The 285,403-nt window shown below is 47.8% G+C and overlaps 8 protein-coding genes and 2 long non-coding RNA genes across 37 annotated transcripts in view; 3 read left to right on the forward strand and 7 right to left on the reverse strand.

The window, feature by feature from the left end:
• Window positions 1-14,709: 14,709 nt before the first annotated feature.
• Window positions 14,710-22,689, reverse strand: LOC123361904 (apolipoprotein L2-like). 6 transcript variants are annotated; one of them, XM_045002113.1, is made up of 5 exons: window positions 22,582-22,689; window positions 22,279-22,351; window positions 20,836-20,980; window positions 20,273-20,393; window positions 14,710-16,822 (listed from the first exon to the last, which is right to left on the reverse strand). In XM_045002113.1, exons 3-5 carry the CDS (start codon window positions 20,888-20,890, stop codon window positions 16,030-16,032), a joined length of 969 nt encoding a protein of 322 aa, XP_044858048.1. In that variant the 5' UTR covers window positions 20,891-20,980; window positions 22,279-22,351; window positions 22,582-22,689; the 3' UTR covers window positions 14,710-16,029. The 6 variants fall into 6 exon arrangements, 5 of the variants coding, with proteins under 5 accessions (XP_044858048.1, XP_044858047.1, XP_044858045.1 ...); XM_045002112.1 differs by having other exon boundaries at window positions 20,836-21,770; XM_045002110.1 differs by having other exon boundaries at window positions 21,488-22,351.
• A 1,933-nt stretch (window positions 22,690-24,622) lies between these two features.
• Window positions 24,623-94,899, reverse strand: LOC123362248 (apolipoprotein L6-like). 8 transcript variants are annotated; one of them, XM_045002660.1, is made up of 9 exons: window positions 94,764-94,899; window positions 69,498-69,608; window positions 67,779-67,876; window positions 50,661-50,766; window positions 47,809-47,865; window positions 37,626-37,698; window positions 31,225-31,351; window positions 30,945-31,095; window positions 24,623-26,900 (listed from the first exon to the last, which is right to left on the reverse strand). In XM_045002660.1, the coding sequence occupies exons 7-9, from the start codon at window positions 31,253-31,255 to the stop codon at window positions 26,009-26,011; spliced, it is 1,074 nt and encodes a 357-aa protein (XP_044858595.1). In that variant the 5' UTR covers window positions 31,256-31,351; window positions 37,626-37,698; window positions 47,809-47,865; window positions 50,661-50,766; window positions 67,779-67,876; window positions 69,498-69,608; window positions 94,764-94,899; the 3' UTR covers window positions 24,623-26,008. The 8 variants fall into 8 exon arrangements, with proteins under 8 accessions (XP_044858595.1, XP_044858594.1, XP_044858597.1 ...); XM_045002659.1 differs by having other exon boundaries at window positions 50,661-50,770; XM_045002662.1 differs by lacking the exon at window positions 69,498-69,608 and having other exon boundaries at window positions 50,661-50,770.
• On the forward strand, window positions 53,512-64,598 carry MB (myoglobin). Of its 2 annotated transcripts, none has more exons than XM_045002666.1 (4): window positions 53,512-53,602; window positions 57,615-57,721; window positions 63,428-63,650; window positions 64,452-64,598. In XM_045002666.1, exons 1-4 carry the CDS (start codon window positions 53,594-53,596, stop codon window positions 64,596-64,598), a joined length of 486 nt encoding a protein of 161 aa, XP_044858601.1. In that variant the 5' UTR covers window positions 53,512-53,593. The 2 variants fall into 2 exon arrangements, with proteins under 2 accessions (XP_044858601.1, XP_044858602.1); XM_045002667.1 differs by lacking the exon at window positions 53,512-53,602 and adding an exon at window positions 53,626-53,723.
• A 69-nt stretch (window positions 94,900-94,968) lies between the features above and the next one.
• On the forward strand, window positions 94,969-103,541 carry LOC123372231. The gene is made up of 3 exons (XR_006580183.1): window positions 94,969-95,240; window positions 100,129-100,368; window positions 103,093-103,541. It is a non-coding gene; the product is annotated as an uncharacterized LOC123372231 (long non-coding RNA).
• Window positions 103,492-178,386, reverse strand: RASD2 (RASD family member 2). 7 transcript variants are annotated; one of them, XM_045019842.1, is made up of 7 exons: window positions 178,258-178,386; window positions 125,512-125,698; window positions 117,305-117,406; window positions 113,399-114,425; window positions 112,325-112,453; window positions 108,168-108,447; window positions 103,492-106,023 (listed from the first exon to the last, which is right to left on the reverse strand). In XM_045019842.1, the coding sequence occupies exons 5-7, from the start codon at window positions 112,343-112,345 to the stop codon at window positions 105,494-105,496; spliced, it is 831 nt and encodes a 276-aa protein (XP_044875777.1). In that variant the 5' UTR covers window positions 112,346-112,453; window positions 113,399-114,425; window positions 117,305-117,406; window positions 125,512-125,698; window positions 178,258-178,386; the 3' UTR covers window positions 103,492-105,493. The 7 variants fall into 7 exon arrangements, with proteins under 7 accessions (XP_044875777.1, XP_044875837.1, XP_044875912.1 ...); XM_045019902.1 differs by lacking the exon at window positions 178,258-178,386 and adding an exon at window positions 133,075-133,125; XM_045019977.1 differs by lacking the exons at window positions 125,512-125,698; window positions 178,258-178,386 and adding an exon at window positions 119,623-119,711 and having other exon boundaries at window positions 113,399-113,544.
• A 22,751-nt stretch (window positions 178,387-201,137) lies between these two features.
• MCM5 (minichromosome maintenance complex component 5) lies at window positions 201,138-216,258 on the reverse strand. 2 transcript variants are annotated; one of them, XM_045005159.1, is made up of 17 exons: window positions 216,165-216,258; window positions 215,377-215,564; window positions 214,111-214,237; window positions 213,816-213,944; window positions 212,356-212,528; window positions 209,970-210,125; window positions 209,253-209,419; window positions 208,266-208,437; window positions 207,965-208,076; window positions 206,942-207,085; window positions 206,448-206,513; window positions 205,209-205,385; window positions 204,826-204,938; window positions 204,200-204,328; window positions 202,914-203,056; window positions 202,109-202,236; window positions 201,138-201,567 (listed from the first exon to the last, which is right to left on the reverse strand). In XM_045005159.1, the coding sequence occupies exons 2-17, from the start codon at window positions 215,541-215,543 to the stop codon at window positions 201,466-201,468; spliced, it is 2,205 nt and encodes a 734-aa protein (XP_044861094.1). In that variant the 5' UTR covers window positions 215,544-215,564; window positions 216,165-216,258; the 3' UTR covers window positions 201,138-201,465. The 2 variants fall into 2 exon arrangements, with proteins under 2 accessions (XP_044861094.1, XP_044861017.1); XM_045005082.1 differs by having other exon boundaries at window positions 215,377-215,573; window positions 216,165-216,239.
• Window positions 216,259-220,899: 4,641 nt separating this feature from the next.
• On the reverse strand, window positions 220,900-245,170 carry HMOX1 (heme oxygenase 1). The gene is made up of 6 exons (XM_044986609.1): window positions 245,052-245,170; window positions 227,884-228,094; window positions 227,421-227,541; window positions 224,652-225,143; window positions 223,871-223,979; window positions 220,900-221,639 (listed from the first exon to the last, which is right to left on the reverse strand). The coding sequence occupies exons 2-6, from the start codon at window positions 227,913-227,915 to the stop codon at window positions 221,503-221,505; spliced, it is 891 nt and encodes a 296-aa protein (XP_044842544.1). The 5' UTR covers window positions 227,916-228,094; window positions 245,052-245,170; the 3' UTR covers window positions 220,900-221,502.
• On the forward strand, window positions 221,533-236,194 carry LOC123348916. The gene is made up of 3 exons (XR_006573283.1): window positions 221,533-223,808; window positions 228,607-228,714; window positions 229,822-236,194. It is a non-coding gene; the product is annotated as an uncharacterized LOC123348916 (long non-coding RNA).
• Window positions 245,171-253,393: 8,223 nt separating the features above from the next.
• TOM1 (target of myb1 membrane trafficking protein) lies at window positions 253,394-280,985 on the reverse strand. 2 transcript variants are annotated; one of them, XM_044986625.1, is made up of 16 exons: window positions 280,854-280,985; window positions 269,852-269,936; window positions 267,891-267,969; window positions 266,947-267,096; window positions 266,471-266,605; window positions 265,961-266,107; window positions 264,824-264,940; window positions 264,158-264,291; window positions 263,275-263,308; window positions 262,507-262,615; window positions 261,939-262,059; window positions 257,639-257,714; window positions 257,195-257,257; window positions 255,285-255,344; window positions 254,708-254,747; window positions 253,394-254,611 (listed from the first exon to the last, which is right to left on the reverse strand). In XM_044986625.1, exons 1-16 carry the CDS (start codon window positions 280,909-280,911, stop codon window positions 254,472-254,474), a joined length of 1,548 nt encoding a protein of 515 aa, XP_044842560.1. In that variant the 5' UTR covers window positions 280,912-280,985; the 3' UTR covers window positions 253,394-254,471. The 2 variants fall into 2 exon arrangements, with proteins under 2 accessions (XP_044842560.1, XP_044842569.1); XM_044986634.1 differs by lacking the exon at window positions 257,195-257,257.
• Window positions 280,986-285,310: 4,325 nt separating this feature from the next.
• HMGXB4 (HMG-box containing 4) overlaps window positions 285,311-285,403 on the reverse strand; it is a 20,217-nt gene continuing 20,124 nt past the window's right edge. For all 7 annotated transcript variants that reach the window (XM_044986666.1, XM_044986662.1, XM_044986688.1 and 4 more), the window contains one exon: window positions 285,311-285,403. This exon is cut by the window's right edge and continues 2,359 nt beyond it. The gene's annotated coding sequence lies outside the window, so the exon portion shown is untranslated.

Consider the following 285,403-nt stretch of genomic DNA (forward strand, 5'->3'; position numbering starts at 1 on the left):
AACAAGGTGAACATCCAATGTAAACTTCGGTGTGTTTTTATTTTGTCATGCTCTTGAAAATGTCAAACATTTTGTAGTATACACCAGTGAGACTTGATTCTTTGTTGCATAAAACACTATTTTTTGGTGATGTTACTGTCTGAAAAGCTCCTCCCTCCTTGTCCCCACCCTACTGATCCCCCCCCCCCAACTTATTTTATTCTATAATGAAATCACCAGTCGACAAGGCGTGCAGGAATGTGATAGCCAGAGTGTAAAATGGGGCCCTTTCCAAGTAGGCTTTGGGTGTCCTCCAGGGTGGAGTCCTTCCTGTAGCTTGCAGTGTGCAATATAACACCCCTCCCCAGAACGCACACAGGTTACAAAGCAAATTGAACTCAGACGTCCAATGCCAGAATCGGTTGCCACCACTAACAGTGGAGGGGGACATTCCAGAAGTGTTGTAACCACCTGCAGTTGTTGTCCTACCCATGTTTCTGGCAGCAACTGGTGAAAGCTTACACAGGAAGATGGACAAATAAGGTCAGTGCCAGTGCAGCCAGTCGGCAGAGACTGGTAGCAGAGTAAGAATACGTCAGCCAGAACCTTGCCTCTAAGGAGTTTGCTGATGTGTAAAGCCGTCCACCTGAGTATTCATTTGGCTGGCAATCTGCAAAGTGCCAGTGATCTAAGGATTGATTGATTGATCAATAAGTCTCTCTTTTGCCAGATTTTTTTGGGGGGTGGGAGGGGGTCAGTTTGTTGCTTCCCTGAGGAGTGATCTTGTTAAGGGAATCTGGCCTCCCACACAAATAGTCTCAGCTTCAGTCACTTTCTTCTATTTTTCTCTTGACAGTATTTTTTGTGTGCGTGCGTGTTGTAGTTTTGGCAGCTGGGTTTGGCTGCGTTCTCAAGTGACGAAGTAATCCTCTTTTACCCCAGGGGATATGATTTGTTTTTCTTTTTATGTTATCAATTCTGCTTGTAAATAGCTGGCGCAAAAAAAAAAAAAAAAAACCTGGGGCCGATAGCAAACGAGAACCAGGGCTGTAGAGCGATATCGAGCTGGTGGAGAGTTTACTGACCTCACAGGCTGATCTGCCTGAGACTTGGAGCTTTTCAATGCAAGGCTAAAATTCCATGGAACCTCCAGTGGCAACGACTGACTTCGCCCCTTCATGCGGTCTCCCCACCACCTTTCCATTGCCAGGTACCCTCGGGGCATAGGATGCATCAAAATTGGATGCTTTCCTCTCCCCTGGATCATTTCCTAGGACGCCCAAGCTGCTTGTTCAGGGTCCCATTTCTCTGCTGACTCTGGAGAAGCAGTACCTGCATCCCAGGGCTTTGTGACCGTCTCTAACTTCCTGCCCCCCCTCATTAAGTATCATATTGTATAGTAGCTTTCAGACCATACAGTATTCATTGGGTTACTCCTATTATTATCAAGTAGCTGGAATTGTGAAGGTCGGAGTAGTTAGATCTTTAGCTTTTATTCCTTTTTTTTGTATTACTATCCATGTGTATAAATTATTGATCATGTTGCTGGCTTTTATAAACTCTAAGCAAGGGAGGAGCCCTTCCTCACCCTTTGCAAATGGTAATGAAGCACTGTTTTTAAATAAAAGAGAGAAACACCAGTCGGATGTGTCCTGAGTGTTTGTTTACGGGTTCTCTATGATGAACATTGTTGGTTTTCTTGCCCATTCCCCTTTGCAGAAGAATTTCGCTGTTTTCACTTTTGAGGGCAGACAGGCTTTTTTAAAAAAATGATAAATGTAAAGCTCAGGAAAGTCAAGCCGAGAATACTGCCAGAATTCAGGAGAGGCTCTCTCTCAGCTCTGCTGGTGCACCTCAGCCCTGACCTACCGTGTTCATACATTGGGCCCCCAAAGCTGTCCGTATCTCCCAGTCCTGTTCTACAGCACTCCCTGCTATCCATATCCTGTGTTTTCTTAAGAGCAGAAAAACCCACTCACTGTGGACGTGATTTGAGACTTTATTTCACCTATAAGTAATCCACTGAACCCCGTTTTAGAGGGTGAAAGGCTAATATTTCAACCCATAGCGTCTTTAGGGCCATTGGCCTTAAACCTGTGTACCCAGCCACCCTGGCATTTGTGTTAGCATGGCCTCAGCACATGACTCAGAGTCAGCAGTTCTAGGTTCTAATCTTGGCTCTGCATAGATTTCCTGTGGGAGATTGGACAAGTAATTTTAAACTCTCTGATCCTCTTTGCCCATAAAATGAGGATACCCATTATCGCACACAAGTGTTGAGGTTTAAATTCATTCGTGTTTTATAAAGTGCTTTGGAATACTGAAATGAAAGACATCATGCAAGTGTATTATTATTAGCCCTTGAAATAGATGCGTTTTCCAGGCTAATGATCCTAAGAATGAGGGAGAAATAATAAATCATAGTGCTGGCAGAATTGCGTGTAATTGTAGAAGCTGACAAGGGAGCAAAAGAATACAAGGAGAAATCTGTGGCCAGCAGTGTTAAGGAAAATGAGGAGGAGTATTCTGAAGTACATCAGGAACAAAAGGAATGCTACCAAAGGTATTAATCCATTTCTAAATGGAAATAGTAGAATTGTCAATAGTAATGTAGAAAGACAGAAATGTCCAATAAATATTTCTGTTCTGTGTTTGGGCAAGAGCCAGATGATGTATTCATATCCTTTAATGATCAACTATTTTCCATTCCACTAGTAACTAAGGAGAATGTTAAACAGCAGCTACTAAAGTTAGACTTCTTTAAATCAGGAGATCCAGATAATCTGTACCCAAATGTTTTAAAATAGCTGGGCAAGGAGCACTCTGGACCATTAATGTTGATTTTTAATAGGTCTTGGAACACTGAGGAAGTTCCAGAGGACTGGAAGTTAAGCCAGTGATGTGCCAGTATTTAAAAAGGGGTGACCCAAGTAAGTGTCAGCCTGACTTTGATTCCAGGTAAGATAATGGAATAGCTGATACTGGACTTGATTAATGAAGACATAAGAGGGTAAAACAATTCATGGCAATCCACATGGGTTTATGTTGATATCCTTTTTCTTTATTACAAATTTGGTTGATGAAGGTGGTAGTGTTGGTGTAATATGCTTGGACTTCTGTATGGCATTTGACTAGGTACCCAACTACATTTTGATTAAGAAACTAGAACAATACAACATCAACATGATACATCATACATAGATTTAAAAACTGGCTAACTGATAGGTCTCAAACAGAAAATCATTACTGAGCAGGTGTGTTTCTATTGATGTCCTGCAGCGATGGTTCTTGGCCCTGTTTCCAGTGACCTGGAAAAAACACACACACTCAACACTGATAAAGTTTGCAGATGCCCCAAAGATTGAGAGTCGTAAATAATGAAGAGGACAAGTCACTGATACAGAGTATTCTGTATTGCTTGGTAAGCTGGGTCCAAGTGAACAATATATGTTTCAAATATGGCCAAGAATAGGGTCATCAAGGAATAAAGAATGTAGGCCATACACAGTGGGGGACTCTTATCTTGGAAAACAGTGACTTTGGAAAAGACTTGCGGGTGATCAAATACTCTGGCCAAAAGGGCTAATGCTATCCTTGGCTCTGTAAACAGGAATCTCGAGTGGGAGTAGGGAGGTTATATCACCTCTGTATTTGGCACTGGTGTGACCGTTACTGGAATACTGTGTCCAGTTCTGGTGCCCACACTTCACTTGAAAAATTAAAGAAGGTTCAGAGAAGAACCACAAAAACAATAAAAGGATTAGAAAACATGCCTTATAGTGATAGACTCAAGGAGCTAAATCTGTCTAGGGTATTCAAGAGACGGTTAAGGGCTGAGTTGATCAGTCTATAAGTACCTATATGGGAAACAGAAATTTGATAACAGAGGGCTCATCAGTCTCGCAGATAAAGGTATAACAAGATCCAATGGATGGAAGCTGAAGCTAGACAAATTCAATATTGAAATAAGGCACATTGTTAAAAAACGTGGGAAATTAATCTGTGGAACAATTTACCATTGGGTTGCTGTGGATTCTCCATCACTGAATTTTTTTTTAATTCAGGTTGGGTGCTTGTCTAAAAGATCTGCTCTAGTTCAACCACAGCTATCGGACTAGATGAAGGAATTAATTTAGGGAAGTCCTATGGCCCGTGTTAGGCAGGAGGTCAGGCTGGATGATTGCCAAGATTCCTTTTGGCCTTTCACATCTATGAATCTACTGCACTGAGATGCCAACTCTTTAATAATAGGTGATGGGCTTGCTTTCACAGCCCTTTGATGCTGCTAGTCTGTCCTCTAGTGGCTGATTGAGAAAATCACAATTATTCCTGATAACAGTGATGGGTCTGAAACATTTTGGGGCCCAGTGGGGAGCACCCTTTTCTTTTTTTCTTTTCACAAATAGTGTTTCTGTACTGAGAGCTCCATTCTGAGAGACAAAAAGCAGTGACTTTGGAGCACTGGCCAGGGGTTACTTCTTTATTTCCCATGGCTAGTCTCTCTCCGGACTGGTGCAGAGAGACTGGGTGCGTTCTGCACTCTGGTGCTACGTGTTCCCAGTTCACGCTCCAGTCCTATTGGCTCAACCTCTGGCTTGATGTTGGCTGTCAACAACATTGGGTTGTATTGTTTGCATTTCATCAGCTGCGAGGGGCCCCAGTGAGAACGTGGGCTCCATTGTGCTAAGTACTCTCCAGCCAGAAATGGATTCTACCGCAAAGAGCTTACAATCTGCAAGAGAGGGCAGAAATGCACTTGCAAAGACATACTGGGAATTGTCTAGATTAGCAGGTTGGAGGTCCACACCATCCACCAGCTGGCGTTTGGAAAGGCCTGTTCAAGAGTGAGTCTGAAAAGGCCCGGGATAGACCTGAGGAGAGCGTTGTTTCTAACCATGCACACTCTGCTTCTGTTACTCTTTGGTGAAAGTGGAGGCGGAAGCATTTTCTTGACACCTAAAGCGCAGTTGCCAATATCCCAAGATGTGTGCCGGAAGGCAGGAACTGACCTTTCATGTTGACAAATCATGTGACAGTTGGCTCTTGCTTTGCTGTGAGCTGATCACCCTTGGAATGGTCTTGAGATTTTGTGCACACATGGGAGAGAGAAGATGTGCAGTGCCTGCACTGAGAGCAGCTGTCCCAGTTTGTGGGTACTTTGTCTTTTTAAGGACATGCTGAGTGCTGCACTCTAACTTTAGCACAACGGTATGGATTGACTCGGCTTGTTTTATTAATGGAAGGATATAAATACATCTGTTTTGCATCTGCCTTGTTCTTCCGTGTGCAAATGGCAGGCTTTGTCCCGACTCTCGCTGGTGATTAAACTCGCCATCTTTTCAATCACAAATCACATTTCCATGTGTCAGTAGGAAATGGAAAGCTGCAAAGTCACTTTGCTTTGTATGGAAAGTGCAGCTCTTCAGCCTAACTCAGCCGAGAAGCCACTGATTTTGTGGAGCTCTTTAAAAATATCTTCACTTAATCTCTGTTTGTATCAAATTATCTTTTCCATGAATTGACAGTTCTAGCACTGCCGATGCACTATACCTCTTGCCCATTCCACACTATTCCACCCCGTCCCCTCTGGCTCAGCTCTAAAAACCCTAGAGCTTTGGGTTAAAAGCAGCAGTGCTTTCTAAAATTTTTACTACTACTTGGTTCTCCTCTGTCCACATGGAAGGAATTCAGACTCCATAAATATCTCATGCAATTGATCAAGTACATTTCACATGCGTGAAGCAATTGACAGTTGTCTCAGAGGCCCTGGTTCTACAGAGCACAAAGTCAGTCACATACTCAACAGTTGCAGGGGTCGCAGCATGCTCATCATGTGAGGGGAGATGGCACTCTCCCATGACTCAGGAACAACAATGACCAGCTGTGGAATTAGCTGCAGCCTCCAACTCTGTGACTGTTCAGATATAGGGCTTTTGAGGGGAGGGTAGACAGAAAAGGGGGGGGGGAAATGGGGCAACCCACCCAAAGTTTACAAAAAATGATGGTAAATATGGCACGAGACTCCACATATATTTGTGTCTCAATGACTCAATTCAGTTAACCCATTTTATATTTAAAAAGGAGCAGGAAGGAAGTAGGGGGAGAGGTTCTAGCTGCCAACCTTGCAAACTCACCGTGGGCTCTGGCAGTCGAGCAGAGCTCTTTATGGCTGTGATATAGGCAATAAATATTCTAGTTTATTATAATTTAGTTAAGAATACTGTCAACAATGTGTGAACCAGAGTCAAATCCAGCTTGCTGTCCCCTAGTGTGTTGGCTCTGCACGGGGAGCAGCAATAGAAAGATATGAAAGCTTGATGAAGACAGAAAAAGGTCTCTGAAGACACCTAGAGGATCAAATCCATCTCTGATGTAATTCCAATAACTACTGCTGACTCTGGTGACTGAGGCTATGTCTACACTACAGATTATGTCGGTATAACTTACGTCGCTCAGGGATGTGAATAATCCACACCTTGAGTGACATACGTTATACCGACCTAAGCGCCGGTGTAGACAGTGCTATGTCAGCGGGAGAGCTTCTCCCATCAGCTTAGAGCATCTTCACCAGAAGAGCTACAGCGGTGCAGCTGTACCGGTCCAGGGCCCTCCCCATCGAGTAGTTGTTGCTGGCTATTACTGGACAGCTATGGACAATATGCAATTATCCATTGCAGCTGCATATTGTCAATACCCTCAGGACCCAAACTGGACACAAACTAATGCTCTAAGCAATTGATACGTTTCCGCCCTCAATGGAAACGTTGCTGTAACACCGAGTGCTCCAAGACATAACCCTGAATGCCCTGAAAACACAATAGTGCCTTGGGAGCCAAATGCAAGGTTTTCCCTTCCCTCCCACCCCTCCTACCCACACGCCTTTTCAGGCCCCATGCATCTGTGTACCCTAGTCTTGAACTCCCAGATCTGTCCAGGCCCAAAGCTCCCCAGAACCTCATGAACACCCCGGGGTGAAATCCTAGCCCCATTGAATGCAATGACAAAACTCTCAGTGACTTCACTGGGGCCAGGATTTCACATGCTGTGCTTTCCCTACCTGGACCTTGAGCTTTTACAGCCCCCGTTCCTGGCTGTGCTCTCTCATGGGCACAGGCGCTGTGCTCATAGGTCCCGTCCCTGTTGAGACCCCAACCTGTGATGGTGCCCCATCCCTCCCCTGCCAATCAGGGCCCATACCTCCTGCTTCCATTAGCTGTGGGCCTGTGCTCCCATGCACAACTCCGACAATCCACATTCTGTATTCCCAGAGCAGGAATTCACTATCCAGGAACAAATCATATATTTTCTGTATTGTGAGTGTTTGCACACGGGCTCCTTGCTGACAAAGAACCAAGTTTTTTCACCCTATTGCTTTGGAAAGTTAATTCACCTGAGAGATGTGGTCTTGGATTTGGCCTAGGTATTAGACATAATGGCATAGCCATTTTGAAACCTGAGGGATCTGGAATGACCCCTTGAGCCATTAGGCAATTCAAGGAAATTTTAACTGCCACAAGCCATCAGGAAATTTCCCCTGCGTTTGCCATAAAGTCTCAGATTTGCCATGTAAACTTAGGATCCCAATAATGTGGACGTGCACAATAGACTGGGCACTGTACTTCCCAGAGTGTGGTGTTTTTGTCCCAAGTTGATACTATGTTGTTGTTTTCCTTCGAGTGATTGTGCACATACTCATGACTGTAGGGTCATGGAATGTATGTGTGCACAATACAGCCTGCGGAACAACAGATATTGTACATATCTGGTGAGTAACAGATTCTTGGGTTTTTGCAGTAGCAGTCCTGGTTTCCACACGTTGTGATAGGTGGTGTTACCATGTGGGTGTGTACCTCTGAGTGGCTTTGTTCCTCAGTCTAGCACCTGCCTTCCTTACCAGAGCACCACCCATTGGAAAAATCTTTAACTTAGTCTATTTTTTAAATACCCCCCTTTTTTTAAACCAAGAATTTTGCAGCAAGTTCAGTGGGAAATGGTGCCCTAGAGAGAGAAAGGAATTAGAGGTTGAATTTAGAGCTACTGGAAGCAGGTGAAACTATACTGCCTTTGCGGGAGCTACACCTAATTCTAACAGTTGGAGTTGTGACCACGGCTGCTGAAATTCTAGCAGTGCTATACATTTCCAGTGGGTCCACTGGGCTGACAGCAAGAGCCCAGCATGCTCAGCAGTGGAAGGTATCAAGCAAGCTCCTGCTCTGTTTACCCAAGTTGGTTATCAGGTGTGATATCCTGATGTCTGCCTCAACATGAAGGGTGCAAATTATGTATCATCACTGGGTGGAGAAGCATAAAGTTTCCCTTAGAGTGAGTGAGGTACCATTTAGCAGCAGAGTTTGGCCGCTTTGTCTTCTTCCTGTACAAAAAAGCTCAACCAGCTTGTTGATTTTAGTCAACTATGTAAGGAAGCTAGAGCAGGGAATGAACTGAGGCCAGTATGTACAGTTAAGACCATGCATAAGTCTGTGCTGGATTGGAGCCTTGGGGCATAAAGGAGACAGGGAAGAATGTTTATTTTCAGACTGTTTACAAGACCGCAGAGGGAAGGGTCAGGTCCTGTCACCGTCTCAAGTCAGAAGTAATTGTTCCTTACAGAGCATTCAAGTCTACCTGTCCTTGCCTCTGAAAGCAGGTGGATGTCCAAATCATTAGCTATTTCAGACACTGACGTCCCAGTGCTCACCATGTTATTTTTGGACAACATTGTAAGGGAACCAGCAGCTCTGATTTTTGTCCATTTGATTATAAATTTGTCAAAAGCACAAAAGTCTCAATAAGTGGCAATAGAGGAGGGGACTGATACTTTTGGTGGAGAAATAAAAGGAGACTCACCCTTTTAATGGGACATTACTACTGTATTCCCAGACTTAGTACCTTGGATACCCTGATTCTGTCTAACAGTGACTGCCATGGATCCAAAAGTTTATCAACCTGGAGCAGAGAGAAAAGGCATCCTTGTCCTGAGTCACACCCTGGATTAAAGGGGCTGGGAAAAAATCCATTACTGCCTATTACAGCCAAGGCCTTAGTTCAGCTCTAATGAATGCAAGAGCACAATGTAGCTCTACAAATCCACATTTACAGGGCCAAATTCTGCTCTCAGCTACGCTCTATAGATCTAGAATAACTCCAGTAATTTCCATGGAGATACTTCGGCTCCACACCTTGCAGCTAAGAGAAGAATCTGGCCTGTCAAGTTAAAAGTAGTGGCGCCAACCCCATTCCACCCTGTTAAAAGCTTTGTTAGGCATGAGAAGAGACTCCACATTTTGTGAAATTAGACACCGATAGAAATTTTCAAACTAGGGACCATACAATTAATTACAGAAATCCATACTTAGGCACCTAAATAGAAATGGCCTGATATTTAGAGGTACTGAGAGATCCAAATTTCTGTTGAAGTCTGTGGGAGCAGCAAACAATTTTGGACTGGGAAATCCACATTCAGAGTATTTCTCAACCTCAAGTTTTGCTTCCTCAATCGGTGTCCTGCCGCCTGACTTTTAACAACCTATGCACATGTACCAGTTTTTCTCTGTTTTCCAAATCCACTGGCATTTATAAAACATCACCTCAATATTTGATCAGAGTACATATGTTTAAACAGTGAAAACTGCCCGATATAGGGATTATAGGATGATGGAGGAATTAGTATTCTGTCTTACTCCGGGTGTAAGCAGACTCTTAAATTGACCACATTATCCTTCATTTCTCTGGCCGCCTCTTTGGATCTAGTTACTTGGGAATAATATGGCCAAGAGATGGATCCCTCTTCACAATAAGGCCAGTGTCTCTGCCCTCTGACACTCAGTGCATGTCCATTTGAGGGAAATAACTTTTTCAAATAACTATTTAATTATTCTGGTGTACTGAAAATGTATTAGACATTCATCCATTACCATGTGTTCTGATTAATAAGAATAATAAAAATGTAGAAAAAGCGATTTTTTCCTGTTAGAGTCTGAGATTATAGCAACATTTGGATGCAGATAAAATCAAAGGAAGCACCAAGGGCCATATGCCAAGATACAACCTGTTTACCAGAACAAGAATATAGATAATGGGAATCACATTGACCGTAAAAATAAAGTGAACAAGTTTTCCAGTCAAATCCCCAAATCAACCTTTTCCGCTAAGAAAGAAAGGTAGAAAGAAAAAGAGAAAAGGATGTATCCAAAGCTCAGACATCTTCTTGCATACCTATATTATTTATAATGATTTTAAATCCTACATGATAACCCAATATATTAAAAGAGGAAAAAATAGTTCTTTTGGGAACAGCTGCCACACTGAATCCTTTAAAACAGAGTCTCTGGTCTTTTCCCTCCTCTTGGGTAGCTTCTCCACTCTTCTTACAAATCAGAACACTCATTTTTATCCATAAATGGCATCTTTTCCTTGAATAAAAAAGTGTTTCATTTTGCGTGTCTTCAATCACTAAGTGAGTGGAGCATCCACACCACTGACATAACGTATCTGTTTGTTTGGTACAAGCCAGCTCAGAGTGAGACATACGGCCTCATCTGGGGAGAAGTCAGGAATTAATCATCAATATGTTATTTGGTAACAATAAAAGAGGGGGAACAAAGCACTGTGATGGCCAACCCATCAGACTGTCAAAGTTTGTCCCAGAAGATGGAGATACTTAGCTAGGCCCATTAGTAATGAGATTAGTTGGCTGGACTTTCTCCATATTTTGAGAGAGTGAATTAGCTGCAATCACAAATTGACTTCTAAGAGCTGAAGTCGTATACAATTTATGAAGACTGTTGTACTAGATTTTATGGATCTAATCAAGAGAGCCAAGATATTCTAGATTGTTCTTTTGGTTTTGTATTCACAGTTGCCTTTGCAGATAACCTCCAAGGCTTTCCATGTTCTGTTACTGATAAATATTTTAGAGAGACAGGGTGGGTGAGGCAGGGGCGGCTCTGGACATTTCGCCGCCCCAAGCACTGCGGCATGCCGCAGGGGGCGCTCTGCCAGCCGCCGGGAGGGCGGCAGGCAGCTCCGGTGGACCTCCCGCAGGCGTGCCTGCGGAGGGTCCACTGGTTCCACGGTCCTCTGGAACCATGGGACCAGCGGAGCCTCCGCAGGCGTGCCTGCGGGAGGTCCACCGGAGCCGCCTGCCACCCTCGCAGCGACCGGCAGAGCGCCCCCCGCAGCATGCCGCCCCAAGCACACGCTTGGCGTGCTGGGGCCTGGAGCCGCCCCTGGGGTGAGGTAATAACTTCTATTGGACCAACTGCTGCTTCACAGTAAAAGCTATTATCTCACCCACTTTGTCTCTCTAATATCCTGGGACCAACATGGCTACAACAACACTGAAAACAACAAGTGGTTTAGATTCATTCAACGTTTTGTAGACTTGATGTTAGACCGTTGCAAAGGCCAGTAGATTGGATAATTGATTCAAGTGGGGAAAGAGCATAACATTAGTTCCACACATGTTTTTTGATTCCATGCCTTAGTTGAAAGTAAGCAAAAATATTTGGAATGAGGATGATATCAATATAAAAAGCACATCTTAAGGGACCCTAGCACACCAACATAGAAAATGGCAGCCAGTCATCTGATAAACCGTGACCAACTGCATGGAACGACGCTAGGTCGAAATATTTTTGTTTTTGTGACTGGGGCATAGAGGGGAAAGGGATGGAGTTTCACAAACAAATTCATGTTGGGGGTTGGGGGGGGAAACTGCTTACAATGGCTTCACTGATTGGGGAGATGGCTTTTGCCCATCAATCTGTGTGATGAGGATCAATTTTATAAAGAGCATGTTAAATATGATGTAAAGCATTCCGTCCCTCCCAGGTGATCCTTCACAAATCTTAATGGGAAAGCATTGTTCTATACCAGTAGTTCTCAACGAGGGGTACATATACCCCTGGGGGTATGCAGAGGTCTGCCAGGGGGTATATCAGCTCATCTAGATATTTGCTTAGTTTTACAACAAGCTACATAACAAGCACTAGCAAAGTCAGTACAAACTATAATTTCATGCAGACAATGACGTGTTTATACTGTATATTGTGGGGAGGAATAGCTCAGTGGTTTGAGCATTGGCCTGCTAAACCCAGGGTTGTGTGTTCAATCCTTGAGGGGGCCATTTAGGAATATGGGGCAAAAATCAGTACTTGGTCCTGCTAGTGAAGGTAGGGGGCTGGACTTGATGACCTTTCAAGGTCCCTTCCAGTTCTAGGAGATAGGTATATATCCAATTATTATTATTAAAAATGTAAGTACAATATTTATATGCCAATTGATTTATTTTATGGTTATATGATAAAAATGAGAAAGTCAGCAATTTATCAGTACTAGTGTGGCTGTGACACTTTTGTATTTTTATGTCTGATTTTTGTAAGCAAGTAGTTTTTAAGTGAGGTGAAACTTGGGGGTGCACCAGACAAATCAGGCTCCTGAAAGGGGTACAGTAGTCTGGAAAGGCTGAAAGCCACTGATCTATACCATGGTTTATATTTAGGAAGCTAAGGTGCCTCTCCTGCCTTGTATCAGAGGGGTAGCCGCGTTAGTCTGGATCTGTAAAAAGCAACAAAGAGTCGTGTGGCACCTTATAGACTTCGTCAGACGCATGTGGTGGAAATTTCCAGAGGCAGGCATAAATATGCAGGCAAGAATCAGTCTAGAGATAATGAGGTTAGTTCAATCAGGGAGGATGAGGCCCTCTTCTAGCAGTTAACACCAGCGACACCATCACAGGACCTAACCAGATCAGCCACATCACCAGTTCATTCACCTGCATGTCCACCAATGTAATATACGCCATCATGTGCCAGCAATGCACCTCTGCTATGTACATCGGCCAAACTGGACAGTCTTTACGGAAAAGGATAAATGGACACAAGTCAGATATTAGGAAAGGCAATATACAAAAACCTGTAGGAGAACACTTCAACCTCCCTGGACACAAAATAGCAGATTTGCAGGTAGCCATCCTGCAGCAAAAAAACCTTCAGGATCAGACTCCAAAGAGAAACTGCTGAACTTCAGTTCATCTGCAAATTTGACACCATCAGCTCAGAATTAAACAAAGACTGTGAATGGCTTGCCAACTACAAAAGCAGTTTCTCCTCCCTTGGTGTTCACACCTCAACTGCTAGAAGAGGGCCTCATCCCCCCTGATTGAACTAACATTGTTATCTCTAGACTGATTCTTGCCTGCATATTTATACCTGCCTCTGGAAATTTCCACCACATGCGTCTGACGAAGTGGGTATTCACCCACGAAAGCTCATGCTCCAATGCGTCTGTCAGTCTATAAGGTGCCACAGGACTCTTTCTCCTGACTTGGAGCACTTCAGATATTCCAAGTGCATTTGGAGATCTCTGACCTGCTGTATAAACAAAGTTGAATAACTTCTCCAACTCCACCTCATTTCTGTTGAAAGGGGTAATTTCTGGAAGAGAGGAAGAATAAGGGAGGAGGAAATAGCCATTTTTATTAGATTAATTGGACCCATGAAAGCGGGAGTGGAAATTTGTCCCACCTTAACTGGCAAAATGTGATGCCTGGATGCTGAGGCTAAAAGTGTGATAGGTAGGTAGGTTTCAGAGTAGCAGCCGAGTTAGTCTGTATATTTTATGAAAGAGTGGTGGTCTATTCCTTGTGTGAACAATGGAGATACATGAAGGAAATGTAACTCCTAGGTTGGGCCAGTTTAAATGGGACATAAGAATGACTACGGAATCCCTGCAATACCAACAGATTGTGGCTTCAGTGCTGAGCAGCACTTATTGACATAAGTAACCCTAGCAATGGGGCTATAGATTCTTCTCGACATAAGTCAGAGTTTCAGAACTGAAGGAAATGTTAAACACTGAGAATTTTTTTTTTCATATTTTGAAACCAAAACTAGAACTGAATCTGGTATTAAAAACCAAACCCAAAACCCACCACTTCACCTGGACTGCAGCTCTTAGGGGCAGGGACCGTCTCTTACTCTGTGTTTGTACAGTGCCTAGCACAGTGTGGCCTCTAACTGTTACCGTAATATATATAATGAGCCGCATAAAATGCCATCTTGGTTGAAGATGGAGATGCCTTTGATCCTATAAAACCATTGCTCACTTCAGCCAGCAGTTCTACTGCAAGAATAAACAGAAGGGGATATTTAATGTATGATTCTTCATTTATGGTGTACTGAAACTCTGTTAAAATTGTAGGCAGTGACTTTAAATTTCAGGTTTTATTCCTGGTCCTGCTTGCAAGCTAGGGGACTCTGTAGGAAGGCATGTGATCAGTCAGTTTGTAGCCAGACAGTCTAGACTCTAGAGTATGGTGGGTGAGTTGTGCCTCTCTGTTTTAGGGAGCAGCCTGCTTTGTCTCTCTCTGTTTTTCAGCTTTTGTTATTGTGTGAATACGGGTTACTTGCAGGATTCTCTGGGTATGTCTCATTTAATCATTTTTCTGCCATTGCTGGGGCCTCCAGCACCAGGGCACCTCGGTCCCTCTTGTTCACTGCCTGTGGCACATAATAGTCTAGTCTCCTGTGGGCTGTAATACTTTGGTCTCATTTCAGTTGTTGGATTTAGGGTGCAGGTACTGGCTGATGTTGATGGCCTGTGCTATATAGAAGCCCCTTTGTTTGTTTTCTGTTTAAACTGATTTTTACCAAAAAATTCCTGGGTTTTAGAAAAAGTATTATTCATTTTTTTTCCAGATTTTCACTCTACTTTTGTATCATTCAAATATATAAAAAATAACTTCTTTTATTAGGAAAATACAATACATTGCATGAGATACATGTATTACGATAGTACATTAGTATGTGTGTATATGCAAAGCTGCCTGTTGAAGTAAGGCTATGTATTAGTCTAGAAGATACACACAATACACAAACAGGCAGGCACGCAAGCTCTGAAGTTCATGCACGTCTGAACATACTGATGAATCTCACGTCCACCACGTACACGTTTCAAGCTGTTAGCAGATAACGGTTTAAAGATCTGACACACTAAAATGGGAAGAAAATGAAAATCTGTCTCAGAATACGTTTCAGCACACAAGTATTCAAAAGTTTAAAAAAAAACAAAAACAGGAGAAAAGGATGAAGTTGAGTGTATGCGCTGCAAATGGTGTGGCGCAATTATTAAATGTAAATTATTTATAGGCTAGCAGTTCTAAGTCTAGTACAGTCAACTGTTTATTCAAATAAAAAGTTTTATTTGGGGATTAGAGATATATTGTTTTCTTAAACTCAGAGGTGGCGTTGTGTTTTGAGTTCTGTTTTAGTTCTGCAGCAAACCCACATTGGTTAACGGAATTCAAAGCATTAATCTACAGAATACTTCTCCCCCTGACCCCCCGTCTTTCCATCCACCAAAATAAACCCCACTATTTACCCAGTAAAATGATGAATAAATCGTCTTTTGCACTGATTTTCACCTGTTTTTGTTGTTAGGGTAATAAACACTGATAAATTCCTGGGAAAATAAACACTGAAAACGAAGGGCCCTAGCTATACAGGAGGTAGGGTCACCAGACAGCAAATGTGAAAAATCAGGACAGGGGGTGGGGAGTAATAGGAGCCTATATAAGAAAAAGACCCAAAAATCAGGACTGTCCCTATAAAATTGGGACATCTGGTCACCCTAACAGGAGGTCAGACTGGATGATCTAGTGGCGCCTTCTGGCTTTAAATGCCCTAATTCTAAGACTAACCCTACACAACTGCAGCACAGTTGCACAGCTTCACTGTAGACACTCACTAGGAGTCGTAGGAGGGGTTCTCCCATCGCTGCAGTTAATCCACCTCCCCAAGAGTATTCTTCCATCAACCTAGCGCCGGCTCCACTGGGGGTTATGTTGACTTAACTCTGTCTCTTGGGGGGGTGGATTTTTCCCACTCCTGAGGGATGTAGCTATGCTGATGTAACTTTTCAGTGTAAACATTCCCTAAGTAAAGGGAATGTTATGTTGTGTTCTGTTGCAGCCTTCTAGCAAGAGTATTTGTTTTTATCTAACTTCCCTGTGTGTATGCCATGAACACTATATTTATACTTAAAAGTTTGCTAATTTGCCCTGTCTATCAACTCCATATACACTGTATACAGCAAACTGATCGCCTCAAGTTTCAGCTTCAGCTTCTCAGCTATTTTTCTTATTTCAGCTCCAGTCTCTCCCTTACCTCCCTCAGCTAAATGTGTGAAGTCTTCCTTAACCACACAGGCTTTGTTTATGATGGCTGGTGTTGCTATTACTATATCCTGCCAGTTTCCTTTGGACGCAGCAGGTGGTGTTTCAGATGAGTCACTTTCCTTTGCCTTGCGCTGTCTAGTTGTGTTAGTGCTGCTCCTTCCTTCTGACCCTGAACTAGGGTTAGCTTTTTGTTGAGTTGATTTGTTTAACTCTCTAATGTTTCTATATAATCCTTGAGCTGAACCAGCAGCAGAAATGAAATCATCCATCATTTGGTTGCCCAAGGCCTCAGACTTCTGAAAACCTTCTAATCCACAATCCTCTTCATTAGAAATTTTCAGATAATTCAGGCTGTTTTCATATTGCTGTAGCAACTCCCCAACTTTATCCTTTATCTTAGAGTTATGAATTTTGTATATAACTCTGGAAATATTTGCAACATCACCGAATACCTCCAAACCAAGACAGAGACGGCCACCACGTTTTACTAGATTAAAAAAGCCTGAAATAAGACCCATGGTGTTTGCTGCAGCACTTATTGTGGTGCATTTCTTATGGACTTCATCCACGTTGTCTACCATTTCCTCAAGGCATCGTATGCAGCTTTCCACCTTCTTTCTTTGCTCAGGAAACTGCTTCAGAAAGTCACGGATACTTTCTCTATTCCTGTTGGATGAGAAAGTCATATATTTATATTTGGTGCCACAGGGTCAGTCAACACATGAGAGCTGCTAAAAGGTAAAGGCTTGGCTGGAATAATCAAATACGCAAATGCAGAAGAGTTGACTACTGGCTACCCATGGACAGGAAGTGCCCCAGTGAAACTCTGTTCTATTCAGGTTCTTATGCCGCAACCCCTCACCTTGTATCGGAATGTGAAGATGTTGGAATGACCTCATCTTCACATTTATTCATCATTTTACTGGGTAAATAGTGGGGTTTATTTTGGTGGATGGAAAGACAGGGGGTCAGGGGGAGAAGTATTCTGTAGATTAATGCTTTGAATTCCATTAACCAATGTGGGTTTGCTGCAGAACTAAAACAGAACTCAAAACACAATGCCACCTCTGAGTTTAAGAAAACAATATATCTCTAATCCCCAAATATTAGATAAACTGCAGAGACGTAGCTGTTGGAGGAGTGTGGGATTCTATGAAGCTTCTCCTCCTGGCAGGGGGTCTGGAACAATTTTTATAGTGGGGGGATGCTGAGAGCCATTGAACCAAACTGCAAACCCTGGATATGGTGGAAACCACTTCAAGCCTGGAGGTGTGGCCATATGTGCTGACTCTGTGGGTGCTCTGGGGCTGGAGCACCCATGGAGAAAAATTAGTGGGTGCTCTGCACTCACTGGCAGCCAAGCTCCCCTTACCCTCGCCTAGGGTGACCAGATGTCCCGATTTTATAGGGACAGTCATGATTTTTGAGTCTTTTTCTTATATAGGCTCCTATTACCCCCTACCCCCGTCCTGATTTTTCACATTTGCTGTCTGGTCATCCTACCCCCGCCCCACCACCTCCTCCGCCTTCCCTCCCTGAGTGTGCCATGTCCCCACTCCTCTGCCTACCTCCCAGCCATTGGCGGTGTTAACAAGCTCTGGGAGGGAGGAGGGAGGAGTGGGAACATGGCACGATTAGGGGAGGAAGTGGGGAAGAGGTGGGGGTGGGGATTTGGGGAAGGAGTTGGAATGGGGCAGGCAGGGGGTGGAGTTGGGGCAGGGACTTTGGCAAAGGGGTTGGAATAAGGGTGGGAAGAGATAGCAGGGGCGGAGCTGCATGGAAGGGGTGGAGTGGGGGCGGGGCAGGGGGAGGGGTTGAACACCCAAGGAAAAGCAGGAAAGTCGGCGCCTATGGGTGCTGCAGCACCCTCCGCACCTCTAGTTACAGCACCTATGCCTCTTGGTGAGTCCTTTCTAATACTGACCTCAGCCACAGTGCCTACAGAACGGTCAATGAGGGTTAGATGGTGGGTGTGCAGTGACTGCTGCTGAAGATGCTCGTTCCAGTGTTACCTTCCCCGTCCCCCTCTCCCTTTGCTGTATCCACTTGTTCTCCCTCTACGCCAAGGTTGTAAGCTCTTTGGGACAGGGACTGCCTTTCTATTTATACATGTGTGCTACATCTAATGCACTGGGAACCCCAAACCCTTCCTGAGCCATCTAGATGCTACAACAATAGCAATAATTGTAGCTCTCTTGTCATTTGGAAGGGTTGAGACAAGAGCTCCCCCAGACAGCCAGTGGCACAGAATTAGCAGTGAGCAGTAGGATGAACAGGAACTTGAAGCTACCTGCTTTACCCATGTGCTTGAGACCTAGACAGCCACTGGGGCGTTAATGCAGAGCAGTTGTTGCTAGCCTAGAAGTTTGACTGAGATGCCCGAACAACCAGACTCTGTGCGCAGAACAATCTCCACCTGGACACCCAGCCCACACAAGCTCCTTGTTTGGAGGAGGGGTAAGGGAGTCAACTTCTAGCACAGGATATGTTGCCCCTCGGTTGCTTTCTGCAGGATGGAGTGGAGGAGGGGACACTCCATTTGCTTCTCAACAGGAGCCCAGCTGAGCAGAAGCACCCAGTCCCTTGCCAGCTAGTGATCCCGAAATAGCTCAGCTACTTGAGGCATTGGCCAAGGAGAGAGAATTTTAAAAAGTGAGTGATCATATTTTAGCCACTGCAATATATCAGACTAGGGTCGTATCCCTTTTCACAGTCCGTGAGCCCCCTAGTGGCACTCCCTGTGTTCTGTGTTTTAGAAACCCACGGACACCAGCCAGAGCAGCAGTGTGTATGTGACTAGGCTGCCTCCCAACTTATTGTGTATGTTAGTAAACATGGTTACTTAGAGCCCAACTGTGCCCATGTGGTTTCTTCATGTAGTTATTGTGTGAGGAGCAAAAGTTGCAGCGCCTACATGTACTGAGATGGAAAGTATCGTTTGCTATTGGGGATGGGGAAGCACTGGTGGGATTTATTCGGAAGCACTTTGAAAAGTCACTGGAGGCAGAAGTGAGCAGCACTGCCCCTTGACTTGGAAAACCTGCAAAGCTGTTGACTCCCAGGACGTTCCAGCCACTTCCCCAGTTTCTTGGTGTTCGCTTCATGCCTAGCGAACAGGATTTGAGCCAGTCATGCAGCACTGCTGTCAGATATCACCCTGAACTGTGTAAATCAGTGCCTCACATGCACCAAAGGAGGAAGGAAGTTGCTCTGCTTTACTGGTTAAATCTCTCTTAGGGTGAATCTGCACTTGACAGTTTTTTAAGATTTCCCACCATTGCCCTATATCCCACCCCAGTGATCTATTTGCTTTAAACAGTGAACGGGGAAAGGGCCAGAATCTTAACTGTTAAAATGAAAGCTGAATTCAGGCTGAACGTGTAACAGTTGCGAGACGTAGGAACTGCCAGGTTGGATCATACCCTAGTTGTCCATCTACAGTAATTCAGTATCTTGTCCCTCATAGTGGCCAGCACCAGATGCTTCAGAGGAAGGGGCAAAAAAAAAACAAAAAAACAACACAACCCTGCAGCAGGCAGCTCTGGTATAACCTGCGCCCAGGGAAAGTTTTGCCCTAAACCCCAATAGTTAGAGGTTGTCCTATGCGCTGAAGCTTGAGAGTGGGACATCTTTCTATCCTAACTGGCACCTGGAGACTCTCTCACTCCACATAGTGAGGAACCTGACTTTGATTAACATTGATGGACTTTGAGTGCAAAGGATAGCCTTAAAAATACTAATCCTAGGCACTAATTCTCAGAAGCCCTGTTCATGCTAGGGAAATTTTCTAAAAAATTCCCACTCTGTGCATTGTCAGTTCAGCTTCACAGACGTTAGCACCATTGAGAGCCCCAGCTCAGGCCTGATGCTGCTGGCTTTAATGTTGTGTCATGTAACCCCGCTCAAGGCAGATCTAATACATTCTCAGTACAAAATAATACATCTGGAACGTTTCCCAGACTATGCACCTATGCACAGAACTGGAATACCATAGCCTGCATTTTTCACATAACATGGAACCTTGTGCAGTACTAAAGGGGAAGTAAATTAAAGCAGATCAACTGGCTAACTTCTGTTAGTGAGAATTCTTAACTGACCAACATTTCTGTGCATTACCTCTTAAGATAAAGCAAGGCCTGTCTGACCATGAAATCGTCAGCATTCCAGTCAGTGACAAACTTGTCCATCAGTATCCTCCTCAGATGCTTTGATATTTCAAGGTCGTCATCGAGATTTTCTATATCAAATTTAAAATAGTTAAACCAAGTATTCCTTTGTGTTTCGCATGAGAGTCAAATTAAGAGGGGGCAGGAAGCTACAGGCAGTGGTTCGTGCACTGTGCTGCGGTATAGGAGATTAGAACTCAGTTCCAAGTCCTGATCCTTCATTCCTGGGACTCTCAAGACCTGGAAATGCTCCTCATAATCATGTAGAAGACCCAGATTTGGGTCCCAGTCTCTCTCACCACAGGCCAAGTGTAATTGGGAGTGTTCTACAGGTTACCTGGGTGACTCTGCTTAGGGTCCCAGTCTCTCACAACTAATGGGATCATGAGAGAGGAAAGCAGGAAATCCTGGCCCTGAAAGGGTGTGTTAAGTGTGATGCACTAGTTCTGAACAGTGAAAAATAGAGAGAGAGAGATTGAGAAACAGCCTGAGCTGCAGCAGATATACAGGTACCTTCAGAAATACTGGATGCTCCTGAAGACATCCTGGAGGAAAATACCCTCTGCATCTTCTCTGTTGAACCCTTCAGGAGTATCTTGTTAAAGGTGACTCAAGAGGAGACCGATGTGGCTGTGTGGAATGACTCAGAGTCTAGTCCCTAGTGGGAAGAGGTGCCCGTATTATAAAACTATCAGTGGAGTCCAAATTGGCATGAGCTGTCTCTTTGTTGGTAGCCTCAGGGATTCCATGGGCAACAGTCCCACCCCTGAGAGATGTAGCTATACTGAAGCCCTGGTGTAGACAGCGCTAGGTCAATGGAAGAATTCTTCTGTCAACCTAGCTACTGCCTCTCGGGAAGGTGGATTAACTACGCCAATGGGCGAACCCTTCCCGTCAGTGTAGGTAGTGTCTACACTGAAGCACTATGGCGACACAGCTGCAGTGATGCCACTACACCATGTAGCATTTTAAGTGTAGGCAGAGGCGATGTGTGGAGCAGCCTGTGGGGTGATGTGCCTCCCCTCCCCCCAGATTTGCTGCTTGGCTCATACTGAGCATGCTCACACAGACTGAACAGGCTCAGTAACATCTGCTGAAGTTGATGCCCTCACTCTGCCCTCCTCCCCGCTCCCCCCTATGGGCAGGCCTCTGAGTGTAAACATACCCTGAATGCCTTTCCAAGACCTGAGGCAGAGCTTGTCTTTTTCACCAGCGGAAGTTGACCCAATAAAAGATGTTACCTTGTCTTTCAGTTAGTTTGTTATTTTGCCTTAATCTGGCAGATGTCAGCCTGAAATGCCATTTGACTGAAACATAAGGCTGTTCTCAGTGTGTAGAAGGCAGAACACTCATAAATCGTCAGCGCTCCGCAGGATCTTCTTTGCAGTAGAAATAAAACCGATCACATTTCTGGCTGGGACTCTTATCTGTAGATGCTAGATGAAGCACTAGAAAATATATCACGAGGAACAATCTTGTGCTAGCAGGGCACGAGAGAGGAGTGGACTCGATTATCTTGGTAGATCTTTTTCATCTGTAATTTCTTTGTTCCCTTAATTTAAAAACTGGTCATTTAAAGTGCTCTGGGCGGCTAGTTGTCTTGGACTCAGTAATTTAATTTAACAGCTCATGTTCAGAGCCTTGTAAGTGTGTCCGGGTAACGATGTGGGTTGGATTCAAGAGCACATCGTAGTAAGGAAGGTAAAGTTAATATTAAGAACAGCACTACAGTAGGACGACCATTTAAGAGAAGGAAAGCAAAGTGAATCTGGTTGCTGTGACCATCAGAAACAGTCCGCCGTAGGTTTTCTATAGTAAATAGTTCAGGTTTTACTAAGAATTCCAGCTCCAGTGTGTTATGTTTGCCAGCAGGAGGCAAAACAGTACAGTAGCACCTTGCTTGATAAAGATAGAAGATCTAAATCAATAGTTCAAATGAAATCCCATTGCACTTACCTCTCGGGCTGCCACTTGTTTGTCTATGTCACGATTTGTATGGCTTTCCCTCTCCACTGACACCCAGGGTGTGCTGTGGGAGGACAAAGAGCAAAGCTTTAAAAAGAAAGCGGAACCAGGAAACTGATACAATAGAAACCGAAAGCAGATCCGATGGGGATTTTAGTGCATGTTTTGCAAGGTTAAATTAAGGTCTTGGGGTTTTGGTTAACAATCCTGCATTAAATTGCCTTTCATCATATGCAGAAAGCCTGTCTGTAGAGAAAAGGTTTATATAGGGATGAGCATGAAATTCCTGGGTACCTCTTACCACCGAGTTCAACATTCAGCCAGCAGACGGCTCTCTAATCCTTCTAGAGTCCAGCACAGGCGAGGGAAGGAAGTCGTCCGTCACTGCTCAGAAGAAAGCTGAGGGCTCTGTGGGAGGAGCTGGCTGTTGAAAGATGTCCAGGCAGCTTGAGAGCTGGGGCTGGATCAAATCACAGCCTGTTGCTGGCAAGGGATCAGCACTAGCTGCTGCCAGGGGTACATCAGGTAGAGAGGTTACACCAAGACTCTTTCCTTCATCACCTAGTACTGGGCTGTCCTTGGTCTTGGGGACTCTTGAATTAGGAGCTGCTGGGCTGATTATTTAGCATCTCTTTTGCCTGTGACTTTAAAGCAATTGTGCTGAGGGTCTTTGCACCTTACCTCTGCAGCCCTAGTGATCCTCTGTGTTATCACAGTGAATGGGTGCTCACCGAGGGCGACAGCTGAAAGAACCCAGTGCTTGAAGCATCTAAAACATTCATCTCTGGGGGTGTGGTTCACCCAGCATGGTACCAGATACCTACAAATCAGTAATCCACAGCACTCAGCCACGCCCTGCACTAGGGTTGGAGACAGTGTCCCCTGGCTTGCAAAGTACAGCTCACACGTATGGGGGCTGCCATCTTCTAATCCTCGGCTCTGCTTACAGAGCTGTGAAAGATCTGCCTTGCTCCCTGAGGGACAGAGCAGTGTGTAGTGTGGACGTGTGCTGAATTGGAGGAAGATTCAGCTACAAAGATGCAGTGGTACCTCCTGTCATTGCTGGGTTTTTTTGAGCCTCGCTTTTGTACCAGCATGTGAGTCCCTTACGCTGTCACTGGGACCTATCTTTAACATCCCTGGCTTTGTCACTGCATGGAACTCTCTGTGTTGCAGAGATTATCTTGGTCGGTTTTAGTATGAAATGAATCTGCACTTAATGCATCTTTTCGAGCGTAACCACCAGATGGCTTCAGATCATGCCAGTGGCTAGAAATTTGGACTATGATAGCGGTACCCGCAGGAACGTAACATTTGAATATGCAGGAAGAGCTTCAATGTTTGTCAGTTCAGTTCAGTACGATAGTTGGTTAGGGTCAGATACACATGACAGGGAAAATGCTAGACACATGATGTGAAAACTTCTAATGTGAAACCTTGAGAGAGATCAGAGTCTGTTCTGGGCAGCCTACGGAGGCTAAAGGAAGACAAGAGGAGACATGGTTATTTGGAAGAGGGGGACTTGGGAGGTCTGACTGTGGAATGGATGAGAGACACACAAGACCCCAATGCTGTTACGGGCCTGAGGCACAACGTTCTGAGAGTTTGGATCCAGGGTTTTAATTCAGCTCATTAAAGGGCTGGAGGCCTCCCCAAACTGCAGACTTGGAACTGGCCTTCCCAGGAATGCGTGGACGGTTGGGTCTGGGATTTTGGCTTGGGCCTATTACTAATTCCTGTGTGTGGGACGCTGCCTAAGTAGGGAAAGCAGGACATGCTGTGTTTGGAATGAAACTTTTTAGTAGAATGTGCTGACTCTGGCTCAATTTATGTGTGAATGTTCAGAAACGAGCTCCCATCACGTGTCAGTGGGAAGGTTATGCTCCCTCTCTTTGCAACCTGGCTTTCACCTGTGATTTGATGTCACAATAACTTAGCTATTCTGAATGTACCAACAGTCTGCCTGGATCCCTCCTCAGCCTGCTAGGAGTTGAAGGTCAGGCCATGGGTCATCCTCCCCAACTCTCCCCTCTCCTACTCCCCCAGTTTGCAGTAAAGTCTTGGATTTGGCTTGTGACTTCAATGTCACAACCATCTGGGCAATCTGTTCTGGGAATGGGCATCATATGAATTGTGTGTGTTTTGCCATATTGATCCTAGCTAGTACAGTGGGTGGCTGAATCTGTTCTGGAGGCTCTGGGCTCTTCTGCAGTACAAATGAGGATGCGCTTTCTGAATGGCAGGGCTGGCTTTTGGGGGTTTCTGTGTGTTTTTGCCACAGCAACGTGTATTTTTAAATTGGAAACAAAGTGCACGCAATGCCCTCAGTGCTCCTCCATTTATATTATCAGTAATTTTGAAAAAGCGTTTTTTAATTTCCATGTCTGCTCCTTACAGTTTTATTTTCCAGCTGGATTAATTTTTTTCAAACACATTTTTAATTCATTCATAATGAGTCAGGAATTAAACTGCATGTGTCTAATGGGAAATACATGTGCACAGCTAGGGTTTCATATGGCTGCCAAGCTAGCTCTGCTTAGTCTTAACTCTTCGCGGCATAAAATACCAATAAACCCTCTTTTGCCAGGTCCAGTCTCTTGGTCTCAAAGGCAAGACATGGGAGCATTGTCACAGCTGCTGTACAGGGTGCGTTCTCTAAAGCATTGGCTTTCTCTTGTTTTCCCTTCAAGGGCTGATACAGCCTTCCTTTTTCTCTAAGTTACTGTCTGTACATCCTCTCAGCTCCCTCTTGATACTCTGGTCCCAAGGGTATGGAGGCACGTATATTGGTTCCTGGTTAGTGCTGGCTGAGCCCATAAGAACTCATCAGCCTCTTCTCTGCTAGAGTGAGGGTGTGCCCCTCCCCTGAAATGTAAAAGGTTTGACTCTCCACCTTCCGGAAACACCGCTTTGCTACTCTCCATGCTAGTTCATGGCTGTGCGGTTGGTTAAAGCACGCTGGCTAGCCCGGAACTGCTAGGACTCCACGGCACGGCTTTAATTTCAAATGAAGGGGGTTGGGGGAATCTCCCCTTCTTCAGATGCTCTTGCAGATGGGGGTGAATTTCAGATCTTTGGAGAAATTTCTCTCTCCCTCATGCCTTTTCTTCACACCCAGCCCCAGTTTCCACTGAGTCCGTACAACACCCAGCATTGAGGCACATAGGTGCTACGCTAATATAAAAATAATGGTGGCAAGGCACAAATATCTCAGGTATGTCTATCTATTTGCTGAGGTGAATTAAAATGCTTCATTGAGCGTTACAGATGTGGGCAAGGCAGCTAATACACTCAAAACAGAAAGGAAGAAGTTTAATGCTTTACAAGTTCATTTGAAAAGCAGTTACTGCTCTTGTAATTTCACTCCTGAGCAGATCTCTCACACATGCATACAGCATATTGTTGCTTTCTCTTAAGCATAGGCAAAATAGGATAAATTCCTAGCAGGATGATTCATGGTGTCCCGGGTTCTGAATTAACAAAATGTTCAGAAGCACGAGGTCTCCTGATCATTTCCCTGAATTCCAAATGCAGGAGGGAGTGAATTATGGTATCAATCTCTTTGAACTGTTCAGATTACTTAATGCTTTTGGTCAAAGTGGAGCTGGCATCTCCTTGTGAGTTAGCATTGGGGGCTTTGACTTCCTACCACAATCTCCCCTCCCCTTGTGACTTGGTTCTTCTCCTGGCCCAGTGCTGGAAATGGGAACTTGGGTCTCATCTATTCATATACCATGCCTTTCAGCTCCTCATACAGTTCGCTGAGATTCTGAAGGTCCTTTTCAAGTTGGCTAGCTTTTTCTCTTATATCTGCTGCAGCCTCTGCCTTCGCCCCCTCAGTTAAATGGATGGAGTCTTTCACGAGACTGTAGGCATCAAACACGACAAAAACTCCTGCGGCTGCGGCACCGAGCACCCTCGCACTTTTGGACATGGCAAGGGTGGTCCCAGCTAAGGCTTTTTGCACTTGTTTGGTCCCCTTTGCTGTGTTCCGGGCTGTCCTCCCGGCCGCAGTGAGCCGTTGTGCTAAGGCCTTCAAACCAGGGTTAGCTTTCACCACTTTGAATGCTCTTACATTGGTTCTTATCCCCTTAACGCTTTTGTATACTACCTCTGGAATTTTACTAGCGGTGGAAAGGACGTGTGTCAGGTGGTTGCCCATGGCCTCGCTCTTTGGGGAGACTATGGGTCTGAAATCCACTTCATCGGAGTGGGTCAGTGTTTTCAGGTTGCTTTGGCATTCCACCAGCAGGTCGTTGGCTTTACTCCTTTCTTTCAAATTGCTGACGTTCTCATATATGCCGACAGAAATGCTGGTAGCCGCTGCTGCTGCCCCTAAGCCGATCCCAGTTGCCGTGAGAGCCAAACTCCCCCCTGCTGTCAGCGGTGCTAAGGTCAGCCCAAGGATGGTCAAGATGCCAGACGCCAGGCTCGTGGAGTTTGCGGCCATGTTGGCAATGGTGCAATTCTTATGGGTCTCGTCAATGTTGTCTGCCATGTCCTTAAGGCATTGGATACACTTCTCTATCTCCTTTCTCTGCTCAGGGAACTGCTTCAGAAAGACCATGATGTCTTCACTGGCACTCTCTTCCCAGGGGATGATGCCTTCAGACCTGTTAGAAGCCAAAGGTAGATTTTGGTCACTGCAACAGACCTTACAGTTGTGCTGTGAAAAATGACTGTTAAAAATGGCCCCTTCTTCCTCAGCAGATCTGTTCCCTTGTGTGTATCAGAGTCATTGCTACCTGGCTGAGGTACTGCACTGGGATTTGGGAGACACCTGGTTCTTATTTTGGCTCTGCCACTCACTGGCTGGGTGACCTTGGGCGAGTCACTTTACCTCTGGGCCTCCGTTTCCTCACTACCTTTTGCCTTGACCGTAATCTCTTTGGGGCAGGGATTGTCTCCTAGCTTGTGTGATACAGTGCCCAGCACAATGGCGCCTCAGTCTTGGTTGGAATCTCTAGGCGCTATTGGAATTCAAATAATAATGATACCACCAGCCTTGTAAACTCAGCGAGTATCCCGGGGCTAGTCTACTAGATCAATTAGATCAACCCAGCTCCATCGCTCAGGGGTGTGAAAAATCCATCTCCCTGAGTAATGGAGTTAAGCCGACCTAAGTCCCCGTGTGGGCTGCGCTAGGTTGAGGGAAGAATTCTTCTGTTGACCAAACTGCCGCCTCTCAAGGAGGTGGATTAACTAAGGCAACAGGAGAGCCTCTCCCCTCACTGTAGTAAGAGTCCCCACTGAAACACTACAGTGGTGCAATGACAACATTTTAAGTTTAGACATAGACTCTCTCTCTTACCATAGGGTGGAGCTGACTGAAAAGCAACATCAAAATGGCGCTGTGGGATTCCTCACTTACTGTATTTTTATGATTGCCATAGAACTGGATGCCTCCTATTCTTAATGTATTTATCCTCCCTGCACCCCAATTAGGAAGGGCAGTGCTGCACTGAGGCACAGTGTGAGTTGCCCAAGGTCACACAGGCAGTCTGTGGCAGAGCAGGTAATTGAACCCAGGTCTCCTAAATCTCAGGGTCGACCCCCTAACCGCTGTTCCATTCTTTGTGCATTATCACCACAATGAACGTTCTGCAGATACTACCCTCCGCTACAGCTGTGCAATGCCTTGTCTTCCAAAATGCTGCCCTCAGAATATGGCTACACTTGCAGTTGTACAGCGCTGTGAGTTAAACCTGCCTTCGTACAGCTGAGCAGGGAAAGTGCTGCAGTCTGTCCACACTGACAGCTACCAGCGCACTGTCGTGGCCACATTTGCAGCATTTGCAGCAGTATTGGGAGTGGTGCATTATGGGCAGCTATCCCAGCATTCAAGTGGCTGCACCATGCTTTTCAAATGGGGGGGGCGTGGAGTGTGACAGGGAGCGTGGGGGAAGAGAGAGTGGGTTTTTGGAGTGCTGAGAGTGTGTCAGCACACTGTCTTTTCAGTTCAGACCCCCCTACCTTCCCCACTCCCTCTCACTCACTGAAAGCAAACAGCTGTTTCTTTTTTTCTCATAGACCAGATAAGGAGCCGGTCACCGAAATGGACCCCCCCTCCCCTCGTGCCGCTCTCTCTTCAAGCAAACATTAGCTGTCGGCACTCCAAACGGAGCTTCCCTGCCTGCCTCTCACTCATTCAAAGCAAACTGTAGCTGTGTTTGTTTTTTGATAACGGCACTTCCGCGTCTGGAGTTCATAACAAAACAAGAGTGGTTGCTTCAGTTAAAAGGATTATGGGGCATTTCCAGAGGTCAATCAGTGCGTAATAACGTTACTCCCCGTTTACACTGGAGCAGCAGCGTCTCAGCCAATATGCAGCAGCTGTTATTCCTCTCGGGGAGGTGGAGTACCAGCAGCGCTGTACGTGCCTTGCCAGTGTGGACAGGGAGTGAGGTACAGCGCTCTGGGAGGCTTTATTGCGCTGTAACTGGCAAGTGTAGCCAAGGCCTCAGTTACACCTGTGCCTTCAGGGCAGCTGCTCCGGTGTAATTAAATGGTCATTCGAAGAGAGGTTTCACAGGTGGCACTGCAGTTGGGTTTACTGAACAATGACGTGTGAGCCTGAAAAGAATCCAGCTCGCGCTCTTGGAGCTGTGCTGGTTCTGCAGGGCTAACAGGAGTAACTTGCCATTGCTTTTATTTGTATGCTGAATAACGTTTTTTTCCCCTGGAAATCATAAAAATACAGTAAGTGAGGAATCCCACAGCACCATTTTGAGTGTTGCTTTTCAGTCAGCTCCACCCTATGGTGCTGCTAACTTCATACTTTCCATATTAGGGAAAATCAGGGGAATGATCTGTTGGGTTTTTCAAATTAATTTTGTCTGCAGGGAAGGTGAGAGAAAACAATCAGAGCTTTGCATTTTTTCAGCCTCTCCCCTTTCCTTCCTGTTTTCTTGGCAGCAGCTCTGGTCTCTCTCAGTGCCATGGACAACGAAGTCACCTGCATTTGGCTCAAATGCAAATAAATAATTGACCCTGTGGCTGTGCCCGCTCCATCAAAATGAGTTTGAAGGGCCGGTCTGTAACCTCCACCCTCCAATGGCCCCCTCCCTGTCAATCTTCCCCCCATCACTGTTTTTCCCATCCCTTGGTGGGAAGACGCTGCCAGCTGGAATCTGCCCATTGAGCAGGAGGGAAACCAAGCCACCGCGGCTTCCACTTAGCTTCTCCACAGCCAAAGCCACAGTGAAGGAGAACAAGGGAGAAGATGGAGGGGGAGGCTTCCAATGAATGCTGCTGAAGCAAGACGTGTTCGGACTGGAAATAAGGTGCTGTTTTTAAGTGATGATAATTCACCACTAGGACGGCTTGCTTAGAGTCGTGACGGAGTCTCCATCACTTGAGTCATTAAATAAAGGTATGTGCTGTCTTCCCTGGGAACCGTAGGCTTGATACAGCAATTACTGGGTGAAATTCCATGGCCTGTGGCATGCAGGAGGTCAGGGTAGATGATCACTATGGTCTGTCTGGGCTTAAAATACATTAAGCAAAAACAGATCAGACAGAGACTGAGGGAAAAGTTAGACCGATAAAGGAGAAGATAGGAATCTGAGGAACAAACAAAGGAGTCCGTAAGTGAGCTATTGTAATAGTTTTATGAAGGGTTGGATGACACAATGTTACTAAGAAGATATCTGTGTATATACCGGGACAGGTCAGAGGATGCAGCCCTGTAGAGTGGGGGGTGCTGGGAAGTCTGGCTCTAGCAGGAGATGGAACTCCACTGCAGCCACAGGGAGCTGCAGGAGGGCTGTGCCTGTGGATGGTCAACGTAAACAAAGCGTCTCGCGGCCCACCAGCAGATTACCCTGATGGGCTGCGTGTCGATACTGCTGCAGCCTTAGTCCCTCTGAGGCAGAGTTTCTCAACCTGTGGGTTGGGACCCAAAATTAAGTCACCAGAATGTTTCAGAAGGTCGTGTGGCAGCTCCCTTGGTTCTGTCCCAAAGGGCTGGCTGGGCTCGCATCCCTGCTCCCGGCACTGCAACCTCCGGGGTAGCAGCGCCACTCAGGTTTGCCTCAGCTGTCATGATGACGGGAGTCCAGGTAGGCCAAATTTGAATGAGAGGCACTGCAACCCCATGAGGCAGGTCACAACTCCACTCACACCAAACCTGAGTGGTGCTGCAACCCCAGAGGTTGCACTGCCTGGAGCAGTGAGTCAAGCCCCACAGCACAGGAGGTGCAGGAACTGCCATTGTGGGGTGAGTGTGGGCAGGACTCAACCACCGGGAGGCAGGACCTGACCAAAACCACCCCAGGCTATTTACTGGGTTGTGACTGGGCATAAACATTTACAAATGGGTCCAAAGCCCAAAAAGGTTGAGAACCACAACTTTGAGGCACTGGGTTGTTCTCTCGGGCCCCCTCTATTCCTCTCTCTTGCTCTGCTTAGCGATGAAGCTTATCCTTTCCCTGAACTGAGCCTGCTGGCAGAGAACCTTTTCTGCTTCATACAGCCTCACTGGTGCTAACAAATCTGAAATTGTTCACCAATAACAAATACAATGGAGGCAACACCTGGGGCTGTCATGGCCGAAGGGAGCTGGGTGCTATTCAGTTGGGGGTCAGGTGATATCAGGAGACAGCTGACCAGCCTCTGTGTGTGAGAATTCTCTTTTGACCCAGATTTCTCTTGCTTACCTCTCAAGGTCCATCACGTCCTGCAACATTTCCTCGTAGTTCCTCCCTTCAGGAAACAAGCTCTGCAGCTCCTCGCTATATATTTTCTCCTCCAAAAGCTCTGAGATCCCCAGGCTGCCGTCATATTGCAAATCGTGGTCATCAATGTTTTCTAAGATTTAAAAACATCATCAGCCTGGAGTGTCTTCAGCCCTACTTTTAAAAGGATGCATGCATTTCCAGTTCTGAATCATGAAAACAGAAGGAAAGAGAAATAGTGCAGTGGCAGGAGCAGGGATACCTTCATAAGTACTGAATGTTCCCGAGGCCATCTTATCTGGTGAAAATACCAGGTGCAATCTCTGTGACTTAGTTTACGTTGCCGTCCTTCAGCACCTCTCATGCAGAGAAGAAGAGGGGCTTCCACCCTGGTAAAGGGAAGAGTAGGAGAGAAATGTGGTTCAAAGTGAATCAGCAGAAGAAACAAGTGTTGCTTGTGGAATAAGTGTAGTGGGAAGGCAGGGTCCCATTTTAGTCTGCTAGTGGAACATGCCCAGCCATCACAAAATCACCATCGTAACTGGCACAAATTCTCCCTTTTGTTGGCAGCTGCATTTATGTTGTGGGAAATCTAGCTGTTGATGCTGCTAACAGCTTGAAACCTGCAACACTTTCATTGCTAACTTGCAATCAATTGGTTGTGCAGGGGATTGATGTTACTGCTCTCAGTAACCTCTATGTTAAATATCCCTGTGAATTTAAAATGATTCTTCCTGGCCTGACGAGAGGCTAATCTATGAAATGGGCACATGGATTTAGCTGGAGGTCTGCAAACACAGCAAATACAGTTGTGTTTTGCTAAATAGGGTAATAATTGAATGTATTTTAGCCCTTATTGTAAACTTTGCAGCTGGGTAAAGAGGCCTGGAAGAGGCTAATAAAGAAATCTGAAGCTCGAGCTTGGAATTGCTTTACAGTTAAAAAGCTGTTAAGGGTGGCAAGCTCCCCTCTGTAGAGATGAATACAGAAATCAAAGAACGTGGTGCTAAAGCAGACAGGTGATGCTGCAAGGGGTGATAAATTCCACAAGATGGCCATCAGCACAACAACTCTTGACAAAAGGAAACAAATTGGATGATCAAGAAGTGAAAACGCAGGGGAAAATGAAATAAGGAGTTTGGTGTGGGCAGGGGTGGCAGGTTTGTAGAAATGTTGGTGGTGCCCAGAACCTGCCCCCCAAACTCCACCCCCCACCTGCCTAAGGCTCTGGGAGGAAGTTTGGGTGGGGGAGGAGGTCTGGGGTGCAGGCTCTGGGATGGAGTTTGGGTGCTGGGTGCAGGCTCCGGGCTGGGACACGGGGTGGGGGTGCAGGAGGGGGTGAGGGGTGCAGGCTCTGGGAGGGAGTTTGGGGATCGGAGAGGGTGCAGGGGTGAGGGCTGTGGGGCTGAGGATAAGGGGTTCATGACTGCAGAGGGGGCTCAGGGCTGAGGCAGAGGATCAGGGTGCGGGGGGGATGAGGGCTCGGGCTGGGGCCGAGGGGTTTGGGGCACTGGAGGGGCTCAGGGCTAGGATGGAAGGGCAGGGTAAGGGCAGCCTGCCCTGCCATTTATGGATGGGGGCACTAGGACTCTTGGCAGCAGTTGATGCCGGGAGCTGGCAGAGCAGAGTCAGCATGAGCTGCAGGCTCTGGGGCCGGGGGAAGTGAGTTGGGGCATCAAGTGGGGTCCGGGGAATACTTGGGGGAGGCGCGTGGGGGTGGCAGGCAGGGCTGGGGGAGAGACATGGCCCCAAACATTGGTGGAGCAGGGCTCCTGGGCCCTGAATATTGCTGGAGCCCGGGCACCATGGGCCAATACAACTCGCCGCCCCTGGGCATGAGATGCCCTACACAGGAGTTTCTTCAGGAAAAACTAGTCAACCTTTATAGTAGGTACATCTAGAAATTGTTAGGTTAATTAGAATGTTAGAAATAAAGGGTAAATAGAGTCCAACAGGGTGCTTACGACCAATCTTGTATCAACGTGCATATCACCAGCTATAACACATGCCGCTGAGATTTTCAAAAGCACCTTGTTTGAAACATGCTTACGTCATCTCTTAAGCCTTAATATACAATCTGATCAGAAAAACTGGTGAGTACTCAAATTGAGCAACTAAGGAACCTAGGCCCCAATTCAGCAAGGCCCTTCATTAGGAAGATGCGTCTACAGACTCCAAAGAGTTAAGATGTTAAGTGTCGTGTAGTGTTAAGTCTAGAGTTAAGTGTAGTGTTGTATTGGTTAACAGAGGCATTGAACTGCACCAATGAAGTGACTCTGAGCAGTATAAAAACTGCTGGGATGTACTCCTGAGAAGGCGATTACAAGCAAACGAGTCTAAAGAGAGGCCCTAACGTATTTACTTGTGTGATTAAGTAATTTGTTTTCTGTTTTTCTGGGCAGTGCAAGTTCTGCTGTGCCAAAGCAAGAAGACGACAGGATTGTGAATTTTGAAAGCGTGAAACCTGGCTTACCTTTGTGGTAAGAGCCAGAACCGGGATGAAATTTGAGTGGATGCAAATGTGCCTTAGTGTTGAGTCTTGCACTGCAGCTGATGTTTGAAGCAATAGTTGTTTCCTGATAGATAAATGGATTTTGTAATAGTTGGCGTTTTCCGTACAGTAGATTTTGACCTGTTCAAACTGCATTTCATTAAAGTCTAAAATCTAGAGAGACATTTTAATCTAGATCAAGATGAGGCCAACTACACATACAAGGCCTGAGTCTCCTCTCACAGATACCAGGTTTAAACAGGTCTAATTCTGCCAGTGGGGTGGAAGAATGCTCTTGTGCAGTGTTTTCCAACCATTTCAGGTTGGCAACCCCTTATTCAAATGCAAATTTTTTCCTGACCCCTTTTTTTTTTACTCTTACTTTTATACTAGCCGTATTGATGATAACAATACCAAGCCTACATCATGTATCCGTATGTGTATTTCAGGAGCTTGAATATTTGACCTTGAAGTGTAAGGGAGGGGGGACTGGAGGAGCTTTAGATTCTAATTAAGTTTCCAGTGCTTCACAACGCACCCTGATTACTTTTTGTAACTCCCCTGAGGATCATAACCCCCCAGCTGAGAAATTCTAGTCTAGTAGGTGAGGATCTGGATTGAGAGTCAGGAGACTGAGGTTCTATTCCTATCTCTGCCACTGACGTGCTGGGTGAACTTGGGCAAGTCACACCCCCGTGCCTCAGTTTCCCATTTGACTAGCTTGTCTATATAGTTAGCAGATTATAAACTCTCATTATGCATCTATGTGGTGACTAGCACAGCATGGTCTTGATCTCATCTGAGCCACCAGGCTGTACCGTAATACAAATAATAATCTATAATGGAATGTAGGAAATGGAGGATTTAAAATCTCAGCTCAGTACTAGTCTCTTTGGCCAAAGAATTTCAGAAGTGATTTTGGGGGCCCAATGTGCGATGCCTGAAGGGGGCTGATTTTCAGAAAGCACTGGGCATCCTCCTGTGAAAATCCAGCCCCTTTAAGGGACTGCATGTTGCACTCTGAAAATCACCAGCTGCTTTAGAAGCTCTTGGCCAAGAGAGCAGCGCTGGTCTGAGATGTTTTAAATCTTGGCCTCTGTGTTTTGTCAAGTGCCGTGTACATCTACTGGGCTCTGTTTAAAATTTAAAAAAAAACGGTTATTTTTAGAGCTGATTAAAATTCTGTGTACATGAATATGGAAATTAGGTGCGGCCCCGGGGCTCCTGGCAAGCAGCAAGCATGGCTCTTAGCACTGCAAAGGTCAGGCAGCTCTGTTGGTCAAATGAGCAGAGCCCAATTTACAGGTAAGAAAATTCCCTGCTGAGCTTGTCCAAGTGCTTCACTGTAATTAGCATCTGTCACACTGCAAATCAAATAAGTGCCTAGAAGGATGCAGGGAGGGGCAGCAACCCAGCCATGGGAAAGAAATGGTGATGGAGGGATCTACTGGATGCTGGAGAGGCAGCGGAAGAAAGGGACTTAGGAGTTGTATGACCCAGGTCCTGTTCGTGATTCCACTTTGGCCATCCTGTGTGCGCTTCAGCTAGTCACGTAACTGCTCTGTGCCTCATATGCTCCATCTGCAAAAATAGGGGTCATTCCTATGCCTCTTTTTGATGCGCTTTGAGCTCTTCAGATGAAAAGTGCGATCTGAGCCCAAAGCACTGGGTTATTGTTACTACATGTGTTGTCTCCAAAGAGTAGCTAAAATTAAAATAAAAGAATATTAACTAGCAGTTTAATCAACTGCATTGCTGCAGCATTAGAGCAGTGTACAGACTCCTCCCAGAAGATGTTAGAAATCCAGCGATACACAAAGGGTGTGTGTTTACATCGTGATGCAGCCTTGTTCTCACTGCACTAGCAGCTCTGACCTGCTGGAATCACAGAGAGGAATGGTTATGGATGCCTTGTCCTGGGAGGTGCCTTGTGCTTCCTGCTGGAGGCTGAGTGCTCTCATCTGCCCCGAACTCAATGGGAGCTGAGCTGTTCAGCACCGGTCAGGATCAGGCCCTTAGAAAGGAAGAGTCCCCATTTCCTGCTTGGTAAACAAGAAAAACCTGATCTGCAGTTTCAGTTCAACTGAAGGTACCTGGGTCTGGGACTCATGCTCATGTTTTGTATTTATACCTGGGGGTAGGGGGGTGTTAATGAAATGTGAATACTGACCACATGCTGTTCAGTTGATGTTGGCCCACGCACCTTGGTAGAATAACCTCCACTCCCTGCCTAGCTTCCCTTCCCCATCACAGGTGGCCTTCAGCTGAATCCTGCCATTTTCCTGGTGTCATTTGGGAGGCATTATAGTCAGAATACTGATTTGGTAACTAAACAAGATGGACCTTCCAAAGGAATGAAACTGTTTTCTTCCTGTTTCTTCTGCTGCTGGGGCAGTGTCAGGACACCCTCCACCTAGGGACTGCCAGGACAGACCGGCCGCTTCTGGGAGCCATGTGGAGCCGGGTAGGGCGTCCGCCAGCCCCCCTCACCCCTGCAACAGTGGGGGTCTGGGCCATGAGCCCCTGGGCCACCCCTTCCCGAGCACCCGCTGCAGCCCTGGGCCACCCCCCAGCCCCGCACAAAGCAAAGCTTTAGTCAGGGGTATATAGTACAAGTCTTGGACAGGTCATGGGCCATGAATTTTTGTTTACTGCCTGTGACCTGTCCATGACTTTTACTAAAAATACCCATGACTAAAATGTAGCCTTAGGCATGATCACCTCAGCAGGCTGACTTATTTTCAGTGCCTGCATTTCTGTCCCGTGTGACCAATGACAGTGGTATTCACTACCCATAACAGAACGGGCTTCCTAAAGCAGAGTGTTATTTATTTAGAACCAAAGCTTTTCAGATGAAACAAATCTTAAAACAATAAATAGATTAATGCATGTCTAGCTTACCAGGTATCTAACACTCTTCCACATGAGGATTTTGGTAGGTAGGTCTAAGCTTCCTGTAGACACCCTGAAACCTCTAGGGTCTGGCCGGCATCATCTGTTGCTTTAGCTCACAAACCATTTCTCCCCCTGCTTCAGAGAGAGTCACCTTTAAAGACTGCTTAGTGTTTTGATCACTCCCCTATTTATAGACCTTTTGATCACTAGTCTCCTAGCCTGGCAGAATAAGTCTTGCATCTTTGTTAGAGACAAGATATAAGCTCTGTTCTTATGTGGGACCATTATGTTTCTTTCTGTTTGTTTTTCCAACAGGCCTCATTGAATTCGAGCATTATACGGTTATAATACTCATTCCACTACCCCAGTGTAAGTTACGCAGTCTATCTCAATAGCCAACAACTTCAATAATACAGCATACATAGAATTATTACATACTGGGGGTCTTAGATTATTACACAGCAGCTTTGTGCCCATCACACCATGACTTGTGCACTCTCCAAAAGAAGGCAATCAGGTTATAGAATTTTCTAGCTAGTTGTCTTTGAAAGCCTGAAACTGTGACCACTGAAGTCAACGGCAAAGGCTCCCTTTGATTTTAATGGCCCTTAGAAGAGTTCACACAAGCATACTGATGAGTAAAGTGCACTGCACTGTACTGGTGAATAACCCAACATGCCCCACAGATGCTTACCTCTCCCCTCCCACCCCTCTTCCAGCTATAGCCCCCTCCCCTTTCAGCAGGCAGCCCTGCCCCACCTCCCTGCTGCTGGAATCTGTCCGTGTCAAGAGATGAGGCAGTAAAAATAGCCCCAACAGACCACCTTACGTTTCAATAGTAAAGAGTTTACATTTTATGGGGAATTTCAGGTTGGCCCACAGGCAGGGCTGGCTCCAGACCCCAGCGTGCCAAACGCGCGCTTGGGGCGGCGTCCTGCGGGAGGGCGGCAGGCGGCTCCGGTGAACCTCCCGCAGGCATGCCTGCGGAGGGTCCGCTGGTCCCGGGGCTCCGGTGGAGCATCCGCAGGCGTGCCTGCGGGAGGTCCACCGGAGCCGCAAGACCAGCAGACCCTCCGCAGGCACATCTGCGGGAGGTCCCCCGGAGACGCGGGACCGGCAACCGCCAGAGCGCCCCCCGCGGCGTCCCGCCCTGCTTGGGGCGGCGGAAATCCTAGAGCCGCCCCTGCCCACAGGCCAGCAGGAGGCAAAACAATATCCCCTTCCTCAGTATAAGGGCTGCAAGATCGAAAGCCCTGATGAAATGCTCTGACCCTTACCTCTCTGGCTGCCCCTGGCTAGTCTGCCTGAGAAATCACAGGGCTGTGTCTGTGTAGACTGAAGCACTGTTTCCTATAAGGAAATGGAGAGGAGTTTCTCAGAAGTGCATTTAAATATATGTCATAGAGAAGCCAAATATACTCGCCAAGGCCCTTGGTGTGTGTTTACCCAAGGGTGCCGTAACCCAGTATTATCTGTTATGAAGGAAAGTGGGAGGAGTGAAACAAAGGGCATGTTTTTTTTCCAAAGAGCCAGCTTGTCTGCTGGCTACACTCTCCTGTTGTAGGCAGTGTTGTTGTAGCCCTTTCAGTCCCAGGCTATTAGAGAGACCAGGTGGGTGTGGTAATAGCTTGGACTAACTTCAGTTGGTGAGAGAGACAAGCTTTAGAGCTACCTAAAGCTCTTCTTCAGGTCTGGGAAAGGTACTCGGAGTGTCACAGCTAAATAGAAGATTGATCAGATAGTTTAGTAGTCTAGAGTCATGGTGTTAATAAGGACACTGGATTTATGGCTTATTACAATGTTGCCGGCCCAGAGGGCCCGAGGGGGCAACAGCGGGTTCGTTGCCTGGTGTCCGTCGCACTAATTAACACACCAGGGTGGAGAAGCAAACCAAGTTTATTCAAGATCTTGAAAAGGCACTAGGAGAAGCAATATCTCAAATCAAGCGCACTGGTTACAAGCAAGTTCCCCTTTTATATTCCAAGCTGTTTGTACAAGCCTTTGTTTTCTCCCTGTTTCTTCCCTTCCTCCCTCCCCCTTGCAGCAGTTACACTAGGCACTAAATTGTAGCTTGTTAGAACCATTCTCATCTGCATGTTTATCTATGGCCTTCACGGCACAGACGCATGCAGACTTTCCTCCCTCTTCTCCCCAGTATCACTACCCCTTTTTGCTGTTTCGAGCTGTACTGCAGCTGCGAGCTAAGAAAGCTGACAGTTACAAATTTTTGCTTTTTGGCTGTTAGCATTTTAGGCTGGTTAAAGTTTACAACATGGAAGAACTTTGGTTCACTCAGGCCTAGAGACACAACTTTGGTTTACTTAGGCCTAGGGACACCACCAACAACAATCTGTAACCCACTAACTTCCTTTTTGCCGTATGACTGCATAGGTGTTAACGAGCCACTTCACCTTGAATGGTCCCTTAGAATATGTGCTAACTACTTATGCTAAACTATCTGTTTGATCTTGTATTTAGCTGGGACACTCTCAGTCTACACTACAAAATGATGTTGACCTAAGTTAGGTTGGCATACAGTTGCAGCAATTACATTGTTTGTGTGCGTCCACACTGCACTCCATGTGATGGAGGTGCGTGTCCTCACCAGGAGCACTTGTGTTGATGCAGAGTGCAGTGCATCATGGTAGCTATCCCACTGTGCACCTTGCCTCCATCCAGTGCAGGGTGTTGTGGTAAATTTTCACAATGCCTCATTGGGACAAAACGAGTCGCGCAAGGGTGACTGGGAGCATGGATTCAACTTCCCAGAATGCAGTATTCTCCATCCCATAATTGCACCTGCATCCCATAAACCCACGCTTCCCTCTTCGCTGTCCACCATCTCCAACAGAAGCATGGAGCCTGCACAGCGTTGCATTATGGTGATGAGCAATGTGAGCACAGGCCATCTGATCTTGCAGTAATTGCAGAGCTGCAAGAGGCACCGCGGGGAGCATGATGATTCCTTGGAGGCTAGATTGCTGTGGGACATAGAAACAATTCAAGATTGTTGGCAGCATTCACAGAGCAGCTTCAGACAGTGGATTGCTGGTTTTTGGGCCCAAGAAACAAGCACTGACTGTTGGGATCACATTCTCATGCAGGTTTGGGATGATGAGCAGTGGCTGCAGAACTTTCAGATGTGCAAGGCTACATTCCTAGATCTGTGTGCAGAGCTCGCCCCAGCCCTTCAACTCAAAGACACCAAAATGAGATCTGCATTGACAGTGGAGAAGGGAGCAGCAATTGCACAGTGGAAATTTGCAATGCCAGATTGCTACTGATCAGTTGGGAATCAGTTTGGAGCTGGGAATTCCACTGGGGCTGTTGTGATGCAACTGTGCAGGGCCATTAATCGCCTCCTGCTATGAAGGACTGTGAGTCTTCCCAAACTGCAGTGGGCAATAGATGGCATGCATATCCCTGTTTTATCACCAGACCACCTTGCAACAGAGTACATTAACAGAAAGAACTAGTTTTCTATGGTAAAGCAAGCTCTGGTGGATCACCAGGGATGCTTTACTGACATCATTGTGGGCTGGTCAGGGAAGGTTCATGACCCACAGATCTTTAAGAACACAGGAATGTTCAGAAAGCTGCAAGCAGGGACTTTCTTCCCCGACCGGTGGATTATCGTTGGGGATGTTGAAATACCAATAGTTATCCTGGGCGACCCAGCCCTACCCCTTGCTCCAGTGGCTCAAGAAGCTGTACACTGGGCACCTCAACAACACCAAGGAGTGCTTCAGCGGGTGCAGAATGACTGTTGAGTGTGCCTTTGGATATTGAAAGGGTCACTGGCACTCTCTACTCATGAGATTGGACCTCAATGAAAAAATATCCCAATGGTTATAGCTGCCTGCTGTGTCCTGCATAATATCTGTGAAGCAAAGGGGCAAAGTTTCCATGGGGTGAAGGGTGGAGGTGGAGCAGCTGTCTGGTGATTTTGAGCAGCTGGACACCAGGTCTTTAAGAAGAACTCAGTGTGGAGCTATTGGGCTCAGGGAGGCATTGTAAGACCATTTTAATAGTGAGCCAGAGTAGCGTGTGTTGCTATCGTGTGCTCTAGCTGGCCTTGCTCTTTTGCAGCTCTGTTATGAACCCTGTGGTGAGTGCTGTGTGTAGTAATATAACACTGCCAGTGCACCGATGCTGTCTGTGAATGATGGCAGCACCACCCAGCATAAGTTGTGATCTAATAAAAATGAATGATGTTTCCCAAAATAGATGTTTATTACATAACAATGCAAACAGAAAAACATTTATAACTTAATAAAATGTGATACGTTAAGGGAAAAAAACGTATGAAGGGGAAAGAACAGTCGTTTCTATCTCAGGTGCACATACACAAATCATGTCTTTCACAGGTCAGTGTATGTGCGGCTGTGAAGGTCTTTAACGTCCCCAAGAGGTGGAATGGTAGGGGTAGTGCAGCCGCCCCTGGTGCCATGTGGAATGTTGGCAGGGGGTGTAGGGAGGTCCCGATATGCAGTTCTCTACGGACTGCAGAGGGGGGCAAGCATGGATTGTTGAACCTGCAGGTCCACCAGAGTCTGCTGCATGTCTGTTTGCTGCCTGAGAAGCGCAAGCATTTCCTGCTGCACGTCCCTCTCCTTTTCCTGCACCTTTCTCCGCACTGCCTGTCTGGCCAGATTGTCTGCAAGGGTGATCCTCCAAGGCCTATGCTCATTATCTGAAGCAGCGGAGGCTTGCAGGATTTTTTGCAACATGTCATCCTGAGTCCTCTTTCTCCTTCTCCTTATCTGGCTCAGCCATTCTGCTGGTATGGATGGAGAGACCCCCAAGGCCACGTTTGCAGCTGCTGAAGATACAGTACACAGAGGTACTGTTGTCAGTGTATTCACGAGATAAATTGAAACTTAGGATACTGAACTCACTCCCCTTGATCCAGACAAGTTTTAAGCACTCTATTTTCGCTTCTCCTTGGGATGTATACAGCATGGCGGCAGTCACAGTGCCATCCATGGTGAGTATGGCCCTGGGGCGGGGGGCAAATTGGGAAAATGAGGGGAGATAGCTCACAGGCATGAGTATATGTGTATAGGGCAATTGAACTGAATACTGGCACTGTTTTCCATAGGCGGAGCTGGATTTTAGCCGATATTTCAGTCCTGAGGGTAACGGAGGGTGAATAGAGACAACTCCTGCAGATGTCCGGCTGCAGACCAAGGCTGTATGCTGCCAGCCTGTTTGCTGCAATGGTGCCTGCTGAACTAATCGCTGAGTGGTGTGGGAAATTGTCCTACCGCAGTGGAAGAAATAAGGCAGTTCCTCCCCAGAAACCTTCAGCAGAGGATTGCAGACTATCTGCAGGAAAGTTTCAGCGAGATATCTACGGAGGATTTATGGGACATCCCAGTGCACATATATACAAATTGTTCCGTGAGGCCCCATCTGCCTAACTCTAGAGGGGGATGAGAAGCGGATAGCAACTCTACGTCTCTTGGTTGTTTCACTGTCTCCTCTAGCATAAGTAAAAAAGAGTAAATCAACAGATGTGTCCTGCTACTTTGGGGGTTCCGGCTCTGTAATTTCTAAGCAAACCACATACTTACCAGAGGTTCCTTACCCTGCATCAGGCTCATCCGTACTCAACTGTTAGGACTGGTTGGACTGCGCTGGAGTCAAAAACAGGTCCTGGGTCACTGCACTGCTGGATCCCCTGGTCATCTCTCTTCCGTATTCCATGTTCCTTCTCGCTGTTCATGGCGGGGGCCTCTGCCTTGGGGACCTACAAAGCATATACAGGGCTCTTGGGGATGGTGGTGGGGTCTTATCCCAGGATGGCGCGCAGCTCTTTGTAGAAGCGGCAGGTCTGTGATTCCACAGCCAGTGCTTAATTTGTAATGAAAGAGGTGCTGGGGGCTCAAGCAATTTTTTTACGTTCATAACTGATGCAGCAAGCCCAGAAGTGCTGGGGCTATGAACTGCCAAGCCCAGAGGTGCCGGGGGCTCAGGCCTGGCACAAATTAAGCATTGTCCACACCAGAGTGATTGTTAGCCTCCCTTGCCTTCTGGTTCTCCTGCCGCAGCTCCTTGGCTTTCACGCATCACTGCTGCTGGTCCCTATTGTAGCCCTTCTCCTCCTTGCCTCAAGCGATCTGCTTGTAGATGTTGACATTTCTATGGCTGGATCAGGGCTGTGCCTGCACTGCCTCTTCTCCTGACAGACCCAAAAGATCCGACCCCGCCCCGTTCCTGGTGTACTCCAGGCAGGAGCGCGTCTGTAGCATGTAGCCAGCATGGTTAGCGGGGCAGTTGCTAGGCACGCTCTAGAGCTGCTAGGTGAGCTCTCCAAGCCGGGCAAACAAGAAATGGAACTTCAGAAATTCATGGGGCTTTAAAGCGGAGGGGTGGCTTCCTGTATACCTGCTGCTGGGCAGTGGTGTTCACAATGGTGACCAGAGCAGTCAAGGTGCGGCATTATGGGATACCTCCTGGAGGCTACTGACAGCCAATGTAGGTAATGCAGTGTCTACACTGACACTGCTTCGACCTAACTACATCGACCTAAACTCTCCGCTGCTCATGGAGGTGGAGTTAGTAAGTCGGCATAGTGGGTGAGTTACGTTGGCGAGAGCGAAATTTTAGTGTAGACACTGTGACGGGTTGGGTCACAGAGACCCCCTTGGGACTGTCACTTGATGTGCTGAGACTACCTCTGAGCCCATTTGCCCTGCCACCTTGGGACTGCCTTGCTGAGCCAGATACACTAATCTGCTGCAACACAGACCCAGGGTCCATCCCACACCCCCAAAGCTGCAGGCTTAACTAAAAACAGCTTAACAAGTGCTCCTGTCTCTAGCACCCAGACACCCAGCTCCCAATGGGATCCAAACCCCTAATAAATCCGTTTTACTCTGTATAAAGCTTATACAGGGTAAACCCATAAATTGTCCACCCTGTATAACTGATAGAGAGAGATGCACAGCTGTTTGCTCCCCCAGGTATTAATTACTTACTCTGGGTTAACTAATAAGCAAAAACTGATTTTATTAAGTATAAAAAGTAGGATTTAAGTGGTTCCAAGTAATAAGACAGAACAAAGTAAGTTACCAAGCAAAATAAAACAAAATACACAAGTCTAAGCCTAATACATTAAGAAACTGATTACAGATAAAATCTCACCCTCAGAGATGTTCCAATAAGCTTCTTTCACAGACTGGACTCCTTCCTAGTCTGGGCCCAATCCTTTCCCCTGGTACAGTCCTTGTGAGCTCCAGCTCAGGTGGTAACTAGGGATTTCTCAGGACTGGAACCTTCTTTGTTCTGTTCCGCCCCCTTTTATAGCTTTGGCCCAAGGCGGGAATCCTTTGTCTCTCCAGATCCCCACCCCTCCTTCTCAATGGAAAAGCACCAGGTTTATGATGGATTTCAGTATTAGGTGACATGGTCACATGCCACTGTAAGACCTCCTCCTTCATTACCTTTATTACATAGAAAGGTTTGCAGGTAAACAAAGCCATCGACGGTCAATTGTCCTAGTTAATGGGAGTCATCAAGATTCTAAACCGCCATTAATGGCCCACACTTTGCATAATTACAATAGGACCTCAGAGTTATAGTTCATATTTCTAGTTTCACATACAAGAATGATACATTCACATAAACAGGATGACCACACTCAGTAGATTATAAGGCCTGGTCTACACTACGCGTTTAAACCGGTTTTAGGAGCATAAAACCGATTTAACGCTGCACCTGTCCACACCAAGAGGCCCTTTATATCGATATAAAGGGCTCTTTAAACCGGTTTCTGTACTCCTCCCTAACGAGAGGAGTAGCGCTAGTATCGGAATTGCCATATCGGATTAGGGTTAGTGTGGCCGCAAATCGACGGTATTGGCCTCCGGGAGCTATCTCACAGTGCACCACTGACCGCTCTGGACCGCAATCTGAACTCGGATGCAGTGGTCAGGTAGACAGGAAAAGCCCCGCGAACTTTTGAATATTTCCTGTTTGCCCAGCGTGGAGCTCCGATCAGCACGGGTGGCGATGCAGTCCGAAATCAAAATAAAAAAAAGAGCTCCAGCATGGACCATGCGGATGTGATCGCAGTAAGGGCAGGCAAATCCGTTCTATCAGCGCTCCGTTACAGAAGATGAAATTCAGAATCATTTTTAAAAATTCTCCAGACAGATGCCATAGCAGGGACTCAGCGCACTGCAGCGTGACAAGCGTAACGGAAAGCCAAAGAATCAAATGGACGCTCATGGACTGGAGGACTCAAGCTATCCCACAGTTCCTGCAGTCTCCGAAAAGCATTTGCATTCTTGGCTGAGCTCCAAGTGCCTCTAGGGTCAAACAAACAGTGTCCATGGTGGTTCAGGGCATAGCTCGGCAATGTACACCCCCACTCACCCACCCCAGAAGTAAAAGGGAAAAAATCCTCTCGTGACTATTTAACATGTCACCCTATCTTTACTGAATGCTGCAGATAGACGCGATGCTGCAGCACTCAACACCAACATCCTTGCTCCCCCCTGCCATGGGTGGCTGATGGTGCAAAACGACTGGTATCCGTCCTCATCATCATGAGCTTTTTGGCATGTGGTGCAGTGCAAAAGGACTGGTAACCATGCCGACTAGCATCTGTCAGGTCCCCCAATGTCAAGTGCACCTAATTTTTCATGGTAGATGGTGCAGTATGGTTGATAACCATCTTCATCATAGCAACAGGGGGCTGAGCTTCATCAGCCCCCACCCTTCATGTGTAAAGAAAAGATTCAATTGCCCCTGGACTAGCAGAGGGATGTTGGGCTCCTCTCCTCCACACTCCTTACTGTCCTGTCTGGACTATCATAGCAGCTGGAGGCTGCCTTCCACTCATTTCTCACTAACAAGTCACTGTGTCTTATTCCTGCATTCTTTATTACTTCATCACACAAGTGGGGGGACACTGCTATGGTAGCCCAGGAAGGCTGTGGGAAGAATGGAATCAACAGGTGGGGTTGTTGCAGGAGCACCCCCTGTGAATAGAATACAGCTCATAATTTATGCAGGATCTGACACAGAGCAGCTGTGCGCTCTGGTTCTATGCTACTGTGGTTCTCTAGTACACTTGCCCATATTCTAGGCAGGACTGATTCTGTTTTTTGATACCATAAAGGAGGGATTGACTCAGGGAGTCATTCCCAATTTTGGCTTTTGCGCCCCTGGCTAAGAGCAGCCAGGGGCACTTATGACAGCAACAGATGGCGCAGTGCAAAAGGACTGGTAACCATGATCATCTTTTTACCAATTTATGGATTGGTAGATGGTACAGTATGGTTGATAACCATCTCTGCTGTCATGCAAAAGCAAAAGCATGCTGCTGTGTAGCGCTGCTGGACCGCCTCTGTCAGCGGCATCTAGTACACATACGGTGACAGTCACAAAAGGCAAAACAGGCTCCATGATTGCCATGCTATGGCATCTGCCAGGGCAATCCAGGGAAAAAAGCCACGAAATGCTTGTCTGCCGTTGCTTTCCCGGAGGAAGGAGTGACTGACGACATTTACCCAGAACCACCCGCGACAATGATTTTTGCCCCATCAGGCACTGGGATCTCAACCCGGAAATTGCAAGGGACGGGGGAGGCTGCGGGAACTATGGGATAGCTAGGGAATAGCTACCCACAGTGCAACGCTCCAGAAATCGACGCTAGCCTCGGACCGCAGACGCACACCACCGAATTAATGTGCTTAGTGTGGCCACGCGCACTCGATTTTATAAAATCTGTTTTACAAAACCGGTTTATGCAAATTCGGAATAGTCCCGTAGTGTAGACGTATTTGTAATGATACCTTGCAAGAGACCTTTTGCATGAAGCATATTCCAGTTACATTATATTCACACTCATTAGCATATTTTCATAAAATCATATGGAGTGCAACGTTACAGACACCTCCACAGTTAGGTCGATGTATGCTGCCTTGCGCCGACCTAACTGTAGTGTAGACCAGGCCTTAGTACCTTTCCCAGCCCTGATGAAGAGCTCTGTGTGGCTTGAATGCTTTTCTCTCTCACCAACAGACATTGGTCCCATAAAAGAGATTACCTGAGCCACCTTGATACTCTGCTGTTGACAGGCTTGTAATGTGACCCTGCAATGCTATCCATGATACAAAGGTGTAATAGCCAGGATGGCCTGAAGCTGGTCGCAGAATCATTTTGTTTTAATGAAAAATGTCAATGTAAATGATGTTTTTGCCCAAACATTTTGGGGTTTTGCCAAAAAGCTGAACATAAAAAATATTTCCCATTTTGGCATCTGCAAACGAAGGCACAACAAAACGAAATGAATTTTCTGGTTTTCATTTTTTTAAAATGAAAATTCAAAACAAGTTTAGGAAAATAAACATTTTCCATGGAAATGTTTGTTTCTATGAAGAAAACAAATCTCAAACGAAAAATTTCAGCCAGCAATACTAGCAACTCTGTCCTGAGTGTGGCCTTTACTGCATGCACTCAGGAAGCCTGGCTGTAGGGAAAAGACTCAAAAGGCTGAGCATTGTGGATTCAGGGTATTAATCGAGAGGCAAGAGTGAGGTGCCAGGAACTATAGTGACCTCAGAAGAGTGAAGCTTTTGATGTCACCAGATCCCGAGATGTCTTTTTTCCCATTAACTTTATGGATTTCAGATGAGTCTCTCTTCATAGTAGTGTCATCACAAGAACAATTTGGATTGGGTGTAAATCACTTGGAACTAGTTCCTGCTGGCCCCTGCCCAAATACAATGGTATGGCTCACTGGTCCATACTTCTCAGGGGATCTCATGGCTCCTTTTTTGCAGATGGGCCCCAGCTTAGTAACTAAGGAACAGCTGTACTTTCTAGAGCTAAATCTATGCCTTTCATAAAATCATAGCATATCAGGATTGGAAGGGACCTCAGGAGGTCATCTAGTCCAACACCCCGCTCAAAGCAGGACCAAGCCCCCAACTAAATCTTTAGAAGGATCTTGTAGTTAGAGCAGTGGACTGGGAGAACTGGGTTCTCTTCCTGGCTCTGCTAATGACCTTGTGCATGGCCTTGAGCAAGTCACATAACCTCTCTGTGTGGCTCAGTTTCCAGCTGTAAAATGGCGATGATAATGCAGTAATTGCCTTTCATAAGTGAAGTTTAATTCATTAACACTTTTAAAGTGCTTTGACATCCTCACAGAGAAGGCGCCAGAAAGATGAAAAGTATTACATGGTCATATTCCCTATTTATTGCCAACAGAACCTTCAGATGCTGAATACTCAGATGGTGTAGTACTGACAATGAATTGCATTTGAGTTTCTCTAGTTGTTCTGTAATTTCCTTAAGGATATCAGTCCCCATTAAGTGTGGGTAGATCCAGGAACGCTGCATCCTGTACCTTGCAGTAGAGCCCTGTGTGGGATTATTTTTTAACTCCCGCTGTCACTCTCTCTTGCTCCCACATTCTTTCTTGCATTTTTATCCTGCTCTCACCTGCAAAAACCTTCGATCTTGCAAATCCCCCAAGAGAGACAGATTTCCCCCTTACTACTAAAAAAGAAAAACAAAACAAAACTCAGTCAGTTAACATATATATATATATATATATATATATAAAACATAATTCAGACACAATGTTTACCACTGAAATTATAAAACAAATCTTGCTTAAACCATGTAAAAACATTTTAACTCCTGTTAGCAAATCTCTTTTGATCTCTCATTTAAATTTAAGTACTAAAACCTTTATTTAAAAGAAGAAAAACTTGCTTTACGTTGCTGAAATTCTATTTATGACAAATTGACGAGAGATTTAGTGTTTTCCTGCAAATTACCATTGTGTGTTTCTTTTCTTGGCCGACCCAATCCTGCCCACAACAAAGCACATTTTACCCATGCCTGCTTTTATGGCAGTGGGTCCTCTGGGACCCGCGAGATCCCAGTCCCGCTGCAGGGCTCTTATCTTGCAGTGTCCCAGACACGTTTCTTGGCGTTGCCATTTTTGAGTTCCTGACTCTCCCTTTTATAAAATGCCCAGCTACACACTGGACAGTTGCAGAAGTGGGAATCCAAAATGGCAGCTACTATCTGATAGCTCCTTTCGCTCTCGTGACAATCTTGTAACTCATCCTCGTCAGAGCAGCATGGTAGCTAATACTGAATAGGAGAATCAGCCATCTACATACATACATTGGTCATGCTTTAGTTAGCAATGGACCATAATCTCTACTCTCCTTTCCCTCTGCCATAGGCAGAATTCTTTAAAATCCCAGGCTCCTGCCATTGGGATTATCCTACTGTGATCTTGCTATGAATGGGTCTGCATTTATTGCATTACTCACACACAGCCACTAGGTGGCAGCAGGTCATGCCCAATAGGTTCAAGTTTGGGCTGAGCTGCAGGGACTTGCAGGATGTATGTATAAGCATGCAGCAGGCACCTGTCATATAGATGATGGCATTATCTCTCTGTGTCGCTCTTTCGCACCTCCCTCCTCCCGACTTGGCTGACATACAGGGTATACTCTGAAGGAGAGTCCCAGTCAGAAGAGCACTCATGATGACTTGGAGGCATAAGGAAGAGGGAAATAGAGGGACTCCTTAGGGCTTTAAAGGAGAGAAGGGAAGGGAAGGACTCAGAGGGGGCGGGATCACTTGTTAGGTTGGCAGTATTCTGCTTTGAACCTCAGAGCATCTGTTTGGTCCCAGCTAGCCAATGGCCCACCGAGTCATGTATCCTGTCTGACACGTGAGATGTGGTGTAGTAAGCTAGGCACAAGATAAGAAAAAAACCTGTAATTTAGGGGACAGAAGGGATAATCGGAGAACAGGAACAGAAGAGTTACAAATATGAGTTTGTCTTGACTAACGTGCTAGCTAAACCCAACCAAAACGTGTCCTTCCCCCTAGGCTAGCTGGAGGGTAACACCTTTAGCCTCGGTTTTATCTGGTCAAGTTGTAGCTTAGGCTCCTGCCACTTTTCCTAGACAAGACAAACCCTCTAAGGCTATGAGTTATTCAGAGATGTCATGCACAGCTCTTGAAGGTACTTATCTGGGCCTCCTCACTGTAGTATCTGTAACCTTCTCTGGAATTGGTTGTTCCTAACATATTACACAAAGCCTCTAGGGGGATACTCCTGGACTACAGCAGCAATGGCTACAGAAGCTCAGGACTCTTTTCCCAGATTGCCTAGATTCCAGGGTGGAGATAAAACAATCTGGACGGTACTACCAGAACCAATCATAAGCCAAAACTCAGAGACAAAGGGTTTGCTTATACTTTGGGGTTTTGGTTGTGTTCAGAGTATGGCAGAGAGAGAAGCATCACAGCCAGGGAGGACTCTTCTACTCTCCATGTGCCTAACCAAGGGAAGACTTTTGCTAGTCTACTTAGATGACCTCACCATCTCCGGGAAGCCCCTAAAGGACCATGAAACACATTTGCTAAAGGTCCTGGATTGTCTGCAGAAATGTGTCCTGAAATTGTCACTGCACAAATGTGTTTTCTGCCAGACCTCCATCAAATATAGGGGACACATCATGTCTGAACTGAGAATATCTCCCAGGCCTGACAAAATAAGTGCTTTGACTACTTGATCTCAGCCATGCAATTTACGCAGCCTACTCTTCTGTTTAGAATTATGTGGATACTGCCTCAGGTTTGTCGAGAGCTATTCATTAATTGTGAGACCTCTGCGGGAACTAACACAGGGATATGCCCCTACCAGAAAACATTTGCCCCTACTAGGCAAGAAAACATTTAAAGAAAATCCCTATTTTAAGGAGTCTCAACCTTTCAGAGCCCGATGAGACCCCAAATGTGAGGAGACATTACAGCAGATCATCCAGTGCCCTAGTACTAGCCTAGGCTCACCCTAAAACCCCTAAACTTTGCATGCAGACACTAGCTTTAGTGGTCTGGAAGCAGTTCTTTATCAAGGAAATAATAAAGAGTTAAAACCCATTGCCTTTTCCAGTAGAAGTTTGAAAGGGGAGGAAAAAAATATTCTGCTCACAAATTGAAGTTTCTGGCATTGAAGTAGGCAGCAGTGAACAAGTTTCACGACGATCTTTACCCAGCCAAGTTTCTGGTACGTACAAACACCACCTGTTATCCTATGTGCTAACATCAGCTAAGCTTAATGCTATAGGACACCGATGGCTTTCAGCATTGTCCATTTGTGACTTCAGTACCAGCTCGGTTTGAACGACACTAATGATGGTGCTCTGTCTTGGCACCTTCACCCAGAACAGAACACACCAGATTGCTGGAGGACGGTTCCTGACCCTGGTGCAAAGGCTATATGCTATATGCTAAACTATACAGACAAAACAACCACCAACCTGAAGAGAGCTGTCACCCAGCTGGGAGCCCCTCCAGAAGCTGTCTCTATGGGTGATGCCCATTTCACCCATCTGGATATGACTTCTTTACTGCAACTGTGCAAGTCTGCCTGGAGAAAAGCTCAGAAAACTGACTTCAGTTTAAGAAACTTTATTCATACTCTACAGAAGGGATTGTGAGAGTTGTCAGTCAAGTATTCTCACCAAGATGCACCCTTATTTTTTTAAAGAAATGGAGTAAGCTCTAATAAATGCCCTATTATTTCACATAAGCCAAGGTTCAGTGGCCCTGAAGAAACAACTAGTGCTTCCTTTTAAACTTTGGAGGATTGTCCTACATTTCCTCCATTATGAAAACGAGCACTTGCGAGTACACAAAACTCTTAACCTAAGTAAAGTCCAGGTTCTATTGGCCATGTATGGCTCATGAGGTGGAAAAGCATTGCAAGGCTTGCTTTAGATGTACATGTAAGCCGGATCTGACTGAATGCTTCCTTGATAGCTAGTTGGGAGGGAGAGACTTTGGGTGTGTTTATGTAAATACAGTTTGTGCCTGCCTTGCTCAGATATTCATCAGATGGAGTGGTGTCAAAGTAATCAACTTTGGCTAGTGTTGAGTTACAAATCACTTTAGTACTGAATTCAGGAGTAGTGAAATATGCTTACCAGTGTTGTAATTATTGTAGGAATACAGGAAAGCAGGACTGTGCGTAACCTGTTCCAAAATAAGGGGGTCACCCTCAACTGAAAGAATCTCGTTAAGCCAGGGGCTTGAATGCCAGAGCCCTGTGAGAGTAAAAAGGGTGGAGCTAGGTGTCCCAGCCAGGAGGCTAAGAACCCTCCCTGGTTTAAACCTGTTCCTTCCCACTGTTCAAAGAAAGAGCTAAATAGGCTTAATTGAGAGCTTCTTTGGTATTTTAGAAGCAGCAAAGAATCCTGTGGCACCTTATAGACTAACAGACGTTTTGCAGCATGAGCTTTCGTGGGTGAATACCCACTTCTTCGGATGCAAGTTCTTCACTTGCATCCGAAGAAGTGGGTATTCACCCACGAAAGCTCATGCTGCAAAACGTCTGTTAGTCTATAAGGTGCCACAGGATTCTTTGCTGCTTCTACAGAACCAGACTAACACGACTACCCCTCTGATATTTGGTATTTTAAATGCTCAATCAGAGCTGAAATCAGTTGTGGTAGGACTGTGTTTCTCCCCTGCCTGCTAAGAGCTTAAAATCACTGAGAGACTGATGTGGAGAGGTCATAGCAGAGAGGCAGGTGGCAGCAGTAGGTGACTGACAGCTAGCAAACGAGTGGCTGGTGAGCCAGAGAGGCACAGTGAGTGGCCAGCAGGGCAGCTGGTGGAGAGTGCCACAGCAGAGCCTTGCAGAGATGAGTGCTGAGTGAGTACTTGCGCAGTAAGGTGCCTCTTTACCCACCCCCCATACATACTGGGTCGGGGGTGAAATCTGCAGATGCACCTCTGAACTCTGGGTCTGCCCTGACCAAGGACAGCAACTGTGAGGGCGGTGCAGAGAAGGGTTGGGCACGTGAAAGGGATTTTTGGGTTGCTGGACTTAAGAACCTGAGGGGGAGAGGACACTACCCAACTTGCTTGGGGGTGAGTCTTTTGCTCATGGTTTATGTTTATAAACCCTGTTAGCGGTGTTTTTCCAAATTAACACTCAGTTACTTCCCTCCTTTTATTAAAAGTTTATTTTCTACACTCAGACTCTGTGCTTGTGAATGGGGAAGTATTGCCCCTCAGAGGTGCCCAGGGGTGGTGTGTCATTTTCCCAGGTTACTGGGTGGGGGCTCGAGCCGGTTTTGTGTTGTATCGATGGAAAGGAACCCCTAGATATTGAACCTGGCCCTGGTTGCTGCTGGCTTCACCGGGTTACATTCACAAAGAAAAACACTGCCAAAGATATCTTCCCTTTTAGTTAATATTACCAGCTGTGGACCCTTTGATCTCATACACATGGACTTCTTAAGTTTGGAAAGTAATACTAAGAACATTGAAAACATACTCCTGGTAAAGGACCATTTCACCCAATACGTGGGGGCTAGAAAGCTGCCACCGTTGCAGAGGTGCTGTGGGAAAAGTTCTTTGTGCACCATGGATTGCCCTGTAGAATCCATTCAGATTCAGGAAAAGATTTCAGAAGTCAGCTTATTAACGAACTCTTGCAAATGACAGGACTGAGGAAATCCAAAACCACTCCCTACCGTCCCCAAGAAGACCCTCAGCCAGAGAGATTTAATAGGACCTTGTTAAACACGATAGGCACCTTGAACCCTAATCAAATGTCCAAATGGAGTCAGCATGACAGCTTCTTAGTACCTGCCTACAATCGCACAAGTAAAATCCCACTAGGCATTCCCCATGCCATCCAACGTTTGGGAGAGAGGCAGACTACCAGTGAATTTAGCCTTTGGAGCGTCTGCTGATGGAGCTTACCCTGAAATCTACCTCCAGTGTGTCATCCAACTAAGAAAGCGTTTAAAAGGGCCTATAAAATAGCCACAGAAGCAGAAATAAAAGGCGGAGAGTCCAACAAAGGCAAATACAATGATTGTGTGAGGGATCAAGCCCTCCAACCAGAGAGCAGATCCTGATACCAAATCTTGGGCTCCAGGAAAGACACAAGTTTGCTGACCGTTGCCAGGCTAAACCTACATCACAGAAGAGAAGGTGCTAGGCCTTCTTGTCTACAAAGTTTGGCCTGAGGAGGGGAGAGAACCTAGCAAGATTCTCCATGGAAACCATCTGTTGCCCATTGGACAGCTAGTCTCCAGTACTAACATAGCAGTACCAGCACCTGCCCAAAGACCTCCTGTTACTTGGAGCGGGACGACAGCAAGAGAACCTCAGTCTCCAGTGCCATCTCCTGATATAGCTCATTCAGCGACAGCTAAGGGGAAACCTGTTGCTTCTAATGATGATAGTGAGTATAGTTTCCCATGTGGGGAAACGGTTTATGAGCACATCAGTCTGATGACATTTGGAAGGAACAAGACTCGTAATGAAATAAAAACCTTAGTTTCAACAAAACCTTACTGCTGCACGTAAGTTAAACCCTTTAGCTTGAACATTTAATTTCACCACAAAATCAAGAAGATATGGCCAGGGTTATGGAGAAAAGTCCTACTGAGGGAGAAGTTGCAGACCCAAGTGTGGAGCCTTAGGTGGGAAGTGCATGACCTGCTGCCAAGGATACAGCTGTACTCAGACAGTCTGGTCAAGAGGTGAAACCTGTCATAAAGTGAATCTCTGACTCCCCTGATGTCTCCTCCAGAGTACCTCTCCCTGTGCTGTATAAGAGGGTGTCAGGAGCATGCTGTCCAATATTAAAAACCACTGTGTAGTGAGTGGGGGGAGGCACTGTGTAGTTGGAGAGAGAATGTTGACCGCCCCGTGGTGGGCAGAGCCAGGACGCTCACCTTGCCAGAAACAGAGGTGATGGGTCAGGAACTGGAAATATAAAAGGCAGGCCCTTCAGCTCAGTTGGAAAGACTGGAGCTCGGACCTGACAGTGAAGGTTACAGAGTCTGAGATCCAGAGTGAATACCAGAGCTGCTGATCGCTGGAGACATCAAGGAGTTGCCATTAGCTGTTTATCCCAGTGAGGTGAATGACGACACTGGGACCCAGGGACACCCCCCAACCCTGGACAGGAGTGTAGGAAGTAGCCCAGGGGAGCCGAATATAGTTCGGCTGTGTTGCTGACTGACATCTGCCCAATGTTTTGCGGCCAAATTTCCCCGCTAACCCAGCGGTGAAGCATTTCACCATTGTTAAGGCCCTGGGCTGCCACCCAGTGTTGTGAAGCAGGCCCATGTCCCCCTGCCACCCCACTCTTGGGGTGGCAGGCGCCTCACTCTAGGCCAAGAGACCTGTGTTTGTTGGCGGTCTGCCAGAGCCAGGACCCCCAACTGTGTGCTGCCCCACTTTGCCTGAGGGCTGGGGTTTATAGACATTACTGCTCTACCCCGCCGAGTGGCAGAGACCCCAGTGTTAATTCCCTCCCAGAGGCCTTGTAGCGAGGGGGCATGGCCTCCCTCCTAGACGGATGGAGGGACAACTGAAACTGCCTCACACCATTAATGTTGTGCACAAGTTTTAGTAGGACAGCGTATCTGTGTACATTAATGACATTTAATTTATGTAGAATTTTAAATGTCTATAGAAATTCTTGATGGGAACATCAAGTTTTCGCAGGTGAGGGAGCATGTAACCCCCTCTGGAATTGGTTTTTCCTAACATATTACACTGAGCGTCTAGGGGACTTGCCCCTACACTACAGCAGCAATGGCAACAGAGGCTCAGGATCCTATTTCCCAGACTGCCTAGAGTCCAGGGCAGAGATCCAACAAGCTGGACGGTACTACCAGAACCAATCAAAAGCCAAAACTCAGAGACAAAGGGTTTGGTTATACTTCTGGTTTTTTGGCTGTGTTTGGAGTGTAGCAGGGAGAGCAGCATCACAGCCAGGAAGGCCCCTTCTACCCTCCACATTCCTACCCATAGGAAGATTTTAAGAGCTTTTGGAATTAATAGGACAATGGACAATGTCATCTCAGCAGAAATAAAAAACTCAGAAGACTTCAAGTTGCAGTCAGGCTACTGAAAGCCAGCCTAACTGCACACTTAAATCCAGATCAGAGAGGCACAATGACAATCTCCTTGGTGCAAATACAGTAGTTTGTAAAAACACCGTTGTTTGTTTATCCTGATATTGTGTTTTAAGCAAGCCACTGATTTCGGTGCTGCACCATCCATCAAAGCCTGAGCCTGAACTCACTGTTTGCCTAGGCAGATGTTAGCTGTTGGGAGAAGAAGCAGGGTGGTTTGCACTGGCTGTAAATGTTAGGTGGGCGGTAGAGTTTATATATGACTAATTTTGTCTTTTGTTGTTTTGTTGGTTATTGAGAACTGATATAGCTATTTTATTTTTGTGTATTCTGACTAATGCTCCTCCATATGAGTTTGGGTGGTAAATATTTTCCCAAGGAACAGGCCCTTTGTGTTATATTGGAATTGGGAAAGGTTCAGAAAAGGGCAGCAAAAATGATTAGGGGTATGGGACATTTCAGCTTGGAAAAGAGATGAATAAGTGGGGATATCATAGAGGTCTATAAAATCATGACTGGTGCGGAGAAAGTAAATAAGGAAGTGTTAGTTACTCCTTCCAATAACACAATAACTAGGGGTCGCCAAATGAAATTAATAGGCAGCAGGTTTAAAACAAACTAAAGGAAGTATTTTTTCACACCACACACAGTTAACCTGTGGAACTCCTTGCCAGAGGATGTTGTGAAGGCCAAGACTATAACAGGGTTCAGAAAAGAACTAGATAAATTCATGGAGGATAGGTCCATCAATGGCTATTAGCCAGGATGGTGTCCCTAGCTTCTGTTTGTCAGAAGCTGGGAATGGGCGACAAGAGGAGCTATAAAGAAGCTTGGTAAGTCTCCCAAACTGTAAACATAGCATTGTCCTTCCCTGCCCCTTCCTCCTCCCCCCCGGCTTTCTCCAAACACACTGTTATTTGAATGTAGGGATACAGACATTTAGTTAATGATTAGCAGGGCTGCCCAGAAAGGGGGGGCAATTTGCCCCAGGCCCTGGCCCCCCGCAGGGGCCCCGCGAGCCCTGGCCCAGCGACGGTCCGGGTCTTTGGTGGCATTTCAGTGGTGGGGGGCCCTTCAGTGCTGTCAAAGACACGGAGCAACCGAAGGGCCCCCCCGCCACTGAAATGCCCCACAAGCCCTGGCCTGGTGGCGGTCTGGGTCTTCGGCAGCATTTCAGCAGTGGGGGGCCCTTCAGTGCTGCTGAAGACACGGAGCGACTGAAGGGCCCCACTGCCGAAATGCTGCCAAAGACCCTGACCGCTGCTAGGTGAGTACAAGTGCCACAGCTCCCCCAGCTTTGCCCCACGCCCCCGAATCCTCTGGGTGGCCCTGATGATTAGGGGAGAGAACATTATCAGACAGGATCAGACCCTGGGTCCATCTAGCCCAGAGTCCTGTCTCAGACGCTTCAGAGCCCTGAAATATGCAGATGTGGGATCATCTGCCCCTGACAGTAGGTCTAACCCTGGTCTCTCATAGTTAGAAGTTGTTTTGAGCCCTGAAGCATCAGGTTTTGTATTGTTTGATGAATGGTTCCCTGGGGGCTCTGTGACACATTCTGGGTGCCAACTTGCAACATTCAAGCAGTTCAGTGCTATAATGTAATATCCCCCTTGGTTTTTTCCTGGTTCTGGAGACTGAGGAGGGGAACACATGGCATTTGGACCCAGAGGAACTAAAAGCTCCCGAGGAGACTTCTCCATGAGACTGTGCGATTTTCTAAAAGAGAATCACCTGTTTTATTGGAGAAGAAAATAAGAATATTAAAAAGGCAATGTAAAATCTAATCCCAGATCCGCAGTGGAAAGGAAATACTCTTGTAATCAGTAACCAGTTCTGCAGGAGAGCTGGGCCCTCCCCTGTTGCCCAATGGGGGTGCAAAAGGACGGCTCACTACAGACAGAGAGACATGGTCCATCTTGGTGCTGCCAAGTATGTGGTTCTGAAATCTATAGCTTGAAACTTGGACTCTGCCTCTTGGGTCCTTGGGACACCAGCTCTGTGACAGGCTCCTGGCATTGCACTTCAGCAGTGCCCTTTCTGCCCGCAATGGGACATGTGCCAACCCAATAGGAAAAGCAGAAATTATTCCATCAGTGGCAGCCACAATAGCATCTGACCCAAAATAGCTTCCCAGAAAGAGAGAGGCAGATTAGGTTAGACTAGCCTGAAAGAGAGCGAAACTCCAGCTGACAATTGACAGGTGTCCGTCTGTGAGGAGGGATTATAAACCCCAGGAGTGAGCTCTCTAGCCGCACTCTGAGGCAGGGCACACAGCTGCACCACTTGGGAAACAACCTCATCTCTGCTTTTCTTTTTTTCAAGCACCAACAAATTATGGGGCTCAGTGATGACGAATGGAACCATGTCCTGGGCATCTGGGCAAAGGTGGAACCAGAACTCCCGGTCTATGGACAGGCAGTTATAGTCAGGTAGGCATGAAACTGGTGATGGAAGCGTGAGAGAGAGCATGGCTCAAGAGCCCGGTGCACTGGACTTTAGGAATAATCTGCTTTTGAGCATCCCTTAGAGCAGGAGCGGGCAAACTTTTTGGCCTGAGGGCCACATTGGGTTTCAGAAAGTGTATGGAGGGCCAGTTAGGGGAGGCTGTGCCTCCCCAAACAGCCAGGCGTGGCCCGGCTCCCACCCCCTATCCGACCCCCCCTGCTTCTCGCCCCTGATGGCCCCCCAGGACTCCTGCCCAATCCAATCCCCCTGTTCCCTGATGACCCCCTCGGGCCCCTACCCCATCCACCTCACCTGCTCCCTGTCCCCTGACTGCCCCCAGACCCCCGCCCCTAACTGCCCCCTGCTGCCCCATCCAACCCCCTCTTTCCTTTCTGACTGCCCCCCCAGGACCCCTGTCCCATTCAACCACCCCTTCTCCCTGAGCGCCCCCTGACCCTCCATCCCTAACTTCTCCCTACCCCATCCAACACCCCCTCTTCTTCCTGACTGCCCCCCGGGACCCTTGCCCCACCCAACCACCCCTTCTCCCTGTCCCCTGATTGCCCCTAGCCGCCCCATCCAACCCCCCCCCCCTTCCTCACTTCCCCTCCCCGGCACTCCTGCCCCATCCACCCCCCCTGCTCCCTGGCTGCCCCCGGAATCCCCACCCCTGACTGCCTCCCATCGCCCCATAGCAGGGGAAGGGCCGGGGGCTAGCCTCCCCAGCCAGGAGCTCAGGGGCCGGAGAGAACGGTCCCACGGGTCGGATGTGGCCTGCGGGCCGTAGTTTGCCCACCTTGAGTCTGTGGTCTGAGATGGGGCACTCCCCCCCCCCCACTGGAGTGTGTGATTCTGAGGTTAGGGTGGGAGTTCTCCCCGGGCCAACCTCCAAGGAGGCCCCACAATACCGAGTCTTTGAGCACCTGGGGATGGAGCAGTAAGTAGCATTTCAATGGCCTTGAGGTCCCCTCCAGTGGGATGGGCATGTTGGGTTTTGATTCCCCTGGGCACCCTGTTTCAAGTGACATACACCATGAGCTTTACCAGTAAATTGAGATCCCCTTCATGTATCAGTTCTGCCTGCCCAATTTCAGAGGTCACCAGTCCCCATAGGTGCCTGCTAAAAAGTGCTGCACATAACCATGTTCTTGGTTAAGTTGCTTTGAGTGCTCTGCTTGTGTAATGGTAAGGTCATCTGAACTAAATGTGGCGCCAATGACATGTTGTCAATATTTTAAGAGGGGCTAAATCCCATATACCAGAGGTATGGTGTACACTTGCAAGGAGAGGACATGGTGCAGATGACTGGAGAATCTATCGGTCTGCTTCCCCTCTTTGAACGAGAATGTTTTCTTTTAAGCATAGTTAAGAAGGGGATCAACATTGCTTGGCAAACCCATACGCTGTGCCCTTCAATGGAAAGGTCTATTCTTTGCTCTTGAAAAATATCCTGAGTGTAGTATTCTTGTGTGACAATTTTTGGTTCTGGTAGCAGCCACAGTATGTTAGACACTTTCCAAACAGAAAAGAAGGAATTGTCCTTACTCCAAAGAGCTCACAATCGAAAAGACAGACAGAGGGAGGGTAGGGGAAATGAATACAGCATAAACCAGAGGTGGGCAAATTACGGCCCACGGACCACATCCAGCCCACGGGACCCTCCTGCCCCGCCCCGGAGCTCCTAGCCCGGGAGGCTAGCCCCTGGCCCCTCCCCCGCAGCCTCAAATCATTGCGCCACCGGCACAATGCTCTGGGCAGTGGGGCTGCGAGCTTCTGGGGCAGCGCAGCTGCAGAGCCCCGGCCTGACCCGGTCTCTGTGCTGTGCGGTGGCGCGGCTGGCTTCAGCTGGGTGGCGCAGCTGACTGTCCTGGTGCTCTGGGCGGCGCGGGGGGTGCTCCAGGCAGCGCAATAAGGGGGCAGGGAGCAGGGGTGGGGGGAGGTTGGATAGAGGGCAGGGGAATTGGGGGGGGTTGGTCAGGGGGTGGGGATGTGGATAGGGGTTCAGGTGGTCAGAGGGCGTGGAACAGGGGGGTTGAATGGGGGCAGGAGTCCCGGAGGGGGGAAATTAGAAAGAAGGCGGGGGTTGGTCAGGGGTGGGGGTGGTCAGAGGGCGGGAAACAGCAGGGTTGAATGGGGGCAGGGGTCCGGGGGGGCAGTCAGGAAGGAGGGGGGCATTGGATGGGGCAGCAGGGGAACGGTCAGGGGCAGGGGTTCTGAGGGCAGTCAGGGGACAGGGAGCTGGGGGGTGGATGGGAGAAGGGGGGTTGGATGGGGCAGGAGTCCCGGGACAGGGCTGTCAGGGGGCGAGAAGCAATGGGGGGTATCGGATGGGGGTGGGAGCCGGGCCACGCCTGGCTGTTTGGGGAGGCACAGCCTCCCTTAACCAACCTTCCATACAATTTCCGAAACCTGATGCGGCCCTCAGGCCAAAAAGTCTGCCTGCCCCTGCCATAAACAATATGAAAAGATGTGGCTATATTCATGGTGGTGTATAGCCACATCTTGGCAATACAGTGTTTTAATAACATAATGGGGAAGAAGTGCAAGGGGTGTTTGTTTTTTGCATAACATACATAGATTATCCCTCACTGCCCCAAGACCTAATCAGCCAGCTGGTTTCTTGTAGAAATCAAGAGGGATTTGAATACAGGGAGGCCTTGCAGACTTCTGCTGGCATAGTAGTGTGGCCAGCTTTTGCTAAGTGAAAGAGCTTGTAGGTAGATATCACCTCCTGGAAATATTTTTGACACTTGATGCAGCTGGATGCATTTCAAGCAAAACAAAAATTGCTCTTCAGAGGTATTTTTAGGAGTCCAAAAGATGTATCATCTTTGGCAGGCATAATTTAGCCATAGCCAGGCAGAGGGTGAAGGGAGACCGATCACAAGCATAGAAATGATCATAACCTTTCTTCCAATTTAGCGGTGGCATTTTAACAAAGCTAATTGGTCCTGATAGGCTCCTTACATTGCACTGGGTGGAGAGCGTGTCTGCAACAAATTGCTTCGCTTATAAACTACAATAGCATATCGTTCAAATGATACTAAGCGAACCAATTTGTTGCATGTCCTTCCCTAAGAGAGACTTCTGAGCCAATCATTTCTTTCTGAAACAAACCAGGTCATGGGGAAGAAACAAACAAGAAGGAAAAGACCCATCTTGGTACATGTAGTACCCGATCAAGGACAAAATTGACACAGAAATCCTTTGTTCTAGTAACACTGGTGCCTTCTTAAATGAAAGCCCTGTAGAGAATGGTCACCCACATAAAGAATCATTTTGCTGCCAGGCTGTTCCTATTATCCATATACTCGGGGTGTTTGTCAATTTAATCTAACTAATAAAATGCTGTTGTAAGACTGAGAATCTGGCCCGAGACTGAATGGCCCATAGAAGCTGAACTCCCTTCTTACTGCCCTCTAAGGGGTCTCTAGTTAAAGGTGGAGGGACTGGCATACTGGCTACTGGCCAATAGTATCACTCCACATGGCAGTGAAACATGGTGGCCATCATGTTGTGAGAGGTGGTCTGGTGGTGAAGGCACTGGGCTCGAGAGATGTGGGTTCAATTTCTGGCTGTACCACAGACTCTTTGGCCAAGTCACTTTACCTCTCTGTGCCTCGTTTCCCCCTCATATAAAATAAGGATACCAATATTTTTTGCCTCTTTTATTTGGAGCGTATGATCTTCAGACCAGGGACGGCCTCTGTGTCTGTACAGTGCCCAGCTCAATGGAGCCATGATCTCAGTGCTACTGTGACACAAATGATACATACTTCTTAGGTGCGATAGAAATAAATAATAGTAATGTGAGCCAGTACTCCCCTTTCATTGTCACTGTAGAATGTGGGGCAAAAGTGACATTTCCTTCGGGATTGGCAGCCTGCAGTATCAACTCCCCCCACCCCCCATGTCTCCAACCCCCAGTAAATTCAGCAGGGGAGGGATGGCGACAGGTCTGTTTTTAATCACCTTCCCACCCTCTCCATTTCAGGGAACAGAGCTCCTGTTTGTAGCTTTGGATGGTGTGGGAGACTCGCCAGCCCTGGGATGGCTGCAGGCCTTGTGCTCCTCCAGCTCCTGTGACCCAGTTGCTCCCAAACAGTGCACAGCGGCAGAACCGCGGTGTCAGATATCAGGCTTAGCTGGTGGATGGGCAAGAGAAGTGGTAGGAATTAACACACACACTCTGCCATGATGTTGGGAGTGCTGACTGCTGTCTGCACACACACAGGACTCTGTGGCACAGCACCCGGCTACACCTCTCTGTCAAAGGGCTTTTGGTAGCACCTTTGACCGTTGTATTTAAGTGCTGTACATGTCTAACGTTGTTCCCTGCTGGTCAATTTAAGAGCAGCACTGATGGGCTCAGATGGGAACGCAGAGTTTAATGGCAGTAATGCCACATGGAGCAGAGCTTGAAGAAGCAGCCAGGGCATTAAATTGTATGAATCCTCAGAGCCTCATGGCAGGTGAAGGAAGAAGGGTTTTCTCAGACAAATGTCAGTCACTCCGTGATGTCCCGGCTGGCCCTGTGCTCCTACCCTGATCCTAATACACTGGCACAATCCCAGGTGACTGGTGCCAAAGGGCTAAACAGCTGTGAAAAACAAGTAAGATGGGCACCTGCTCTGTGGCATCACTTGAAAATGTTAAGTGCACTGCCTGCCTGCCTCTCATGGGGAGAGATGGAGAAGGCTGGGACTGGTCATCTTAAAAAGGAGACAAAGACAAGGGAACAGGATTAAATGTTATAAAATGATGCTTGGTCCAGGGGAGGAGCTTCTATTCTCCCTGTCTCATAACACAAGAACAAGGGGATGTGCAATGAAATGTAAAAGCAGCAAATTCAAAGTGGATAGAAGGAAATACTTTTCCACACAATATGCAATTAGACTGTGGAACTCACTGCCACAAGATGTTGTTGAGGCTAAGAACTTAGCAAACTTCCAAAAAGGATTAGGTCTTTATGTGGACAACAAGAATAGCCTGAGTTGTCAAAGTTATTACTGAAAACTTGGAAAAGATCTAAAACTTCATGCTTCAGTACACTGGATCTAGTGTACTGGGGGTGCTGCCACACCCATTAGCTTGAAATGGTTTCCATCATACCCAGGGTTTAAAGTTTGGTTCAATGGCTCTCAGCACCCCCACTATACAAATTGTTCCAACACCCCTGCTTCAAGGGTCAGACTAATCTCAAACAATTGAGGGCTAGGATGAGACCTTAATGGGAGGCAAATGATCCCACATCTGCTTTCTAGTGCGGTTCTTACACCTTCCTGTGAAGTCTCTGGTTCTGGCCAGTGTCCAAGAGTATGTCTACACTGCAATCAGCGGTGTGATTGCTGTGTGTGTAGGGATACCCGAACTCTAGCTAGCTTGGATACCAGAACAGCAAAGCCACAGTCGCATGGACTGGACAAGCCTACCACGAACCCTGGTTAATTACTTGGATGGCTAGCCCAAGCTGATGTCTGTTTTGCCTCAGCTTCACTGCTCCAGTACCCGGTCTAGCTAGATTAAAGCTAGCCTGGGTATGTGTACTCGAGCTGCAAATCATGCTGCAGTGTAGAGATCAGTATGACACTGAACTAGATGGACCTTGGATTTGATCGAGTCTGGTAATTCCTGTTTTTTTTCCCCCATCCCACCTTTGCACCTTATGGGTTCCCCGCCTCTGTTCACAGACTCTTTCAGGTTCACCCCGAGACCCAGGAACGCTTTGCCAAGTTCAAACACCTGAAGACAATCGATGAGCTGAAGAGCTCCGAAGAAGTGAAGAAGCACGGCACCACTGTCCTTACTGCCCTGGGCAGAATCCTGAAGCTGAAGAACAATCATGAACCGGAGCTGAAGCCACTGGCAAAAAGCCATGCCACCGAGCATAAAATCCCTGTCAAGTACTTGGAGGTATGGGAACTGGAGAGAGTTCCTTGGGTGAAAGGGGGTTCAGTGTATGTAGAGAATATGGGCTTGAGTGGGAGGGGGGGTTGCACCTCTGTTCACTGATGTCTAGCTGGACTTGTAAGAGCTCTGTGTGATGTAGGAGACCCCTGTAATATTGGGAGATTCAGCTCCTGGTGTGTGAGTCCCCGTGTTTACATTGCTCACATGCAACCCTTAACAGTGGACAAGGCAGACAAAGGATGGGAGGGGAAGTGACTTTCCTAGAATCACGAAGCAGGTCAGTGACAGGCCCAGGACTAGAACCCAGGTGTCTCCCAAGTCCCAGCCTAGTGCTTTATAGGCCATGATGCCTCTTGAATGGCTGAGGGAAGGACTACTGAATTCAGTCCTAGGCCTTGTCTATGCAAACACTTAATTTGTAGCCAGCTGGAGCGTAAATCTATCTTGCAGTAACTTGCTGCACACTAAGTGCCTGTATGCACCCTGCTGCCATGCTCCAAAAGCTCCCTAGTGCACTTTGATCTACTCCCATTTCAAAGCAGGGTAGATCACAGCGCACTAAGGAACTTTTAGTATGCGGCAGCTGGGTCCACATGGACACTCAGTGCACGGCAGGATAGTGTGGGGTAGATTTACACCCCTGCTTGCTGCGAGCTAAGTGTCTGTGTAGACAACCCCATAGATGTCATTTCCACTATCTGCAAACAATTTTTTACTCTGCATTTACTGAAAGATCCCTACTGTGAGTGATGCTTACTTTTCCCTTTTCCCTTTCCTTTCCCTCTCCCCTCTCCTTCTTGACAGTTCATCTGTGAAATCATTGTCAAGGTCATTGCTGAGAAGCATCCCTCGGACTTTGGGGCCGATTCCCAGGCTGCGATGAGGAAGGCCCTGGAGCTGTTCCGAAATGACATGGCCAGCAAGTACAAGGAGTTCGGTTTCCAGGGCTAGCGTGCACATGAGGCGACACCTCCACGGAGGCCCAGCAGTGCATCTTAGAATAGCTTCCTAAGCCCCAGTTTGGGTGCCTCTTAAGTGACCATCCAAAAAGTGAGGGGGCGCTTTTGATTAGAGCAGTGTTCAGTCTCTCACCAAAGAGAGGTGCTCACAGTGATATCTGGCTTCCCCTAGAGGAGAAATAATCTGTTTTCTTAGCAAAATAAAGGATTTGTTCATTAAGGAATGACCTGAGACCTTCTCCCCTGAGCTCGGCCCCAAAGACCCCGTCTCATAGCAGAGCCAGAGAGTAGGAGAATGTTTAAGAATAGATGCCTGAGACTGTGTGTGGGAGAGAGAAACTGGGCTTGAACTGAGAACTCTCCGGCCCACTACTAGAATTGACACCACAGCTGGCTCTGATGGACAGCCTTGGCCAAGGTCTCCAAAAGGAACTAGGGGTTTTAGGTGCCCCACCGCAGATACCATAAAGAGGCCTGATTGTCAGGAAGCGCTGAGCTCCTGCCCTCTGAAAATCAGGTCTCTGTAAGGTGTCAAAGTCACTAGTTTGGAAGAACTTAGCAGCCTCACATGAGCTACCAAAGGAGTGAATGGGCTGTGGGGAGCATCCCACTTCCCCTTAGAGCGGGTGACAGTCTCTCAAGAGCAGGGATGAGACATGTTAGCAGGTTACAGTGGGGAGCTTGCATTGCCACCAATGGTATTATGCCAATTCTAGGAATAAGCACAGCCCTTCAGCCTCTGGGGGCTGGCAAGTGTGTCACTAGTTGCTAAACTCTCATTAGCAAAAACTCTCAGGAGAAAGTGTAGGACTCTCTTGATCCCCAGAAGCTGCTGCTACGCATTTGAATTTCCATCGCGCTGGGCGATGAATAGTGTGTTTCACAGTAAATAAATATGCTTGCTGTACCGGAGTCTGTGTCTGCTTCTTACTTTTGAGAAGTGCCTAGGTGAGACGCAGGGGAGGTGGCAAAAGGAGAGAGTAGAAAAAAACCCAGCATTTCCTCTCTGTGACCATCACAGGACACTGCCCCTGTGGTACCAGTTAACGTCTTGAGAGGCACTTGGCGTCTGTATGGTATAGCGGAAATCAAGCTGCCCGATGGAGCAATAAAAGGCCCTTATATTTGTGTATGGGGGAAGACAACCTCAACTCTACCCCTGCTCAAATACCAGCACAGATTTACAGGCTTATTGGCCTTTAAAACTCCACCTCAGCTGAATTCTAGGTCCCTGACTGTGCTGTGTGGTTTCCTTGACCAAACTCTGTGGCCACTGCTGGGCTGGGGATTCTCCTTGGCCCAGCGTGGGTGGTTCCTTTCACAGATGCTTGGCTGGTGCTGCTTCTGCAGAGAACTGAGGGTGACACTGTACAGAGAACTGTACTTTCTAACGGCAGCACATTTCTTATGTAAACTGAAACATGGCAACAAAAGAAATGCAACTCCTAGTTCAAGAGGGCAATAGGGGGATGTAGCTGGCAGGCAAATGGTTAAAACCTGCAATGGAGGAAGGATAGGCCAGTGGTTAGCCTAAGACTTCGAAGGCCCAAGTGCAATTGCCTGCTCTGCCACAGACTTCCTGTGTGACCTTGGGCAAGTCACTTAGTTTCGCTGTGTCTCGGGATGGTAGTGTTTCCCTACCTCACAGAGCTGTTGTGAGGACAAATATATTGAAGAGCGCAAGGGGCTCAGTATGATAGTAACAGGACCTAAATATCTTAGAGCACATTCCCTACTTCAGTGTGAGTGAAATCAGCAGTGGCTAAGCCCCCACTTTCCTTAAAATACAGAAGCCTACCTGGGGTGGTCCTGCTCCTTCTCCATTCAGCTCAGAAAACCCTCTGCCACTCAGAGCAGAGTAGGGGTGAAGTCCTTGATGGAACAGGGAGTATTTCTTACTTTGCTCCCTTTATAAATTCCCACCACTCTAGTCATGGGTCATGATCAGCATTCCTGTCTGGGAACTCAACCTTTCAGAATCTGGCATTGGTAACTAGCTGGAAGGGTCACTGAATTCCCTCTTGCCACCTAGATGAGGGTACAGTCTGCTTGGACCTTGTCTCAGTCAGACCACTAGCAGCCTGCGCATTCTGGCTCGGGGTGCACCAGCCACTACAGGAAGAGCAGCGTGTTAAATATGGGCCTAGGATTGTCAGCTGAACACAATAAGATTCCCTGCCAGCGACAACAGCCACTGCTTTTGGCTACAAAACTAAGCTTGGTGGGGAAGCTAAATTCTGCAGCTAAGGCAGCTGCTTATATCATTCCCAGTGGGCCAGCAGCCATCTATGGCTATGTTCATTTAGGGCAGTGTAATGGAGAAGGGGGGCTTGACGCTGGCTGTGTTGTGTCTGACTACTTGCTGTGTACTCAGCATAAGCTGCAGTTCTATTCGGTGAAGTGAGTCTCTACCCTCCGCAGCCAAGCTAGTAGGGACCAATGCCAGGGCAGCCCAGAGGATTCCGGGGGCCTGGGGTCTTCGGCAGCGGGGGTCCCTTCCGTTCCAGGACCCGCCACCAAAGTGTCCCGAAGACCCACGTCGGGGGCCCCCCCACCGCTGAATTACCGCCAAAGCGGGACCCACCGCCGAAGTGCAGCCCGGTCTTCAGCGGTAATTCGGCGGCGAATGGAAGGGCCCCCCGCCGCCGAATTACCGCCGAAGACCGAGCTGAACTTCGGCGGCGGGTCCCGCTTCAGCGGTAATTCGCCAGTGGGAGGTCCTTCCGCCCCGGAGCGGAAGGACCCCCCGCCGGCGAAGACCGGGAGCGGAAGAAGCTCCTGGGCCCGGCCCCGCAATAGTTTTCTGGGCCCCCCGGAGCGAGTGAAGGACCCTGCTCCAGGGGCCCCGAAAAACTCTCGTGGGGGCCCCTGTGGGGCCCAGGGCCTGGGGTAAATTGCCCCTCTTGCCGCCCCCTCTGGGCAGTCCTGACCAATGCTAAGCTCACCTCAGGCATGCCCCCTTGGCTTGGCAGAAAGCCAGTCACCCATTTGTCTGTAGTGTGGTAGCAGGGAAGCACCCCAGTTGGTGAGCAGGGCTGCGCTGGGCTGGGCACTATACACATAGGACAGGCCCAGCCCCACAGAGTTCACTAGCTATGATTTTTGGACAGGCTCAGGCGGTAGCTTTCACTTTAAAACCTACTCAACATGCTGATTGCTGGGCCTCACTCACCTACCCCATGGACAGTCCTCTTGCTTCGTGAATTTCCTCCTCCAGCGACGGGTAGCACTGGCCTGCACGCTAGTGACTAAATGCGGCGGTGTGGCTCACTGGGGCGAGGATGGAGACGGTTAGTTATGTTATAGGGTGAGACCAATACAACACCTTGCGGGCACTGTACCTGGCTTTGTCCCACCGGGTGCAGCTGATGTGAGGAACATCAGTCAGCCCAAACACCTGAACCCTCATCCATTTGCGGATATTTGAACATGCTGCGACTGTTTGAGCCCAGTTTGGGGTCTGGGCAATGTCCCAAGAGCACAGAGCCTGCTCCGTGGTGGTTGCTAGACAAAAGGGTGCCACCCCATTGCCCTGAAACCAGTGCAAAGTGATGTAAAATGCTGCCTGCTCAGCATAGTTACAGGTTATGGTCACGCTGCATGGACGTGGAGACTCAGGCCAGAGGCAATAGGGGATAGGTAGAGGGGTGCATGTGTCCGTCCTAGACTTGACAAAGAAATGGAAAGAGAAGTCCAGGTCAGACTGGTCTCACAAAGGCTCATAAATGTGTCTAGCCGAGTGTGTGTGCGAAAGAGAGAGCCACGCAGGCCTGTTTGTTAGCACATAAATTCTCTCCCTGCCTCTGTGACCCTAATCATGGCAGGGTCCATCTCTCAGTCCTGTGACTTGCATATAATCCCTTTGCAAATGTCAGCAAAGGTGACTTTGTGGCTTTTTAAAGAGCTGTTTTATAGACGCTTGGCTGAGTTGCATCAAGGTCCTTCCCCAGCTTGGCTGCCCTCACTCCATAAAGATACAAGCAAAACATGCATCTTCTGCCACCCCAGGCAGCACTGACGCTGCCTTTTATGGTGAACAGTAGCAAACAGAGGCACCTCCCTGGTATGTCGTGCAGTCTAGGCTCTTGCATGTGTCCACAGGTATTATGGTGATTGTCCAGCATGATAGCCGTGCATTCAAACTACAATGCGCGTTCAAGTCATGGTGATGAGCCATGTCTGTGCTTCATCCCCCTTATCCAATCGATCCTGCCGCCTCAGCTCTTACTGGGGAAAATGGCGACTTAGTAGCACCAAGAGTTGCACTAGTTGGTGATGGATTGTTTTCGACACTGTTTCCCCCGGGAAGCGCAGTACTAGCGTGACCAGACAGCAAATGTGAAAAATCGGGACGGGGTGGGGGGTAATAGGCCCCTATATAAGAAAAAGACCCCAAAATCAGGACTGTCCCTATAAAATCAGGCCATCTGGTCAGCCTACGTGGTACAAATATAGCATGCAGGGGCCCTGATCTAATATTACAGCCTTGTTGTGGCCTGGTCACACACTGAAACAATTGAATAGTGTGGGCTGGAAGCCCTCTTAGCTTCGAGTGTTAGCTGCTGTTTCTCTGTGCCTCCTTGCTTATCTGAACAGCAGCTCTGTGGGCTGATGGGATTTGTTTGGAACTCCTGGTGCAAGAACGGGAACCTCATTTACTCTATCCCTTTCTCATCTGCTCCCCCCCCCCTTCCCAAATTCCACAGTAGATTCTCCTACCATTCCACCGTAGGGGTGGAAAATCACTGGTATTGACATCATGCTAACGCAGTAGGGGGGCTCTGCCTAGGGCCTACGTGAGAGCAGTCCCGTCCTGCTGGCTCTTTGTGAGCTCTTGGGTTATCTAGCGAGTAGCTGATATGTCAGAGTGGTTCTGTCTCGTCTCACTCACCCCTTCCACTGGATGAACATATACAGGAATAGTCAAGCCACTCGGAGGAAACCCCTTTGAGGGACGCACGATGTCACGTATTTACTGTGAGCGGGCAGAAGAGGAGGAAAACTAAATGGGACAGAGAGAAAAAGTGAAGGTAAAGCACAGCTGGAAAGAAACGAAAACTGCAGAAATTGCTACCAATGGGCTATCAAGGCAGGTCTCTTCCCTTGGACAATAGCTAATTCCATGAACTTCAAAAAGTTGCTCATTTTTCACTGCTTTACAGTGGGCAGGAAGGGAGGAACAGGGCCTGATCCCACTGATAATCCATTTATGACCTGTTGTAGGGGGATAGTGAGGCCTTTTAGTATGGCTACTCTCATTTCAGCAGCTAGTCGTCTTAGTACCCTTAAAAAAAATCGTATATGCTTTTTGTCTCAGGAATATCATGTGTCAGTGAGTTCCACAGGTTAATCACAGCACATCAAGTTTAAACTGCTCATCCTCACTTTCATGCTCTTACATAATTCTGTGTCCAACATCTCAGATCTACTCAACGTATTGTAAGCTCTTCTCCCGTCTATCAACAAAGGCAGGCTTAACAGCTGCTTAGGCTCCTTCCACTCTTGTCCCCATGATTTTTTTCCATGCTCCCTCTGTAAATGAAATGACCTCCTAGTCCCAGTTCATGAAGCCACCACACTCTTTTTCTTCAGTAAAATCCTTCCTAAAGATGGACTTTGTGATATCCACCAGATGCAAATTCATAGGTTAAAAAATCCTTAACATGGTTCCTCCAGCAGTTTTCCAGCACATTCTTTGTAGGTCTGTTTTAGATTGGAAGTGCTTCAGAGCAGAGGCTGTCCGTCTGTGCGTCTTGTCTGGGCTGGAGCACGTTATTAATGTTTCCCTAATGATAAGGTATTCTGGTTTATTATCTGTTTTGAATCCATTGTTGTTTTAAATTGTAATACCCATCTGTTATTGAAGCATGACTTAGTAAATGGGCACACTTGCTTAGCCTTCTCCTAGCTATTCATTATAGTACTGCTGTCTCCATTAGACCTAGGATGCTTCACTTCCTGCACAGAACGACTTGGGCAGTAGTCCCATGTGCTCTTAAACAAGTCCATCTCTGAGGTGGGCCCCTTTAATTGGTAGATGAGACGATTCCTGTATCCAGCTGTGCAGCTACTCCAGTGATAGCTAAGCAGACAGATTACAGCTGCTGCCTGTAGGTATGTCTACACTTCAAGTTGTGTAATTTCCAGCTCAAGGAGATAGATTCGTGCTAACTCTGATTGAGCAAGTGCATTCAAAATTAGTGTGAGGGGCTAGAGGCCCCAAAATCTGTAGGCGGCGCGTTCATGACGCTAGGTATGTACTCAGGTGGCTGCCGCTACAGCTACACTATATTTAGTATGTTAGCTCACCAGAGCTAGTGAAGGGATAGCTCCCGGGGCTGGAAATGACACTCCAGCTTGAAGTTTAGATACATGCCAGAGTGCTGTTAAAAGCTTTGGGTTTCGTTTGGAATGAAAGGCCCTGGAGAGATACGCACTATTATCCTTATAGCTCTGTATAGTGGCTTAGTCGTCTCCTTCCCAAAGAAAAAGCCCTGGGCTGCAAAGAAAATGGCCACAGGTGCTGTGAACATCAGTGGCAGGCCAAAGCAGAAAGGGCTCCAAGCCCCTGGAGTCACTAAGCTAGAGATTTATATATACAAACAAAGAGAGCGAGAAGGGAGCAGCCTGTCTTTTGAGGGCACAGCAGGTGGCAGCCATCTGGGGTACAATTTGGAATCGCCTGTTCACTCAGACCCATTTGCTTTGCATTTAGCCTCTGCACAAGGTGCTATGGATTCTAGTGGGAGCTTTTAGGCTACCATCAGCCGTGTCCCGAGCTATTAGTGCACAGCGTTCCTGCTGTCAGACTCAACTATACGTGCTGGGATTTGGACAAAAAGCACTGGCTTTAGACGACTCAACACATTCCACTTGCAATGTAACAGAAAATGGAAACTAGGCCTTTATGTATTAACCTACTGCACCCCGAGTTCCCGGTGGTAGTCCCTTTTGTGGCAATGGCTGTGATCTCTTTAGAGCACTAAGACTTCAAATCACAGTTCCCAGCAGCTGGGGTAGAGAGTAAGATATCAATGGAAGCAAGTCAAAAACAAAATGACATCCCTCCCCCACCCCCATGCTGGTATCCATCCTGGTTGGTAGTCCCTGCTACTTGAGGGCCTGACTTGGTTTCTGACTTTGGTGTGTTACGGCTGTGGGAAAGGGAGGGAGGATTTCCTAGAGAAATTGTGCTGTGATTTGTATGCCTGCGTCAGGCTCATTTTCCTTTATTTATCCCCAGGGAGAGGGAGATGGTCCTATCCCATTGACGAGATCTGCATTCACAAAGACGACATGACTAAATCCACATGGCATGACTGCCAGACTGAACTCTGATTTAACAGCAGCACACCCATTTTCAAGTCAGCAGTTTGTCCTTACAGGTGAGCTTTAAACAGCATGGGGAGGGTGCATATGTATTGTGGGGAACAGGAGGGTCTTGGACAGCCTGTTTTATAGGAGAACTTGCTTCAATTTTCACACTCACTTATCTAACTCTGTCTAGTGCTGTAGCAATATTATTAGTGTGAGCTATGCACACGTGTAAGGAGTCCAGTAAAGGCAACAAAAGCAGGTTGCTCTCTCTCCTGGCACAATATATGTAACAACCAGGATATCATGGAGGCCCCGTAGAAGCTCCACAGATAAAGGTTGTGTAGAGATTTCTGTTTAAAGCAGGACTAAAGTCCATCTGTTTTGAATTTCAGCTGAGGTGCTGATGCTCAGTTACTCTGTTCCTGCGGGCACAGAGGGTAGGGCAGGAATGGGGGTAGGAAGGAGAAAAGGGGCTTTGAGTGAGATTTGTGCTCCCTGGGTTGTGGGGTAGCCAATGGCCTGCCTGCTCTCCAATGCAAGCTAGAGCAGCCACAAGGCTGCTCTTACATATGTGCTGCTTCCCCTGGAAGCAGTGAATAGCTGTAGTTTGGTGGATTCTGGCCACCTCTCCTCCCAGTTCTGCCTTGCACAAAAAGCCACTGGCTTGAGACCACTCAATATGTTCCACTTGCAATATAACAGAAAGGGGAAAACCAGGCCTCTGTGTATTAACCTACAACACCTTGAGTCCTTGATGGTCCCTTCTGTGGCACTGACTGTGATCTCTTTAAAGTGTTCAGACTCCAAATCACCATTCTCAGCAGCAGGTATAGAGAGTAAGATATCAGTGGAAGCAAGTCAAAAAAATAACCCCCTCTAATGCTACTGCTTCATCCACTCACCTACACATGTTTGCTTGGAGGAGATTCTCAGAGTGCTGTTTCCACTCTATCAATTGTAGTGTAACTGAGAATCAGTCCCTTAAGTCTCCAAATTATGCACTGCTAAGCAGGAGACAACTGAGTTTTTTGGGTAAGCTGCCATCGCCTTCCATGCTAGCTTCTGCCTTTGGCTTTTGATTGGTTCAGAGGAGCTTCAGCTGACCTTTCCCACCCTCCTTTCTGAAGAAGTTGGCTCTCTGTTGCTTTCAGAAGGCTGAGGTCATATGACTTTGCCCCTCAAATTACAGACAATTATCTTGCATGAAATTGCCTTTTTACTGAGTAATGTGACTTCCAGCACAGCCAGGACTTCTTATAATTACATCACTAGTTTCTTTAGGGAGCAAAGCCTTCCTGAACCATTTCTTCTTAGCTTGAGGTAGAACCATGACTGGGGGGAAACAGACACCCACCCTCCAAGACTGAGAGGAGGCTTAAGTGCTCAATGCCAAAATTATCAGAGACTGGTTCTCTCACAGAGCCTGAGTTTGTGGTCACGTATGGGTATCCCAGGGTAGGGAAGTCTAGCAAGAGTGCCTGGAAGAAATGTGTGGTGGAAACAAGCAGTTGGAAAGAAAACAGAAGATTAAATAGTACTTTCCCCTTGGTTGCTCTGAGCGGCTTGACAGCTGCACCATCTGGAGGGAGAGATGTTAAACAGACCTCCCTTCAGAGTGTGTTCCAGTACAGAACTAAGGATTAGAGGAGTTGTCCTGCACACAAGACCTTAAAATGCCTAGGGTACTTTCAAACTGTTATATGCACGCTAGAGATCCTGGCCATGACTGGTATCCTAATAAAACAGGTTTGGTTGTCTATCATGCTACATGAGCAATGGCTGGACCACATAACAGTTGCCTGCACAGTTAGTATCTATGCATAGCCCTGTGTCATAATAATAACAACAACAGTGCTTTGAGATCTCCAGAGTCATTCTTTCCCCACCCTCCATTTTTTTATCCTTTTCTTTGGAAGCAGATATTGGTATGAAACCCTCCATTTCACATTATGGGGATCACTAGGTCTGTTCTCATATTTTCCTTTACACAGACTTTTTCATAACCTCCCAGGAGACACCATAGAAGTTTAGGGTTGGAAGGGACCTCAGAAGGTCATCTAGTCTGCCCCCCCTGCTCAAAGCAGGACCAATCCCCAGACAGATTTTTACCCCAGTACCCTAAATGGCCCCCTTAGGGATTGAACTCACAACCCTGGGTTTAGAAGGCCAATGTTAAAACCACTGAGCTATCCCCCACCTCCTATGATGCAAATGAGAACTTCCCTTCCTTACCTCTCAAGGAGCAGCTTCTGTGGGGGACCTTGTCATAGCTATAATTTGTTAAGCACAGACCATGTACTTGAGTTTCCTGCTCCAAGCAGCTCATCTGCTGACCAAGTGGAACTGAGAGAGGCCCACGCCTTGCCATCAGCCCACTAAGATAGCGGTGCTGAGAAGGTAATCTCAGAGACTCCTCTGCACAGACAGACATCAGAGAGGCTTATGCCAATGACATCAGACCAACAAGGCGGAAGTGCTGAGTAAGTGTTAGCTTGGAGGCTAGTCCATCAAACTTGAGATGCTGAGCCAAGAACTTCAAACTTTGCCTCAACAATAGCCCAGCAAGACAGCCTGACGTAGTCAATAACCTTACAAATGTCAGGACCTTCATGTCGGTCCAGAAAAGCTAATGATGTTGATCCAATGACCTCACAGAGGGCTGCCCCTTAACGTCAGGCCAGCAAGTTAGAGGTACTGAACCAGTGAGCTCAGAGGCCTATGCCATGATGTTAATCCAATAAGGTATAGATGCTTAACCAGTAAGTAACTCTACAGGGCCGATGTCTTCAACTAAGCCAGCAGTTCAGTGGAGACACAAGAGTGCCTTTGCAGAGGTCTGTGTTTTGACATCAGCCCATCAAGGTAGGGCGCCAAGTAGCAGTGTAAGTACGGAGCAGTGCTTCGAAGAGCAGCTCCCTCAGAGCATCTCCTTTTCTTTGCCCGGGGAAGGGAGGACTCATCAGATGAGGGACTCTCAAGTGGGAGCAGCAATTGGCGGCCTGGGAGCAGAACTGATTGAAATTTCTCAAATGAAAAGTTTCCTCCACCTTGAAAACTGGCCTCTCTTTTTTTTTTTTTGAAAAAAGGGCATTTTAATGAAAAATTGTCACCATTTTCTAAACCCTTTTTTCCCCACCAATCATGAGTTATCAGAATTGACTTAAAAAAAAATCCTGACATTTTTTGTTTAAACAAAAAATTACTTTGATAACCATTTTGATATGATTTTTTAAAAAATAAGGTCTGCGTAGAGCCCTGCTAAATGAGCACAGCTTCAATGTTTTCCACAAAACTGCATGTGCACTTTTCAGACAGCTCTAGCAGGGAGATTCAAGGGTGCCAAGCATTCCTGCTAGTAGATGGCCCAGCACTGGCACCTGAGAGGAGAAAAAAGATTATCCACACTGGGAATTCCTTATGCATTTCCTGTCTCCTGCAGGAAGATCTGGTTTCCTCAACTGTATAGAGGGGTAGACAGAAAGGAAGCCACTTTCAGCTGTCCCTTCTTTCCAGGAGTAAAGGGACAGATCTTGCCACTGGCAGAATCCATGGGAAACCAAATGGCCCTGTGAGTGCCTGCTCCCTTCCTGGTACTGCATGATGGGGAGGGCAGCTGGGAAAACAATTCATAGCTCCACACACTGCCTATGAATCGGCACACAAATACCACAGGTGTTTTGCTGGCTGTCAGTCTCTTTGGGGATAGGCAGTGGTGCAAGTAGAATTCATTTCTTACCGGTACGCTGCACCAGCTAAGAGGGGCGGGGGGAACCTCCCCATGTAACTCTTCATGTGACCCTGCCCCACCTGAGTCCAGCCCAGGGCCCCGCGCTCTCCCCCCCCTCACCCCTCCCCATTATCTATCCCATATTACCTGGAGGGACGGGGGGGCTCTGTCTTCCTCCTGCTGTGCTGGAGACTTCTGAACCACAGGGCTCTCCAGAACCGCAGTGGCGAAAGGAGCAGAACGTGGGGCCACCAGGCGGCCCCACGCCGGCAGCTCCTCCGGCGCAGCTGTACCGCCCCCTGCCCTTCCACACAGCTGTGTCTCCTGAGTCCTGATTCCAGGAGGGCAAGGCTAGGAGTGGTACAGCTGTGCCAGAGGAGCTGCCGGCATGAGGTTCTGCTCCTTTAGCTGCTGCGGTTCCCGGGAGAACCCTGAATTGCAGAGCTCTCCTGGGATTGGAAACCACAGCGGCGAAAGGAGCAGAACGTCGGGCGGCCCCTACTGTACAGGCCCCGGACAGGAGACGCAGGTACTCAGCTGTGTGGAAGGGATGGGGGTAGGGCTGGGGACGATACAGCTCAGTTCAGGGATCTCCTGGGAATGCAGCGGTGAAAGGAGCAGAACACCACGCCGGCAGCTCTACATCCAGCCAATGCAATGGACTAGCTCTTACTTTAGTCTGCTTTAACCACTTAGTCAAAAGAAAGCCCACCAATCAGACACAGCACACCCGTTCAGGAAGTTCCTGGGTTTGAGAGGCAACGGGTTCAGCATTCTTACTGGTGTCTGTATACAGTGGCAGGCTCCTGAGGGAAGGGACGTGAACGGTTGATGCCTGGTGAACTCTGATAAGAAGGGAGGTCCAGGTGTAGGAGCAGCATCAAAGTACTCACATAAATAAGATTAGGGGAAGGATATGAACATAGTGGTGAGGTGGAATTCAATGGCAGCTAAAGAACGTGGGACATACTGATCTGACAGTAAGTTATGGGGCTCAGAACAGGAACCGTTGGGTGACCTGAAATGGTCCGCAAGAAGACAGACTAGATGAGCTAATGGGCCTGTCTGGCCTTAACCTCTGTTCATTTGCCACAAGAGAGGAGGCCCTGCTCCCCAGTTCTGATGGCTGTCATCCCACATCTTGCTCTGGTGTGGTGAAAAGATGTTGCATCATCTTGTGGTGACAGCATACATCAGGAGGACACTAGATACTATGGCCCAGCTCAGTGGTTTTCCCAGGAATTGAAATTAAGGGGGCGGTATTAGAATTTACAGGGTGTGTGTGTCAGGGCCGGTGAGATATATAAAAGAGATATGGATAAAGTAAATGTTTTGTTAGGATAATACAAATTTAACATAAGGATAATGCAAGTTGCACTAACACACATAATAGGTCTAGATTTCTAAAAAAAATATAAATTAAAAAAAATGCATTTAATTTAAATTTACTTTTGAAAAGTAAACCACCATGGGATAAGAGGGAAGTCCTTTCATGGATCAGTAACTGGTTAAAAGATAGGAAACAAAGGGTAGGAATAAATTAGCAGCTTTCAGAATGGAGAGAGATAAATTGTGGTATCCCTGAGGGGTTGGTACTGGGACCAGTACTGGTCAACATATTCATAAATGATCTGGAAAAATGGGTAAACAGTGAGGTGGCAAAATCTGCAGATGATTCAAAGATAGTTAAGTCCCAGGCAGACTGTGAAGAGTTACAAAGGGATCTCACAAAACTGGGTGACTGGGCAACAAAATGGCAGATGAAATTCTATGTTGATAAATGCAAAGTAATGCACATTGGAAAACAATCTCAACTACACATACAAAATGATGGGGTCTGAACTACCTGTTACCACTCAAGAAAGAGATCTTGGAGTCATTGTGGATAGTTCTCTGAAAACATCCACTCAATGTGCAGCGGCAGTCAAAAAAGCAAACAGAATGTTGGGAATCATTAAGAAAGGGATAGATAATAAGATAGAAAATATCATATTGCCTCTATATAAATCCATGGTATGTGCACACCTTGAATACTGTGTGCAGATCTGGTCACCCCATCCCAAAAAAGATATATTGGAATTGGAAAAGGTACAGAGATGGGCAGCTAAAATGATTAGGGGTATGAAACATGAGGAGAAATTAAAATGACTGGAAATTTTCAGCTTAGAAAAGAGATGACTAAGGGGGGATATGATAGAGGTCTATAAAATCTTGACTGGTGTGAAGAAAGTGAATAAAGAAATGTTATTTAATCCTTCACATAACACAAGAACTAGCAGTCACCCAATGAAATTTAAAAAAACAAAAGGAAGTACTTCTTCACACAACATAAAGTCAACCCAGGGACCTCTTTGCCAGGGGATGCTGTGAAGACCAAAACTATAACAGGGTTAAAAAAAGAACTAGATAAATTCCTGGAGAATAGGTCCATCAGTGGCTATTAGCCAGGATGGGGAGGGATGCAACACCATGCTCTGAGTGTCCCTAGCCTGTTTGCCAGAAGCTGGGAATGGGCAACAGGAGGTGGATCACTTGATTGTTACCTGTTCTGTTCATTCCCTCTGAAGCACCTGGCCTTGACCACTGTCGGTAGACAGGATACTGGGGTAGATGGACCTTTGGTCTGACCCAGTATGACCATTCTTATGTAAAAATTAATTATAATAATAAAAATGTTTAGTACAGAAACTCCCCAACATAATGACCTCTCCAGGTTGCAGCAATGTGAGACAACAACCTTGGCAAATAATGCATTTTAAAAATATGTTTCTTAGTAGGCCAAGATAAGTTTCCATTCCCAGTCACAAATCTAGCATTCTGGAGCAAAGTCACTAAAATATAGTCCAACAAACAAATGTTTGTTTAACACTTTTCCCTCCACCGCACCCCACTCACCGGGGTTGTCCTTGGTCAGTGGAGACTCAGAGTTCAGAGGTGCTTTCACATGAGTACATCTCCCAGGTCGGGGGCAAGAAGGCACCTTGCTGGTTCCTCCAGCTGCTCACTGTTCACTGGCCACTGATGTTCATTGTGCCACCGTTCACTCCATTGTTCTGTTGCCAATGGCCCTGCACAGTCATCTTCTGCTGCCACCTGCTACTGTGACCTCTGCGAGTTGGTCTCTTGAGGTTCCACCCTGTTCTCAGTGATTTCAGCTGAGCTCTCAGTGGGGTAACCTCCCTGCTAGTGCAGTCTGGGCCATCTCTTCCACAGAAACACTGTCCCCACAGCAGGACTAAGCATTTAGACCTGATTATCAGTGATTTCAGCTGCAGTGGTCACTTAACAGAACAAAAGACTATCTATGGAGCCTAATCAGCCCTGTCTTTAAACAGTGGAGAGGGACAGGTCCCCACCCCCTTTCTTGATGCCCTCAATCAGCACAGGCTAAGTACAGTTCTACTGCCCTTTACTCATACAATAAGAACATTTCATTCCCCCCCTGCCCCCCCCGCCCCGCATTCAAGTGATTTGTAACCGAACCCCAGCCAAAATCTATCAGTTGGGCAACACAGCTCTGTTTGCTGGATACCTAGGTAGATTAGGTGTGAATGTAAATACAATCTGGTCCTGAAGCCTTTCCCCCCAGCCCCAGCTCATCACTAGCTGTCAGGGAGAGCTCATTTAGACGTTGCTTACAAATCATCATTTGAAATTATTAGGTTGGCCAACATCACCAAAATGAATGCACTGACGTTGTCATAAAAAACAACAGCTGTATAAGGAAGCTAGTCTATGTTCATACTTTTCAAATCTATTATACTTTTTCAGATACACATATTTTTATCATACACTGTATATGCTTTTAAAGTGTGTATTAATGTTTCAATTTCAATTCAAATTTCCAAACAGTCACTAAATTGTCATGTAACTAGTTCACAAAACTGGGGGGGGGGAAGAGATTGGGGAAATTGAGCCGGGGTGTAGAGAAATCACTGGCCCAGTTCCACAAAGGTACTTAGATGCCCCAAGCCCAAATTTAGGCACCTAAATGCCAGGTTTAAGTTCCACTTCAATCCACAAAACTTCTGCTGAACACTCAGCAGATAAGTTTGGAGAATAAAAGTTCTATTAGCACCGAAGTTTCTGCCTCTGGGCATGCGTCCTGCTGCCTCACTCCACATGGGTGATCTACCATTGGACTACAGAGTCTCACTCTCTCTTGCTGGACCAATGATTGTTTGACTGTGGATAATTTTAAATAGTCATTGGGCCAGACACCAAGAGAATTACTCTGTCCAGTGGTCAGGGCACCCATCTGGGAGATGGGGGACCCCTGGAGGCCAGTCCCCCCTGCTCCAGTTACTCTTATTGTTTATCCACAGGAGAACAGCTTTAACAGGCAAAACTGAGGGGCAGCTCTGGTCAGCACTGCTGACTGGCCTGTTAAAAGGCCGGTCGGCAGCACAGCAGGGCTAAGGGAGGCTCCCTGCCTGCCGTGGCTCTGCAGCTCCTGGAAGCAGTGGCATGTCTCCCCTTGGCTCCTATGCTTGGGGCAGCCAGGGGCCTGTGCATGCTGCCCCACACCCCCAGCACCGCCTCCGCAGCTCCCATTGGCCAGGAACCTGCCCCCTTTGTGAGCCCCTGGGTTTGGCCCAGCTCCTTCAGCAGAGTTGGGAACAGAGTCACAGAAGCAGCCCACAGAGCAGAGCTGCCCTGGGAGCAGGGCTGTAGCAACCAGAGCCAGAGGGGCCAGAGAACAGCCCAGGGAGCTGGAGGCAGAGCAGCAGCAGCCGTGCAGAGGCAGAGTGGGGCAGTCCGGAGCTGGGTGTGGTGAGCAGCTGGGGAGTGCGAGGTGGGGACCCTAGGCAGTGGCCCCAGTGCAGGGAGATGCCTCAGCCAAGAGGCTCTGCAGGCCAGACTTGGAGGGGGATCGTAACTCTGACAGGGCGGGGGTGACACTGGACAGAAGGGCCTTGCCATCCAGAGCCTGAGAGCGTGTAGCCACCGCCAGAGCAAGTGTCCAACCCGCAGCATCCCTGCAGCACAGCCAGGGCCTGAGAAGGAGGCCTGGGACCTACAAGGAACAGACTGTGAACTGCCCTGACATCCCAGAGACACTGTTTCTGATGTTCCCTGCCACAGAGCAGGGTGATGTGTTTTCCTGTAACCTTTCTCATTTTTCCTTATTCCTTTTTAAACTAATTGTTAATTAAATAAACTGTATTGCTTTAAATGGCATGTAATGATCAGTGGGTCAGGAAAGCATCCAGTGCAAGGAGAGCACCCTGGAGTGGGGACACTCTAGCCTCTGACCTAGGTGACCACAGCAGGGTTGGGGGTCAAGCCCCCCAGGAATCCTGGGCCCAGCCTTGTTGGGGTTACGAGGACTCTGCCAGACAGGAGAGTGGAAGGGGAGCCCTCGAGGGCAGGGAGGCCTCTGGGTAAAGGAAGTGGGAGCGAGGACTCAGATCCTTCCGCTAGCCCATTTCACTGGGGTAGTGCAGAAGCCAGGAAAGTTCCCCACAATAGCAGGACCATTCCCCCGCTTACACAGAGAAGCTGAAGTTCTCCCAGCCATCCACTCAGACCAGGGGATTCCAGCCCTCCCTTCTCTCCAGACAGGTTTCTGGGAAGAGAGTCTATTCAAAGTCAGTGACCTCATTGGCAGATAGCCCAGTGTCCCAGCAGGGGAGAGTCATATAGTTGATGTCCCTTGATGGCTCTGTCAGCATCAGCTTTCTAGGAGGTTCCCCCATGCCCTCTGCAGGAGCACACAGCTTGTCCAGAACAGCCTGGTGTTAAACACCACCTTTCTCTTAACCCAAAATGGAGGCTACAATGTGAAAGGACTTTCACAAAACAAAATGGCATTTACAAGTTGACACTGACATAGTCCCTATCACAATGTTAGCGATTCATGCGGTGGGAGGAGGGACATACCCCTGGGAACCAAAAGACAAGGTCAGGTTTGGAAATAGACGGTCAGTCCCCATGCACAAACAGACTGACTGAGCAGACCAGTCTTCTGCATGGGTTCTGCATTTGTACAGCAATTGCCTGTTGGGTCAGAGTCTCATAAAAATAACTCACACATGGGCTAGGGTTGCCAGGTGTCCAGTTTTTGACTGGGCGTTCTGGTTGAAAAGGGACCCTGGCTGCTCTGGTCAGCACCGCTGACTGGGCTGTTAAAAGTCTGGTCGGTGGCACAGCAGGGCTAAGCTCTGCACGGCTCCTGGAAGCAGTGGCATGTCCCCCCTCTGACTCCTATGTGTAGGGGCATCCAGGGGACTCTGCGCGATGCCCTAAGCACCAGCTCCGCAGCGCTCATTGGCCAGGAATCACAGCCACTGGAAGCTGCAGGAGCGGCGCCTGTGGACAGGGTAGTGCAGAGAGGTGACTGGCCATGCATCCGCATAGGAGCCAGAGGGGGAACATGCTGCTGCTTCTGGGAGCTGCTTGAGGTAAGCGCTGCCTGAAACCTGCACCCCTGACTCCCCCCCAACCTCCTGCCTCAGCCTGGAGCACCCTCCCATGCTCCACCCCCTGCCCAGAGCCCCGTCCTGCACCCCAAACCCCTCAGCCCTCGTCCCACCCCAGAGCCTGCAATCCCAGGTGGAGCCTTCACCCCCTCTCACACCCCCAAGCCCCTGAGCCAGCCCGGTGAAAATGAATGAGTGAGTGGGGGTGGGGTGGGGAATAGAGTGAGTGGGGGCGGGGCCTCAGAGGAGGGGCGGGGCAAGTGTGTTTGGTTTTGTGTGAGCAGAAAGTTGGCAGCCCTAACATGGGGGCTGATGCATCAGGCATAGGTATTGCCTGCTCTATTTACAGTTTATCTAGCACCACATCATCGGGGATGGGGTGTATGTGAGTGAGAGAGAGCGCTATTTTTTAACTGAAGTAAGCAGTCAAACATTTTGCCCCCGCCCTTCCAAAAAAGAAACTTCGTTCTAGTTTGTTGAAAGGCACCCAGTCCAAGTTCTTTCTGTCTTCACAGGGCTGGACTCAAAGTACAGATGAACTGACATGACTCTGGGAGCCAGAAATTCCTCGCTTGTACTTGCAGTCTTGCTGCTACCTCTCTGCGCCTCAGTTTTCCCAACTATAAAATGGGAATAATTACCTACCACACTGAGGGCTTGTGAGGGTTAAAGTGATGTGTGTACACATGTGAAGAATGTAAAGTATTTATTATGCCAGGCAGGTGGCACGTACAGCATCTGGTGTCATGTCTGTAGGGACTCAAGACCTGGCACTTTTTGTAACTGGCCACAAGATGGCATCATTGTGCCTCACATCCCACCATCTGGGCACCTAGAAAAAAGAAGAGTAGGATGCATGTAGGTGGCTAAGAAGCTACAGTCATACCATGCCCCATCACAACAGATCTTCCAGGAGGGAATGTTAATCAGCCCCTTGGGGAGACATTTAACAAACACATGGGTAGTGTGTATAAGAGGCCAGAGGAGGCTAAGCCTCCCCAAAAATCCAGCCCACCATCTTTGGCATGCACTGCTGTTGAAAGGGGGCCTGGGCCGTGGCCCTGCTTACGCTGTGCCCCGAAGCTGCAGTCCCACTAGTCCTCTTCCCCCCCTGAGGCCCCATCCCTGCTCTGCCCCCATGGGGACCTTGGGGGGAGCGGGGGGGCGAAGAGGGGTGTGTGAGCAGCCAGCCAGGTGGGTGGGGGGGGCCTTGGGGGAGGGGGTGAAGAGGCACGAGTGGTGGGCTGGGAGGCACCTCAGGGGAAGAGGAGTGAGAGGTGGACAGGGAAAGTTTCGGGGGAAAGAGGGTGAGGTGCGAGAGGCGGGCGGGCGGGGGGGGGTTTGGGGGAAGAGACAGGTGGCAGGGGACCTCGGGGGAGGGGGCCAAACAGGGCTGTGGATCACAGGCAGGGCTTCAGGGGAGGAGGCTGAGTGGGGGCAGGCCTTGAGGTGAGGCCATGGTCCGGCATCCCCTCCAACCTCCCCAAATGGAGCAGTCGCAAGTCACGAGTGAACAGACACTCTCTGACTGGGGCAAGAAGCTGCTGAGAAACTTGATTTTGCATGTCCTGCTCCCAGCTGCTGTGGAAAAACATGAGAAAATCTGCCTTGGTAGTAAATATAGTGAGGAAAGAACTGCCTCTCCCCTGCCTAAGCTCCCCACCCCTTACACACACACACACACCCCCCCCAGCATTTACTCTCCTCCAGCCAATTGCCAGAGGCTATATAATCTTTTATCTTTACCTATCAACATTTGCAGAGCTGCGTCACTAACAATTCAGAGGCCCAGCCAGGATTCTTGGCTGTGGATCGGCTGGAGAGCATTCACATTTAAATTCTTCAAACCAGACTACGGCTCTCACATATATGAGTGTAAATCCAGAGTGACTGCGGTGAGGTAAACAGTGGCATTTACACAACACAAATGAGATCAGACTCTTCCTTCTCATTCTTACCTCTAAAGCTCTGCTCAGCTCTGCCTCTGCTAACATCTCAAACTGGTCTCCTCCTGCTTCTCCTATGCTCTGCCCCCACTAGTCTTTACTTGATGCCCCCTTGGTATCTTTCTCCCAGGCACAACTTTGATGCCACTCCCTGTACCTGGAAAAGCCTCAGTCCCCTTGAGCACTGAACACCTCCCCTCTCTAAATCCCTTCCCAGTTCTCCTGGCTCTCTTTCACTCCATGACAGCTGCACTGGCATCATCAGTAACCTCACTTCCATCTGACTACATCATTCATTAAAACAAATAACCCATTGCAGATCTGGTCAGACTCCCTCTTGCAGGCTGCCCACCAAACAGCTGTGGAGAAATCCAAACCTCTGGAGTCTGAACACTACTCCCTCCTGAGAGTGGTGACCTTGCTGTCCCCTCCCCTGCCCAGCCCCATTACCAGAGCTGACCCCACAGGCTCCCCCATACTTAAATACACCTTTCTCCAGAAATCCACCGAAGGTGTGAACCATCTGGGTTACTGCTTTACTCTCTCAGGGTTGCACATGGTAGCTGCATCAGATAATACTCTTACATTTTGCCTGGAGGAGTTCTACAATGCTGCTGGTCTTTAATAGCATGAGAATTACACAGAACTTAACAAAATAAAATAACCCCCCACACAATTCCCCTCACTCTAGCCAACCCTTCCCTTGGGAGTCCTATCTGTTTCCAGATAGGCGGAGGTCCCCTCCGCAGCAGCTTCCCTGATCTTACGCTAATGAAAAATGGTCAAAGAGATTGCCAATAGCCTGAGCAACTCCTGCCCTTAATAGCATTCCAGTCCCTCTGTCAAGTGACTCATTGATCAGCCCACTCAGGTGCTCCACAGGCCCTTACCAAGGTGACTTCATTGCCAGATGACCTCTCCCGGATAAACCATTTCTTCTGCTTGGGAGCCAGGCTATTGTATAGAGTTATTCCATTTCAATGGTCAGCCATCTGGATTTATCATCCTGATACTGTCAGCCTTGTATCACTACCTTGTTGGAATTTCAGTCCAAACTGGCGGTACAGCGGTAACAGAGTAGGTAAAGAACCCCACAGCCAAGATGGAGTCAGCAGGCTGACACAGATACAGATGAAGAGTTCATAATCTCACAGAGCTCATAAATCGTACAGATTTCCCCCACTCACCACACCAACATTAAAACCAAACAAAAATAGAAAAGAAACATGGAACCAAAACATACAGAACTATCTCAGTTCGTTATCGCTCACTCTCCCCAAACCAGCTTTCCTTTCACATTTTCTGTTGTCTCCCCCTTGCACTCCTATACTTCTCCATAGATCTATTTATTATTCTTGAGGAGGGGATTGTGTCTTTCTGTCCGTACAATGTAATTCATATTTATTGGGCTAATGCCATAGGATGGGAGAAGGATCTTGGTTGCCAGCCATCAACTAGAGATATGTACTAACTCCAGCATGGGTTATTGGCTTGATGCAGGAGTGGTGAAAATTCTCAAAGTGTGTGTGTGCGGGCGGGGGGGGGGGTCACAAGCACCTGAACGGTGGCCCCACCCCTGCCATCCCTTTGCCCCTGAGGCCCTGCCTCCACACCATCTGTTAGCCCTGAAGCCCCACCCCCACACTGCCCCATCTCCCTGAGCCCTACCCCTCACGCCACCTGTTCCCCTGAGGCCCATCCTCCATGTCACGTCTCCCCCCCACAACCTCCTGCCTCCGCTTGCTCGTCCTTAGGGCTGGTAGAAAGTGGGAGGGCATATCCCTTCCACTTTTAAAAGTGATAGGGCCATGGCCCTACTGCCCTCCCCGTTCTGGCACCCCTGTCTTGATGCATGAATTACTGGACTAAATTCTAAGGCCTGTGTTGTCTAGGGTGACCAGACGAGAGGAAGAAAATATCGGGACACATGGGGGGGGGGGAGGGGGAGCGGCGGAGGGAAAAAATAAAAAAGCCGAATGCTGACGGTTGGGACACAGGACAAACACCTAAATATTGGGACGTCTGGTCACCCTAGTGTTGTTACAGAAGTCAGGCTAGATGAATACAATGGTCGCATCTCACCTTGAACTCTCTCTGTTTATCATGCTTGCCAGCATATGAAAGCTAACTAGAAGAGAGGGTCTAACCCTCTAAACTTCCATTAAAGACAGGTCTTAATCACCATTGAATTGCACTGGCCTGGGAGGAGTTTTGGGGATGGACAGAGGTAGAAACAGGATAGCTGTTTTGCTATGAAAAAAGCAGGGATTAGTCCTACTAAGCAGGGGCAGTCAGTGTGTATGAGTTTACTGAGTCCGTTAAAAATAAACCATCAAAAAACAAAGTCAGTGCAAGAGACGAGAGTTGGAAACATTTCCCTCTTAATTGGGCATATGCTTCTCGATGGATTTTTTTTTTATATATGTAATCCAGATTTATGAGTTTTACTGGAGAGCTGAAATAGTCAGTTTTTCAAACATTAACATTGTGTGATCATCAACAAAGAGCGTCTTAAGATTGCTTTGAATTGGACCCAATCCTACTCTGTAGGAGTTTTGTCATTGTTATCAGGGGAGCAGAAATGGGCCCTGTTTGAATACTTGATAATACATCATCTGATATTAGCCTTCCAAGAGGGAAGGTCCTCTCATGATTCAGTAACCGGTTAAAAGATAGGAAACAAAGGGTAGGAATAAATGATCTATTTTCACAATGGAAACAAGTGAATAGTGAGGTAGCCCAATGATCTGTATTGTGACCCAGGATGTTCTACATATTCATAAACTAGCTGGAAAAGGGGACGGACAGTGAGGTGGCAACATTTACAGATGATATGAGACTACTCTAAATAGTTAAGTCCAAAGCTGACTGTGAAGAGTTACAAAGGGACCTCACTAAAGTGGGAAACTGGGCAACAAAATGGCAATTGAAAATCAGTATTGATAAGTCCAAAGTAATGTGCACTGGAAAAGATAATCCCAACTATACATCCAAAATGATGGGGTCTAAATTAGCTGTTAACACTCAAGAAAGAGCTCTTGGAGTCATTGTGGACATTCCTCTGAAAACATCAACTCAATGTGCAGTGGCAGTCAAAAAAGCTAACAGAATGCTAGAAACAAGTAGGAAAGGGATAGATAAAAAAACAGAAAATATCATAATGCTGCTATATAAATCCATGATACACCCACACCTTGAATATTGTGTGCAATTCTGGTTACCCTATCTCAAAAAAGATATATTAGAATTGGAAAAGGTACAGCGAAAGGCAACAAAAATGATTAGGGGTATGGAACAGCTTCCATCTGAGGAGAGACTGAAAAGACTGGGGTTAATTTTGGAAAAGAGACGACTAAGGGGTGATATGACAGAAGTCTATAAAATCATAAATGGGACTGTAGAGAAAGTGAATAGGGAAGTTTATTTACCCCTTCACATGACACAAGAACCAGGGGTCACCCAATGAAATTAATAGGCAGCAGGTTTAAAACAAACAAAAGGAAGTACTTTGTCAACCTGAGACACTTGTTGCCAGGGGATGCTGGGAAAGCCAAAAGTATGACTGGGTTAAAAAAAGAATTAGGTAAGTTCATGGAGGGTAGGTCCATCAATGGCTATTAGATAAGGTGGTCAGGGATGCAACCCCATGCTCTAGGTGTCTTTACACTCCTGATTGCCAGAAACAGGGACTGGAGGACACGGGAAGGATCACTCGATAATTGCCCTGTTCTGTTAATTCCCTCTAAAGCATCTGACGCTAGTCACTGTCAAAAGACAGAATACTGGGCTAGAGGAGCCATTGGTCTAACTAATATTTATTATTAGTATTACCATAGCACTTAGCATCCCTAGTCATGGACCTAGACCCCATTGTGCTAGGTGCTGTACAAACACAGCACTAAAAGGCAGCCCTTCCCCCAAGGAGCTGACACTCTAAGTATCATACAAGGGATAAGAGGTGCATACTGCGCAAGGCGGGGGGGAGAAACATGGAAACAATGAGACAACAGCGGTCAGGATGATGACCAGCGGGGGGTCTTAGCACAACAGCTGCTTAACCATTGTCAAGGGTTATTTTTTGTAGATATCACGGCACAGTAGAGTTTTAAGAAGGGATTTGAAGGAGGATGATGAGGTGGCTTTTTGTTGTGCATTTTTTCAGTGAAAAGGGCAGAATGTCAGTGCTGTCAAACAAGCCTATTATATATCTGCTGTATCCTGGGACTGTTAGCCCCTCCACCTTGCCTGAAAGGAACCAGTCCCAGATTTAGAAGGGGGGCTAGGAGAGAGACGGGGAGTTCAGGTGTGAGTGGAGCTCTGAACAAGACAAACGACAGGCTTTGCCTCTCACTTAAGGACCTGATCTTAGACAGTGGGGAACTTCCTCAACTCCGGGCCCAGTCAGTGAGGACGGTGAGGAGCTCAGCACCAAGCAGGGCGAAGCCCCAAATGCTTTGAAATCAGAGGAGCGTTGGTGTCACAAAGATCAAATGCAGCCTCTCATAATATATGGAGATATACCTATCTCATAGAACTGGAAGGGACCTTGAAAGGTCCCCCGTCCATGCAGGGGGAGATTGTCCATAGGCACAAATAACACCTACCTCCCATTGAAAGTACACGCATTGGGCCTCTGGATACTTGTTTTCCCTCACAGGCCTATCCTCTGGAGCTCTCAAATTCCAGTGGCGCTGTTCAGTCACTACAACAGTTATTTAGTGCTATACCTGCACAATGAGAAATAAGCCCAACGCTCTGCCCTTCATCTGAGGAGCTCAAAGCACTTTGTGACCATTTCTAGGTCTCATAACAACTCCGCAGTATAGATACAGTATTTATACCCTACTTTTGCAGATGGGGAAGCTGAGGCAGAGTCACTTGTCCAAATTCAGACAGAGAATCAGTGGCACACCGGGGAATAGAACCCAGAAGACCTGCCTCCAAAGCCACTGATCTAATCAAGAATCAATGGTGCTGGTTCCGTCTCACCCAGATTCGAACTGGAAACTTTGGATCTTCCCACTCAGAGTTTTCAGTCTTCCACCAGATTTCAAATGGGAACCAAAACCAGAAGGCCCAGACCAAAACTTTGGATCTAGTCACTCCCAAACTTTGGAGAGGTCCAGATCTGAGGTTTGCCGCTCAGAATCACCTCTAGTGGACCAGATGTCCCATCTCTCCAGGACCAGCCCTTGGCAGGAGCGATTGATATTCTAGCACTAGAAAAGGTTCAGAAAAGAGCAACTAAAATGATTAGGGGTTTAGAGAGGGTCCCATATGAGGAAAGATTAAAGAGGCTAGGACTCTTCAGTTTGGAAAAGAGAAGACTAAGGGGGGACATGATAGAGGTATATAAAATCATGAGTGGTGTTGAGAAAGTGGATAAGGAAAAGTTATTTACTTATTCCCATAATACAAGAACTAGGGGTCACCAAATGAAATTAATAGGCAACAGGTTTAAAACAAATAAAAGGAAGTTCTTCTTCATGCAGCGCACAGTCAACTTGTGGAACTCCTTACCTGAGGAGGTTGTGAAGGCTAGGACTATAACAATGTTTAAAAGGGGACTGGATAAATTCATGGTGGCTAAGTCCATAAATGGCTATTAGCCAGGATGGGTAATAATGGTGTCCCTAGCCTCTGTTCGTCAGAGGATGGAGATGGATGGCAGGAGAGAGATCACTTGATCATTGCCTGTTAGGTTCACTCCCTCTGGGGCACCTGGCATTGGCCACTGTCGGTAGACATATACTGGGCTAGATGGACCTTTGGTCTGACCTGATACGGCCTTTCTTATGTTCTTATGTTCTTATGCCTCCACAAGACCATTGAAGAAGATGCTGCTGTCAACCCGCAGCCATGACAAGACAACCCCCTCCTGCCTCTACATTGTAATGTAAAGCCTCTTCCATCTCCTGCAATGTAGGCCTGATCCCACAGGATATCTTCATTTATTGGGGCAGAGCGATCTCACAGGTACTTCTTTGGCCTCCTGCCTCACAAATGCCCCCAAAGTGCAGTTGTCCAGGCAACCTCAGTACAATTGCTTAGACATTATGCAACATTTCCAGAAAAGTCAGCCATCTTTCTCCCCCAGCTCTGTAAACTACACCTGTTCCAAGCAATAAAAAGGAGCCACGCAGTCATCAAGTGGAAAATATTTCCCCCCTCCCCCTCTTTCTTCCACCTACGAGGTATGATTCTCAGGCTGCACTGTACGGATTTGATTTCCAGCGAGTCACTTATTGCTGGCAGAACCTGCCTCCGCTCTCTCTCTCTCTGCTCCTTGGATGAGTGACACTAATCAATGGTGTGGGAGGTAAGGAGGAGATTAGCATTGCTGTGATTGACAAGCCTCACTCAGTATAGCAGTGGATACCTGAAGACCCACTGGATAGATCTAACCCATTGATACCACACCCCTCACTGAAACAAATGGTTCACTTCAGGGACAGCAACAAACAGGGCAAGTGACCGCAAAAAAGGCCTAACTCAGTGACATTTTTAATCAAGAAATTGCCCTATATTAATCACAATATGTAATCAACAGGAAAATTGGTCCCTGCTGTGGAAGGAAAGATCCCTTGAATTATCTCAGCAGGGAAGCCGGCACTAATTTATTGCTGTTTCGTGCCAAATCTTTTTGATGCGATAGATGAATGAAGCTGATATTTTGGACTTTGACTCTCTCATTTACCCTAAGGCCCTTGACACTGGGCTGGCAGGGCCATGTAAGTGGGAATCAGGCCCTTGGTCCTGTGAAGTATGGCTACGGTCAAGAAGGGTGGTGCTGTTAAAACTGCTCTCTCTCTTCTCCTTTCTTTTGCCCACCCCTAACCCCAGCCCTACACACCTCCAAAGTCTTGGCTGGATAAGACTCTCCCCCGCTCCTCCCTTCATCCCCAAAGAGCTGATGTCACTTCAGACAGGGCCGCCCAGAGGATTCTGGGGGCCCGGGGTCTTCGGCAGCGGGGGGCCCTTCCGTTCCGGGACCCGCCGCCGAAGTGCCCCGAAGACCCGCGGTGGGGACCCCCCCGCCGCCGAATTACCGCCGAAGCGGGACCCGCCACTGAAGCGCAGCCCGGTCTTCGGCGGTAATTCGGCGGCGGGGGGGCCCCGCCGCAGGTCTTCGGGGCACTTCGGCGGCGGGTCCCGGAACGGAAGGGCCCCCCGCCGCCGAATTACCGCCGAAGACCGAGCTGCACTCCGGCGGCGGGTCCCGCTCTGTCTTCGGCGGTAATTCGCTAGCGGGGGGTCCTTCTGCCCCGGAGCGGAAGAACCCCCCGCCGGCGAAGACCGGGAGCGAAGAAGCTCCTGCGCCCGGCCCCGCCAGAGTTTTCCGGCGCCCCCCGGAGCGAGTGAGGGACCCCGCTCCAGGGGCCCCGAAAAACTCTCGTGGGGGCCCCTGTGGGGCTCGGGGCCTGGAGCAAATTGCCCCTCTTGCCCCCCCTCCCCCCCGGGCGGCCCTGACTTCAGAAGAGCAAGCATTGAAGCCCATTCTGCCTCATCTCAGCAAATTCATGGGCTGAGTCCCTGTCACATTGTGGCTGGCAATATTGCTGTAAAAAGCAGCAAGGGCACAGTTTGCCTATCAGAAACATTTGCTTCCTCTAACTCAGCATGGAAGAGGAGTAGCCAATAGCTGGTTAGATCAGAGACAAAAATATAATATAGACAGACTTTCCTTTCCTTCTCAGAGGAGTGAGGCTCTGGAACAGCCTTCCAGTAGGAGGTGTGGGGGCAAACGACCTACCTAGTTTTAAGATGGAGCTTGATGCATTTATGAACCGGATTATATGATGGTATTGCCCAGGACTGGACTGGATGACCCAGGGGGTCCCTTCCCATCCTATGTCCCTGCATGGCAGCAATGTCCATTTTCTCCACCGCTCTAACCAAAATACCAGGCTGGACAGAGGAGAAAGCCTTAGTAACATTCATTTTCAGAAAATTTCTTCCTTTAAAATATGTCACCAAATCAAAATGTATTCCCCCTCACACACACCTTTTCTCCTGGATTCTGGCTAGGGGAGGGGAGGCCAGTGACACAGTTTCCTTTAGCCCTAAAGAGGAGGGAGAGCTGTAAGCACCAGGCTCTGGCTCTTTCCCTCTCTGCCCCCCTAGAGGAGATGGGGAACCAGCACAGAGTCGCCCAGAGGATTCAGGGGGCCTGGGGTCTTTGGCAGTGGGGGGCCCCACTTCAGCGGTAATTCGGCAGCAGGGGGTCCTTCCGCTCCTGGACCCGCTGCTGAAGTGCCCTGAAGACCTGCGGCAGGGGCCTCCCGCCGCCGAATTACCACCAAAGTGGGACCTGCCACCGAAGTGCCAGGTCTTCAGCGGTAATTCAGCAGTGGGGGGTCCTTCCGCCCCGGAGCGGAAGAAGCTCCGGGGGCTGGGCCCTGTGAGAGTTTTCTGGGACCCCTGGAGCGAGTGAAGGACCCTGCTCCAGGGCCCCCAAAAAACTCTCATGGGGGCCCCTGTGGGGCCCGGGGCCTGGGGCGAATTGCCCCACTTGCCCCTCCCCGCCCCTGAACCAGCAGGGGAACAGATCCTCCTCTATGAAAAAGGGGGCAGGTAGGGAACTACCAGCCCGGACAATTCTCTGCCCATCAGAGCCTGGTGCTGCTCCACTGACTGGCAGAAAGCCATGGAGGGCCAGAAATACTCCTGGCAGGCAACAGCTCCTGCTGTTACTCCCACTTCTGAGTTTCCTGCCTGATGAGTCCCTATTGCACCTGCCTGTGAAGAGGTAGGAGGTGGGGGAGCTGAGAGGTCCCATGGCCAGGAGGAGAAGAGGAGAGCCGTATTCCCACACGCTCCTCTTTACTTTAACCACTGCTCAGCACCTGTATTGTGAGCTCACTGGCTTAGCACTTAGAGCTTGTTGGTTAACACTGAAGGCCCAGACTTTCATGAGGCCTCTGGCTCAGCAGCTGAGTTGATGTGAGGGTCTTTGAGAGTGGGGCAAAGTAGCCTCCCAGCAGTCTGTCAGTGCTGATGAAAAGAGGAACTCTAGCCCACCCCACCCTCTGGAATTCAGGGTCCGGGCTCTGGACCCAGGGCATGGGTCTGGGTTTGCTACGCAAACTCTCTTGCATTCCAAGACTACTTCCAATCACGGCTTTGCTCTTCCTTCCTATCTCCATGGGACAGAGGGAGTAAAGCCTTCGGATGGCCTGAAAACACACACAGACTTTGGACCCTGGTGCTCTTCAGAGCACCGAGAGAAATGAAAGCTTTTATAAGAGGCTCAAACAAATACCATTTTAGAGCAAAACAGACTTACTTCTGAAGTTGGTGGTGCTGCCTCTGTGATGAGCAGACAGTCTCCAGTGATTGCACCACTTGTCCCAGCTCCTTAATGCTAGTGTCCCCTTACTAAAACTCAGTGGGGGTGTTTTGGTTGGCTAGCTCTCAGTACCCAAAGAAAGGGGAAGGGTCAATGGGAAATCAGGACCTTGTGACTGACCATCCCCAGGAACAATGGGTAGAGGCCAATGCTCCAGATCAGCCTGGTTGACAGGGTGGGCAGGTTAATCAAGGAGTCAGGAGGCCCCATCCTCCATGTGAGCTGGAATTGCTTGGGTCAGACAGAGTGGGGCCGAGCTAAGGAGAAAGTAGGGGCCCAAGCTGAGCTGGGGAGCAGAGCTGCAGCCCCAAAGCCAGAGCACAGCCCAGAGAGAGCAGACCTGTCCTGGGAGCAGAGCTGCAGCAACCAGCACCAGAGGGGCCAGAAAAGCAGCCCAGGGAGCTGGAGGCAGAGCAGCAGCAGCAGCCGCCATGCTGAGGCAGAGTGGAGCTGGAGGTGAGACAGAGTGATGGAGTGGGGGTTCTATCTGTCCGGATCCGGGTGCGGTGAGCATCTGGGGAGAGCGAGGGGGACCCTGGGTGGTGGGCCCAGCTCAGGGAGACACCTCAGCCAAGATGCCCTGCATCAGACTTGGAGGAGGATCGTAACCCTGACGAGGCAAGGGTGAAACTGGAAAGAAGGGTCCTGCCATCTAGAGCCTGAGAGCATGTGGGCACCGCCAGAGCAAGTATCTGACCTGCAGCATCCCTGCAGCACAGCCAGGGCCTGAGAAGGAGGCCTGGGACTTGTGAGGAACAGACTGAACTTCCCTGACATTCCAGAGACACTCGTGACGTCCCCGTGCCACAGAGCGGGGTGACGTGTTTTCCTTTAACCTTTCCCATTTTTCCTTCTTTTTTTTAATTGATTGCTGTTTAATAAATTGTATTTGATTTGAACTGTATATGATGATCAGTGGGTCAGAGAAGCATCCAGTGCAGAGAGAGCACCCTGGAGTGGGGTCACCCTAGCCCCTGCTCTAATTGACCACAGCAATGTTGGGGGTCAAGCCCCCCAGGAATCCTGGGCCCAGCCTTGTTGGGGTTATGAGAACTCTGCCACACAGGAGAGTGGAAGGGGAGCCCTCGAGGGCAGGCAGGGAGCGAGGACTCAGATCCTTTCACTAGCCCACTTCAGCAGGGTAATGTATAAGCTAGGAAAGTTCCCCACAATAGTGGGACCATTCCCCCGCTTACACTAGCTTGTACTTCCTCTTAGGTGTCTCAGGCTGGCTTCCTGAGAGGCAAATAGACTTTAGCTGTTTTGTGAGCCTGCTGGTTAACCCTTGCTTTCCTGACTGGATCCACAAAACTTTCTAAATATGTCACTCTCCCCTGCCCCCCCCACCCCACATATGTAATATACCCCTTCACAGCAAGGTTACTGACTTAAGTACCTCTGCAATGCTGGAATGATATCAAGGCATAGTCCTCTTTTAAGATGCTGTCACTAGCTTGCTGATCTGATGTCAAGGAACAGTTCCCTATAAACTCACTGACCAAACATCCCTGGTGTTCTGGTCACTAGCTCAGCAGCTTTAACCAGTGGGTATGATGTCATGGTCTCTGTGAGGTCACTGGCTTCAGTCATCTAGCAAGCTAGGGTGATGTCTAAACAGAAGAGTCTCTGAGGTTACCTATTCAGCACCTCTACCTTGTTTGGATGATACCAATGCACAGGTCTCTCTGAGACTACTGATTCAAATTGCTGGTACCTTCAGTGGTTGAGAAAGATCAAAGAAGGAGGAGACCCACCCCCATTCTGGTGGATGCACGTTACTGTGGAGGTTGACATCGTGTAGTGAAGTGATACTTCAATATCTTGTCAGATGGGACATGGCATGTTGAAGAAAACAGAGCTAAGGGAATAAATGGTACTGTGCATGTGTGCGCACGTAGAGTGTGCACTTGAGTAGGGGAACAAACTTTCTCCACCCGCAACCCCACAGTGGAGTGCCAGGAGGGGACAGGGTATTGACAGCCATTTTGTTTTCCTTCATTCTGGTGAGGAGAAGGGGCATGCTTTTCCCAAGAAGGGAAGGGCAAACTCTCCTCTTTCCTTCTACCCCCTCTATAAGGGAGGGGGAACCAGCAGGGGGACTGATCTTCCTGTAGAAGAAAGGAAGCTGGTCAGAGACTCCTAGCTGGATAATTCTCCTAGCAGGTGCTAGTGCTGCTCCACCTACTGACAGGAAGGCTTGAAGTCCCAGAAATGCCCCCAGCCAGACACCAACCAGCCCCTCCTGCTGCCCCTGCTTCAGATTCTCTTTTCACCAGCCAGTGAAGAGGCGGGAGGAGGTGGAGGGCTGGGCAGCTGAGTTCTCCTTGCCCAAAAGAGGGCGAGGAGGAGGAACCCACCTGTGAGCCCCTGAGGTCCTTCTTACTTTAATCCCTGATTAATGAAAAGATGTTAACTGGGAAAATAACAAACAACCTTTGTCCTTGTGTCAATGCAGTCCCCAGGAGTGCATTCCTTTGCCCGACTGCTTGAACAGAAATCAAGTGTCCCTATTTTCTAAATGTAATCAAGTGAAAATAAAGACCTCTCTCAGCCATTTGACCGAGGAAATGGTCTCAGCTTAAATACCTCTCCTGGAAAGCCACTTATTGTTCCTTTGAATGGGAACGCCATCCAAAACAACACTGCTCTTTAATAAACATCAGACCTCAAATTCCTCTCTCCACTTAGACAATTGGGGGAACACTTTCAAAAGGAGCCAAGTGATCTAGGAGCCTGAGCCTCATGGAAAGTCAGTGGGATTGAAGGCTCCGCTGTCAATTAGGTGCTTTTGAAAATGTCACCCTTTGGCAGAACGCTGAGAAATGAGCCAGGGTGAGAATTTGCCCAGCCCAGGGAGAAGGAGCTAAGAGGACTTTAAGCCACTTTTGCGCCCTCCTGATTCCAGGCTGCTGTAGAAGCCAGTGTGCTCCCAGAGAGCAGCTGTAAAAGCCAGTGAGACCCCCTTCCTGCCCCCAACACTCACCCAACAGAGGGGCTTGCAGCCAGGCTTTTTAGGACAATGTAAACTGCCTTGCCCAAGCCTTTGCAGGGGGTGGGAGAGGAGGCGAATTCTCTCCTGTCTGGAGACAGGGCTGTACCAGCTCTGCTACACTCTGCAGCAGTACAAAGGAGCTGTAGAGAAGAGAATCCCTCCCCCGATGTGCACACTCCTCACAACTTCGCCTTCAGTGATGGGGTACAAACATCTCCTCTCCCACACTCAGTACCCAGTTGGCTACATCTTACAGAACCACTCAAGAGTCAGCTAAGGAGCAAAGTGAATGCCTCGGTCTAGCAATCCCTAGAACAGCCCTCCATGAGAGTATTGCAGGAGCGACTTGGACCAATATGTTCGACAGTGGCTGCTCATTTTTGGTGCCTCAATTTTTGGATGCCCAACTTGAGACACCTGTTCATTTTCAGAGGTGCTGAGCACCTGCAGCTCTCTTTGACTTCAGTTGGAATTGTAGGTGCTCGGCACCTTTGAAAATCAACAAACTGGGCATCCAACACATAAGGCCCCCAGAACTGAGGGGACAATATTGCAAATTTTGGCTTTCCCGTCTTGCCCTAGAATCAACTAGGGCTCTGTAACTAGTGGGCAGGACTATATGGGAGCTCTGTCCTCTCCAGCTGTGTCTTAGCAAGTCCAGCTAAAGAAACGTTGTCCCTAAAATTACACAAATTATCAGTGCTGCTACCCATTAGAATATAATATCTTCACAGGCATACTTCTCACTTATTTATAATATTAACCAGGGTGGTGGCTGACTTCTAATGCATTCAACCATACCCATTTCAGCTTACCAAGCAAGGAGAATGAATGAGAGACAAGGATTGTGCAGATGACTAGCCAGCATGATTAAAGCCTAGGACTGACATCATTATGATGGGCACAATATGGTGGTAGTACGGTTGGCTACTGTGAGCTAAATTCTGCCCTGGCCTTTATTTCAATTGTAAGCTCTTTGTTCTGTGTTTATACTAGCACAATGGGATCCTGGCCCAATAACAAGGGCTCCTAGGCACTACTGACACACAATAAATAATACATAAAATAATAAGTCTATATAAGATTCCAGGATTGTCACTCTGAAGCCTAGAATGCCTGTTGAGTCAGTGTGACATGATAGGCACTGCTACAAGCATGGCTGAGAGCTCTTTGTTCCGAATATCACCAGGTTCAGTTATCACTGGGCTTCAGTCTGTTCCCATCCAGTGTTTAAGTTCTCAGCCATTTTGAATGTATGAATTACCTGTACAGTGAATAGCTACAGTAAGGCCTGAATTTATGCCATGCCAAGAGTCCTAGACCACTGCGATACCAGAGGTAACTCAATCAAACACCATCCTCATTCTACAGGTAATTTGCTTGCGACAATTTCATTGGTTGTATTAGGGAGTGTGGACAGATGGAGGATTACTTGGCCCAACTCCCATACCTGTGCAACACCAGGGCTTTCAGCTCCTAGTAATAAAATAAAATAATAATAATAATACCGGACCTTGTGTAACTGCACTGAAGTCCAGGGAGTTGCACGGCATATGAGTCACTGTGTTTGGGTAAGAGGATAATGTTCATCTTGCCAGCGGTGTGCCTGGCTAGAATTGTTCTCTTCTATAGTTGCCAAAATGTAGGTTTCTCCCAGCTGGCAGCAGCTCATAAAAAGTGTCTGAAAACTGCTGCCGAGCTTTGTCTATGAAGGCTCCAAGGAGAGCTGTTCATGCAATTCCCAGGCAAACCTCCTGTCACTTGGCAGAACACTTTTCCACTCTGTCTTTATTTCCCTTTTTATTGTATTCCTTTTTAGAAACTTGTATTTCTTTGGTTGGCAGCCTGCCACTAGGACTGGAACAAACTGTCCCCTTGCATGTGGGGCACTCGCCTGTATCAGCCAGTCAGAGAGCCACCTGCCCTGCCACCACTCCTTGGCCAATGTCACTTTATCAAAACACACACTATTTTGTAATCAACTTGTGTTTTCATTGGGGGTTTAGGTTCCAAAGCAACTAGGGGATGGATGAGGAATTTATACTCCATGCCAGTGGAACAGGTTCTTGGGGTCCCACCTGTCTGCAATCCACTCCCGGTTCACACATCACTGTGCACTGATCTGGGGGTGGGGGTGGAGGGATTTTAACCCTTAAACTGATGGGATTTTCTAGGCTGCCAGGAGGACATGCATAGTCTGTGCACCTCAGTTTAGAAGCGGTCTATAGCTCCTAGGAAATGTAATTGCTTTCCCCCATTGTTGGCATTGCAGTAGTTAGCTTATTTTTGGTATTTCTGTTGAACTCCACCACCATAGTAGCTAAGCAGCCCACAGTCTGTAACATATTTATCTTCACAACCCCTCTATAAAGTAGGGCAGTGCTATTACCCCATTTTACAGGTGGGGAACTTAGGCACAGAGAATAGACTCAGATCTGCAACAGCATTTAGGTGCTTAGCACCCATTGGAAATCAATGGAGCACTTGAGTATTTCACACCCTTTATAAACGTTGTTACAAAAATTTCCTGCCTTTTTTTTTTTTTAATTTTGAAAAATATGGTGACCTTATCCAACCCTCCCTCTCTGTCTCATCTAATCTAAATGATCCGTCCACCCATCCATCCATTGGCTGAAATACATTTGCATAAATCATTAATCAAATTCTTTTGAATAATGAACACATATGTAAGAGCCAGTGTCTGTTTATGGATAATTCATCGATTGTCTGCTGCAAATAGTTCACTGAAATCCTCTGGAGATGCTCTCAAAATGAAGTCTAGTACAAGCCATCAGGTCTACCTTGTAGTATTGATCTGCCTGAAGGGGAGCAGAGAACTACCCCATCTCCAAATGGCATCGTGAGAATGTGTGGAGGGAAGGGGGTTGGAAGTAAAAGGAAATCTGGGGAGATTTTTCACAGATACCAGATTCAAAGGCCAGAAGGGACCACTATGATGATCTAGTCTGACCTCTTTGATACAGACTTTAGGCATCTCATGTTCCACCAGAGACACTCTTAAAGACGGCGATAACCTGTTCTGTCATCCAGTCCATCCCACTATCAGCACAAAATGATTCTTTGCAACCTAGTATATATTCTAGTGTTTGTCCCTATCTAGTCTTAATGAGTCTTCCATGACTTCCCTTGGGAGATTATACACCTCTACCTCGATATAACGCTGTCCTCAGGAGCCAAAAAATCTTACCGCATTATAGGTGAAGCCACATTATATCGAACTTGCTTTGATCCGCCGGAGTGCGCAGCCCTGCCCCCCCCCCCCCGAAGCGCTGCTTTACTGTGTTATATCCGAATTCGTGTTATATCAGGTCGCGTTATATCGGGGTAGAGGTGTACCAATAGATACCACTGTCAGGAATTTTTCCCTTCTTAACTTAATCTTATTATTCCCAGTTAGCTATTCCAGGGTCCAACCATAAATAACTCCTCTTCTTGATTGGTGTCTACACTCTTTAACTACTTGTAGCAAATTTTCATACCATCACCACCCTTAGAGATTGTTTGCCTAAGCCGTACATATTTAGCTCTTTCAGCCTTTCCATAATTCTTATAAAAATCAATCTCTGTAGCAGCCCCATAATCATTTTTGCTGCCCTAACTCCCAGTCTACATTGTCAATAACCATTGAGTAAGGCAGTATCTAATAGCCAATGAGTAGTCCAGATGCTGGGATGGGCCTGTGACTGTTTGTGTGGGAGGGGAGTAAGGAGAGGATCTGGGCTGATGGTGTAATGGTCTTTCCCTCCAGCTGCATCAAGTGTTTCCTGGAGGAAGGCCTCATCCCCTGAACCCACCAGATGGCAATTCTGTAGGGAGTCTGGTGCTTGAGCCTTGAAGATGGGACAATAATGCTAAAATCCACCCACTTTTTGGGCCTGCAACGTGGCTAAATCAAATATCCCTGCACAATGTCTTATAGTTACTGTGTGGAAGTTGGTATCTTATATAGAACAGCAATTCCACCCTGCAGGAAGTATCATCAAGTAAGGTATGTTATGGTCCTCATTTCTGAAGGGTTGACATTACATTCCCATGAGGACTAAGGGGCAGTATAAACAGGCACTGGTGAAGATCAGCTTTTGTGTACCTCGCCCACTGCAAACTTTTTGTTGTCACTGTGAGCTGAGAGAAGAGACAGTCACTATGGAAACCAGGGGGGGAAATATACATTATATCCCACTTTAGACCGGTTTCAAGGAAACCTTTTCATCCAATTCCACGGCTAGGTGGGTTACTACAATGATTTAATTTCTAAAGCATCTCTGGCCCCAATCTAATCCCACAAATGTGATGGAGGGGTGGGTCCCATGCAAGGCTTAACAGAGCTTAAAACTGAAGAAGCATTTTCAGATGTTTCTTATAGGTGCAGAAGGACAAACTAAGGAGGATACCAAAGGGAAAAAGGTGTCACTTCCCAGCAGATGCCACAGCAAAACCTCTATCGGTGACCGGCCATGGGTGCAACGACTGAGCTCCTAGATGGCAACTAGTGTCAGATACCCATCTGAAGGAGTCCCACAGACAAGTTCTTGAAATAACCCAGGACTGCAGCTCTTTACAAGAACCAAGTGTGCTAGCTCCAAATCAATCTGACCGTCTTTTATTTGTGACTTCATCCCATCCATGCCTTTTCCCTTCTCCCATCCACCTTTCCCTCAGCAGCTTTCCCCCACCTCCCCAAACAAACCTCCCACACATACTTTGGCCTAGCAACATAGGCAACTAACAAACATTATTAGCCCTTCATCAAGCATGCAGAACCTACCAAAGCAGCCACATTATCCAACTGCTGTCACCCTACCCTCCCCCCATGCCCCTTACTCTCTGGACATCTTTCCCTACATTATATCTCCTTATCTAAGGCTGTAAGCCCCCCCTTACTGCTCTGGAAAGTGCCTTGCACACTATTGGCACTGGACAAATGCGAAATCATAATAGCGGACTCTCTGTTTATCAGCATCCAATGACCTCCAGGTGTGATTCAAACCAATGGAGAGCAATTCCACACACACATCAGCAACATTCCTTGGAACGTCAAGGCAACAGCCCACACTCAACCACCCCGAAAGCTGCCAAGAGGCCCAGCATGGGCAGCTGGCTCCAAGCTAAATAGAGCCTTAGATCATGTGTTTGAAATTATTGAAACAAACCATTTTGATTCGTCAGGCAAGATTCACAAGGAGATTTCAGCACCAGTCACAAAATTGAGGAGGAGCAGGTGGTGGTGACTGTGGTGCATGCCCTCCTTTTAGCCAATAGCCTGATAGTTAGGATGCTCACCTATAAGGGGAAAAACTTGGTTCAAATCCCTGCTCTGGATTTCAAGTGTTCCCCATCCCAGGTGAGTGCCCTAATGACCATGCTACTTGTTAAAAGGAGGACATCGCCTCCTCCAGGAATCTAGCCCTTCATGCCTTTTGCTTTTATTAAACTAACCCTTCTGCCAGGTGGAGCTGCAGCAATCAGGGTCGGGTTCAATATCTAGGGGTTCCTTTTCAACAATACAACACAGAACTGGCTTTAGCCCCCACCCAGTAACCTGGGAAAATTACACTCTGAGAGGCAATACTTCCTCACTTGCAAGCACAGAGTCTGAATGTAGAAAAGAAACTTTTAATGAAAGGAGAGAAGTCACCTGACATTGATTAGGGAAAATGCCGCAAGCAGGATTCATAACCATAAAACTGAGCAGGGCACCCACCCCAGAGTGTGTGGGGCAGAGTCTTCCACCTCATGTTCTTGATTTATACAACCAAAACTTCCTTTACTGTGCCCCCTTCCGCTCCCTCACCATACCCCACTCCCAGTGGTTGTCTTTGGTCAGTGAGGACCCTAGGTTCAGAAGTGCATCTGTGTGAGTTCACCTCACACCTGAGGAAGAAGGCACCTTGCTTGCTCTGCCATCTGAGCACTTGCTCTGTCTGGCCGCCCTGCCAGCCGTGGTTCCTCGCCGCCTGGCTGCTTCACCAGCCACTTCTTCCCTCACCAGCCACTCGTTCTGCTCACCACCTCACCAGCCACTCACTGGCTGTCAGTCACCTTCTGCTGCCACCTGCCTCTCTGCTGTGATTGTAGGCTGGGCAGAAACACTGCCCCCCACCAAAAGTGATTTCAGCTCTCATTTGAGCACTTTAACGTAACAAAAGGCTCCTAATGAAGCTTATTTAGCTCTACCATTGAACAGTGGGGAGGAACAGGTTAAACCAGACTGGGGACCATTAGGGACAGGCCACAGCTCCTGGCTGGGGCACCCGTCCCCACCCCTCTTACTTTCACAGGGGTTTGTCATTTGAGCCTCTGGCTTAGCGAGTTCCTTTCAGCTGAGGATGGCCACTCAATCGGACAAGCTCAGCACAATTCTGCTCCCCTTTAGTCATACAATGAAGACAACATTTCTCTACCCCTGCATTCAATACTAAAGTGATTTGTAACTCAACACCAGCCAAAGCTGATCACTTGGCGCTACACAACTCCTGTCTGCTAGATACCTACGCAGAGTAGGCGTGTTCATGTCAGGGGAGAGTTCATTCAGACCCTGCTTACAAAACAAAAGGCTAAAAATACTGCCCCCTCCCCCCCCCGCAAAAATAAATACAAAAATCAACCAGACATTTTGTATCAGGTTGTGAAACATTTCATTTGACCAGAAATGAAATTTCCAATTTTTTTCAATTTGCTGTAAATTCTGATTATTTTTTGTTTGATTTTTCAGAACTGTCAGAGAACCAAAAGAAACAAAAACATCAGTTATTTGCACAGTTCTAATGGTGCGTCAGAGGGGATGCAGAAGACAATTTTCCTTCACAGAGACCACATCTAATCCGAGCAGGCATGGACAGTGTTTTCAGTCCACGAGAGGAAGGAGAGAGTGGCTGTCTCCCTGCACTGTGGGCAACACGGGGAGCATAGCTAGAGCTGCCTGTGCTCGGGAGGAGAGATGTTTCCCCTTTCATTTGTGCTAGTAGCATAGCATCACAGTGTGTGACCCAAACAACCCAACCCCTTCTCAGGAACTGCCAAAAATGTGTGGCATCCTCAGAGCTCTGTCAGGGATGGATGTACATAATGGGATTCTTCTGCAGAAAATAAAATGTTTTGTTCCAAGCAGGTCAATGTCAAACATGAAGTCCGAAAGGGCTATGAAAATCCCTTTAAACTTATGCTCCCATCGGGAACCAGAATCCTTTTCTAAGGCATCAACTGAAGTCCCCTGTTCAAAATCCCCTGACGCCTTACATAAAAACCCTACAGTCTTCCTAATTACTCCTGCTAAAAGCAAAATCAGGCAGGACACTGCTAATAAATAAATCAGGTTTAATCATAAACAGTATACATATTTATAGAGAGTGAGAGAGACTTGATAATATAGGGTGTTGCCATGGCACCAGGAATCAAACACTTGTGCGTTTTAACTGTGAACGATACAAGGCGAGGATGGAATGACGGACAAGTGAAGACGGGATTGGGTCTCTCAGAAGCTATTTCTAGCAAATATCCATCATTCTTTGTCACCTGTCAAGTTACAGAATGAACTAGCATTCAGCCCACAGCTCCAGACAGGACACAGCGAGATGGATACATATAGGGGCAGTATGTGAGGGATGGGGGCGGGGTGGAATATGCCAGGGCTGGTATGAGGTATATATATCACACACTCATGGGAAGAATATATGCACTGTTGTTACTTACAATTAATCTTAGAACCAGATTCTGCCCACAGCTACGTATGCCCATCACCCATTTAAGTCAATGGGAGTGGCATGCTCATATCTGAGGGAATACATCCGGCTCTCTGAGTGCACACAGGGCCCCAGCACACCAAGCAAGAGACGCTGAAATGGAAAAGGCAGGGAGATAGCAGCGAAGGACCAGGGCGAGAGAGGAATGGGAAAGAGTGACTCAACCCCAAATTAATCACAGTGGCAAAATTCACCCTGTACAGAGAGTTAGCACAAGGATTATGCTCTCAGGGACTTTAGTGGTGCCTATGCCCATCCTCTGTTCAGGGGCAAACCCCACCAGTAATAAGGAGAACTCTGGAAGCAGAGTTGGTTCCAAATCAACTTCCCACATCCTGTCACCCCTGAATTTCAGAGGAAGGTCCAAACCTCTTTCTATAATGGTCCAAGCCAAAATTCAAATCAGGTTAATCTCTTGTCAAAGACAGGAGGAAGGAACCATTGCTCTGATAGAGAGGTGGGGCAGAGTGAGTATTTATAATGAAGTATTCTGAGTACCTGTAACAGATTTGTGCTTATTTTGAGACACAATCACACATGAGGAGAGCTAGCAGTCAGATGTGTTGGCTTTACAGTACAACAATTTCACTATCCATTACTGTACATATTATGTAACCTTAAAACTGAAAATACTTGGCAATTCTAGAACAGAGACACGGTTTTCATTTCAGATACACAATTGCCATCTGGTTTCACTTGAAAAAAACAAAACAAAAACAAGATTAAAGCTATAATACAAAAGTGACATTTACATCAATGGCGGCTAGACATTGCCACCGGTACAGCAAAATTTCATCACTCTCAGACTTTCTAAGATACAGCAAACCAGAGGTCATCTAACTGGCCAGTCAGAATTGCATACCCATGTATAGAGTCCATCCTCAGTCTGGAGAGCCTGGGTTAATACCATTATCCGTTGAATGAAGATAGGTAAACTGGAGCATTTTTAAAGTGTGCTTGAAAAAAGACACACATTTGTTTTTCTCAGCAGAGGCTGAATGATGGGTTACTCTTATTTACATATACCCAATGCCTTCTCGGTGTTACTGACCTATTCCCTGGGTAGGCATGAGGCAAATCCTTCTTTACAAGTCCAAGTTCTTCAGACAGGAGAAGAACGAAAAGGAACTTAATTAAGAAATGAAGAAGCTAGTCACCTTTCAGACCTCTGATTTCCTCAACTGTTTACAAGGGTAGCTTGGAAGTTTACTACAGTATTTACATTAGCGATGCTGTGGAGGTCTGAGGAAGAGCCATGCTTATGGTCATGGTGGGCATCCTCCATCAGGTGGGTGCTATGAACCCGTTCTCAAACCATTTTCTTTAAGGCACTGCACCAACACAATGACTTCACTCAGAATGGCGGATACCCCTTCACTGGATAGTGCATTTCTCCCTCTCTCTTGCCTGGCCTTCCCTGAGAACTTTGGATTTGATGTATTTCAGGTCACTGTTGACACTGGGTCGGCGAGCGAAGGGGGAGACCATGCCATAGGCATCCATCTCTTTGACCCGGCGCATCCTGAAGGATTTTTGGTGGAAGGCATCGCCATACTGGACGGAGATTTTCCTGTGAAGGGCAGGGCTCATCTCGTGAGGTAGCTTGGCCATGCTGAAGAGGACATAGAACATCTCATCCACGTTCGTGTTTTTCTTGGCTGAGATTTCAAAGTAAGCACAATTCTCATCACTGGAGACAAGCTTCTCTGCTTCCTCCGAGCGCACCTTGCGGTAGATTTCACTATGATCATTTTTGTTGCCACAGATCACCATGGGGAGGTCAGCTGTCTCCTTGGTCTTGTTCTTCAGGCAGGATTTGACTTCAAGGATCTGCTTTTGGATCCTCTTGACCTCATCAAAGGATTCTCGGTTGTCCAAACTGAACACCAGGATGAAAACATCTCCTGCAATTAAAAAGAAAGCCAGAGGACTTGTTCATTAGAATCCACCTCAGAGCAGTCTACTTCACTTCCACCAAAGAAGTCGGTCCAGCAAAAGATATTACCTCACCTACCTTGACTCCCTCTATTTAAAACATAGTGCATTTTGTTCCCCCTATCCACCCATCATTCTTCCTCTTTGCTTGTTCTATACACTCTATACATTCTATACACTCTCTAAGGACACTAGTTCCCGGTCACCTTCTGATTCACCTTCCCCCTTGTTCCCACAGCTGTCTTATGTCTTATGGTCAAAGTATTTCCTCAGTCATATCCTGTTGTCTTATCCTAGACTGCATTTGACTTATTGATGTTGCCCATTTGCAACATGTTTTTCCAATAATCTTCTGACATAATTCTTCTAGGTCACTCACTCCTCCCCCCCACCCTGCTCTAGATCATTTCCCCTGAAAAACACCACCTGTGTAGCAACTCCTAAGAGCAGAAAACAGTAGCCACAATGCCCTGACCCTTTCAATATACAAGAACAGGAGCAGTGCTTGACCTCAAGACCCACAAGCCAGGTTTCAGAGCATTTCAGAAATAAGTTTGAGCTTCCAAGAATCTAGTGCTCTGCTACTCGCTCAAGAGAAACAGAGTACAAAAGACAGTGCAAATGACACTCTGGTATTACTTACAATACTGGGACTCAGAATCTTTCTTGTACAAATATAAGATAAAGCAAACCAACAACCTGTTAAGTTAAGTTTACATGGAACTGAGAAAGATCTTTCATGGACCCAAGCTTATCCCCAACCACATCCTGGAGTTTGGCACCTGCATCATGTAAGATCCAGATCCTGGTATCTAGCGCTACTTAATATAAACTTAGGGTGTCATTGGATAAATAGTAGGGCAAGTAGGACTGAACCCAGGTGGCTATGAACTTTGGCTGTATACTCAGCCATGTATACACCCACAGTCTAATTTTCAGAAGTGATGCATGCACACCAGCACCCACTGAAAACAACAGGAACTCCTAGCTGATCAAGTATCAGAGGGGTAGCCGTATTAGTCTGGATCTGTAAAAGCAGCAAAGAGTCCTGTGGCACCTTATAGACTAACAGAAGTAACTAACAGCCTGCTTCTTGCTTCATATATATACCTGCCCCTGGAAATTTCCACTACATGCATCCGACGAAGTGGGTATTCACCCACGAAAGCTCATGCTCCAAAACTTCTGTTAGTCTATAAGGTGCCACAGGACTCTTTGCTGCTTTTAGTCGATCAACACTTTCAATATGAGGCCACCATTCTTCCAATATGTGGTTTACCTCATTCTGGGTGACTATAGGAGAAGGAAGAAATGCACCTCTACCTCGATATAACGCTGTCCTCGGGAGCCAAAAAATCTTACTGCGTTATAGGTGAAACCGCGTTATATGGAACTTGCTTTGATCCACCGGAGTGCGCAGCTTTACACGGAGCACTGCTTTGCCGTGTTATATCCGAATTCGTGTTACATGGGGGCACGTTATATGGGGGTAGAAGTGTAATAAGAGTGGAGGAAGTGACTTTAGGGAGATGCATTCCACTGGAATTTTTAATTGTCCAAAAGCAGGGAACCAATTTAAATTTTTTTTTTAAACCTTGTCAACTCATTTTTAACCCCTCAGTGTATATTCTACATTTGTATTACATTGCTTGTGCATGGTGGTGACAAACTTCCTCTTTCTCCTGGCATTCTTTATACCTGTGAGATTTTGATTTTACCATTCACTTGTCACCGCAGTTAAAAAACACAAGTTGTATGTGTTATACGCAGGGGTTGAGGGGAGGAGAATAAATTAGGCAAAGAAACTCAAATTTCAGAACGTCTCCAAGTTGATTCCTGAATGAGTGATGTACCCCCTGATGACACCTGGAGTACTCCAGTCAGGGAATGTCACTGGGGAAAAGATGCATCTTTATAACAAGCTCCATCCCATTACCCATCATTCCCTCTATCTAGCTCCCATTTTTTCCTCATTTACCATATAAACTAGTGCTCTGTTAGGAAAGAGTTGTGGCCAGGTTATTATTCTCAAGCAGAAATCCACAGTTGGGATCCTTGACCCACCATCCCTCAGCAGGACACCCCTTTCTTTCTCACACCCCACCCCTCTCACCTGTCAGTATAGAAAGCCTCCTCATTGCAGGGAAAGGGTGATTCCCAGATGTGTCCAGGATGTCCAGCTGGTACATGTCTCCCCGGATGTTGTAGACCTTGCGGTGAAAATCCTCAATGGTGGGAGTGTACTGGTCCTCAAAGCGGCCAGTGAGAAAGCGTGAGACGATGGAGCTCTTGCCCACCTTGGAGGCTCCCAGCACCACCATGCGGTAGGAGTTCTTGGCTGGCACGCTCAGGGTGCAGTTCCCACTGGACACAGTCTTCATCATTGCTTGGTGCTGAAAGGGTCAAAATAAAAGCAGGTGGGGGTGGAGAGAAAGGAAAGAAGCGTGAGGCTGGAGTGGAGAGACCCCTGTGTTTTCTTACAACAAACTCAAAGAGCACTGTGGATTGCTCCGAGATAGAGCATTTGGTTCTGGTTAGCAGGTCTGCTTAGCAGATATAGGAAATCTTGATAAGGAAATTACATGGGGGAACCTGCCTCATTTTTTAGCCTGGTTTAAAGGAGAATTTTCTTTTTTAAGTCACATCAAAATGAAGAAATTTATATTTGCACATAAAGTTTTGAACTACAATTTGCAATTTTGTTTAAACATTGAGGGCTAATTTATCAGGTTGGCTTTAGCCATGACTCCAGTTTCGTGCCCACAGTTTAAGTCACTTAGATATTTGGGGCCTGATTTTCAAAAGAGCTCAGTTCTCATTTAGATGCTTAAATGAAGCAGCCAGGTTTCCAGAAGCACTGAGCAGCTCCCATTAAGATCTAGCCACTCCTTTTAGGTGTTTAAATGGGAGCTGCTCACAGTACCTGCTTTCTAGGATGAATCAGAGTCCAAGTGACCTAAAGTGCTGGTACAGGTAATTGCAAGCACAGAATTGCATCATCAGACACTACCTTCAAAGACTTGGGCCCCAAATGTTCTTTTTCAAATTTTGACACCAGATTTTTATCCAACAAATCTCTTATGCCAGAGCTCCTCACCCCCAAACTGTTAGCATTTCAAATACTGCTGCTTCACAGCAAGATGGCTGGTAGTGGATGGAGCTGCAGAAATGCTAGTTTTGTTTTTCATGGATGTGTCACTCTTTACATACACATGTTAGTCCTTGGTTCTGGGAGTCTTTGGCTATATTGCGAGAACTAGAGAGAAATGAGGGACTGTGGGGAAGAGGGCAGCTTTCTGATCTAACCAAAGAGCAAGATGAATACTAAAGTGAGTCTACAGGCCCCAGAGATTACATTTTGACACAGCACAAAGATATAGGAAATCTTGATAGAAAAACATGGATTCCACAGACATTTTTCATCTTTCAGATCAAATATGTTGAGCACAGAAAAGAAAAAATACAAGCACACCGTGGAAAACTAGGTGTCATAGCATAGCAGATACATTTGGACAGTTTATTTTGGTTACTAGGAGCTTATGAAAGAAATATCAAGTACCCACTGTGCTGTTTATTAAATGTAGGTGTTGTTTACTGAATGATAGGTTTTGAGTATTTATATATACACACACTGAGAGATTATTTCTGGGTACAGATCTGGATTCCTATCCTTTCCCCGGGTGAATTTCATCTCCCAAGCCTTTATGTATCTGGTATTTATGCCAAGAAAATCACTTAAAATGTTTTCCATGTGTTAACCACCAAGCAGAAGTAATGAAATATTCTTTGTAAATAAAGAAGCCTGTAAGAAGTCCGAGCCAGCATCCCTATTGGCTTTGTGCTGTGGCTTAAGGCAATAGCAGAACATTACTATTCATTATTGTTGTTATTTACTGAGCATTGACACCATTCTCAGTTCTCTAAGAAGCATAAAAGAAAATGCAGCGCTTGCCCCAAAGGCAAATTATAATCTAAATTACACTCAAAGGGGATTACAGCCTAAATTACAGTCAGGCAATAAAATCAGGACATAATATTGTGCACATGTAGCATAGGTCCGATTCTGTTGATGTGAGCGCTGCGCCAGGCTAGGCTGGCAAGATCCGGCCCTATGTTTGTACTGGACTCTGTGTCTAATTTGGAACAGGTTGTACCTTCTCAGTGCAAAGTCACCAATTTCCCTCAGAAACACCGACATCCAGTGGTGTTCACTGCCCTTTGTACTCTCCTTTGTACACTAGGACGTGCAGGTTCTAGGGTCTATGCACCAAATGGATGGGGATTGAGCTGTTTTGGCATTAGGCGGAAGTTTGGTTTTTTCCCATTGTGCTCTCTGAGCTTTGTTTAGTAAGGTGGGGTATTTTAAAAATCAGAATCAGTTTTGCCAGACAATCCTTATAAAAAAGATTGACATTATCCTGCCATAATGGTCCAATGCTATACAGAAGGCCAAATCCTCAGCCGGTGTACGCTGGTGTAGCTGCACTGACTTCAGTTGTGCAATGCTGATTTACACCATCTGAGGATCTGGCCCAGTAGCTTGTAGCTGTGCTGCTGCAGTGGCTGGGGTGAATACTGTTAGAATACGGTAGCGTTCTTCAAATACGAGAATCTATCGGTGCTATCTGACGTGTTTGGTACAGCGCCCAGAATGACAGGCCCCTGATTCTCACTGCAGCTTCGGGGTGCTACCATAATATAAACGAATAAATAAATAAATATTGACCGAGAGGCAACTGTGTGAACCAGCAGCAAACCACAGCTATACTGTCCATCAAGAAAGCAAGCAGGAGAGTGTCTCATCTCAATGGGTAGGAGGAGAATTCTGCATCTATCATACAGACATGCCAAGCTGCACATGTGCATCATCTCTTTCTATATTTGAGTGCGTGGAGGAAATACTCATTTTGGCTAATAGCTTTAAAGTGGACAAAGTAGGTGACTATCGAAATGTAATGGATCATAATATAAAGCAGCCCTGAGAGGTGGCCCACCACTGAGGTTCTAGGGGGATGGTGATGAAACAGACGCTCCTCAGTTGAGCACTGGAGGAAATGTGAGACCATAGGGCCAGATTTTCAGCAGAGTTCTTTGTTGGGGTCTGGCCCCCATTGTGCATGACGTAGAGCTGAAAAGCTGGCCCCGAGCCCATAATGACCCTATATAAACCCTGAAAACTGATCTTGGTCTTTCAGAACATGCTGAGAACAAGAAGCAAACAACTGAACCGGGGAAGGAGAGTATTATTTTAGTTTTGGATCTGGTTGGGAGCATACACGTTGTCAGTTTCATTTTACACGTGCAGGCTTTTCACGCTGCGTGCCACGTCACTTTATTGATAACACGCCCCCTACAACTCTGTCCCTTCTCTCCTGAAATGGGACAGCAGACATTCCTCCACTGAAAAGATAAATAATCTACACTCTGTCCGTCTTGCCTAGCACAGGACTTTTAGGAATGTTTCTCTCGTATTCATCGTAACAATCAGGGCTGAGAGTCTGCAGAACAGTCTCTCTTGGGAACTGGTGGGAGCCTTATGGCTTGGGCCAATTAACAAGCTTGACGAAGCATGGGAGAGTGCACAATTGGGAGCACTCCTAAAACATATGGGCCATCTCTAACTTCTATACACACAAGCTGGGGCAGCTCCAACTTTTCTCCTTCCTCTCAAAGACGCACGGGCCATGAAAAATACAATTGAGCAATACCCCCTTTGCATCTCCACAGCACCTTCAATCCAGAGATTTCAAAGCAATTTTTGTTCATTTCTCCCTCAGTGTACTCCTGAGAGAAAGGTATCATCATCCCCATCTCACTGACGGGGAGAGAACAAGGCACAGAGAGGCTCAGTGACTTGACCAAAGTCAGTAGCAGAGTGGGGAACAGAACCCAAGTCTCCTGACTCTCAGAGTGCCCCAAATTCCAGTCACTAGGCTACACTGCCTGCCATCCTGAGCAGGGCAAAACCTTATTGTGTGTGCTCACCCCCTCCCCATGTGGTCAGTTTCTGAGGCTTTGACTGAGGGGTGTTTGTGCACAGGAGAGGTTGGGGAAGTGACAGCTGGAAGCAGATCTCCCCCAGCACATCCAGCATTCATTTAACATGTCACCTTATGGTGCCCTTGAGAAGTTGGTTCTGGTGGCAGAGTATCCCTTTAAGGGAGCTCCCGTGCTTTGCAGCCTGCCTTTGGTCTAGTGCACCGTAAACAGATTCTTTCAGCACTTCTAATTCCTGTAGCTGCTATTCATTTAATTGCCTCCGCTGCGCACCTGACTTGCAGGGTGCAGCATAACCTGGAACCTTCGTTTGTCTTTCACGCTCTTCGCATCACCACAGCTTCTGTCTGACTCAAACCTTTCTCCTCTCTTACTCGGAGAAAGAGACCAAGTTCAAGCCTCCTGCGGGGTGCAGGGAGCCATACATGGGAAAGATTAGAGGCAGTAAAGAGGAAACAGAAAGAGACCATACAGTTATTTACTAAATAAAGTAAAAATCAATCAGAAGAGGACAAACAAACACCACCAGCTGGTTTGAATCTATGACTCTTCCTTCAAGTTTATTAAAGGTTTAAAAATAGATTTGTTCCCTGCTGTATCTTTAGCTTCAGGCACTGACTTTAGGGTAACAAAACACCCTGCTTTATACTATTTTGCACTTTTAGAGCACCTTCTGGCCAACGATTTTAAAATGTTTCACAAAAGGTAGGTATATTTAAAACGATCCCTATTTCTGTGAAACCAGGGCACAGAGAGATAAAGCGACTTCTCTAAGGTCACACCATGAGCCTGTGACAAGGTAAGTATTAAAACCAAAGTCTCCTGACTCCAGACCCTTGCTCTAATTATTAGACACTGCTGGTTTTGCAAATTTAAGACTACATTACCATGCACCTGCCTTTGCAAATCCACGCATGCACTGAAAAGATCATGCTTGAATTCCAGTGAGGTGGTGAAAAGTCTGATCCTATGCACCAGTTACAGAAAAACCTAATGAAGATAGAAAACCTGCTGCCTGGAGCTTTAACATACTAGCTTTCAATACCCAAATTCTGCATATTACTGCATGCATTATGCTCCCTACCACTGAACATACATAAAAACATTCTGAGGTGCCACTGTTTACATTCACCAGTTACAGTATTTCTCTCTATATACTAGTCCTAAGAGATGTATTGCATCTGGCTAAAAGAGACATAGGCAGAAGCAAACCAAACTGTGCATTACAGACCTGTCATTGATTAGAAAATCCTGGAGTACTTTCATTTTCATGCACATTGATATTATTTCTGTAGGGTGTTGTTCTCCTGTATTGCTTTAATTCCAGGTTCAGTGCCTCTCCCTTACCTTTCTTTGTCTGGAGGAGAAGTCCTGAATCTTAGTGTCGTGGATGAAGCTGTCTTGATGGTTTTAATCAGAGGCTGCTGCTGCTTTTTTCTGGATCCCGAGTCACTGGGCTGGGCTCTTCTCCACCACTTTGGACCCTAGCTGGACTGGGAAAAACCAGAGCACTCCAGGGGCTGGTTCCCCATGGGTGATCTTTATTGGGTCAGAAGATTGACATGGTCCAAAGTAGGATCTCTGTACCAGAAGTGCTCCTGTTCTTTTTCCCCTCTGAAGAGGTTTGCTCTTCTCCTGGTACTCTCAGTTCACTAGGTCTCCCACTCACACTTGCTTTTCTTGCAACTTGTAATTCGTAGACTCATTTGGGTGGAAGTGGCCTCTGGTGCGACACCTAGCGGCCAAGGCTAGTGTGTGCATTCAGCTGACCCATAATGCTTTTATGTAGACCCCGTGAAATAAAGAGGGGGAAGCAAACTAGGGGCTGGAGAGCCTGGCAGTTTCTTATGATAGCAGGTTTGAAAGTACACCCTCACTCCTGCACTGCAAAAAATCCTGGCAGATAAAAGATTCCCCCCACCATCTAATATTTGTTTAAAAATGCTTTGCTTTTTCTTTAAATTTTAGAATTTGTCTATTGATTCTTCCTCCCTGCCTCGCTCGCTGTCTCTCTCCCCCAGCAGCTGGTAAGTTGCAGGTTTTCCTTCTGCAGAACTCACAGATAATTGGTTCACTCCTCCCTTGAAGTCAGAGACAGTGGAAGAAGAGTTGCCAAGGGGGTGGGATCTTATGTTTATTGAAGGTCTTTTTTTTTTTAAACACAAATTTCTTTCACTTTCCAGATTGCAAATTCTTTTCCTTTCCACAAGAGACATGTGTGTATGTTCGTTGTTACTCCTAGTATATTTTTTGCTCTGAAAACTCATGATCTCCCACCTCTGTTTCCTAATTTCTATGATTCTTTTGAAATATAGCATCCCCTGCCCCAAGACACTTTGCAGTTGTAGGAATGCTCGTTGGTTTTGATCTAGAACTAAAAATCAGGTTACAAATGTTAAGTGGCTTGCAACTTCATTTTGATCTGGATCAATCCAGAGACAGTGCTAATTTCCCACCTAAAAGCTGTGGTCCAGCCTGCTTTCTCGTGGCTAGATTCCTGACCTCTTCTTGCTGCAAAAAGACTACTTTCTCCATACACTGCGTATCAGCACTACTGTTGCTGCCAGCCCTGGTTTGTAACCACCTCCCTCCTTAGCCACACCCCTTAGCTCTATGACTGATTAATCACTTCCTAGGAAGAGGACTGCTAGTCATACCCACCCACCCACTGCTGAATGTGTATGTAATATTCCTGAGGGCATTCTGTGCAAAAAAAATGTAAAATTGTGCACCACAAAATTAAAAATTCTGTGCAGAGTATTTTAAAATTCTGCAAATGTTCTCATTGGAGAGCACAGGCCACTGGCTGCACAGAGGTGGGAGATCACTGTGCAGTTCCCTCCCGGGACACGGACTCAGCAATGAGGCTGCACCCAACCCTGACACAGCACAAGGACCTGGCCAGCCCCAGAAATACCCGGGGGCCCTGCCCTTCTGTGTGGGCAGGCAGGCTCAGCAAGGGAGGATCCAAGTGTGGAGTGGCTTAATATGGGGGGATCCAGGTGTGGGTTGAGAGAGTTCTGTGTGGGGTAATCTGGGTGCAGGCAATTCAGTGGGGGATCTGGGTGTGGAGGGGATCTGGATGCACAGGGGCCTGTTGCGGAGTTCTGGGTGCAATGGTAATGGGACTCTGCAGGGGGGTCCAGGTGAAAGTGGTAGGGGCTCAGCGGTGGGTGGGTGGGTGGGGGAATCTGAGTGTGGGGGGCTCAGTGGAGGATCCAGTTGGAGAAATCTGGGGGTGAGTCTGACCTGGCCCCAGATGCCATGCAGAGGAAGAGGAAGTCTCGTCCTCCCCAGCCCAGCTGGGACTAGGAACCACTAGCTGGGTCTTCCCCAGTCCTGCCTCCTGGCCCACAGTGATTTGCCTCTCTGCCGGCTGCCCTGGGCACCTGAAACTGCTGGGGAGGGCTGCATGACCGTTCTTGTGCCTTCCCTTTGCTTCCCCATCAGAAAGTCATTTTTCTGTGGGGAAACAAAGAAATCTGCAGGGAACATAAATTCTGTGTATGTGCAATGGCACAAAATTCCCCCAGGAGTAATATAGCTGCTCCGTGTCAGGTCCTTGGGCTCCAGCCCCGGGGCTTAGGTTCTCAGACATCCCTTGTAACTCCTGTATGATAGAATCATAGACTCATAGGACTGGAAGGGACCTCGAGAGGTCATCAGTCCAGTCCCCGGTACTCACGGCAGAACTATGTATTTTCTAGACCATTCCTGACAGGTGTTTGTCTAACCTGCTCTTAAAAATCTCCAATGATGGAGATTCTACAACCTCCCTAGGCAATGATGGTACCATACAATAATGGGGGATAAATCAGTGCATCAGTTCAGCTCCCTGCCTAACCTCCTCGTTTAGGGTGAGACTAGGGTTGCGAACTTTCTGATTGCAGAAAACTGAATACCCTTTCCCTTCCCCCTGCCCTGCCCCTTCTCCAAGGCCCTGCCCCTGCTCACTCCATCCCTCCTCCCTCCTTTGCTCAGTCTCCCCCACCCTCACTCACTTTCACCAGGCTGGGGGACGGTTGAGGTGGGGGGGTGAGGGCTCCAGCTGGGGGTGGGGATGAGGGGTTTGGGGTGCAGGAAGGGGCTTAGGGCTGGGGCAGGAGGGTTGGGTGTAAGGAGGGTGTGAGGGCTCTGTCTGGGGGTGTGGGCTTTGGGTTGGGGCCGGGGATGAGGGGTTTGGGGTGCAGGAGGGGCTCCAGGCTGGGCTGAGTGGTTCAGAGTGCTGGAGGGGGCTCAGGCTCTGGGAAGGAGTTTGGGTCCAGGAGGGGACGCAGGGTGTGGGAGGGGGTGCAGGCTCTGGGCAGCACTTACCTCAGCACCTCCCTGCGGCTCCTAGGTGGAGGTACGGCCAAGTGGCTGTGTGCTCTGCCCCTGCCTGCAGGCACCACCCCCACAGCTCCCATTAGTTGCGGTTCCCGGCCAATGGGATCTGTGGTGCTGGCGCTTGGGGCAGGGGCAGTGTTTGGAACCTCCCTGACCGCCCCACCAGAGGGACTTACCGGCCACTTCTGGGAGCGCATGGAGCCTGCCTTAGCCCCACTGTGCCACCGACCAGACTTTTAACAGCCCAGTCAGCAGTGTTGACCAGAACTGCCAAGGTCCTTTTTTGACCAGGTGTTCAAGTTGAAAACCGGATGCCTGGCAACCCTAGCTCAGAGGCCTGCAGTTGGCTGGCTGTCTAATTAGTCCCACCCGCTGCACCTGGGAAAAAGACGGCAACTTAATTGGCTGAGCTTCATAAAAGGAGGAGTAGGAAATGGGAGAATGAACCTCCTTAGTAGCTCACTGCATTGTCTAGAGCTGGGGGCCAAGCCCCTCCAAAAGTCACATCCCATCCCAGAAGGCATAAAACCCGTTAGTTCAGGAAATACAGGAAATGTTAAGATTGAGAATAATCAAGGAGTCCAGTGGTCCCTGGTGTAGTCTGGTAGTTTTGGGACCGAAGCTAGCTGGGACTGCCCAATTTTGGGTAGATTTCTGTCAAAGAAACACGATTTCTGAATTTGATGCATATCTGATGCTCCAAGTCAATGGATTGCCTCAGTCAAGCCTGCTTTATCACAGCATTAGATCTAATTAAAGGCTATTGGCAAATTCCTCTTACTCCCACGGGAAAAAAACACCTTTTCTACCCCACTGGGTCTATTCTAATTCATTAGCATGGCCTTTGGATTGCATGGGGCCCCGGCTACCTTTCAAAGGCTGATGGAGCAGGAGATGCAGCCCCATCATCGCTATGCTGCAGCCTACCTTGATGATGTGATGTTCTATTGTCAGGACTGGCCCACCGAAATCTAGCAGGTGTCTTTCAAGCCCTATGGGAGGCCATCCACAGCAAATCCAAAGAAGTGCCTGGTGAGGAAATGGAAAACAAAATATTTGGGGTATCTAGTAGGGAACAGAAAGGTACAACCCCAGTGGATGAAGTTGAGGCCCTGGCAAATACACCCATATCAAGAACTATAAAGCAGGTCTAGGCCTTCCTAGGTCTTGCCGGGTATTATAGAAGATTGGTACCAAACTTCACCCGATTGGCTGCAGCACTTACAACCTTTTAAAAAATTAGCCCCTTGAGAGGTCATGTGGTCTCCCTTGTGTGATCAAGCATTTTGGAAAAATTAAACCGATTCTATGCAACAAGCCAATAATGCACAGCCCCAATTTCTCTCGAGAATTCGTTCTACGCCCTGACACCTTGCACCACGTTGTGAGTGCAGTGTAATCCCAAACCTTCCATGGACGAGAACACCCTACCCTCTATATAAGTAGAAAACTTCTATTCTGGGAAACATGATACTTGGTCCTTGAGAAGGAATGCCTGACCATACACTGGGCTGCAAAGGCACTGAGGTACTATCTGTTTGGAAAACCCTTTGTCTTGGTCACTGATGATGCGGCATTAAAGTGGCTCCAAACCATGAAAAACTCAAATGCCCATGTGACATACTGGTACCTACCCTTACAACCCTTTCAATTTTGAATAGAGCATTGACCCAGGAGTGACCATCAGAATGCCAACTTCCTATCATGAACTGAAGACTACTAGTCTAGGGGCCCTGTGGTGAGTGTCTGACAGCAATTAATCGGAATGGAGACTACTCTCCCTGGATTCTGTGAGAGCTCCCCCTCCCCCCCTCCCCGGCAGGATTTCCCTAGGGAGGGAGCTAGCTTTGCATCCTGGATTCAGCCAGAAGAGGGCGCAATAAGGTAGGTAGGCCCAATCCTTCACACTCCTTTCATACAGCAAGACCACGACTCCTTCAGCTACTGGGGCTCAGCTGACATCCTGACACATACCAGGGGTGGGGACTGGATAGCTCAGGGCAATTTTTTTAAAAATTGGGATATGATGCCCTTTACCTCTAGGTTACCAATTCAAACTGAATACAGGTCAACAGGAACCAAAAGCTGTCACTATAGGATAGCCGTTCAGTGGGCTAAATAAGATGACCATGGGGGCCCCACCACCCAGTTTCTAGCAGATAAGGATCAACAGCACAAAATCATCACCCCAAGAGAACAAGAAGAACTTGGTTTGTTTAGCCAAACCAAAAGAAGGCTGAGAGCGGATATGATTGCTTTCTATAAATATATCAGAGGGGTAAACACCAGGGAGGGTGAAGAGCTATTTAAACTAAAGGACAGTTCTGACATGGGAACAAAAGGATATAAACTGGCCAGAAATAAATTCAGGCTGCAAACTAGAAGACGGTTTCTAACCATCAGAGGGGTGAGCCTCTGGAATGGTCTCACAATAGGAGTTGTGGGGGCAAACAACTTCATTCATTTTAAGGGATAGCTGGACAAAATTGAGTGGGATTGTATGACAGGATTGCTTATGATGGTGGGGGACAGGGCTTGGAAACTCTGAGGGGGACGTCCCTTCTGGTTTATGTCTTATTTTCCTAAAGCTTGTGCTTCAAGACTTCAGCCAATCACCTACAGGGGGCAGAAAGGGATTCCCCCCCTCAGTGTATTATGGGGGTTTTTTTGGTCTCCTTCCTCTGACACATCAGAGATGGCCAAGGCTGGAGGAAATGGGACATGGCGTGGGGTGGGCCAATGTAGTGAGGTGACACCAAGAAGTCTTTCTCCAAGGTGCTTAGCTGGATGGTTCTTGTTCACATGCTCAGGATCTAACTGATTGCCATATGTAGGATTAGGAAGGAATTTTTCTCCAGGTCAGCTTGGCAGTAACCTTGGGGGGGTTTTGGCCTTCCCCTCTGCAGCATGGGGTGTGGACCACTTGCCAGGATTACCTGGGTATCTCTCAAGCAATTTTCTGCCACTGCTGGGAGCCTCAAGCACTGGTGTAGCTCAGACATTCCTATCTCTGCCTGTGGCACATAAGAGTCTAGTCTCGTGTGGGCTGTAATGCTTTGGTTTCATTTCCATTGTTGGTTCTAGAGTGCGGGTGCTGTCTGGTGTTGGTTGTCTGTGATATACAGGAGGTCACACTAGACTATCTGGTGGTCCTTTCTGGCCTTAAACTCTATGATTCTATAACTGTCACTGGCAGTATTATCAGAGAGGCCTAGGACTGGATGGGCTATGGAAGCTGAACTTACCTTCCACTGAGCTGATGCAGCTCCACCAGAGTTATCAAAGGCCAGTGATGGGAGAAGCACTGTATTCCAACTTCACCAGAGGCTTTTCTAATAAAGGAAGAGGGGGCGTGGAGAAGTGAAAAGCCAGAGAACAGTACAGTTCAAACTGTCTGCTTCCAAATCTAAATGACAGACAGAAAGCAAAGTGACTTGCTCTGTAATATTCTGCATTTGAACCAAAGCACAAAATGGCAGCTGCAGGGAGGCGCCTCCATTTTTAAAGATGCAATGCTCCCAAAACAGGATGGCAGCATCACCTCTCACACTGATTGCTACAGGATCACAACGGGACCGTTCCCCATGCAACATACAGCATTGCACAATAGGCTAGGTGCAATAATAGTTATTGTTTTACTTCTGCTGAAGCATCAGCCATTACTGAATACTGGATGCTGATTTAATGGACTAGTGGTCCAATGAAGTGAGACCCGTCTGTTCTCTCTTAACCAGGGATATGAGGGAAATGACAATCACATGCCTCTCACCTCTGAACACAATTAGTTCAAGACAAAGGATGTTCCAAGGTTTTTGTCTCCTTTTCAATGCAAACACATGAGAAATTAAATATTTAAATCAGCTTTTCTCTTCTCCCATTCATTTTAATCGCCTTCATTATTCAATGTACCAGACTCATTCTCCCACCCCCACATCTTTGCTCTTCCCACCACCCCTCTCGTATTCACTTCATTCGCTTATGGCCCCTCCCTGAATAACTGAAAAGTTATTACACAGGAGACAACAAGCGGCATCGCTTTTCCCCAACCCCATGTAAAGCTGCCAATTTTGGTTGGAAGTATTCCTGGAGCTGTTTCATCATATGACTTAATCGTGGAGACTCCAGGACAATCCTGGAGGCTTGGCAACTGTCCATGTCACACTTACTATAAGCAGCACAAAGTTGGGTAGCCCTACAGATGAGAGCCCCCAGCTAACTCAACTTAGTGAAGGACACTCAAGGAGGGGGGGTTACAATTAGTCATGAACATGGGGAAATAAGTGGCTATCGACAGCGTTAACCTAGAAGAGGAGGAAAGATAAGATGCAAGCCCGGGAGACAGCCAGGGTTCTATTCCTACACTTGCCACAGACTATGTGTGTCACCTTAGCTAAGTCATTTGATTTCTCAGTGCGTTACTGGCCTTGGGTGTAAAACAGAATAATAGTCACCTGTCTCACAGGGAGACTGGATAAAGCTGGGTGAAAAATGGAGGAACAATTTTGTGAAAAATTCTGAAGTTGTTTCTGATTCACGAGGTTTGAAATTGAACAATTTTTCATGCAACAAAAATGAATTTTCATTTCCCCCTGGTTCTCTCATTTGGCCACTGAGTGCATAAAATGAAGGATGCCCAGATTTTACCTCCTCCCCAAAGGGCACAGGCAGCCTTTTTTCCCTTTTGCCACTCCAGCTTTTCAAAACGTTTTGCCCATCTTTGAAAAGTTACCAAGTAGAAGATTTAGAGTTTCCTTTGCGTATTCAAAAAAGTTACAGAGTGGAAAATGGGAAGAAAACAGAAAAATGATGACCCCCCCCCAACATCAACATCGGAGGGGGGGAATTGGGAGAAAGAAAAACAAATTCAAAATATTTGGTTTATTTAAAAAAAATGGAAAAAATGGAAAAACTAAAATTTCTTGCAAAAGTTTTCAGTTTTGAAACAAGCCATTTTTCATCAAAGAAATTGTGAATGAAAGTTTTCAGCCATCTCTAGTTGCAAGTCTACATTCCTTTATGTTTGTAAAGCTCTTTGAGGTTTTTGCATAGAAGGTATCAGGGAAATACAAAGTATATTCTTCCCCTATCCTAAGGCGGGCTATACAGCTAAGGGTAAAGAAGTCAGTGTCTATACTCCCATTGATGGACCAAGTTCATTGGTTTATAATCTCCCCTGCCCTGATGAAGGAAAATAGAGTGGTCTAAACAATGAGGAGTCCTTGTGGCACCTTAGAGACTAACACATTTATTTGGGCATAAGCTTCCGTGGGCTAGAACCCACTTCATCAAATGCATGAAGTGAAAAATACAGGAGCAGGTATAAATACATGAAAGAATGGGGGTTGCTTTACCAAGTGTGAGGTCAGTCTAATGAGATAAATCAATTAACAGCAGGATACCAAGTGAGGAAAAATAACTTTTGAAGTGGTAACAGAGTGGCCCATTACAGACAGTTGATAAGAAGGTGTGAGTAACAGTAGAGATAAATTAGTATTGGGGAAATTAAGTTTAGATTTTGTAATGACCCAACCACTCCCAGTCTTTATTCAGGCCTAATCTGATGGTATCCAGTTTGCAAATTAATTCCAGTTCTGCAGCTTCACGTTGGAGTCTGTTTTTGAAGTTTTTTTGTTGAAGAATTGCCACTTTTAGGTCTGTTATTGAGTGACCAGAGAGATTGAAGTGTTCTCCTACTGATTTTTGAATGTTATGATTCCTGATGTCAGATTTGTGTCCATTAATTCTTTTGCGTAGAGACTGTCTGGTTTGGCCAATGTACATGGCATAGGGGCATTGCTGGCACATGATGGCATATATCACATTGGTAGATGTGCAGGTGAACGAGCCCCAGATGGTGTGGCTGATGTGGTTAGGTCCTATGATGGTGTCCCTTGAATAGCTATGTGGACAGAGTTGGCATCGGGGTTTGTGGCAGGGTTTGGTTCCTGGGTTGGTGTTTTTGTTGTGTAGTTGCTGGTGAGTATTTGCTTCAGGTTGGGGGGATGTCTGTAGGCGAGGACTGGCCTGTCTCCCAAGGTCTGTGAGAGTGAGGGATCGTCCTTCAAGATAGGTTGTAGATCCTTGATGATACACTGGAGAGGTTTTTAGTTGGGGGCTGTAGGTGACAGCTAGTGGCGTTTTATTACTTTATTTGTTGGGCCTGTCTTGTGGTAGGTGACTTCTAAGGCATTCTCTGCTGAAGGAGAAGCCCTGTTCTCTTCTGACACTGAGTACAGAGTATAGAAGCCCTACATGAATGTGTAGGAACAGGCACAAGTCATGAGTTTCAGTCTCTTTCCAACACCCATTTATTCAGGCAGACAATTGTGCATATGGGAGCAAGGAGGGGTGCACACCTCTCCCTCTTGAGTCCTGCAGGCCAGTAACTGTGGGCGTGCAGCATGGTATGAGAGGTTCCACAGAATCCATTCCCCAGGGATCCCGCTGGCTTCTTCCATCCAGGAGCTGCATACAGAGAGGGGAAAATGGCAGCTACCTGGGTTCTTCCACAGTTCTGTTTCCACAGTACTGGGTTATCTGGCTATTACTCCTTGGCACTCCATTATGTGAGCCTACTTTCCCCCTCTCTCCCAATCACCTCCTGTCAGAGTTGGAACCTTCCAGAAAACGTTTAGTTACAGAAGAGTCCGGTGAAGAGGTGAATACAGGGGATCACTTGAAAGCATCAGAACAAAAGCATAATAAAGCCTGATAAGATGGGAGGGGGGTGAGAAAACAGAGACAAAACAAACTGCATAGAGACAAGCTGAAAAACATGAAAAATGCATGAAACATTGAGTAAAACACCACAGCCTTCTGCAGCACATGTGATGTGGTCTCTGGCAGGTAGTTCTATTTTGATCCCCATTAAGAAATGTCTGTTATAGCCCAGGCAGCTCTGGCTGCCGCTACATAAACTGGGACAGTGTAAATACTCATACTCTGAGGCTCCATCTGCCTTGCAAACTGGATGGAGCACTACTGGGCAGGGAAGCAGCTTATAAAAAAAATGCTTTTCTGGGATCTAGGTTTTTAAAATCTATTAAAAAAACCCTTTCCACGTTCACCCCTTCCTGTGCCTTCAGGAGATGGTGGGAGCAATATTTCCAGAAAATACTTTGCAGATGGTTTCTTCTAGCAGGAACGCTGCCAAATCTGTGTTCTTTGTGATTGAGAGATGAACTTTTCTCAACCCTGCTTCTCTGCTTCCTGGAGCCGATACCTCACTGGTGGATGGTGCAACTGAGGGCTAATCCCTTTGACACTTCCCTTGGTCTTTCTCCCTGAAGTCACTCTCTGAGGACCAGATTTCCCTGTTATTAAGGATAATTAATCCCTTTGTTATCCCCCTTGGCCTCTTCCCTGAAGCTGGCTTCATAACCATGTTGCTCCAATGTTATACTATTGCAGATCCATGGATTTCACCTGGGCGCTTGGTTTCAATGGAGTCACATCAGGGTAAAAATAGAATCAGTGAATCAGGCTCAATGTCTCAGTGATTTAGGTGAATGTCCTCAATTACCCTCCCCTTCCTGTATCATAGAACTGCTGGACTATCTCACAGCTGTGCCATTTCTAGTAATCACAATAACTGTTCTTTCCCTACCATTTTTTCCTTTTATTATTAAAATAAGGAGGCCTTTGGGATAAATAAATGCCTCATTACTTTGTCACAATATTAAATACCTCTGGGTTTTTTAATTGAAGTCTGTGACTACCTATAATTCCTGGAAAAAGAATAGCTCAGAAGTACCCCTTGTCCATGTTTTGTGCTTGTTCTCCGCACCATTTTTCTCTTTTTGTTTTAAGCACGGCAATAATGTACTCAAGACGCAAAACGACAGCCATACCAATAAATAATAGTAATGCTTGGACTTCTATCGGCTTTTACTAATCCCACAAAATGCTTTGTGAACAGCCACGAGTTTAGCCTCCTATGAGACAACTACACAAATATTTGTCTCTTTTGACCTATGGGGAAACCGAGGCAGAGAGGCAATCTATTTTGTTCAGGGTCGCACAGTGAATCAAGTGGGAGCAGTGGGAATAGGAACCTTGTTTCCCAACCACTCCAGTGCTGGGTCTGAACCATCAGACGAGGTATAATCAGCACAGAGAGAGGATTCAAGGAAAACTAATTGCAAAGTCCGAACGCTTACCCTGGGAGGTGAGTTACTGCATGAGTGAATAACAGTCCACGTGGTATGAAAGTCTGGGCGGGGGGATTGATAACTCATATGGAACAAAGCCATTTTGGTCCAGTTGTTATGAATGCAGCATTGTCAACTACAATGCCAACCACAAGCATTCAAAAATTATGAGTCAACCTCCCACCAAAATCATGAGATAAAAAATTATTTTGGGTTCTTTTTATTGTTTGATTTTTTTTGAGCCTTTAGGTACATTGGGGGCCACATTTTCAAGCTTTCCTTTGAAAATAAAAGGGCTAAAATCTTATTTAAAAAAAGCTGGGGTTTTAAGTGAAATGTCAAGTATCACTAGACGTGCAATAAAATCAGAGCTGGCAGTGCTAAAACAGAGCACTATATTGTTAACTAGAAGCTGTAGGGTACCTACCAGGGACTGTGTGAATTTGTTTGCCCCAGGTTTGATCTGAAGTTTGAACGAGTCCCAAAATTTAATGTGGAGCTCATCTGCAAGCTCTAATTTTCAGGAACCAGGGCTGCTCCAATGTTTGTGAACCTGTCTGCAAGCCTGGTCTGAATTTCAAGCTTTGAGTGAAATCCAGATCTGGATGAACATGGCCCAGTTTCAGGTTTCATAATGAAAGCTACAAACAGCTGTGCTGACATGGGGCCAACTTCACCATCGCCTCGCTCTTTAAATGAATAGATTTCAAGGCCAGAAGGAACAATTCTGATCATGCAATTGGGCCTCCTGCATAACACACACCATGCAATTACACCCAGTGATGCCTGCATCAAGCCCCAATAACGTGTGATCAAACTAGAGCCTATGTGAATGATGTAAATTGCTACCACTCTGACACAGCAGTGGTTTATGTGTGTAAGTGACCATACAAGGTGCAGAGCCATAGGGAATCAGACCCAAGGTGCTTTCTATGTGTTCTGGATCAAAGTTCACAGAACATATGTAGTACAAAGTTATTGTACCTTCTTTTCACTTCCATATACTCCTGACCTTCCTCTGCTTTGAGAAACTTCTCTCCTCTCCAAATAATCCCACAATAATCCAATTAGCAACTGAACTTTCTGCCTTCAGTGCCAGAGACTATTGGATTAATAAAAGCTCCCACTGGCTGTGACCACTGCTCTCCTTAAAAGTGGAAGAGGACTGCATCTGTGAAATGAACAGCAGAAACAACTTTAATTAGTATCAAACCAACTAACTGGAGTCCCACTCCTTGCAGTGCCAGCTACAATTTATAAGATTAGAACTCTCGGACAAAACAAGGAGAAGAAAGGAAAGAGGGAAACGATGAGCATTTGTGCAGGGCAGGATACCATTTTACAGCTAATTAGGACATGAACTGTGTATATTCACCTCTGCTTAGCATTGCCAACCCTCCCGGTTTCGCCAGGAGTCTCTTGGAATCAGGCTCTATCTCCTGGAGGCTACTGGAGCCAAACCAGGAGATTTTAGGCTGCTAAAAGTCTGGCAGCACAGCAGGGCTAAGGCAGGCTCCCTACCTGCCCTGGCCCCGCGCCCCTTCCAGAAGTGGCCAGTACATCCCTGCCGCCCCCGGGAGTGGGCAGGGGGTCTCCATGTGCTGTCCCCGCCCCAGTGCCAACTCTGCAGCTCCCATTGGCCCAGCCTGAGCCCCCTCCAGCACCCTGACTCCCTCCTAGAGTTTGCACCCGCATGCTCTCCCACACCCCAACTCCCTGCCCCAGCCTGGTGAAAGTGAGTGAGCAATGGAGGGAGAGGGGATGGAGTGTGTGGGGCGGGGCCTCATGGAAGAGGTGGGAAAGGGGGCTGGGCAAGGGTGTTTGGATTTGTGTGATTAGATAGTTGGCAACCCTACCTCTGCTCCACATAATACACAGCTAGTCTACCCTTGAATTATCTCTCTGCGTCAAGGGTCCTACCGCCTTACCCTATTTCTCCATTTGGGCATTTGCAGTTTACTTCCCTGTCCCTGCCTTAAGAAAAGACTACAGAAAGAAAGTTAATGAAGTTAATATTGATTTTTTGGGGGTGGGGGTGAGGGGGGATTGTCTCTAGAAAGCTTATATAACCACCTGGAAAAAACCTCACCTTCCTTGCTAATTTCTTTGAAAAGCACTTTATTCTATTTTAATCCCAGAGAAAGAGACACAGCTCTACAGAGAGATACATACTGCATTTCAGTTCCCCCTGGCTTGTGACAATACGTGCTCAATGAGGACTGAAAGCCAAAGACATCTGCAAAGGACATGCTACCTGGAATGTTGAGGTGAAATCGATGCTCATGAAACTGAGGTAACAAATAGCCCAGATGGGAAGACACTATACAAACTTCCCATTCACCGTGCTAATGACCTCCGTCCCAGCCTCCTGCTAATTCAATCCTGGGCACCCCTCCCTGTTCTACCAATGCACCTAAATCATGACCTGCAGTTCCCCTGCTATCCTAGCCCTGAGACCCACCCCCTCCGACAGCTCTGCCAGTGCATTTAAATCCTCACCCGCATCACTCCCTGCTAATCCCCTTCCCGAACCCTCCAGCTCACAAATACAACCTTGCCAATGAACCTCAGTCCAGCTTTGCAGTGCCACCTGACATTATTGTTGCCCACTCTTGCAATTTTATTGTGAGCCGCAGGATATTTGGTGCTTTGCTTAAAGCCCCAGATCCTAATTTTTAAATTTTTATTAATGTGATGATGTGAAACCCTCAGATTTCATTTTTAATTTTGAGTTTTTACGTTTCTAGCCCTCACAGTTGCAAAGAAAAGCTTGAAAACCTGATTCCTGTCCAAAGAAATGTAAGCGTGTTATGACTTTGACATGTGACCACTTGTTGCCAACATTCGTACTCCTTATGACTGGACTCTGCTCTTTGATAATAAACTTATTCTTGTTTTCACAATAAATACATCTCAGGGCTGTGCTGCTAAGCAAAGTGCTGGTCCTGAGCTGAATCTTACACGCCGGTGTGTATTGTTCCTGGGGGGACAGGAGGCCCAGTTATTCTGCAAGTGTTCAGTGGATGAGGGGCTGGACACTGCTGGGAACCCACCGAGTATTCAGGGGTTGGCGTGTGACCTGTATGGTGAGTGCGAGGTCTGCTGAGGCCTGGATACTAGCATGAGTATCCCTTGTGCTTGCGCTGCCAGAGGCTGTTGGTTTCAGGGAGCTGATCCACAGCAAGCACAAAGAAGACTGCTTCATGCAAAGGGCAGGTAGTGGTAAGGTGCCTCACAACTCAGGGAGCATCCCAGCCCCCCCAAACAAGGGATTTATTTGTCCATCACTACAGTGTGTGCTCTCCTCCCTCTCTCCTTCACACACACAAAGTTTTCTACCGAGAGGGAGACAGAGACTCGGGGATGGAAGTTGTCATAGCAACCTCCAACTCTGCAGTTCCAGTCTTATGCAACCATAAGCAGGTTTGGAAGGTGCAAGGGGGCACTTGCCTTCTGGCAGAAGAATTGCTTTAGTTAGTTACAGTTCAGTTGAGTGCTGTGGGGTTAAATGGAGGCAATCTGTTTGCCAGAGCTACGGCACTTTCTTCCTGGCACAGCCCTTGCCCTCTTCGCTCACATCTCGCTGACGCTTGCACGGCGGGATTGCAAGCTTGTGTGTGCACCGCCCTCTGCCAACAGACCAGCCTTGTTCTTGGAAAGGCATCCATGCAAGCCATTTCCCACCACGCTACCAGCCAAACATGAGCATCCACAGCCAAGCGTCACACCACTTAAACAGGTGCACACAAAAAAACACCCCCAAACCACACCACTGTGGTGAGACTGGACTGAAATGCTGTCGGACCAGGTGGGCGTGTTACTGCTACCAGTCTCTGCGACTGCTTCATTGAAATGCAGCTCCGCAGCTCTGAGGACACAAGGTACAAAGTCTAAGAGTAAACGTGACTGTTTTTTGCTCTCCTTGCCACTTGGGAGCTTTGCTATTTAGCGTCTAAATCTCCAAGAAGCTGTTTTCTCTCCCTACCCCGCACAGAGGAGAAAGGCAGAGTGAGGCCAGGGACATTTGTCTGTCTGCACGCTGATCTCCAAGTGGATCTGCTGGAGCATGGTGGTGCCTGGAGTGCAAGCAGGGTTTTGCTTTCTTGGACCACATTTGCTCATTGCATCCTGGGGGTTGCCTGTTCTGTATTTTCAGACACAAAGAACAACCTGTGTCTTCTGTTTTAGAGCAGCGATTCTCAGACCTCAGTGGTTCAGGAGCCAAATTAGCGATCAGCGTTACCCAGAAGAGTCACAGTAGTGTGAATTCATTGTTTTATTTACTATAGTGCTATATATTCCTATTTAAACAGTATGATAGGGTAAATATTTAGCTTCTATATGTAATTCTCACAGCAAAATGACTGACCAAGTATTATTATTTTATCATCTACAATTGGTTAACAATGCAGTAAAAGCATCCTGACTGGTTAATAATTAAATCACAGTGTTGTAATATCATGTGCTGCGAAGAGCTGCAGGAGACACATTAAAGAGCCATTTGAGGCTCAGGAGCCTCAGTCTGTATCTAAATGAATTTTATTTCAGATGAAAGAAAACAATTGGAGAAGAATTCCAAAGTCACCGTGACAGAGGGAGTACAGTGACTCACCAACGCCCTGTGTCTGATCTAAGCTAAAACTGATCTCCAATATGGACAGCCTCAAAATGAAAATACAAGGTGGGTGAGGCTATGTCTTTGATTGGACCCACTTCTGCTGGTGAGAGAGACAAGCTTTCAGGCTACATGGAGCTCTTCTTTAGATCTGGGAAATGTACTGAGACTATCACAACACTGCATATAACCTTAAAATGGACAACCAGGCTGCCATTCTTAGAGATTTCAAGAGACCATACACCGAAAACAGATTCAGTATAACATTAACACGGCAATGCTGCAAACTCTTGTGATTTTACTGTAAGTCTTGCAATATCTGGTGCTTTTCATAAAGTCCCAGCCTCCAGATTCATATGCTTAGAGGACAATCTCAGCTTTCATTTAAAAAAACAAGGTGTCTAGACCGAATGGTATCAGAGAAAAGCTTAGAAATGTGACCCAAGCGCGATGGGTTGGACCCCGCACTCTCAGTCCGGGATGCCACCTGATGCACTAAGGTTTCACTGAGCCTGCCTGCTCAACTAGCCTCGGCCCCCTCCCCCTTTTTTGCTGAATCAGGCTTTCCGGCCTCTGGCAGCACACACACAGGTAGGGACGCACCTGTAGAATCACACAAGGTCTGCAAGCAGCTCTCTCTGGGGAGAATCAGCTAGGAAATTGCCTAGCACTCAAGTGCAGCTCCCCCTCTTGGGGAGTAAACCCAAACTAATATTGTCTTGCGCTGTATAGAAAGATCTGCTCAGCGCAAGCTCATAAAAATTCGCCCTCTCCCTTGATGTGGAGCGAGATGCACAACTTCTTGCCCCCCTCCCAATATGAATTACACAATCTGGGTTATGTTATAAACAAGAAATAAGTTTATTAACTACAAAAGGTAAATTTTAAGTGATTAGAAGGGATAGCAAACAGAACAAAGCAGATTACTGAGCAAATAAAATGAAACACACAAACTAGGCTTAATACACTCAAGAAATAGATAACATGTAATTTCTCACTCTAAATGTTGTTTTAGGCAAATTTCAGAGCTTCTGTAGTTTAGAGTTCCAGTTATTTCTCTTTACAGATTAGATTCCTGTCTTAGTCTGGATTCAGCCCTTGCCTTTCCCACAGCTCATTTCCTTTGTCTCTTCAGGTACTTTCAGCAGTCTTTCTTCTTGGGCAGGAAGAGTCTTGTTTGCCTTACTCCCCAGCCTTAAATAGAATTTAAATAAGGTGGGAAGCCTTTGTTTCCAGTGGGAAAGTACCAGAAGTCTCCAAGGTCACTTTTTACCAGGTGACATTATCACCTGACCTTGCAGTGTCAGAGCAACCATGAAACCAGGTTTATTTGCAATGTCCACAGGAAGGAACTCCCGGAAGATGGGGGATCTGCATCTTTGAAGACTCATTGTCTTTTTCCCAATAGCCCATTAAGGCTGATTGCTGGTGGGTGTCTCCAAATATAACCATAGATGTAATTATTACATAGTCAATATTCCTAACTCCAGATACAGAAATGATACATGCATACAAATTGGATAATCACATTCAGTAAATCATAACCTTTCCAATGATATCTTACATGAGCCATCTTGCATAAAATATATCTTAATTATGCCATATTCATATCAAAAGCATATTTCTATAAAGAATATGGAGCATCATGTCCCACCAAGTTCACTCTAGAAGCTCAGAAACCAGATGATAAACAGGAAGGACCCCCTTTTTTAAAAACCTCATTATTGGTAAGCCAATCTCATGATCTCTGGGGACTTGACTCATGATTTTGAATGCTTGGGGTTGGCCAACCCATCGGCCAGCACAGGAAGTGGAGGTGTAGGACTTTCCATATAGGCATGACATATGCATAAAGCCTTCTCTCTCCTAACTGTAATATCGTGACATCCCTCAGTGCAAAGGGCCTGCCAAAGACACCCTGCTTTCAGTTACATATTCAGTGAACATGGCCCACTTGCTGACTGGCTAAGCCATCAACCCTTTAAGCAAGGGTCATTCCTAGAGCAATATGACGTATTTGCATGAGGAAAGCCTTCTGGTCTCACCAGTAAGTGGTGATTCCACCCAAAGTTCTACCTGCTAGCAAGTAAGGCTCTTTTCCATTACAAAAATAATCACTAGCCCATGGGCTAGGACATTTTGCCAGCACTCAAACCTGGGCATTTACCATGGTGGTCTCTGTAGTTAAACCCTACAGCAACGCCGCACATTGCAAAGAATTTTGGGGTATTTCCAGGCCTTGATTATACTCTGCAGGGAGAGAGCTGACAGAGAGGACTTGGCAAGCAGACATAGGCTGCTCTGAAGGTGTAAGTCCACATGTTCATCTAAATAGTGCAGAGTTAAACAAACTGTCAAGAGCGTCCAATAACAGCTAGCAAAAATCCCCCAAGACCATCACAAATGTCAGCTGAACAGGGAAGGGTAATGAAATGTATGCAACGCTGCAACCTGACCTAGCTGCGATGGCCTAAGGAGAAGCTAACAGAAAGGGAAGGAGAGAGTTCAGCACATGGGAAAGGGCGAGGTGTGAAAGCAAAGAAAAGAAACACAGCCGTTTTTAAATTCCCCATTTCCTTGTTTGATTCCTGTCTCCAGGCCAGCACAGGTGGGGACTCAAGGAGACGTATGTCATACCTTACACAAGGGGGCCAGTCTGCAATAGACCCTACTCTTCATAGGGAGCACGTCATCACCCTATGAGGGCAAAGAGGGGTGAAAAGCATGGCCCTGCCTTCCTCTGCACTGCTCACTGGAACAGGGTGGACTTACTGGGGAGAGCAGGCTGCACTATCCTGTGCACCAAGCAGCTTGGGAAGGGTTTGTACAATCCTTAGAGTTCCCCCTAAGGCAGGGTGGCTCTTAACAACCCTTTACTCAAGGCTGCCGATTAAAGGCACAATCTAGGCCTCTTCATTATATGGCGTCAATAGACAAAAAGAAAAGCAATTAAGCCTTTGCCTTGGACAGCTGCTGAGCCTCTAATCACTTACAGATGGGAGGATTTTAGTTGTCAAGCACAGCTGCTCCTCGAGGCTAAGCATTGCTTACTTTTGCAGGGAGGCTGAAAGAACGTTGCAAATTTTTTTGCCAGCGGCTGTGCTCGCTCAGCCCAACCTGCGCTGAGGTGATCTCTGACCCAATGCCTCTTGCACCATACGTTCTCCTTGAGGTGGCCTTGGTGACCCGTATTGAATTGTGACCCTGGTCTGAACATCATGGGTAACCACAAGAATTAAATGCAGTGTCATGAGGGGCCATTTCATTGTCATGAGAGTGGCGATCACAGACTGATGATACAAGTAGCTGCTGTGATACTGCAACGTGTCAAAAGTGACGACAACATTATCACGCTAAGTTGGAAATGGTCAAGAAACATGTAACTATCTGTCCTAACTCCTCCCTTTAGTGATTCTGCTTCTGTGAACCATTGTCTAAGTGGCACTGAAATTTTACCTTGTGTCAGTATGGGGATGGAGGAGTCACTGCTGAATTCTTCACAAGAGGAATCAAGCCATCTTCCTCGTCAGCCATCTTCCTGCATTGAACCCTCTTCCTCATTGGCTATCACCAATCAAGAGCCATGGTGACTTGCCGCAAACCCCAAACGAGCACATGGGCATGATAAGGAAATCAGATTGTATGTATTTAAGAAGCAGGAGGATTCGATGAGACTTTTCAAACTCTCCGTTAGCATGTTTCATTTCCATCAGAATCAAAGTGTCAAGTCCTAAAAAACAACAACCCCAAACCCTAATGGGTGAATTTCATAATCAGATGCACTTCAGGACCAGCTGAACAGTACTCCAGCTGGGCTTCTTGCTGTGGAATTACATGGGGGCCATCAGAGTTCTTTTCATTGTTCCCAGCCTCCCTACTGAATGGCCTGAAATCTCACAAGCACTTGACACCAGCCATTTTCTTTAATTTACCTTGATTTCTAAAGCCTCTTTCAGGTGGGAGGCTAGCAGGGCTGCTTTACATCTCTGTTGTGTTCCATTGTCTGCAGTTGTCATGAGCACTAGGGTATGTCAGCAGAGAATGTTCTCAGGAATGGTCGAGCTTCAGTGCTCTACATCCGTCACTGCAGGGAATGGCTGGTTTGTAGCCATTCTGGAGTTGACGTCCCTTAGCATGAAGCCTGGTCAGTGGGAGCACTGTTTGTGGGGGAACCTACTCCAGTCCCAGCGTCTCCCAGCAGCAGGTGCTGTAGAGAATGGCACACACGCACAGGCTCTAGGGCACAAACAGCTCCACCGTTCCCGGCTGTCCCCAGATGTTGGGAATGGGACAGATTTTACTTGAGATGCCCCATTGCCCACCATACAGAACAGGATTCTTCAGAGACTTTGCTTCCAATAGCATTTGGGGGGCTCTATGAATTACTTCCCCCCCTCCACCCATTTCCTTCCCCTCTGCTCCATCCCCCAAACTCTGCTCTTGCCTCCTGGTGCTGGGATGATGCAAGCTGTTCCTTGCTGAAGCCTGGCACCTTTCCCCTAGGTAAGCTGTGCTGCTTCTCCTGACTCTTTTTGAAACCAACCTGGCTGCGGTAGCTGCCAGGCTTCAAAAGGAAAACATCATTAACAAAAAATGGATTTCTCTCACCTCAGAGATGGGCAGTGAATATTTTTCAACACAAGATGTGCTAATTGGCACCTCTGTAACCCCATGATCCTTCCTTCTGGGCAAGCTAACGAACATATTAATATTATTATGAAACCCCAGAGTGAAAGAGGGCTTGGCACACCTCCAGCACTCAGAAGAAACACCATATCTTCTCCAACCCTCAGTTATGAGTGAACCGAACACACATGCCAATGCATGTTCTAGGGCTCAAGTCAGGAGGGACCTAAACAGATCAGAGACTTGGCTGGAGAGAAGATAAATAACATGAGTTTAATGTAGGAAAATACTAACTAATACACCTGCGGGAAAGCAATCTGAAACACAGATGCTCAATAGGAGGGAGAACCCCAAAGCAATAGAGATGAAGAAGAAATTGTGGGTGGCAAGTCAGTCTTGGCTTTACAATCCAAATGTGGCAGCCAGGAAGAAAACGGGCAATTCAGTTTTGGGTTGAATACACGTTGACGTCACATCACATATAGAGAATTAATAAATTCCTCTCTGCATGGCTCTGGCACACTTACACTTGGAATATTGAATTCATCTGTGGTGTGGTCACTTCATTACCAGAAAGATATTGGAGGGTGTTAAGAGAAGAACAACAGAAGTGATTAAGGTGCTGTAAGTACAGTAACTCCTTGCTTAATGTTGTAGTTATGTTCCTGAAAAATGTGCCTTTAAGTGAAACGATGTTAAGCGAATCCAATTTCCCCATAAGAATTAATGTAAATGTGGGGGGGTTAGATTCCAGGGAAATTTTTTTCACCAGACAAAAAACTATATATTATATAGATATACACACAGTATATGTTTTAAACAAACAATGTAATACTGTTCACAGCTATGATGATTAAAAGCAGCAAAGAATCCTGTGGCACCTTATAGACTAACAGATGTTTTGCAGCATGAGCTTTCGTGGGTGAATACCCACTTCTTCGGATGCCTATGATGATTGTGAAGCTTGGTTGAGGTGGGAGAGGGTGGGCTATTTCCCAGGGAATGCCTTGCTGCTAAACCAGTGGTTCTCAAACTTTTGTACTGGTGACCCCTTTCACATAGCAAGCCTCTGAGTGTGACCCCCCCGTATAAATTAAAAATACTTTTTTATATATTTAACACCATTACAAATGCTGGAGGCAAAGCAGGGTTTGGGGTGGAGGCCGACAGCTCGCGACCCCCTGCATAATAACCTCGTGACCCCCTGAGGGGTCCCGACCCCCAGTGCAAAATGATGAACTAGCACTCGGCTGAGCCCTCAAGGGTTAACACATTGTTGTTAATGTAGCCTCTCACACAAGGCAGCATGAACACGAGGGAGGGGAGACAGCATAGCAGACAGACACACACCTTGTGTGTGTGTGTGTGTGTGTGTGTGTGTGAGAGAGAGAGAGATGCACACTGCCCCCTTTAAGTACACTGACCCACTCTTAATGACATTGTCATTTTAAGTGGATCAGGAAGTTGAGACAGCAGCTGCTGCCCCAAGTTCTCTCTGTCTCTCTCTGTCCCCTGCTCTATATGGAGAAGGGGTAAGCGGGGTGCAGGAGCAAAGGGGAGGTGGACAGTCTGGCATTAGTCCCCCCCTTACCACCCTGCACAACAAGCAGGAGTCTCTGGGAGCAACTCCAAGGCAGAGGGCAGGAGCAGCACATGGCAGTGGGGAGGGACAGCTGAACTGGTGGGCATAGGCGGCAGGTTATGTACATTTGCGGTGCTCGGGCTCCAGGAATATTCAGGGCCGGGTGCCCTGCTCCAGCAATATTTGGAGCTGGGTCTCTCCCCCAGCCCTGCCTGGATCGAGCCCCGGCCCCCGCGGGCCTCCCCACCCCGCCACATCCCTGCCTGGAGCAGGTCCCAGCCCCCACCTGCCACCCCTTCCCGTGTGTCCCCCCCCACCGCGCCGCGTCCCTGCCCGACAAAAAGCAGCACGCGCCTCTCCCCTGCCTGCTCCTGCTGCCGGAGTAGAGCCGCTCCCAGCAGAACTGCTGTCTGCTGCCCCAGGGTCCTACTGCCTGCCCGCCACTAATGGCAGGGCAGGCTGCCCTTACCCTGCCCTTCCGCCCTAGCCCTGAGCCTCTCCAACGCCCCAAACCCTCATCCCCAGCCAGAGCCCTCATCCCCCCGCACCCTAATCCTCAGCCCCAACCCTCATCCCTCTGCACCCTAATCCTCTGCCTCAGCATGAACCCCTCATCCCCAGCCCCAGCCAGAACCCTCATCCCCTCGCACCCTAATCCTCTGCCCCAGCCCTGAGCCCCCCCGCATCATGAATCCCTCATCTCCCTGCACCCTAATCCTCTGCCCCAGCCCTGAGCCCCCCCACATCATGAAACCCTCATCCCCAGCCCCACAGCCCTCACCCCTGCACTCCCTCCTATCCCCAAACTCCCTCCCAGAGGGTGCACCCCCTCCCCCTTCCCACACACCCCTTCCCACCCCCAAACTCCCTCCCAGAGCCTGCACCTCTCACCGCTTCCTATGCCCTCACCCCCAGCCCAGAGTCTGCACCCAAACTCCGTCCCAAAGCCTGCACCCCTCACTCTCTCCTGCACACCCACCCCCTGCGCCAGCCCGGAGCCTGCACCCAGCACCCAAACTCTATCCCAAAGCCTGCACCCTGCACCCCTCCTGCACCCTAATCCCCAGCCCAGGATCTGCACCCCAGACCTCCCCTCCCCGCCAAACCCCTCCCAGAGCCTTAGGCAGGTGGGGGCAGAGTTTGGGCGGGGGCGGAGTTGGGAGGGCGGGTTCTGGGCACCACCAAAATTTCTACAAACTTGCCACCCATGGTGGTGGGAATTGCTAGCCTGCTGGGCGGCTGCAGCACAGGGAACTTAGAGGAGCAGGGAGCTGATGGGGAGCTGCCAGTCCACCCTGGTTCCAAGCCCCCACCAGCTAGCTGCAACGGGCTGCTCTTCCTGCAAGTAATGGACAAAGCAGGCAGCTGCCAAACGACCTTAGAAGGGAGCACTGCACAACTTTAAACAAGCATGTTCCCTAATTGATCAGCAATGTAACAATGAAGCAACGTTAACCGGGACGACTTTAAGTGAGGAGTTACTGTATTGATTTATAAGGAAAAATTAAGGCTGAGATTTTCAAAGGGGCCTAAGGAAGTTAAGCAATCAATCCCCATCAAAATTCGATGGGTGTTGGGTACTTAACTCCTTTACTCTCTTGTAAAAATCTCAGCCTAAGTGCCTGACTCAACTCCCATTGTAGGCAGTGGGAGACTTCCCACTGATTCGCATTGGAGCTGGACTGGGTCCTAAGTGTGCTAAGTACATAGGGTGAAATCCTAGCTCATTGCAGTCAGTAGGAGTTTTGCCATTGATCTCAATGGGGCCAGAATTTCACCAATACAACTTAGCTAAAGGATTGTATGGCTAGAGATGACTAATGTTAGTGTAGACCAGTGGTTCTCAACCAGGCGTATGTGTCCTCCTGGGGGTACGCAGAGGTCTTCCAGGGGGTACATCAACTCATCTAGATATTTGCCTACTTTTACAACAGGCTACATAACAAGCACTAGCAAGGTCAGTACAAACTAAAATTTCATACGACTTATTTATACTGCTCTATGTACTATACACTGAAATGTAAGTATAATATTTGTATTCCAACTGATTTATTTGATAATTATATGGTAAAAATGAGAAAGTGAGCCATCTTTCAGTAACAGTGGCTGTGACACCTTTGTATTTTTATGTCTGATTTTGTAAGCAAGTCATTTTTAAGAACATAAGAACAGCCATACTGGGTCAAACCAAAGGTCCATCCAGCCCAGTATCCTGTCTTCCGACAGTGGCCAATGCCAGGTGCCCCAGAGGGAATGAACAGAACAGGCAATCATCAAGTGATCCATCCCCTGTCACCCATTGCCAGCTTCTGGCAAACAGTGAAGTGGGTAACTTGGGGGTATGAAAGACAAAATCAGACTCCTGAAAGGGGAACAGTAGTCTGGAAAAGTTGAGAGATGCTGCTATAGAGAAGGGTGTGGTATAAAATTTAGAGCTGGTCTACATGGGAAAATTATACCCCTATAAGTTAGGTGTGAATTTAAACCAATACAATAATACTAACACAGCCTCTTGTGTGAATGCTCTTATACAAGAGAGCCATTTTTGTTGTTTGTTTAGGGCTTGTTTTCACATACAGTGCTACACCGGTGCAGCTGCGCCACAGTAACTCTTCAGTGAACACGCTACTATGCCAGTGGGAAAGCTTCTCCCATCGGCATACTGTAGTTAATACACCTCCTCAAGAGGCAATAGCTATGTTGATGTGAGACGCTCTCCCATCGATATAGTGCTGTCTGCACAAGGGGTAAGGTCAGTGTAACTACATCTCTCAGCGGTGTGGATTTTTCACACATCCCTCCCCCTCCGAGCGATGTAGTTATACTGACATATGTCTGCAGTATAGATCTGGCCTTAGTTTATATTGCTTAATTTATGGGAAGAAGTTTAAGATGTTAAAGATTAAGTTTAAGAGTATCCACATAGGCAGTTATAGCTGTATAAAATGGCATTTCTTTATGTGGCAAGGCAACTTCATGTGGCTGCGGCATCTTTAAGACCTGGAACATTTTGGGTGCAGAGTTCAAAGAGACTTGTCAGGTGGAAGCAGTTGCAGCTGGAAGATGGTGGGAGACCAAGACTAAGAATGAAGTGGGGATGGATGTAGCTTATAAACAAGTGACCGTCTTACTGTGCTATCTTGATTATTTTGCCATTTTATTTTCTTGCTGTCATTAGGATCCAATTAAATACACTGTGGTTAAAGTCTATGGCACGAGTGATAGGGTGCTTGGAGGGCTGGGCGGTCTAGCAGTTAACACACCTGAGCTCCAGCCCCTTGTTTCTGCCAGGTTAGTAGAGGGGCTTGGTTCCTGACTCTAAGCTTGGAATCTTCTGGCCTCCACCTGCAACGGGATGGCAATTGTTAAGAGGATCTGGTAGGGGAACCCATAGCTCCCTCCCCATTGGGTCCCAGCCCAGGACTCTGTGGGAAGCAACACTGGCAGGGTCCTCTCTGCAGAGAGGACAAGAATGCTTCTCTGGTCTACTTTCTACCTATGTTCCTTCAGTTTGGGCCATGGCCCCTATAGTCCAAATAGTCAGAGTCCAAAAGAGCAGGGCACTGCGGTTCTCAAGGGGGTGCGGGGGAGGGTGGTAGGAGAAGGCTCTGCCTCGGGGCCTTACCCACTCTGTGGTTCCCTCTCAGGCTCAACCTTCTGTCTGGCTTCCTGGAGAAGTATTCCCCTCTCCTGTAGTCTGTTACCACGCTTTGCCTGGGCTTCTGAGTGCCTTTTAACCCGCTCCTCCAGTCAGCGCATGCTCAGCAGGCCCAGAGAGACGGGGCTACCTGGGCCCAGTATTGTTTTTTAACCCCTTTGGGCCCAGGGTGGAGTTTGTATACCCCATCACAGCATGGCTGGCTAACTGGATTTTGAAAGAGACAACATTTTGTAGGTAAAGGTTTTCGGAGACGTGCTGATGACCCCATTTCTTACCTTGATCCCTTCAATTCACTACACCTAGTAGATGGGTGGCCCTCAGAACTGGGACTCTTGCTAACATGCTCAGTGTTAACGAAAAGCATTAGCAAATTGGTTGAATAGGTTTGACCTAGATGGAGGTTTATGCAGAACTAGCTAGGACTGCTCCCAGCACACACTGGGTCTCAGACTCCCTTCCCCAGGTTTTACATTTCTCCTAGAGCTGTTCTAAAGTTCTGTGATGGTGGTGGGACTTTCCAGACTGTTTCACTATGGGGGCACAATGGGCAGCCAGAGAGAAGGCAGGACAGTATTCTGGTTCACTCCCCACATGTCCTGGCTTCAGCCCACCTGGAATTCACTAAATGGAGCGCCTTCAAACTGAGCCTAGCTGATGCTGGCCCTTCATCTATCAGACAACCCCATCTCCTTATGAGGGCCGCAGCGCTCACCCATCCCCCTGAACAGATTGTGCCTCCTGCATTTTGCCCCACTTTGCAGCTTGGCTTTTTGATCTTATACATGCCCCACTGCCTAAATCCCAGAATGTTCCTTCCTCATCCCTTCTCCAAAATCCAAGAAGTCCCTTTTTATATTGCAGCATAAGCCTCTCTCTACTTCTGGGCCCTGCTCCCCTGGCACGCAAGCTGTGTTCTCCTGTGGCTATACTTCCAGGCTCCACCCTGCTAGCCCCAGTGAGCTGGACTGGTTTCCAAAGTGAGAGTGAAAAACCACCCTGAGGAGGAAGAACTATAGGAACTCTGTAAGAGCGTAATACCAACGAAGTGAGGAGGCCCCTCTACAGTGCCATATGCTGCGGCATTGCCAAAAAAGGGAAGAATTACCTCCACCCATGTCCCCAGACAATCACTCTTCTATTCTCTCTCACTCGCTCGCTCTCAGCATCCTGTTCTCTTTTTCCTACAGGCAGTTCTGTAGCAGCACATCAGTCACTCTCTGACTCAGCTTGTCATGATGGATTCACCCTCCTCATTATTTTACCCGTTGTTGGTCTCTTTTATTCTGGTTCTTATTCCGTGCCCATCACCACATGGCAGGCATAGCACAGGCATGTGCAGACTGGGAGGGCAAGAGGGGGACAAATGTGGATGAAAGCCACCCCTTTGTCCCACCCGGGTCCAGGATTGACCAGGGTCTGCCACAAGCTTTGGGGTTGCTCTAATTTACAACAGCCTTACAGCGTTTGCCTACAGGCTGAGGTACCGTCCGGGACTTTTGTAGCAATGGGCACTACTGAGACTCCTCCCTCCTGCCACTGGCTTTGCACCCATCCCCATAGACTGAGGCTTTCAAGGCGCTTGGTATGGGGCCAATCCTTCCCCAACCACTTGTAGTGCCTTTGCAATCCTTTCACCACTGCAGCAGCATACAGGGGCTGGAGCAACGGGGGTGGAGGGAGGGAAGAATCTCTCCCTAACGCCTGATTCTCAGAGGTGATGAGCACCTGCAGCTCCCATGGACTTTTAGACCTTAATATTTGAGTGAGAATAGAAGTCACATACCCCCAACTCCACCTCCCCATTACCCACTTACTGCCATATCTCATCCAGATTTAACTCACTCACATGCACATCCATTGTAAGGTCTTGCTGAATCTTTGTTGGGCCCCATAAGAGTCTAACAGCAGCAATTCAATTTAAACTTTTGGCCCTCATTAAAAAAAACCCAGGGAACTTCCTAAACAAAAAAACTTAAAGGGTTCAGGTTGAAATTGCGTTTCACTGGACTCCAGCTACCACTCAAAAAGCAATGATATCTTGATTCTTTACAAAAATGCTAAACCTTTAAAAACCACACACCTCTCAGAAACCCTGGAAATATTCTGAGTGAGGTGATACGTCAGCTGGAGAGAAAAAAAGGAGCTGAAGGCATAGTACAATAGATGCCATGAACATGTCACGCCAACAGCTTTGTACTGGTATGCGAGAAGTTATATAACAGAGCACAAGGCCCTCGTGAAGCTGTGGAATAATTAGTGACAGAGTTACGATTGCTGACTAAGGACTGTGCATTTATGAATGTGGATTAAATCATTCAGGACAGGAAGCGTTTGGGACAAATTTACCATAATAAGTAGAGAGCTGAGCTCGATTCAACTGAAGCTGTGCACACTGCTACAACGGCACAGACCCATCTCCAGATCTGTGTCTAAAGAAGAGATGGTGTGTGCAGTAGCCAGCTAACTGGGCAGTTGCCCTCAGGATTCTTGAATGTAAACAGCTATGGTTTGCCCTGATCACAATTTTTTTCCTGTTCAGACAGCAGTGAAAAAGATCTATAGACTTAATTACTGACAGAAATTCCCAGCAGGGATGGTAATAATTCCTCTGTGTACAACAAAGACTTTTGCTGTAATAACCTACCACCTTGTCAAATCTTTTATGGTGTTGGGCCAACGCTGATCCTAATCTGTGGGTTCCCAACTGCTTAGACACACAGAATTACACTCTGCGCTCATAGCTAAAAATATAACCTTCTTTCTCAAATATTTTTACATACCAGTTAAGTTTTCCTTTATATCCTCTCTCAGTTTGGTAAACTTGCTGCTGCTGCCTGTATTTTAAAATACCTTAATAGAGTTAATCTCTCTTAAATTAGGTCTCCCTACCTTCCTAGGTTGCTCTTCATCTTCACCTCCCTTCCCCCACCTCTCCTCACTTCTGCTCTCTCTCTTTGTTTTAGTGGTCCAGTAAAGTTTGCAGGATACTAGTACCATGCTTTGTCAACAATAAACCTGGCTGAGTGCCTTCGTACTTTAACGGATCTTGTGGTCATTGGGCAGTTCACTCAAGGTCTGCTGTGCCAACAGTCTGTACAAAGCTGGGACAGCACACAGAAAGAACACACACACACACACACCCAGCCAAACATCTAACACCACCTACATCCCTCTTCAATATTCCATGTGGCATCAGGGGCCGCATGCCTACCCCCACCACTCCACACAGGGAGACATTAAGGACAATCATGGCTTCACACACACTGACCTGTGAAAGCCATGGTTGCTGTATGCATAGCTAATATGAAAATGAATGTTTTCTTCTTCTTAAACTCTGATCCATAAATGTATTACATTTTTAACGTATTTGCTTTTAACTTGTACAGAATTTTTTTTTGCTTTTTTTTGTTACTAAAATTCTGTAGTTTGGACAATAATTCATCTTTATTAGTACCCAATATATGCTCCAGAGTGCCTCACGGTACTGAAAGCACCCACTTATTTGTTATTGTACAGTGTGACAAAACTCATAAGATCAGTGACAAACTGTAATAATCATAAACGTATGGTAAGCACGTGGCATTGACAGTGTTATATTTATAGGTCTAGACCAACCACCACACGATTCCTAACAGACCCTGAAACAGCAGGGTGAAGTAGAGCACAGTACACCACAAGGCATTACTGTGGTTCACTGTTCAAGCACTCTTTCAAAGCCCCCCTGAGATGTATAGTTCTGCACTATAGCTCTGGGGGCTCATTGTTCAAACCCAGCAGACAGCCACTCCACCTCTACCCTGGCAGTAGGGTCACCAGATGTCCTGATTTTATAGGGACAGTCCTGATTTTTGGGTCTTTTTCTTATATAGGCTCCTATTACCACCACCACCACCCAACCCGTCCTGATTTTTCACACTTGCTGTCTGGTCACCCTGCCTGGCAGCAACTTCTCCCCCTTTGCCTCACAGATATTATGCAAAACACAACAGGCAGCTATAACCTTTGGGATATTTTTTCCACTGAGATCCAATCTTTGATTAAACACCACCAGCATTCCTTCAATCTACCAAAAGCATATTCAACTGTCAGCCGGTAGATGAACCTTTCCTTGGTGTTATCATGGTGGCTGGTGTATGGCTTCATGAGCCAGGGGAGCAAAGGATAGGCTGGGTCTCCCAGGATCACTAGTGGCATTTCTGCATTGCCAATGGTAATCCACCATTTGGGGAAAAAATTCTCTGCTTGTAGCTTTCTGAACTGTGTTCTTAAAGAGGCGAATGTCATGCATGTTCCCTGATCAGCCAGTGCTGATATTGGTGAAGAATCCCTGGTGATTCTTGCATAATTATAGAAAATAGCCCTTTCTCTTGATGTACTATGTGGCAAGGTGGTCTGGTGCCAAAATAGGGATGTGAGTGATGTCTGTTGCCCCACTGCAGTTTGGGAACTCCACTGTTGCAAATTCATCCACTATGTCCTGTATATTACTGAAAGTCACATTCCTGCATAGCAGGAGATGATTAATGGATCTGCACACTTGAATGACAATGGCTCCCACAGTGGATTTTCCAACTCTCATAATTTCCCACTGACTAGTAACAACCTGGCTTTGCAAGTTTCCACAGAACAATCGCCATTTGCTTCTCCATTGTCAGTGCAGCTCTCATTCGGGTGTCCCTACGCTGGAGGATTGGGGTGAACGTGGCACACAGATCCAGGAATGTGGCCTTGCACATCCAAAAGTTCTGTAACCACTGCTCATCACCCACACCTGCATTATGATGCGATCCCACCAGGCAGTGCTCATTTTTCAGCCCCAGAAGTAGTGCTCCACCATCTGCAGCTGCTCTGGGAACACCACCAACAGCCTTGAACTGGTTCTCACTATGTCCCACAGCCCATCTCTCTTGCACAAAATAGTCACATCCCCCACTGATTCAGTTCTTGCAGCTCTGCAAATACTGGAGGATTGTGCATCTGGTGCTTGCAATGCTCATGACAATAGTGCAGAGTTGTGCAGGCACCATGCTTCCGTCAGAGATGGCTGTCAGTGAGAAGGGCTGGGTGGGTTTGTGGGATTTTTTTTAAAAGGCACAAAAATTATGGGATATAAATGACATGATGGGATGGAGAAAGGTCCATGCTGGGAAGTTGACTTCTTGCTCACCCTTGTGTGCCTCATGCATTGCCAAAACTTTGCAAAAGACAGAGTGTTGGATGGTGGCAAATTGCACACTGGGATACCTACCCATGATGCACTGCACTCTGCATCGACACAAGCACTCCTGGTGTCTACATGCAGCACCAATACAAGGAGCCTAGCACACATGCGTACAAGCGATATATTAATTGTGGCAGCTTTATGCTGACGTAACTTGAGTTGGCAAAAGTTTGAAGATATGCATATTGCCGTAGACTGATAATCTTGAGGAGTAATTTGGGATTATGTAGATTATCTATCCCTCCTCTGCTGCTCCCCTATACTCAGACATACAACCCTCTGTTAATATAATCTGGGCTTTTTTCCCTTAACCTTTGTTTTTAGACTGTGAGGACCTTGTGACTGAGACTGTTCTTTAAGCTACGATATCATGGGCTGTAGCCAGAATGGAAATAATAATAAATATCTAAACCAAAGATAGCACCAATGGGAATTCCTGAAGAACTGCCTACTGTTTACACAGCCTGACAGCAAGAGTTTGATATTTGGAAGCCCAAAGAGTGGAAATAAAATCCTTAGATCCTGTCTACCTTAAAGGTGGAACCATGTTGAGTGTACCTGGTCTCTGATACACTCACTTGACATGAAGCAAACACATTTCAGTATGTTTACATAGTTAATTTTTTCTTGACACAAGTGCAGATACAATTCTTCCCTCATTTACAAGGTACGAGTCCCCATTGAAGTTAACAGGTGTTGCTCTGTGCAAGTGAGGGCAGAATCAGAACCAATGCATCAACCATGTTAAACCCTGAAACATGACATTTAATATCTCTGAGGACAGGTTAAAATAATCTCTAACTACTAGGGATTAGAAGGTTTCTTGCATTTATGTCTGGTGTTGGCTACAGTCAGACACAGAGTACTTGGCTAGATGGGCCTTGGATCTGATCCTATCTGGCAATTCTTATGGTAGATGTGGACAAGCTGACACGGTTGTCATCCAGGCTCCAACACTGCCCTCACTTATGCATGGCAACTATATCAATGCATTCTGGGAAATTCTCTACTCAGTGGCAAAAGATTGTTGGTGTTTTTCAGACAGAGCAAAGCACTTTGGACTGTCTCCTTGTGCAAGGATCTGAGAGGCAGGAGGACTAGCTAACCCAGTTCGTTGTACAGCAGAACCACCACATTAAAGCTTTACAGCCTGACAGCTGTGCTATGGCCCCATTTATGAGCAGGGCTTGTGGCAGCTACTCCAAGATCCCATTCCTCAGCATGAAACGTTCCCTCTTAGCACAAGCCTGCTCCAAAGAGATACACAAATGGACACACTGAACCATCTTTAAAAATTATCCACAAAACATTAAGAAAGGGTCCCTAAACCTCTCCCTGGAGAAAACAAATGAGACCTACAAACACCAGGAGAGCCCAGTCCCCTCCATAGGACATTCAGCTTGGCTCCCTAAAGCATCTCTCAATTCATGACTTTCTGCACTCGCTTTATAACCAGCTTTTCCAGCCAGCAGCTCTCCCAACAACTCTCAGGGAAGAAACCTCTCTCTTGCTTTTGTCGTAGTCTGAGGTTTTTATAGCTACTGTCCTAAGCATAGGTACAGATCAGACCATCCACAAGTAGGCTCAGTTTGCCCTCCCATTACAGCTCAATTAATCTTAACAGAACCACCTGTCCCCAGGTAAACCAAACTGCTCTTTTTGGCCCCTTACACTCATAAATGGTTTCTCTAGCAGAGGGCTGAAACACAGCACTTCCACATGGTTAGAAACTACATATTAACCAGGTTGTGTGGGCATGGACTGGAGGTAGAGTCAACCATACTACAGATACGTTAAAAACTTGCAGTACAGATGGAACCTTGGATTACCCTGACATTTTGTTTTCCACATGCACAAAAACACATATTTCTAATATAAATAAAAGTGACTTCTGTTCCTGCTTATAAGCTTGGATCCAGACTCTGATTTCTCTGGGAAACTTAGAACTGGGATTTGGCTGTTGTCAAATGAAAATAAATACAGAGGTTTGATAGATGGAACAGCTCTGTTCAGTGTTGGTTTAGTGAGTCTGTTGAGGAAGACTGAAAAACCCCACCATCAGCTAAACACGGCACAGTACGTTGACTTCATGCAGCAGATGCTTTGGAGTTCGTAGGATTTCACAGGGGAATCAGTTGTGGAGGGAGGGGTGTAGTGGGGAAGCCGTGAGTTAAGGGCAGCGTGATGTTGCAATCAGTATTTCTTGGAGTAATGCTACAGAGCCAGCCAATCTGGACTGGCTTCTCAGCATTGGAAGAAGTACAATTAGTAACAGTTTATCCGGTGCGTGCTACTGTATGATATCCAAAATAAGATGTTATTTTCAAGGCAGCAGCACAGCCACCATTAGGGGTAGGCTAAACAGGTGGCCAACTATGGCACCTTATTTTTAGAAGTGGCTTTAGCCCTGCCCCCATGACACCAGCTCAGAGAGCTTGGGGATGGTGGGCTGTTCCTTTAAGGCTGCCCATCCCACCACCACTTGGAGCAGAAGCAGGTCTAGGAGCTGCTGCACCGGCATGGTTCCAGTCCAGCTCCTCTTCTCCACCAGATGGGACAGCTTATGGGGGGACACAGTCTGCCCCATTAAGGGTGCACCCCCGACCTCAACCACCAGGTAGAAGTGGTTTAAGCCACCTGAGTGTCTAGTCCCAGCCTTCGGTAGCAGAATTCTCCCCCACTCCCATTCATTATTCCTAGACATCAACCCCTCTTCCCATCTGGAAATAGCCAAGTTTTTCCACATCCTTAGGGTCCACCTGTTGCTCATAAAATCTGGCCTGATATTCGAGGTAACAGGTGTTGTCTGTCTGTGTCCATGCAGCTCCTGAGACCTAACTGCAGTGCTGAAGTGGAATATCCATCCAACTCCTACATGCTACAGGGAACCCTAGTGAGGGGGAGATAACATGGATTACCAGCCATTCCCTCCCTGTAGAACACTCAAGAAATCTACGTCACACTCATACTAGCTCCTATTAACTGCTACTTAGTACACTGGAGAACAATTTGACTAACTTGCATCTTTGCGGACCTTTCTATAGTCTCACTTCCAAACGATGGAGATTGTTATTTTGAAGTGGCTTTCAAAAACAACCATATGGAAAGAACCCAAGATTGCTTCCCTGGTTATGTATATTTGGACTTGCTGAACGGAGGTATTTGTATGCCCCGATCTCTGTAGTATCGGAGTACCTGGCAATCTTTGATGTATTTACCCTCAGTATGCCCCTCTGAGGTAGGGAAGCACTATTATCCCCAATTTACAGCTGGGGAAGTGAGACAGAGAGAGACAAAGACCTAGATTCTCAAAGGTACTTATGTACCTAGCGCCCACTGAAATCAAGTGACTCGCCTTAGGTCACACATGAAGTCTGTGGCAGATCAGGGACTTGATCTCACACATCCCCCAAATCCCCTCTTATTGCTCTAATCACAAGATTATTCTTCTGTGATGCTGCCTGGGTGGGAGGAGGGGGCAGGGATGTGAGGCACCTCGCTACCACCTGCCCTTAGCAGGGCCACCCAGAGGATTCAGGGGGCCTGGGGCAAAGCAATTTTGGGGGCCTCTTCCATAAAAAAAAGTTGCAATACTATAGAATACTATATTCTCGTGGGGGCCTCTGTGGGGCCCAGGGCCTGGGGCAAATTGCCCCACTTGCTCCCCACCCCGGGCAGCCCTGGCCCTTAGTGTGAAGAACCTGTGTCTCTGAGGGCCGTGGAACTGTTCCCCAACACCAACAGTCTCTCGCAACACAAGCCTCTGGAGGCCCTGCTCTCTACAGGTTAGCAATAGGCTCACTCTAACCCCTGAGTCCTCCAAGCATCTCCTTGGAGTGTCCAGCCCCTGGTTCCACTGGATACGCACAGAATTTCCAGATCCTCTCTTCCCAGAGGGACAATAAAACCCAGCTTACTGGTTCTGCTGTAGAACCACAGCTCCACTTATCACCCGGCACTTAGACTTGCTTTCTCTACAATCTAAGTTTATTTAACAAAGAGCAGAGATTCAAATGACAGCAAGCAGAAATATTGGAAACAAAGGGTTACTTACAACATGAAATCATAGCACGTCTAAACTTAGCTGACAAGACATTGTCCTATCATACAGAGCAAAAGCTCATGCAAAATCCTTCCGGCATATTACAGCCAGACTTGCCTGTGATCTTCCATTCACAAAGCAAGCCCCATATCCGCATACTTCCTAGATGAAAAATGCACACTGAATCTCTGTACCTACAGTTATACTTCCAAACATCCATCATCCCCACTTGCAAACAGGATAACCCCTACTACTTGTGGGTTTTCCTAGGTCACACCTTCCTTTATTGAGAGCTCTGTTTCTGAGTGAGTTAGGCTAATCATTCAGTTTCCGTTTGGGTTTCATTGTCAACCAGCCTGAGGCAGGTATTCAGAAGCAAACTCATCCACCAAAGTAAGATCACATGACAATTATTTTTCCTGCATCTTTGTTTTCTGCAGTAGTATAAATGTGCTTAGGGAATTTCAGATGGTGGGAAAGTGATTGTCATGGATGGCCTGCACCTGCCTCACTGAAATCCCATTGGGGGTGTTACCACTGACTTCGCTGAGCCACGATCAAACCCTAAAGCTAGTAAATGAAACAAAACAGCATTAACAGAGGAGAATATCAAACCTACCCATCAGAAGCAATCAAGGTTGAGCAGCATTTCAACTGTTTGTTTTAACTCCTTTAAATGTTCCCTTTCTGAAAGGAATATACTGGAAAGTCCTTACAAAGGACAAACACAACCTATATATCTTTCCAGCATAGATCAGGTCATCAAACTTCTGTGCTGCCATTGAGTTGAAAGGGAGTTAATGAGAGGGATTTTAAGTCACCTGCAGTACTTTTATGGTTTGCTTAGGATCCCGGAACAAAACAAATTTTGCCTTTGTGCTGTACGCTGAGATTTGTAGCAAACAGGGCTGCAACCCCAATGTTTTCCTATAATGGGCTGTGTGAACCTTGATCCTCCAAGTCTTGGTGTGGTACACAGTCAGGAGTATAAGCACAGGTTATGGATGGACAGAAATACAGTTAAGGGCTGGGCTTAGTCAACCTTGCTGAGCAGAAGTAAGTCTCCCTTGCACACATGTTCTCTTATGTTCAAAAACACTGAGTGAAAAAGAGGGCAGGTGTGTGTGGGAGGGGGCAAGTGGGCACATCTGAAGAGACAGAGTCTAAAGGTTTGTTGTCACTGCAGAGTTAACTCAGGTGATTGGCCGCCAAGTAGGAGCAGCCACATTGCAAAGCCCTTCCCGAGTTACTGCATCCTCACTGGTGCTGCACTGCCCCTCGGTGTGTGTCACTAGGACTTCTGGGGGCACAGCCCATGGTTCCTTGTGCTGGAGTAAGCCGAGCAGCTCTATGAGTCTTTCCCAGTGAATTCTGGAAGAATTTGTCCACCCTTCTGTGCACATGGAGGAACTAGGGGAAGGAATTGGAGGACTAGCAGCACTGGCGTGATTTAGTCTGTGTCCTCACTGCAAAGTGGGTGGATTACCAGCCTGAGCGAAAGTGGTACTAAGCTCTAGTTTGTATCCCCAGCTGGGCCAGCTAGCCTTGGTTTAAAAAGCGCCACCACACTCCAGGGAGAGGGTTTTGTGTGTGGACAAGAGGTGGGGTTCGGGGGCAACATCTACGTAAGAGCCTGGGTAAACTCTGCAGAGAAGACATACCCTTATAGTACGATCCTCAGCGTGGCATTAAACTACACACTCCCCTATTTGGCCTCTCTCCTGTTACAAGGCAAGAATAAACGGTTGCTTTCAGTGATACAGGATTGGGTTCCCTCACACTCCTGGGCCTGCTCATCATTTTCTACCTTGTCCATACATGTGCTACACTCTGCTCCTGTTATTAAAGCATGCCTTGTTGCCTGGATACTGGGATCCAAGACAAGAAACGTAAAAATTGTAGAGGTTTTGTATGTAGTCTTTTTGTGGTCTGCTCTTTGCTGTTTTTCGGGGAGCTGTTTCTGAAAAAAGAGCCCAGATCTTCCTCTCCATCCTTGTTCGGTAAAGCAGAGATCTGTACATTGTGGATTCTAAATTGGCTTTCAAGTGCAGCAGCTGCTTTATAACGTAGCATTTAGTTTTCTTTGACCCTGCAGCTAAGTAAGCTAGAAATAATTGTATTTTTGTCTTCATGTTGTTAGAGTTTTGATCTGATTTGCTAGAGCAGTGTAAAGTGGCCTTAGTTACTCCTAAGGAAATTGGAAGCCAAAAAAAATAAAAATTCTGCACCAAAAAAAATGTAAAATTCTGCACACAATATATTCAAATTCTGCCTATTTTATTTGTCAATAAATAAATGCAGAGGCTCCAGCATGGTAGTGAGGAGCACAGGCCACTGGCTGCATAGAGATGGGAGATCTGCAGCCCCCTTTTCCTCCAGGACACAGACTCGGCAGTGAGGCTGCATCCGACCCTGACACAGCACAAAGGCTGGGCCTGGCCCAGAAACACCCTGGGCCCCTGGCCCGCCACAACAGGCATGCCAGGTGTGGGGCAGGCAGGGTCAACCATTCAGGATCCAGGTGTGGGGGGGATCCAGGTGTGGGACTGAGAGGGTTCTTTGTGGGACAATCTGGGTGTGCGCAGCTCAGTGGGGGGTCTAGGTGTGTGGGAGATCTGAATGCACAAAGGCTCATTGTGGGGGCTTCCAGGTGCAGGGGCAATGGGACTCTGCAGCAGGTTCGTGGTGAAGGTGCTTGGGGCTCAGCACAGGGGTCTGGGTGTGTGTGGCTCAGCAAGGGGGTCTGGGTGCTGGGGGAGTGGGGCTTGGTGAGGTACAGCTAGTTGGGGCTCAGTGGTGTGGGGGTCTGGGGGGCTTATGAGGGTAGTCCAGATGCAGAGGGGTGGGACTCATCGGGGGTGGGGGTCGAGTGCAGAGGGCTCAGTGGGGAGTGGTCTGGGTGCAGAAGTGGGGCTCCAATGCACAAGTTGAGGTTCAGTGGGGTGGGGTTTAAGGCTGGAGGGTTGTTGGTATACAGGGTGAGGCTTGGTGGTGGGTCTGGGTACAGGGGGGTCTGATTGAACAGGGGTTGGGTGGATGGGGGAGCAGCAATGGGGATAGGAAGCAGAGGAGGATGCTGAGCTTCCTGCAGATGGGGGAGGTTTTTCTGGGGGTGGGTCTGACCCAGCCCCATCTGCTCCTTGAAGGGGAAGAGGAAGTTTTGTCCTCCTCTGCCTCCAGCCCAGCCTGAACTAGCAGCTGATCTCAGCACAAGTAGGAGCCACCGGCTGGGGTGGCCCCAGCTCTGTGATGATTTAAGAACATAAGAATGGCCATACTGGGTCAGACCAAAGGTCCATCCAGCCCAGTATCCTGTCTACCGACAGTGGCCAATGCCAGGTCTCCCAGAGGGAGTGAACCTAACAGGTAATGAAAAAGGGATCTCTCTCCTGCCATCTATCTCCACCCTCTGACAAACAGAGGCTAGGGACACCATTCCTTACCCATCCTGGCTAATAGCCATTAATGGACTTAACCTCCTTGAATTTATCTAGTTCTCTTTTAAATGCTGTTATAGTCGTAGCCGTCACAACCTCCTCAGGTAAGGATTTCCACAGGTTGACTGTGCGCTGTGCGAAGAAGAACTTCCTTTTATTTGTTTTAAACCTGCTGCCCATCAATTTCATTTGGTGGCCCTTAGTTCTTATATTATGGGAACAAGTTAATAACTTTTCCTTATTCACTTTCTCCACACCACTCATGATTTTATATACCTCTATCATATCCCTCCTTAGTCTCCTCTTTTCCAAGCTGAAAAGTCCTAGCCTCTTTAATCTCTCCTCATATGGGACCCATTCCAAACCCCTAATCATTTTAGTTGCCCTTCTCTGAACCTTTTCTAATGCCAGTATATCTTTTTTGAGATGAGGAGACCACATCTGTACGCAGTATTCAAGTTGTGGGCGTACCATGGATTTATATAAGGGCAATAAGATATTCTCCATCTTATTCTCTATCCGTTTTTGAATGATTCCTAATATCCTGTTTGCTTTTTTGATTGCTGCTGCACACTGCGTGGACATCTTCAGAGAACTATCCACGATGATTCCGAGATCTCTTTCCTGATAAACTGTAGCTTATTAGCCCCCATCATATTGTATGTATAGTTGGGGTTATTTTTTTCCAACGTACATTGTTTTATATTTATCCACATTAAATTTCATTTGCCATTTTGTTGCCCAATCACTTAGTTTTACGAGAACTTTTTGAAGTTCTTCACAGTCTGCTTTGGTCTTAACTATCTTGAGCAGTTTAGTATCATCTGCAAACTTCGCCACCTCACTGTTTACCCCTTTCTCTAGATCATTTATGAATAAGTTGAATAGGATTGGTCCGAGGACTGACCCTTAGGGACCACAACTAGTTACCCCTCTCCATTCTGAAAATTTACCATTTATTCCTACCCTTTGTTCCCTGTCTTTTAACCAGTTCTCAATCCATGAAAAGATCTTCCCTCTTATCCCATAACAACTTAATTTACGTAAGAGCCTTTGGTGAGGGACCTTATCAAAAGCTTTCCAGAAATCTAAATATACTATGTCCACTGGATCCCCCTGGTCCACATGTTTGTTGACCCCTTCAAAGAACTCTAATAGATTAGTAAGACATGATTTCCCTTTACAGAAACCACGGTGACTTTTGGCCAACAATTTATGTTCTTCTATGTGTCTGATAATTTTATTCTTTACTATTGTTTCAACTAATTTGCCCAGTACTGACGTTAGACTTACTGGTCTGTAATTGCTGGGATCACCTCTAGAGCCCTTTTTAAATATTGGCATTACATTAGCTATCTTCCAGTCATTGGGTACAGAAGCTGATTTAAAGGACAGGTTACAAACCATAGTTAATAGTTCCGCAATTTCACATTTGAGTTCTTTCAGAACTCTTGGGTGAATGCCATCTGGTCCTGGTGACTTGTTGCTGTTAGGTTTATCAATTAATTCCAAAACCTCCTCTAGTGACACTTCAATCTATGACAATTCCTCAGATTTGTCACCTACAAAGGATGGCTCAGGTTTGGGAATCTCCCTAACATCCTCAGCCGTGAAGACTGAAGCAAAGAATGTATTTAGTTTCTCTGTAATGACTTTATCGTCTTTAAGCGCTCCTTTTGTATCTCAATTGTCCAGGGGCTCCACTGGTTGTTTAGCAGGCTTCCTGCTTCTGATGTACTTAAAAAACATTTTGTTATTACCTTTAGAGTTTTTGGCTAGCTGTTCTTCAAACTCCTTTTTGGCTTTTCTTATTACATTTTTATACTTAATTTGGCAGTGTTTATGCTTCTTTCTATTTACCTCACTAGGATTTGACTTTCACTTTTTGAAAGATGCCTTTTTATCTCTCACTGCTTCTTTTACATGGTTGTTAAGCCAAAGTGGCTCTTTATTCATTCTTTTACTGTGTTTTTAAATTTGGGGTATACATTTAAGTTGGGCCTCTCTTATGGTGTCTTTGAAAAGTGTCCATGCAGCTTGCAGGGATTTCACTGTAGTCACTGTACCTTTTAATTTCTGATTTACCTTTCTGCCAGCTGCTCTGGGTGCCCAAAATGATGTACTTGCACTGCTAGGGAGGGGTGCATGACCGCTCTTGTAGCTTTTCTGTCAGAAAGTCATTTTTCTGCGAGGAAGCAAATAAATCTGCAGGGGACATGAATTCTGCGCATGCATGCACAATGGCGCAAAATTCCCCCAGGAGTACTTTGTCTAAATGAGACTCAAGCCCATTAATGTTCGTCAAGCATTTTAAGCTCCTCAGAGGGAAAGTTCTATGGAAATGGATTCTGTATATGTCTGTCTATTATTACTATTGGAGGGGAAAGAACAGCGGGTTTGGCTTCAGGCCATTCTGGCTGGCTCAGTGCTGCTCCTTCCCTGCCATCCCTAGGAGCACCCTGGTCAGAACTACTCTGTTTTCTGCATCATTTACCTGGGACTAATGTATCAACATCAGGCCTATTTTATTTTCCAGCAAGGATAGATTTCTGGATCAGCCCTAACCAAACTGGCTACAGTTGCTACAAGACCTTAGCATGGTGCTTTACCTTCTGCCAACTCATATGTCTCACTGTCCATAAGCTTATGCTCAAATAAATGTGTTAGTCTCTAAGGTGCCACAAGTACTCCTGTTCTTTTTGCGGATACAGACTAACACAGTTGCTACTCTGAAACCAGTCTCCTCAGAGTAACAGTTAAGACCTGCCTCTTTGCTGGTTATTTTGTACATCCACAATGTGTAAGGGTCTCCTTGATCAGCCATTGCCATAGAGCCTGGATACTAGTCTCATCCACCTTCCATACAGCCACACAATATATCTTAGTATAATTATTCCATAATGACATGCCTCCCACAATGCATTTCCTCCTTCCTTGGTGCTGTCCACTGAAAATACAGCCAGATCCAAAGCTATACAGAAATGCAACAGAATAAACTTCTAAATGAATCCCTGTGAATGGACTGAATCTGGGGACTGATAATACCTTTGAGGATTGGGGCCTAAAGGTTTGAGGTGCCTGACTCAGGGAGTTAGGCATCTCTATACATTTGAGGATCTGGGCCTTAGTCGCTGCTTCAAATCCAGCCCTGGTTGGGAATAATTGGAAGTAGTTACAGTCGGATGACTTTCTGGTGAGCCATGTGAATGGAGAGAGGGGGTGGGTCTTGATCCGAACGTCAGTGAATAGGTGGCCACATCAAAAGCCACTGTAGCGTTTGGCATCCTTATTGGTATTCTCAGCAGAGACCCAAGGACTGAATGGGCCATAAGGAATGAATTTCCTTTTCACATCGTTATATGCGTTTTCTCCAAGGCAGGTTGAACCTGGAGTAGCTTGCACTGCGACTAACACCTCAAACGTACCTCTTCTATGCTTAAACAGAGGATTTCTTTCTTCGGAGCAGCCTGTCCGGTACCTTTCATAAACACTGGTGTTACATGAAACATTAAAATGAGAAAACCTTTTATGAGGTCCTTTTCATAGGGAATTGACAGAAATTTGGAATGGGAGTATAGACTTGTCTCCATTTACAGATGGAATAGAATAACTTTCAAAAGGTTAAAAATGTGCCCTGATTTATTAAGAGTCTTGTTTCCCGGTTAAACAAACAATCTGTGAAATGTCTCGCTGTGTACAACTTCTGGTGCTTTGTTTTAATGTTTCTCTTTATCGACTTCCTCTCACAGCATTAATAAAATTTACTGTATTTTTTTAGTGCAGTGCTGATTCATGAGAGAAAGGGAGTCATTAGTTTAACATTTCCTCTGCTGCTTAGAGTAGCTATTGAATTTAGTGATTCAGATGGGAAAGTAGGAGATATTTGGATATCTGGAAACTTCCTGAACTACAGATCAGACATAAAACCAAGTTCCTAATCCTAACCACTTATGGTCATTTAAGACCCAACAGCGCTTTCTGAAAGAGTAGTGACCTGAACCATGGTATCCTGGTCAAATTCCAATCTGGTTAATTATAATCTTTTTACATAGATTTTCCTCACAGTTTGAGATGTGGTATTCTACTTCACTTCCCATCCTAAATCACTATTTCACATTGCCACATGCTGTTAAACAGATGACACATTTCACCCCAGAAGTTGATCCCCTTCTTCGATGGGTGAAGTTATTCCTGTTGCATATATGGGCCTGATCTAAAGCCCATTGAAGTCAAAGGCAACACTTGTTATTGATTATGGAACATGGGTGTATGGACTGTAAAGCTATTTACAGGCCTTTGGGAGAAGGTATACCATGGAGAAGCCGGATGTTATTGCTACCTTTTAGAAAGGCATGTTGTTTTTTTTAAGATGGGAATTTGCTGTTGGCTTTTCCTAAAATGGAAGATGTGCCTCAAACTACTTCAAGCTAGAGCTCATGAGAAGGTACAGCTCCTTGCCTGCATTGGTTCTTAGCTTGCTTGATCTCTTTATCTTGTATTTCCTCGGTATGCATCAGGCAACAGGAACCTGACTTTTGATAAGAGACTCAGATGCTCAAAGGGAAATAAAATTCAACTTCAAATAAACAACAATCACCGCTTCATTTTCAACTGCAGTCTAGGGGGAATGTGTCATGAGATACAAGGGTTTGTGCCTTTGAGGATCCACTTCAGGAGTCAGGCTTTAAGAAACTGTCAGAGTTAATCACTTCAAATAAGGCTGCAATAGAACACTGGGCTTGCTACAGGAAACCATTACTGCAGTAGACAAAACATGTTGAATTATCTGGCAGGGATAGGAAAGATGCCCCTGTCAATGCCACCCCCTTCCCCATAGCTCCGTGACGCACTGTTTCAGGATTTGGATGACACAGCTAAAGAAGATCCCCTCCAGAACAAACTGCACCCTGACACAATCAGACTAGTGGCCCTCCAGGACCTGATGAGTACAGGACTCTTAATATGGAAGATTTTTTTTTGTTAAGCAGGTTATGATTATTGCTTAATATTTGTATTGCTATAGCACTTAGAGGCATTAAACTTAGTGCTCCATTAAAGTAGGCACTGTGCAAACACACTGAGAGACAGCCATTGTCCCAAAGAGCTTACAGGCTAAGCAGACAAGATGGACAAAAGATGAAAGGGGAAACAGATGAAATGACTTGCCTGAGGCCACACATCAAGTCGATGGTAGAGCCAGGATGTAACACTTCAAATTGCATCTCCGAACCCGTCACAGCATCCCTAAAGGTTCTACAAGTGATTCACTTTCCTGATTGTCCCACTTCGGTCTCAGCAAGATTTTTATCACTGGAAAAAATGTGTGGGTAAGACGCATATTCCATGGTTAATAACCTACCTGGCTTTCAACTTACAAAAAAAATCTTCCAGGACCAAGTGAGGAAATGGAGATCTAATGGAATGGGGAGCGAGTTCAAGACTATGCACAGACACCTTTTTGAAAAAAAAGAAATTGCTTCGGAGGTATTCAAAAGAAATGTTTCCATGATAGTGGCTGTGATTAATGCTAGTCATGACTTTCATTTGAAAAAATTTTTGGATTTCAAAAGTGGAAATGTTTGCAAAACATAACTGATTTTCATATTGCTTCATGTTCCCAGAAGCTGCCAGTCAGTTTGTGGGCTAAGTAGGTCCTAGATATTCAGGAAGGCACTGGAGGGGTGATTAAACTCTCTATAATGCACAGCATTGATGTTGATATTAGTTACCCATGTATGCTGATTATTTTCTATACTGTACCCTAACAATACAACTGCTTGGTAAGGTTTGTTATTTATCTGTAACCATAGTGACTCAGCACTTGAATAAGATATTGTCTAACCTAAAAGACAGATATCCAGGCATGCAAGCTAGTGGAGGTACTTCGGTGGCCCATGTTACCACAGTATCTAAGCACCTTACAATCTGGAATGTATTTCTCCTCACAGCACCCCCCTGCGGTAGGGCAGTGCGTCTATCTCCACTTTGCAGATGGGGGACTGAGGCACAGAAAGACTAGGGGCTAGAGTCACAAGGGGGACTGAGGCATTAGAACGCTTCATTGGAGCAGCAGCTGGAACCCAGCTCTCCTCTCTCCCAGGTAGGGGCCTGAACTGCCCTGCTATAGAGTCATTCTCACATGCTCTCTGACCCAATGAATATGTAATTATTTATACAAAGTGGAATAGCATCAACAGAAGAGCTTGAGAGACCAAATCAAGAATGCTGTACAGCCCAAGGGCTCTGGCGTTCTCTGAGGAGAATGGGTTCTAGTCCCTGATCCACATCAGGCAGAGAAAGGATTTGAACCCAGATCTCCCACAGCCTGGGTCATTGGGTAAAGAGGGATGGGGCATGACCTCCTCCTCTTTTGCCTAGGATGAGGTGTGTTCTGAGTACACCTATCAGATCAGGTGGGGGGTCGGGGGGAGGCACCTACTACATGAATCCTACCAGGGCTTATGAGTGAGTGAGGCACCAAGTAACTCTGTAGCATAAAGACCGAGTTGGCTGCATGCATGCTGAAGTGTAGGCACCTTGGGGACTTCACTGGTGAATACTTAGGCACCTACAGGATTAGGCTGCAGTAGAGTAGGGGGTTGTGAATACCAATGCTGCCTAACTATGGACTTTGGTACCTAAGTCCCCCTTAGAAATCCTGCCCTAAGTGACTCACCCACAGTCACACAGGAAAACTGTAACAGAGCAGAGAACTCAAGTCTAGCCAACACCTAGGCTAGTGCCCTGACCACTGGACCATGGTTCCTCTCTGGCTAGCTCACAGAACTCTTTATTTCCCTCATACCACTGCACTGTACTTCTGACAGACAAATTAAATCAACCAGTGATAGCTACTGGGCTAAGGGGGAAGTCTATGGAATGTAAGAACTTCCTAAGAGCACCAGAGAGAGCCACTGAGGCCAGGGCACCAGCACAGATTTATAGGGCCAGGTTGTAATCCCACTTGGAACCTGTGGAGTTATTCTGGGTTTATAACAGCGTAGTGGAGATGAGACGCTGGCCCATAATTAGTTCACTGTTATTACAGAAATTCAGCCAGCTCCTCAGCTGGTGCAAATCAGCCTGGCTTCAGTGGAGCTATGCTGTGCAAGTCGACATTTAAAATGTTGCATACAGCTGCGCCACTGTAGCGCTTTAATGAAGATGCTTTAAGCTGATGGGAGAGAGCTCTCTGGGCAGCATCATTAACCCACCTCCCCAAGAGGCAGTAGCTATGGCAACGGGAGAAGCTCTCCCACCGACACAGCTCTGTCTCCACAGTGGGGTGGTATAATTATGTCGCTCAGGGGTGTGGATTTTTCACATCCCTGAGCGACGTAGTTATACCAGTGTAGTTCTGTGTAGTGTAGACTAGACCTTATTTACACCCACTGAGGATATGCTCTATTATTTCTACTGAGAGAAAAATATTTCTTAGAAGTAGCTACCTTCTATTTCCTGTGGGAAGACAGGGAGGCATTTGCAGTTCTTTAAACAGAAGTTTCTATCCTGCTGCTGTGGCCCCCATCTCACATGCTGCTTCCCTAGAATTCTTAAGCTCTGCAGGCTTCTTCCAGACCTGGAGACTTCTGCACCTCGGTGGAGCATTTAAACTTTGTGGGCTCCCCCCAGCACTCTGGCAGCTCTCTGCTGCCAAAGCCTGTTTCCCAGGGAAATATATCTACAGCTAGAACAGCACAAACTAAAGCAAACGTGAAACAAACAGATCGGCAGTCATTTATAATAAAAGCTAGTCTGATCGCTAAATAATTGGTGGGAGGATAAGGCTCCCCTGAGCTATTTCAATTCTTTAGCATTTGGCTTGATGTTTTTCATTGTTAAGTTCCAATGCTGTTCGATCCCATGAAGAAGACCCTGTCATTGACCCAGAGATTTTACAGCCCACACAGAAAGATGAGTTGAAAGAAAAGAATAAGGGTGGAACAAAATGTATTTTATTTGGACTGTATTTTTTCCTGTAGCACTTTCCTGTCATTTCTGATCTTTGTGTTTCACAGCTCCCTCCCTCCTTCCCTCCCTCCCAGTGAAGCATCCCCCTTTCCCCTCTAATATCACATTCTGCTGCCATGGAAATGATTGAAATGTCATAGATCCAGCATTGTGACCTCACTGCGGGAAGGCATAGGAGAAGAAGGGCTGAGATGGAACCAAGCCAGTGTCTGAACACAAAGGTTCTATCAATAAGTGGCATGTGATGAAAAGGGAACCGATGTATGTTTACATTGTATGGCTTTTTTATAATGTTCGCCCTCTAACATCATAAAGGGAAGTTGGAATTTCCCACGGCACATTGTAGAAAAGCAAAGTTCAGCTTTTGGATCAAGGGAGGACTAGCTTTTCACAATGAAATGTATTTTAATTGTAGGGACATGAATACGGCCTAGTTGAATTGCCAGTGGGATTTAGAGATCACTTTTCAGACACGTTTCCTCATTATTCAACCAGCTCTCATCAACACAGAGCAATTTCTGTCCCCTTCCCTCCTGCTGCTGCTGGCCACCCCTCCATCGCCTCCCGTTTCTCATTTTGATCTTGTTCACATTCCAGTTTCTAGCAGTTTATCCAAAGGCACAATTTTAACCTGACTGAATTAAACCAGTGTCAAGTATCAGAGGGGTAGCCGTGTTAGTCTGGATCTGTAAAGGCAAGAAAGAATCCTGTGGCACCTTATAGACTAACAGACGTTTTGCAGCATGAGCTTTCGTGGGTGAATACCCACTTCTTCAGATGCAAGTGGTGGAAATTTCCAGGGGCAGGTTAATATATGCAAGCAAGAAGCAAGCTAGAGATAACGAGGTTAGATCAATCAGGGAGGATGGGGCCCTGTTCTAGCAGTTGAGGTGTGAAAACCAAGGGAGGAGAAACTGGTTCTGTAATTGGCAAGCCATTCACAGTCTTTGTTTAATCCTGAGCTGATGGTGTCAAATTTGCAGATGAACTGGAGCTCAGCAGTTTCTCTTTGAAGTCTGGTCCTGAAGTTTTTTTGCTGCAGGATGGCCACCTTAAGATCTGCTATTGTGTGGCCAGGGAGGTTGAAGTGTTCTCCTACAGGTTTTTGTATATTGCCATTCCTAATATCTGATTTGTGTCCATTTATCCTTTTCCTTAGAGACTGTCCAGTTTGGCCGATGTACATAGCAGAGGGGCACTGCTGGCATATGATGGCATATATTACATTGGTGGACGTGCAGGTGAATGAACCAGTGATGGTGTGGCTGATCTGGTTAGGTCCTGTGATGGTGTTGCTGGTGTAGATATGTGGGCAGAGTTGGCATCGAGGTTTGTTGCATGGGTTGGTTCCTGAGCTAGAGTTACTATGGTGCGGTGTGCAGTTACTGGTGAGAATATGCTTCAGGTTGGCAGGTTGTCACCTGATCAGCCTCCTATACAGCAAACAGGAAAACATCAAAAAAGAGCTCTCCAACCTGGAGACTCTCATCAATAACCAAACTTCCATACAAACGGACTTCACTAAAATAAGACAGGAGATCTACATCACTCACTTCACCTCTCTACAAAGGAAAAAGGACTGTAAGCTGTCTAAACTCCTACCTGCCACATGGGGCCACAACCGTGGTACCCCTAACCCACCCAGCAATATCGTCAATCTATCCAACCACACACTCAGCCCAGAAGAAACGTCTGTCCTATCTCGGGGACTCTCTTTTTGCCCTGCCACCCCCACCAACATGATACAGTTCTGCGGCGATCTGGAAGCCTACTTTCGCCGTCTCCGACTCAAAGAATACTTTCAGGACAACACTGAACAGCGCACTGATACACAGTTACCCTCCCACCAACAGCCCAAAAAGAAGAACTCCACATGGACTCCTCCTGAGGGTCGAAATGACAGTCTGGACCTATACATTGAATGCTTCCGCCGACGTGCACAGGCAGAAATTGTGGAAAAACAACATCGCTTGCCTCATAACCTAAGTCGTGCAGAACGCAATGCCATCCACAGCCTCAGAAACCATCCTGACATTATAATCAAAGAGGCTGATAAAGGAGGTGCTGTTGTCATCATGAACAGGTCTGACTACCAAAAGGAGGCCGCCAGACAACTCTCCAACACCAAATTCTACAGGCCACTTCCCTCAGATCCCACTGAGGAATACACTAAGGAACTGAACCATCTACTCAAGACACTCCCTACACTAACACCGGAACAAGTCAACATACCCTTAGAGCCCCGACCAGGGCTATTCTATCTACTGCCCAAAATCCACAAACCTGGAAATCCTGGACGCCCCATCATCTCGGGCATTGGAACTCTCACTGAAGGACTGTCTGGATATGTGGACTCTCTACTCAGACCCTATGCCACCAGCACGCCCAGCTATCTCCGTGACACCACTGATTTCCTGAGGAAACTACAATGCATTGGTGAACTTCCAGAAAACACCATCCTGGCCACCATGGATGTAGAGGCTCTCTACACCAACATCCCACACGCTGATGGAATACAAGCTGTCAGGAACAGTATCCCTGATGATGCCACAGCACAACTGGTTGCTGAGCTCTGTGCCTTCATCCTCAGACACAACTATTTCAAATTTGATGACAATATATATCTCCAGATCAGTGGCACCGCTATGGGCACCCGCATGGCCCCACAATATGCCAATATTTTTATGGCTGACCTGGAACAACGCTTCCTCAGCTCCCGTCCACTCACGCCCCTTCTCTACCTACGCTACATTGATGACATCTTCATCATCTGGACCCATGGGAAGGAGACTCTGGAAAAATTCCACCACGATTTCAACAGCTTCCACCCCACCATCAACCTCAGCCTGGACCAATCTACACGGGAGGTCCACTTCCTAGACACTACGGTGCAAATAATTGATGGTCACATTAACACCACCCTATACCGAAAACCTACCGACCGCTATGCCTACCTTCATGCCTCCAGCTTCCATCCCGGGCACACCACAAGATCCATTGTCTACAGCCAAGCACTGAGGTACAACCGCATCTGCTCTAACCCCACAGACAGAGACCAACACCTACAAAATCTCCACCAAGCATTCTCAAAACTACAGTACCCGCACGAGGAAATAAGGAGACAGATCAACAGAGCCAGACGTGTACCCAGAAGCCTCCTACTGCAAGACAAACCCAAGAAAGAAACCAACAGGACTCCACTGGCCATCACATACAGTCCCCAGCTCAAACCCCTCCAGCGCATCATCAGGGATCTACAACCCATCCTGGAGAATGATCCCACACTTTCACAGGCCTTGGGTGGCAGGCCAGTCCTTGCCCACAGACAACCTGCCAACCTGAAGCATATTCTCACCAGTAACTGCACACCGCACCATAGTAACTCTAGCTCAGGAACCAACCCATGCAACAAACCTCGATGCCAACTCTGCCCACATATCTACACCAGCAACACCATCACAGGACCTAACCAGATCAGCCACACCATCACTGGTTCATTCACCTGCACGTCCACCAATGTAATATATGCCATCATATGCCAGCAGTGCCCCTCTGCTATGTACATCGGCCAAACTGGACAGTCTCTAAGGAAAAGGATAAATGGACACAAATCAGATATTAGGAATGGCAATATACAAAAACCTGTAGGAGAACACTTCAACCTCCCTGGCCACACAATAGCAGATCTTAAGGTGGCCATCCTGCAGCAAAAAAACTTCAGGACCAGACTTCAAAGAGAAACTGCTGAGCTCCAGTTCATCTGCAAATTTGACACCATCAGCTCAGGATTAAACAAAGACTGTGAATGGCTTGCCAATTACAGAACCAGTTTCTCCTCCCTTGGTTTTCACACCTCAACTGCTAGAACAGGGCCCCATCCTCCCTGATTGATCTAACCTCGTTATCTCTAGCTTGCTTCTTGCTTGCATATATTAACCTGCCCCTGGAAATTTCCACCACTTGCATCTGAAGAAGTGGGTATTCACCCACGAAAGCTCATGCTGCAAAACGTCTGTTAGTCTATAAGGTGCCACAGGATTCTTTCTTGCTTAAACCAGTGTAAAACTCTGTAGATGCTCTTAATTTGATTTAAACTTGCCTTACATCAACGTAGTTTAACTCAGCTCCTTATTGAGTTAAGCTAAATCAACATGGGCTTGTCTTCACTAGAGGACAGACTCAGTATTCCTCTTGATTGTTCCTGTTAACTCACCCCCACATCCCTGTCCAGACTGAAAACTCCCACAAGTTGTGTTCTGGCTGTGGCACACAATCAGGCAGCTGCCTTGCTCTCAGGTTTAGTCCAGACTGTGACTTAGCTCGGCTCAGTGTTTGCTAACCTGAGGTGTCCCAGTCAGAACACTGGCCTCAGCCCCCGCCCACCAGTCCATTGTTGCTGGTCCTCCAATCCTTTTCCACAACTCCACACAGCACTTCAGCCTATGTCCTTTCTTGCCATCTACCCATTCTCTGTATGCTGATTGGATGTCACCTCCTTCAGATGCTGCTGCTTGAAGTCCTTGGCCCCACCAATTTAACTTTAAATAGGTTTTTTTAGACCAATTTAAAGTTCACCTGGTACAACTTTTAAATATGGGCAAGGCCATAGATAGCAATTCTTAGCAAGCCGTGTTTCTTCCATAAAACAACATGCGTGGCTCTCTTGGGGCCCCCAAAATTAAAATTCCCAGTTCGGTCACTTATTCACCATGACCCTCACTTTTCAACAAAGCCAAAGTCAGCACACAAAAAAAAGTTTCCAGCTGTGGAAAAAAGTAAGATTTTTTATGTATTGTTTAAAGTATATTTCCATTATGCGTTAAGTTTCTTTTCATGGAAATTCTGAGAGAGCACTTGGGAGACAGTCCAGAAAAGAAAGACAAATTTTGTGTGTTTTCTGGGAATGTGGAAGGCAAGACCCCATGAATCATGATTAGGGCTGTGTGCCATAGGTCCTGGCTGATGTCAGCTCTAGTAGCCTTCTGGCTATTTAGTGCCAGACTCCTAGCTCCCGAAGGTCACATTTTCTTTTAGCAACATTTTGCATTTAATGTCTTCGAAAAGCCTAAATCCCTCTTTAGATGAAATGTATCATCATCTGATAATTAACATGCCAGTTGATAAAAAGTGTTCTAAAATGACTGACGTTCTGTACAAGGAGTTTCAGTTAAATCACACAACACGTGGAGTAGCTTTACAGTCCTTAGCTCTATGTAATAACAGATACAACTTTTAATGATATGCAATGAGCAAAACTATTGTACAACATATTCTGTCAGTCAGCACCCAGAATTCTCCCAGCATTCTGAAGCACCCTGTCCCCGACCAATCAACTTCAGTGATCCCTCAAATGCCTCCTTCCAACCAACTGGCACGCAGGATTATCTCACTATTCTGAAATACATCCTCACCCAGTCAACACTCATGAATCTCCCAGCTTCTGGAAGTCCCTCCCCCTCAGCCAATCAGCATCAACGATCTTTCAGTATGCTGAAGTGCCTCCTTCCAAACAGTCAGCACCTGGGAGTCCCCTAATATTGTGAAGTTTGTATTTTGCTGTGGATAGAGATGACTGAAGCTCCCAGAAACCATGGGGAAATCCACTCGTTCCACAATTAAAAAAACAAAACAAAAACCACAAAAATGTCTACTATTTTTTGTAGGACCTATTGAAACATACTGTTTTATTGCCAGAGCACACTTCTGGCATGCACTGCTGAAAACAGATGGCCAAATTGTAAAGCCACCTGGAATTGCTGTGTGACTTGTGAAAGAGAAAAAAAATGGGGAGGTGAAGACAGGAATAGGCAGTGCAGCTGCCAGACTGGAGGAACTGAACCTTTTTTATTCCTGAGCACTGACTGTTATCTACCTGATTGAAAGAAAGAGGAGCACTCAAGCCACAGAATCCGTAATAATGTAACCACACTGTCCAGAGTATAGTGCCAGGAACAGTAACGTATATAAGAAGATTCCAGGATTGTCACTCCTTCTGTGTGTTACTCTGAAGCCTACAACATCTGTTGAGTCAGTGTGAAATGATGGAAACAGCTACACGCCTAGTTGAGAGCTTTTTGTTCAGAGTATCACCAGGTTCAATTATCACAGGGTTCGCAATCTGTTACAGTCCAAATTTAAGGTCCCAGACATTTTGACTTTACAAATTTACACCCGAACAGTGTACAGCGACAGTAAGGCCCTGTATCTACGCCATGCCAAGAGTCCTAAACCACTCTGATATCAGAGATAGCACAGCCAATCACCACACTTATTCTATAGCTAATTTGCATGCAACAATTTCATTATTTGTATGAGGGAGCATGCACAGATGATGCATTACTTGGTCCCAGCTGTGTGACACCATGGCATTCAACTATTAGTTTATTGTAAGCTAACAGTACGGTTTTCCTGACAGCTCACCCAGATAGTGACCTCATCATGCTTTCATTTTTGGCCCTGGCACATTCCCTTCTCTGAAAGCCCCTCTCTATCTTTAACTCGGTCTCCATTTGTGAAACACACTGACCTACAAATAGCTACACAGATTTCTTCATACCCATGAACTATTGCTATTGATTGCACTTCTGGATGTACCTTGCTCAGGTCTGAATTATCTAATGAAGACTTTTCCCTACCCCCTCCCTCCCAAACACACACACGAATTGCAGTGGGTTCCTAGCTGTTTCTGGGAGCAAATCAAGATGTTGATTGTAATGGTTCAGGGCCTGGTTACCTCAGAGACCACCTCTAATTACACACTCTTATAACAGCTAACATTAGTTGAGATGCTGTTGCTGACAGTGTGTAGATCAGGGGTAGGCAACCTATGGCACGGGTGCCGAAGGCGGCACGCGAGCTGATTTTCAGAGGCACTCACACTGCCCGGGTCCTGGCCACCGGTCTGGGGGGGGGCCTCTGCATTTTAATTTAATTTTAAATGAAGCTTCTTAAATATTTTAAAAGCCTTATTTACTTTACATGCAACAATAGTTTAGTTATATATTATAGACATAGAAAGAGACCTTCTAAAAATGTTAAAATGTATTACTGGCACGCGAAACCTTAAATTAGAGTGAATAAATGAAGATTTGGCACAGCTCTTCTGAAAGGTTGCTGATCCCTGGTGTAGATGTACACTCTTGAGGACTGGAGGCAAGATATTTTTATTGGACATGGGAAGCCCTGGATGTGGTGGAATTCACAGTCTCTGTTCACTGAGTTTGTTGCCCATGGCTCTGAGCCAACTTCCATTAGCATCAGTGGAAAGACTCCCGCTTACTTCAATGGGGGTAGGATAGGGTCCCCTCAGAGAATGGTGTGAGGCATAACCTTTTGGTCAAAGCCTTTGTTGGCCTCAATGGTTTGTCAATGGCAGAGTTTTTCTTATGTTGGGCTGGGACAGTGCAGAGAGGGGATCTCTTTGCATAGGCTATTGTGGGTAGTGTCATTTAATGCATGGGCTGCTTTATACATATGTTGTGCCTAGATACCACGGCTGTGTACATAAAAATCATTTAAATAAATAAATGCTTTACCATCTGTTTCTGCAGATGGCATAACCCCGTTTAATTATTTAATAAATTTCTATTAATCCTGGCAAACAAATTTGTTTTCTATTGTACCAATATCTATGATGAAGCTAAAATTCAGTTTATGTAAAAAAAAATGGATAGACTAAAATTTCCTCATCTAAAAGATGTGGGCAGCTTCTTTTAGCTTTTTTCCTCTCTTTCCCCCTCATTTCCTTTTCTTCCTATTCCTCTAACTTTCCTTTTCTCTTCCTCTGGTGCCCATAGTGTTTCCCTCATTTCTGGTGTTTTTCTCCTAGCTAGAGCTGGTTGAGAAAAGAACATTTTGTTTTGGTGGTTAATTTTCATCTCTTTCTAAATTTCCTGAAAACATTTTTGTTCTTTTAATGGAAAAAAGCAAAAGCCCAAATTGAAACATTTGATTTTTGAAAAATATTTCCAGTGGAAAAGATGGGGTGGGAAATGGAGAGAAAGGGGGGAAAGTGAAAAAACAAAACATTTTGGGGGAGTTGATTTTTCATTTAAAAGATTGACAAATTAAAATGCTCTGGAAAATTCAGAAAGGCATTTTCTAGCGAAAAAGAATGTTGATGGAAACATTTCATCCAGCCCTACCTCTGTCTCTGTCCTTGCTCCTCAACCTTTTAGAGAGAGTAATTTGATCCCCTTTTTCCTAGACTGGAGCAACAGCTCCTTTCCCCAGCTGCTTTGTTGCATCCCTCCCTCATATCATATGTCTGTCCACATATCCCCCTCCACACACACACCTGACTCTCCTCCCTTATGCCTGTTCTGTTCCCTCTCCCACCCTGCTCCTGAAGTGACCTCAGTTGTCTCTCTCCAGGCCACCTAAGTCCCCTGCTCGGGTATGTTTGAGAAACATGGAATTCAGAGTGAATGCCCAAAGCAGGAGGCCGTCACTGGGAAGTACTGTGAGGTGAACAGATTATCTCAGCGTTACACAGATCTCTATTTATGTGCAGCATCTTAATCTTTAGCTTCTGTTTATTTAAAGTGTGTTGATGAGACAGAGCTCTGACAAGGCTGAAGTTGAGTTTCCATTCCTCTGGAAACGTTTAACTCCTAGAACACCAAGGGCCTCTGTAAAATGCATTGAGGAACTCAGAGGGGTCTAAACATCCTCCTGACTCTGTCTTTTCCTCTCTATCTCCTCCAACTTCTGACTCCTCTCTCTTACAATACACAAGAACTCTTCCTAGCCCTCCCACCCTACAACATCCTCAATAGTAGAGCTGGTGTGGAAATTTTTGACAAGTCATTTTCCCACCAAAACACACTGATTTGTTGACACAGAAACTGTTCACAGGAAAGGGTCAGTTTCAACTAATTTCTTGACTTGAAAAGATGTTGGGAAAGAAGTTCTGAAATGATCAAAACCTCCTGTTCAAATGGTTTCCCCATTCAAAATGAATGTTTGTTTAGAAATCTAGGCTAAATAAAGTGAAATAAATAATAGAAAACTAAACAAAATGTTTTGAAAATGTCAATGAAATGTTTTGATTGATCAAAACTGAATTTATTTTTTTTGGTTTGTCAGTTTGCAAAAATTTCTGAGATTTTGACTTTTTGTCCTGATTCAGAAGGAGAATTCTTCTAAATCTAAAATATTTTCCCAAGACAGAAAAACTATTTCCTGTCCAGCTCTACTCAATATCCCTGTATTGCCAACCCCAAGTCTTCTAAAATCATGAGCCAGCCTGCTCCCCCAACCCAAATAATGATTTTTAAGCCAGATAATAAATGTTTGATTCTTTTCATTTACTGTCAGGTTTCTGAGCCTTTAAGCTTCACTCAGGTCATATTTTCAGGCTTTTCTCTGCAACCATGAGGATTAGACACTTGCTCTTTAATAAATGAAAGCTGAGATGCTCACATAAATCACTTGCCTCCAGGAGCTGGGGCTTTAAGAAGACATCAAATATTGCAATACGCATGATAAGAAAATCATGAATTGGGAACAGTGATATCCAGCATACTTACTCCTTACCTCTGCTGCCACTCAGTCATCCGCCCTTGTTGTCAACTATCTTTCTTGACCCCACCCTCACAATTTAGGCCCCCAGCTGTGGGATTCACCATGAGCATATATCAGTGTGAGGTGGAAGGGTTTCTGGCACCAGGGAAGCTGAGTGGATCAGGACTCCTTCTAGAGGAAGATCCCACACAAGCCCCTCATCCTAGCTGCCAGAAACTTTGCTCAATATGCAGACTAGTGCTGACTATCTTAGCCAGCTGCCAAACCCTAATGCCCCCAACTTCCAGGTGTCCTTTGCCTGACGCTGCTCAGCATTCTAAGAGTTAAAAAGTTTCTCTTGAGTTTTATTCCCATTTTATCTGCATAACTCCCTCCCACATTCCCATCCCCATGGGATTTTATAACCTCCAAGTCCTATTTTGGCTGGTGATGTCAGAGGCAGAGCTGTTACCATGGAGAGGAGAGGGACAGACTCCACTGAGACGGACACAAACATAGCCTAAAACTAAAACAAACTTCTGATTCATCAGCCAAATTGTGTGTCATTGTTAACGGATTGCAAAAGGGTCATCAATAATTTCCCAGATGGATGTGCATGGTGGGAGAGAAGTACATTAAAGCCTAATATAAGACTCTGGATAACATTTACGTAAGAAGGTTCCAGAACATGTATTACAAATTAATCTGTGGAATGAAGTCAGAGGGCCATCTCATGAATGGCCATAGATGAGAGCATATTGAAACCAAGCTGTGCAGATGTGGCTCTTCTCAGAGAGCAAACAGGATTACTCACTGGTACCAAAAAGGATGGCTCCCATACTGCAAACAAAATGATATTCAAGGACCGTATGTATACACTACAGCAACAATAATATGGTGCATAGACACCATAAGGAAGACCTTTCATGGCTCCGTTAGAGCAAATGAGATGGTGCATAGAGCCCATAAGGAGCCCAAAAGCAGTAATTAAATACCAATTATTTCTGTATTGGCAGATGAAATTCAGCAAAGTAATTCACATTGGAAAAAAACATCCCAACTGTATGTACAAAAATGATGGGGTCTAAATTAGCTATTACTGCTTAAGAAAGACCTTTGAGTCATCATGGACAGTCCTCTGAAAACATTTGCTCAAAGTGCCCCAGTGGTCAAAAAAGCTACAGAATGTGAGGAACCATTAGGAAAGGGACAGATGATGAGGCAGAAAATATCATAATGCCACTATATCAATCCATGGTATGCCCACACTTTGGATACTGTGTGCAGTTCTGGTTGCCCCATCTCAAAAAAAGATCTATTAGAATTGGCAAAGGTGCAGAAAAGGGCAATGAAAATGATTAGGGGTATGGAACAGCTTCTCCATGAGGAAAGATCGCAAAGACTGGGATTGTTTATCCTAGAAAAGAGACCACTGAGTGGAGATATGATAGAGGTTGATAAAAGCATGACTGGGGTGGAGAAACTGAAAATAGGGAAGTGTTATTTACTCCTTCACATAACACAAGAAGCAGGGGTCACCCAATGAAATTAGTAGGCAGCAGGTTTAAAACAAAAGGAAGTACTTGCCTGCAACCCAGTCTCCTGACAATCTGGCCTAGCGGCTGGAGCAGGAATCAGGCCTAGTAATCAGAGCAAAGATCAGAACTGGAGTCAGAGTCCAAATGACAGAGCCAAGGATCAAGACAGAGTCAGAGCAAGGAATCAAAGCTGAGGGTCAGAACTGGATTACCTGGAGACAAGGAAGGCAGGAGCAAGGCTGGGCCAGAACTGGAACAAGGCTTGGTGCAGGGCAGGGTCCAGGTTGGAGAAGTGCAGGAGCAGTGAGGCCAGCATAGGGAGGCAGCAAATGCACAGGCATGTGTGCTGAGCAGCTGCTGATCCACTGCAGCTGATGGACTTATGAACAAGCCACTTCATTGCCTTAGCCAATCAGGTGGTTCTGCTATGGCCCAGCTGTGCTCTTTGGCTGCTTGGTGACTAGGCAGGCACAACTATAGATCCTCATTCCTGACAGTACTTTGCCTCGGTCTTTAATGAGGCTAATGAAGGGCTAAGGAATAGTGGTAGAGGGACTGACGGGAATGAAGATATGGGGGTAGACATTACGGTATCTGAGGTAGAAGCCAAACTTAAACAGCTTAACGGAAGTAAATCAGGGGGCCCGGATAATCTTCATCCTAGAATATTAAGGGAATTGGCGAGTGAAATTGCAAGCCCGTTAGCGATGATTTTTAATAAATCTCTAAACTCGGGGGTTGTACCGTTTGACTGGAGATTAGCTAATATAGTTCCTATCTTCAAGAAGGGGAAAAAAAGTGACCCGGGTAACTACAGGCCTGTTAGTTTAACATCTGTAGTATGCAAAGTCATGGAAAAAATTTTAAAGGAGAGAGTGGTTACGGACCTTGAGGCCGATGGCAACTGGGACAAATTACAGCATGGTTTTACAAAAGGTAGATTGTGCCAAACCAACCTGATCTCCTTCTTTGAGAAAGTAACAGATTTTTTAGACAAGGGAAATGCGGTGGATCTAATATATCTTGATTTCAGTAAGGCGTTTGATACGGTACCGCATGAGGAATTACTGGTTAAATTGGAAAAGATGGGGATCGAAATGAAAATCCAGAGGTGGATAAGGAGCTGGTTAAAGGGGAGACTGCAGAGGGTCATATTGAAGGGTGATGTGTCGGGTTGGAGGGGGGTTACCAGTGGAGTTCCTCAAGGTTCGGTTTTGGGTCCGATTTTATTTAATCTATTTATCGCTGACCTAGGAACCAAAAGTAGGAGTGGGCTGATAAAGTTTGCGGATGACACCAAGTTGGGAGGTATTGCCAATTCGGAAAAGGATTGGGATATCCTCCAGGGAGATTTGGATGACTTTGTAAACTGGAGTATTAGTAACAGGATGAAATTCAATAATGAGAAGTGTAAGGTTATGCATTTAGGGATGACTAACAAGAATTTTAGTTATAAGCTGGGGACGCACCAGTTGGAAGTAACGGAGGAGGAGAAGGACCTAGGAGTCCTGGTTGATCGTAGGATGACTATGAGTAGGCAATGTGATGTGGCCGTTAAAAAAGCTAATGCGGTCTTGGGATGCATTAGGCGAGGTATTTCTAGTAGAGATAAGGAGGTGCTAGTCCTGTTATATAAGGCGTTGGTGAGACCTCATTTGGAGTATTGTGTGCAGTTTTGGTCTCCCATGTTTAAGAAGGATGAATTCAAACTGGAACGGGTACAAAGAAGGGCCACTAGAATGATCCGAGGAATGGAAAGCCTGTCGTATGAAAGGAGACTTGAGGAGCTCGGTTTGTTTTCCTTAACCAAAAGAAGGATAAGAGGAGATATGATTGCACTCTTTAAATATATCAGAGGGATAAATACCAGGGAAGGAGAGGAATTATTTCAGCTCAGTGCTAATGTGGACACGAGGACAAACAGATATAAATTGTCAGTCAGGAAATTTAGGCTTGAAATTAGACGAAGGTTTCTAACCATCAGAGGAGTGCAATTCTGGAACAGCCTACCGAGGGAAACAGTGGGGGCGAAGGACCTCCATGACTTTAAGATTAAGCTGGATAAGTTTATGGAGGGGATGGTATGATAGGATAACGGGTTTAGTCAATAGGTCAATAACGTGCCACACTGGTAATTAGTACAAAGGGTCAATGTTGGGATATTGTTAGCCTTTTCCAGAGGGTCTGGCTGGAGAGTCTTGCCCACATGCTCAGGGTTCAGCTGATCGCCATATTTGGGGTCGGGAAGGAATTTTCCTCCAGGGTAGATTGGCAGTGGCCCTGGAGGTTTTTCGCCTTCCTCCGAAGCATGGGGCAGGGATCGCTTGCTGGTGGATTATCTGCTACTTGAAGTCTTTAAATCATGATTTGGAGCATTCAACAGCAGAGTCAAGGGAGAGAATTAGTTCAGGAGTGGGTGGATCGGCTTATGTGGCCTGCATCTTGCAGGAGGTCAGACTAGATGATCATAATGGTCCCTTCTGATCTTGAATTCTATGATTCTGTGTGAAGAAGTATCATAACACACAGTCAACCTGTGGAATTCATTGCCATAGGATGTTGTGAAGGCCAAAAGTATAACTGGTTCCAAAATGAATTAAGTAAGTTCATGTAGGATAGACCTATCAGTGGCTATTAGCCAAGATGGTCAGGGACACAACCCCATGCTCCAGGTGTCCCTAAACCTGTGACTGCCAGAAGCATCTGGCAGTGGCCTCTGTCAGAGACAGGATATTGGGCTAGATGGACCATTGGTCTGACCCTGTATGTCCATTCTTATATTTCTTTCTACAGCTATATTATCTACAATGTTTAATTTATAATTTTTTTTTAAGATAGAGAAAAAACACCTCCAACGGACCATTCCACCACTAGCAAATTCCCTTTCTCAACAACTGCCCTGCTCCATCACTCAGCACTGGGGAATCCAGGATGCTCTTTGGTTGTTGTTGTTGAGGTCACATGATTTATTATTAGATTTTAAGTACTTTACAACATTACTCTAGAAATAAAAACATCACGGGGTTTTGTGTTTATTGTCTTCCAGGGATTCTGCATCAATATTTATCAATTTACAAGTAAAAATGATTATTTATTTATTTTTGTTAACTACAAGCCTGGCAAACTCAACCTGGTTCTGTCTAGCTCATGTATCATCACCAGTAATAAGGATTCCACAACTGAAACTTAGTTCACAATTCTGACACTAGCACAATAGAATCCAAACTGTTCTCTCATATCTGTGTTAGCTCTCCATGACTAACAGGGCTAAAAATTAATAAAAACCAACAAAACAAAATCTTGGCCAAGATTTTCAAAAAAATAGATGCATAAAATTGGGCTCCTAAATAAGTAGCCTAATTTTCAAAAGTGCTGGGTACTCAGCAGTTTCCCTGACTTCAGCATAGTTTTAGGAGCTTAAAGTTAAGTGCCTATATTTGAAGATCTTGATTTATTTTTGTCACTGAAGTCAGCAGATATACTTGTATACACATGGGGAACAGATCTGTTTGTCCTTTCCTAGATTCACTTTTCTGATTATAACTGCACTTTAACAGATTGCTTATTGTATGTTGTTCCAATTATTAATCCTTCTCATGCCCTACAGGTGTGTAAGATCACATCCAACAATGCACCTGCCCTCCATCCCCACATATGGCTGTGCTGGGTATATTGCACATGCTGCAGTCAGTCTCATGGACTCAGAGTGACCAAAGCACACCAGCAAAGAGCTGACAGCAATGCATGGAACTTGCTGTGGTGTAGTTTAAAAACAACATGTGTTTATTTAATATGCCATAACAATCTTATTCAGTCAGTGAAGTAGGGAACCTTCATTTAAAGGGTCACTTGTAATATTAGCCAGGCTTCTCTTGCTGCAATGGGACAATTTGAATGACTCCTTTCCTCAAAGCTCCTCTTAAGTACAGAGGGCAAGTTCTTGTAATCCACCCTAAACCAGCAAGGCCTGCTGCAGCAAGAGAGGGGCTTGGTAAGAAGCATTTCCCACTACAATACGATGAAAAACCTGGACTTCTCATGGTGACACAGCAAGAAGAAATATCTTGCTCTGTTTTTGTTCTGTAACGGGCGTGAGAATTTTAATATAAATAGATTTATAAACCAATGTTAGCTCTGGAGTCAGACAGTACCAGGGCTAACACACAACAATGGCCCTACCACAACACTGCGGTTCTAAAAGATAAGGGTATATTTCTCACCCTTGTTTTTCTTCCTCTTTCCCTTCTTCCTCCCCCTGCCCACCCTACATCTGGGGATAAGTGCAAAGGGAGTTGTACTGAGGAGTGTTTTTCATTAAGCGATATCCATTTGTTTAACTGAGGGAACTCAGAGAAGCAGGAATAAACATTCCACCCGAAGCACCAATGTAAATATTTAAGTCTGGGAGTTCATGACCAAACTACATTCTGGACTCAGCGAAGAGTTAGATAACCAGGTGGAGAGCACCCTGAAGCTTCTTGGGGGATACTTTTAGAAAAACACCCCACAAGAAATGTTTTGATCTCTTGGCACTGCTATGGGGTAGTTCACACCATTGAAGTCCTGGGCTGTCAGACACAAGACAAGCTACAAGGAAGCTCAGAGTCTCAGAGCTCCAGGGTGTGCACTGGCAAAGTGCTGCTATTAAGAAGCTCACTGCTAGAGCTGGTTGAAACTTTTTGTTCAAAACATTTATGGCTGAAAAATGGCTTTTTTGTCAGAATGGAAATTTCGACAGGAACTATCCATTGGCAGGGACAGTTTGGGGAGGGTTGTCAAAAATCTGAAAAAACAAAGATGGGAAAGTTTTCATTCTTTGTTCCCCAAAAAATCTCCCCCAAAAGGCGAGGATTTTTTTTTTGACAAAAAGGCAAAAACATTTGAAGTAAAATTTTAACAACAATTTTAGTTTGTATGTTTTGCTGAAGCTTTTCATGGGAACAAAAGCCACTTCCTGACCAGTGACTCTCAGCACTGAATTCCCTGCTGGCATTGATGCTCCTAGAGCCCCTACAACTTGGCTTCCATCCTCTCCATTCCACTGAACCCCTCACCATGGGTACCAGTTACCACCTCAAGGCCTCTTCACTATTCTCATCCTTCTCACTCTACTTGGGTGAGGTGCTTCAGTCGAGAAACCCGCCACTTTCTTGGCTGTAGAGACTGGTTTTCTTCCGCCCTCTCCAACCACTCCCTCACTGTCTCCTTTTGTGGATCTTCTTGCTCTGCCCTCTCGTTATGTCTGGGCTCCTTTGGTGGGACTCACTCACCCTTGGAGCACTCTTTGCGTCGGTGCAGGATGTTGCCGCTATCTTCGGTTCCAGAACATTCTGCAGGCTGTCTGCCTCTGGCCCCAGATCTTCTGTGACTCAGCTCTTTGGCCAAGTCACCCAAGTTCAGACCCCTTCTGGGATATCATAAGCAAGTGTAAATGAAACTGAATAATTCTTCTGCCCTCTTGGACTACTGAAGTCTTCTCTGCTTATAAACCCAATCTCAGGGCTCCCTCACCCAGGAGCCTCCTCTGCTCCCTGTAAGTGTCCCTCCATAGAACACTGCCTTGTTCACTGTCTCTCCCTAAATCATGCTCCCTTTTTCTAGGCCCCACCACAGGGCCTAATCCTGTCCTGTAGCCTTCCTTAGCCTATCTACTCCAAGCCTTTCCCAGAGAGAGGGAGGGTCTTCCCTTCTCAACAGAGTGCCTTCCGTCTACTTAAAGGCCTAGATCCGCCTCTTCTTGCCAGGAGGCAATTAGTTAATCAGCCCCCTGCGCTCCCCAGGTGTGGAGCATGACTAATAGGGGTTTTATCCCTTACCTTGCAGCTGTGATAGGGGTTAAACCCTGACACTGTCCCACAAGGGTCTGTACTCTGCCCACCCTCCTGCTCCTCAACACAAATACTCGGTCACTGGGCAACCTCATCCATTCTCATGGCTTTAATTACCATCCTTCACCAATGTCTCTCACATTTGTCTCTCCAACCCTGACTCCTCCCCTTCGCCTCCGGTATGCATTTCCGGCTGCATCTCTCATATCTCCTCCTAGACAACCCACTGCAACCTATCAATTATTTATTATGTAATTATTATTATTGCCACCATGGCTAGGAGAACCCCATTGTGCCAGGTGCTGTACAAACACAGAACAAAAAGACAGTCCCTGCCCCAAGGAGCTGACAATTCAAGTATAGGAGAAGAGACAACAGATGGATACAGACAGATGGGGGAGTACAGTGAGACAGTATTGGTCAGAACTACAAGCTGTGGTCTCAGCACACCAGCAGCCTAACTGTTGTCAAGTTTTTTGGTAGGCAAAGCAGAGTTTGGAGGAGGGGTTTGATGGAGGATAATGAGGCAGCTCTGTGAATGTTTGCAGGGAGCTACTCCTGTGTGTGTGTTTGGGGGAGAGGGGCAGCATGGGAGAAAGCACGAAGGTGCTTGTTTGACAATATGAGTGGGCAGTGGAGGCTGGTATCATGGACTGATTAGAAGTGGAAATTGACATTTCGGTAGTGAATGAGAGCTGATATAGAGGGTGAGGATAGACTGTGAAGGGTCTTGAAAGTGAAGACAAGCAGCTTAAGCAAAAACTGAGCTCCTCATCATTCCTCCCGAATCTTCGCCTCCGCCGTTGTCTGGAACTGTCAACTATGCCGCCATTCTCCCTGTCCCATCAGCTCCAAACCCTGGTGTCATCTTCAACTCCTCTCTCTCTTTATCTCCTCCCACATAGATTCTATATTTAAACCCTTCCAGTTTCAGCTCACCAGAATCTCAGACTGGGGTGTCAAAAACCCAGTCTGTGGGTTGGATCCAACCTGTTTCACATAATGATCTGGTCCCCGTGACAGATTCCGCTTCTGCAAAACCTAATTTTCATTTTAAAGGGAGGTGTGTGGAGCCCTTCTGCCAGGTGCCAATGGACTCAACTAGGGCAGGGTACAGTCGGTGCAGTGGTGCTTTTCTAAAATAAACTGAAAGATGTCTCAAGCCCCACCTAGAGCCGTGCCCTGTCTGCTTCTGGCTCTGGGAAATTAAAATTCAACTTCCCTGGTCGTCATTGCAGGCGGCTCTTCCCCACTTGCTGGCACTCAGGAGTGCTTGGGAACATGGAACCACAAGTACTTTTTATCTGTAGGGGACAGGGGTGGCTCTAGACATTTCACCACCCCAAGCAGGGCGGCATGCCGTGGGGGGCACTCTGCCGGCCGCCGGGAGGGCGGCAGGCGGCTCCGGTGGACCTCCCGCAGGTGTGCCTGCGGAGGGTCTGCTGGTCCCGCAGCTTTGGTGGACCTCCCACAGGGATGCCTGTGGGAGGTCCACCGGAGCCGCCTGCCGCCCTCCCAGCGGCCGGCAGAGTGCCCCCTGCGGCATGCCGCCCCAAGCACGCGCTTGGCGTGCTGGGGCCTGGAGCCGCCCCTGGTAGGGGAGAAGGAAAAAATCCAAACAAAGAAACCCTATGTATGTATGTGTGTACACCCAATCGGTGCGTCAGGAGTTTGGTTAGCCCCACAGTTCCAATGTATTAATTACCTGGCTTGTTGGGTCCAGAACTTTTAGCCACATAGCAAGCCCCATCCCTCTAAAACCGCAGTCACAGGTCCAATTAGATGCAGGAGTAGCAAGGGCTATCAGGGGATTGGCTCTCTTTCACCAGCTGCTCCAGACCAGAGAAGGCCAGATCATTACGCCATACCACCTGGTCCAGCTCTATGACATCAGCTCTATTGTGGTGGGTCTGGTAGGTCTTAGATGCAATCATCTCTACAATGATGCCTGTTGAAACTCTGTGGCCTCACCTGTGCATTGCTGCCACCGGTCCAGTTGGGCCTCCCTGCAGAGAATCATAGTCATCTAGTTCAGGCCCATATGCTGAGGCAGAACCAATACCGAGCCACCATGGTCCAGGCAGGCTCTGCAGCAAAGCCAGCTCTGCACTCGTCTCTGAACTTCAGCTTGGTCCAGTCCTGCAGAACCATTCCACACAGGAATCAAAATCTTCAAGTCCAGTCCTACAGAACCCAGAGCAGTACAGGCCCCTGGGACTGAGGACCTGCAGTAGAGCCTCTGATTTCTATAGCAAAACCTTCCGCCATCTCCGGATGAATTGAACCCTGTTCCCAAACAAGGGCCTGCTGCACATTTCCTGTTCCCTTTCAGGAGTACGATTACCATAACAATCAATTTATATGGAGGCCGAACAGGGGCATTCCAGCCAAATCAGCAAAACACAGTATGTGGAATTATGGGTAAGTAACAATATATGTTATGGAAATGACATTGGCCTAACAGGATTTTCCTCTTTTTCTCTATAGAGGGAGTTCTATTTCCCTGAACTTCTGGGGTTTACATATGTACCTAGCCCTGATGGTTGTGACCACATTATCCCATTGTCCTCTCTCTTCTCCTACCTATCTCTGGACTACCATCTCCTACTTTGGGTCTCACCTTAATTTAGGATTGTTTATTGTTAGTATAGGGGTAGCACCTAGAGGCCCCAATCAGAACAGTAAGCTCTTTGGGAAAGGGAAGCCATCTTTATCTGTGTTGTAAGCACCGTACATAGCCATGGTGCTCTGTAAGCCATAAATAATACGCAGAGTAGAAAGGAAGCTCAGATTACAAGAGTCCCAACAGCCTGTGACACAACACTGCTGTTGAAGAAGCTCCAGGGCCGGCTCCAGACCCCAGCGCGGCAAGCACGCGCGTGGGGCGGCCCTTTCCCGGGGGGGCGGCAGGCTGGGCCGGCGGACCTGCCGCAGTCATGCCTGCGGGAGGTCCACCGGAGCCCCGGGAGGACCGGACCTGCCGCAGGCATGACTGCGGAGGGGGCGCTCGTCCCGCGGCTCCAGTGGACCTCCCGCAGGCATGACTGCGGCAGCTCAAGCGGAGCCGCCGCCCGTCCGCAGCTGCGGGAGGTCCAGCCGAGCCGCGCGACCAGCGAACCATCCGCAGTCATGCCCGCGGGAGGTCCACTGCTCCCGGGGCTCCGGGGCGCCTCCCGCGCATGACTGCTTGGGGCGGCCAAAAAGGTAGAGCCGCCCCTGAGAAGCTCACATTCTTGAGTCCAGGGCTGGCACTGACAAGGCACTGCTGCTTCGGAAGCTCGCAGCACCAGAGTCTGGAGCGGGGACTGGCAGGACACCACCATGAGGAAGCTCAGCTGACTGGAGGATCCAAGGCTGGTGCTGATAGACCTCTGCTGTGATGAAGCCTGCAGTGCCAGTGTATGCAACAGAAGAATCTGTACTCTCTCATTGCTCTGTCACAGAATCAAAGGCAGTAAAAACAAAAGAGAAGGCTGGCGGGGGGAGGGGAGAGCTGAGGCGACGGGAGCAGAACACAAATGTATCTTTATGAAATATTTAACATTTTCTTTTACCCCATCTGTCTCCTCAGATGTTTTGTATAAGCCAATCCCTCTGTTGACCTACTTGAGATAAAACCTCAAGAAGTCCTATTGTAAGTGCCGCACGGAGGCAGAAAAGAGAGCCCAGAGGAAAAGAAATATTTCCATAATAAAACTGTCAAGGGGGAAAAAAAAGAGACTAGAAATCATTGCAAGGGAAAGTAATTAAATTAAGAATTTAAATGGTGACGTCCACTCCAAACCGCTCAACATAAATGGTCTCCTTAAATTCTCTAGTTAGAGAGGAACGTTTCAGGGAGAGGTGTGTGCTTAGCTCGACCGAGACAGAATGGGAGCAGCTAGGGAACCTTTGATCAGAGAAAAATATACCCCTGTGAATGTTAAAGCTGGGCTGGATGATTTCAGAGCCAGTAGTCTCTGCAGTGTGTATGGACCTGATCCTAGCTACCTGGTCTCAATCCATGCCAAGAAGCCACAGAAATTCACATCCCTCTTCCCTCTGGGGGTTCCCCCCAGAGTTCATTCCACAAGGTCTCTCTGATTTCGAATCCCTTGGGCAGACTTACCTCTATAGCCGCTACAGTGGAATGGCTGTAGGATAATATCATGTATTTACCCTGCAATGAGAACTGTGTGAGCAGATCCTGTGCCCTGCAGTCCATGACGGTCCACCCCTGTGGAATTAGTTGCAGGATCTGGGCATAAGTGTGGTGCACGGAAAGCTGTATTAAAATCATAATCTGTCACTTTAAATGCAATGCGTTTTGTCCTCGTCCTTGCAGGCTAGGGGGTCTCTGTAGGGAAGTGAGCAATCTGGATCGAGTAGAGCCACGGTGCTAAGAGCCGACCTTGAGCAACATGGGGCTAGTTGTGCCTCTGTGCCTTAGGGAGCAGCCTGCTTTGCCTCTCTCTGGTTTTGGTTCTTCGGTGATAAAAGTTCTGGGTTTTAAGAAATAAAGTAGTGTTAATTTGCAACCTTCCTGAAAGAGTAGTTTTTATGCTTTTTATCTAACTTCTCTGTCTGTATGCCATGAATATAACACTAAATTCATATAACATTAAATACCAACACACAGACACACACACAGTCCCATTAAAACTTCATCTTATCATGATATGGTTAATCATCTCCTGGACAATGTTTTTGTATGTTGCAGCCCTTTTTTAAAATTGGCTTTGCATTTTTAGAGTGTGAATTCTCTGAGGTAGGGATGTCTCCTTTTGTGTTTGAAAGTTCCTAGCATGTTGTGGGCATTATCAGAAGCACAAAGTAAATAAATACTGATCATTCATATAAAAAGTAACAATAGGGCACAGTAATCCAGTGACAGCTCTCTCCTCCCCATTGGTTGCAAAGGAAGCAACTCCAGGTGGATGCAGAAAGCCAGTTTAGAGCCAGGTTTTCCCAGAGTTGTCATTCAGAGTTCACTCTAGGGCACACAGCTCCAGTTCAGAATCTTCTTCCAGAATCCGTTCCAGCTGGTCATAGGAATCCAATTCAGGTTTCTCCCCTCCTTCCTGGGGGCTGCACCCACAGTCCATTCCAGGGGACAGAGGATTCCAGTGCAGGCTGATTATGCCGCTGCCTCCTTCCAGATGATTTAAGAGTATGTTTATAGGTAGTGGAGGAAAAGCCTCTCTGGATCAGGACTATGAGCTGAGTGAAGCAGGGCCACGTTCTTAAAACCACTCACACGCCCAATGTTAAAAAATTAAAAGCATAAATTGCTAGTGAGCAGGTGAAAAATCCAGGTCTTTTGAACAAATCGCCAGGTGTTTTAAACCCCCCTGATGCTCTGGGAGGAAAGCACAGTGGGTAACAGAAAGAAAAACCACAAACAAAACCCAAGACAAGTAAGGAACTCAAAGAACCTCAAAGACGGGGCAGATGTGGAACAGCCAAAACCCAGAGCAATACTACCGGAGAGCGTCTAACAAAAACTGCAATCTCATTTAGCCGTATGCCAGATTAATAAGAGACGCCTGCAATGTTTAGGAAGTGTTATGCTCAGTCACAAGCCATGTGTGACAGATAAATGTCATGTGGTTGGCATTACGCAGCTACCTGGCAAATCTATAAAGTTTGTTGGACTTGCTTAATCTTTTTATATTTTCAACACACCAAGTTCCACTTAAGTATTCTGGCTGCCATAGCAACATGGCACATTCATTCCGGGTATCATTTTCCATCACAATTGGTTTGTTCAGAACTCTTCCCTGACTTCAAAACTTTTGTTGCCGAGGTAACAACATTTCATTTTGCATGGAAGTGCTTGGCTGTGTGCATATGTGGCAAGATGAGGTCTGTTCTCTGCAGGAGCTTATAATACAATGGGATGAAGCACCAGGAATGCTAATATATATATAAAATAAAAGAAGGGTGGGATGAAGGAACTATAAGAGGAAACAGTGCTAAAGTGGCAGGTGGTACAATGTGACAAAGGACACAGCAGGATCCCAATGGGTGGCACCAAGGTTAGAACATGGGAAAAATCTAACATAATATATTATAAAGAATAATAAATATAATAGTAGAAAAATAATACTTTATCCATCTAGCGACCCTTTCCTGCAAGGATCCTAATATACAGTTGCAACATTTCCACATTTTTTCTTCTTTTCTTTCCAACGAAAATTCACCCAAATTGACCTGAATTGTGGCAATCAACCTGAATCTGCATTTTTCAAAGTTTTGCATGAAAAGTGTTGCCTTGCTCTGATAAGACCCATAAATGGTATAGACAGACCTTGCACAAGCTTTCCCCACCCAGCTCTGCAAAAGCTCTTCACTGCTGCCCTGCTGCTATTCCAGCCTTGTCCATGCCCCTCAGTCTCTACCAATGAACCTAGCCTTGATCTGCAGCATCCCCCGCTATGTCAGTCTTAGCCTACCTCCCTATTTCTATGGGTGTCAGTGCAGCTCCGTTTTGACGTGCAGCACCCCGGCTGTTCTAATTCTGATAAATAAATACTGATAATTCATATAAAGAGTAACGTGCACCCAGGGGCGGCTCTACAAATTTGGCCGCCCCAAGCAGTCATGCCCGGGAGGCGCCCCCGAGCCGCGGGAGCAACGGACCTCCCGCGGGCATGACTGCGGAGGGTCCGCTGGTCGCACGGCTCGGCTGGACCTCCCGCAGCTGCGGACGGTTCGCAGGTCCGGCGGCTCCGCTTGAGCTGCCACAGCCATGCCTGCGGCAGGTCCGCCGGCCCAACCTGCCGCCCCCCCCGGGAAAGGGCCGCCCCACGCGGGTGCTTGCCCCGCTGGGCTCTGGAGCCGGCCCTGTGTGCACCCAAACTTTCATCTTTGGACAATGAAGCCCACAAAACCAGCTATCCATATCTGTGCTACTGAAAGGGCTGATAACATGGGTGGGATAACATGAAGTACAGTAGGATCTGGCATACGTGAGGCATGACTGAGTACAGAAAATCATTCTCTCAGCTAATGCATCAACCACCCTCTTCCAAAACCAGGCATGAGCAGCTGATGCTTGGCAGGGACATTCCAGACACTACAAACCACTGCAGCCTGTGTGTGGTAAGATATCCCTGTGAGTCCCTAATCTCACACAGCTGGGGGGATGCTGAGCATAGCAGAAGCTATTGGAAAATAAGGTTGATTAATAGATTGCAAACCAGGGCTGGCTCCTGCTTGTTTGCATGTTGCAATTGATTCATTTGGATAGCCAGACACATTTCCTTTTTTACACGCTATATCTTGGTGCCCCAATTCCGGGCTGCTAATGACTCTAGTGGCCAAGTGTGGGTCACTAGGGGGGTCAGGCTTTGATTTTTATTCCATCACAGCAATTCATAGTCAACTGCGCAAGCAGTGTCGTGTACAAGTCCGCTGCCTGGGTCACTGGCCACCACTGCTTCTGAATCGGGGTCAGTTTGGCATTTGGCTAGAAACAGCAACAAACCCGAAGAACACAGTCCTTTTAGGCAAGACCAGGGAAAGGAAGTGTTTGTGAGAGGTATCTTGTTGTGAGAAGTGAGGCATAGTGACATCTGAGGTGGCAGGGCTGTCTCCATCCTGCGTGAAATTACCTTTGATTCTTTGCAGCCAAACAGCAGTGTCTTTCAAACCTACCTCTCTTGTTTATTCCTGGGAAATGGGGTGATCAGAAAGAGCTGGGGAGGAATAAATACATCCCTGAAGCCCAGTTGATTCCCACACCAGAGTTGGACTCTTTGTAAAAGAAGCAGTGAGAGGCAAAAAAGCATCCTTTAAAAAGTGGAAGTTAAATCCTAGTGAGGAAAATAGAAAGGAGCATAAACTCTGGCCAGTGAAGTGTAAAAATATAATTTAAAAGGCCAAAAAAAGAATGTGAAGAACAGCTAGCCAAAGACTCAAAAAGTAACAGCAAAAATGTTTTTAAGTACATCAGAAACAGGAAGCCTGCTAAACAACCAGTAGGGCCACTGGATGATGGAGATGCTAAAGGAGCATTCAAGAACGATAAGGCCATTATGGCGAAACTAAATGAATTCTTTGCATCAGTCTTCATAGCCGAGGATGTGAGGGAGATTCCCAAACCTGAGCCATTCTTTTTAGGAGACAAAGCTGAGGAACTATCCCAGATTGGGGTGTCATTAGAGGATGTTTGGGAACAAATCGATAAACTAAACAGTAATAAGTCACCAAGACCAAATGATATTCACCCAAGATTTCTGAAGGAACTTAAATGTAAAATTGCAGAACTACTAACTGTGGTATGCAACCTATCATTTAAATCAGCTTCTGTATCAGATGACTGAAGGATAGCTAATGTGACACCAATTTTCAAAAAAGGCTCCAGAGGTGATCCTGGCAATTACAGGCCAGTAAGCCTAACTTCAATACCAGGCAAACTGGTTGAAACAATAGTAAATAACAGGATTATCAGCCATATAGATGAACACAATTTGTTGGGGAAGAGTCAACATGATTTTTGTAAGGGAAATCATGCCTCACCAATCTACTAGAATTCTTTGAGGAGGTTAACAAGCATGTGGACAAGGGGGAATCCAATGGATATAGTGTACTTACATTTACAGAAAGCCTTTGACAAGGTCCCTCACCAAAAGCTCTTAAACAAAGTAAGCTGTCATGGGATAAGAGGGAAGGTTCGCTCATGGATCAGTAACTGGTTAAAAGATAGGAAACAAAGGGTAAGAATAAATGGTCAGTTTTCAGAATGGAGAGAGGTAAATAGCGGTGTGCCCCAGCGGTCTGTACTGGGACCTGTGCTGTTCAACATATTCATAAATGATCTGGAAAAGGGGGTAAACAGTGAGCTGGCAAAATTTGCAGATGATACAAAACTATTCAAGATAGTTAAGTTGAAAGCAGACTGCAAAGAGTTACAATGAGATCTCACAAAACTGGGTGACTGGGCATCAAAATGGCAGATGAAATTCAGTGTTGATAAATGCAAAGTAATGCACATTGGAAAACATAATCCCAACTATACATGTAAAATGATGGGGTCTAAATTAGCTATTACTATTCAAGAAAGCTCTTGGAGTCATTGTAGATAGTTCTCTGAAAACATCTACTCAGTGTGTAGTGGCAGTCAAAAAAGCTAACAGACTGTTGGCAATCATTAGGAAAGGGATAGATAATAAGACAGAAAATATCATATTGCCTCTATATAAATCCATGGTACGCCCACATCTTGAATACTGTGTGCAAATGTGGTTGCCCTGGCCCCATCTCAAAAAAGATACATTGGAATTGGAAAAGATTCAGAAAAAGGCAACAAAAATGATTAGGGGCATGGAACAGCTTCCATAAGAGAAGAGATTAATAAGACTGGGACTTTTCAGCTTGGAAAAGAGATGACTACAGAGGGAGGGGGGGATATGATAGAGGTCTATAAAATCATGATTGATGTGGAGAAAGTAAATAAGAAAATGTTATTTATGCCTTCTCATAACACAAGAACTAGGGGTCACCAAATGAAATTAAATGGGCAGCAGGTTTAAAACAAACAAAAAGACTCCCCCCCCCAAAACGCTTAGTCAACCTGTGGAACTCCTTGCCAGAGGAGGTTGTGAAGGCCAAGACTATAACAGGGTTCAAAAAAGAACTAGATAAGTTCATGGAGTATAGGTCTATCAATGGCTATTAGCCAGGATTGGGCAGGGATGGCGGCCCTAGCCTCTGTTTACTAGAAGCTGGGAATGGGCGATGGGATGGATCACTTGATGATTACCTGTTCTGTTCATTCCCTTTGGGGCACCTGGCATTGGCCACTGTCAGAAGACAGGATACTGGGCTAGATGGACTTTTGGTCTGACCCCGTATGGCTGTTCTTATGCAAAGGCTGAGAGGTGAGCCTGCAGGTGGGTGGCGGGGGCAAAGATGGTTTTAAGTCACCTTTGCACCTCCCCTAACCTGAACCAGCTGAGAGCCATTTTGGCCTCTAGTGCGGGATACAGAAATCTGAAGGCTGCCTCCAATTGCACTCTGCTGCCACAGGACCAAGGGGTGACTGCAGCCACGGGGAATACCTGGAGTGAAGCAGCACTTGGTCTCAGCCCCATCCTCTCCTATCCAACATGCTAAAGCATCCCATGTGGGAGTGGCATAGGGCCAGCTAGGGTGGTTGTACACTAGCCCCCTATATCAGGAATTACCCAAGGGCTGGCTCCACTCTATTTCTGACTCGTTGACTCCAGTAGAGACACCATAAAAGGGATGTGGTGCAGTAATGAACTGGGCCCCTGACTTGATGATACTTCTCTGATGATTTCCCCACCCTCCCATTCCTTGGCTCACTTTTCCCCAGGGACTCACTGCAGGGAGCTTCCCTCAGTGCTCCAGGCTTTCCCTCTCCTTTACGCAATGTACCAGCATTACTGCAAAAGGCCTTTACCATGCCTGTTAGGCACTGGCCCACCTTGGTGCAGTGCAAGCCCACCGTCCCAAGGGGCCCCCTGGAGCGCAGGGAATGCCACTGTGAAAGGCCCTTGCACAGGGTACACGAGGGTAGGGAGGCTCCTTAGATGCAGCTGCATTCCTGCACAAGGATCTAGCTCCATCTGGCCCAAAGAGCCTGCCTTTCCTCTGAAGAGATCCCTTATCTAACAGGTCAGGCTGAGGGGATAGTGAGTGTTCCCTGGACCCAGGCATCCAAGAGCTGGCTGGGAGTTCCAGGTTCCTAAAGGGATAAATTTCAATAGCTGCTGAAAACCCAAATGAACAGATAAATAATCCCTGAAAAACAACTCCAAACAGCAGCCCGGGAAGTCACAGTACACCAGCTCTCCCCTCTGAATGCACAGCTGTCCCCAGAATAAACAGGAAACAGTTTTATCCTCTGAGGAGCAAGGAGGTGAAAGGGTCCATTCTTTAAGTTGTGTGTCCAGGATTTAGGCAAGCAGCACAAGTCCCAGACAAATAGATTTTCCCTTTTTCTCATAGATGAGGGACCCAGTGGCTAAATTCCTGTCCCTGGGTCTGTTTCTTGGCTTGAAATCATCCTTTCTCCAGTGCAGGGTGACAAATATCCAGAGCCCAGAGAGCAGAATACCTGGTTTTGCCAGGGCCGGTGCTTCCATTAGGTGACCCTAGGCGGTCGCTTAGGGCGCCAGGATTGGGGGAGGCGGCATTTTGTGCGCTCCCCATGGGGCGCACAGGAGCTTCCGGTTCCACTCCCGTTGCGCCGCCGAAGAAGGACCTTCTGCCGACGTGCCGTGGAAAACAGCGGCAGGCAATTGAGCAGCTCAATGACTGCCAATGTCGCCTGCGGCATTTCGGCAGAGGGTCCTTCTTCAGCGGCGCGATGGGAGTGGAACCGGAAGCTCCCGCGCACCCCGTGGGGAGCGCACAAAATGCCGCCCCCCGAATTCTGCCTAGGGCGCCAGAAACTCTGGTGCCACTTCTGGGTTTTGCCAGCAAGGCTTCAAAACCGAGGTGAAGTCACATAGGTGCTGGAACTAGGGGTTCCCCCTGGCTTGAAGTGGTTTCCATCATATCCAGGGTTTACAGTTTGGTTCAATGGCTCTCAGCACCCCCACTGTGCAAATCAGTGGTGGGCAACCTGCGGCCCGCGAGCTGCACGCAGCCCATCAGGGTCATCCTCTAGTCATGAGACAGTGTTTACGCTGACCGTCCGCAGGCACAGCCACCCGCAGCGCCCAGTGACCGCGGTTTGCCATTCCCGGCCAATGGGAGCTGCGGGAAGTGGCCCAGGCGACAGGCACGTGTGGGCCACCGCTTCCTGCAGCTCCCATTGGCCGGGAACGGTGAACCGCAGCCACTGGGAGCTGTGGGCGGCCGTACCTGCCAACGGTCAACGTAAACACTGTCTCATGGCCTACCAGCGGATTACCCTGATGGACCGCATGCAGCCCACAGGCCGCAGGTTGCAACCACTGATACAAATTTTTCCAGCACCCCTGTAGTCACTGCAGGAAGAGAGCCAAGTAACATGGCAAGAGGAAGAGCTGTTGTCCTGCAATTGCCTTTCCAATGGGCTATGGTTCAAATAGACCCAGCTGACATGGAAGCCTGGGATGTGTCTGCCCTGTCTGATTCTGGGTACCATGCATGTTAACTTCATGCTAGTGGTGCTGGATAAGAGTCCTGGCTAAGGATGTACTTTCATCCAAACCCCCAATTTTATGGTACTTGTCAGAAAAAATTTACCCTTTCGGGTGCAATGTCTCACCTTCATTCTCAGCCCAAAAATAACATTTTTTTTTTTTGTCCTGAGAGGGGAAAAAACCTCGATCAATTTTTTTGTTTTGTTTTTCCCTCCACCCCTTTGAAAACCAAAACGGGGCAATTAAATGAAAAAGAAAAACTAGTGCAGCATGAAGGTTGAGAATTTGCACAGGTTGCACCCTTATTTACCTTGTGACCACATGGTGAGGGCAATGCCTCCCCTTGCGACCTACGGGCTCGATTATTGGAATTCCCTGAGTGCTGATCTGCCACTTGCAGCTCCTTCAGAATGCAGCAGCTTGGTTGCTAATGTGTTGCAGCTATCATGATCATATTCAGCCTGTGCTGCTTTCTTTATATTGGCTGCCTGTTCAATAGTGGACTCGGTATAAATGAGCTTTATTGGTCTATAAAGCTCGAATGGGACTGGCCTGACCATTTTTTTCCCCAGAGGTGCTGTTAAATGACTGCCACAGTTGCTGGTTAGTTGTTTTGTTCTGACTGGTTTTGTTTACCCGCCTCGTCTGTAATTTTGTTGGGGGTGTTCTTTTATTAATGAAGGATAAATTGTTTTTATGAGTGTTGTTCAGCACCCTGGGCACTTTTGCGAGGGTGGGATTGCAATATAAATAAATTGTATTATTATGATGATGAATTTACACACACACACACACGCGTACATCAGAAGCATTCAGATTGTTGGGCTAGATGCAAGAATCAACGAGACTTGATGGCCATGGAATCTGTGGATAAGCTGCAGTGCGACCCCAGCTTGGGGCAGCAGCACTCTGCATACATGTAACATTTATGTTGCGGTGCATGCTCTTGTTTTGGTACCCAAATGCAGTACAGTATGTTGCCGCGGGGGCAGTATGGCTGCAGTAGCGTTGCCGTGGAACCATGATTTAATTGTTTGACTCTAGAAATAAAATGCACAGAAGTCAGGAAAATCCAACATTATTGTTTCCATAGCAACGTTAACGCTGCCACACTGGACACTGGCCTGGGAATCAAGAGACCTGAGCTCTATTTCCAGCTGTGTCACTGATCTGTTGGCAGGGCCAGATGAATGCAGACACAAATTAGGCATGTGCCTAGGCCCCGAATTTGATGATTGACCAACCCAAGCAGTGCTGTGACCCTATGCACCAAGTCACAATGCTACTCACTGATATTTGGCTTGGCTGCTCCTGTGTCACGATGGAGGATTGGCTGGGCCAAACCTAAGTGGTATTGCGACCCCGTGTGCCAGGTTGCAACGCCACGCACTCAAATGTGGCCTGATCACCTCCCGCCCCCAATCCCCACTCATCGTGCCTAGGACCTCGTAATGACTGATTTCAGCCCTGCCTGCTGGGTAACCTTAGGCAATTTGCGTCCTCTTTGTGCCTCAGTTTCCCCACCCACCCTTTTTCTGTCTTGTCTATTTGGACTGTGAGCTCTCCAGGACTGGCACTGTCCCTTGCTGTATCCAATGCCTACCCCAATGAGCCCCAAATACAGTCGGGGCTTTGAGGTGCTACTGTAATACAAATAAATTATTAATAATCAAAATAATTGTATCTATGGTGCGTCAGGCACAAATGTAACCGCTTATACAGGTAGGTATTGCAAGTCCACGAGATGAACCAGCCCTGGTTGATCTAAGAAGCATAAATGTTTAATAGCCTGACTTGTGGTGTTTAACTTTTCAGCCTTAATGATATGCTGAACATCATTGTTATGATCCTTCATTTATGGTAAGGATAGCACAGTGCTAAGTGCTTTCCGGGCACATTGTCAAAGCTGATAGATTCCATCCAGCAGAGGCCGGGGGGCACACTCACAATACAGGGAGCTGATATATACAAGATCTGTTGGCCCACAGGTGCTGGGCACGCATGAACTAACATACATCACGAGCTCTGGATAGTCCCATTTTTTCACAGAGCAAATGTGATTCACAGGTATTAGAAGATACTCAAGAAACAGAGTAGGGCTAATGTGCCTCCTTGAATCTTGAGAGCTTAGGATTACCATAGGATGGTATCAAAGTAAATAACCATCAGGTTTATTGAGCATGTTCCCTCTAATGAGACATCCACATATAACCAGTTCAAACTCTCACAGCTATATGCTAGCACACCTTGAATCTTGTGTGAAAGGTGGCTTCTGGTCCCTGTGATAGAGTAGGGTATGTCCGTATCAGATGATGAGCTCCATTTTGTATTACGTGTTGAACGCATCTGAATTTGCCCAAGGCAAGCCTATTGAATAGCATCCCAGACAGCAGCCCTGCCCAAGAATGGTGCTTGACCCCTTGCTAGACTCTCATGGAGAAGCCACCAAGACAGAAATCTGGAACTCTCCGATTTGCTACACAGAGGACTCACAAGGGAGGAAAGCAGCTGGAGTTTTCCATCTGAGCACATGGCAATGAGACAGAGACTCAATTTATGAGCTGGGTGCTGCTCTGAGCAGGGAACCTGACCATGAAGACAGAATTGAAGGGCTTGCAGGAACAAGAGGGCAGCAGGGCCTCTTGCCAGCCTGAAACACTAACTGACCTTGGACTCATGGAAAGGGTCAGCTCAGACCAGTGGAGAGGGGGCATCCCAGGACTTATGCTGTTTTCAAAGATCTGTAACTCTCAAATGCTTTAAGAGTAAAGTATCTGTGGTTAAGAAATTCCTTTGCTAAGCTTGTGTTCCTCACTTTCCTGCCACTTTTTCCCTGAAGGGGGTTAAACTAGAAGCCCAGAGTGACCACAGCCTTGGTGGAGTTCTAGAAGATTATATACATGTGACTGGGGGGCTTAAGAGGTCTCAATTTCAGGGTTAGGGCAGATGGACAGTGGTGCACAATATCCTAAGGAAGGATGTCAGACAAGGTCTGAGCCTGGGAGTGTGTCCTACAGTCCCAGAGCTAGAAACAATGACTGGATGTTGCCCAGGCCCAGTTAGCTTGGAAACATGTGGGACCAAGCGATAGGGTCCACTCACAACAGGCTCTGTCTGTCCCGAGGGGGACTGAGTGAGGTTGTGACGGTTCCTGCTTTGGTAGTTCCACAGTCCTGGTCAGGAAGACAGGGTGGATTTGTGGAGGTGGATGGACTTTCCAGGACATAATAGATGGGAGACCTACATAAAATGGGGTGGTGGGGGAGGTTCTGCATTTCTACCACTGGGGCAGGTAATGAAGGAAAGAACCCAGGCCAGGCAAAGGGAAAGAATGAGGGAAGAGAGAAAGCAGAATGTGTTAAAAATGAAGGAGCAGAGATGAAAGTTAGGAGTAGGGAGTGGTGAGGGGTGGCCATGCTGAGCTGGAGCTGGAGGGGGAGTGGGCCAAGGGGGAGAGCACAAGGCTGGACAGGGCAGTGTCGGTCATGTGTCCCTTGGCCCACGAGGGACTTCCTAATAACCAGCTGTGAAAATCGATACAGAGTATTCCATTTCATTGTCCTGCCCCTGAGCAAACCCAGCAGGTCTGAATATAGCTATGGGCTATGCTGGGAACTCTGCAAGGCAGCCAGAGGCTGACAACCCAACTCAGAAAGGTGTGTGGGAGGGGACCTGACACAAGGCAAATTAATAGGAACCTGGCACAAGGCAAACACGGGTGTGGAGGAGGAGGGGGGCGGAAAAACAGGTAAAGAGGGAATAATGGAGTTTGTTGGGAGAGATCTGGAACAAGATCACAAAGGATGGGTACACAATGAGAGCTGATAGGAGCACTGGGGGGAGGAGGAGACCTGGACAAAAAGGCGGGGTGGGGGTGGTGTTTGTGTAGTTGAACAAGATCTGGAATTGTGAGGGAAATAGACCCGGAATTAGGGGGATCACAGGGAGGCAGTTGTGGGAGTTAGTAACCAACTCTGTTTTCAAACACCAGGGCAGGTTTTTGTTCTTGGCTTTCAGTTAGTTGGCCCTGGCACCAAGGATATATCTGCAACTCTGCGACTGCCCCATGTTTAACCAAAGGGCTAATATGAACAGCTCTTTCTATTAAAGCCACAGCATAATGCCACTGAGGGCCAGACTGTATTTCTGGCCACACCCCAGAATGATTTTTTACTCTTAAATCCCCATGGTTTGCAGTCCCTACAGATCTTTCTTCTAATTTCTCATTGCTGGCACTTTACAGAGGAATGAATGAAAGTTTCTCACTTCCCGAGTCCCGCTGTGATGAGATCACCCGATCTCCCACGGCTAGTTACACTGAGATGGAGCGGGCCCCTACATGTGCTGCTGTTATTTATTGTTTATATTACCGTAGCACCTAGACCCCCGACTTAGATCACAGCCTCCCTGTGCCAGGCACTGTGCAGACACACAGTGAGAAAGAGGCAGTCACTGCTGTGAAGACGACAAAGACAAACAGCAGGAGGGGAAACAGAGGCAGATCAACACGAAGTAACTAGCTCCAGGTCACCAAGCAGCAGAGCTGGGAACAGAACCCATCTCTCCCAAGTCCTTATCCAGTGACTGACCCACTGGACCACGCTGCTTCTGGAAGCATCAGAATCAGCATTTCCCCTTTTCCATTGTTTGTCTCACCGCCTGTAGCGACAGCTCTCAGGACTCCACAGTTTGTTTATTTGTTTTAATTAAATGACACTTAAGTCGCCTGCAGTGCTCATGTCACCACATCTCGTGCAGGGCCTGGTGATGGGACACAGCTGAGTGATGCAGCCATGACTCAGCCACTGTGAGTCTCTTCTCAGCTATGCTGGTTTTACAGCAGTGTAGCTCCACTGGCGTGTTTCAGTGGAGAGACTCCTGATTGAAGGGTAAGTGTGAGGTGAGTCCAGGCCAGCAAGTTTCCCCTAACCACGACAGCCTGAACTGTGGCTCATAGAGATGACCGGTCTTTGCATTCAGTGCCCCATGGTGATCCAAGCAGTCTGGTACAAGTCTGCATGCTGGCACCTGTGGTATCTGGGGAGCACTACTCTGTATGAAATATAGAATCATAGAACTAGAAGGGACCTCGAGAGGTCATCTAGTCCAGTCTCCTGCACTCATGGCAGGACTAAGTATTCTAGACCATCCCTGACAGGCATTTGTCTAACCTGCTCTTAAAAAACCTCCAATGACGGAGACTCCACAACCCCCCTACGTAATTTATTCCAGTGCTCAACCACCCTGACAGTTAGGAAATTTTTCCTAAAGTCCAACCTATATATATGGGCACCTGCTTCGTTTTAAACAAATCAAGTCAATCCTCAGCAAGTTGGCACCATGGCCCTCACTATGACAAAATTTGGTGCTCCTGTCTGAGCACAAACTTGTAAAGGGGGCAATCTGAGACCGCACAATAGTTCTCAAGTGGCTGCTTGTGCTCTCTGGCTTTAGCAGTCCTACTCCTCTAGCAGAATGATCCTAGAGGACCCAAGCATTTTCATCTAGGTGTGCAGCAATATGGCCCTATAACAGCCTTCCAGGGCCATCTAAGAACTCCAGAACTGTCGCCATGCTGCAAACCACAGCAACCTGGAACTCCAGGGCTGATGAAAGAGACGTGTCCCAGCCACGAGTCACCCCCATGCTCTGAAAATCAAGCCTCTTTACAATGTCAAGCTCTGTATCTAAAAATGGAGGCACCCAAAATCACAAGCACTTTTGAATTGACCTTAGATTTTAAACTCTTTAGGGTAGGGATCATCTTCCTATATAGCTACTTATCTGGTCCCCATTACCCTAGTAGCTGAGCTACTCACAAATGTTACTTCCCAACCTTGCATGGATATTATTCTTAGCCCCATTTTACAGATGGGGAACTGAGACACAGAGAGGCTACATGACCTGCCCAAGGTCCCCCAGGAAATCTCGGGAGATCTGGCTCCCTGCTCCACCAAAGTGCTAGGCTAGTCTCTAACCAGCAATCTCATCCCACCCAGTCTTAATTTTGCCCCAAAAAATTTACCAAAAAAGTGCAATGTTTAAAAAAAAAAACAACAACAAATGACTAAACTATAGAATTTCATTTGCAAGACAGAACAGTAATGTACACCCCAGCACTCCTGATTACAACAAAACTCCATCCAATAGGAGCTAGAGAATACTAGTCACACTTACATAACCCAGCACCCTGTAATCAACACATTTCATAACCCCCAAAGACATCAATCATTCCACTCCAGTCACAGGAATACTCTTCTGCTCCTCCAATGTATCACGCAATGAGAGCACCCATCACAGGCTGCCCTAGCTTGCTGTACCCTAGGACTGTGTCCCTTTCACAATCTGAACTGCACATTCAGTAAACAATATATAAAGTCAACAGGAGAAATCCAGTGGCACTTTGTGATTACAGCACAAACCAAGTGGCAAAGGAAGGGTGTGTGGGTGGGGTGAGTCAGGTGGGAAGGGAGGGCGTGAGTGAGGATTATATCGCAGTGAGGAGCTGATGGGATCCATTCATTTCCAGACATTTTAAGGCTTACGGTGTTATTAAAGTGCAGCAAGTGGGAGCTGGACTCCACCAACATACCCTTTCACCCAGAACTCCTTAATGTTGTTTGGGGGTGGGGAAATATGTTTCTCTCCCCACCACCACCCTGCTGTAGATGGGAAAGGAGCTGGCATAAGTAGGTTTCCTCTCCCTCTCCCTTCAGTGAGCACAGGGACAGCTCTTCCTTGGGCTTGAACCAAAGTTCACTGAAGCCACTGACTTTGGATGAGGCAGATAAGTGAACTTCTGTCTGGGACACCTCCCTTTCTCCCAGCTTCAGGTGCTATTCAGTGCTCACCCTGGAAGGAAGTGAGGAGTCCCAGGAACCTCCCAGCCAGGCACCATCTCCTCTTGCTCCCACTTCCAATTCCCCTGCCTGGGGAGCACTCACTTTATCAACCAGAGCGGAGCAGGGCCCCAAGGGGAACAGAGCTCCCTCAAACTGGGGAAAGGGAGAGGAGATATAGCTCTGTTTATAGACTCATAGGCCAGAAGGGACCATCATGACAGTCTAGTCTGACCTCCTGCACATTGCAGGCCACAGAACCTCCCCCACCCACTCCTGTAATGGACCCCTAACCTCTGGCTGAGTTACTGGAGTCCTCAAATCATGCTTTAAAGACTTCAAGTTACAGAGAAACCACCATTTATGCTAGTTTAAACCTGCAAGTGACCCATGCCACATGCTGCAGAGGAAGGTGAAAAACCCCAGGGTCTCTGCCAATCTGACCCGAGAGAAAATTCCTTCCTGACCCCAAATGTGGCAATCAGTTAGACCCTGAGCATGTGGGCAAGACTCACCAGCCAGACACCTAGGAGAGAATTCTCTGTATTAACTCAGAGCCGTCCCCAACTAGCGTCCCATCACCAGCCATTGGAGAGATTTGCTGCTAGCAGTCGCAGATCAGCTACATGCCATTGTAGAAGGTCTCATGCTTCTAGGGAAGGGGCTCTGTACTATCCCTGGCTTTAACCCCTGCTTGCTCCAAGCAGCCCCTAGAACGACGGGAGCACTGTGGTTTCTACATGCTGTCAGCTCCATGCCAGGGGTCAAATGGCTTGCAATGAGCAACCCGCATCCTCTCTTACTTTCCCTTTTGGTAACATGTCACCACCAGCACTCGGCTGTCAGAGCCCTTAAACAAAAACAAATAAGAAAACTCAAGCTGGTCTTGACTCCATGGCAGGGCACCTTTGGGAAATGGGAGTCGGGCAAGGAGCATGCATGACTCAGCATGAGGCCTGCCTGCATCTGCTTCTGTGGCCAGCAGCCTGCTTCCCCTGGACAGCCCCCTGAGGAGCACGTGGCCTGTGGTGTCACAGCCAGCATGCGCCTGGCTGCCTCCATCAGGGATTCGTTTAGGCATGGATAGTATTGCTGTGCTGGCCAGCTAAACCTAGCAGAGCTTTTGCCCCAGCTGCACTGCCTCATGTCCTCTCCACACCAGAGGTCCCGAACCCATCTCCTTCCTGTATTCCTCTTCCCACCCCCACATCTAGTCGTGTCCCTGCTGGATCCAGCTGTCAAATCCAAGCTGAGCCCCTTGGAAAGCAAAGGGAATCAATAAGCAAAGCAAAAAGAGCCAACACAGCTGCAAAAGCTGCTGCCGGTCATCATGGCAACAGCACAAGCAGCCAGAGGAATCCTACTGTGCCCCTGAACACCTGGGCCCTGTCGCTCCCTGTGAGCGGAACATGCTGCTTACAACACCGTTGGGCTCCAGGGTGCGCCCCATGCCTGCCTCTTGCTGGCTTGGAGTGTTACTTGTTGGCCTCCAGTGGGTTAAATGGATGTGGTTAGCATATAGCACTGCCCTAAGGGAAACCCAGGTGCACATCTCCACCCCTTACTTCTAGGCTGAGAGCATGCTGAAGTGCTGTCTGCGAATTCCAGGTTCAACATCTCAGCCCTGAGTAGCAACACTTTAGCCTGCAAGCCAATGGAGCCCACTATGGTGCAGATACGCCCTTACCCCTGACACGGCCCACTCTGAAGATTCGCAGTGCTTGGTCTTAGCTGCAGCAGCAGCTTTGCAGTTAGTTCACTCCTGTTAACTAGGACATGACCACATCTGCTGTTGCTGGCTCTCAAGAAGGGTTTGGTCAATCTGACCCTGCCTTTGCCTCTTGCAGGCTCAGACCCAGACAAGGAGGGCAGCAGGCTCTTAATTGCATCAATTACACACACACACACACCCAGTGGTGAGCTGGAGCCGGTTCCCACAGGTTCCCAAGAACCTGTTGCTAAAATTAGACCTCCGTAGAGAACCGGTTGTTAAAGGGCCAGGGGGTGGGCAAAGAACTCCAGTCCATGGGCTGGACCATCCTGTTGCTCCCAGGATTCCCAGCTGGGGAGGCGGAGGCTGAGGCTCCCCTGGCCCTTCCCCCCAGCTGCAGTGTGGCCAGCCGCCGGCACCAGCTGGGCAGCTCAGCTGAGCTCCAGAGTCGTCCTGCTGCTTTGAGCTGCCATCAAGGTAATGGGAGAGGGGGCTGCAAGCTCTAGGGCTGCCGAGGGGGCAAGTGGGGCAATTTGCCCCTGGCCCCACGAGTATGTCTCCCCCAGTCCCCTCACTTAAATCAGAACTTTTTATAGGGAACCGGTTGTTAAGATTTTGGCAGCTCATCACTGCACACACCCTTTGTGAATGTCAAGCCAATTAACCCCGCCCCTTTCCCCTCCAGAGCACCAGGGTAGGAGGCTGCCATTTGGGAAATGTCAACGAGGCGCCGCATGTGTAATTGGACACTGTGTCTCCACTCAAGCTGAGTGCTACAGCCTATTCCTGCAGGAGAGCAGAGAATGCCATGCCTGGTGTGGAGTCAACCCCTATTTGGGTTGCTTTCTCAGCCCCCTCCCCCCCTCCACCCTTTCCTTTGTTCCAACGCTTGGGTGCCTGGGTGCTACTCCTCAGCCTCCACTCTGCCTTTTGACCTTCCTTGCCTCACCACAGGGGAACAAGTATCAGAGGGGTAGCCATGTTAGTCTGGATCTGTAAAAGCAGCAAAGAATCCTGTGGCACCTTATAGACTAACAGACATTTTGCAGCATGAGCTTTCGTGGGTGAATACCCACTTCGTCAGATGCAAGTAGTGGAAATTTCCAGGGGCAGGTATATATATGCAAGCAAGAAGCAAGCTAGAGATAACGAGGTTAGTTCAATCAGGGAGGATGAGGCCCTGTTCTAGCAGTTGAGGTGTGAAAACCAGGGAGGAGAAACTGGTTCTGTAGTTGGCAAGCCATTCACAGTCTTTGTTTAATCCTGAGCTGATGGTGTCAAATTTGCAGATGAACTGGAGCTCAGCAGTTTCTCTTTGAAGTCTGATCCTAAAGTTTTTTTGCTGCAGGATGGCCACCTTAAGATCTGCTATTGTGTGGCCAGAGAGGTTGAAGTGTTCTCCTACAGGTTTTTGTATATTGCCATTCCTAATATCTGATTTGTGTCCATTTATCCTTTTCCTTAGAGACTGTCCAGTTTGGCCGATGTACATAGCAGAGGGGCATTGCTGGCATATGATGGCGTATATTACATTGGTGGACGTGCAGGGTGAGCCTGTGATGTAGCCAGACACGTTTGCCCTTTGTGGCCCCAGACCCTCCTACCAAGGAGCTTGGTGAGGCACAAAGGTAACAGTTCCACCAGCTGAGTGAATGGGGCACATTCTTCAACCCCCTCTGGCAGAACCAGGCACAGGTGGAAGTCTGTGTTTCAGGAGCCATGCCTCACACCTTCATCACTAGCTGTTAGTTATCATCCCTCTCCTGGCTAGACATGACAGCAGAGCTGGCCAGGCAGTGAGGCAGGTTCCTGCCACATCCTGCAATTGGACTTGTTCATGCCACAAAATATACAAGAACTCTCCTGTAATTATGCTTTGCCTTTGGATGACTCTTACCCGGTTGGCAACTACACCAGGTCAGAGTTCACAGCTTGAACCCCATCAGACTCAAATTCCTCTCAGCACGGTCTCAGGGCTTCATAGGCCTTTGGCTGGCAAAGCAGGGAAACCGCTTTCAAGGGTAACCAAAGAAATACCTGGGTGACAGCTCGGGGCAGTGACCATTATTAAAACTGTGGTCAGTGGTGCACTTGATGTTCACCTGCAGCCAGCTTTCCTCTCCAGCTGAGAGGCGCAGAACAGATGTGAGGGAAAATGAAACAAAGACCACAGCAGACAGGGAGATGTATATGTTTCAAAATGGACCACCGCCTAAGGCAGTTAAAAATCTTTTTCTGTGTGGGAGAATGGCTGTCATGGCCACAGAGATATTACAATTGCACACAGGAGAGGAGGTAGGCTGGGTGACTACATAGTGGAAGGGAAATGGGCCATGCGATGACACCCTGTTAATGTGTTATCTGTCGAAAAAGTTTGGGAGCTTTTAAAGTTTCTCTCCCTTATGGCAACATAAAGCTCCCAACACTCTTGTTCAATAGGCAGTGCTTTATGTTATCGTAAGGGAGAGACGGGCTCCATTCCCAGTGCTTGTTTCCAGTCTCGCCTCATTGGTGGGATGGGGAGTGCCGTGAAGATAGCACATGGTGATTGTGGTAGGAAGGAGCTGAGATTGCCTGGATGGGATGGTCCTGCTGACATGGCCTATAAAGAGGAGACTGAGGGGAGGAAACTGAGCTAGAGACACACCCAGAACAACCCTGCATGCTAGGGAAGTTTGGATCTGGATCAGATCAACATTAGCTCCTAGTTGAATCAAAATCCTGGATCCAAACTCTCCCTACTGGGGGTAGAATCCAGATCGAAACACGATAGCTCAGGCCTTTATCTTCGCCACCTCCTGGGAAGTGTAATAAATTCAACTATGCTGGAATTTCACTACCAAAAAAAGGAATAACTAGGGAACTTTTCCCCAGCCAAAAGGTGCCATGTGACCAGTCACATGGCATGAGGTTAGGACTAGCAACTCTCCAACTGAAGATGATTTACTTTTTTTCATAAACACAGTGCCTCACCTCTCCATTTCAGTTATGGCCCAGAGCTGTCCTAGGGTTGTAGCATTACAGTATGGTGTTCTTGGGTTTTTAGTGGCCTCTACTGGCCATAGGTATGTATTACCATGGAAATCCTTCCATATCCCACCCCTTGGGATTGTGTGTGTGTGTGTGTGTGTGTGTGTGTCTGAAAGTTGCTTCCTTCTTGCTTGCACCTACTAAGGTGTCTCTATTCTGAAAATGCTAGAAGTATAACTCTTCCTCAAGGACTTTAAGTCCTGCACTCAAGATTCTCACCCCTATTTATGCTGCCCTAGGAGCCAGTGGGTGCTAGGAGCCCTATCACTCCATTTGTGATAATGCAGTATCACCACCCTGCCTTGGGACAGAACTATCCTGAAAGATCCTATCTGCAGGATAAACCTGTGGTGATGTGTGTGTGGAATCAGGACTGCCCGAACATGTGTAACGATAGGAGGTGATCCTCGACACGTAGGCAGGGGCTGCAGCAGAAATCCAAGCCAGTTGCCTCTGTACCTGAGCTAATCCTCACAGGACAGCTACATGCATTTAGACACTGAAAGAAGGGCTTAACAAGCAAGTGCTTGCTCTTCATCTGAAGCAACAGATTTCCTTCTTTGCTTCATACAGAGAAACAACAGCATCCTAGGGTTAGTCAGTTACTCATGCACTGTCAAGCACATCTCAGCCCAACGCCACAGGTTGCATAATGTGTCTTTGCACTAATGAGGTTTATGTTTCATGAGTAAGATCAACTCTTGTGGAAAGCCACTCCTTGCACTTACATGCGTATGTGTGACCTCAATCAACAGGGCTGAAGGCCCATTTTGAGGGAGGAAATGTGTCTAATGGCTCAGCTACCAGGGGATGCAAATGGAAGTCCCAGCATAGCCACGAGCAAAGCAGAACAGATCACAAGGCAATGGAGAATCCTGCATAATCATGAAACTCGGCCCGCCGCTCTCTTCAGAACACCACAAGAGCCATTGGTACCAACGTTATCTTTTATTTGAAGTTTTAATGCAACTAAAAGCTTTGTAATGTTTTATTAAAATGTCATCATGATGTTCCCTGGAGCAGCTGCAATAGAAGACAAGCAGACCTTCCTGCCATCAATCTAGTTAAAACCTGAGGTGCCCTCCCATTTAGCTGCCTAGCTGGAGGCATCTTCCATGAACAGGAGAGGTCAGCACTACAGGGCCTTCTTCATTAAGACCTTGCTGGAAGTCAGGAGCATTCTCATCCACAGCAGCTGGCCCCGGTTCCCCTGGGATGGTTTTGGCCACCGGCAAGAGGGTGAGGAAGCGAGATTACTTGATGCGATAAAGGACTTTCCGCTGCATGCGGTGTTGGATCTCGCCACGCCGCATCATGAGCTGCAGCACCTTGTAGATGGCGTGCTCGGGATATTTCTGGAAGAAAGAGGTGCCGGAGAATGACAATCCCTTATGAGTCCTTCATAGTACAGCCATAAGCGGTGGGTGCTGCAGCCCACCCAGGAAGATGCACCATAGCCCAGTGAGAAAGAACACTGAAGTCATTCCAGACTGACAGACGTTTACATGGGGGGAGGGAAGGGAAGGGGAGGGGAAGGGCCTTGTAATACAGGATGAACTCTTCTCTGCGTCGCTGATTGGAATTCTGACTGTTCCAATATCAGTGGAAACAGTGGAAGGAGCTGAAACTGCAGTCAGGCACTGTGGGGTCCCAGGGCCAACACAGCTGCACAGAATGGAGAATCCCTACAGCATTCCCTAGACAGTCAGTCACCCACCTCCCTGGTTTCACACCACTCCCTGGCACCCAGCTGACTGGGATGGTACACAAGCAGCAGAAGGAGCCCGGCCACATTTCAGGAAAGAGTCCTCATAGCCATAGCTATCTTGTAGGTTCTCAGTTTCCCAGCTCTTCAGACTGCCCGCACCAGGCACAGTCTACACCCACTAGGCTCACCTGTTTCGTGAAGTCCTGGATGATGCTGTGCTCTGACACCTGGGAACCGATTGCAAAGCGGCGCTTGAGCTGTTTTTCAATGCGGGACAGCATCTCCTGGTCCTCCTGTGTCGTGAAGCCCTCCACTCCTAGAGGAGAGACACTGGATTAGAGATCCCTGCGCCTCCAAAGACCTCGCTCATACTGCACAAGCTCCAATCTGCCCCATCCCCACAAAATCAAGAGACTGTGGACAACCCTTGGCAAGCAAAACGGTGACCGAATAGCAACATCCAGGCTGAATTATCATCTCAACTTCTCACAAACACACTGCTCTGCAAATCCCCTGGGTAAGCCTCGGTCTCCAAAAGGAACAGTAGAGTCAAGGGGCTATTTCCCATTGCTCCCCATGGAAATATGGGGTAGCTGGGGATCCAGCCCTCACACCCTAATAGCTCCCGAGCTTGCTGTTCTGAACCAGGAAACACCCAGACTCAGCACTTCCTCTGGGGTTTGGATGAGTCCACGCTCCCCCCGACTTCAGATGGGAGCATTAGGCACTACACTAACCCTCTGCCTGGACTACAGGGACATGACGACACTTGCCACAGAATGAATGAGGGGCACCTGCAGCCCTGCGCATTACCCTGCGTGGGGGAGTCACCATCGCAGCAGCACCAGGTGAGGTTGCTGTGTAGCACCCCCCCTAGAGGGATGGGGTTTATTCTGAACACGCAGATCAGAGGGGAGTGGGCTCAAAGGAGATGATTTACATGGCAAGAGGTTTCCAGGGGGAGGGGGTAACACACATTGCTCAGGGCCTTACCTGACAAGCTGCCTGACATGGCTGCGTCGAGTGTGGACACTTGGAAAAGCCGCAAGGCCTCCTCGACGTCTCCCTCGGTGGCAAAAGGCTGAAACTTCATCTTGCTGAGGGACTCTGCAATCCGCACAATGGCCTCCAGCTGCCTGGGAACCACAAGGAAGCTCTTTCTAACAAAGTCTCCATGGGCCTCCACTCCCCCAGAACCCTTCCCTGCCTCAGTCAGGAAATTCCTCCATTCCACAAACCGCCTGCTGCGTACATCCCGAAGCACTGAGTAAAACAGTCCTTTACCAGCTGAGGAAGGGTCATCACATCCCAGACAACCCCAGCTGTGCAAAGCAGAACACTCCCATCCTATCTGATGGGGGTGGGGCACTTGGACACAGACTGGAAATAGGGCGTATATTTTTAAGTGAGAGCAATTGGCCCATGGGACAATTTACCAAGGGGTTTTGGTGGATTCTCCATACTGGCAATTTTTAAATCAAGACTGGCTGTTTGTCTAAAAGATCTGCTCTAGGAATTATTTTGGGGGAAGTTCTCTGGCCTGTGTTATAGAGGAGAGGAGAGACTAGATCATCACAATGGTCCCTTCTGGCCTCATGTATGACTCCCACTCCCACACAAGGGAAACACCTAACCCAAGGCAGGGCCCCTCCCCAAGCACTGGATAGTTGTGCACAGTTACCACTAAGCAGACACTCTGCTAGCTCAGGCCACCGTTGTCCATTAAAAATGGGGGAGAAGGGAAATAGGGGGCAAAACTTTGGCCAGAAGGAGCAGTCTTCTCCTTTTCCACTCCCACCATAACCGAGACCCAGGTGCAGCCTGGAGACACACACTGGTATTTGTAGGTCATTACTCTGCCCTAGCCACTTTCCCTTAGGTGGTTCTGCCTCCAGTGAAGCTCTCAACAATGGAAGTCGCAGGTCTGTGTGATGCTACCCCACGTGTGTAAGAGCCTGCACTGGAGCCTCATGATCCCTACGCCAGCAGGGGGCAGAAACGGTAAGGACAGCTGGGTGGGCAGAGGGGTAGATGGAGAAGAGAGGAGCAGCCATCTTTAGGAGTGAAGCACTGACAGAAGAGCCTTAGAGCACATACTTAGCTTTGGTGGCTTTAACAGGGTCCAACTCAATGCAGGCCTGGGGTCACCAGGAGCCTATTCCATTCTCAGGGGGCTTGGGCAGCACTGGCCATATTCCCTTTGTAGTATTACCCCAAGCATCTAGGGTTCCCATCCCCTTTGTGTCCCTCCCCGCACCCGGGCAGACGCATGCTCTCACCGGACGGTGATGGGGATACTGGACCGGCGGTCACTCTCCCGCTCATGCTGGCGGGCCCCGCTGCGCATCAGGACATAGCGGTTCTTCAGCTTCTCTGCAGCCTCTGCCGAAAGGCGCGGGCCGCACTTCCTGTCAGAAGGGAACGGGAAGTGCCATGAACCAGATGGTACTTGGGAAAAGACACAGTGCCACCCCCCTACCTATGCAGTGCTATGGCGCAGCCTCTTCCCGTGCCACCGCAATCCAGGCCAGATTTTGTGAAAATCCAGGCCTTGGTGAGAACTTACCCAGCTGGTATCTCAAACAGAACCTCGGAGGTGACCCTGCCCTCCTGGGAACCAGGGGTGGAAATAACCCAAGACGCTGGGGGCTGACTGTAGAGGAGGAGTGCTGATGGCCCCCACTAAGGAATTAAAGGTCTGGGCCCGCCTAAGTGAAGTCACTTCAAGAAAGTGACCGGACCAGCAGCAGGTCCAGAATTGCTGAGCGTAACCATAAGTCCCAGCAGGAGTTTGAGAGCGGCAGAGAACACATCAGCATGGCACCATGCAGGACGTTCCCAGCAAGCTTTGCAGCCTGCATGTGGTTCTGCTGCCCGGCCCAGTCGTCACATCACCCAGACTTACGTTCGACAGTAGGAGATCAGCTTCTTCAGCTTGTTCAGTTCAATCTCGCCCTCCACTGCCTGGGTCTGCGTCAGGGCGCTCACATGTAATGACATCACATGTTTGGCCAGCGTCTAGAAACAATGCAGAGAAGAGGTGGATAACAGAATTCCTTCCGCCCTTCAAATGCTACAGACAGAAGGTGCCAGGGCAAAAGAGAACAAGCCAACTCCACCCTTCTCATCTGGCATTGGACACACTTGGGAGGTGAGCTGGGCAGACACTTTCCTCCACTGCCCCCTTCCACAAATCCTCTGCCCCAACATTGCTCCCAGCTAATCCTCCTGCATGTGTCCTACCCAGCCCAGGCAAGTCGCAACACCCAGCCCGCCGCCTGCCCTCACCACATCTCGCTCCTCATTGTGCTCATCCTTGACAATGAAGATCATGTCAAACCGGGACAGGATTGTGGGCATGAAGTCTATGTTCTCCTCGCCTTTGGTTTCATCCCAGCGCCCGAAGACAGAGTTGGCAGCAGCCAGGACTGAGCAGCGGGAGTTCAGAGTGGTTGTGATACCAGCCTGCACGGGAAATAGAAGGGAGAGTGGAGGTCAAGCCCCACATCCAACACAATAACCATGTTGTTGTCTCTTAATACAGCTCCTAATGCAGGGTACAATGTCAGGATCACACAGAAGCATCCCAGGATGGCAGGGGGTGGGGAAAGCTATTTAACCATTTCCTCTACCTCTGGTTCTCAGAGCCCTGAGGAAACCTCACACATACCTGTATTTAAATAAGACTCCATAAGTGGCATCCAGTTGGCCAGGGAAGGTTCCCCACTGGTGGAGGCTGGCAGGATAAGTACAGGGGGTTGGGGCGGCACAGCCACATGAAACCCATTTGAGGAGGAGCTCCCTAAACTAAAGTCACCCATCAGTGGAAGCCACATTTAATACATAACGCCAACAGCATGAGCGGTGCGCTATAGACAGGTGACAAGGCCATGGGGCGCACCCCAGATGTGCTCAAGGGAGTCATCCCGTCACAAATTTAATGATGGAAATGGAGAGGGACAGGTGCCTCATGAAGATGCAGTACTGGGAAGTAGTTTGATTTGGCGATAGCAGAATCCACAAGTTTAGGGCAGCAGGAGAAAGAGAGGAATAAAAAAGTTACACTGAGGTGTGAGCCTGAGCAGCAAGGGGCATGGCAGAGTTGCCAGCAGGAAAGGTGGCCTGGAGGGAAGACAGGGAGTTTGGTTCCACTCATGCTGAACTGGAGAAGGATTTCCTTTACGCTTTCTCGGACAGAGACATCACCCCAGAGCAGGGCCTGCTGCTCCCAGACCAGAGCAGTCGGTAGCTCCAAACTCCAAAGAACGTACAATCTGTCAAACCAGCGATTAGCAGGGAACCCAGGACAATGCTTGAGGCTCAGCCACCTTCTGGCAAAGGCCCCTGGGTCCATGAGAGCTGGTCACTCTGCTCCGCAAGAAGCCCTGAGCTGGATTCAGGGGCCTATCCATACAATTTCCCCTACCCTCTTCTCTCCTCACATTCCCCCAGTCTCAGCAGCAGCTCTGCAGTTTCACAGAGGGCTAGACGCAGGCTGGAGGCCAGTGCTGTTTGCTGGCAGCTCACCTTGGCGATGGAGATGGTCTGCTGTTCCATAGCCTCATGGATGGCCACTCGGTCGTCCTCCCGCATCTTGTTAGTGGGTGGAGAGGGAAAAATAAAATAGGTCATACCTGTTTGATTTCAGCTGAATATCCCTTTCTGAGGCCTTGGCTCACTGGACAGCCTCATGCAGCCAGCACTGTTTCCTCCTCCAGCACACTCAAGTTTCACATATTTTTAATGCACACAAAATTGAGAGTTCTCTTGCAATTGCCTCCGGATGCCAGCTCCTTTTCCTGCCCTTCCCTATAGGGCACAGGTCTCCATCCACTGCAAACAACCCCTGCCCTTCCACACTGCAGCACAAAACATCGCCCTCCAGGGGAACGCCCTTCCCTTCCCTTCCTGTAGCAGCACATATAGTTCTCTCCAGGCGGCAGTTCCGTCCAAGGCCCCTCCCTTCACACCACCCTCAGAAAACATTGCACGGCCTTTCCCTCTGCATGCTATGTTTGTACCTTGTCAAATTCATCAATGCAGACCACTCCCCCATCCGCCAGGACCATGGCTCCTCCCTCCATGAAGAAGCTCCGCGTAGCAGGGTCTCGGATCACCGAGGCTGTCAAGCCAGCTGCACTGCTACCTTTCCCCGAGGTGTACACCTGAGGGAAGGCCACGAAGAGGACAGCAGGTCAAGCACCATGGCAATCCCGAATCTGCCTCACTCAGCCAGGGAATTAAATAAACCAAGCGCAGGGTTGTGACCTCAGCCTCATAATAGCCACAGGCCAGCACAGCAGCTGCGAGATGAGATTGAGCCCTGGAGAGTACCTCCTCAGTGTGCACACACTGAGATCCAGCCTTGGCAGCCTTCAAGGTACAGAGTAAGGGGCCTTTACTTAGCCAGGTTTTGGGCTAATAGTTACAAAGAATTAGAGGGCTGCTAGGCAGATGATGCAGCTATTAAATATAGAAAGTAGCTTATTTGGTCACTTGAGTGAAACAAGCATAACTCTGCAGCCCACTGAAGAGGAAGAAAGGTGCCCAGATACAAGTGTCGATGAAGACAGCAGAAAAACATGGATGGAAATAAAATTCCACACTCAGTCTCAGTTTGGACCTTGGTGTCTGGCAGATGCAGTCAATCAAAATTATTTCACCTGACCTTCCAACCTCCCTGTTAGTTCAGTTTGTTATATGCAGCTCAGCCAGCTTGGACAACAGGCTGGGGAAAATATGCCCAGTTAAATACTCCAATAAACCATGGCTGCGTTCAGAAAGTGACCCTGTGAGAAGTGCTCTCTGGTTCCGACCCATATTTGCCCACTCCTTATGCACATTTCTCTGCTGTTTACAGTGATCGATAGGCCCACGAACTCAGCAGCCCTGCAGAGCACACTCTGGCTTCTATTGATTCATCAATAGAATCATCTACTGGCTCCGAGTCTCAATGACGCATGAAGCAAAAGAAACTGACTCGCCTTGATACAAAGTCTCCGCCTTATGGTAAAGAAGTAACCTGGGTTACGTAGGACACTTACCCCAATGGGTGAACACTTCTCTACAAACTTCAGGAGCTGGGACTTGGCTGTGCCAGGGTCTCCCAGCATCAGCAGGTTAATGTCCCCTCTGCGGGTTAACCCATCCGGAAGTCTGCAGAGAAAGGCAGGAGGGGGAGGTGAAAGGCATTCTGATTAGACAATGCACAAGCAAACACATCACTGACATGAAACTTTCTGCTTCTAGCAAACAGAAAAGGATCCCAGAAGGGTTTTATGCCTTGTGTTGCATCTCTGCCCCTGCTCCCTTCCCACTGTGCCCAGTCGGATTCATTTCCCTGACCTCTTGCGGGAGCCTCCGAACAGCAGACAGGCGATGGCTTTCTTGATGTCAGTGCTGCCGTAGATAGAGGGCGCGATGCTCTTGGCGATAGTCTCGTAGATGTTGGGCATGGAAGTGAGACGGCGAAATTCCTCCTCTTCCTGTGGAGTCACAGAGCCGGCAAAGCTGCGGCCTAGAAAGGGTGGAGGGAAGTAAACTGTGAATGAGCACCTGTCATCAGCAGAGATGAATCTAGATCAAGCCTGGCTGGCCACCAGAGTTTTCTCCAGAATCCACCTGCCTGGCACAGCTGCGGGTCTGGGCACTACTTTAGTAACACCGTTACGAGTTCACAAGGAAAGTGTGGCGGAGTTAACGATACACAGCATGGACCAGAGTTTGCTATTGAAACCTGAGAGTGCAGCCCTGAGTAGAGGCCCTTAAAGCATTAGTTTTGTTCTGCAATAAAGAGGCAAGACTTACATTTGGTTCAGCTGAAGGCAACCAAACTTGGAAAGATGCAACAGACAAAGAGGAGAGTGACGTGGATCACTGCTTGATGTGGGGAGCAGGCTCAAGAGGCCTGATTGATGCTAGGGGGAGGAAAATGAGGATCTGGAGGAGGAAGCTATGCCTGATGCTTTGGGGGTGGGTGGAGAATCGGGAGCAGAACAAAAAACGAGCGTGCTTTTGAAATATGAGCTGGATTTTTAAAGCTGATGAGGGTTCCTGTTTAATTTTACCAAGCACAAGCAGCACAGAGCTGTGTAAGAAAGCAGAAGTGCATATACACAGGGAACCTGGGACTAATGCTACATCCCATCTGGACCAGTCTGACCTTTGCTACGTGTGAAATTGATGGACGTGTGCTGCAGTTTTGTATGGAAAAGCAGCTCTCGTCCATGGCATCACTAGCTGGAGGTCACAGGTAAAGGCTGTTCAGAATGGAGGATTGTCTAACTCCATGTTATAACCTGAGCCAGAGAGGAAACCAAAGTAAGGTCTTACCTGAGCCATCGGTGTCCACCTGGATCCCCACCACACGGATATAAGAGCTTCGGATTCCCACTCCCACGTTGTCCCGGCCTTTGCTCTTGGTCTGGCCAGATTTCTTGATGGAATAGATGCCCATGATAGTAACTCTGTTTCCAGGGACGACTTTGTCACACAGATACCTGAGAGAAGAAAGGGGAAAGGAGTGTTAGTTCTGCATGGGATGGGAGGCTACTGAAGATTGGAAAACCCCCTTCATCTCTTCCTCTCCTTCCCATCCAAACTTAGACAAGGTGTTTAGATTCCTGGCACTGGAGAACCAGGGAAGCTGCCGCTCAAGACAAAGGAACCTCACACCAAAAGTCACCATCTTCACCTCAAGCCCAACAAAAAAAGAAAAACCTCTTCTGCTCCAGTTTGCCTCTCCTTTCATGATGGTAACGGAGCAACTTTGCACACACGATCCAAGGATCTCAAAGCACTTTGCAAACCATTAAGCCTCATGGAATTGTTGCGAGGTAGGTATGTAAATATGGATCAACTAAGATTCCAAAACCTTGTTTATATCCATTTCCTGCCAATCCTTCCCCCCAGCAAAAAGCTGGGGAGATGAGAGCGCCCCCAACATACATCCAAACCCAGATAATCACCTCATCCAGCAAATGGCTGGATCTGCCATTGACTCTCCTTGAAACAACCCTCAGGATAGGCAGCAAGGGAAACCAGCATTACCTGTCGCAGTACAGCTGCATGTGCCGGGGCATCTCCCCATGTGGCACAGCATCTGGAGACTCCTGGAGCTTCAGGGTCTGGAAGTCCACGCACTTGCACTTGTCCGGCATGATGAAGTATGGATCCAGGGGGCACTTTGGGCGGCCGGCCTGTTCCCTGAGCAAAGGGGGAATGTTAAAGAAACAGATCATTACAAAGCTAGTCAGTGGCATTAGGACTCAGGAGAGACCACCAGAAGCTCTATTTGCATCCAGTGATGCGATGGAGAATAGTGCCCTGTAAACACACAGGCTGACTTTTGCCTTTATTTAGCATTGCCTAGTGATCTGTAAGTGAAGCAGGCAGCAAGGCATGCTGGGATCCCCTGCCTTTAAGCCCAGAAGAGTCTCCCCATGGAAGCTCCCAAAGTGGGCAGATTTGGTAAGTGAAAAGCCACCTTACCTTAGACTGCGATGCTGAATTCTGACAAGACAGTGACAAACTGGAGGAGGCTATTTGCACAAGAGAAATGCTACAGGCCCCAACTGAGATCAGGGCTCCACTGGGCTGGGTGCTGTTTAGAGACACTGCAAGAGCCAGTCCCTGTCCCAAAGAGCTAGTCAGACAAAGGGAGGCAGAATGGAAAGCCCAGAAAAAAAGAAATAAAATAAATTAAGGGGAAAGAGATGAACTGATGGGGCAAGATTTTAGAGGTTTAAATCTGCTTAGCTTGGTAAGTAACAACTAAATGGGGACAAAAGCCTATGAGGCTATAACACAAAGGAAGCGAAGAGCTATTTAGAGTTGTACCAGGAGGTTTAGTTTGGGTTAGTGGGATAAACTATAAAAGGGAAAGTGTAGGCTGAATAACATCCTGACACTGAGATTTATTAGCGTGGTCTATGGTTCCCCAAGGGATGCTGAAGTCATTTTCAACAAAAGCTGAGATTTCCAAAGGCACCTAGAGCCACAGCTGCCAACTTTCACGTGATAAATAAGCACCCTGACTTGCACAATAAAACCAAAAATCAATTCCCATTTCAAAACAAGGTTAAGCCAAGCCAATCCCCAAGAACCCCAACGCTCTAGGTGACTAGATCCCCCCGGCGTGCAGTCTGGGACTGTGGTGGGCCCACCGTGCACCCCCGACTCTCTCCCTCCCTTGTCTCCGCCAGTTGGGAGCCAATCAAAAAAAAGATGCAACAAGCTACAAGCCAAAAGCTAAACAAGCAACTCAAGCCAATTAAGCCAAAAAACAAGCCCAATTTCTGTGTTTTTTTCGCGGGTTTGGCATGTCTGCCTAGAGATTGGCACACACGACTCCTGTTCATTTCTAATGGAAATTGGGCATCCAAATCGCTTGGAAGAGCAGCTTGGGGAAGCTCATCCTAAGTGCATAGAGCCACTTCAGGATATCCTTATTCATGCTGAATGCTACATTACACCATAAATAGCCCTACTGAATTCAATGGGGATACTCAGGGCATGTCTACACATACAGCACTGCAACGCATCTGGTGAAGATGCTCTATGCCAGCAGGAGAGAGCTCTCCCATCAGCATAATATAACCACCTCCGCTAGTGGCAGAAGCTATGTCGGCGGGAGCAGCTCTCCTGCCAATATAGCGCTGTCCACACTGGCGCTTATGTCAGTGTAACTTACGTTGCTCGGGGGTGTGTGTGATTTATTCACACCCCTGAGCGACATATGTTCTGCCGACAAACTGTAGCGTAGCCATAGCCTCAGTGCGAGAAAGTGCCTCACAATCTGGCTCACTGCAAGGAACAATGCACTCACTGGGGACAGGGGATGGTAATTAAATGGACCAGACGGCCTAGCAGGGAATTTCATTTATTTACACACACACCCCCCCCAAACGGCGTGCCTTGTCTGGTGACTGAGCAATCAGACTGCCTTTTTACTAATACATCTTTTTTGACTGGAAGCTTTTGGAGACAAGGACCATCTATTTTTAAAACTCAGGCCAGGTGAGCAGCCCATTGGTACTCAGGAAGTACTTAAGGACTTTTATCAGAGGGTAGCCGTGTTAGTCTGGATCTGCAAAAAGCGACAGAGTCCTGTGGCACCTTATAGACTAACAGATGTATTGGAGCATAAGCTTTCGTGGGTGAATACCCACTTCGTCAGATGCACCCTAGCCCCCAACACATGCAGACCTGGCAAGGCCTTCAACTCACAGCTCAACTAACTTAGTCACCACGGACTTATTTATGAGTACAGAGGACTCTCCATCCAGCAAAGGGCTGGTTGACAGTCCCCTAGATCCCAGCACCAGGTGAGAACTACTCATGCAGCATCCCTGCCAGGTGGACTTCAAATTCCTACTCAGTCTTCCTGGGTCTCCCCATCCTACCCAGGATCCCTGAAAGGACTCCCATTGCTTACGTATTACACTTCCTGGGCAGGGCATAACCCTCCAGGCCGGGGCGCACGGTGATGTTGCTGATGGTGTTACGGCAGCTGCGGCACTGGATGGCGATCTTGGTGGCTTTGGCTCTCACAGCAGTTGCAGCAATTATGATCCCGGGGATCTTCACCAGATGGGACATCTGGTCAGACTGAGGAAGGAGAGGTGGGGGTGGTAAGAAAACATCTCACACAGGGAGAAGGGAAACCCCAACATGGCAAAGAACTGGGGGGGGAGAAGGGGAAGAGATAGACACGACACAGCAGCCTTCACACACAAAACAGACAGAATCATGAGTATGATGCTTTGTGGGAAACATGGGGAAAGCTACCCATACAAGGAATCAAGAAGGTGGGTTTGGAATTAACACGGCCATCTCTTTCCTCCCCCCCCCGCACACACACCTCCCCACAGAATATTTTAGGTGAGTAGTTTGGATCCATACAATAGCCTACCAAGTCAGTTATTCTTCTTGGTTCCATATGCAAATGAAAAATGAAATAGCTGGACTTTAGTATGTGCTATGAGTGTCATCTTAATAACAGTGCTCTGCTGAACCCCCCCCCCCCCCCCCGAAGGGCCTGCTCACTTTCCAAGCCCTTCTCCTGTAACACATTAGGGCTCAAAGCTGTGGGGTGCATCTCAGGGAAGCAGCCATTCCCCCCACACAGACAAAGCAGGTGGCACTACACAGCCACAGACCAGAGGGAAGGGGCTGTGCTTTTTTAATAAGCCACGTTTCTTCCAGCTGCATTTTGCATTGTATTGATCAGGGAGAAGTTTGTGGTGAAGAAAGCAGTGTTCCCCAGAAAGACTCTCAGAGACGCAGAAATAATTCTCACCATCTAACGGACAGATCAGAATACCCATCCACTGACACTTTGCCACCAAAACAGTAACCAGAGCTATAAAGACCTGGTATACACACAGTTTTGGTATCAATTTAACTACTTCAATTGTGGGGAGGGGGATATTTTACTGAAGTAGTTACACTGCTACACCCTCTAGCATGGATATGGATATACCTGCATAAAGGTACCTTGCATCAGTATAGCTTATTTTCCTAAATTTATGGGAATAAGCTATAGCAGTATAAGCACCTTTATACTGGCATTAATGTAGCCACACTAAGGGAATGTACTGCTTTAACTATACTGGCTCAAACCAACGTTCAAGCGTTACAGCAACTGTGTGTAAAGCAGCCCTAAGACTAATGAGTCCCATCAAGTGTAAGTCAAATACATGTCATCTGGTACACTGTTATCCTGATAAACAGCAGAGAGGGGTCAAAACCCAAACCATTTATCCAACCCAACCTCTCTCCCCCCAGCTAAGCCTAGAGCAAGTCATCAGGTTCTAGCAGCTCTCGCCACAGTCAAATCTACCAGTGGACAATTCCTGTCCCCACTGCTCCATACCATGAGTGGATTCAGCTCACCTTCAGACTCCGGATATTGGCTGCATTGGCATCCGACCTCAGCATGACCTGGATGTCTTGAAGTGTCTCCTCCCCTGCTGGGCGAGGACGAGTGACCTCATCTGCTACTTCCTTTGCTGCCTCCTCCAGCTAGGGAGGGAATAACACAGCTCAAGTTGCCATTCACACCAAGAAGAATCCTTGGGGCTATTGTGGTTACCTGACTGCCTATGATTAGCTGGCAGTATGCCAGTTCTAAGACTGCTCTTAAAGTAGTCCTCCATGTCCTCCTTTCCATGGTATCCCCCATCCTTACCAGTTGCAGGTGCTCTGCAGGCTGCTTGTACAGGTAATCTGCCAGGTCCTCATCAAAGCTGGCCAGGTCCTCCATCTCCACCTCGATCCAGTACTGGCCGAGGTTGTAATGCCGTTTAAGCTCATCCCTGCGAGGTGACAAGAGTAAGACTTGAGGCAGAAAGCATCATGCAAATCTTAGCAAATGCATGTAGTCAGCAAGCCTAGGGGCAAGGAAACGCCACAGAAGGGACCCAGGCACCACCCTATAAATTGTTCAAAGTGACCCTCTGGTTCAGTTGGAAGCAGAATGGATAGACTTTGTAGATTCCTTGGTAAGGAAGGTGATCCAGGAAAGTGACAAGAGCGCCATAAGGGATACAGAGGAAATGGAGACAGAGAGTACTGGGCAGATTTTTCACAGGGCAGTCAAATCCACTTTCAAAAATTGTGTTCAATTGAAACCAGACCTGGCCCTGATGGTATGTGTAACATTTAGTGCCAATGTGCACATCTGTACTTCAAGCACAAATGATAAGGTCCATCACACCCAAATTATGGATTTTAAAATGCATGATGTATTAAGAATTGTTGATGTTCACCTTAAAAATCAGGATGCAGGGAAATAAAAGATGGATGGTTGGTTATTTCTCAGTCTCTTGGGTGATCTGTGCCTATTCTTTATTTCCCTGCATCCTGCAGATCATTCAGCACTTATTCTATAAACAAAGGAACACGGATCTTGCAGTTTAAAAATACATGAAGTAGAAATACATTTAATCCACAGAGTGATTTCTCACAGACCTCAAAGCACATGGGATGAAAACTCGTTATTGACTTACACTAAAGAGAAACCCAAACTAAACCCCAGATTTAAACACCCTGAAACATGAAACTGGGGACTTGAAATTCCGATGTAGAGCCAAACTTCGCAGTGCAGGCAATGGAGGGCAGCATAATCCAGTGAATGGGGCACTGGACAGGCAGTCTAGAGAACCAGGTTTCATTCCCTGCTCTGTCACTGGCACGCTGTGTGGTCCCAGGGAAATCACTACATCTCTCGGTGCCTCAGTTTCCCCACCTGCACAAACAGCGATGATGACACTGACCATCCAGTGAAAAGCTGTTTGGGAGCTACAGGTGAAAGTGCTATGTAAGCGCTAACGATTATTTAGATTGGACACACACTAGAAGGAAAGTTAACAGCTGCCCCTTCAAAGGAAGAAGAGAAGGTAGACAGCTGAAGGCAGAGCTGGCTGGAGGGATTCCTTCTCTGTCTCAGCAGCACCTGTATTTGAAGGTGAAGCCAGACCGGTCCGTGCCCACCCGGTACTGCCTCAGGAACTCCTTGAACCGCCTCTGCAGCTGGGATTTCCGGACCTGGCCCTCATCTGCCACCGGCTCGCCCCCAAAGCTGTCGCTGTAGTAAATGCCGGGATCGTCAAAGCCGGACATGGCGAAGACTGTTCCACCGCCCTGGGCAAGCCGCGGAGAAGGGGATACGATCAGCCCAGGTCTCTCCGCAGAGAACACTCCCGTGTGACACACGCATGCAACAACCCCTATCTACCGCCCCCCACTTCCCATCCGACCCCCGGGGATCCCCCAACCAACCCCCCCATCTACCCCCCCACTTCCCATCCGACCCCCGGGGATCCCCCAACCAACCCCCCCATCTACCCCTCCCCACTTCCCATCCGACCCCCGGGGATCCCCCAACCAACCCCCCCCATCTACCCCTCCCCACTTCCCATCCGACCCCCGGGGATCCCCCAACCAACCCCCCCCCATCTACCCCTCCCCACTTCCCATCCGACCCCCGGGGATCCCCCAACCAACCCCCCCCATCTACTCCCCCACTTCCCATCCGACCCCCGGGGATCCCCCAACTAACCCCCCCATCTACCCCCCCACTTCCCATCCGACCCCCGGGGATCCCCCAACCAACCCCCCCCTCTACCCCTCCCCACTTCCCATCCGACCCCCGGGGATCCCCCAACCAACCCCCCATCCGCCTCCCCCTCCTCTGCCGCCCGCAAGATCTCCCGATAACTCGCTACCCCCCGGCTCACTCACCTCGTATCGCCCCAGGAGCGGACACGCGCGGACCAGCCGGTTTTCGCGGCAAAACTGGAAATGGGGTGGGGGGGGGGAACTAAGAAACGTTCCACCGAGGCAGGAGACGCGCGCCCTTATTGGCCAATCTGGAGCTTGACGCCGGTGATTGGCCCAGCGACGTTCCGCCTAGTCCAGCCTGATCCGGAAGTGAGCGGAGAGTCGCCATGGAGACGGAAGAGGATTGGAGGAGGTGCTGAAGCCCCGCCCCCTCCCCGCCCTCCCGTGTGGTCAGGCGCAGTTTGGCGCGAAAACCCGGTTGGAGGGAAGTGACAAGTGAAGGGGAGGGAGTAAGTAACATAGGGAAATAGATTCAGTTGGTACAATTGGTTCTCCTCACACCTTCTATGGGCCATCTTAATGATCACTTCAAAAAGTTTTTTTTCCTCCTGCTGACGATAGCTCATCTCAATTGATTAGACTCTGCCTGTTGGCATGGCTACTTCCACCTTTTCATGTTCTCTGTATGTATAAATATCCCCTGTCTGTGTGTTCCATTCTATGCAGCCGAAGAAGTGAGCTGCAGCTCACGCTAAAATAAATGTGTTAGTCTTTAAGGTGCCACAAGTACTCCTGTTCTTTTTTCAGGAATTAAAGATTCATCTTTAATTAAAGAACATATCATGTGATGAAACCTCACGGAATACGTCCAATCAAGATTAGCAATCCTAAATTGTACAGAGTGCACAAGTTCTTGTACCATGAATAATATATGGATGGGAGATGACCCTCTACAGTAAGTTTTCCTGTGTTTTCTGTTTTTCATACACATGCAAAATATTTGCTTGGTTGTTAGGCACTTGCTGTACTTCTTAGTCTGTGTCTATATTGACTGTTCTAGTACTCCTTCCATATCAGTTGGCTTTCTGTATGATTATAAGGTAAATGTAGGTCTGGTGTCTGTGCTGTAATCTCTTCTGTCGATTTACAGAGGTCTCTAAGGCTATCAGTCTGGGGCCTTTTACCAGAATTTAATTCACTTTTAAAAAGTTAGAAAAGAAAGTGGAACTCCAACACATACACTCTGCGTAAGTAATTAATAGGTATTTCTGTGGAACTCTTCCCCATAATATTACAGCACCTGTGTATTTCAAATTAGAATATATTTTAAAAGTGCCTATCCAGAGCCCTAGCTCTCTTTGCCAAAAATTAGAATAGTCATGCAAAACAGATCACCTCCACACCTCACTGCCAAAACAAAAAATAACCAGCTGCAATAAATCAGATCCAACCAATACCCTCTTCTCCCCAAACATCAGTCTTCATTATTGTGAATCTCTCCCCCTAGAACTTCGGCTATATAGATCAACCTCATAGTGTGCCCTGAAGGTCAACACTCAAGGTACAACTTTTAGATAATGTTTTCACCTCTTAGCTCAGAGAGCAGAGATAGTTTATTTTCTCTAATATCTCTCACGACTTTAGCCAACTTGATTATATTAGACAAGTTAAGAGTTGCATAAACTCTTAGAAGTAGCATGGTCTAATGGATTAAATATGAGCCTGGAAACCAGGAACTTCTGACTTCAAAGTGGCTAGGGTTGCCAGATGTCCGGTTTTTGACTAGAACACCCAGTGGAAAAGGGACTCTGGCGGCTCCAGTCAGCAGGAAAAAGTCCAGTTGGCGTGAGGCTGCAGGCTCCCTACCCGGCTCCATGCAGCTCCCAGGAAGTGGCTGGTATGTCCCTCCATCTCCTAGGATTAGCGGCAGCCCTGTGCACGCCACATGCTGCCCCTGCCCCAAGCACCAGCTCCACAGCTCCTATTGGCTGGGAACTGCGGCCAATGGAAGCTGTGGGAACGGTGCCTGTGAGCAGGGGCAGCACTCAGAGCTGCCCAGCCGTGCCTCTGCCTAGGAGCTGGAGGGACATGCCAGGCAGTTCCCAGGAGCCACCTGAGGTAATGGCTGCCTGGAGCCCGCACCTCGAACCCTCTCCTGCACCTCAACCTCCTGCCCCAGCCCTCTGCACTCCAAACTCCTTGGTCCCAGCCCTGAGTCCCCTCCTGCATCCCAAGCCCCTCATCTCTGGCTCCACCCCAGAGCATGCACCCCCCAGCCAGAGCCCTCACCCCAGCCCCAGCCCAGAGCCCTTTCCCATACCCCAAGCCCCTCATCTCTGGTCCCACCCCAGAGCATGCACCCTCAGCCAGAGCCCTCACCCCCTCCCCCTACCTGGAGCCCCCTTCCACACCCTGAACCCTGCATTTCTGGCTGCACCCCTAGCTGGAAACCGCACCCCAACCTCCTGCTCCAGGCCAGTGAAAATGAGCGACTGAGGATGGGGCAGAGCGAGCAATGGAGGGAAGGGTAATGGAGTGAGCGGGGTGGGGCAGGGAGCAGGGCAAGGGCAGTTGGTTTTGTGCGATTCAAAAGTTGGCAACCCTAGAAGTGGCTCTGATACTGACTTATTGTGCAACTTTAATCAAGTCACTTATCCCCTCTATGGACCTAATCCAAACCCCATTAAATCAGTGTCAGTCTTTCCATTTACTTCACTGGATTTTGGATTAGGCCTTATTAGGGTTGCCAGTTTTGGTTGGACATATTCCTGGGAGTTTCATTACATGATAATCTTTAATTAAAGATTAATCTTTGCCTGGAGACTCCAGGGCAATTTTGGAGGGTTGGCAACCCTGCTGCCTTATGTCTATAAAATGGCTAATACAGACCTACTTAGCAGGGCTATTGTGAGCATTAATTAGTTACAGTTTGTACAGCACTTATTCAATGTAAGGTGTTAAGTTCCATAATTAAAACTATTTGACTACTGTACAATTTGCATTCAGCTCTGGCTTAGGACAACACTCTCTTAAACGTCTTTTATCCCATCACTTGTGTAAGTGACAATGAGTAATATACACAACTAAATTATGATTCACATCAAGATACGTTTCTTTAGACGTTCACTGCAAACTGGTTTCCAAATGAATTTGCCCATCACTGAAGTGGAGATGTTGCTTGGGTGGAAGGAGGCAATTTAACAGCATAGGACAGAATGGGTGGAATAGCCAGTGGAACTGCAGAGGAATTGGGGGTGGAGGCAGAATGTAAATTGCTCATCTGATCTTCGTGGATAAAGTTTAGGCCTCTAAAAGGTCAAAATCAACACCTTAAATGATTTGGGTTCAAGCTACCTGAAGGATTACCTCTCTTGGTGCAATACCACAGCGGCTGTGATCATTTGAGACTCAAGCCTTCTCCTGACACTAATAGAAAGGGCTTATGGCACGGCCTTCTCCATGTCTAGCTGAACTCCGATTTGGTGACTTCATGGGCAAAATCAAAGACTTATCTGTTTCCCCATGCTTGTCCTTGGATGGAGGGATGAGTTGGAAATGGGAGAGATATTGGGGTGGAGTATGTTGTCTGAAGCTTGTGCACATGTTCTGTTTAACATTTTTTTAATTAATGGTGCAATTATAATTATTTTATACTTACAGGAACCTGATCAGTGGAACATGCAACCAGTGTGAACGAATAAATATTGGAATTTGGTCAGATGAGTAACGTTCCTACTTTTCAAACCTTGAAAAGTAGCCAATTTCAAATAACTGGTGTTTTCCCAGGCTTGGTAAATGTATCCAGGAGGGTTTTGTAGATTGAAACTTTAGTTTGAAGTGGGTCCCTCTTTCTCAGGAGGACCTCCCCAATTTTTATTCCCCACAAAACCTGCCTTCTGACTGCTATTTGACCAGGATCTGGCAATTAGCAGACAGGTCACCTAGGAGTACACTGCCACGTGATCAGAAAGGGAACCAGAGCAGGCAGCAGCAGGTGGACAGTAGGGACTGGCAGCTGGGAAGATGGCAGGGACCTGCAGTGGAAAAGGGATGACCAAAGGTTGTCAACACCTCTGTTTTATGTCACACCTGAAAGACAGCATCTTCTGCAAGTGTTTGTTTATAATAAGATGACAATGTGACGTGATATAGCCTGCAACTATGATAGCTGCTAGCCAGGGGAAAGAGAATCCTTTGCATAATGGTTGCTGTAGCAATACTGGTTATGGTGCTGTCTTTATCACCTCACTGAATAAGTCAGATCTGGTGACTAATAATTGGTGTTGCCTTGGTTGTTAGCTATGCTGGGTTGTACGGTTTATATGCTTGCAGTCTTTTAGCTCTGCATAATTAAAAGCCAGTCTGGTGTTATCGTCAGGAATTTAACTTCTTAGTTTTAAAATATACCTGCTTTTCTAATTCACGGTAAAGTTCTCAGCCAGGCACTGAATGGATTCATGATGGGGCAGGCCCTCATGAATGGTGAAAGTCAGCACAGGTCCACTGAAGTCAATTGAGGTGCACCAATTGACAACAGCTGAGGCTCAGGCCTAGGAAATGTGGAGGGGCTTTAGCTCACCAACTATGTCAGAGACATTTTATAAAATTAACAGTACCTCGCTCTTACACAGAGCTTTTCATCCATCGATCTCAAAGTGCTTTATGCAGATAGGTAAGTGTAGTTATATCTAGATGGCATAGACAGGTTAAGAGACTTTCCTAAGGTCACACAATGAATTGGTGTCAAAGCTGGGAAAAGAGCCCCGATCTGCAAACTCCCCATTCTGTGCCTCATTGTGTCAGTTTTCTGAGCGTGCAACCAGTCCCTCCCAAAGCATTAACAGAGCCAGCAAAAGGCACCTCCTTCCTCCCCCAGACCAGATAAGGCACTAACCCCAGGAAATACACAGCAGAGTCATCTTACATTGAGGTTTATTGTTAGTGTATAAATTATACAGACAGGACACCAGGACAACACTGTATTTTCAACAACTGCATTCTGCTGTCTCAAAACATAATTGATCAGAGACATGATTGGGAAAATATGCTATAAAACAGGCTAATAGTGTCATATAAAACAGTCTACAATCTGAGGGGAGCCTCATAACTCCCCAGAAGCAATGGTTGCTGCATCAGCCAGCTGTACAGAACACTGAGTGAACAAAGCACCAGTAAGGCTTTTTCCCCAGGCAGCAGGGAAGCTACCAGACCTGTGCTTTACATCTGGGGCTCTTTGCAGGAACTGTCTGAAGCGGTGCCAGGTCCCAGCAATGCCTGTCACGACCTTTCTGATTCTGCCTCAGCTTTTTGGCCAAGTTCAGTCTGTGGGCTCAGAAATGCTCTCAGCACAGATCAGAAAGAATTCACACGAAGCCTGCAGAGTCCTCTGAATCCATTGGAAAAGTGTTAGTGGCACAGCCAAGATCAGAGTGTCCGGGTAGAGGGCAGGATGGATGGCATTAGGTGTGTTAGTTTGAGGAGGGAGTGGCAGGAAGGCAAGGCCTCGTGTCTCTTCTGTTCACATGGCAAACAAGCCCACAGCAACCGTTGTCACTAGGAAGCTGAGAGCAAGAATCCACCGTACCAGTGGAGTGCTAGGCAACATGTCTGTGTGCTTCATCGATGTCTTTTCACCTTCTTTCACAGGGGCTGGTCCTAAATCAACAGAAATCAAATTTGTAAGAGCAGGAATCAGGCTAGGAAGGGTTTGCTTCTGTTAGTTTTATATCAGTGTCCAAAGATGCACTGATGTTATCTCTGGCACACTAAATTGTGGCCAAAGTGAGCAGTTGCACAGGATAATGGTGGAGGGATACACCAGATGTAACCACACATAGGTGGGCTAGAGAGACAAGATCAGTAGTCAAGTGCCTTCAACCAGTTCAGAGGAGTAGGGTTTGTGATGTAAAGCCTCACATCCCTCCCAGGTGTGTGGTACAGTCTAAAAACCTCACTGCCCTGCAAGTGCACTCAATCCGTTTCCTCCAGGCCAGATGTGCAGGGTAGCCTCCCACTGCTGTAACTTAATGTGTTTTGGTTCCTTTTGCTTTTGGTAAATCTCAAGCTTACCACAATGCCAGGCTCCCGCTGCCTCCTAGGAGCAGCTCAGTGCGCTGTGTAGCGAAAGCTGGGTATTGGTTAAAGCTTTCTTGGTGAAAAGATTTTCCTGGAGCACCTATGATTATTTCATCTCCTCCCTGGCCTTGCTTCCTGGAAAGCCCAGGGTCCAAGCCTTTCAGACAGTCTCCAGCCTTGTTTTCCCCAGCCAGTCTTCATTCCCTGGCTCCAGCCCTACTTCATGGCCCAATCTTGGCTCTGACTCACAAACCAGCCCTTGCTCCCTCCGTACCCTGCCCTAGTCCACTCTCTTCCCTCTGGGGTCTGCATGAGGGCAAACTATACATAGGACTATACAAGGTTTGCTGAAGCAGGGCGCCTCTGTCAGATCTTAGCAGCTCTGCCAGCTGTCAAAAGAGCCTGCATGAGAGTAATGGAGCCTCCCTCTCTTCCTGGCTGACGACGCCCCCGCCTCTCCCCCCGGTTCAATACTCCCACATAGGCCCCTCCAACTCCTAGCAGTTGCAGAATGCAGGTAAGCTCTTAAAAAACATTTTTTAAAAATCCAACCACTTTAGGGTGGGATTTTCAAAAGGCCAACACTGAGCGCTTTTGGAGAGTGCCACGCTCAATCGAAGAGGAAGATAAAATTCCATAATGACAAAAGATGCATTAAAAATGTTTCATGCCATTTCTGTGAAAATTACCCCATGCTTGAATGTGTAGAGAGACCCACACAAAAGGGTGAAATTGAGAGTAATGTTCCTTATGCTGAAATGAAGGTGGCCCAACTGAACACCATATGAAAATGTTGCTTGCTTGTTTCAAAATTCTTAGGTTACAAGGAGAACTCTCAGATAAGTCACTTTCTCCAGAAGAAGTCTGGAAGCAACCTTTGCTATGGAATAGTTACTCTAACCCTGCAATAACAGCATGGTTTGCAATGGCTGGAGAGAGCTCTTTGAACCTCACCAGGTCATTCCTGCAATGGCAGCATCTTGTCAGTAGATGGAGCCATTTCAGCTCTAAAGTTAGACTAGAATTCTGATTGGGAAAGTAGCTGCCCTTGGATACCGCAGCTGCAAGATCTCAAGCCCCAGGGTGATACAAGTAGTTCTGACTTTGCTATATTTCATAGTAAGGAAATGCAGCGGGGACCACACAGTAGCACTATGCCAACACTCAGGAGAAAAAGAATTCTCTTGCTTTCCAGAAATATTCACTGACAACAAGCACGAAAAGTTTCAGTCCAAAAGACAGGAGTTTGGGTAGGTCTTCATGTCAAGGGTCTTATAATGCAAGTGCCTCCTCAGTCAGGACTGTGGCATCAATCATTACCGTGCTACACTGCACCCAATCCTGCAGCCTTCACTCATGCAAGTAGTCTCAGTTGGGCCGAATTCTCCTATTGCTTACACTAGTATATCTCCAGTGAAGCCAATGGAGTTATACTGGTATAAAGCCAGTGAGAGGAACAAGAGAATCAGGCCCATTAATTGTAAACCTTCCTAACAGTTTCCCCATGTGTGAAAGGGGGATGATGATATCACTTTGAGACCTACTGGTGAAAAGCACTGTATAAAAACAGCATATTTTTATTTCTGCAGTGCTCACAAGATCCCACAGGTTTCCATCCTCCTTTGAAGCTCTCAGCAGGAGTTTCTCATGTACACTTCTGCTACACTAGCCAACACTAGTGGAGTGGAAGTAGAGACACTCAAGGACAGCTGGAGCCAACTCCTCTCTCTCACCACTCAGGAAGGAAAGGTAAAGGGAATTAAAAAACAAACAAAGGAAATGCTAAAAATTGGCTTTAGGAAGGTTCTTACCATGCTCATGTGCTCCACTGGTGCTTCTTGTGCGAAGCTCTGGCTTCTGTTGTGCAGGGTGACCGTTCTCATGGGACTGGGACACCAATTTCTGCAGTTCCTCAAACACCTTGAGAGCAAGAAACACACACAATTACCGCATTACCTGGAATGTGGTCTTCTCTCCTCCCTGAGCCCCTTCTTACTCCATAAGAGACTTTGGGAACTAGAGATAGATATCTGGCCCAACCACTAATCCTGTGTGTCTTTCCTTCTCCAGAAAGGAGTCTACCTAAGGGTCTCTCTTGAACTCCTCTATACTCCTTGCTTGTTTAATAGTATGAAGTGTGTGAAATGCTTTCCCAAGGCAGTTCAATAGGAAGCTGTGCCTCAATGCTCATCCTCCAGATCAGAGGGAAAGCAGGGTGTGTGTGTGTGTGTGTTCGTATAGAAGAGAGTTGTAGGGGAGGGAGCAGATATGTGGAAATACTAGGATAAAGAGATGTGGACTGATTCCTGCCCCCAAAATAAACCCTCATGTTCAAACCAGAGCAGCAAAGGAATATCCTGCATTCAAATCCTGGAGAGGATCCAAAGGCAAAAGAAGTTTTCTAGTATCCAGTCTCTTGGGAGGCTCATAAAAGCAATTTTCACATAGGAAAAGTTCAGTACAGCTCTCACTACTCCTGACAGCCCACAGCCTTCCTTCAGCTCATCAGTACAAATGCCACCTTGCCTATGTTGAGATAGCAGATGTACCTTAGGTGGGAGAGGCAGTGGGGAATGCAGGCTAGTTACTCACCTGTATATTCAGCAAGAATGCCTGCTTGGCTTCCTCCAAGACTCTCTTCTTGGTGGCTGGGTCCATCTCGATGGAGTTCATCCGGGAGCGGTACAGCTGCTTGAACTTTGTGGCATTGGACACCCCTTCAAAGGTGAAGAACTCCAGTCCTTCTCCAGTACTGGGTAGGTGGAGAGCTTTCTGGGCAATCTTCTTCAACACCTGCCCGCCAGATAGGTCTCCCAGGTACCGAGTGTAGGCATGGGCCACCAGGAGCTCTGGTTCATGCTGGCCCACGTAGTGGAGCCTATTCACATATTTCTGAGTGGACTCAGGACACGAGATCTCTTCCCTCCACAATGGGCCATAGAAATACTTCAAGTCTTCTTGCAGGGCAGTCTTATGGTGCAGTTCAGCTGGGAAGTAAACGGGGATATAGGCCGGGTGATCCTTGTTACGCTCAATCTCCTCCTCCAGAGCAGAGTAGATGTAGTACAGAGAAGCCATAACCATCTGCAGTAATGGGAAGGAATAAGTCAGCAACAGGGGGTCTTGCCTTCCAGCTTCACATGCACTTCACGTTAATACAACATATCCGCATATATACACTGTATGATTCTATCAGGCTACATCTACACTAGAAACTTCAAAATCCCTGCCGCGGGAGTGCTCCTGCAGCAGCATTTTGAAGTGTGAGTGTGGTCATGTGCGAGTACTGGGAGAGAGCTCTCCCAGCGCTCCTGGTAATCCACCTCCACGAGGGGAATAGCTCCAAGTGCTCGGAGCCCGGCTCCCAGTGCTTGGAGCCTATCCACACTAGTGCTTTAAAGCGCTCAAACCTGCTACGCTCGGGGGGGTGATTTTTCACAACCCCGAGCCAGCAAATTAGAGTGCTATAAAATGTAAGTGTAGACAAGCCCTGAAAAAGGGGACTTTGTGAAAAGATCATTGGGAGGTTGTGTGTTTGTTGGGTCTCTATTGCCATATCACATTTTCTCCTCTTACAAGATGCTTTTTCTAACTGCCAGCCCTTCAAACTGGGGTTTGACAGTTAAACTGGGCTCTTTCCTTCTTGTGCATGATCACCAGAAGATTCTGCTGCTCAAATGCTGCCTTTGTTAACATATGTTCAATCCCATTGTCTTTACAATCAGGGTGCTCAGGGATTACTACGGACAGAATCTGAAGGCAATGTGATACAGATGGCTCAGGCTTGGTTAAAAAATCTGTTGCGGATACAAAAACCAAAAAAGAAACCAGTTCACGCTCCCTGATCTGTGTTGTTTCTACAGGGCTGACTGCAATAGAAAGTAATCATTCCTACATTTGCCACTACAGTCAGCAGCTATTTCTACATAGTCATCTGTATTACAGGGAAGTTAGCAACAGAAATAAAAAGGATTTTAAACATTGACCCCCATTAGCCAAATTCCTGGAGAGGTCTGGTAACAACCTAAGGAAGCTTGGTTACAAAATAGAGGAAAATTGCATGACAAGTTAAGAAAACTTAACTAGAATAGTAGATATTTTCAAAGCTAACTAGAGGCTTTAGTGGAAGTTGTATGGCTAAATCCTCCAGTTGATTTTGAAAATCTCAGCCAGTCAGCATTACCTTTTGGGACCCATAGTCACTTCTGAATCTCCCTGACAACAGATCACTGTCCTCTCATAAACTAGCCTGAATCCCTTGGTCTCAGAAATGACATGTGGGGGAAGGGGGGGTGTTACTGCTACCCCCCTTTGAAGTTCATTGCCTAGCTAATGCCACATCCCCATTTGCAGGAGTTCAGCACTGCAGTTAGTTTCAGAAATTGGTGGATGATTGACTCATACGAGATCAAATTAACAGCTGTGGCATGACAATCCATGTGTCACATCCTCAAGGCCCTCAGGAATTTCTAGCTCACTGGGCTCTCCTATTTTGCCTTATGGCTTTGTTTATTATGTGATTCAGCTGTCGGGAACCCCATTATCTCTCCAGGGTTACACCTAGATATTGTATGATCATAGAAATCACAGAGTTACATGCAACTGGTCCTGCTCGAGCAGAGCAAAAAGGGCTCCACAAGGTAATTAGCATTTATTCATTCAACTGGAACAATGATTAGCTCCTGCATATTTGAGAGAGACACTGTTTGCTCACATCCATGAACTGCATAGTTGTATCCTCAGGTCCAGTGCTAAACCAAAATTATAATTCTAATATTACAGAGGAAGCAACTAGGAACCTTCAGGACCAGAGACTATTCCACAGCCTGGCAGACCTCACTTTTAGGAAATGACTTCCAATATCCAGACTGAATTTTCCTTGTCTCTTTCTCTGTTACTTCCATGCATACCCACTTAGATCATTCTAAATAATTCTTCCCCCTCCTTGGAGATTTCAAACCCTTCATATGCTTGTACACAGTTATATTTCCATCAATCATCATTTGACTATAAACAAACACACAGGCACTGAATTGCTTTAATCTTTCCCTCACAAATCAATTTCTTCAGCCCTTTCATGCAGCTTCAGCAAAGCTAGGCACACCCCCACTAAGTGTAGCTTCACTCCCCACCCAGAAATGCACAGCTCTGCACCACATTCTGCAACAGAAGTTTGCAAGGCATTGAGAGCGCCCTGAAGTTACTTGGGGCTAGACGCTGGCATGAGTGAGTGACACAATGATGCTATGTTGTCATGACCCAAAGATTTTCCCGTTCAGGAGCCCTGACTTGGCTGTTCTAAATTAGACACAGGACGTTCCCTAGAGCCCAGTTTTCCCCTTCCATCCCAGCAGCACATACCTTAAACTCCTGGAGTGACACCTGCCCCCTCTGGAAATTCTTCATAAACTCTGTGCTCTCTGCCTGCTCATGCACCTCTTTGGTGGCTTCCTTCAGGGCTTCTGATAGGTCTCCAGGCATGCTGGGAAAGCAGAGGGGAAAAGACATCAGCGTCAGAAGCATCTCACCACCTCCTCCAAAATGAAAGCTAGCTCTTTCCCAACGAGTGGGGTGGGGAGAAAGCATCCCAGGGTGGTGAGGGTGGGAGTGGGAAAGAGAAGGAGCATCAGCATTCCAAATTCTACAAGGAGAGGGGGAAAGAGATAGAAAGGAGGAAGGGAAAAGGATCCTCCCATTCCCAGTAAAGTAGAGGTGGAGAGCAGCAACCCGAATCCCAACCCAAAGAGTGTGTGTGTGGGGGGGGGGGGGAGAAATGCTATGCCTTTCTATGGTAATTTCCCTTGAATTGTAGCCCCGCTCTCACCTTTCAGAGCTGCGTGTCTTGGAACCTTCCATTTCTCTTCTTTCTTTCCTTCCTTCCTTCTCTTTTTTGCTCTTCTGTTGTCTTCCTCTCACCTTCCCTGCTTTGTCCTCTCTTCTCTCAGGGCTCTGGGAAGCTTCAGAGTTAAGCAGCCTGCCTTCTGCATCCTGCTTTATACTAGGCGCAGATCACGTGAACAGCCAAACAGCTGACCCTGGTGTAAATGTTGCAACATACACACTTTCCCCACTGCCCGCCCTCCCCCCTGGGAGGGAGGAGTCTCCTGACCAGTCTTAACAATGAAGCTCAACAACAGGATGTTGAAAGATTTCTCCTTAGGCTGGGCAGCTTGCCCAGGTTCATTAACCCTTTTTCTGCCCAGCTGGTAGCACTAAGAACTAAGATGCTGCAGTGTGGACGCTTGGGAGGATTCACTAATGCTTAGGGGGGTCACACTGGGAAATTCAGATTAAAGCAGGGTGTGAATTTAAAGTGCAATGTCTAGTCCTGATTAACTCCCTGTGTGGAGACTGATTCCAGAATAAGGGTGACTTTTTCCAAATTAGTTTAATCCATTTTTGGAAGTGGATTAACTAATTCAGAATAAGGCACTCTGATTCCCTGTGTGAATGCTCATAGTCTGGAATAAATCAGGACTAGCTATTCAGAATAACTCCCTGTGTAGACAAGCCCTCAGAGTCCATCTGTACATGTACTTTCTTTCAGATAACATGGAGCTCAGACTTCAAGGAGGAGGGACTGGAAATGATGGTTGGCAGCTTCAAGGGTAGTATGTTCCCACAGTGTAACTGCTTGGTACATGGCACAGAGAAGGTACATGCTAAGGACCCGAACAAGGGTATGTGCAGGAATAAAAATGTGACTGCTTTTGAAGGGGCCATGTTCTGTTGCCCTAATGTAGCCCCAGAGCCGGAGCAGCTCGCTTGCTCTCTCCAGCACGGCCCCGGGGCCAGAGGAGCTCTGTGCACCGCCGCTTATTGTGTGCATTCCTGGACCTGAAGGATGGTGAACTATACCTGGGCTAGAGGAAACTCTGGTGGAGGTCTGCAGAGACCTTCAAGTGCAAACAGTTAATCTAACCTGGGTCTAGGGGCAAAAGAGCAACTGGATTGTCCAGAGACTGGTTTCCTGGCAGTAGTTGGCTGGTACCTGCCCCTCTGCTGTCGTAACTGGTGAACAATTAGGAACTCACAGGGCCAAAATGGAGTTCTCTTCAGGCTTTAGGTGGGTTAGAAGCTCAGCCTGCTAGGGTGGAGCTCGATGTGGAAAATGCATTGATTGGCTTTAATTTTGGCAAACAGAACATTCTCCTTCAACCAGAAAACAGGGCAGGGTACAGTTAAAAATGGGACCAAGGTCCTGATGAGGGCACTGTGGTGTGAGCCTCTCACCCCAGACCTCTGGCCAGGCCTTATAACACTGACTGGGGACCACGCCGATACTGTGATATAGAAGCTGGCTGGCAGGATTTGTTGTTTTCGCCTCAGTCAGACATTTGGAGTTAGGAGGCTGAGCGTTCAGGAAAGATTACACAGCACTTCTGCTGCTGACTCAGCTGGGGTTCCTGCCTTCCCTTTTTCTCTTAAAGCAATGGGAACACTCGAGAACATTTCTGCATCGTCTCTAGTTCCCTTCCTCCCCCACACCTCACGTGTCATGGCATTTGGGGTACTGCTATTCTTCTGCATTTATCCTGCAGGATAAAATAACTGTCTCACATTTGAGTTGTGAAATCATGTTGCATCCTCATGTCATGACTTGACATCATGAGGCCTAAAATATGCTTGTGACATAGGGGTCCTGAAGGGTGACCGCTAATATGTGGGTCAGCACATACGGGATCCTTCTTCAGAGATCCACCTCATGGAGGGTGGAAAGGTGGTGTCCTTAAAGTGACTATTTCTCTCTCATTGTCCTCAGAGACCTGAAAGTTCCACATGACCCTTCAAAGAGTCCTGATAAGAGATGGAGGATGCAAGAAATCAGACCTATAACTCTGGCAGAGGGAGAGCCCCTTCCTTCCACATGCACCCCCACCCCCAGCCTTGTTGCATGCCTATGGATATCTAAAGAGATGATGTACATCAGGATATTTGGGGAACTATCTGAAAATTAAGTCTTTTCCGTGGCAGGACTTGGGCATCACTGATCTCCTCCACTGCTGTTGGGAGAGATTCTGTCACTTCTGCCATGCTGCCAATGTGACATGTTGTGGAAGAGACAGGGGGTTGAGTGTGCCAGTGTGTTGGCACAGATTTGAGAATGGCGCCTCTCTTCCTATTCTGAGTTAAACATCCAAAAAGGTCAGAATCACAGGAGGAAGCAATTCCAATGCCCGGACACTGAAGCTTTAAAAGATACAAACAGGAAATGAGGTGCTCATTCTTTTTTTTAATACCAAGGATTAATTAACCATCAGAGCTATGTAGCAAGAGAAGTAGTGGATTCTCCATCATTTGAAATCTTTAATCAGGATGGAGTCTCTTTCTAAGAGATATGCTTTTGTTCAATTGCGAGTTATTGTTGTTGATACAGGGATCACTTGGTAAAATTCTATGGACTGGTAGAAAGTCAGACTAGATGCTCACAATGATTGTTTTTGAGCTTAAAAATCTATGAATCCTAGTGGATGAGCAAATTACACCAAGAAGTCAGATGGTTTAGCAGTTGATAAAGAATTACTGACCAGTAAATGGGATGGGGAAGGAGAAATTAAGGAGCATTTGGCCATGTATAGAATTGACAGCAGATTCTGCAAGTAGAAGTTATATTGCCAGCTACAGCACATGAAATCACACATTCTAAAAAAAGTTTCACTTCTCTGTGAGATGTGCTGTCCCTGCTGCGGCAGCAGTGAATAATGCCAGAGGCTGGGCTCCGGAGAGAACACATTCCTCAGGAAAAGTTACCACTGCCATGTAAACAGAGAATTAGCTATGTTTGCCAGACTGACACAGCAGAATGCAGCCTGGTGGTAGCCTGTAGTGTAACAGAAAGAAAGCAGTTAATATTCAGTTAAAAAGATTTAATGGAGGTGACAGGAGCTTTATGGAGCCTAAAAGCTTCCCCAGCAAACCAGAAATGTGACTCATCTGGAGACCAGGGTTATAGCAACCCCACACCTTAGCTGGCAATTACCAGAGTGAGAATTTTATTCACTGTGGATTCATGGATGTTTACCAGGGGCAGGATGGCCAAACCTACAATCAATACAGGTAAGGTGCAGATGTAGGCAGTCATTTAACAGTCAAATGTAAAGTCTGAAATCACAGTTCAGAAGTCAGCGTGCATAGTACTGAAAATTCCTGGGACGTGCCCTCCTAGCATGAGGGCTGTGCGGTGACAGGCATGTGCACACAGTATGGCTGAATTCCTATGATGCACATTTCTAAGGTGATGGGTGCACACGCAGTGCAACTGAATTCCTACAGAAGCATACCTCTAGGTGATGGGTGCGCATACAGTATGGATGAATTCTTAAGTTTATTTTTTATATACACACACGTACGTGTAATGGATTCACACAGTACAGAAACTCCATGGACAAATGCTCCAAACAAGATGACAGCACATACTATAGATGAATTCCTAGAACAACTTGCTTCAAGATCACATGGAGAACATAGCACAGATGAACTTCTAAAAGAAACATTCCAAAGGTGACAGAACAACAAGGTCCAGGTGAATTCCCAGGGCTAATGCTCCAAGCCTGACAGAAGTTCACAGTACAGTTAATTGTTCCTAATGTTCCAAGAGCTCAGAGTACTGGCAGATCTGCTGAGCACACACAGAACATGAACATGTGCCAGGGGCTGTGACGAGAGCCGATAAACAGAAAAACTCCCCAGGACATATGCTTTTATCCAATGAGCTCTAGGATATTGGTAGAGCACACAATGGGAGTACAAAGTATCAACAGATGCTGGAGAGAGTTTGATGGGAGCACGTAGTACGGTTAAAGTCCTTAGGGCACATACAGCACTGACAGGCCCCTTGGAGCACATACTGGAATGGGAGTGCCCATTACTGATAAGCTGTGCAGCATGCGCACTGCGCTGATCAACTATCTAGGTTGTGCATTAGTAGTTTTTGGCTGCACATGCCCTCCAGTCCGCTATACCTTCACAAGTACACCTGGCTGGGGGTGGGGGCCGCAGAAGAGAGAGAACACAGAAACTCACATAGTCAACCCACAAAAAAACTAAGGTAATGACCCAATTCCACAGCGCAAAGCCTTAGCATTTAACTGTGTTGTCCCTTTGAATCAACAAGGCTACTCAGGTGTCTTAAGTGAAAGATGTGCATAAGTGTTTGTAGGACTGGGGCCTAAGCATGAACAGCAGCATTTGAAAACCTCATACACAAACCGGTAAATCTGTCTGGTGTGTTGTGTATCTTTCTCAGATTAAGGGATCCAGCAGGAATTAGAAATCAAGTTCCACTTTACCAAAGCTCCCATTTTCTTCCAGCTCAGAGGATCTTTCACTCATCTGCCCTTGCCCCTGAAGCAGTAATTAGGGGTTCCCTGGATTTAAGGCTTAGACGTATTTCCAGATAATTCTGAGGTCTGATTGTTTCCAAAATTGGAGTGGAGCCAACTGCAGCAGCTGCAATCTCAGGCCGGAGAACAGGAAACTGCTTGATTAATACACAGCCTCGCATGGGCCTCTGACCTGCCATGACTTAGCAAAAAAAGCCCCTGGACTGAAACTTGACACAGCAATCTGGAGAGGCAAACAAACACTACAGTGACTCAGCAAAATGAGGAGCCAAGCACATGATTTGAGGCCCTTGAAAGGTTAGTCAGCATAATCCAGACAACTTGTCTCCTGTGCTGCGTGCATTTTCGGAGTTTGCTGTTCTGTGGTCGGAGTTCACAAAACAGATGGATTTTCTGACTGATGCACAGCTCCCAAGTTACCAGCAGTTCAGGGGGAAGACCAGCTAAATAAAATACTATTTTGTTCACCTTCACAAGTGGCAGAAGATCGTGAAAAGAGGCAAATCAGAAATTTCCTCCCCACCAAAAGAGCACCACATAAAGTCTAAACAAGTTTTTAGAAGAAACATTTAAAAACAAATCTGTCACCACCTGCCTTCCCTACCCTCTTGACCAGGGGTTCTCAACCTTTTTCTTTCTGAGTCACCCCCATCCCAACATCCTATTAAAACTCTATGGTCCACCTGTGTCACAACAGCTGTAAGTCTGCATATAAAAGCCAGGTCCAGTGTTAAGGGGTAGCAAGCAGGGCACTTGCCCCATGCCACAGGCACCCCCCATGAAGCTACACTACTTAGGGCAGAAACCCACCACTTGGGGCTGAAGCCGAAGCCTAAGCCCCAGTGAGTCTAATGCTGGTAGGGTGACCAGATGCCCCGATTTTATAGGGACAGTCCTGACTTTGGGGTCTTTTTCTTTTATAGGTCCTATTACCTCCCACCCCATCTCGATTTTTCACATTTGCTGTCTGGTCACCCTAAATTCTGCCCCTGCTTGATGGACCTCCTGAAATCTGCTCGCAGCCCCCAAGGGGGCCCCAGACCTTCTATTCCTGGCTCTATTACTGCCCTGCTGGGTGACTTGACAAATCACTTCATTGCTCCCCGTGCCTCAGTTTCCCCATCTGAGAAATGAGAATGATACCACCCTTGTTTGTAAAGCACTTTGAGATTCATGGTAGAGAAGCACACGGGATTATTATTACTGGGTTCAGTGCTGTATAAATGCATAGTAAATGCAGTCTGTGCCCTTGAGGCAAAGGAAGTCTTATTTTAGACATGGGAACTGAGGCACAACAAGATTAAGTGACTTGCCTAAGGCCACTGAGGAAGTGTGTGGTAGAGGCCAGAAATTTTATTTTACTTGTGTATTAAAAATATTTGCCCATGGGCAAGCAGACAGGAGTCATTTTGCCAGGCTGAGTTCATATCTGTAAAGTGCTTTGTTGATTAAATACTAATAACTAATTAATATTACTACAGACTAGAAAGGCAGAAAGCCATCAAGAACATACTATATTATTCAGTGATCAGCCAGAGGAAGATCTCAGAGATCTTTGAATTTGCCCCAGCTTCCCCCAAAAGACTTACTAGAGTGTCTCACTGTTAAACAGAGTTTAAGGCCTAAAAATTCCAGGGACAGCAGCGCTTAGATACTGCACTTATTGGTGCTACAGATAAATCTAAGATACAGTTGCCTCCATTCTCTGGATGGCAAAACTCTCTCACCATGTTCTCCAGCATCACACAATGATCACTGTCTACTATACTCTCAACAACTCCCACACTAGCATCAACTTCCTGGACACCACAAATCAGCTTCAACAATGGAACCCTACAGACAACCATATATTAGAAACCCACAGATCACCACACCTACCTTTATGGATCCCATAACCACCCCCAACACACCAAGAAATCAGTTATCTACAGCCAGACACTTACATACCATAGAACAGGCTTTGAGGAGAAAGTCCAGGATATATACCTTAATAAAAACTACCTTCAAACAAGGACATTCTGCCAGAGAAGTAGATTGCATCATAGAATGGGCCACCCAATTACCCTGAGAGAACCTGCTTCAATACAGAAATAAAATCCCCTGTGACCAAACACCCTTGGTTGTCAGATACTACCCTACACTGGAACCCACACAGGGTATCAAACAACTACAACCCATACTCGATGGGGACCCCATTCTGAAACGACAGCCCCATAACCCCCACTTCTAGCCTTCAAACACCCCTCCAACCTTTTGAAGCTCATAATCAGAAGCAAGCTCCCCACAAACCAAGACACACCAACTCAAACCAGCACCAGAACAATACATGCAATACCTGCCACTGCTACAATGACCAACACCCACCACAACACACCTTTCAAGATCCATGGATTCTACACATGCCTATCACAACATGTGGTGTACCTCAGCCAGTGCATCAAATGCCCCAGGAACAAATGTGGGTGATGAAAATTACTGAACTTTCAAATGAACTCATGCAGAAAAATGATAAGACAAAACCATCCTATCACTTGTGGGTAAACACTTTCCACAAAACCATCTCTATATCTCACCAGCAGTCCTCATCCTCGAAGGAAACCTGCACAACACTTTCAAAAGATGAGCCCGGGAGTGTAAATTTATAACTCTGCTAGACACTAAAAATCATGGACTGAACAAACAGTGGATTTATAGCTTATTACAATAATCTGTAATCTACTAACCCCCCTTTTTGTCCTATGACTGCAGAGGTATTAACGGGCCACTATCTTAAATGGTCCCTTATGACGTGTGCTAACTACGTATGCTAAACTATCTGTTCTGCCTTGCACTTTGCTGTGATGCTGGGAGTACCTTTCCTGCCCCAAAGAAGAGCTCTGTGTGGCTCAAAAGTGTGTCTCTCTCACCATCAGAAATTGGCCCAAAAAAAGATAGTACCTCACCCATCTTGTCTCTCTAAATTGAAGGGAGTTCAGAGAAATGTACCAATGCTAATTGGGGACTGGAGGGAGTGACTCAGGTGGAAAGAATAATAGACATAAATATAACTAGTTCAGCTGAGCAATGACTAAGGGGAGGGCATGACAATAGCTTATAATTACTTGATGGTTGTTAATTCCAATTATTTAAATTCTTATTTGGGGTGGTGGATAGACTACAAACAATAGGAGAAGATTAAGAAAAGGAAAATTGAGACCAATAGGGGGAAAAAAATCCTGGGCATTGAGTGTGTCAGTGAGGCTGTGGAATAGTTTCCAAAGGAAAACCCTCTTGCTTGGGACTTGTAAAGCTAGTCTAGATCAAGCACTAGAAAATGCTCTGTAGGGAACGGCCCTGCACTAGCAAGGGATGGACTGACTAATCTAACAAGGGGTTCCATTATGATACTACTGGAATAGCAAGAGTGCAGTGTAAGCTGTGAATAGTTGACTCCTCTCCCTGGACCCTCATCAGTGCAAGACCCAGCACAGTTCTATACCAGTTGGAGCTGAGGCAGAGGTCTTGGAAAGACAGCGCTACCAGGGTATGTGTGCTCACAAACGTGAAGTAAAGGTGACAGGTGGTTCTAGAAGCAAAAGCAGTCCTTGGAATCGGAGCCTCAAGAATGTGAGAGCTGGAGCTGCTACTCTTAGAAGGCCCTGGCTTTATTTACTTGGACTGGGATTGTCACAGGGGCCTAAGGGATGTTCAAATCCTGTTGAATTGAGATAGCACTTTACTCCCCTTGTTCCCTTATACATAAAGGCTGGGAGTTTCAGAGTGCCTCTCTTAAAGTCTAGCTCAGGTTCTCAAACTGGGGGTTGGGACCCCTCAGGGGGTCAGGAGGTTATTACATGGGGGGGTCACGAGCTGTCAGCCTCTACCCCAAACCCCACTTTGCCTCCAGCATTTATAATGGTGTTAAATATATATCTATATCTATAAATATAGAAGTGTTTAATTTATAGGGGGGGTCACATTCAGAGGCTTGCGATGTGAAAGCGGTCACCAGTACAAAAGTTTGAGAACCACTGCTCTAGCTGCCTCACAATCTTTACAAACTTGACCTGAAGAAGAGCTCTGTGCTGCTCGAAAGTTTGTTTCTGTCACCAGCAGAAGTTGGTCCAATAACAGATATTACCTCCCCCACCTTGTCTCTCCAGTCTCCTGGGATTGACACGTCTACAGCACTCCCACAAGTTTTTACAAACACAGATAGATATTCCATGTGGATAGTATCCAAGAAAAGGAGCTCACCCCAACACACTGCCAAACAGTATCCTCCCCCTCAAGTCACCTCATACCCCAATCAAAGCTTCCCTGCTGGGATAGCCTGGGAAAACAAACAGGTCTTGGAGATGCAAATCTGGGTTCTTTCAGATCAAGGCTGGGAAATGAGTTGCAGAGTCAAAGATCATTCCCTGGGACAGCCCTGCCATCAGAAGGTTATCTACCAGTAAAAGCAGCAAAGAGTTCTGTGGCACTTTATACACTAACAGATGTATTGGAGCATGAGCTTTCGGGGGTGAATACTCACTTCGTCAGATGCATGTCTCTAACTTGCATCTACCAGTGTCTCCATACCAAACCCCAAGCCTAAAACTGGATTGACTTTGGTCTCAGAAATTTTAAGAGACTCTTAATATAGCCAGAATTGCTTCCCAACACTTCTCTCAATAAATTTCCCTCTTCCCCTTCCTGAAAAAAGAAAAAAAAAAAAGGGGGAGAAGAGAGTCAAGATGGGCAGCTGCACCAATCAACATATGTCAAGAGAGATTTTACTCTTAGCACCTTGCCCTCTCCCAATCTCCAATAATAGGCCAGCTGTGAGAAGTCATCACAACTTACCCCAATGTCTGTACCACCCCCCCAAATCTCCATGCTGGACAAAATTCTAGTTGGAATAAGGGCAAAAAGCATGGAGCATGACCACCTACTCTTAAAAGTGGGGCTTTCATAATCTCAAAAAGATGTCCAAAAACCAGCACCATGAATATCCAATGTCTGGTGGGTGTGGAGAGCTCAAGGGTAGAATCTCTAACTTGCATTTACAACTAAGAGAAATCTCTGTATCTGAAATACCACCCGATTCTGTGCCTACTGGAAAGAACCAAAGGCAGAGCGAGGTAATGCACCCCTTGCTATTGAACAGGCCTGATGGATCCCTACACAAAAGCAGGAGCTCTACCCTCAAAGAAAGAATTTCTTTAGCTGTGACTAGCATTAACATGAACTTCCAGACCTTTAGATACTAACAGCCTGATTTTCAAAGGTGCTGAACACCAGCAGCTCCTGTTGATTTCCATGGGCTTTGTGAGGGCTCAGCACTTCTAAAAAGCAGGCCATAATGAGCTGGACTGTCAAGCAGAGACAGAAGGAACTTTAAGAGCTGGAGAGACACGGAAAGAGCAACCCTTCAGAAATGCAGCAGAAGAGGGATTACTCCCAAAGACACCAGTGTAGGAAGAACTTTTTGACCGAAATAAACAGATCTTCTCCCTCTCTTTTCTGGCTCTGTGACTCTGAATAACCTAGGAGTCAGAAAAAGGAAGTGAATCCAATCAGATGCTCGCAGAGAGAAGCAGAATCAGAAGTTGCCTCCTGTTTACAAGATTGTGTAAAGCAAAGGACAGATGGTAAAGAGGAAGTGCTGGGATGGGAATGCAGGGCCCCTTGCTCCCTACCCCTGATTTCCTAAGTCAGAGCAGTATAATACCCAGGTGTCTAATGGACAGGCTATGGTGCAAGGATTTTTTTTTGAAGTACCCTCAAAGTCCAAAGGTCCTTTGTAGTATCTTCAAAGTCTTCCTCCTACCAACCTCCACTCAAAAGCAATGTCTACAGATGTCAGCCCGTGGTCTGTGGAGACTCCCTCATGAGGCTGCTACTATTCTAGGCAGATCATTCCAACCTGACATGGCACAGATTAGCTTTTCCTCACAATATTTCAGCCATCATTGGTGAAGCTTCAGCAGGGGGATACATGGCTAAGCAACAAGTGCTCTTTCCCAGTAGCTCAGACCAGTCACTTAACCCAGAATTCTATTTCAGCGGACAGTCTAGAGCGGTGATTCAGGCATCTGCTGAATGAACAACCTACAACCAAAAAGGGACCAACTTGGAAAAGGTGAAAAAAAACAACAAAAACCAAAGACATGCAGGTTATCAAAACTCAACTGGGATTTAGGCTGAGGCATATCCCCTTTTCATAGGTTACCCAAATGATTGCAATCGTAGTCTTACCTTTTTCAATCCAAAGAGACCAAATACTTCACCTGCACAGTGTTTGGTCAGAAGCTAGTGCCTCCTGCGAAAGGTGGTCATGATAGAATTTTTGTCTTGTTCTTTTATCAGGAATAGCGAGGGCCTATTGGAATTTATTTTTGGTGGAAGGAGTTATGTTGATCATCCAATCCTCCATCCATTCCTGCAATCTGTGAAGCACTTAGTAGATGGGCCTGTCTTTCCTCCCAGTTACAATACGGGCTTCCAACCCCCATTTTTTGGCTAGAGTACCCCCTTGTGGTCAATTGGCCTGTGTGCTCCTTGAATCTTCTTGCCCCAAGCCTCAGTGCAGTTACAATCCTCTCCCATTTTTGGTATATTTTCCTCACTCTTCCTTTTCGGTGTCTTTTCTCCCTTCCTGTTATAATTTTGGCTTTCCCTCTCTGCCTCTCCCCTACAATTTTCCCATTCTGCCTTCCTCCTTTTACAGCTAGGCCACTGTAGTTCATATGATCTATGCACACAGCTCACCGATATCCCTCATTTTAATTCGAAAGTCCCCTACACTCCACACTCCACACAGATTTGGTGCTCCCATCACTTATTTGAGGAAGTTATTTACATCAGAAATAAACCATCCTGGAGCTAAGGCTATGGATAGCATCATTGACATTAAAGGAACTGAAACCATAGCAGCTTCTGTTTCCTTCAGGAGTAATATTGTAAATAACCCAGTGCAGAAATTCACTACAAGTACTGAGACACACCTGCCCCCTAGAGGCTTGGTAGTGTGCAGGTCTGCTTGGAGCAAGTCAGAGCAATAGACCCTTTGGGCTGTAGCCCTCAGTGGATTCAGAAGAAAGATAAAGGGTTGCTTTACTAGGGCTCCCAGAAACCAGGTAGGTACCCTAGGCACAACTGCTTTAAAGTTGCTTACAAAAGGGAATAAGACATCACACACAGCAGGTGCCCCCCATAGCTCCTAGGGTCAGTCAAGTCCAGGGCTATGAAAATAAGGCTCCTCACATAGAGTGCCAGGGATTCTTGCCCCAGGCCACCCATTTGACAGCACTCATGGACTGGCTAGCAAATCCCTTGGCCAGAGTCCAGTCCTTTTGTCCAGCACCTGTTAGTCTCCTTCAGGCCCATCCACACAGCTCCTTGTTTGCAGACAGCTCCCAGTTACTGTCATGACTAGTGCTAATAAGGTTGCCAGGCATCTGGTTTTTGACTGGAACGCCCAGTCAAAAAGGGACCCTGGCGGCTCTTAACAGCCTGGTTGGCGATGACCAAAGTCTGGTTGGCAGTGCTGCAGGTCTAAGGCAGGACAGGTAGGGACTAGCCTCCCTCCTGGGCCAGGTACCCTCTGACCTCTGGTTTGGGGGCAGTAGCAGCTGTTAGGGTTGCCAGGTATTCAGTTTTCAACCAGAACTTCCAGTCGAAAAGGGAAACTGGCAGCATATGGTCAGCACAGCTGACTGGACGCTAGAAGTCCAGTTACCTGCACTAACCAGCTTCTGCCACCAGGGGGTGGGAGGAGGAGCAGCTGCTGCTGCTGCAGCCGCCTGGGGGAGCTGTTCTGCTTAGCAGCTGCTTCTTTTCCTGCCCCCCAGCCTGATGGAGAGAACTTGGAGGTACCAGTGCCATCTTGGGGGGGTTGGGGGAGAGTGTCACCTGTCTGCCCCACCTACCCTGATTTCCCCAGCCCCTCACTCCAAGGACCCCTCCCACCCTCTGTGCCCAAATTTCCCCACTCCAGCCCCTTGCTCCAGGGACCCCCCCCCGCACTCTGCTGTGCCCTGATTTCCTCACACCAGCCCCTCGCTCTGGGGACTGCCCCCTGCCATGTCCTGCTGTGCCCTGATTGGGCAAGAAGGCGGGCTTTGTGTCAGCTCCTCCCATCCCAGCTCTGCAGGTGACATGCGAGTCCCGGGGGATGGGGGAAATGAGTGAGCAACAGGTGGAGAGGGGGAGAAAAAACAGGTGGGGCAGAGGGCAGGGCCTCAGAGGAAAAAGTGGGGGAAGGGGTGTTCGGTTTTCAGGGATTAGAAAGTTGGCAACCCTAGCAGCTGGTGACTTTTTAAGCTGGACGAGCACAAGTCCGTGGGGCGGGATGTGCTGCATCTGATGGTACTAAAGGAGTTGGCGGATGTGATTGCAGAGCCATTGGCCATTATCTTTGAAAACTCATGGCGATCAGGGAAGGTCCCAGATGACTGGAAAAAGGCTAATGTAGATCCCATCGTTACAAAAGGGAAGGAGGAGGATCTGGGGAACTACAGGCCAGTCAGCCGCACCTCAGTCCCTGGAAAAATCATGGAGCAGGTCCTCAAGGAATCAATTCTGAAGCACTTAGAGGAGAGGAAAGTGATCAGGAACAGTCAGCATGGATTCACCAAGGGCAAGTCATGCCTGACTAACCTAATTGCCTTCTATGATGAGATAACTGGCTCTGTGGATGAGGGGAAAGCAGTGGATGTGTTATTCCTTGACTTTAGCAAAGTTTTTGCTACGGTCTCCCACAATATTATTGCTGGCAAGTTAAAGAAGTATGGGCTGGATGAATGGACTATAAGGTGGACAGAAAGCTGGCTAGGTCGTCGGGCTTAACAGGTAGTGATCAATGGCTCCATGTCTAGTTGGCAGCCGGTATCAAATGGAGTGCCCCAAGGGTCGGTCCTGGGGCCGGTTTTGTTCAATATCTTCATTAATGATCTGGAGGATGGCGTGGACTGCACCCTCAGCAAGTTTGTAGATGAGACTAAACTGGGAGGAGTGGTAGATATGCTGGAGGGTAGGGATAGGATACAGAGGGACCTAGAGAAATTAGAGGATTGAGCCAAAAGAAATCTGATGAGGTTCAACAAGGACAAGTGCAGAGTCCTGCACTTAGAACAGAAGAATCCCATGCAGTGCTACAGACTAGGGACCAAATGGCTAGGCAACAGTTCTGCAGAAAAGGACCTAGGGGTTACAGTGGACGAGAAGCTGGATACGAGTCAACAGTGTGCCCTTGTTGCCAAGAAGGCTAATGGCATTTTGGGCTGTATAAGTAGGGGCATTGCCAGCAGAACGAGGGATGTGATCATTCCCCTCTATTCAACATTGAGGAGGCCTCATCTGGAGTACTGTGTCCAGTTTTGGACCCCACACTACAAGAAGGATGTGGAAAAATTGGAAAGAGTCCAGCGGAGGGCAACAAAAATGATTAGGGGGCTGAAGCACATGACTTATGAGGAGAGGCCGAGGGAACTGGGATTGTTTAGTCTGCAGAAGAGAAGAATGAGGGGGGATTTGATAGCTGCTTTCAACTACCTGAAAGGGGGTTCCAAAGAGGATGGCTCTAGACTGTTCTCAGTGGTAGCAGATAACAGAACAAGGACTAATGGTCTCAAGTTGCAGTGGAGGTGGTTTAGGTTGGATATTAGGAAAAACTTTCACTAGGACGGTGGTGAAACACTGGAATGAGTTACCTAGGGAGGTGGTGGAATCTCCTTCCTTAGAGGTTTTTAAGGCCTGGCTTGACAAAGCCCTGGCTGGGATGATTTAGTTGGGGATTGGTCCTGCTTTGAGCAGGGGGTTGGACTAGATGACCCCCTGAGGTCCCTTCCAACCCTGATAGTCTATGATTTTTGGAAGGTGAGGCACATATCACACAGTCTCACAAGTTCCAATATAGGTCCTCCTCCTTGCAGTCCTGGCTCAGGGTCTCTGCTCTGCTAGGCCAGGATGACTGCAGCCTCTTGTGCAATTTATGCCCTGGTGCCTTGGGCCCCTCAGATGTGCAGGGAGCACCCTGCAGCCCTGCTGTCAGAACTGGCCTTAACTGCTGCAGTTCTGCCCCAGCTTCACCAAGCCATTGTTACCACAGCAACACCCTCATAAGCTGACTCCAGGGTGTGGTAAGTTGCCATGGTAACAAGTCAGCTTCCTGAGGCACTATTCCCTGTATCCTGATTTGAGCTTGCACACACACAAATGTAGCTTTGGGGAATTAGCTTCTGAATTCTTTGGTTAGGCTGGGCCTCACTTGCTTAGGCTGATGTGCCATCGCTGTTGGAAAGTGGAATTATGGCGCCTGGCTGGATGTTGCCCTGTGCCCAATGAGGAGCCAGGAGGTTAATTACAGTATGTGTGTCCCATGTTCTGGGCCTTTGTCACACATTGTGTCCCACACTCGTGCCTTGGCAGGTGGAGAGGTACATCTCCATTTCCCTTGGCTGGTGGTAATATACAGCTTTTCTTCTAGCCTTGTTGCCTGTTACCATAGCAAGGCAGCCACCTGTGCTTCCGGGAGCAGCACCATGTAGCACCTGCTGCAGGATACGAGGTTGAGAGCAGGGGATTCCCAGGTACTGGAAAAAGGTTTGTTGGCTGGATACTCTCCCAGAAAAGACTCTGTCCACTGGCACACTCTGCAGGTTGGCAATGGGTACTACAGAAATAAAAATTCTCTTCTCTTCTGCCTTGTACTGTCACTTGGATCTTATCTGGTTAATAGCAATGAAGCTCCCCAGCGAATAAATGGATATAGTCAGTGGAAGCAAGTAAAATATGAAAAATGAACAATTCTGCTAATGTAGTTTATCCTTCTAACTTAATACAATTTTTACTAAATCAACAAGCAGCATGGTTTGCTCCCACAGAGGTTAATACCTTGGGTCAACAAGGTCATAGGTTAAATCCAAGACTATTGAAAACACAAGGTAAATTCCCATTCAAATGACACATGGCACAAACTTGCAATGTGAATAGTCTAGAAGGAATTCAAGTTCAGTTGTTAATTTATACAAGTTGAACTTTAACTCTTGGGTGAATTCTGCTCAACTGTGCATGTGCAGAATTTATGTCCCCTGCAGATTTCTTTGCTTTTCTGCAGAAAAATGACTCTGAAAGGGCAGCCACAAGAGCTGTCAAATGACCCTTCCCAACAGTATGTTTTGGGTGCCCAGGGCAGCTTGCAGAAAGGTAAATCACTGTGGGGCAGGAAGCAGGGCTGGGAAAAACCCTGCTGATGGCTCCTACCCTGCACCAGGCTCAGCAGCTAGTCCGGGCAGGGGAGGATGGGACTTCCCCTAAACAGCATCCGGGGCTGGGTCAGACCCACCCCCAGAATTCCCCCTTCCCCCCGGTTCCTGCACCTCAGCTGCAGGGGGAGGGATCCCTGTACAGGGAGCTGCTCCCCCATCTGCCCAACCTCCATGCATCCAGACCCCCTCATACCCAGACCCTCCCGCCACGCCTCACCCTGCACCTGGACCACCCTGACGAGCCACCTGCACACAGATCTCCACCCAGCCAAGCCCCACTTCCCTAGCATCTAAACCCCCTGCTGAGCCTCCCACCTCCAGACCCCCATGCCAAGCTCTATCCCCTCTACACATAGACCCCCTCCTGCTGAGCCCCAACCACCTTCACCTGGACCCCCATGGAGAGTCCCATTACCATCGCACCCAGAACCCCCCAACAAGCCTCTGTGCATCCAGATCCCCTCTTCACCCAGATCCCCCACTGAGCTGCCTGCACCCAGATTGCCCCAAAGAACCTTCTCAACCCACACCTGGATCACCCCACATTAAGTCCCTCCGCACTTGGATCCTGCCTTGCTGAGCCTGCCTGCCCACACCTAATACACCTGGCATGGAGGAGCAGGGCCCTGGGGTGTTTCACAGTCCTTGCACTGTGTCAGGATTGGATGCAGCCTTACCACTGAGTCCATGTCCTGGCTGTGTGGGGGGAGCTGCACAGTGATTTCCCACTTCTGTGCAGCCAGTGACCTATGCTCCCCAATGCCATGCTCAAGCCTCCACATTTATTTGTCAAATAAAATTTATAGACTTTTGCAGAATTTTAAAATAGTGTGTGCAGAATTTTAATTTTTTTGGCGCAGAATGCCCTCAGGAGTAAAGCTGGATGTTATACAATATATAAGCCAACAAGGTGTAAAAGAGCTCACCAGTAATATGTCAGCCTTTTACAAGGCATCAAGTATTTAACACAGGATACTGCCTTGGAGGAAATCAGAACTGATTTTAATTTCACATCAGAAAACAATGTCCCTTATTTTTCCAAAGTGAGCATGTTGCAGAGAAGTATACCCCATCCCCCTTTGGGGTGGGGAGAAGGGCATTATAGCCCCACAGCTGAGTGTGACCACCCTTACTCTCAGGGCAGTACTCTCAGGAGCCAGAGTCAATACAGCTGCCCTCCCGCACAGGACTGTGCAGCCTAGTGGCCAGATTCAATACAGCTGCCCTCCCGCACAGGACTGTGCAGCCTAGTGGCCAGATTCAATACAGCTGCCTTCCCTCACAGGGCTGGGTGTCCCAATGGCTAGTGGGGGATGGGCCACCACATGGGGTGTGGTGGGCAGAGTAGGGGAACCAGGCTTTCCCTACTCCACCAGGTCCCTGTCCAGGGCCCTATCAGCAGTGAGTGTACTTACCACCAGATCAGCAGGGATCCAACCAAAACATGCTGATTTAGTTCCTGGTCCTACAACTGGATCAAGGGCTAGTCCCTCTGGGCTACTTCCTACCCTGTCTTCTGGCAGCATGGTCTCTGCTTCTCCAGGGTCTCCAGCCTGTGAAGCTCCAGACAGTTCTGACATCTCCTGGGTGTCCACAGGTAGGTGAATGTCTATCCAGATCTCAGCAGGCTTGGCCTTTGCAGACTTGGGCTCCAGCAGCCCCCAGGCAGGAGAGAGCAAGCAAGCAAGCCTGCCTGCAGCATGCATGGATTCCCCCCTCTTTAGTGGTAGTCAGCCCTCACTGAGCTGGGTTGCTCCCTTTTATACTGTCTGTCACCCAGTTAGAGCATGCCCAACAGGGGCATGGGGGCGTGGCTTCCTCTGCCCAAAGTATGGGATTAACCTCTCCTTGTTTAGTGCAGGACAAGCACACCCCATCACAAAGCACTTGTAGGAAAATATTTGGATGGCAAATCACCTGAACGTCATATTGAACTGAGATAGGAGCATGCATGGAAAGGGTTACCTTTGAATACATTCTCAAGACTACAGTGCAGTCACTGGGGAATTAGGATGCATTTTAGTTAAGAGTCCTTAAAATCCAAAGAGTTTTAGGCTTTTTTTCATCCTCAGATACAAAATGGCCCTCATTTTTCATGCTTCTAGGAGTGTTATATTTGATATTTTAACAGCCACACACATACAAATGAGAGTAAAATTCTTGTGAACATAATGCAGAATAGTATGTGCTTTATAGCGTAACTCTCTACAGACATAGGCCAAATTCAGATCTGGTGTAAATATGTTATGGCCATTTACAGCCTGGCTAAATAGTGCCCAGACAGCACAATTTGGTCAAAAGATCAGTGTAAGTAAATTCTATAGTAGTCACCCTAGGACTCTGTGTAAGAGTTTATGGTAGGAGTGTAACACATGGAATATAGTAAAATTTTGTACTCAGTTTTCATAAGGTTGCACAGCTTGGTATCCAGGTCTTTGGCAACTAAAACCCTGAAAGATTTTCAGACTGATTTTAGACAGCATGTTTTGAGCACAGTAGCTTGCTGCTAACCTGACCTCTAGTGGTCACCATGTTTTACAAAATAATCAAGTTACTTGGGGAAAAAAAAGCAAAAAATAAAAATAAAAAAAGAAAGCTCAATATTAGAAAATGCAAGTGTATGGTTTATTTTTAATTAATTTAAATGTGGTCTAATTTTGTCTTTTTTATAGCCATAATGTTGAAATCATGCATTTTAAGTTGTTTTATGGGTAACTTCACAATTTTGGGGAGGAATCTGAAAAAAAACCCAGACCTTGTACAGTTCCATCTGAATTCAGAGGTATTTCTGGATCAGCGGAGTAAAGCAACATTTCACACTAGCCTAGGAGCATTTTCTCTGTCTACCTTTTACTTTGGTGAACACAACGATACTTATACAAGTTATTCAGCACTGTGGGGGAAAAAAAACCCCAAAACACATGATAAAATCTACTACCCATTCATTCTTTAAGTCACAAATTAAACCAACATTGATCTGCACTGGTGGTTTAATTTTTGAGCCTAAACAGAACACTGTTTAGACCAGAGGTGGGCAAACTACGGTCCACGGGCCACATCCGGCCTGCGGGACCGTCCTGCCCAGCCCCCGAGCTCCTGGCCCAGGAGGCTAGCTCCTGGCCCCTCCCCTGCTGTCTGCCCTCCCTCGCAGCCTCAGTTCGCTCGCTCTGCCGCCGGCGCAATGCTTTGGGCTGCGGGGCTGTGAACTCCTGGGGCAGTGCAACTGCAGAGCCCGGCCTGACCCAGTGCTCTGTGCTGCACGGTGCCGTCGTCGTGGTGGCCCAGCTCCAGCTGGGTGGCGTGGCTGTAGCACCGCCAGCCACCGGTGCTCCAGGCAGCGCGGTAAGGGGGCATGGAGCAGGGAGTGTTGGATAGAGGACAGAGGAGTTTGGGGTGGTGGATAGGGGTCAGGGTGGTTGTGGGGAACAGGGGGTTGAATGGGGGCTGGGGTCCCAGAAGGAGGGGGGGTTGGATGGGGCGGGATCCCGGGGAGGGCCATCAGGAATGAGAGGAGGGGTTGGATGGGGTGGTGGGGGTCTGGGGGCAGTCAGGGGACAGGGGGGTTGGATTGGGCAGGAGTCCTGGGGGGGTAAGATAGGAGGTGGGGGCCGGGCCACAACCCCCTCCCCTAACCGGCCCTCCATACAATTTACGAAACCCAATGCGGCCCTCAGGCCAAAATGTTTGCCCACCCCTAGTTTAGACAGAACCAAAACTTTGAGGGACTTGCCTGACTCAGGGGGTTGGTAACATGATGCAGAACCTTTCACTTATAGGTCATTGCTTCCAACAGACTCCAGCTTTACAGTGCTAATACATTATTACTAGGGCTGTTGATTAATCGCAGTTAACTCATGCGATTAAAAATGAATCACGATTAATCGCAGTTTTAATTGCACTATTAAACAATAGAATACCAATTGAAATTTATTAATTATTTTTGGATTTTTTTCTACATTTTAAAATATATTGATTTCAATTACAACACAGAATACAAAGTGTACAGTGCTCACTTTATATTTATTTGTTATTACAAATATTTGCATTGTAAAAATGATAAAATAAATAGTATTTTTCAATTCACCTCATACAAGTACTGTAGTGCAATCTGTTTATTGTGAAAGTGCAACTTACAAATGTAGATTTTTTTGTTACATAACAGCACTCAAAAACAAACAATGTAAAACTATAGAGCCTACAAGTCCACTCAGTCCTACTTCTTATTCAGCCAAGCACTAAGACAGACAGGTTTGTTTACGCATATGGGAGATAATGCTGCCGGCTTCTTATTTAGAATGTCAGCTGAAAGTGAGAACAGGCGTTTGGCATGGCACTTTTGTAGCTGGCATTGCAAGGTATTTATGTGCCAGATATGCTAAACACTTGTATGCCGCTTCATGCTTTGGCTACCATTCCAGAGGACATGCTTCCATGCTGATGACGCTCGTTAAAAAATAATGCATTAATTAAATTTTGACTGAACTCCTTGGGGGAGAATGGTATGTCTCCGGCTCTGTTTTATCCACATTCTGCCATGTATTTCATATTATAGCTGTCTCGGATGATGACCCAGCAGATGATGTTCGTTTTAAGAAGGTACCAATGTGAGATTTCTAAAGATAGCTACAGCACTCAACCCAAGGTTTAAGAATCTGAAGTGCCTTCCAAAATATGAAAGGGATGAGGTGTAGAGCATGCTCAGAAGTCTTAAAAGAGCAACCCTCCAATGCAGAAACTACAGGACCCAAACCACAAAAAAAGAAAATTGACCTTCTGCTGGTGGTATCTGACTCAGATGATGAAAGTGAACATGCATTGGTCTGCAGTGCTTTGGATCACTATCGAGCAGAACCCGTCATCAGCATGGACGCATGTCTTCTGGAATGATGGTTGAAGATGAAGGGACATATGAATCTTTAGCGCATCTGGCACGTAAATATCTTGCAATGCCGACTACAACAGTGCAATGCTAACGTCTGTTCTCAATTTCAGGTGACATTGTAAACAAGAAGCAGGCAACATTATCTCCTGCAAATGTAAACAAACTGGTTTGTTTGAGTGACTGGCTGAACAAATAGGACTGAGTGGACTTGTAGGCTCTAGAGTTTTATACTGTTTCATTTTTGAATGAAGTTATGTTTTGTATAGAATTCTACATTTGTAAGGTCAACTTTCATGATAAAGAGACTGATCGACAGTACTTGTATGAGGTGAATTGAAAAATACTATTTATTTTGTTTTTTACAATGCAAACATTTGTAATAAAAAATAAATGTAAAGTGAGCACTGTGCACTTTATCAGAGGGGTAACCATGTTAGTCTGTATCCACAAAAACAACGAGGAGTCTGGTGGCACCTTAAAGACTAACAGATTTATTTGGGCATAAGCTTTCATGGGTAAAAAACCCACTTCTTCAGATGCATCTGTACACTTTGTATTCTGTGTTGTAATTAAAATCAATATATTTGAAAATGTAGAAAACATCCAAAAATATTTAAATAAATGGTATTCTATTATTATTTAACAGTGCGATTAATCACAATTAATTTTTTTTAATTAACAGCCCTAATTATTACCATCTGTTGGGCTTTGTTAAATTAGAAAGATAGCATTCAGCCCAGTTCCCAGTGGACAGGTGTCTTCATAAAAAATCGCTGCTCGAATTTTACAATTGTGGTAGTCTCAACAGAGAGACCAGGAATGAACAGGCCAAAGGTGGGACCTTCAGCTCAGACTTAAGGCATGTTGGTAAGGTAGTGTGAACCTTGCACCACTTCTGCCAGAAGGGCACATATTCTTTGGACAAATAAAACATCTTAACTCTTCAGGGCTAACAGTTGATGCCTGGACTCTGTGGCCCCTCCCTCAATTGAGGGGGCTGGGCCTTGTGTTGCTTTAGTGGCTGGACTCCACTCACCGTTCCCAGTCATCTGATAGCCTGGCACCTTTCAAAAGCTCTACGTTCACAGCAGAAAGTATTCTGAAGAAGAAACTCTTCTTAACCTGATCAGCTGGTGAGCACCAGGACAGCAAGGAGACACAGAGCCCTGCATAAGGGCCAATTCTACCTATAGTATTCTGGGTCTGCAGCTTCTGGGTCTGTATCTCCCAGGGCGTCCAAGTTCTTTTATTCTGGCCTTCTATCTTGCAGGCTCTGGCTATTCTCGGTAGGGAGCTCAGATAGAGTGCCGATCTTTGATCTTTTCTGGCAAGGGTACAGGTGCCTTTCCATTATACTGCCTTCTTCAGTCAGTCAGTCCTGGATGGGGGCAGCAAGGGCCTGCAGATGCTCCGTCCCAGATTCTGAGCTGCAGCTCTCAGGAAGTACAGCTTGGTGGTTGGTGAAAGTCGCTTTACGCCACCTCTGCGCTTCTGGAATTCTGGGCCCAGCCCCTTCTGACAGACTGGACAAACCTTACGGAATTAAGATAAACCTTACTGAATTAGGGTTAATACCTTTGAAGTCCATTGTGTTAAAAATGCAGTTGTGTATGTGTTATTGTGGCATTGTACGTACCTTCTCTAGGGGCAGGGATGCTAGTGTACGCCTCTGTTGTCAGCCCTTTGAAGCCACCCTCCCCAGAGACAGACGCATGCACTAGGTCAAACTGAATTCTCCAGGGACCAAGAGACACAAAAAGGGGTTTTGGACAAACAGCCTAGTTTTAAACTGGCTCAGGGCCTTCTTCCTGATCCAGCAAACAGGACCCCTGGTCTACGGAGGGCCCCAATCCTTAGGGAAGGGTTGGAAGGACTGGGTCTACTGAGGCCCCATAAGATTATGTGCATGCTTTGAGCTGCTGCTGTGATGAGCTTGTGATCATAAAGGAAACCACATGGATGGGGTATTGAAGGCCTGCTCCTGCCAGAGTCCGGGTGATCACTGGTAAGCTTATTAACACGCATGCAGGTTCTTTTATTGTTTTTAATGTTTTTGTTGCAGTGCTTTTTACTGTAAGATAAAGTAGGAAGTTCTGTGTGGGTTACATAACTGTGGCAACTACACCTGTTAACCGTCTCTAAAGAGAAAGCAATCAGGTATCCATGGGCAGCCTGCCTCTGCTGGGAATAACATAGTGAAGGCAGGGAACTGTGCAGCCTGGAAACACCCGGTCAGAAGGGAGGGAGATGCAGGCCTCCTCCCAAGAGAGGCAACAGCTGGAGAGCTGGAAGCATGACACGGGTGCCCTTGCTGGACCACAGTGGGGAAATACAGGTGCTGTTGCCCTGAATTTGTGACATCCCCTGTGTATGTTAGAGCAATCCATGGGGTTGCTCTATCAGCCCAGAATAACAGAGTGTGGAGTACTCCAGCCACACCCCTGCCTCCTTTTCCTACCCCTACACCAGGGGTTGCATGGGGAGGGGAGGGCAGTATTCATGGTTAAGTTGGCTTTGAGGCTTTTTGATGGTGGCTGAGGTGTCATAAAAGGGGCTTCAGCAGAGGCTAGAATTAGGGCTCTTCTAACAACTTAATCCCTGCAAGAAACAGCGTCCTTCCGTTTTAGTTGTTGCCCCTTAAGCCTGGGTTCAGTCCCAAAGGGAGAACGCTTGAGCAAACCATGAGCATGTGAAAATGGGTCCTAACAGAAATCTGCCATTAAACTGCCTTTTCTTCAACAATCACTACCTGCAACCCCCGCGGCCACCTTTTCCAGCTTCCCCCAGAGCCTCCTGCTGAGGTTGCTGAGCATCAGCCTGCTAAATCCAGGGTTGTGAGTTCAATCCTTGAGGAGGCCACTTAGGGATCTGGGGCAAAAATTGGTCCTGCTAGTGAAGGCAGGGGGCTGGACTTGATGACCTATCAAGGTCCCTTCCAGTTCTAGGAGATTGGTATATCTCCAATTATTACCACTGTTCCCCACAGCTCCTTGGGTTTGCACATGCCAGCTGTGGCTCCACAAAGTCACAAGAGCTCTTTGTCAGCCTGCTCCTGGCAACGGCCAAGATGGCCATCCATCAGACCAGGAGGAGGAGGTTTGATGTCGCAGTGCTCTGCGACTGAGGGGCCTGTTTCTGCTCCCTTGATGGTTCACATATCTGGGCGGAGTTCCTCTGGGTGGCGCCGACCGGTTCCTTGGACTCCTTTGAAGAGTTGTGGGCACAGAATGCTCTGCTCAGTGTCCCCTATGGGATCCCTGGTTCTGACCCTGTGACCTGCACTCCCATCCTTGTTTTTGCATTTGATTCCCCTAGAATCAGTTGCTTTCTGGGCTCTGTGGCTCCTTCCCCTCAGTTGAGGTGTAGGCCTTTAGTCTTGGGGGGACTTTGACCGGCTCTTCCTGGGATTCAATAGGCACCCATAAGCCCTCTAGTAATAAGCATAATGGAGACACAAAGCACTTAGATATCGCTTTTCAACGCCAACAGAATACTTTACAAACCGTACCTGATGAACCCTTACAGTGCCCTAGGTACATAATGTACATTTTTGTGATGTGGACACCTGTCCCACTCAGGGACTTGACTGAGACACCCAAAATCATTACACCCAGAGGGAGTTAGTAATGACAAATAAACTTCCTCCTTGCTTCCGGACATCAGTAAGGCACCAAACTAAGACATCATTAGGTAACTGGGAGAACTGGGACAGAAGGTGATTGGCAGTTCCTTCCCACCCTCTACTGGGCCCACCTGTGCTCCAAGGGACGGTAACTTGTCAGAGATCAAAGTGCATTGAGAGAGAATGGGAGGCTGGATCTGTTGCACAACCTGAACCTTTCTGTCTAATCCCACTCTACAGCAGCTGGAGGGGGAGTTCCCACCCACGGTCCTTTACTCCTTCTTCCTCCAAAATCACTCGCAGGTCACCATTGCAGCTGCGGGCACTGGAATGAGGCATCCTGCTTCATAGGCTTAAGGGACAACCCAGTTGGGATGCTCCCATCATCTTGGAAAGCTGGAGAGGCTACGTAATAGACCCTAAGCCCAGCTGCTCTGCAAAGGGGGAGGGTAGCTTGAACTGCCACCCGACTTGTTCCAGCACAGGTACATACAAGCACATACCAGCTCTGCTCCCACCTCTTGTACTCTCTGTCCCTGAGGTGTGCAGTTGAGGCTCCAGGTTAGTGGAGAAAGGCTTTCAGGTTCAAACACCTTCCACTGATCTAACCCTTTCCGACAGAGTGGGACAAAAGGAAAGTGTCCAGTTTATTTAGTTGCCCTTTAAGTGACCCCCATCCCTGCGCTGCTTCCAAGCGAACCAGTCGTCTAGCAGCTTGCAGTGTGTGGCACAAGAGGGAACACCCATCCCCAGCACTTCAGCAGAGTTTTATTTAGTGGAAATCTTTAAATGAACGAAGAGCAGATCCAGCAGCAGCTACCAGCTGGAGACGGGAGGGGTTAGCTCCTGCTGACACTTCCCACAGGTTCAAGACATTGATCAGGGTGATCACAAAATAAGACGGATCAGATGGTGCCTGCTCTCAGCAGCCATGGCCTCCCCGCTCCCCTCCCACCCCGAGCCGGTGCCCGCTCTCAGCAGCCATGGCCTCCCCGCTCCCCTCCCACCCCGAGCCGGTGCCCGCTCTCAGCAGCCATGGCCTCCCCGCTCCCCTCCCACCCCGAGCCGGTGCCCGCTCTCAGCAGCCATGGCCCCCCCACTGCCCTCCCACCCCGAGCTGGTGCCCGCTCCTGCTCTCAGCAGCCATGGCCTCCCCGCTTCCCTCCCACCATGAGCCAGTGCCCACTCCTGCTTTCAGCAGCCTGGCTCCCCAGGTTCCTCCGCCCACAAATGCGGCAGCACACACTCTCCAAGGGGGTGAGGACGTTGCTTGTTTAATGTGCGATACAAAAGGCAAGTCTCCCAGTTTACATGGAATAACCAGCATGAGCCCTGGGCCTGGCACGCTCCTCCCCTGCCATGTCTGCACAGGGCAGCATGCACCGTTTGTTTAAAGTGTTCTCCCCTTTCTCTCAGAGACACTCTCCTCTCCCCCCATTCCACAGCAGGAACAAGGGGAGCCTTAGCTGGACATCATGGGGGGAGTTAAGTCCGGGGGAGGGGGAAGACAGGGACTAAAGGAGATCCAAGAATCAAAGCAATTCACCTCAAAGCATTTGCTGAAGGCACATCCGCCCCTTTGCCCCCTTTCCAGAGCTGGATTGCACGCACCCCTCCACCCTCGGATTTGGTACCGTTTGCAGCCCAATCCCCATCTCCAGCCATGAGATTTGGTACCTGGACTACCTATGACAAAATCACATCGCCCCTGGGTGGGGTTCTGGGGCCACAAGGGGCGTGTTGCATATATGTGCTTGTGCGATAGGGAAACGAATACTAGAGGCCTCCCTGCTGTCAGTGCTCTCCCCATAAGAATCACTCCCCACCCCTGCACGTTCCACTGCAGCAGGGGATGGGCAGCGCTCAGCTTTGAGAGCAGCATGGAGGGAGGGGACCCACTCTGGAGAGCAGCCTAGAACAGAGCGCCCCAGCTGGACGTGGGAGAGACAGCCCGTCAAAGGGAGCAGCCGAGCGGGAAAGACCCCAGACCCAGACAGCTCCCGGTTCTCAGGAGGGGTTACAGTGATTTCACTGGAAAGAAGGGTGGGGAGAGCCCTCCGCTTGCCCCCATCACAATAAGATACCCCAGGGCCCCCAGACTCGTCTGGCGACATCTCCAGCAGCTTCACCAGCACCCTTCACAGGCCTACTCTGTGATGTCCCCAAAACACAGCAATGATTAACTTAACCCCAAAGCAGCCTAAAATTGGTAAGGGGGGGAGCAGTGAGAGGAGAGCAATGGGGGCATAGAGCCCTTCCTCTCCCAGCCCCTGGCAGGAATGGAGCACCACAGTGTGTCCGCTTGCTCCACAGCACACCAGTCCATAGGGCTCATAAGGCAAACATAGTGTCGTCTTCCTTCGCCTGCTTCCGGTGTGGACTGGAGGCGGCAGGTGGCCCTGCTCGGGGGCTGGGGAGCGCGGGCAGCTGGTCCACCACCTTCGCTCGCTCTTCCAGGAACTTGTCGAACTCTGGGGTGGGAAGAGAGAGTTAGAGATGAGGAGGGGGAGGAGGGAGCTGGCTCTGAGAAGGGTTCAGGAGGAAGGAGAGGGGCTGGTGGCTCTTACCTTCGCTGGTGACGCCCTTTGCCTCTTCTGTCTCTTCCCCCTGGGAAAGGAGAAAAAAGGCACATTGGGAAGCAGGCCTGCGCACCCCAGGTGGACACAGTCAGGAGAGCCTTGGTGTCCCCAGCAGTGCGCCGGGGGCACACTGCACAGCCTTTCCCGGTCCTGTTACCCACCCTCTCCCCTCAGTCAGGAAGTCCTGCTCCAAGGCCCTGGCTGACTTCACCGGGCCAAAGCACACTTGTCGAGCTAAGCACGTGCCTCAGTGTTCGCAGGATCAGGCTCTAGGAGGTGGTTGGGCACAGTGGCAATCAGGAGAGGTGGGGAGGAGGATGGCAGTGTGGAATGAAAGAGCAGGGGAAGGTCAGTGGGGTGCGTTCTGAGGAAGGGAACATGAGTGAAACCCTTGCCCACATCGACCAGGCCCGCACTGCCACCTGCAAGAGCCTTGGACAGTCATCGCCAACACACAGGGAATTTTGAGCCTTTCTAGGGGCCAAAGGGGAGACACAGTTCATTGCCAGCCCTGAGCAGCAAGTGAAATGCCAAAGGAACCGCCCCCATTCTGCCCCTCACTTACCACATCAGTGGAGAGCCACTGCTCAATATCCTCCATGAAGCCGGCCTGGGGGACTGGGATCTGGAGAGGAAGGAAGAGAGAGGAATGAAGCAGAGAAAGAGAGGATGTTTCTCCAACCCATCCCGGCAGAAACTCTCCCCCTCCCACAAGGTTCAGAGCCCAGCCCCTTGGTGCACTGGCCAATCCCACCACAGCTCTCCTAGCCAACATTTTATGTCTTCTCCCTACCCACTGACCTGTCTTCTAGCACGCAGGCCTTTCTGAGGGAGCTGGAGGTTTGAGACTGGTGCCGGGGCACTGGCCCCGACCTATCCCCTTTACAGGGCTCATTCCCCTCTCCAGCACGGCTCAGTCTGGAAGGGCAGCACTGGCTCAAACTCAGCCAGGCTGCTACGTCCATAGCGGTACTTTCCTTGATACCCCTTGCTATCGCTGCAGATTCTGACCCAAAGAGCCTGAGATTTTATCTCCCGTCTGACGCCGTTCCACAGCGTGTGACATCACAGCCCACCGCACTGCAGACAAGGGGGCTGCCACAGGTTTGGCTTCACATCCCTGCTGTAGGGTCAGATGTGAGGAAGAGGTGAGCCTGGCAAGGAGGAAGGCCCAGGCCTAACTGTGGCTTGCTGTGGTACATGATGTACCAAGCCAAGCTGTGGAAATGCGTACAGGAGGGGAAACTCCTCAACAGTTAAGGTGGAGATATTTGACTGCTGGCTCCCCCACGGAAGTGGCTCTTTCAGATGTGCTTTCGCCATTGGCCAATTCCACTATGGAAGGGGAGAGGGGCCCTTCTTGCGGCTGGAGGTAACTAGTCACCCAACACCAGCCCAAAGCCTCAGATCCTTATCCCAAGAGCAAGCCCCAGGACCAGCTGAGAGAGAAGCAACAGAAGCAGCGGGTTCACCGAGTAGAAATAGGAGGTGGTCATTTGGAGGCCATTGTCCCTTCCTTTCCCAAATTCATGGAAACCTCCACAAGGAACAGCAAAGCCAAGCACAGCGGCATCCCTCTCTTCCCAAGAACAGGTTCCTTCAAACCAGTCCCCAGCCTCTGGACAGATACTGCCGCAGCCCCCCTGGTGTCAAGATGAAGCTCCTTGGGGAGGAGCCATCAGGTAGTTACCACGGTTGGCTGTGATTATGGAGGTTTCAATCTGTCCTGAGTGGGATCCTCAAGGCCAGAGAGAGTAGAGATTTATACAAGCAAACTGGACAGCGTGTGGGGACTCCGCAGATCAGAGGTTTCTATGGGCTAGGCCCTGCTAGGAAGCCTGAAGCCTCAGCCTGAAAGGAGAAGTCCTGGGAGTGTATTGCTGCCCCAGGGACTGAACCTGAGACCTCTGGGTCTAAAAGCACAAGCACAAGCCCTGCTGCTTGAGCTAAAGGAGCAGGCTCAGTAGCTTCCAGGCAGTAGCAGCCTCAAACCAAATGACACGGTCCAGCCACTAGAGGGGGACAACACCGCATACTGGGTTAATGTGCACTCCCCAGTCCTGAGAATCAGAGGTCAGCAGCCGTTCAAATCCCAGTGCTCATCATGATGCCCTTTCTTAGGCTGACAGAGATGGAACACCGGACCGGCACACCTATCCAGACCCAGCCCTTTAGCTCAAGCTATAGATGCTCATGCTTTTTGGATCCAGAGGTCCTGGGTTCAATCCCTACAGACTTCTCCTGGGGCATGATTACACCAGGTGAGGAAGCACAGCCTCTGGCTTCTTTCCTCTTAGTCTCTACTACCTGCCCAGACCAGGGTCCCCTTCATGAACGCTGGGGTTTGGCCAGGCTCCTCATTGCTCAGCCATTCTCCCATTGCCTGCTGTGCGTGCCCAGACGCTGTGCCAGTTTCACACCCTAGCCCGGCAGCCCCGGCTCTCTTTGCTCTCTGCTGGCTACGCGCCTCCTCACCATTCCTTGCTGCACCATCCAGTTAGTTAGTGGGGCTTCATCAGTGGAAGTGCTAGGTTCCATCTGGTTAAGAGAGAGTCTGCACTGAGAGCTGCTTCCAAGGCGGGAGGTTGAGGAGAGGATGGGAGCAGAGCAAGTCAACCCCTGACCTTCTAGAACTCCAGAAGGGTGGGGAGGGGGAGTCTACAGGACAAAGAAGGAGTCCACCCCGCTCGGGGGCTTGGAGGAGGGGATATGGAGCCTCACACCACTCCAGGACCAAATCCAATCCGACCCCAGGTTAGCAACGACTGGAAATTACCACCATCATACTGTTTAAGGATTGGCTTGCATGAAATACCTTGGGAGGCTCTGCCCTAATGGACCTCGTTGATTGGCACTCCTGTTGGGCAGGGATGATGCGCCCATTACTGGTGGGGTGTGGAAAGCCCCACGGCCACTTACCGCTCCTGTGCTCTGCTGCCGGGCATCTAGGGCTCCAGCCAGCCCTTTGTTTGCTTGGGGGTCTTCGTACTTTACCCTGAAAGAGAGTAGCAGGTTAACATGAACGCATAGAAGCGGCAGGAATACGCAAGGGGGCAAGCTGTGGAGGACTGGTCTCCTAGCGGAATTCATACATATAAATATTCAGGGCTGCTGACCACACCACAGCTTGCTTGCTGCAACCCTTAAGATCTCCCTGAGAGATTTAGAAGATCTCAGATGTGTGCAAACCCTGGCTTGTTAGAAACACTACAGGTCCAACCCAAACACTGCAGCAAGATTGTGAGGTACCACAAGAAGATACTGGGACATTACTGTGTGATGGCTGTGCCACCATCTTGGCCAACACCAAGGATGAAACCAGGGACCTCCAGAGTTAGAAGCTAGAGCTGGAGCTGAAGAGCCAGCCCGAGATCTGGAACAGACTGACATCCTCTCTGGACTGGGCACAGAGGGGAACACAATGCACACCGACCAGTGGGTTACAATGGCTGTACAAGGGCCCACAGCCAAAGAAAAACCTTCACCAACACAAGCACACTTCACCCACCTCACCCCTCCCCACGCAAACACGTCCCCTAAAAAGACCCCACCCATCACACCCTCACTGAACCCACTGGCGGCTGAGATTCCACGGCCTGTGTAATGCATCATGTCAGACCCGATGAGCAGAACGGTCCCTTCTGGCCTTAACACCTATGAATGTGCAAATACAATGACCTCTCCACACACAAACACATTTCACCCGAGATCTCTCTCTCTCTCGCTCACAGACACACACCACCTATCTGCCTCCTCCTCTATGTTGCTCCCTCTCAAGCTGCTTGCAGTCCCCATCGGACCAGTGCAGGCCAGGGACACTAGCTCCTATGCCAGGAGAATGCAGCTACCTTGGATGACCTCCCAGCGCTGGATGCCTGCGAACTGGGGCGCTCCTGTCATTTAGCCGCTCTCATTGGAGGGCAGGGGCTTGGGCCACTTGCGCTCAAACTTTTCGAAGAAGTTCTTGTCGGTGAAGGGCCCGCTGTGGACGATGGCGTTGAGGATGAAGTAGAGCGCCGCCACCATGCCACTGATGAGGAAGAAGGGCAGGAAGGGCTTGAGGTGCTTCCAGAACTGCTGCGCCCAGGTACTCATGAGTCACGGGGCTGGGGGAGATGCCCCGGCCCCGTTGCTGGGATCTCCTGCAGAGGCGCCCTGGTCCGACAGCAGCGGGGGAGCAGCTCAGCACAGAGAGAGGGAGATGCAGGGCTGGTGGCATAGGAAGCCTGAGTCAGCGAGTGCAGAGGCTGGCTGGCAGGAGAGCAAGCGCAGGAGCGGCGAGGGCCGGCTGAAGGGGGTGGCAAGGAATAAATAGAAGATGCCTCGTTTTTGGAACGATCACAAGTCCCTGTCCCTGAAGGATCGGGTTATGCTGGCGAGGGTACGCTTCCATTCCTGCCCAGCCCCTAGACGGCCGTCCAGCACAGTGGGGGAAGGGAGCGCACTGAGCACGCGCCAAGAGGTCAGGTTTCATTACAAAATCAGGTGCTGTTGGCTACGATGCTCCCGCCCCATCCTGCCTCTGTCCATGCAGCTCCACTGCATCCCAGCTCTCAGCAGATGGCCCATCGAAGGCACCCTGCCCACAGCACATCATGTGTACAACCTGTGCACCCTTGTCCTCACATGGTTGCTTTCAGGTTATAGCCCAACCACTGCTTGGCACAGGTGACAGGGATTCAGATCCCAGGGTTAAACCTGTCAGTGCTAAGCGCCGTGCCAGGTACGTCCAGGAAACATCCAGGGACCCAGCTGAGTTTGCATGGGTGTCTGTATTCAAGCACAACCCCCACAGTAACATGCGTCCCAGCAGCAGCAGAGAGAGTTAGTTACCAAGCTGAATTGCTTCCAGGATAGACCCAGGAACCAGGCTTTCTGTGACAGAACTGCACATTTTCATGTCCACTTGCTAAGCTCTGCAGGTGGAACTGGCTTAGCAGAAGAGGCCGTCGGTGTTTGGACTCCAGTCCAGTCAGCACTGGCCACCAGTAGAAACAGGCAGGGAGTTGAACCGAACCCGAAAACCGGTTCAAAGAAGTGTTTTGAGTGAACTGCAACGAACCCTGACCTGAAGCCCGCTCAGTCACATTGAACCTGAACTGGAATTGAAACCCAAAAACCAAAACCTGGTAACTGGTTCAAAATAACAGGTTCAATAATCAGAGGGAGCATTGGGGAGGGGAATGGGGGGGAAGGGTACTGAGCAAGGGTTTGTCTTGGCTGCACTCTTAAAGGGAGGGGGAGAGACTACACTTCCCAGGAATCCATAGGAAGAGATCAGCTGAGAGGGAGGATGGGGAGAGAGAGTTGGGATTGGTAGTTCTCTTGGCTGTTGTGCCCAGGTAGAGAACTGCTCATGGAAGGGAACTACAACTCCCAAAACACCTCCCTCCCCTCTCTGTCTCCTCCTTCTTCCTTCTTGTTCTTGCTACACGAGGCAGTGTAGATAGGGCATTTTCTGGGCTGACATTCAGTTTGTCACCTCAGCGGTGAAATATAACCGAGTTCTGGAGGATGTTGTACTAGTGCGTGCAAATAACTTCTTTAAAAAAATCAATCATTTTTCTACAGAGAAAGAAATATGTATCATTGTATTCTTTTGCTAGGCGCTACAACGCCAACATAAGAGTGCGTGACCTTAATCCGCAGGAATGTATTTGAATCGGTTCAAACAGGTTCAACGTGGTTGAACCAGTTACTGAATCATCATTCTAAGTTGGTGCCTGAACTGGAGCCGAACTGGACCAGGGGTGCCAGAATCGCGGCAGGGGCCATGCCCCCTCCCCCCCTTTTTACCATCTGTAAGGATGAACGAGGGAGGAGGGTGGAGAGGAACGAGGGGGGGCAGGGTCTTGGAGGGAAGAGGTGGTGCAAGGGCAGGGCCTTGGGAAGAAGGGGCAGGTCCTTGAGGGTGGCATGGGGGTGGGGTCATGGTTTGGGCATCTGTGGCCTCCCACTTTTGGGGTGCTTCCGCCACTCCTGAACTGGAGAGTTAGGAAATATCGATGAACATGAACCAGAAACGAACCAGAATTTTTAACAGTTTGACTCCCTGGAAACAGGACACCAGGCTAGATGGATCAAGGATCTAAACCTGTACAGCAGGGTGTGAGATTCCACAGAGTATTGCCCACCTAGTGGGGTGATTTGTATTCCTAACCCAGAGCCCTGCTCCTCATCAGCAACACTCAAGGGGTTATCGACCAGCTCCACTCAAGGGGTTAGTAAACTCCACCTCACTTGGCTAAAGCTGCTAAGAATCAATCAGCTAAAGCTGTAAGTTATATTCCCAGAAGCCGTGTGAGAGGCAGACTGGGCAGGGGAAGGATCAATCCCAAAGACAACCTGAGTCTGCTGCAAGGAACACAGGATGGTACAACGCACTCCTGTGGGTTAAGGCCTGGGAGCTCATGGTTTTAGAACTTGAAGCACAGGCACCAGAACCAAGATGAACCAAAGAGCGTGGCTCTTTGTCCCCCTCTAGTGGCTAGTCCAAGACAGACACTGAGACACAGAAGCTGGGCTCTTTAGCTGAAGTTGCAATAGTGTACCTAGTGCTTACACAGCGCTTTTCATCAGCAGATCTCAAAGCACTTGACAAAGGAGGGCAGTGAAATCATCCCTTCCTCTTTTACAGCTGGGGAAACTGAGGCACAGAACAGGGAAGTGACTTATCCAAGGCCATCAAGCAGGCCAGTGGCAGAGCTAGGAATAAAACCCAAGTCTCCTGAGTCCCAGTCCAATACTCTATCTATTAGGTCACATTGCCACCCACTAAGTGCTCATGGTTTGAGATCTAGAGGTCCCAAGTTCAATCCCCATTGCTGCCAGCCCACCCAGGGCACTGTGTTACACAAAAATTCCGACAGCACCAAGGAGGCACAACCACTCCAGTCCTACATATCCATCCCTTATTGCCCAGCCCAGCAACCCTCTCTGTGACCAAAAGACAAGTGACATACAGACATTCCTTCTCCCATCCCCGGGCAGGGCGTAGCAAAGACCTTAGGGGAAAGCAGCTAAGAGCAAAGTGATGAGAGCAGAAACCCTGCCCCACAATAGTACATGGAAAGAGCTAGCTCCCTCCTCAGTCTCAGGAATGATTAGCAGCTGGGAACCCAGGACCCCCAACTCAGGTGATCCTTCTCCTCCCCGTACCCTGCAATCAAACACCCTCAGAGAACACGAAGGGGAGCAGAAAACAGGTGCTGCCACTCACTCTTTGCGCTGCTCAGCCAGCGAGCTGCCCCGTGTCAATGCGAACATGTCAAACTCTTCCTCCAGTTTGCCGGAGCTGTTTAGGGACTGCAGCCCTGCACTGACGCTGCCGGAGCCCAGATCTGCGGGGGCAAGAGGGGAGCAAGGTATATACACAGCACAAGGGAAACACCACAAGACAGAGCGTGGGGGCTTGTGCAGCTAGTTTGAAAGCTTGACGCTAATTAAAACAGGTCCAACGTCTGCTTCGGGGCCCCCTTCCTCTCCTTCTGGGCAGTGGCTGCAGGGGAAAATCCATCTCTATGGCTATTCAGTGGATGCATTTGCAGTTCAGACAACGGCCCCTCAAAAGCACCAGGTTCACCAGCTTATTGCACTGATTCCCGGGCAATGCCCCTTTAAGACAGCGAGGACAAGGTGAGTCACGCCCTAATAATTACAAACAATGCATCTGATTTCCCTCATGCCTCCTGTCTCCAGAGCACTGTACAAACATTAGCCAACTGATGACCCCGCGGCCCTCCCTGAGGAGCTCCACACCCAGGAGGGGCCACTGCTTGGTTACTTACTTATTCCAGCCAGCTGAGAGGAGAGGCTGTTGGCAGCTTCAGGCGGCTTGTCTATCAGAGGAGCACTGGGCCCCGTATTGATCCAACTGTTTTCCACCTCAATTGGGACCTTCGGGGAAAGAGGAGAGTTATTTCCTACTCCTGCAGCCTGGGTTTAGCCCTCACTGATCCCTGCCCATTCCGCTCACCACATGCATCTGAGAGGGAGGCCCTCCTCAGCAAGAGAGGTAGGCCACAGGGCCTCCCCGCTGCTCCTTGCAGGGAGTGGGCTCTGAATGGTGTCAAAGCAAATTTTCCCTAGGTCACCATCCTCCCGTCTCTCCTAGATGCCAGCAGGTCAGGTGCTAGCTCAGAGGCCATAACAGTGCTGATACTGGTGCGTCTTATCCTTTTCTATCCGGGGACCTGCCCCTTGCTGAGCAATACACGACGAGTGTGGTGGTTGCTACCCCGACACCCGTCTGCCGTCGGTCCAGGGGTCACAACCTCCAGGTTGAGAGACCACACTGGATATCCACATCACTGCCCGCCCTAGATGAGACGTTGGGATTGGGAATGAAACGTTCTCCCACATGCCAGTGCAGGCCAAGCCAATGCAGCAGACCAGCTGGGTTTCAGAGCAGTGCTTACAGCTTGTGAGGAAGGCACAGCAATTCTCCCTCCACCCAACCCAAAAACAGCAGGGCGTGGAGGATGCAAACCAGACTTCAGTACATTCCTATCTGCAAGATGCCCAGAAACCTGCATGGGAAGGGAGTTCAGAGTTACCTTAATGGGCTGGCCAGCCCGGAGCCGCTCGAACCTGCAAGGGAGGGGTGAAATGAGACGACTTTCTATGGCAAGAGCTTTCATGGCTGCCAAGCATTTCAAGTAATTATTCACCCTGATCCTTCTGGCTTAACCCCTCACCCCAAGGGCTGGCTCGGCCTGCCCCATCACACCTGGAGGAAGGAGGGACCCCCGTTTGGGGCCGGAGTCTGACCCAAGGTAACAGATCCTGGAGGAAATCCAAAAGGGGCGTGTCCTGGGGGATGACACAGGGAAGTGTCTAATGCCCCCCTGGAAGTATTCCCACCCCAATTGACCCAGGAGTAGCTTTTTTTTTTTTTTCCGCTGGGAGGGGGGGAATCCCCTTGCTTCCTCCCAGGATTCATTCAATTCTCCTACTAGAATTACAGGAGGGGCTGGTGGAATGTCGGAGCGCGGCCAATGCCTCTGCACATGCTAGAGATCTGGGTATCTACCCTCTCTGTTCTGCTCAGCAGCCTCGTGACTTGGGGGCCTGCTCTGAAGCCTTCCTGTGTAGCCTGAAGGCAGCTCCTTCCTCCTGTCTGCCCCTTCAGGGCTGGGCTGCAGAGATCTCTTTATGTCCCATCAATAACTACACAAAGGCCGGCATCAGAAAGGGCCAGAGATGAACCAGCACGAGTTGGAGCGGAGAGACCCTGCATTTTCTTGAGTAGAGGGAAGATGGTGGACCCGAGTTGATAGGCCTTGCCGGTTACATTCACGGAAAGACGGAGACAGTACATGGGGCAGAATGGGAGCTGCCATGGGAGAACGAGCCGGTGGCTTGTTCCTTGGGAAAGAGCTGGGCTGCTGTGTGAGAGGCAGGGAGGGAGAGGATGATGGTGCGGGGCTTCAGGGGTACCGTTCGTAGCGCAGGAACACGTTGTTAAGGTTGTCGTTGACGATGAGCAGCTCCTCTGTTAGCTGTTCGTGGAGGATGCGGGGGATCAGCTCCAGCACACGCTGCTGCATCGCTTTACACGTTCGGTTCAGTTCCTGCCCACGGTAAGAAGAAGGCACCACAACAGTCAGGCCAAGGATACGGGGTAGCCTGAGAGTTCCCAGCGTTGGGGGGTCTGGGTTTAATAGTCAAAGACTAATGGAAGCCAAGCCCATGGATACTAGCGTGAGGGGCTCTTACCGTTACTGGCCCGGTTGGGTCTCCCAGCTGAGGAAAGCTAAACCTGGGCCCCTGGATAAGTAGAAACACTCAATTTTCCAGTCAGAAATAGACAGTCAACCCCCTTGGGAGACTATTCCGTGGCCTAACAGCTCCCACTGGTGGGCAACTTTTCCTTGCAGTTCAGACTAAATTTTCCCCTTTCTTAATTTCATTCTGTCACTCCTCATTATACTCCCTGAGAGCCCACCCTAAATAATTCTCTCTGTAACATGCCCAGCCCCCTCGCAGCTAAGTGCAATTTCTCTCCCTGCAGGGCATGAACATCACTGAGTTCACGGCACCATCACTTCGCCGAGCTCTCCGTATTTCTCTCTCCTCCCCTGACATCTGCTGGAGATTCCTTACCTGAAGGAGTTCAAGGTCAGAGGGCTCAGCCTGTCCAGGCACCAGCTCTGTCAACATCTCGGACATCACCTTCACGTTCCCGTTCACCACTTCCAGCTCGCTGCGCAGCTTCCCAATCTGCAAAGGCAAGAGGAAAGTGCTGACCAGGATCTGACTGCCCACAGCCTGGGCTAAGGAAGGCTACAGGGTTAAGGGCTAAGAGAACTGCTACTGCTGCAGACTCGACTCTGACTCTTTGGTTACAGTCTCAGGAGCTCTACCAGCTGGGAATTTTCTAGGCCCTCTAGTTACCATCTCACAGGGCTCCATTTGCTGGAGATAGAACTCAGGCCACCACCAATACCTTCCACCAGGCCGTGTTCCTGCATTTTATGGGTTGGCACAAGCTGCTATTGTGATCCAGGTCCCCCTTCACAGCCATTCAGAGAGTCTCACTTGCAAAACGAACAGCGCAGGAGAACAAAATAAACCTCAGTCCGAGCCTGAGCCTGTGCTGAGTGCCAGAGGCAGCTAATGAGCCTCAGAAGAGTAGTTCGTTCACCTCCCATTAGTGCAAGGGCACTAAGTCCGCTAGAAGCTGGAGAATTCCTTCCTTCTAGGGGAAGGGGGTGAGAATCTGATGTCATGTTGAGTCCGTGGGAGTGTGGAGGGAGCAGGGACAGGGAAAGGGGTGGAATCACTGGCTTCCAGACACTTCCTCCCCGGGCCAGAGCTGACAGCCAGGAGAGTCGTTCATACACGTGGAGGAAAATCAGCTGGGAGTGGGGCAAAGAGAGATGAAAATGAGGTACTGGTTGAGCAAACTGTTGCCATGATGAGACGCTGAGGAAATGGAAGCCAGGAACCTGTTCCTGTAAAATCTCTGTGTCTCAGCACCACTCCTCATCTGCATGGTTGTGCATCAGCAGACTCCATCTCCATTCTATGCTCATCCTGGGTGGATTCCTTTGGGATGTCTCTGCTCTGTGTTAGTGACATCATGGCTTGGCACCAGGGAGCGACTGAGTCCCTAGGGCGTTCTAGAGTGGCAGCACTGTCCGGAGGAAGAGGGAGCCCAGGGCAGCAGTGTTGAAACAAAGAGCTTCAAAGCGAGGGGAAGTGGCAGCAGCAGCAACACTGGGCCTGCATTCTGCTTACCTGCTCTGGTGTGGGTGTGATGGGGGTGTCGCTGGAGGCACCTGGCCCCCCCGGCAAGGAGACAGGGTGCAGGATGGAGTCTACTCCCTGAGGGGAGTCGCCAGCAGGCGAGTTCTGTTCGGACGGAGAGTCGGAGCCATACACAGTCTAGAGAGAGAGAAAACCAAGCACAGTGCAAGAGAGAGAGGAATCAGACAGCTCACAGGCGAGAGGACACAGCCACTAAGGAATGTTTATACCAACTCACTGTCTGTTTCCGACAGCTCTGTCTGCTTCTCCTTACCATACCTTCCACAGCCCCTGTGTGCCCCTCACCACTCCACTCCCATGGCTTGTGGGCTCCGGGCACAGCCCCTTCCCACCCCCACAGGGCCCCACAAGTAGGCTGCAATCAGAGACTCTTACTCCTAAGGTGAGCTCTGTGGGGTGGCTGCAGTCACAGCCCCATGCCCCAGCCCCGCCCCCATATGGCAGCAGCCATATTCCCTCCCCTCAGAGGCCCCCGCTTACCCTCTGCGGTGTGTGGATGGGTGACAGCATATCCAGATCAGTCATGGGGAACTCCAGGCCTTTCCTCCTCAGGTCTTCGTAGACAGCTACGACGCCTGTCAGGTCTGGTGAGCTGCGGAACGCGTCTGCCCAGGACTGGGGAGAGAAGCAGACGCGCATCCCATGACCAGTTAAAGCATGCACCCTTCTACACAAGCACCTAAGGAAAACATAACCCAGGTCGGGGCCTATGCTCTGGAGATGAGTGCTTGGCACTGCCATGCCAGAGATCCACATCCCATTCTCGGCTCCAGGGGCTGGAAGTGCTGCGGGGGTAAGGGCTGGTGTCCTAGAAGCTGTTATTCAGCACAGCATTGTGGGATAGCCTGGTTCCTCGCTCCCCTACTGACCAGCATCTTGCCAAGTGCTTTGGAGGGAGGAGAGAGAGGGGCCCTGCCAGCAATCAGACTTGCCGACTCCTTCCATCCCTCACTCACCTGTATGAGAGTCAGCACCTTGTCGTGCACTATGGTGGGTGGGTTGTTCTTGGGGAGGATGATTCTCACCAGGACGCTTTCCACAAAATCTTGGCTGGCCACGAGAACGTGGAAGCGGTGGCCACAGTTTTTAACGCATGTCTCCAGAACCTGCGGAGTCACAGGGGTTAGGTTAGAGGCCCCTCCATCCCGACCGGTTTGCCTCGCTCCTCCAACCAGAGGGATTTGAGTCCCCGCCTTTCAGTCTGAAGGGAGGGGTTAGCGCTTCCACGACATGGCCTCCAGGTGTCTGGAGATGGAATGTCCATAGGGTAGAGGTGTGAGAAGTGGCAGGGAAGTGGGGGTGGAGGGAGGGACCCTTCAGCCTGGTGGGATCCTCATAACTGCTGGCTAGCTCAGCTTCCTAGCTGAAGAGTGGGGAGTGGCTTTACCTGAGCCGATTCGGGATCAGCTGGTACACAGGGCTCTAAAAGGAAAACCCCACATGATGGTATCCCTCATCGCACTTGAAGTAAAGCCTGTCAGATTTGCCACATGCCCGTGCGTTGGGAGCCCTGGCTCCTACAGGAACCCCAGCCTTCCCTACACAGACAGCAGGAATCACATGGTGCCACTCACTCTGCAGCTCCCAAGATGCAAGCATCCCTGCTGCACCATTCTCTTGACTCCACATCCCAGACTCCTTTTACAGTGCCATCCCACACCTTAGTTCAAGCCTCCTTGTCCCCACTCCCCGGCTGTGAATACCACTCCCCTAGACAACTCCATATCCTCCCCATGACAACTCCATATCCTCCACAGTACAGCTCCATTGGTTCCAACCATGACCAATGGAGCTGTACTGTGGTAACCCCTGGAGATGGCAAGGGCCAGAGTCAGAGCAACCCAAGGACCTAGCCTCACAGCAGGGTTCATGGAGCTGAGAAAGGGATCACACCACTCACTGTCAAAGCCAGCATGACCTCATGGAAGTTCTTATTTCCTACGATCCTCTTCTTTATGGCTCGGAAGGCATCTTTGGGCCTGGAGAAAGATTACACAGAGGGCTGGACTGGCTGAAGATACACAAAACAACATGGCTGCCAGTTTCCAGGGACTTGCAGCGAGGGTTGCAATCAGCTGACGATTTGCCCCCAGGCTTTTGGGGTGGCCCAAAGCAACAACAAGTGAGTTGGCTCCCCGTAGTGGCTCTGCCTTGGGAGTAGTCATCAACACTAGCAAGTTCCATTTCCTGGAACCATGGGCACTTGTGCTGACACCATCGACAATCCACTGTGTGCAGTGCGAGGCAGAGAGAGCGAGAAAGAACAGACAAAAGGAGCTGCACTAGGAATGTGTCATTCCTGGATTCACCAGCTGGGACTGAGCAAAATCCTGTGCCAGAAGGGGGAAGTTCCACTTCTACCCAGAAATGTTATCCCGAAACCTTAGGAAACGGGCCACTGATGGAATGAACTTCCAGCTGCAACGCAGGGAAGATGCAGTGGCAGTGGCATTTCGGAGGGGGAAGAGAGACAAGCGGTAACTGAGCTGGTGCCTTTCAAACTTTCTCGGTCAGGATGAAAGCGCTATGGCACAAGTGCACTGCAATACTGCATGAGGACAGGGTGATGGACTGACGTGTGCTGGCAGAGCCTACCGAGACTGGAGTCAAGGCTGTAATAGCAGCTGGTGCCGAAGGGTCGGAATAAAGTGCATTGGCAGGGCTGTGGGGGAGCCTCCCAGGATGGGAGTAAAAGGGTGTGCTGCAGATCAGAACTGAGGTGCATTGGCTGAGCTGTCTGGGCCCAGAGCTGGAACAGCAAGGGGACTGCAGGTTAGGCCTGAGGGAGAACAGACCAGGGAGTGTGTGTGAGTGAGTCAAGTATCAGAGGGGTAGCCGTGTTAGTCTGGATCTGTAAAAAGCAACAAAGAGTCCTGTGGCACCTTATAGACTAACAGAAGTATTGGAGCATGAGTTTTGTGGGTGAATACCCACTTCATCCCATGCATCTGATGAAGTGGGTATTCACCCACGAAAGCTTATGCTCCAATACTTCTGTTAGTCTATGAGATGCCACAGGACTCTTTGTCGCTGTGTGCAGTGAGGACACCAGGACTGGGACAGAAGAGGTACTGCAGGTCGCTGCTGAGATGCGCTGGCAAAGATGGGTGATTCAGAGAATAAAAAGCTTTGTAACTGGAGACTGGGCCATCCTAGGAGCTCTCACTCCAGTCCCACTCTGCTGTGGGCGGGACAGAGGAAGCAGTGAAGCCCCCGTTTTGGATTTCATGTAGCATCATTCCCGTTACATACTGTTCTTAACGTCTCTGCAGCCAGAGGGAATGGCCCCTTTGGAGCTCACCAGCAAACCCACTGCAGGTTATTTATAGGGTCCCGAGTTAACATGTCTGGCATTCCCCGGATTTCTGAATGTCTTGTCTCAGGGCTGCTCAGGGGGAGGGGACCTTGGACCTCCCACCCCCTTGCATGGGTCTGACTTACTGTGTATGAAAATACTTGAGAGCACAACTCCCAGGGATAGAAACAGAGGGCTATAAAGAAGGAATACAACAGAATAAAAGAATTTCAAACTTCGCTGCATCAGAGGGGATGAGAACTGGCTTGAACGGGGTGAAAGTGGGGAACCTGATGGCCCATTTGATAAACTGATCCCCATGCTGGAATTCTGGGGCATAACGAATGAGGCCTTTGGCAGTGACATTAGCTGGGCTGCCCCTCTAAATCACTCTACCAGAGTCCGGGAGTGTCCAGTGACCCGGCTTTTTAATCCTACCAACCCATGCTGCCAGGAGATCTGACTGTACAGGGTGTGTGTCTGTGTGTTTTTGGAGGCGCATACACAGCAGACTCTGGGGTTGCATCATGTACACGCACACCACTTAGTGGGGCCAGCTCCCTTACCCTTCCTCCGTCTCGTTAATGATGTCACAAATCTCCATGTTGAGGGCCCAATTCTCGCTCTGCAGGGATCCATCGGTAGCTTTCTCTGGGGAAAGGAGAAACAGGACAAGGATAATAAGAATGGCCCTGGTTTGCCTCTGACTATTGCTCAGTAGTCAACTGTGAGGACTGCGGACACCCAGGAGTGAAAGGCTGCTGTCAAATGGTGGTGGGAGCCAGGCTGCCAAAACGATGCCCCTCCAGGAATCTTAACCAAAAGGAATGTGGCCAGAATAACCCTGTAAAATCCCAACCCAGCCTGGTGAAGGGAGACTGCTGCCCAGTAGGTGGCACTATTGCAAATAGCAATGTTTTTGCTCCAAGTCAGTGTTGCCCCTCCACTTTGTTCACTACCTCGCTGAGCTTCACACTGGGCTGTATTGGTGCAGACTTAGGGCTTGGCTACACTGGAGAGTTGCAGTGCTGGTGGTGGCTTTACAGCGCTGCAACTCACTCCCCGTCCACACTGGCAAGATACATACAGCGCTGTATCTCCCTGGCTACAGCGCTGGCTGTACTCCACGTCTGCCTGGGGAATAACGACTGCAGCGCTGGTGCTGCAGCGCTGGGGTGCCAGTGTAAACAGTGATTAATCTTACTACGCTGTAACTGACCTCCAGAATTTTCCCATAATGCTTTTAACTAAAGAACTCTCTTTGTTTTGTTATGATGCCTCTCTTTGTTTTGTTGTGAACTCGGGGCTCCCGGAGCTGCTTATCTAAAAAACAAACACAGCTCCTGTTTGCTGTGAATGAGGCAGGCAGGGGGATGAGTGTTTGCTTGAGGAGAGAAACAGCACGGCGGGGGGTGGGGGGGGAGTCCGTGGGAGCAGCTGCTTATCTGGTCTGAAGGCTATTTGCATTTAAGAGTGTGGGGGAAGTGGTTGGACTTTGCAAGGCAGGGAGCTGACACAGTGTCGGCTCAAAAAATCCACTCTCTCCCCCACACTCCCTGTCACACTCCACCCCACCCCCCTCTTTTGAAAAGCACGTTGCAGCCACTTGAACGCTGGGATAGCTGCCCATAATGCACCACTCCCAACACCGCTGCAAATGCTGCAAAAGTGGCCACACTGCAGCGCTGGTAGCTGTCAGTGTGGCCACACTCCAGCGCTTTCCCTACACAGCTGTACGAAGACAGCTTTAACTCCCAGCGCTGTACACCTGCAAGTGTAGCCAAACCCTTAGGGGAAGAGGCTCAGATGGGAAGGCATGGCCAGTGAACTCCAAAATACAGTGACACCGTACTGGGAACACTGCTTGTTCATTTTGAAGCTGCTGCACATCCAGCAAGGGGTAGGGTGATCAGACAGCAAGTGTGAAAAATTGGGGGGGGGAGGGGTGTAATAGGAGTCTATATAAGAAAAAGCCTCAAATATCAGGACTGTCCCTATAAAATCGGGACATCTGGTCACCCTAGCAGGCCAGATCCTTCTCTCAATTACTCTGGTTTAACTCTTGCTGTAAGTGAGAGCAGAATCACGGCCCTTGTTTTTATGTAGGCCCGACAAAAACAAAAAGCTGCTTAGTTTTTAAGTTTCTCTTCCTATGAGACCAAAACATCTGGCCCTTTAGAATGTGAGGAGCATGAGGGGAAGTGGGTTCCAGCACCACGTTGGGGCAATTTCGGTCCCACTCCGACTATGTCTCCTTTAACTAGGAGTTCCTGAATTTGCCATGATGTTATTCATGGCTAAATCCTGAGCAACAAGCTGCTATTACTCAGAGTTACCAGTGCCTCCACCCTGTAATCAGACAAGCCTCAGTCCCACCCTGCACCCATTGGTGAGAGGACTCGATAGGCTAGGAACACTGCCAGCCTGCAGAGGGAAAATAAGCACTAACCAGGCAGCTGGGACTCTCTATATAGCGAAATTGAGGGATGGGCATGGGGAGACAAGTAAACACAATATAACTGACGGGCATGCCACACACACAGAAGTGCTAGGGACCAGAGAGGACCCTTCCCAACCCCCCCTCCCATCTTTCAGAAGAGCTCAGGGACAGAGTTTCCAGTGCTCAGCAGCCACAAGCTGGGCCTGGTTTTTCAAAAGAGCTCAGCCCCATTTAGGCAACTAATTAAAGGCCAGATATTCAAAAGTGCTGAGCACTCAGCATTGTGAGCTCTCAGAAATATTGGGCCCTTTGAATGATGTGGATTCCCCTCTCCCTCCCCTTCAGAAACGGCCCTCTGCAGATCTGTCTTCTCTCCCCATTTCTGACCCAACCATTCTACTATCTTCGGAGCAACAGCTAAAGGTCTTGCTGAAGACTGCAATCCCTTACAATGCATCCCTCCCTACTGCTGGCATTGGAAAGGGGGCAGGGACAAGAAAGAGAAGGTAGGATTAGAGAAGGTCTTTGCTTATCTGAAGTTACTCCTAGATTTAAAAAAAAAAAAATCCCTGCATTTCCAGATATGATGCCACTAATGCAGGAGTGGGCACACACTCTGCAATGCAGCCCATGGCTACCTTCATTGTGTATATGGCTGTGCATCCCCCAGAGATTACAAATATAGGCAGGCGATTGCCCAGCATAATCTGAACAGGAGTGCAGCTGCAACCTGCTCCATTTAATGCAGCCCTGGAGCACCTGGAAAGGTCTGGCTAGTCTGGTTCCTCCTGCCCCACTGCTATACCCTGAAGGCTCCGGGGCAGATCAGGCGACCCTTTGCTACTTCAAGAATTAATTTAAAAAATGCTGGGCTTTGAGATATCCCCTTTGTCCCCTTCCCCAGTACTCCAGTGGGTACATCCTGCCCATTATAAACCTCCGCACAAAATCCAAGACAGCTGCATACTCTGCCACACTGCCTACCAGTCCACCTGAATCGAAGGGCACAAGTAACCCCACGCGCGCTCTACTGCAAAGGGCGTGTACACAAGCACACCATTCTCCCCCCTCACCAAAAAAAACCCAATCACACATTGATGGAGAAAGGGGCCACCTCCCTTGGCACAGGAGGAAGGGCGACCAGATGTTCTATTTTTAAAGGGACAGTCCCATTTTTGGGGACTTTTTCTTATATCGGCGCCTATTACCCCCCATCCCCTGTCCCGTTTTTTCACAGTTGCTATCTGCTAACCCTAACAGGAGGAGAGGCAGCAGTGGATGGGGCTGCTGGACAATCTTCAGCAGCAGGAGAAACTGGAGGGTGGGGGTGGAAAGAAAGCTGCTCACAATCATCCTGGCTTCCTTTGGATGCAAGAGTCCCTCAACCCTCCTCCCCCCAACCCTGAACAGCTTCTGCAGGCACCCTTCCCCCACTTTCCTAGCCTGATTTCACACAGTGAGCTGTATCACCCCCATGCAAAGAGATCCTTTCAAGGTCTGGAAGGGTATTTGCTTTTCAGAAAGGAATGCAAACAAGCCACACACACTCCTCTGGCTGGCTGTTCACCTACCCGAAAGAGAGGATTCCAAATAGGTGACATATATGTACACCAATGGCCACAACAGAATGCACCAATGGTTCACTAACTCAGGCATCCTATCTGACTGTGGCCAATGACAGGTGGCGCACCTGCTAAAAATGCAGTGCACACACTCAAAAAATCAGAGTAGAGAGCAGTATTTGGGTTAGGGTTGCCTAGTGTCCGGTTTTTGACTGGAAGGCCCGGTTGAAAAGGGAACCTGGCGGCTCCGGTCAGTTAAAAATCCAATTGGTGGGGCTGGCAGATTCCCTACCTGATTCTGCACACATCCCGGATGCAGCAACATGTCCCTCGGCTCCTAGATGCAGGGATGGCTAGGGAGGCTATGCATGCTGCCCCCGCCCCGAGCGCCAGCTCCGCAGCTCCTGTTGGCCAGGAACTGTGGCCAATAGGAGTAGTGGGGGTGGCGCCTATGAGCGGAGGCAGTGTGCATCACGCAGAGCGGCCTGGCCCCTCTACCTAGGAGGCGAGGGACATGTCACAGCTTCTGGAGAGCCCCCTAAGGTAAAGTATCACTGAGAGCCCAATTCCTGCACCCTCTCCCAAACCCCAATCTCCTGCCCCAGCTCGGAGCCCCCTCCAGAATCCAAATTCCATCACGGAGCCCACCCCAACCCCCTGCCTCAGCCCGGAGTCCCCTCTCACACCCTGATTTCTGGCCCCACCCCGGAGCCTGCACCCCCAATCGGAGCCCTCACCCCCTCCCGAACCCCAACGCCCTGCCCCAGCCTGGTGAAAATGAGCAAGTGAGTGAGGGTGTGGGAGACCAAGTGACAGAGAGACTGGGGGGATGGAGTGAGTGGGGGGACGACCTTGGAGAGGGGGCGGGGCCTCAGGGCAGGGCAAGGGTAAGGGTGTTCGGTTTTTTGCGATTAGAAAGTTGTCAACCCTAATTCAGGTGCATGGAAAGATACGAGTACGATTGTGAAACAGATCCAAAAACAAAGCACCAGGAACAACCCTATACAGTGTAGGGGCTGGACTAGTTGATCTAACAGGCCTTTTCTGTCTCTAACTTCTATTATCCCATGATGGATTCTTTTAAAACACCTGTTCTCAGCACTGCACATCCAGGCTGCTCCTTGAGACAGCTGGAGTTATTTCCCTTCTCATCCTTCTGGCTCCTATGCAGTAATGGACTGTCTGAGCTCAATAAGAGACGATGGAGTTTTCTCCAAGACAGGAAATCCTCGACTTTACTGCTTTATTGAAGCTTTGGGGGAGAACAAAGTCTGTTTGTTGATCCAGGGCTGGCTCCAGGTTTCCTGCCGCCCCAAGCGGCACGGGAAAAAAAAAAAAAAAAAAAAAAGCAGCTGCGGCAGCGTGATCGCGCCGCTCCACTCTTCAGCAGCAATTCGGCGGCGGGTCCTTCGCTCCAAGAGAGAGTGAGGGACCCGCTGCCAAATTGCTGCCGAAGACCCGGACCTGCTGCCCCTTGGTATTGGCCGCCCCAAGCATTTGCTTCTTTAGCTGGTGCCTGGAGCCGGCCCTGTGTTGATCACATGAAGGATCAGAAAGCAGGGCCCTGTTTCATGAGCTGTAATTAGGACATGAGCTGTCTGCACCTCATGAAATCTGACACCTGTGAGCCCGAGTACTGCACAGAACAGTGATAGATTCCTAAGGCAGGAGGCCCAAGAGCCTGAATCTGATTGGCCACTCAACATTCCAAATTGCAGGGGTCATCAGAGAACATCCTATGGCATTCCCAAGAGCCGGAATCTGATTGGCAATAGCACATTCCAAGCTGACTGCATGTCTGCCCCATAGAAACTTCCGAGCCATTTTATTGTGGCAGTTAAGTCTAGCTCCAGATGTTGGGGTTTGTCTTTACCCACTGAACCTTGTGGAACCATATTGCTCTATGGGCTGGTCAAGTTAATCCAGGGTGCCAGGAATTCTGGCATGCTTCAAACCCAAATCATCTACTCTTTGCCCTCAAACAGCAGCTCCAATGCCCAGGCATATATGAGCCAAGAACTGAATCTCATTTTCCTTTTGCCAGCCCTTTAAAATGTTTCCGCTTATTGTGGCTAAGTTATCAAAGCTATTTGTGTTCTAAAGATGGGAGGCAATTCCAGACCTGGCATAAGTAGTACAGTGGAGGTGCACCCGCTCATTCCAAGACTGAATTTGACCTAGGCACTTTATTAATTTGCCAGTCTCTCTCCTCTTCCTTCCCAATCCTGCTGGGGAGAGCATGGTGCTAGATTTGTGATCTCATACAACCATTCCTGTGGCAGCAAAATGTCATGTGGCAAACAAGTCAGAGTACTGGAGAAACTAGAGACAGAAGAGATCAATAAGCCTCCAAGACCTCTGTCTCCTTCCTCCCTCTCTTCAGAATTGAAGACCCTCTCACAAGCCAGCCAGCCAGGACCCAGGAACTCCTCTCCTCACCTCAAAGGCTCCCCAGTAACAACTCAGAGTCTATAATCCCCTCCAGAGCCTCCTCCAATTCATCCTTATGCCTTTTGCCAACATTCCCTATAGTGCTTTGTTCAGTCTAGTTTTAAATGGTTCTGCAAAGTGCTGAGCACTCACAACTCCCACTGACTTCAATTCGAGTGGAGGGTGCTCAGCATTTCATGGGATCATGACCATGGAGATCCAGCAGGTGACATCAGAGACAATGCACCCTCCGTCCGAGTTCTCCCTGACTTCCTGTCCAACTCAGAATCCTGTACAAAATCTCTCTATCAAGACCTGTGCTCTCCCCTCCTGTTAAGAAACCTATGGAAGGTGGTACAAGCTCAGGAAAGGCTCCACAATTCAAACTCTATCTGCATTCTTCCCTCAAAGGGAGGGGTTTCCACTTTAGAGAGAGGGGAGGGAGTGCGGTTCAATACCATGTCCAGGCTGAGGATCCACAGAGACACGCTGCTCCAAGCCTGTGGGCAGCTGGGCCTTTACACTTCTCTCCACGCTCCCCTTCCATCAGGCAGCATGGTTTCCTAAGCTGTACTCAGGGGCGGCTCTAGGGATTTTGCCGCCCCAAGCACGGCAGGCAGGCTGCCTCCAGCGGTTTGCCTGTGGAGGGTCCGCCGAAGCCGCGGGACCAGCGGACTCTCCGCAGGCAAGCCGCCAAGGGCAGCCTACCTGCTGCCCCCCCCACGGCTTGCCGCCCCAAGCATGCGCTTGGCGTGCTGGGGCCTGGAGCCGCCCCTGGCTGTACTGCAAATACTTGTTCTGTGCTGGGCTCTTCCATGCGGTGCAGGCCCTGAAGAGGTGTTAACACTTATCTGAGCAGCATTAGCTTTCAGGTACCTGTGTGGTTCTGAGGGGGGCTGCTCTCCAATTCTCTCATCTCTCACCCCATGAAACTGCAAGCCCCAAGCCCATGGAGCTGGGATGGAGGGACCTCTAGGAGGTGGAGTGGCTTCACTTCTCTCCTTTCAATGCTTGGAGGGTGCATGTTTCTGGTGTATTATATTTTATTCACCTCTGTACATCACAACAGAGGGCCCCATATCTCCCTGGCCGTTGCTACCCCCTCCCCTCTCTAAAATAAGATCTTCCTAGTTCTCATCTTTCTTAAATGCTACACTCCTCTATGCCTCCCCACAGGAAGTGGCAGACCTCTCTCCCCAAGCTTCCTCCACCCCCTGGTACAACCAAGCTCTGTTTGTTCTGCATTGTGTTGCAATTTTCTCTAAACTCCAGGTGTCAAGGTCTGGGAGTGTGAGGTATGGGTGATTCCCTGCCCTTTTCTCTAGGGTCTCTGGGGCCTTGTTACACATGGAGAGCTTCCTTGTACTGTTGTGTTTCTCAGGGATTTTCTTGTAGCTCTTAGGGATCACAGAAACCCTCACGTGCAGAAAATCCACAAACTCTGCAGACGGAGCGTTTTTCTGTGGATTGGGAGGTTTCTTTCCTTGGTTAAAGCTCTTATTTTAAAAGGAAGTTTCTGGCCCCCTGGATTGGGAAGGGCCTTCAGGGTATAACAACGTGATAGAGCCTGATCTTGTGGTTAAATCCCAGGATTGGGAGTCAAGAACTGGAGAAACTATTCCTGGCCTCCAACTGACTTACTGCGCAAGTCACCAAGGTTCTCTGACCCTCAGTTTCCCCCAATGAAAAATAACAGGGATATACTGTAAAGTACTGAGATCCTCAGATGGAAGGCACCACAGAAGTGCAAAGTATTTTTATTACTGTGTTCAGTGTTTTTCATTGCAAAGTGTTTTATAGGCTTTACAAACTGGACACCGAGTTGCTTCACTCCCCTAGTCATTTAAGCTGTTGCATTATTATCCTTCTGAGTCTGCAGACTTCCTGAAATAGTAGCACTATTCTGGTCTAGTGCTCAAGACTCATGGGTTCTATACCCAACTTAGCCATTGTCCAGCTGCATGACACTGGGCAAGTCATTGTCTTATGTCTCAGGTTTACTGGTCTGTAAAATGAGGATAATAGCAGGGCTTTGGAGTGGAGCCCGGAGCTGGAGCGCGGAGCAGCTCCAGAGCAGTGGAGCTGCAGGTTTTTGCCTGGAGCTAGAGCGGAGCCGGAGCACAGCTCCAAAGCCCTGGATAATAGAACATCACAGGGGCATTGTGAGGCAGTGCTCAAAGGGAAAGAATGTGTTCCCAGTTATAGATGCCAGCTCTTTCCCCATCACCTTTGTAAAACGGTGACCCTCTCCATGCTGGCTTCTTCATCACTGGCTACAACACTCTCGCCCCTTTGGGCTCTCCTCACCCCCACATCTCAAGTACTGCAGACACGAGGCTCTCCTCTGCCATGTCCCCCTCCATCAACAGCCCTGGATACTCTGGCCTCCTCCCTTTGCTGCTGACTTGTTGCCTGGAAACCCCCACTACATCAGAAACAGGAACCCAGGAGAAGTTGGTCATCATCTGGTTACCATTCCAACCAGAACACGAGGCAGGGAAAGAAGTGGAGGCCTGTAGTGTCTAAGGGTGGGTACAGGCAAACCTGACCAAATGTAACATGCAGGATCCATTCACTTCAAGAACCAAGGGTCACTTATTCTAGAGGGGTCCAGGAGAATGCTCCTCCAGAAAATAATTGACAATGCATCTGCCTGTTACAGATTACATGGAATCATCGTAGGAGCGACCCCTTCCCCCACACTGCTGTACCACATACTGTGGACCTGGCTGCTGCCCTCCACTCCAGAGTGTGCCACACTTCAGCAGTGCTCTATTTATATATAGTTTGCACAGTGTTTTGGGCTCTTTGGAATGAACAGCATTTATAGCAACATAAATATGGGCCCAGTGTTTCAAGATGAAAGACCACAGCACCCTGTCTTTGTGCCTGATGCTAGCTAGCAACATGGGTGTGTGCATGTGTAAATTCCAAAACAGACACTCCATTGCACACGCTTCTCTTCCTGAAGAGAGGATGAGAGAACAAGCATATGACAGATGTTAGTCACATTGCTTAAAGCACTACTGGAAGGTGTTCAGATACCACACTGATGAGTGCACCGTAAGAACCCAAACAGAACGGAATGTCATGGGAAATCCAATGGATGATTTTGATAGGCATCAGGGAGAGGGTTTTAGTGTGTGGGTGGCAGGGAAAAGAAGGGAGAAAAAGATATCCACTCCTTTGCTTTTCAGCTAAGCAAACTTCCCTCCCTCGTCTCCTATGACACCCTGTAGACCCAGCTCTGAGAGAGAGGAAGGGCCAATTAGGGTGGAAGGAACTAGAAGGCCCCATGGGTGAAAGGAATGTAGGTCTCTGACATGACAGAGGCTTGGTGGTGGTGATGGTAGCCACAGGGATTCCTGTGGTGAATATGTGCTTAAACTGTCTGTCATCAGTATCACGGGTTCAATTAGTGAGTGACTTCTTCAGCTGTCAAAGAAAGTCTGCAGAAGGTTACAAAGTCTGAAACAAAACATTGTTGAACTGACAGGCAAACAAGAAAAGGACGAGAAACCAAAGACAGGCCTAGTTCCCAGACACACAAGGTTTCCCTGAATGTTTTTTTTTTTTAAATATTACACCACGCAAGCAGGCAGAGTCTGTATACACATTTTAAAAGGAAACTTTGTTAAATGCTTCTTTAAAACTTACGGTGTATCCCTCCCTGCTTTGTTTCTCCAGTCCTTTCTTGTACTTTCTCTCAATTTTCCAATTTCTTGTTCTATCTTTAGTTTCTTATATTTATATTAGTTTCCTCTCTTTCTTTAGTTAAACTCAACCAAAAGACTAAGAAGAATGCTGTTCTTCCTAGATTTGCAAGGTCTTGGATTGGACCCTATTCATTCTGAAGTTCTTAGAGGTGATGTATGTCTTTGATATCCTGCCTTCCAAAAAACTTGATAGGGCAGGGAATGTGTATTCATTGGGGGTAAATCCATGGTGCAACAGAAAAGGCCCCAATCCTACAAAAAACCCAGCTAATCACTAACTCAATTAGTAGAAATCAATACTGTACTAAAACATAATGTGTTTACACTGAATGAGCCTATTCTTCAGCTAGGGAAGATGCCCTAATTAAGAGAGCTCAGTTAAACAGATTAGCAAATACAAACAAAACTTTCTTGTTAGAAATTCCACAGATTTTGCCAAAGCTTCCCGCAGATTTCTATCAATACTGATTATGGGTCTTGTGTGGCAGGGGTGAGAATGATAACTCCATGAGGAGATGGAGGGGAGGGTGGGAGGTAGGGTGACCAGACAGCAAGTGTGAAAAATCAGGGGGGGGGGGAGGGAAGGGGAAGAAATAGGAGCCTATATAAGAAAAAGACCCAAAAATCGGGACATCTGGTCACCCTAGTGCAAGAAGCCAAGTAAGGAATTAGCCCACAGTGGGGCCAGGTGCATGTAGTTATTACAGGGCCATAAACTTAGAGAAGCATGCACAACCCTTGCCCTATCGAGCTGGCTGTGAAGCTGCCATGAGCATGTGTCCTCCCCCCCCCCCCAAACTAGCAGGGGCAACACCCCAGGAATTGAACGGGTGAGGGTGGGTGGCTTCAAGGGCAGGGAGCAGACATTACAGCTCCCCTCCCGACAACGGGCACCCATGGGCTGTTGCCCAGGTTCCCTTCTGCTACAGGCACCTACCCCCCCTACCGAAGCGGGGGCGCCCGACTCCGGTGAGCTCCTTCTAGGCCCCACCCAGCACCGCCCGCCAGGCAGCGAGAAGCACCAGGTTTGTTATTGTAGGGTCGCCTGCCCGGCCAGCGGGAGGCCCCCACCGAAGCGTGACGTTAGAGACTCGCTCCCAGCCCCTGGCAGGAGCCCTGGCTCTCGCCACCGGGGCCCTTTAAATAAGAAAAATTCCAAGACCCCCGCGCACGGGGATTGGCTGGAAAGAAAACACCGGGGCCCGCCTCCCGCCCACTTCCTATTGGTCGCTTGTCCAGTCAAACAAATCAGCCTCGCCTCCTTATTGGCCGGAGCCGTGTCAATCCCGCCTTGAGGCCATACGATCCGCCCAGCCGCTCGCGCCTACCAGTACCCAGCCGCTGTCGCTGCTTCCCAGAGGAGGGGGCTGGGTTGGCGGCGGAGTCCGAGCGGTGGCGCGAGGGGGGCTGAGGGACTCACCGATGCGCTGCCCCACGGGGGAGCTGAAGGGGCTGCCCAGGAGAAACTCCATCGCCATCGCCGCCGCCGCCGCACTGCCCGGGAATCAGCTGACCGCGCGGGCACCCGTCACGTGACCCCATCTCTCCCCCCCCCACTCGGGACGGGATGTGTCTCGCAGCCCCGCCCACGCGTGACGAAAGCAAGCGCCGTTCTGTTCTTCGAGGGCGTGGCCTCGGCGGGGGGGGGCGGGCTTAGTGAGGGGAGGGCCTGTAGCGCTAGCCTCCACAGTGACGTCACACAGCCATGCCAGTGACCTCGCAGTATGACGTCACATAACATGTCATTGTGCTGCAGGGTCACAAGGGGGCTGCAGGCGAAGGTCCGCATCGTGGCCTGCTCCTTCCCCCTCCCGTATCCCAGCCCCCCACCTGTCCCTCTGACCCCCCCCTTATCTGCCCCAGTCCCTCTACTGACCCACCCACGTGACCTGTCCCCTTCCTCAGACCTGAGCGCCATCTACCCCCCAGACCTGATCCTTCACCCCCACCCACAAAAACCTCACTCCCCCATTCTCCCTGCATCCAAAGGAGTAGACTAGGCATCTGTCCCCATCTCTGTGTGGTTTACGGATTAAACTAAGCAACAGTCTCCTATGCAAGGGATGCACTTACTCTCTCCCCCATGTTACTGCAGCCAGACAAGGGCTCTCGCTCATTTTCCAGATAAGGCATAACATGGGGCAACAATGAACCCAAGGCCATGTTATCACATTACAATGCCCCCAAAGAATTCAGGATCCTGCAAAAGTAAATTGCCTATTAAATTCATGGCTGGCCTATTACCCCTGCCTGGGGTATCTCAGTGCTGTCCACCCCCTGCCTAAGCAGGTGCTCTCTTGAGTGAACAAAAATCCTCTCCTACATCTTGACCTGATATGCTGATTGTTTTTCATCTCAGAAATTCTCCTCACTTCAGGCAATGGGGAATACGGTCTGGTGGTTTGAGCAGTATGGGAGTCAGGAGTTATGGGTGGTAGTGTGAGCTTTGCCACTGACTGTCCATTTAATCTTGGTCAGATCACTTCAAGTCTGCCCCCTGGATTTTCCTATCTACCAAATGGAATAGTCCCCACGTTTGCCTAATATTTTGAAATCTGAAGATTGAAGGGGTGCTGGTAGAGGAAAATAGAGTTCTGTCAGCATATTAAAGGGTTAACCTGCACCAACCTACAACTAAAGGCTTTCAGGAAAAATTTTTAAGTGGTACAGTTAAATATTTTCAAATTATGTTTACTTTCATAAGTTTGGGGACTTCAGTGACTCCACAATCACACAAAGGCCTGATCTACATAAAAGGTATACTGGTTTATCTACAGGTCTAATTTTATACTGAGTCAGTGAAACTGGTGCAACTTTGTGTGTGGACTCTATCAGATTAAACCTGGTGTATAGCATTTTGGCTTGTCAATAAATCTACAAATGCACGCTAAACCAATATAACCAGTTGAAACCTATACAAGGGAGTTCACATACAAAAGCTGCACCAGTTTAACTGAACTGATTTAAATTAAACCAGTGCAATTTGTGTGGATACATAGATCTAAGGCTGATTTTGCCTCTGGGAGTATCAGTGTGGGAAGAAGGGAAAAGGGTGTGAATTCCCTAACAGGAATTGATCCACCCTAATGACCTAAAATGGAACATTTCAGGCAAGAGGGCCTAGTCTTCCTACTGAGTCCAGCACACTGGTGGTACTCAACCAAAAAATAAGACCTTAATAGATTTACCAATCAAAATACCAGCCTCATTTGTTATTCCTGAAAACGAGGGCACTGGATACTAAAGAATATGTCTCTCTAGTAATTATTCCATACAAGGGAACCATTTGAAAGTCACCAATAAGTATTTTTGGACCAAATCCATCCATTAAATGGTTCAGCATCAAAAAACCTTTTTGGACAGTAATCAAATACAATTTATTGTTTTAACATAGGCTGTTCCTCCAAAAGCCTGAATGTACTGATTTATTAATCTATGCACATTATGAACTCATGATAGCACCCTGTATATGTGTCATATCTATTTTTAAAACAGACCTAGTAGTTTGGGTTCTACCGCCTCTGAATCAAGCCAGGTTTATTACTTCTGTGGGCTCTGGTGACATGGGAGAAGGCTGCTGAAGAGTGACAGACGGAACTGCTTCTTTTGCTATGGGACTTGTGCTGGGGAGTTTAGGACCCCTGTCTCTACATGAGAGGTCTTTTAAACTAGCCAACCCCAGCTCCAAAGTTTACATTTGCCGTGTTGTGCGTGCAAGCGGTGGGCTAGAATGTAGCCTGCAGCACTTAACATACGCAGAATAGTTCTAAGTGCTTAATCTTTTAGTTTTACTGTTTGTTTCTGTTTTATGCATGATAGTAGGAAGAACTGACAACCACCTTCAGTACGTAAGTCTTTTTCCACCAACGTATTAAATAGTTCTCTTAATGTGGTTTTCCTGGAATGTTGAAATATGTGAGGGTTATGTACTTTAAAATTCATCTAATCAACTTGTGTTGAAATAAAAAAATACAATTTGGCGTGGTGAAGTGTCATATTCTGCAACATCATCATGGGTTGAGACATCTCAACACACAAGTTCTGAGGCTGCAACTGGCCCATGAATTTCTCAACTCCTGAAAACAGAATTTTTGAAGATCCTACTATTCCTGTAACTACTGGTTTACCATACTGATCCTGAACCACCAGTACTATTTTGCTTGCAACACATGAATTGAGCTGCAGGGAAGGTCACAGGGCCAGGAACATGGCTCAATAGTGGGACCTTTGCAATGCTAGATGACAGCTCTCAGGCATGTCTCTCATTGATGCCTCTAAGAAGTATGGAGTAGGATTCTAAATTATCAGTAATCTTCAAGAGATGTATCAAGCAGATTGTACTGTTAGAAAGGAGGTGTTGGAACACACTGCCCCTAGAACAGGAGAGGCTAATAAAACAGACTACTATGCATTATTTAGTAATACCAAACCAGGGGTAAGCAACCTTTCAGAAGTGCTGTGCTGAGTCTTCATTTATTCACTCTAATTTAAGGTTTCGCGTGCCAGTAATACATTTTAACATTTTTAGGTCTCTCTCTCTAAGTCTATAAACGTAAAGTAAACAAGTTTTTAAAAATGTTTAAGAAGCTTCATTTAAAATTAAATTAAAATGCAGATCTTACCGGTTTAGTGCAGTGGTTCTTAACCTGGGGTGCACGCACCCCCTGGGGCAGGGTCGGTGCAAGGATATTTTGCGCCGTAGGCGAAACTTCCACCTTGCGCTCCCACCCCACACATCAGTTCATTGAGGGGCAAATCCCAACGAGCCTTTATAGACCCCAGGGCCCAGCCTGCCCAGGGCCCAGCCGTGCCCAGGGGCTACTATCCAGACCAGGTTCTCCCCGCTCCACCACCTAAACTCCCCTGGAGTGCACAGCCCCCCCGCAAGCCCTCCCCTCCCCACCCTGGTGGCCCCTGCCCCAAGTCCTGGTGGCCCCTTTGCCAGGCTTGGGCTGCTGCAGCAGCTCAGCAGGGAGAAGCCGCCTTCTGGAGGCACTGGAGAGCCAGAGCAACCCGCTTGCAGCAGCGGCGAGCCCCAGCCATGGAGGAGCCAGTGTGGTGCAGGGCACCGTGCCGCTAAGGGGAGAAGCCGCGCCCCCCCACCCAGTCTGTGGTCCGGCACCCCCCCCGGGGGCTTATGCAGGCTGCAGTGGATGTATGTGGGCGCCAGCCCCCATGCGCCCCCCCTGGATCCCTCCTTGCTAGGGTTACCATATTTCAACAATCAAAAGAGGGGAGAGCCCTGCCTTAGCCCCACCCCCATCCACTCCCTCCCACTTCCCACCCCAACTGCTCCTGTCAGAACCCTCAAACCCCCCCCCCTTATCCCTCCTGGGACCCCTGCCTGTCCCGGCCCTTATCCACACCCCCACCCCCAGACAGACCCCTGGGACTCCCCTCCCCTTGACAGGACCCCCAGAACTCCTGACCCATCCAACCCTCTCCCTGCTCCCTGACTGCCCCCAGGACTCCCCTTACCATGCCCATGCCGGTCAGACGCTGGCTCCATGTGGAGGCAAAACACACTGCCGGGCTGCTGCACACACAGACTGCTGAGGCAGCGGGGGGTGGGGGAGTGGCAGCTCACACTTCCGGGAGCCGCAGAACCCGAGCATGGTGAGGGGGAGCCGCGGGGACACGCCTGCCGCCAGTCTGGGGTCCCGGCCGCCAGCCCTGCTCAGCCTCTTGTTCTGTTCACTCAGCGGGCTGAGCGGGGCTGGCGGCCAGGACCCGGTTGGCAGCTGCGTGCCAGCAAAATCGGCTTGTGTGCCAAGTGCCATAGGTTGCCGACCCCTGTACTAAACACTAGTAGCCAGCGTTATTGGGGAAAAGATGCAGAGCACGTTATAAATACAAAATAATGACACAAACACCAAATGTTAAAAAAATTATATGTAAGTACAGTACAAAAAAGTTTCTTTATACAACTGTAATGCAATCTGGACCAAATGGCAAGAAAAATAACAAAAA

Source organism: Mauremys mutica, chromosome 1 (assembly GCF_020497125.1).
Source record: "Mauremys mutica isolate MM-2020 ecotype Southern chromosome 1, ASM2049712v1, whole genome shotgun sequence".
NCBI lineage: Eukaryota > Metazoa > Chordata > Testudines > Geoemydidae > Mauremys > Mauremys mutica.

Excerpts from the sequence above, each read along its gene's own strand:
- MB (XM_045002666.1), top strand. Across the intron at positions 57,722-63,427 it reads GGACAGGCAGTTATAGTCAG|ACTCTTTCAGGTTCACCCCG; the intron begins GTAGGCATGAAA and ends CTCTGTTCACAG. Across the intron at positions 63,651-64,451 it reads TCCCTGTCAAGTACTTGGAG|TTCATCTGTGAAATCATTGT; the intron begins GTATGGGAACTG and ends CCTTCTTGACAG.
- LOC123362248 (XM_045002663.1), bottom strand. The coding sequence starts at position 31,255 with ATGGCCTCGGGAACATTCAGTACTTATGAAG. Across the intron at positions 31,096-31,224 it reads AACATTCAGTACTTATGAAG|AAAACATTGATGACCACGAT; the intron begins GTATCCCTGCTC and ends TTTAAATCTTAG. Across the intron at positions 26,901-30,944 it reads GACGTGATGGACCTTGAGAG|GTCTGAAGGCATCATCCCCT; the intron begins GTAAGCAAGAGA and ends GGCTTCTAACAG.
- LOC123361904 (XM_045002113.1), bottom strand. The coding sequence starts at position 20,890 with ATGCAGAGGGTATTTTCCTCCAGGATGTCTTCAGGAGCATCCAGTATT. Across the intron at positions 20,394-20,835 it reads AGCATCCAGTATTTCTGAAG|AAAATCTCGATGACGACCTT; the intron begins GTACCTGTATAT and ends AATTTGATATAG. Across the intron at positions 16,823-20,272 it reads GCCTTGCTTTATCTTAAGAG|GAATAGAGAAAGTATCCGTG; the intron begins GTAATGCACAGA and ends CTCATCCAACAG.
- RASD2 (XM_045019842.1), bottom strand. The coding sequence starts at position 112,345 with ATGCTGCACCCTGCAAGTCAG. Across the intron at positions 108,448-112,324 it reads TGCTGCACCCTGCAAGTCAG|CACCAAGCAATGATGAAGAC; the intron begins GTGCGCAGCGGA and ends TGACCCTTTCAG. Across the intron at positions 106,024-108,167 it reads GAGGCTTTCTATACTGACAG|GAGATGTTTTCATCCTGGTG; the intron begins GTGAGAGGGGTG and ends TTTTAATTGCAG.
- HMOX1 (XM_044986609.1), bottom strand. The coding sequence starts at position 227,915 with ATGGAAGGTTCCAAGACACGCAGCTCTGAAAG. Across the intron at positions 227,542-227,883 it reads AAGACACGCAGCTCTGAAAG|CATGCCTGGAGACCTATCAG; the intron begins GTGAGAGCGGGG and ends CTGCTTTCCCAG. Across the intron at positions 223,980-224,651 it reads CATTCTTGCTGAATATACAG|GTGTTTGAGGAACTGCAGAA; the intron begins GTGAGTAACTAG and ends CTTGCTCTCAAG.
- TOM1 (XM_044986625.1), bottom strand. The coding sequence starts at position 280,911 with ATGGCGATGGAGTTTCTCCTGGGCAGCCCCTTCAGCTCCCCCGTGGGG. Across the intron at positions 264,292-264,823 it reads CTGACCTTGAACTCCTTCAG|GAACTGAACCGAACGTGTAA; the intron begins GTAAGGAATCTC and ends TACCGTGGGCAG. Across the intron at positions 262,616-263,274 it reads GGGCTGGCCAGCCCATTAAG|GTCCCAATTGAGGTGGAAAA; the intron begins GTAACTCTGAAC and ends CTTTCCCCGAAG.
- MCM5 (XM_045005159.1), bottom strand. The coding sequence starts at position 215,543 with ATGTCCGGCTTTGACGATCCCGGCATTTACTACAGCGACAGCTTTGGG. Across the intron at positions 213,945-214,110 it reads CTGCAGAGCACCTGCAACTG|CTGGAGGAGGCAGCAAAGGA; the intron begins GTAAGGATGGGG and ends TTCCCTCCCTAG. Across the intron at positions 212,529-213,815 it reads CCAATATCCGGAGTCTGAAG|TCTGACCAGATGTCCCATCT; the intron begins GTGAGCTGAATC and ends CTCCTTCCTCAG.